This window comes from Hemitrygon akajei, chromosome 6 (assembly GCF_048418815.1).
Source record: "Hemitrygon akajei chromosome 6, sHemAka1.3, whole genome shotgun sequence".
Classification (NCBI taxonomy): domain Eukaryota; kingdom Metazoa; phylum Chordata; class Chondrichthyes; order Myliobatiformes; family Dasyatidae; genus Hemitrygon; species Hemitrygon akajei.
In genome coordinates, this window is record NC_133129.1 from 37,639,674 (window position 1) to 37,864,294 (window position 224,621).

General features: G+C 40.2%; 4 protein-coding genes and 1 long non-coding RNA gene across 9 annotated transcripts; 1 reads left to right on the forward strand and 4 right to left on the reverse strand.

Moving 5' to 3' along the window:
- Positions 1-4,323: 4,323 nt before the first annotated feature.
- On the reverse strand, positions 4,324-27,682 carry lrp2bp (LRP2 binding protein). Its single transcript, XM_073048146.1, has 10 exons — positions 27,537-27,682; positions 22,245-22,344; positions 21,782-21,897; positions 20,018-20,133; positions 13,007-13,120; positions 11,069-11,211; positions 10,891-10,996; positions 8,277-8,500; positions 7,583-7,748; positions 4,324-6,372 (listed from the first exon to the last, which is right to left on the reverse strand). Exons 2-10 carry the CDS (start codon positions 22,271-22,273, stop codon positions 6,307-6,309), a joined length of 1,080 nt encoding a protein of 359 aa, XP_072904247.1. The 5' UTR covers positions 22,274-22,344; positions 27,537-27,682; the 3' UTR covers positions 4,324-6,306.
- A 2,391-nt stretch (positions 27,683-30,073) lies between these two features.
- LOC140728970 (ufm1-specific protease 2-like) lies at positions 30,074-81,395 on the reverse strand. Its single transcript, XM_073048147.1, has 12 exons — positions 81,258-81,395; positions 70,811-70,889; positions 58,914-59,097; positions 55,471-55,534; positions 53,982-54,136; positions 50,525-50,717; positions 44,558-44,701; positions 44,227-44,391; positions 39,846-39,967; positions 37,890-37,966; positions 33,612-33,736; positions 30,074-30,324 (listed from the first exon to the last, which is right to left on the reverse strand). The coding sequence occupies exons 1-12, from the start codon at positions 81,258-81,260 to the stop codon at positions 30,241-30,243; spliced, it is 1,395 nt and encodes a 464-aa protein (XP_072904248.1). The 5' UTR covers positions 81,261-81,395; the 3' UTR covers positions 30,074-30,240.
- On the forward strand, positions 81,314-180,372 carry cfap96 (cilia and flagella associated protein 96). Of its 5 annotated transcripts, none has more exons than XM_073048148.1 (8): positions 81,314-81,448; positions 164,535-164,712; positions 167,856-168,075; positions 169,028-169,165; positions 170,466-170,535; positions 175,527-175,685; positions 177,650-177,816; positions 180,095-180,372. In XM_073048148.1, the coding sequence occupies exons 2-8, from the start codon at positions 164,613-164,615 to the stop codon at positions 180,144-180,146; spliced, it is 906 nt and encodes a 301-aa protein (XP_072904249.1). In that variant the 5' UTR covers positions 81,314-81,448; positions 164,535-164,612; the 3' UTR covers positions 180,147-180,372. The 5 variants fall into 5 exon arrangements, with proteins under 5 accessions (XP_072904249.1, XP_072904251.1, XP_072904250.1 ...); XM_073048150.1 differs by having other exon boundaries at positions 81,394-81,465; XM_073048149.1 differs by lacking the exon at positions 81,314-81,448 and adding an exon at positions 164,331-164,440.
- LOC140728972 (uncharacterized) lies at positions 93,235-96,971 on the reverse strand. Its single transcript, XR_012099224.1, has 3 exons — positions 96,847-96,971; positions 94,016-94,091; positions 93,235-93,696 (listed from the first exon to the last, which is right to left on the reverse strand). It is a non-coding gene; the product is annotated as an uncharacterized lncRNA (long non-coding RNA).
- On the reverse strand, positions 108,162-160,389 carry LOC140729786 (ufm1-specific protease 2-like). Its single transcript, XM_073050004.1, has 10 exons — positions 160,278-160,389; positions 159,254-159,321; positions 143,786-143,864; positions 139,877-140,060; positions 133,964-134,027; positions 133,315-133,469; positions 127,551-127,743; positions 120,782-120,925; positions 119,941-120,105; positions 108,162-108,281 (listed from the first exon to the last, which is right to left on the reverse strand). The coding sequence occupies exons 1-10, from the start codon at positions 160,387-160,389 to the stop codon at positions 108,162-108,164; spliced, it is 1,284 nt and encodes a 427-aa protein (XP_072906105.1).
- Positions 180,373-224,621: the final 44,249 nt, after the last annotated feature.

The following is a 224,621-nucleotide window of genomic DNA, read 5'->3' on the forward strand; positions in this document are numbered from 1 at the left end:
GGAATTTTGAAGAATGTGTGGGAATCTCATTGAAACCTACCGAATGTTGAAAGGACTAGAGAAAGTGGATGTGAAGAGGATGTTTCCTCTATTGGGGGCATCCAGAACTAGAGGGCACAGCTTCAAAACTGAAGAGCAACCTTTTAAAACAGAAGTAAGGAGGATTTTTTTTAGCAAGAATATGTGGAATTCTCTGCCACAGACTGCAGTGGAGGCCAACTCTGTGGGTATATTTAAAGCGAAAGTTGATAGATTCCTGATCAGTTGGGGCATCAAGGGATATGGTGAGAAGGCAGGTGTATAGGATCCGGGATCAGCCACGATGAAATGGTGGAGTGGAATTGATACGCTGAATGGCCTCATTCTGCTCCTTTGTTTTATGGTCTTTTGGAATCATCTCACCTTGTTTTTAGGCAAACTGATGAAAATGATGCCGGGCAAATGTAGTGTTGACGTGGAGAACAGAGTAAGCATTCAGCACATCCACTGCTGCTATGTAGTCTGCGACTTGTCCCCTGCTTGGTAGTGTTGAGAATATATCCTGCACATCTGGTCCTGTAAGGTGCAAAAGTAGTGCTCTCCTTTGTTCTGTCTTATCTGTTGGGTTATTGTCCACTATCAGTCCTTTACCGTCAACATAAAGTTTAAATGTCCATGTCCATCTTGGACCTAGAATAGATGGATCCGTAAAACATTGAAAATGTTGGATCTGGGATGTCTCCATTCTCATCAACTAACATTAAACTTACTTTCAAAGTCCAAATCCTTGTCACCACTGTTGTGTATTTGCAACCTAGCTTAGTAATTAATTAGATCGAGCCATGAATATGCACTAAGCTACATGCTCTGAACGTGCCTTTATTTCTCATTCTCGCTTCCATGCTCCCTCACATCACGTTGTTCTGTCCCAGTCCAATGACAGCATCACCGTACTTGACAAGTGTCAAACTACATTAACTGACCTTACCATTTAAATACATGACAGATAGACACACCAAGTCAGGGAAACCTGGCTTTTGAGAGACATTGAAGCTCTGGTAACAAGAGGAAAGTATATATTGCGTTTAGGCAGCTGGGTATGAATGAATCCTGCAATGAATATAAAAATAATTTTAAGACAGGTTTTTTAGAGGAAATAGTTGGATTTGGCAGGCAGGGTTAAAGATAATCCTGAGAGCTTCTTCAGTTATTTTAACAGCAAAATGGCTACTAGGGAGGACTGTCTTCTTGAAGACATCAATGGTGTCCATATGTCCATCCACAGGAAATGACCAAGATTGTTAATCTCCTCAGTGTTTACTAAAGAGAATATCATGGAAGGGTAATAATTGGTGAGGACTTGAATCATATGCATATTATGACGAAGGAGGTATTTGCAGCCTTGAAGTGAATTAAGGTGGATAAATCCCCAGCATCTCACCAAGTGCACCCCTAAACTTACGATGGCCAGAGGGAAGGTTGTAGAGGTCCTTCTGGAGGTATTTACTTTGCCATTTGCCACTCCTAGACAAAGAAGAATCAGTGAATGTTGTGTATTTGAATGTTCAGAAGGCCTCGGATGAGGCTGCTAAACAAGGTAAGAGCCCAGGGTATTACAGGAAAGACATTTGCACGGATTGAGCACTGGCTGATTAGCAGGAGGCAGAGAGTGGGAATAAAGGGATCCTTTTCGGATTGGCAGCCGGTGACTAGTGCTGGTCCACAGGGGTCTGTGTGGGGACCGCTTCTTACATTGTATGGCATTGATTTGGATGATGAAATTGATGGCTTTGTGGCCAAGTTTGTGAACGATACGAAGGTAATTGGAGGGGCAAGTAGTGTTGAGGAAGCAAAGTGGCTGCGGAAGGATTTAGACAGATTAAGAGAATGGGAAGAGAGATGGCAGCTGGAGTAGAGTGCTGTGTTCTTTGGTAGAAGGAATAAAAGCATAGGCTATTTTCTAAATGGGGAGAAAAATCTGAGGTGCAAATGGATTTGGGAGTCCTCATGCATGATTCCCTAGAGGTTAATTTGCAGGTTGAATCAGTGGTGAGAAAGGAGAATGCAATGATAGCATTTGTTTCAATAAGACTAGAATATAAAAGCAAATATGTAATGCTGAAGCCTTATAAGGTACTGGTGAGGCCTCATTTTAAGTACTGTAAACAGTTTTAGGCCCCTTATTCAAGAAAGGCTGTGCTGACATTAGGGAGAGTTCAGAGGAGGTTCACGAGAACAATTCCAGGAATGAAAGGGTTATCATGTGAGCATTGATTGAAGGCTCTGGGCCTATGCTAGCTGGAATTTAGAAGAATGAAGGTGAATAGAATTGAAACCTATTGAATATTGAATGGCTGGATAAAGTGGATGTGAAGAGGATGTTTCCTTTGGTGGGGTAGTCTAGGACCAAACGGCATAGCCTCAAAATAGAAGGGCGTCCATTTAGAACAGAGATGAGGAGGAATTTCTTTAGCCAGAGGGTGGTGAATCTGTGGAATTCATTGCCACAGGTAGCCATGGAGGACAGGTTATTGTATGCATTTAATATAGAGGTTGATAGGTTCTTGATTAGTCAGTGCATGAAAGGTTAAGGGGGCAAGGCAGGAGAACAGAATTGAGAGGGAAATAGATCAGCCATGATGAAATGGCGGAGCAGACTCGATGAGCCAAATGGCCTAATTCTATTCCTATGTCTTATGGTGAAGTTCCAAAAAAATTGATGGTGGTTAATATTATCCCATTGTTCAAGAAGTGTAGCAAGAGCAAGTCAGGAACTACAGGCCAGTGAGCCTGACTTTATTTCTTGGAACCTACTGGAGTGAATTCTGAGGGGCAAGATCTACCATGACTTGGATAGTCAAGGTTGGATCAGGAGAAGTCAGCATGGTTTTGTCAGCATGTGTTTGATGAATCATTTGGAGTTTTTTGAAGAGGTAACAAATGGGGATAGATGAAGGTAGGGCAGTGGGTGATGTCTATATAGACTTTAGTAAGGCCTTTGATATATTCCTACATGGCAGGCTGATATGTAAAGTTAAGGTACTTTATAGATTCAGGCTAGCAAGATGGATTCAGAATTGTTTCAGTAATAGGAAGCATAGGGTGATAGCTTGATCTGACCTATGGGTCTGTAAAAATAAAATATGGCTGAAGGTAGAATATCACTAGAGAGCCGGACTGTTCACAATACTGACCATTATTGTGTTGCTGGCAACTATCTTCAATGAAGTAATATAAATGTCTGTCTCAATACATTGATTAATAACATTAGCCAGCTTCAATAATCCTTATTTTTCTTTATAGATTTTTGTATCAATTTTATTTCATAATTTCAATTTTTATAAAGTGATGTTAAACATCGTGACATTAAAAACGATTAAAAATCAATTAAAGCTTTGATAGGCAGTAAATCCCTGCTTTTTGTGCTGTTAAAGGTATTTCAAAGCAGGGTTATTTTTTCACTGCACACAGACCTTTCTAATAGCTAAAAAACACTGTGATTGATGTCCATCCAGATTGAATAAGCCCAGCCATGTGTGTTGGGTGGGGAAACTAGCAAAGAAGATCTGGCATGCTCATTCCATGACACAATCCCCTGAACTGTGATTTAAAGAACTACTACTTCCCAGTGACTGTGTAGAAAACTTAATAGTTCTTAAATTCTTTCTATTCTTTTACTCTAATCACAGCATTTTTATTACTACATTTATTTCCATTGTGAATATTTTTCTGAACATTTTTTTCTAGGTCAGTTGGGAATAGTGAGTCCATTTTGCCTGTGAAGTATAATTGATTACGAAGTGACAATGGATAGGAAATGAATTGTGACTACAACAAGGAAGCATGAAATTTCCCTCCATGTTATCATTGTCTTTCTGGACGGTAGAGATTTGCAAACGTGCAACATTTTGTTACAGAGGCCTCAGCGAGATGTAGCAATGAATCTCGTACCTATGTGTTAAAGGCTGTGAATGGATTTCAAGCACTTGACATTGCTCTGGATGTCATCAAGCTTCTTGAATATTATTGGAACTGGACCTATGCTGTCAATTATTAACTATTTCATCACACCCCTGACAAACTTTTAGGTTGGTATTCAAAGGCAGGAGCCAATATTTGACAGAACACCTACTATCTCATATTTGCACTGCTCCTTTCTTAACTGTAAAGGATCCTATGACATACAGTATTAAAATCCTGGACCTATCCAACAGATATTAATTTCTCTCTCATACTGTAACTGTGCCTGTAAACTGGATTGGAGCTTCCATCTCAATTGTTTTATTTCTTTTATTTGAATTTGTGATCGTGTAGGAAAATAAACTTCATATACATGTTAAGTGGTTGATTTCACTTTTATTTTATTCACATCATTCAGGATTTGAGGTAAATTCCACACTTGCTGGAAGTGGTTAACAACGTTCACCAAATAGACCATGATAGTCTTTTAACAAAACCATATAACTTCCTAAAATATTTTACTTCCTATTCATATTTTATGATTTTGCTAAAAAACACAAACACACTGACAAGATTTATTGCATCCTGGATTGAGAAAGAACCTGAATTAAGTTTTACGAGTTGTAAAGAACCAAAAGAATTTTAGAAACAAAATGTGAGCAGTTGCTGCATACACCGATTTATGCACCATTTCACAAAGAGCTGTTCTCTCTGCTTGCTTTAATATGCAATTTTAGATTTTATTCTGAAATGTTTTGAGATGCTTTTCTAAATGAAACATCTGTCCACCTCTCTTACAAAACTCCTTGTCTGCTGCTGCATTAGATAGCTTGTTAAGCAACATTTGCCAAAAGATCTAAAGCTAAAATTATTGGATATTCATTTAAAACATATTAAGACATTTTAAATGGTCAAAAATTTTAGCTATTCTGAGCAAAATTGAACTGAAAGGGTAAGTCCATAAGTAATGTGAAACTGAAGTTATTTTTGGTCAGGAATCAAATAAGATGTTGGTTCATCTGGAAATTGACAACAGTAGCAGGAGATCACTTGATAGGGGCAATTTAATAGTTTGGCAATGAAGTTCATTCTAGATTTCAGGTTGAGGTCTTGGTAAGGAAGCTAATCTCAGCTCAGTGCTCCCCACAGTGGCAAGGCAGTATTGCTACAGCTATCATATGATCTTACACATCCACAGCAATGTTTATATATGCTCTAAAGTTAAGACTTCTTGTCTTACTGTTACAAAAATCCCCAAGTAAATAAAAATGTGTATTCCACTTGGCACACTACACACCCTGTGCAACAGGAAATGTTGCCAGTACTTCGGCCATGTGTTCTTTGTACTATTTTTTCTTCCTTTATTTCTTTTCTCCCATTATCCTCAACCATGGCTTGGGACTTGAAAGATCCTACTTTAAGTGTCCTTCTTTCTTTTATGATGATCCTCAAAGCTCAGATACATATTTCCAGTTTATCTTATACTTCAAATATCTCCAATAAAAGTAAATATTAGAGATACTCAACGAGTTAAGGAGCACATGGTGAGGGAAAATGGGTTCAACATTTTAGATCAGTATCTCTTCATTAAGACACTCTACCTATTGTTCTCGGAGCAATTCCAAAAATCCCATTCCCCTCTTATTTCCCTGTTCTATATTCTCTCTCTATTGACCCTCAACTCCAACCAGATTCTCCTACCATCCAACTCCATTAGCGCCATTTTAACCTACTAACTTAAATGGGATGTGAGAGAAACCTACTGAACCCATGTACATGTACTCATGTACTCATACAAATCCACACAGACAGTACTGGACACAGCTGAACTCCCAAGTATCTCCAGTATTTTCTGTTATTATTTCAGATTCCTGCATGTTGTTTTCAAATCTCCTAATATTTCTTTTGATTTAGTCCGCACACTTTGATTATACCTTCAAAAGGCTTTCAAATATTTTTCTAAATCAAAAATTAAACCATTGTCCTTTCTATGCTCATTTACTGTCACATGAAAAATCTTTCTTAGCAACATTTGCCACAAAATGGCAAAAGCACAAGCCAAAAGTATTGGCAAATTAATTTTTTTTTAAAAATGGCAGATCTCATACAGTCTAAATGTTCATAAATTCAGTCCAAGATGGCTCAGATTTATATTGTCCAAACTTATTCTCATCAAGTAATTAGGAGTCGAGGATTTTTTTTTTCCAGAGCTATAAGCTAATTTTACTCTCAGCTTAGTGGTAAGTCTTCAATTTTCCATTTCCAAAATGACATGGTGCTAATGACATGATGAAAAACTACATCTAACTGTCACAACAATAATCAATTGAAGCAGTGTCTATTCAAGGTTTCTTCATAATGGCCTCATCAAAGTCTTTCCATTATAACTTGAAAATGCAGGTCAGTTGCCGTATCACGATCCATGTTAATTGCCTTGAATGTAAATAAAATAACAGCAAGGTTATGTGTTTCCTGTTTTCAAATTGGATAATGCATTAAATTTGAAAAGTTCTTGTAATTAATTCAGGTTTGCCAGTTTCATCCTCATTCTTAGAAAAATACTCAGATTCTAGGTCAATGATGCTCCAATAAAAATCTTTTCAGAACTATTGGTGGTTAATATTTTTCATTTGAAATCACAATAATGCATCAAAACTTGGACAGAAGATGAGTTTCATTAAAATATAATGATCCCATACATGACAACTTACTGAATTCGAACAAAATGATGCTCCTGACTAATTTTATTCAACTGCAGTATTTATTTGCTTCACATTTTTAAAAAAACGTACAAAAGAGAAATATGTTCTATTTAGGTTCAGTGGGAGAGCTGAAACACCAACATGTTTAATTCCAAAAGAATTAAAGGGGAGCTGACGGATCCATGCAATACAGAACAAGTTGCAGGGAATACAGAGATAAGGAATGTTTTGATGTGACTTTTGGGATTGCTCCTTTGCTACTAGGCATGGTCCCAATGGGCCGAGTGTTCTCCATCATTATTGTTACACAGTTTGAAGAACATGAACAAAGCTTTCTTGGAATACTAAATTTCCACTAAAGCTAAGCTGAACAACCTACACTTCTTTTAATGGAAGGATGGTGGATAACAGCAACACCCATCCTTCTGGCACAAGAATAATATTGTCAGCGCCTGTAGTTGTGTGATTTTCATTTGGCGCAGATAGCCTCTTTTATTTAAGGCAGGGCGAGGAGGTATTTCTATGCTATTGAGTTACTTGGCTTTGGTGTAATGGATTGATACCTATGGAATTCAGGCAGTTCTCCATATCAGACAGGAAATATAAATTTCATGCATTTAATACTTAATCTGTGCTAGCTGACTGAAACCAGACTCTTTAACCAATGCAGGCAAGTAAGGTGGAGCTGTAGGTAGGAGGCAAAATTAATTATGCTGCAATTGTCATTTATATTTTCTGAAATTAGTCAACCAAAGAGTGAAACTAATTTCTGGGACAGATGAACGTTACCGGAACAGTCTGGACTCACACAATTCTTCATATATAAAATTATTTCAAGTTATTTAAAAGCTATTAAAGTTGGTCAAGTTTATACTGAAAAATGTCCATATTTGTGTTGATTCAGTGATCTATTGATTTATCATAACACTTTTAGAACGTACCTTGCTGAAGCACTTTCTGGCTTCGGTTTGATCCTGCTTTGTCCCTAAACCCAGCTGTAAACATCTCCCATAGTAGAAAGCAGCTATGGCGATACCCTTTGCTATATAAGATGGTAGACAATCAGTTTCCTTTGCTATTGAAGGGATATTGTCATACTGGGCAACCCTGGTGAAAATTTAAGAAAAACTATGAGCTGGAAGAAAATGTCATTGTACAATAGACAATAAACAACACAGAGGTTTAAACATTTCCCTCATGTCCTGGGAGGATGAAGCCATTGATTTTTCCCCTAATAGCAAACTCTAGACTAGAAATCTGGTCTACTGGCATTGTATTTTTATGTGTAAATTGTACACTTGATATTTTCCTGGTTTCATGAACCAGTGGCTTAACTACGATGTTCATTGATCAGTGACAATATACCAAGGTGAATATTTTGCTATGCTGCTGAGTTGAAATCTATATAAAGAAATATTACATTGACATTAGAGAACCTGACTGGGCAGCTTCAAAACATACTCCAGGTGCTAAACCTGCTTCAAATTTCAAGCAATTAGGGAATCAGAATCATAAAATTAAACAACAAAGCAACAAATCCTTCTGGTTTATTTAAGCGACTTCAGATGTCGCCAGGCTTAATTCCTTTTTTGTATGGTTGTGTTGACAAAATTATGAGACAACAGTTCTCATTACCTGCATGCAAGTTCAGCAGCACTATTGTACATTTTACGACTGTACAGGTAAGCGGCTAAGTGGCCCTGAGCATAAACATTGCCTCTGCTTGACGCTTCCTTCAGGCATTCACAAGCTGATTGTACGTCCTTGCGGATACCCTGTCCGGTGAGGTACATTAAACCCAGTGCACCTTGAGACTCTAGGCTTCCATTGCCACAGGCTTCTGAATGCCAAAAAAAAGCCTGGATAAAGCAAGCATGTAAAATATAGACATTCTTTAGGATGTTGGAATTAAAAAAAAACTTATACAACACAAGACTGAAACTGAATTTAATTTTGCCTGCTGTTAGTAAATTGTCAAATATGACTGATGGAGCAAACATATATAAAATACACACCATTATCTTTACTGTATATATAACCATATAACAATTACAGCACGGAAACAGGCCATCTTGGCCCTTCTAGACCGTGCCGTACACTTACTCTCACCTAGTCCCACTGACCCGTACTCAGCCCATAACCCTCCATTCCTTTCCTGTCCATATACCTATCCAATTTTACTTTAAATGACAATACTGAACCTGCCTCTACCACTTCTACTGGAAGCTCGTTCCACACAGCTTCCACTCTCTGAGTAAAGAAATTCCCCCTCATGTTACCCTTAAACTTTTGCCCCCTAACTCTCAACTCATGTCCTCGTTTGAATCTCCCCTACTCTCAATGGAAAAAGCCTATCCACGTCAACTCTATCTATCCCCCTCATAATCTTAAATACCGCTATCAAGTCCCCCCTCAACCTTCTACGCTCCAAAGAATAAAGACCTAACTTGTTCAACCTTTCCCTGTAACTTAGGTGCTGAAACCCAGGTAACATTCTAGTAAATCTTCTCTGTACTCTCTCTCTTTTGTTGACATCTTTCCTATAATTCGGTGACCAGAACTGTACACAATACTCCAAATTCAGCCTTATCAATGCCTTGTACAATTTTAACATTACATCCCAACTCCTATACTCAATGCTCTGATTTATAAAGGCCAACATACCAAAAGCTTTCTTCACCACCCTATCCACATGAGATTCCACTTCAGGGAACTATGCACCATTATTCCTAGATCACTCTGTTCTACTGCATTCTTCAATGCCCTACCATTTACCATGTATGTCCTATTTGGATTATTCCTACCAAAATATAGCACCTCACACTTAACAGCATTAAACTCCATCTGCCATCGTTCAGCCCACTCTTCTAAATGGCCTAAATCTCTCTGCAAACTTTGAAAACCTACTTCAATATCCACAATGCCACCTATCTTTGTACCATCTGCATACTTACTAATCCAATTTACCACCCCATCATCCAGATCATTAATGTATATGACTAACAACATTGGACCCAGTACAGATCCCTGAGGCACACCACTAGTCACCGGCCTCCAACCTGACAAACAGTTATCCACCACTATTCTCTGGCATCTCCCATCCAGCCACTATTGAATCCATTTTACTGCTTCAATATTAATACCTAAAGATTGAACCTTCCTAACTAACCTTCTGTGCGGGACTTTGCATACTGCATACAAATTTGAGTATATCAGAAACTCCCCCATCATTGTTCTCAAATTCCCTTGAATATTGCACTACTTGGCTTATATTGCTTCCTATCAGATTAATAATGAACATAAATCATTTTACATATTACTGCATTAAATTTTATCTCACCAGCTCACATCATATTCATTACTGGACTCAAGAAAACTACAGGTATTAATTGAGATGACACAATCCGTTTACAGAAATTAACTAGAAAAAAAGAACTAGTGTCAGAGGACTAATAGCTGTAAGCAAAATTCAGCTTTTTCAAAATGGAAGATTCAACTAAGACAGGGAGCTACAGCTGATTAATTGCTGATTCAGTGCTGAAAAATCACTTTATTTATATATGAACAAAGAAACGGTCCAAAGGTATTAAAAAGTAGATAAAGGTTACAGAATCATGGATATTCTAACCACAATAAAAACGATGGAAATAAGAATCGTTTCTACACAAAACCTACAGTTTTTTTCTGATATGTGTAACCATTGTTACTTGTATGTTTTAGATAAAAAGTATTTGCATTAATGTGCATTAATAGAAAATATCAATACTTAACTATTACAGCATAATGTCTAGGTAAGATTTCTTCATTAATTTGATCGTGCCAGATTGGTTTCTTTGTTATATTAATGTGTAATTCAGTGTTCAACTGGTGAAGAAGAAAGATTGGCAAGTTTGGGTTGTGTGGTTTAAACATTAGGAAGATAGAAACGGGAAGAATTGAGATAAGAGGTTACTGGAAATAGGTGGGAAAAAGGGAAGTAAGAATTGAACCATTGGATACATAAAGATAAATGGTTTCACAATATGGATGTAAAAAGGCATGGTGCATGGCCTGTGGAATTGCTGAGGACCTAGTTTAAAAGATTATTGCAGGATACATATAACAGACAGACCCAGTGAAATTGGGGTAACATAAACTTGCACATACAAAATTCATAAAGCATGACCCAAAAATTTCAGATACAGAATAAAATTCGCTCTAATGGAATCCAAAATATAGTTCACATTAAATAACAAAACCTTTTTCTTACCTTTGGCAAATTCTGAGATTCTGGTCTGCTATAGAACATTCCCAGAGTAGACTGGGCTTTTACACTTGCTCTTGGGTTCCCATCGTCTGCAGCAAGGAGCCACAATCTGTACAAAGTAAAAAAAAAGCATTTATTGGAGCACATGGAATCAAATTGCCATTAAGAACACCTTCCTTACCTTTCTGCTTCTGAATCAGACTGCTGGATTCCAAATCCTTCAAAGGAAGCAATGCCCAGGTTGTAATATGCAGCAAATTTCAAGTGGCTTGCTTGCAGGTCATCTGTGTTTATAATTCTGCTCATATATGCCACACCTAGAGACTGGAAGAAAAAAGATATATAATTGGAATACAGGAAGATTGTTGGTTTGAAAGAAAAATACCTATTTTTCATTTATTTCTAGAGCTTTTGTTACATGTTTAAGATATATAAACTCCGTGCAAGTTATGTCCAAACTTCGACCCTGAAGCAGTGTTATCTCTTTTGTTATTCAAAGGCTGATAACCAGGCTACCAACTGAAGATGACTAAGGTTACATCCACACTAGACCGGATAATTTTGAAAACGCCAGTTTCGCATAAAAACAATAGGCGTCCACACTATGCGTTTTTGAAAATATCTCTATCCACATTGAAATGGAGATTTCGGCGAATCTCCTCCTACTGGGCATGCACAGGACCCATCTACCGAAAACAAGCGACATGTTTGGTGTCGAATCTCGCTGTAAAAGTGCGAGTTTGTGCAGTTACATACCAGAAAAACTTAAAACGACGGACAGTTGTTGGCTTTCGTGCAGGAGAACTTAAAAGTAAAAAAAAACACAAATACTGGAGCGTATGGAGGCAACCAACGGACAGATTGACTTGGCTGACGACGAACGTTGAAAAACTGACTAACTCTGTTACATTAATAAAGCACCTTGTTAAATGTAAAAAACATGTCTGCATCAGTGTTATCTTGTATTTCCATACAATGTTACATTAGGCTGTTACACATCTATTGTCAGAGAAGTACTTGCATAAATAGGTAAACCACCTTCATACGAGCAAGGACAGAAAACAGGGCAAAGTGAGTATACCTATTTATTCAGTAAGTTATGGGTCAAAGTATTTGGTGAGTACATTTCTAACTGTTCTGGCTTCAGTCTCATTGCCATCTGTTCTGAAATTGTTAGGTTGCATTCAAGAAAACAATGAAATAGCACGCTCCCGTCTGATAGCGTTTTCAAAAGTCTCCGGTTACCCTGTCCACATTGATCTGCCCAAACAGCGTTTTCAAAAATACCCACCCTGGAAAGCGTTTCTGAAAAGCTCCAGTTTCGGGGGACGAAAACGCCGTTTCAGTGTGGACGGAGGGTAAAAAAAAGAGAAAAAGCTTCGGTTACGGATTTATCCAGCGTAGTGTGGATGTAGCCTAATTTGTTTCTACCTATGTGTGCTATGTACTGCCTTGCCTGTTCATAGTTTGTACATGCAATTGTTTAGAAAAAGGTATTCTCTGCATTATGATCTAACTGGTGGACTTTAGGATCTGTTAATTTCAGAGAACTGAAGTCGATGTCATTGATGCACTGGATTCAGTCTGAGAGATCCAACTGAGAAGGTCAATGAGGAGTACACTCAATGACCTAACTGGATGTATTTTACCACTCAATTAAAATACTTTAACCTCATTAACACACCTGGTTACTTCAAAAACATGCAGCCACAACCACCCCTTAAAGGATTGTCCATTCTGAATACTGATTCATGCTTCTCCTCAAAAGATTGTCCAAAACAAATTCTCATTGATCAGCCTGCAGTTACTTCCAACCTTCTAGAAATGCCACTCTGTGTACCAAATCTCTCCTCATTGCCACTTCCACAAGATGTTCAATACCACAATGCAATGCACCTTTAATTCTCCATTTTCAACACTGTCAGATTATAAATATCCTAAGGGCCTGGGAACCTAGGCTTGATGTACTGGTAATTATTATGATAAATAGAGCACATCATTGAATTTTATTTGAATTGGAGTTTGAATCACCAAGAACTATGTATGCTAAATATATTCATTTACTTATATTACTGGAAAGCAACAGTGGGATTCCACACTCTCCCACTTTTCTACTTACAGGTTCCTCCTTGGTGCCTAGGCCATCATAATACATCACACCCAGCTGATAGAGAGCTTGGAAGTCTTTATCTTTAATTTTGTTAAACTCTTCCAGAGCTGTTTCATAGCACCCCTGTAGGTATACAAATAAAGACAATAGAATTCTTAATTTTGTCCTTAAATATGAAACATTGTGGTATATTAAAATTTTAAGGTGCACAGTTACCATACTTAATCAAGGAAATGAAATTTCACTGTATACTAACACCTGTGCTCTCAGCTAATTAGTTCCAAGAATCTCATGCCAAATTATTTGAAATTAAAACATTCCTTTTCATTCATGTCTCAGATTTATTTTAAAGAACCTTGCTTGTTACTTTCCATGCTATCAAATGCATCTTTATGAACATAATATAAATGACATAACAACTCAGTATTTTGTTACGGTCAAACAGCACCCGATTTGCAGAGAATGTTGTTTTTTCTTGGAAACAATTACATTAACATTAGGCTTCTCTTAAAAAAAACATTCTGATGGGGCTCCCCCCCTTTTTTTTTTAAAAGAAAAGTTCCATGATACTAAGATCTTCTCCCAATGTTGCAGTATGTAATAAGGGAACATCAAAAATGAACACTGGCATCTTAGAAATCAAGACAGGAATTAATAATGAACAATAAATAAACAAAATAGATATTAAATAATGGTACTGATGATTTGGAACCACATTCACAATCACCTGTAAACAAAAGAACTCATCATTACTGTGCACCCTAAGTACCAAACCGCCAATCACATACTGTATATATAATATTAAATACATAACTATGAACATGGACGAATCCCATTAAACATTAGAAAAAATGTTTCATGGTCACTTCACGCTTGCTCTGCCCCAAAACTGAACAAATACGTATGATCATTGTATTTATGCAATGATCAGTTTCCGACTACTGTCAAGTTGTTTCTTGCTCTGTAATATCATAGCTGCTTTCTATTATAGTGCCATGATTTTAAAAAATATTCATTGCTTGTATCAACACATACAATGGAAGCAGTTTAAAGGCTGGTCCATCCATGTATCTATGGTTTCTGTATTGGGATTGGAATTGGATTTTTATCGTTGCCAAGACAGTGAAAAGCTTTGGTTTGCATGTCATCCAGATAGAGCACATCGAAATAGTAAAAAGGAAAACAGAACACAAGGTTCTGCAGATGCTGGAAATTTTGAACAACATAGGCAAAATGCTGGAGGAACACAGCAAGTCAGGCAGCATCTATGGAGGGAAATTTACAATTCATGGGCTAAAATGTCAGCTGTTCCCCTCCACAGATACTTCTCAACCTTTTGAGTTCCTACAGCATTTTGTGTGTGTTACATGGAATACGGCTTATAGTGTCATAGTTACCAAGCAATTATACCATATCGACTGTATCTGACTGTCTTTCTACTCCTTAATACTGCTCAATTTCCCCAGTGTTTGTTGTTTATAATTAAATTATCATTATTACAAACACAAGAGATTCTGCAGATGCTGCAAATCCAGAGTAACTCACATAAAATGCTGGAGGAACGCAGCAGGTCAGGCAGCATCTAAGAAAATGAATGAACAGTTGATGTTTCGGCCGAGACCCTTCATTAGGAATGGAAAGGAAAAGAGATGATGCCAGGCGGGAGGAGGGGAAACAGGACAAGCTAGAAGGTGATAGGTGAAACTGGGTGCTACAACAACAACCTCTTACTCAATGTCAGCAGATTATTGACTTCATGAGGAGGAATCCGGAGCTCCATCAGCCAGTCCTCATCGGGGGTTCAGAGATAGAGAGGGTCAGCAACTTTAAATTCCTTGGTCTAATCATTTCAGAGGACTTGTCCTGGGCTCAGCACATAAATGCAGTTACAAAGAAATCATGCCAGTACCTTTACTTCCTTAGAAGTTTGTGATGATTCAGCATGTCATCTATAACTTTGATTAACTTCTATAGATACGTGGTGGCGAATATATTGACTGGCTGCATCACAGACAGCTATGAAAACATCAATGCCCTTGAACATAAAATCTTACAAAAAGTAGTGGATACGACCCGGTCCATCAAAAGTAAAGCCCTCACTACCATTAAACACATCCACGTGAAGCGTTGTCACAAGAAACCACCATCTATCATCAGGAACCCTTCACCCTAAGTCTTGCTTTCTTCTTGCTGTTACCATCAGGAAGAAAGTACAGAAGCCTCAGAACTCAGACCAACAGGTCAGAAATAGTTATTACCCTTCAGCCACCAGGTTCTTGAGCCAGAGGGGATAACTGCATTCAACTTCACTTCCCCACTACTGAATTGTTCCCACAACCGATGGACTCAGTTTCGAGGACTCTTCGTCTTATGTTCTCGATATTTAAAGCTTATTTACTTAATATTATAATTATTATTTCTTTTTAATCTTTCTTTTTGTATTTACAGCTCATTGTCTTTTGCACACTGGTTGTCTGCGCTGTTGATGAGGCCTTTAATTGATTCTATTATGGTTACTGGTTTTTTTTGAGTATGCCCCAAGAAAGTGAATCTCAGGGTCACATATGGTGACATATATGTACTTTGATGATAAATTTACTTCTAACTTTGAAGGTAAAGGGTGGAGAAGAAGGAATCTGAAAGGAGAGGAAAGTGGACCATTGGAGAACGGGAAGAATGCCTACAAGATGGCTTCTTAGAGCAGCTTGTGCATGAGCCTACTTGAGGAAAGGCTATCTTCGATTCGGTGTTGTGCAATAACCCAGATCTTATTAGGAAGCTTAATGTAAAGGAACCCTTAGGAGACAGTGATCATAATATGATTGAATTCATACTTTAATTTGAGAGGGAGAAGCATAAATCACATATAATCAGTATTGTAATGGGATAAAGAGAATTACAAAGCCATGAGTGAGGAGCCTGCCCAGGTGGATTGGAGGAGAATACTGGTGGTGCTGATGACAGAGCAGAGATGGCTGAGGTTTCTGGGAATAGTTCACAAGATTCAGGATAGGTAAGTCCCGCAGAAGAAGAGTTCTCAAATGCCAGGGGTTAGGCAACCATGGCTGACAAGGGAAGTTAAGGACTGCATAAGAGCCAAGGAAAGGGCATATAAGGTACCAGAAGTGAGTGGGACTGGGAAGCTTTTAAAATCCAACAAAAGGCAACTAAAAAAAGCTATAAGAAGGGAAAAGATGAAATATGAGTGCAAACTAGCCAATCATATAAAGCAGGATACTAAAAGTTTTTTTCAGTTAAATAAAGAGAAAAAGGGAGGTGAAAGTTGATATTGAACCACTGGAAAATGATGCTGGTGAGGTAGTAATGGGGGACAAAAAAATTGCAGATGAATTTAATGAGTACTTTGCATCAGTCTTCACTGTGGAAGACACTAGCTGTGTGCCAGAAGCTCGTGAGTGTCAGGGAGCAGGAGTGATTGCCATTACTATTACAAAGGAAAAAGTGCTAGGAAAACTCAAAGGTCTTAAGGTGGATAAGTCACCTGGGCCAGATGGACTACATCCCAGAGACCTGAAAAAGGTCGCTGAAGAGATAACAGATGCATTGGTCATGATCTTTCAAGAACCACTTGATTTTTGAATGGTCCCAGAAGACTGGAAGATTACAAATGTCACTCCCCTCTTTAAGAAGGGAGGAAGGCAAAAAAAGAAAATTATAGACCAGTTAGCCTAACCTCAGTGGTTGGGAAAGTGTTGGAGACTACTATTAAGGCTGAGTATTCAGGGTACTTGGAGACTAATGATAAAATAAGTCAAAGTCAGCGTGGTTTCTGTCAAGGGAAATCTTGCCTAACAAATATGTTAGAGTTCTTCGAGGAAGTAACAAGCAGGGTGGACAAAGAAGAGGCAGTGGATGCCATTTAATTGGATTTTCAGAAGGCATTTGATAAGGTGCCGCACATGAGGCTGCTTAATAAGATAAAATCCTAAGGTGGTGCAGGAAAGATACTGACATAGATAGAGGAATGGCTGACAGGCAGGAGGTAGCAAGTGGAAAAAAGATGGCCTTTTCTGGTTGGCTGCTCAGGGGTCAGTATTGGGACCTCTACATTTCACATTGTTTGGCAATGATTTGGATAATGGAATTGACGGCTTTGTGGCAAAGCTTGTGGAAGATAAGTGGAGGGGGAGGTAGTGCTGAGGAAGCAATGCGATTGCAGGACTTAGACAAATTGGAAGAATGGGCAAAAAAGTGGCAGATGGAATACAGTGTTGGGAAATGTATGATAATGCATTTTGATAAAAGGAACAGTAGTGTGGACTATTATCTAAATTGGGAGAAGGTTCAAATATCAGAGGTACAGAGGGACTTAGGAGTCCTCATGCAAGACTCCCAGAAGGTTAATTTACAGGTTTGGTCAGTGGTAAAGAAGGGAAATGCAATGTTGGCATTTATTTTAAGCTAATAGAATATAAAAGCAAGGAGATAATGCAAAGGCTTTATGAGACACTGGTCAGGCTGCACCTGGAGTATTGTCAACAGTTTTGGGCCTCATATCTCAGAAAGGATATGTTGTCATTAGAGAGAGTCCAGACAAGGTTCACAAGGATGATTCTGGGAATGAAGGGATTAACATACGAGGAGTGTTTGGCGGCTTTGGGCCTGTACTCACTGGAATTTATAATAATGCGTGGAGATCTCATTGAAACATACCGAATGTTGAAAGGACTAGATAGTGGAGTGGATGTTTCTTCTGGTGGGGATATCCAGAACTAGAGGGCACAGCCTCAAATTTGAGGAGCAATTAGATCAGAGGTAAGAAGGAATTCTTTTAGCCAAAGAGTAGCAAGTCTGAGGAATACTCTGCCATAGACTGTGGTGGAGGCCAAATCTGTGGGTGTATTTAGGGCAGAAGTTGATAGTTTCCTGATCAGTCAGAGCATCAAAGGATATTGCGAGAAGGCAGGTGTATGGAGTTGAGTGGGATCTGGGATCAACCATGATGGAATGGCTGAGCAGACTTGATGGGCTGAATGGCCTAATTCTATTCCTATGTCTTATGGTCTAAGAAGGAGAAGCACCAGGGGGAGTTGAAAGGTAGGTGAGGAGAAGATGTAAGAGGCCACTGTGGAGAATAGAAAAAAAAAGTTACCAAAGGAGAAATCGATGTTAATGTCATCAAGCTGGAGGCTCATAGACAGAATATCTTATGTTGCTCCTCCACCCTAAGAATGGCCTCATTGTGGCAGAAGAGGAGGCCATGGACCAACATGTTGGAACATGTCCTTCTTCTCTAGCCCTTTACTTTTCCATCCACCTGGCTTCGCTTATTACCTTCTAGCTTCTCTTCCTTCCCCTCCCCCTACCTTCTGGTGACTTCCCTCTACCTTTCCAGTCCAAATGGACGGTCTCGGCCTGAAATGTCAACTGTTTATTCATTTTCATAGATGCTGCCTGATCTGCTGAGTTCTTTCAGCATTTTGTGTGTGTTATGCAGTAATTGTTATGCTCTAGTATAATAACATTTAATTTTATAATACAAAAAATTGATTAAAAGCCACAGTCTGAGTATCACTGCACAAAACAAATATTTTGTATCTGTGATTAACTGGATCTGTACCACCTGAAGACACAAGCAATTTGTTTCAATATATACCAAAGATTCCAACAGGACTTAGATGCTTAGAGGAGTTCTTTCCTCTCATGGGGGAATCTGGAATTAGGAGGCAGATTCTTTGAATACTGAGCTGACTACTTATGACAGAGATTAAAAGAAATTTCTTCTCTCAAAAGGTATGTGAATCTGAATTCTTTGCCCCAAGTGTACTGGGGTATTGAGTTATTACAGATGTTTTAAGGCCTGAATAGAAAGATTCTTAGACCTTAAAGGAATCAAATATTATGGGTATTGAGCAGAAATTTGCAACTGAGGCCAATAATCATGGCACTCAAATAACTGAATAGCACAGCAAGTGCAAAAGGACAAATTTTATGTGGCAGTTCAACAAAGATTGGGCTTTGATCATATCATTCACTGTTTCCTTCTGCAAGAAATAGGGTGGTGTGTTAGCGAGCGCCTTGAGATATATAATGTGCCTGTACGGTTAAATATCTGGATATGTAGAAAGCATGAGAAATGTGAGTGTCACATCATGTGTTGACAGTTAAATATTAGGAAGGTGTGTTGATTTATACAGATTGAGGTAAAATGAGCAATGTATAATTGCAATTGCATAAATGTGGGAAGAGGGGATTTACTTCTGCATTCTTTTCTATTTCCAGGTTGGCATCTAAGAAATAGAATGTGTGTCCTCATCTTCCTCTCTATTGCCTTGAGTAGTTCTAAAGGTGTGATTTCCAACAATGATTGATCTTTTTTTGCTTGGATAAGACATTCTCAGGCAATTTTAAACTCTGGGTAGTTACACCAGTGTGAAGTAACCATTGATTCAGCTAGTTTTGGAGCCCACTTTCAGCAATACAACATGGGTACAATGAACCTCATTCAGCTTACTGTGTCCTGTACACACAGCACTTTAAATGCATATCAATACATTATTCTGCTAACTTCGCAGTCATAGAAACTGCAGGGTCTTTAAAATTAAAATTGTGCAAATGAACTATTACTGCGATGTTGTCACTTGCCAAAAATAATAGAGGCAGATGGCTGGTAGCAAACTATTTCTTGGGTAGGTTAGTTAAGTTCATGAAATTAGGAAGAACAGTATATCAAAGGAAATTAAGTGTATAATAAAAATGAATAAGGATGATTATAGTTCCGACCAAATTACATATGATATTATGAAAGAACATTATAGACAATCAAAGTAAAAATTAGGCTAATTTTAGGTTCTACTTAAGCATAATTTCAATTAAAGTCTACTGTATATACTGTATTAAATGATTAAAATGGCAATATTGGATAATATGCTACAAAATGTTTGCTATGTCAATTTAAATGATTTAAACAAAATTACAACATATTTTAATCATTTTACCACTAAAAGTTATCAAGTCATGGAGCTTCTTTATTGCTCAATATATGAACTATTGCCTCACCTCTTCAAAGTAGAGTTGCCCTAATAGAAAATTTGCTTGCAAATCTTCATCTCTGATCCTTTTCCTTAAGAAGGCATCAGCCTTTCTCACCTCGGTGATATGTTTGAAGTTTGAAACTGAACATAAAGCAAAAAAATACGATTCCATTACACCCATACATTTTGAACCTTTGATAGACAATAGACAATAGGTGCAGAAGTAGACCATTCAGCCCTTCGAGCCTGCACCGCCATTTTGAGATCATGGCTGATCATCTACTATCAATACCCGGTTCCTGCCTTGTCCCCATATCCCTTGATTCCCCTATCCATAAGATACCTATGTAGCTCCTTCTTGAAAGCATCCAGAGAATTGGCCTCCACTACCTTCCGAGGCAGTGCATTCCAGACCCCCACAACTCTCTGGGAGAAGAAGTTTTTCCTTAACTCTGTCCTAAATGACCTACCCCTTATTCTCAAACCATGCCCTCTGGTACTGGACTCTCCCAGCATCTGGAACATATTTCCTGCCTCTATCTTGTCCAATCCCTTAATAATCTTATATGTTTCAATCAGATCCCCTCTCAATCTCCTTAATTCCAGCATGTACAAGCCCAGTCTCTCTAACCTCTCTGCGTAAGACAGTCCAGACATCCCAGGAATTAACCTAGTGAATCTACGCTGCACTTCCTCTACAGCCAGGATGTCCTTCCTTAACCCTGGAGACCAAAACTGTACACAATACTCCAGGTGTGGTCTCACCAGGGCTCTGTACAAATGCAAGAGGATTTCCTTGCTCTTGTACTCAATTCCCTTTGTAATAAAGGCCAATATTCCATTAGCCTTCTTCACTGCCTGCTGCACTTGCTCATTCACCTTCAGTGACTGATGAACAAGGACTCCTAGATCTCTTTGTATTTCTCCCTTACCTAACTCTACACCGTTCAGATAATAATCTGCCTTCCTGTTCTTACTCCCAAAGTGGATAACCTCACACTTATTCACATTAAACGTCATCTGCCAAGTATCTGCCCACTCACCCAGCCTATCCAAGTCACCCTGAGCTCCTAACATCCTCATCACATGTCACACTGCCACCCAGCTTAGTATCATCAGCAAATTTGCTGATGTTATTCTCAATGCCTTCATCTAAATTGTTGATGTAAATTGTAAACAGCTGTGGTTCCAATACCGAGCCCTGTGGCATCCCACTAGTCACCACCCGATGTTTGTTTTAATCTATGCTTAAAGTTATCAGAAATGATGTGCTGCAGATGCTGTGTCCATTTCACTCCTGGTGAACTCCCACTCTCAGTAGTGTATTTATGAGAAGAACTTGAATTGCAAAGACTGGATATTATTATAGAAACCATGTTATTCCATTTTGCACTATTTACTTATTTTGTAATTTACAATATATCTTAGTTTTATGTCATTGCACTGTACTGTTGCTGCAAAACAACATATTTCATGGCATGTAAGACAGTGATAATAAATTTGATTTTTAATTGATGGGAAAATGACTTTAAATTTATTCTTGTACCTTGGATTTGCCAAAACTAGAACAGTGGTGGTAGCAACCAAAGATGTTGCCTGATAAAAATTTGTCTTCACCTCTTGACTTTATACTGAAGAAATATACAATAAATCCCACTCTGCATTGTAATCAATCTATTGAACAGGATATTGTTGTTTTGCACTCAGTCAATATTACTATTAAGGATCTTTTCTCTGAACCTGATAATATTTTTAAAAAATATATTCTTTAACCTCTAGGACCATTTACCTAAGCTTTGAGCAGCATTGTTCTTGATTCCACGCTCTTGCAATGTAAGACATTTTCTCTTCCGCTTCTGAGGCAATGGTTCACATGTTAACTTGTTTCGATTTAAAGACTGCAAACTGAAATTTATTTCATTATTACCAGGCTGTAAACTGAGTTATTTGTGATTTTTGTCATTTTTGAATAGTCAGATACTAGATTATTGGATTTGTTTTTTTTAGTGAACAAGCTAAACATTCAAAGTAGTAATTAAGGAATCTGTGACCTATTTAACTGAATATGATTACTTCAAGTGACAGTAATCATATTACTCAATTTTTCCCCATAAAACTTATAATTTATTTTTCATTGCTGTGAAAATAATCATGTATTTAGATATAAATGAGTCCATTGATTCCTCTAAGACATTAAATTTAGGATAAGAATGATTGATATTAGCAACCCAGCCCTGGAGCTTTTAACTTACAGAGGATGGTTCTTGCTTTTGTTTTCCATACAGTCTGGATGTGTTTAACTAGGAAGGTAATGCTTAAGAGACATGAACATCCATTAGCAGATCATACAACCTGAAAACGGTACAATCAAAGGGAACATAAAACTACTAGGATCTGTTCCACATTTTTTCAAAGAACAATAGCAATTCAAATATAAAATGTCATCATGTCAAAAATATATTAAAATCCCTAGTTGCTCTAGATTTCCAGCATATGTAGAATCACTTGTACTTAAAATTTCTTATGTATTTTTGAAGTAAGTTCACATTTGTGGTGCAGGACAACACAATTTGTGCACAGTAATTTCCACAAGCAGCAAAGTCATAATGACCAGATGATCCTTAATCAGTAATATTGGTTGGATAAATATTGGTCTGGACATCAAGGAGAGCTCTTGTGCTCTTATTCAAAAAGTGCCATTGTACCTTTTATTGTACTTTAGAATGCTGTAAAGATCTTGATATAATTGTCTAGATTTTTCCAGCATTTTTCAAGTACATTGAGAAATCCAAATAAATGCAGGTATACAGGAATTATTGGATAAATGTGACAATTTGTGGTTGCATTGTGCCAATAGATTATCTATGGAATCTGACAATAGAACAGGACCTTACTGAAATTCCTCAGCACTTTTGCAGGGGAAAATCAGTCCTCCAATCCTTCCCCAGACTTGAGTGAATGTTGTAGAACAGAGGAAGCTAGAGATACAAGTAAATGAATCCCTGAAAGTAACCTCACAGGTAGACAGGGTGGCGAAGAAAGTTTTGTGACACTGGCCTTCATCAGTCAGGGCATCCAGTATAGAAGTTAGGGCATTATGTTGCAACTATAGACAATGTTGGTGAGGCTGTTTTTGGAGTCTTGTGTGCAATTTTGTTCACTCTACTATACAAAAAAATGCCAGTAAGCTGTAAAGAATGCAGGTGAAATTTAAGAAAATGTTACTGAGTCTAGGGATGAGTTATGGTGAGAAGTTGAGCAGGCTGGGATTTTATTTAATGCCATGTACGAGACTGAGCAGTGACAACACAGGGGTGTAGAAAACCAGTAGAGGCATACAGTACATAGAATAAATGCAGTCTTTTCCCCAGGGTTGAGGAATCAAGTACTAGAAGCAGAGGTTTAGGGTGAAAGGGGAGAGATTGAATAGAACTCAAAGAGTGCTCAGAATATGGATGAACAGGCAGAGGAAGTGGTTGAAGCAAGAACATTAATGACATTTTAAATGGCACTAGGGCAGATATACAGATAGGAAAGGCTTAAAGGATATGGGCCAAACACTGGCAACAAGATTAGTTTAGATCAACATTTTTCCTGTATGGACCATCCATATGCATGCTGTATGGCTCTATGACAAACAAAGGTTGATTTATTTAAATATGGGCTGTAAGACTGAGAGAACGAAAGTTGTTCCATTTTTAAAGTTATGTTATTTTGTTTAAAGTTTTTAGTTATTTTAAAATGAGCAACATTGGAGATCCTCAACAAATTTGGCAGTCAGAAAAGCTGAGGCTGGTCTTTGTCATCTGTCAAAGGGTTCGCAGCTCAGCCATTTCATCTAATGTCTGAATCTCGAACAGCAAGTTCTGTGTCCAGAATGGAGTTCGAGAATGCCACTTACAGAAATCTCTGCCATTCTTCATCCAAAAGATGCCACAATCAACAGTCCAGCATTCCCTTGGCACTCTACATGATTAATCACCTATATTTTCAAAATGTCAGTGATGCAGGTATCTTTTCATATAAAGAACACAGAACATAGAACTGTAGAACAGAGGAATAGGCCTTTCAGCCCATAACTTGTGCTGAATATGATGCCAATTTAAACTAATCCCACCTGCCTGTAAATATCATATCCCTGTATAAATGCCTCTTAAATGCTGTTAACAAATCTGCTTCCACCAGCTCCCTTGACAGCATGTTCCAGATACCGGTTTCTCTTTGTGTAAAAAAAAACTCACCTCACTAATCTTCTTTGAATTTTTCCTCTCTCACCTTGAATCTATACTAGTATTTGGCATTTCCACCCTCAGGGAGAAGAACAATGACTATCCACCCTATCTACACCTCAATCAAGTTGCCCCTCAGCCTTCAACTCTCTAGAGCAGGGGTTGCCAACCTTTTTGATGCCATGAACCCTACTATTAACCGAGGAGAAGGCTACAGAAGGACTTTGACAGATCAGAAGAATGGGCAAAGTGAATGCAGTGTCGGGAAGTGTATGGTCCTGCACTTTGATAGAAGAGATTAAAAGGTAGACTATTTTTTAAATGGAGAGAAAATTCAAAACTCAGAGATGCAAAGGTACTTGAGAGTCCTTGTGCAGGATTCTCTAAATCCCTCATACCCACAGAATCTTGTCTCTGTTCTTCTGACTATGGAATCTCCTATCAACACTGCAGTCCTCTTCACCTCTCTGCTCCTCTGAGCCAAAGCACCAGACTCAGTGCCAGAGACGAAGTCACTGTGACTTAACCTACTACTGAGTAGGTTGTCCCTCCTCAATAGTACTGTATCTGAAGTTGTATACTTATTATTGAGTGGAATGGCCACAGGTGTACTCTGCACTAGCTGTGCATTACCCCTCTTTCTTCTGACAGTCACCCAGATACCAGTCTCTTGCAATCTAGGGGTGACTACCTCCCTGTATCTCACATCTATCACCTCATTCTCTCATATGAGTCAAAGGTCATTGAGCAGAGTCTCAGGTTCCTTAACACATTCTCTCAGGAGCTATAGCAAGGTGCACCTGGCACAAATATGTTTATCTGGGAGACTGGAGGCCTCCAAGACGGCCCACATCCCACACACAGTACAAAACATTGCCCCTGGAGCTATTCTCACTACACTACTTTGCCCTATCAGATGAGGAATGAACAAATAAGAACGGAAAGAGAGAAACTTACCAGATACTTTACCTTGCCCAAGTCTCATCTCGCCAGTCTCACTCTAAAACTGGCACATTCAAAAGAATGGCTGTTTCACTTGAACTTGCATTATTTTTATTGGCCCTTTCTAATCATTCAGTGGCCCTCTCATTGACTGGTCGCTGCCCAACTCAGAGAAACTTCTACAAAGCTCTGTTTTTTAAATCTTGGTCATGGGTCCTGATTGAAAGGTAGCTCTTTTTCCACACTCTCTCACATTGATTACCCAACTCAGAGAAAATGCCAGTTTTGGGCCCCCTATCTAAGAAAAGATGTACTGGAATTAGAGAGCGTCCAGAGGAGGTTCACGAAAATGATTCTGGGAAGGAAATGATTAATGTGTGATGGCTCTGGGCCTGTACTCACTGGAGTTTACAATAATGAGGGGGGAATCTCACTGAAACCCATTGAATATTGAAATGTCTAGATAGAGAGGAAGTGGAAAGGACGTCTCCTATCGGGGGAGTCTAAGACCAGAGAGCGTGGCCTCAGAATAGAGGGACATCCATTTAGAACAGAGATGAGGAAGAATTTCTTCAGCTAGAAGGTGGTGAATCTGTAGAATCCTTTGCCTTAGAAACCTGTGGAGGCCAAATCATTGGGTATATTTAAAGCAGAGATTGAGAAGTTCATGATTAGTCAGGGTGTCAAGGTTACAGGGAGAAGGTAGAGAATAGGACTGAGAGGAATAATAAATCAGCCATGGAACAGTGAAACAGACTCAATGGGCTGAATAGACACATTCTTCTCCTAAGTCTTATGGTCTGAAATCAAATTTCCTGTCTAATTCCCATTACACTGATTTTATTGTCAGTTTATTTTAGCTTTAAATCTGATGACTTACTCGCAAAGATTTGCAAATCTCTGAGTTTCTCTGATGAGAAACCCTCTTTCTCATCTGGGTCTTAAGTGGTTTGATCACTTATGCTGAAAGCAGACTCTTTACCTCCACTACCAAGGCAAACTATCTCACAAGTCTTGATTCTAAGACAGCAAGACTCCTTAGAATCTTATTAGTTTCAGTAAGATTATCTGTCACTATTCCAAATCCTACAAACATTCTGTTCAATCTTTCCTCATGAGATAATCAGTTCATTCTTGGAATTTATTAACTCAGATCTCTACACTGCCTCTGCCCCGTTAGAAAAACTGGATGAGTACTCCACCACAGTTCAATAGAGTCACAGGAAGTCTTTAATCAACCTTGCAATAAAAAAACAATCTTTAACATGGCTCTTTAACAACCTCTATACTTCATTCACACCATATAAAAACACTGCATTCCTATTCTTTTACTTAATTAAATAACCTCACATTTCACCTCATTATACTTATCCAGGCATTTTCTTTCCCCATTCTCTTTTACCCTGTATATCCTATTACATTAAGGTTCTCCTTATAATTTAGTTCCCCACTTATTTTTGTTCCAGCAGTAAACTTGCATACATGATATCATTCCCTTCATTGAAGTCCTGAATATAGATTGCAAGTAATTGCGCCCCAACACGGATCTCCAAGGTAACCCCACACTGATTACAGCCTGCCAACTTGAAAATCATTCACAAATGATCCCCATCTTTTGTTTTCTGACTGTAAACTAATCCACTTATGAAAAATGTCATCAGATTGCTGTTGCAAGCTCATTGCAAAACAGTGAAATGACAAAACAATCATACCAAATCATAAAAAGAAAAAAAACCCACAGATGCTGGAAATTTAAAATAAAGAGAAAATGTTGAAAATACTCAGCAGGTCAGGATACATCTGCGAGAAGAGAAACACAGTTAGTGTTTCAGATCAGAGACCCTTTGTTACAACCAGATTGTGCCAATAATCAGCAGTGATGCTCAGTTAATGAAATGAACATCCAGTGATGAACAACATCGCCAAATGGTAGAGAAAGACTCTCAACTTCTCGGGAGAGATGAAAGGGGCGTTTAAATATCTGGAGCTCCTTTTAGTGTTTATACTGTACGCGCTTGGCTCAGTTCTGTCAGTTTTGGATTTGAGTGCAAAAACTTGTAAATCCGAGGTTAACAGAACTTCAAAAAGCACTTAATCTATTTCATCAATTTCGGACATCCGCGACGTATGAAGCACTCCATCAATCCTTTACCAAATGTTTTCCGCGGAAAATATCGGGGCCAAACAAATAGTGGAAGACTTTAGTCAAAAATACTTTGCAGATGTTTAAAACATATTTAATATACTTAAATAACATTTCGATTTTTTAATCTAACCAATAATGTTCTGACCAACTGACAGTGATACTAACTTCCGTTATAAGGTCAACATTTTTACTAGATATAAATGTATGTATTAATCCTTCCAACATACAGTGTCACATTTCCTTCACAGGGTTCTCTGCGTTTGCGGCTGCACTGATAGCTCGCTGCTCCACGCACTCCATATATTAGTGTATAACCTCACCACATCTTCGTTCTCTGTGTGGAGGCGCGGTGGCAGCGAAGGCGCCGACCCCAGTCCCATCCACCTGCCCCGTGGAACTCGCACTGGAGCAGCCTCGCCGCATTGCCCGTTCCCATGGAGACTGGCAACCACGCCGTTGCTAGGCTGCCGGAAGTCCGCCTCTTTGTTATGTTCCGGGTGCTGCCACAAGCTCATGGTGAGCAGAAGCAAGGGTTCCAGCATGGTGATTGAATTAATCTAACCCTTCCCTCCTATATAACCCACAACACTCCATTCTTACATCTATATGTTTATCCAAGATCCTCTTAAATGTTCCTAGTGTATCAGTGCATTCTAGGCACTTACCATTCACTAAGTAAGGAATCTACCTCTGATATATACCCTAACTTTTCTTCCACTCACCTTAAAAGGATGTCATCTAGTATAGCCATTGCTGCCTGGGAATAAGGCACTCTACCTCTAATAATCTTATACACCTCTATCAAGTCATCTTTCATCCTCCGCTCCAGAGAAAATTCCTAAGCTCGCTCAACCCTCCTTCATAAGGTGAGTTCTCTAATCAGGCAGCATTCTGGTAAATCTCTTTTACACCGTCTCCCATTATCACCAGGATTTCTGTGGCTTTAACCATCCACATCCTTTCTATCTACTCTTTCAAACACTTCTATTTCTCCAGATTCTCATTCTTTCTTCCTGATGTTATTGTCATTCGGGATTGCCACATCTATTACTATTGCTTTTGCTGTTCCTTGTCCAGTTTTACTGTCTGGTTGGTTGGCCAGTACCTGCTTATCAGCCTGTATTTGGAAGTTCCACAGGATCTTAGCTCTGTCATTCACCACTACCTTCTCAGGTGTTTCCCATTTGGACTTGGGAGTGTCCAATCTATACTCAGTGCAGATATTCCTGTACACAATTCCAGCAACTTGGTTGTGCCGTTCAGTTATTGCTGTCTTTGCCTGCATCTTGCACTCTGCTATTATGTGCAGTGCAGAGAAATACAGCCAGAAAAAATAATAAACAGACCCCTTGGTCCATTAGTCCATGCCACATTATTATCTTGCCTTGTCCCATCGACCTGCAACTGGACCACAACCCTCCCCCCACCCCACCCACCCATGTACTTCACCAAACTTCTTTTAAATATTGAAATCAAAGCCAAATTCAACACTTCCACTGGCAGGTTGTTCCACACCCCTCACCACCCTGAGTGAATAAGCTATCCCTTATGTCCCCCTTAAATATTTTAACTTTTGCCCTTAACACATGACTTCTGCTTCTAGTCTTACCCAAACTCAGTGGAAAAAGCCTGTATTTGCCATATCTACACCCCTCATAATTTGAGGATTTGTATAAAAGACAATATCAGAGTGGAGTATACCTGTAGACTGGAGCTGATCAGACAATTAATTAAAACTTAAAATTCCCAGGCATGGTATAATTCAAGTCAGAATAATGCATCACAATATAAATATTTAAACTAGAGATGTTATTTAATCAAAACAGGCCGAAATTTGAGATAGTCTGCCATTGAAATTAGTTATACTGAGATATGCAAGTGTTCAATGAAATGTTGCCTGTCAAATAAGGAATTTTGTTACTACAAACAACTTGCATTTTTTATAGCAGCTCTGATAACATTACATGTTTTAAAGCATTCCTACCCAATGATCTGTTACCTTAGGGAATCACATCATCAAATTCAGGGACAACAATATCTCATAAATAGCAATGAGTTAAATGTTCCCATTATCTGTTAGCAACTGTAACAAAATACATTTGGCCTACAACACTGATTAACTTTTAAGCATATACTCAAAAATAGGATCTATAGGATCTTCTATATCATCATGAAATAGCAGACTTGAGTCAGACAACAGACATTTTGTTTTAAAAATACCTTCCTTGGAAGTAGGTAGCTCTGGCAGTAAATGTTCCTTCAAAAATGCAATATTTTCAAGGATACTGCTGGACACCTTTTAAGTCTCACACAGCATGAAAGAAAGAACACAGATTTTTTCTGTGAAAGAATGGAGCACATGAATAAAAAGTATAACTGTGCTACTTTATTGTATCCCTTCCACTCACACTAAAACTGTTTTAGGAATCAAAAATTGTTCAGTCACATCAACTTCAGCCTTACCAATAAACTAAGTAACATTTTTTATTAAGTATCTATATTTTTATTAACACTTAAGTGCGATGCATGGTAATTAAATTTGGTCTACTGAACCAAGTTATGCCCTGCTTATTTTGATGACATTTCATAAAATTTAGTATTTCCTCTGCTTCCACAGTTACAATAATCAGAGAGAACAGCAAGAACCCTTATTTAATCATTAAAAGTATAATGAAAGTGAACCTTTCGATAAGTATGTGATCTTAAGTGTCTTAAATTTCTAACATATTGCATATGTTGTACAAGCAATAACACTGAAAACATATTTAGCTGCATTTTTTATTGCAGTATTTGTAAAACACGTGTATGCAACCCTTGTGTTCTCAGTTGGTCTCAAGTACACACAGGCTGGTGGTTAAGTTCTGCAATTTGAAATTTATGTTCTTTTCCAGCCAAAGTTCCACAACCATAAACACTGAAGCGGCTCTGGCTCTAAACACCCACTGGTCTCTGTGGCAGGCAGAGGTTGTAAGTTTCGCTTGCCACCCAGAAGTCTTCAGATTTCCAATCAACTCCCTGAAATAAAGTAAAAGGTTACTTAAGTGTGAGATTCTACAGCAAGATCATCCAATCTATAAATGAGTTTATTTTTGGATTAACTTATTATCAGAATATGCTTCTTCTGTTAAAATTTTCCATTGGCAGCTTCATCTCCTAGCCCTTGTGTTGGTGGGCAATCTCCATCTTCAGTAACTCAGGCTCCACCAAAATCTTTTAGCACAGCCAGAGCCCATCTCCAGAAGAGACAGAATAAATACAAAAAAAATCTAATTCATGGTTCCTTTCATGCACCAATCCCATGTCTCTTGACTCCCCGGGGTTTCTAAATTCTATCATTTCACTTGCACTTTTTCCCCAAGCTAATAATTTTGTCTTCTCTATAGTGGAGAAACCAAGTACAGAATGGGTAATTAGAGTTCCTGAGTTCAATGAGATCCTCCAGAGGTGCTTTTTTATTCTCCTTCAGATTCCAGCATCTACAATCTTTTCTGTTTGCATTTTAAAATCCATTCCTTTTGTAATAAAATCTAACAAGGAATTTGCCTTCCTATTGAATTCAAACTCAAAAATCTGCAGTAACTTTTCTGGGCAACATTTAGCATCCTTTTGTTAAATATGGCTGACTGGCATATTTTCAAGTTCAAGTTTAATTATCATTCAACCATACATGAATATCCATGAATACAGTCAAACAGAACAGCATTAATCTGATGCCAAGGTACAAAACACAGTATCAACAGTCATACACAGCATAAAGCATATATAACACATATAAGATAGCAAACACACACAGTATATGGTAGTAAAATAGTCACACACAAAAAAATACAGTCCAAGTCCCTGAATCCATGAATGTTGCAGCAGTCTGCAGATGAACAAAATATAGCTTGTCTTCTGCTGAGCAAACACTGGGAGCCAGCACTGACTGCAGCATGGACGTCATGCCTCATGGTCTCCGGCACTCTGGTGGAGTGCCTGACTCCGATGCCTCCCCCAGGTGGCTGCAAACAAGTGACACTGTAGCTTAAGGCCTAGCCCGTTACGACCAAGGTCACACAGCTCCCTGCCATCCGCCTCCACCGTTTGCCAATAAACAAATGAATTGTACTTGTGGCATTCCATTCCTCCAATGTCCAAAAGGCAAGAAATGCGACTAAGATGATCACTCACTGTTAGACTGCACACCACCTTCTTCAACTAATGACGTCTCTGTCACAGGCAGCAACACGATCCGCACAAGTCCAGCTACTTCAGTTACTCCACCAGCGAGCAACTCGCTGATGGTTTAGACCTGCAATACTTTATGTTCTTAATGTCCAGCAGGGTCTTGTAATTGTAATCAAATAGGTTTAAAAAAAGACAGTAACACCTTTGGTTGACCCCTGTAGAAGCTGCTGCTTCCAATGGCACTGCCGTCTTACTGGAAGTCCTTTTCCTCTGCAATATTTTACACATTCTTACAACCAAACATTGGGCCAGGGAAGAAAAGCACTTATTCAAAGTGCTCTAAAACAACGGTTACCCATGGAATTTCATCAGGATAAGGAGACAAGTCACACAGACCTGTGCAGACTGCAAAAAGAACTATGTTGGCCAGACAGGACATAAACTCTCAACTTGTTTATGGGAACACAAACTGGTGGTGCAGAGACATGACCATTGTCAGCACATGAAGATCAAGGACACCACTTTGGGACACCACAGAGATCCTGGCGCAGGCAAACATGAAGCAGGCAAAGGAGGTTTTTTTTTTTTTACAAGTATGGTTCTCTCTTATAATTTTGTAAACAAACATATCAAAATAGATGCCATCTATGAACCCCTAAGAGCCAAAGAAATGTGAGCCAATAGATTTCAAGGGTCAATTGTAGGGGTAGCCAATCAGTACCGAAGCAAGCGAACGGAGCCTACGTAAATGCAAGCTCTCCCAGAGAAAAACACCACAAATGCGCACTGAGGTTGTCACCTCAGCTGGTGATAAAACACTGCAAGCTAATTGCCAAAGTTGGCGAACACTAACATCAAACACTTCTACCTGAGCTACCAATATTCACTACCATCATAAACAAAGTTGGTGTCTCAGCTCTTGAACCACTCAGACATGGATGAATTGCATCAGTGGTTTAACATCAACCAAAGGACATGTCGTCTTTTCAAACCCTTAAAACAAAATGTATAAGAATGGTTCGGACATTCCCTTACTTGACAATTCAACTAGCAATACAAATCAGTTGGCCAATTGTGCCATTTAATGAAGGCTCTTTGATTGAAGGGAAGCTTCATAATTTCTAATGCTTTGCTTTTAAAACTTTCAAGCAGTTAGTTTTGTGTGTTAACAATGTCTCAAGGGATTTCTCACACTCAAAAATGCTAATCTAGTTTTTTGCTCCATAGAAGCTGCCTGATCTGTTAAACACTTCAAGTTGTTATTGCTTCAATAAAGTCACCAGAGAAAGTACTTGTAGATATGAAGGAGCTTCTTTATTTGACAAAAAGAAATACAGCAGGCATCATATGGAGACACTTTCGGTTGAAAGGTCTAGCTGGACCAACGTTGGGCTCAATATTTTACGTGCTAAACATCAAAGGACAACTCCATATTTACAATCTATCTACGTTTGTACAATGCTTTCTTTGAAACTACACACAAACTTCATAGCTCCCGATTCGTACCCACACCACAGACATCCAAATGCATTTTAATCCGCATTGTCTGGTCTGGGATTCATGGCTTTTAGGAACTGATTGTTCAGAGCTGCACTTCAAATGAAATCTACAATTTATACTCAGATCTGAAGACTTGCGCCAAAGTAATTTGCTAAATGTAAATGTACTAAACCGCCCCCTCCCCCAAAAAAATCACTCTATTAAAGTGAAGCAAAGCCATCTTGTTTTAAAGGAAAATGATACTTGAGAAAACATAAAATCCACTATTTTCTATGATAATGTGAAACAGAATTCCTCAATTTAATGAGTATTACAGCAAGGATAACATCTCTAATATTTCTTTGCCACAAAATCTCCTTGTTATTTGCAAGAATATCTGAATTGAGGTACACAGGAACAGAAAAAAGTGATTAATTCAGTAAAGGCAGGATAGCATGAAATAAAAATTTACCTGATAAATCCATTGAAAGCAATGCTTTATCCCTAGATGAAGCCACATTTAAAACATTACAAATACAAATTGAAAAAACTTGCAAACATAAATTATTTCATTTTTACCATTATCACCATTTATATGATTGTAAATTTTACCCAATTGGAAATATAATTTGCACAGCTGTTTTCCCTTCACATACCTTTTCAACAGCATTGGGCCAATCATCCTCTCCAGTATAGTGTGTATCCAAGACAAGGAACTTTGCTACACCAGTCTTTTCATTCCATGCAATTCCCAGAATAATGTGTGCTAAGGTCTCACTAGCTGATTTGTAAAGCAAAAGCATTAAAAGTGGCAGGATACAAGTTAGGGAATTCATATGTTAGAAAAACCAGGATTACACAATTTAATACATTTCAAAATAAACAACTGCTTTAAAAAGATAATCATAAAAGTGATTAATATAACTCTTTCCCAAAATTGACTGTTTTACATCCCAAAACCATATGAAAAATCATTCCAAACTGCTTACACTGTATTCTCACTAACCTAAATTGGTTCCTATTTCAGAATAGCTTTGATTTCAAAATTCCGTTACCTTTAAATCTCTCCTTGACTTACTTCTCCCCAAAGAAAATGCTTCCAATTCCACAACCCTCTCCAATCACAATGCTGGAAAACAAATTAAACTACAGGTGGTAGAATCTGAAATAAGAAAATAAATGCTGAAAGAGCTTAGCCAGCCAAGCAGAAATGTTGCCAAACAAAAAGGAAAAAAATGGATTGATGCAGAGTCTCAGCTCGAAATGACAGTGATCTGTTCTGTCACCACAGACACTCTGATGCTCCTGGACCAGCTGAGCTCCTCCAGCAGATTATTTGTTGCCTCAGATTCTATCATCTGCAGTCTCCAAGTAGAAAAAGTGACCGATTCCTCTTTCCAGACTCACACAAAATGCTGGAGGAACTCAGCAGCCCAGGCAGAATCTAGGAAAAGAGTAGAGTCAACATTTCAGGCTGAAACCCTTTGGCAGGACTGGAGAAAAAAAAAAGCTCAGCAGTAAATTTAAAAGGTGGGGGGGGGGGGAAGGGGAGAGGAGAGAAACACTCCTTCTCATGTCTTCAACCCTCCTCCTCTTGCTGGACAACCCGCCCTGGTCTTCTGCCTGCTCTGGACCTTTTCATTGCCAACTGCTGATGGGACTTTTCTCTCCTATCCTATTCCAACCTCAATCCTTCTGAACACTCGGTTCTCCACTCCCTCCACACCAATCCTAATGTCACCATTGTTACGTACCCCATAACTGGGTGTCAGACCAGCAGAGAAAGAAGACTCCGTTGGAGTCTGGTGATACCAAAACTAAAGGTGTTTATTAGCAAACTACACAATGCAATATCAAAAATGCAAATATACATATAAAACAAGTTAGCAATAATAAACAAGTTCTATCAATGTCTAGGGGTAAATGAATTGTCATAGAAAAGTATAAAGTTCAGTTCATACATGCTGAGGTAGTTTATGGTTGTTGTGTTGAAATCGTTGGAGAGAGAGAGAGAGAGAGAGAGAGAGAGAGAGAGAGAGAGAGAGAGAGAGAGAGAGAGAGAGAGAGAGAGAGAGAGAGAGAGAGAGAGAGAGAGAGAGAGAGAGAGAGAGAGAGGAGAGAGAGAGAGAGAGCGAGAGATTAGGCAGCTGCGGCAAGCAAACCTTCTGTGGCTTTCTTTAGCCCGTCGTATCGTTGTGGCCATTCAGTTATGACCCCTCCATCCTTCAGCTAGACCGTTCTTCTGTGGTGGACTCATCACTCTGGCATGAGTGGACACACACACAAGTCCCCACCGGCCTCGCCTTACCACTGAGTTTTACTGACCGATCTCCTGGTTCGGTCCCCAAAACCCCCACCTTTCTGTGGGTTCACAACACTCAGTCAGTGTCCACTGGTGTGTCTGAAGGGTGTCTCCCCAGACCTGTCTTTTATCCCCACTCACGGGGTCTCAGCTATCCATCAACTCTGAATGACTGTGTCCATCACATCAGGCCACTACTGCTGACTCCTGAGGAATGTTAACGAGCAAAGTAAAGTCCTTGTAGTGCAAGGTAAATAATCCAGGAAGAGTCAAAATACCGTAAATCAACAGTCTCTTATCTGTGGCAGATGTTCTTGCCTGTGTTTCATCTCTCTCTCTCACGAGCAGCATAGCAACAGTAATGGTTCGTGGTTCTCGGGGGGGGGGGGTGACTGGTTAACTCTGCACCCCATTGTCCATCAGATCTGTTCATCACTCATAACACCATCAAACCCACAGATAAGGTAGATGCTGTAGTAGTCTGGTGTGCTGACCTCTACATTGCCGAGGCCCAGCGCCAACTCTCAGACACCTCCTCTTATTCACCCTTTGAACTGGACCCGACTAAGGAACACCAGGCCATTATCTCCCACACCATCATCAACCTTATTGACTTTGGGGACCTCCCAACCACCGCCACCAACCTCATAGTTCACGCACCCCACACCTCACATTTCTACCTCCTACCCAAGATCCACAAACCCGCTTGTCCAGGTAGACCCATTGTTTCAACTTGTTCCTGCCCCACTGAGCTCATACCTGCATACCTGGACTATGTTTTATCCCTAATTCAGTCCCCTCCTACCTACATCTGTGACACTTCACACAATCTGGATCTTTTCAATAATTTCAGGTTCCCTGGCCCCCACCATCTTATTTTTACTATGGATGTCCAGTTCCTCTACACCTCTATCCCTCACCAGGAAGGCCTCAAAGCTCTCCATTTTTTCTGGACACCAGACCTAACCAGTTCCCCTCCACCACCACTCTCCTCTGCCCTTGACCTTACTCTAAATAATTTCTCCTTTGGCCCTCCCACTTCCTTCAGCTGTCTTCTTTGGAGACAGCTTATCCACTAATATCTATTATAAATGCATGGCCTCTCAAAACTACCTGGACTATACCTCTTCCCACCTTGTAAAAAATGCCACCCCCTTCTCTCAATTCCTCTGCCTCCGTCGCATCTGCTCTCAGGATGAGGCTTTTCTTTCTAGAATGAAGGAGATATGCTCTTTTTTCAAAGAAAGAGGCCACCCTTCCTCCACCAAAGCTGCCCTCAACCGCATCTCTTCCATTTCATGCATGTCTGCTCTTACCCCATCCTCCCTCTGCTCTACTAAGGATAGGGTTCATCTTGTCCTCACCTACCACCCCACCAGCCTCTGTGCCCAGCATATAATTCTCCAAAACTTCCGCCACCTCCAACAGGATCCCACCACCAAGCACACCTTTACCCTCCCCCCCCACTTTCTGCAGGGATCGTTCCCTACACAACTCCCTTGACCATTCGTCTCTCCCCGCTGATGTCCCTCGTGGCACTTATCTTTGCAAGTGGAACAAATGCTACACCTCCTCTCCAACAACCATTCAGGGTTCTAAGCAGGCCTTCCAGGTGAAGCAACACTTCACCTGGAGTCCGTTGGTGTCAGATACCATGTCTAATGCTCCCGGCGTAGCCTCCTGTATATCAGTGAGGCCCGACGTAGATTGGGAGATCGCTTCGCTGAGCACCTACGCTCTGTCCACTAGAAAAAGCAGGAGCTCCCAGTGGCCATAATTTTAATTCCACTTCCTATTCCCATTCTGATGTGTTTATCCATGGCCTCCTCCACTGTCGTGATGAGGCCACACTTAGGTTGGAAGAACAACACCTTCTATTCCGTTTGGGTAGTCTCCAACCTGATGACATGAACATTGATTTCTCAAACTTTGGCACTGGCCCCCCAGCTTCACCATTTCCCATCCCCTTTTCCCTCTCTCACCTTATCTCCTTGCCTGCCCACTGCCTCACTCTGGTGCTCCTCCCCCCTTTTCTCCCCCTTCAGGTTTCACCGATCAGCTTGCGTTTCACTCTCCCCTCCCCCCACCTTTTAAATCTACTATTCAGCATTATTCTCCTCCAGTCCTGCTGAAGGGTTTCAGCCCGGAACTTTGACTGTATTCTTTTCCTAGATGATGTCTCGCTTGCTGAGTTCCTCCAGCATTTTGTGTGTGTTGCTTGCATTTCCAGCATCTGCAGATTTTCCCTTGTTTGTGATTGGATCTCTTTCCATAGATGCCATTTGATTGGCAAAGGTCTTGCAGCACTTTGTTATTATCTGAAGTCTTTATGATCTTGCAATTAGGCATTTTCAGTCATTTACTAATCCATTACTAATACTTGCTTCAAGAGTCAAAACACCAAAGTTAATCAATTTTTAATTTTTAATTTCTTATGTCTAATTTTCTACCGAGAAATGTTAAAATGATTAATTGGATTTTTCTTTTGAGATCACTAAAAACTCTGCAAATATGCAATGTGCAGATGAGCCACAATATTTAATTATATACTAGATAAGTCTTAAATTATACAACTACCAAAATTAAAAGTTCATGCTAGAAGGCAATTGTAAGAATGAAATGATAAACTTACCAGCCATAACTGGAGATCCTTGCACATCGAAATGCTCAGAAAGTTCTCTGGCGTTCAAAGCAAACTCAGAACCTTGTCTGTAAGAGATTTATTTCAATTTTGGCATTAAATCAATAACAAAAGTCATTCATATCTGCTTTAGACTCTATCATACAAGAAATCCCAACACAAAAGAGTGTAGATAAATATGTGGGGGAAATTAAATTTTCTTGACTAGTTTCTGTATATTTCAACTAAAAGTTATTTTTTTGTTTAAATAAAGTGTTAGGTTCATTCAGCACTAAGTGAAGTATACAAGTAGCCAGACTAAACTATCTAAACTTAGATGAGTAATTGGGGGCAACATTTTCCTCTCATACCAACATTCACTGTGTGGCTACCAGTTGAATAAATGCATAATTATTGAAAAGCACAGATTAGAACCTTATATGGACCAACATACAAATAGAGGAGATACAAAACCAGTCCTAGACTGGATAAAAACACATGATTCCAATAACTCAGTGTCACTGTATAAAGTGCAAACACGGAGAAAGAAAGAGCAATTGTGTTTGGATTCCAGGCCCCTGCTGTAAATAGGCTCACTTGAGATTAACAATTGTAAAAGAGGAAGAAACTGGTTGAAAAAAAGATGACCTTCCATTCTCCATCCAGTGATCCAATCAAAATAAAATATATTGCATGACACCTGGTGAGTACAGAAATTAAGAGTCAAAAGAGATTGCCACAAAAAAACCCTAAAATGTCAGAAGAATTCAATGGATCAAGCAGCACATGTAGAATGGTCAGTGTTATGGGTTGGGACCCTTCAAAGAAATGCAAGTACAGCTGTTAGTTGATATTGAGGTGAGTGGTCTGGCCACATTCACATATTTTGTTAATTGATGGCGATGCAAAGGAGTCACTGCAATCAGGGACATACATTGGAGCATTATTATCTGCTTGGAGGGGAAAAAAACAAGTGAGTGTTGAGTTCACAATGATTTACACTTATATTTGGTAACATTAATGCAATAACTGAACAAGAATGAACCCAAAAAGTAAAATAATTAATCCAGATTTGTAATATTGACAAGAAGACCTAAAGTTTTGAGAACCGAATGAAGGCAACTTTTGTAAAATATCCCAGACATGATTGGATGAGGATTTCTAGGGATAAAGGGAAAAAGATATAACAAAAATTGAAGTTGTCAATAACAGCAAGTTGAGGACAGAGTAACTATTGGCAAGTTGGAATTTATGAAGAGTTTTGCCTGTGAAGATAGTCTTGTATTGAGTCAACAGTAGGACTAGACCAGCCACAAAAAAAAAAATTGGATACAAAACCAGTTTGGAAGCAGAATAAGCTAGTTCAGAGGCTAACAACTCAACGGGTACAAGAAGCTGCAAAGGACCAGAGGTAAATTGATTGGATAAAACTTTGCCGCTGGGAGGTCAATGTGAGCTTACCATTCTGGGTTCAAGAAAAAACAAATCATAATATTTACTTGCGGAACATTAACGGATTTTGGTGTTTCTACAAAGCACTAAAATTTAGTGAACGGATGCTAAAGTCATGTTTCAGTTTCACTAGTGCTTGATGATTTAAGCATGTCTGGTACTAAAATTCGGTAAGAGTATATAGGCATCTGAAATAGTACAGTTCAAGAAAATAAAAATGTCACAACAGTAAAAATTATATTACAAAGAAAGACTATATAACCTTTGCATACATTTCCTAAGGGTTTCAAAATTTAGTCAAACTAAATGAAGTGTTTAAATTCTAGCAGAATCAAACAGTGCTGATGCAGTAACTTCACTCTTTAGTTCTGAAACAATGTGGTTATTAGATATTAAGTGATATTCATAAGTTAAAGAAAGTTATTACAGAAAGTTAAAGCAGAGTAGTTGAGCAGGTAAGACGACGTGTGTAATTTGATACATTTGGAAAAGATTTTACTTCGTTAATTTTCTTACTGGATGTTCAAGATCTTCGATGTGATATTCATTGTATTTAAAACTGCTTGTATCTCAAAAGATCCAATCCATTCTGATGATCCCACAAAATCAGGAGGTTTCTCTCCAGCCTCTACCAATCTCTGAAAATGTAAATATAGACAATTTATAGCAATACAATACTTGAAAGAAACATTTATTAAAAAGGCATTTACTTATTGTTTCAACCTCAACAGAAAAACATTTACAGCCTTATCACTGATGTCTCATTACACCAATCACAAGACCTGTTCGATTCTGACATTGCAATAAAAGATTTGACAAGCATGGAAATTCAGTGCAAAGGAGAACAGAGGTGCTTCTTAGAAGATAATTATTTGCCAATTAAACTAGCAAAACAGCCCGAGGATAGGTATGTATTGACCCAAGAAGGTTTCTGATTTTAATTCATCTCAAGAAGCACATCAGGAATGTTACATTGAATCCTGATTCTGTGCCTTGTAGGAAAGACAGGCTACTCCTGCCCTGCACAAACACAAGTACACTAATTATCATTAAATGGAAGATATCAAGATCCAGATTTTGGATCAGAAGCAAGAGCTAGCACCTTTACAATGTATCAGCCAGATTGAGTGTTAGTAGTTCGCAATATGCTAACACCCTACAACCAGGCCTCCCAAAAATACATCATTAATTGATGATAAATAATAAATTAGTATTCATTTCTGAATCCTGGAAGCAATAGCTCCTCATGGAACAACAGCCAATATCAAGTTGTAGTTGAATCAGCTTTACGGAGAAGAGTTAGGAAGGAAATGGGGAGCTACATTCATAAGGGATTCAATAGTTAGGGTATCTGTGGCTACAAAAAGTTAATCCAAGTTTGCATAAAGCCTCCAGGGGCTTCCAAGTGGTGCAGTGGGGCGTAGGTGAAGGCAAAAATCAATGGCTGGTACAAATCAACACATGACTGCAGTGATGGTGCAGGAAACTTCAGATTATTTGGAAAGATGGCATCTGCACCAGATGGATTGGTTGCATTCCAACAGATGGTAAAACCTGCAGGTATAATTCTTGCACAGAGGTTTGTGAATGCCATTGGAGAGTTTACTTGGCCGGAAAGTGGCCAAATGACAAGAAGCTACCCAAGCAGTAAATGCTCCTAAAAAAGGTAGGATGAACAAGGGAAGAAGGGAAATGAAAAGACAATTATACATAACAAGATTCTTCAGGTCACATTATTTTATAACTGTAGCAAGGTTCAATGCATAAAATGTAAAATCAGAGGACAGAGAACTGTCTCTAGCTGCTATGACTGATCAGCTGCTGTGTACAATATCTGAAATGTATGTGTGAAGTACTAAATCTGTGAGGGTGAAATGAAGAATTAAACATTGAGGAGATTGTTGGGAAGTAGAGTAAGGTTTCAGTTTTTATTTTGGTTCAGTTCAGGATTTTTTTTAAACAAGTGTTTGACAAGATTAGTGTATTTCTGTTATCAAAATCCATTAAGTGCATTGACAATTTTTCTAAGTAACAATGGAGCAAAGTGCAGAAAACCCAGAAGCATGCATCTCAAGGCTTTTATTGACATAATGGCCACATGTTCATTACTCACTGCACTTCTGGTGCATCACAAATCATTCCCAAAACCCTTTGTAACCTCTGTCGATTTTACAGCAGGTATTTGCCAGAGTTCTCACTGTAAGGCTTCATTTGTGAAACAGCTCAACAAGGAATCTATTCCCTTGATTCATCAGTGCCCCTCCCAATGCATCATCACCCCAATTCATGATAACATTCTCCTCTTCCTCAATGTTCTGCTTCATTGACATCATACCACTCCAAAATCTGAGACTAGATTTTTAAAATTGTATTTGTGATACAATGCATAACTGCTCAGAAAGCTGCCAAATAATTTTGCTAATAACTACAAAAATGACAACTGGACATTTATATGATGCAACTGGCACAGGTTATACAGTACATATGTAAACACCATTCAGAGATTTTTGTTTTAAGAAAAAGAGTTTCAAGTATAGTTGAACACTATGCAATAAGTACCACAACTCTTTTTTGATTTAATATCAAAGGGTTATTATTATTGAAGCAGCTTTAGATAACTGGCCCTAATACACCATCCTGGTCTCCAAATAGATAATCACCTTCTTTGTTTTAAGTATCAGTTGGTCATTTTAGTTGCTCCCTGCTTCCCACCCCCGGCACCCTGCAACAAGAATAGAATGAGGGTGCAGGTGAATGGTCCCTGTAAGCGTCATCTATTGTAGGGCAGATGCCATTTGAAACTGATAAATGTCAATTCATCTTACCACTTTGTTTGGCTGACAACAGAGCCTTGGGCACTAGGTACTCTTTTTTTTTTGTCAACAGAGGACTCCTGGGCAATTTTTTTGCAACAGCAGTGGAACTGCTTGGCAAAAGAAACAGTTTGATCTAGAGCATAGTTCTTAAATATACCATTCCAGACACTGCAGGAATCCATATTCTATGCTGCATCTACTGCAGAGTGGTTTCTAGACAATCATTTACAAGCTGGAGACAGGAGTTGCAATGGTGATGCTTGCAGGAAGAGACTGAAGATTGATCCAATCAGCACTTTGGGCTGAAGATGATTGTAAATCATTTGGTATAGAGGCAGCCACTGCACAGGATTGGAAAAACCTGCAGAAAGTTGTAAACTCAGCCAGCTCCATCATGGGCATTATCCTCCCCAGCATCAAGAGCAACTTCAAAGAGCGATGCATCAAAAAGGCAGCATCCATCATTAAGGACCCCACATCTAGTACATGCCCTCTTCTCATTGTTACCATCAAGGAAGAGATACAGGAGCCTGAAGACACACACTCAATGTTTCAGAAACAGCTTCTTCCCCTCTAACAGTGAACCCATGAACACCACCTCACTATTTTCTATTTTTCCCCTTCCTTTTTTGCACTACTTATTCAAATCCTGATACCATATGCCCATAAATCTATGCACTTTTTAAATCGATGATATTCGTAGAGACTTCATCATTAGGGTGGTTGCTAAATTATATGCTATTATGGATAACTGTATGTTGCAATACCACAGATTCAGCATCATAAATAGCAGGTCCTGAATTCCAGGAGCATTCCGCAGGTTAGTCCTTCATTTGATTATGTACCTGTACTCTGATGCAGTACATCTCATTAATTAGGTGATTCTTTGTGCAGGTTTATAACGACACAACATTTGACCATAGACAGTATCACATCTGAATTAAATCACACTTTCACCCTGCTTTTATAGATGCACATATTGCATGTGAGAAGATAAATAAATTTCCGGATAAACATGTTCAATTACCCCTTCTTCACCAAGAAAATTAATTTTATACTTCCCTGCTGCAAATATGCAACTGTGCTTATATCAGAATCTTTGGATTGTTCAGTGTTCGGGGCAGAGCCAAGTTTTGCTAATTTTAGTCAAATGAATTTGATATATGAGCAATTCCACCTTGTCTCATGCTCCTGCCAACAAAACTGCTTCACATTGAGTTTTACTTTAAGATAATATACAATGATTAAATGACAACCACCAACAGAGATTAAGAGAGCTCTTTGATACCGCACACCAAGTCTATTATCTCTGACAAAATTGGGCATTGCCTTTAATTGCTGAAACCTTGTTTCAAAATTAGAATAATTTCACAAAGTTATCTATTTATTGATACATTGAAGTTTCAATCATGCAGTGATAAAAGGAAGAAATTCTTTACTCCAAGTGAATTTATCATATTATCTTTCAATATTATTGAATAGTTTTGGAAAAAATGTCTTCATAACTACTTTTACATATTCTAGCACAAAAACATACAGTAATACATCATAGGAATAGGCCCTTTGGTGACCCATGTCTATGCTAACCATAATGCCAAACTCAACTAATGCCATCTACCCTTGCACAATGTCTGTATCTGTTTATTCCTTGACATTAAAATCTCGCTATGATTTTTGCATAGGAAGTACAACAGCCAATTTGCATATTGCACAAATAATAATGTGTTTTTAACATCTAGATAATCTGAATCTGTTTCTTCCAACTCTTCTTCAAAATAGTGTATGGAATCTTTTACAACTACAAGAACAGATAGGGCTTGGTTTGATATCCTCCGGAGAAAAGTACGTTCCTGCACTAGAGCATAAATCTAATGTTGTCCCATGTTTCTCCCGTAGTGGCACTTGGACCATGACCATTTTTGATTCAAAGATGAGTGCCACACACAAAATCACAACTAACACTGAAACAAACATTAAATAAAAATGTAAGCATTTTGTTGTACCAGGATTCCTGGTTAATAAATCCAAAAGCACAAATAAAAATGAAAAAAAGAATGCCCTTCAGAGGGATTTTCTCATACCTTTTGGATTTCCCCATGAGATGGAGTATCAATGTTGAGATATCCCTGAAATTTGTACCAGGAAATGATGGTTTGCAAAGCACGATACGCGCAACCCCATCCACTGTCATTTATATTATCCTGTACATAGTGATGGTAGTTGTATGAACCATGCACCAGATGAACCTATTCATAAACAAAATATATTTGTTTAAAAGTGCAAAATATCCAGTGAAGTTATGATTTACAAATGATTTAGGCAACATTACATTATTTGTAATTGCATGAATGTTTATATACCGGTAGTTTTTTTTGACACACACAGCATGTAGATATATATTTAGATATGCACCTGGAATTCTTCAGCGTCAGGAAGAAAAATGTACTTGTGTATATTTCTCAGATACTTATTCATCAGCTCTTGATTTGGAAAATCATAAGCCATTGTACGCCGAAAGTAGGGCTTATCATCAAGACCAAGTACCTCATGCAGCTCCTACAAAAATCAGATATTTAATTCGTTAATAGACTTGCATTACTTCTAAAGAATACTGTGTAACAAATGCACTATTATAGATCTGTAAACACTAATTTTAATACAAGTTTCTTAGTCAATTGAAGATCAAGTTATTTAACGTAGAAAATTTTTGCACTCAAATTAATTGCGCTCCTTTCTCCAACCCTAGACTATAATCAGCATTATGGTACAACAACAAAAAATTATTCTAACTATTCAGAAGGTCATACAATATCCACAGGAGTGAAGCAGAGATGACAGTCCTGGTGAAGGATTCTTAATCAGAATTGGAAAAGGGAGAAATCAAACATTTGAAGTTACACAAGAGATTTTACAGATGCTAGAAATCCAAAATTTAAGTTCAATTTCAATACATATATGTCATCATATACAACCCTGGGCTTCATTTTCTTGAGAGCATACTCAATAAATCCAATAACCACAACAATCATTGGAAGACCAACACAAACTGGATGTATAACCAGTGTGCAAAAGAAAACAAACCTCACAAATACAAAAATAATATTAATAAATAAATAAGCAATAAAAATTGAGAACATGAGATGAAGAAGAGTCCTTGACAGCAAGTCCATGGGTTGAAGGAACAGTTCAGTGATCAGGCAAGTGACGTTGAGTGATGTTATCTCCTTTAGTTCAAGAATCTGATGATTGAGGGGTAATAACTATTCCTGAACCTGGTGGTGTGAGTCTTGAGGCTCCTGTATCGTTTTCCGAATGGCAGCAGTGAGAAGAGAGCATGACCTGTGTGATGAGGGTCCGTGATGATGGATGCTGCTTTCGTGTGACAACATTCCTTGTAGTGGTGGGGAGGGCTTTACCTGTAATGGACTGGGCCCTGTCCAACACTTCTTGTAAGATTTTACATTAGTATTTCCATATCAAGCTGTGATTCAGCCAGTCAATATACTCTCCACTGCACATATATAAAAGTTTGTCAAGGTTTTAAATGTCATGCTGAGTCTTTACAAACTCCTAAGGAAGTAGCGGTGCTTTCTTCTCAATTGCACTTAAGTGCTGGGCCCAGGACAGATCCTCTGAAATGATTATACTGAGGAGTTTAAAGTTGTTGATCCTCTCCCCCTCTTATTCCCCAGATGACGACAGGCTCATGGACTTCCCTGTTTCCTCCTCCTGAAATCAATAATCAGTTTGTTGCTCTTGGTGACAGTAAGAGGTTGTTGGTATGGCACCAGTCAGACAGATTTTCAATCTTCCTTCTATATGCTGATTCGTCACCACCATTGATTTGGCATAAAACATTGTCAGCAAACTTGTGTAGCCACAGTCATAAATGTAAAGTGAGTAGAGCAGGTGGCTAAGCATGCAGCCTTATGCTGCATTTGTGCTGATGGAGATTGTGGGGGAGATGTTGCCAATCTGAACAAACTGAAGTCTGCAAGTGAGGAAATTGAGGATCCAATTGCACAAGGTGGAATTGTGGCCAAAGTCTTGAAGCTTACTGATTGGTATTAAGGGGATGATAGTATCGAATGCCAATAAAGAGCATTCTGATGTATGCACCTTTGCAGTCTAGATGTTCCAGGATGAAGTGAAGAGCCAATGAGATGGCATCTGCTGAGAACCTGTTGCTCCAGTAGGCAAACTGCAACGAATGCAAGTCGCTTCTCAGGCAGGAGTTGGTATGTTTTATCATTAACCTCTCAAAAACACTTCATTACCATGGATGTAAATGCTACTGGGCAACAGTCATTAAAGATGCTCACACTTGGCCTCAGACTGAAATCACAGGATCATTAGGTGCTGTGGGAGTTTGTGGTGGCTCCTCCATGTCTTAGCAGTCAAAGCGAGCATAGAAAGCACTGAGCTTACCTGGAAGTGAATCCCTGTTATCCAGAATAAAACAAAATGCCAGAGAAACAGCACATTTGAATTTGCAGAAGGTGAGTGTTGGAAAGAACAAAGAAAAAAATCTGCAAACCTGCAATGATCAATTAGAAACAAAGCAAAATAAATGGAAACAAGAGAGACACAGACAAAAACTAACTTGTGGCTACCCGGAAATGTTAAATAATAAAAATTTAGAAGCCAAAATGTAAACTTCACTGCATAGCTTGCACCTGTGTAAGTCGCAACTAAGTACAAGACCTACACACCCCCAACCTTTCCATAATATGGCTTTTAATTTCAACTTTCTGGAAAAATCCCATCCTTGAACAAATCATGTGACTGAACTGCATTAGAAAACTTGCACAGATTCCTCATTTAGAAAGCTTGCAAAGCTTGAAGGATGCCAGGAATAGAAGGATGGGAGGGAAGTTGAGAGGCCAGCTCAACAGCAGTTTTGGAGCAGAGTGGTGGGGTTGGGCCACCATTCAAAACAATGTAGCAAATTAAATACAGTCCTAGTAAAATGCCATGACTGTGCGTGTGTATTGTAAGGGATTCAAAAGAAGTTGGGCATCAGTTCAGTTTCTGTGCCTTGCTCAAAAACAGAGAAGTTATTTCAGCAGGAGTCAACTGCTTGCTCTTTGGCCACGTGTGGAATATAACCTCTTCAATAGCCTAGTCTATAGTGCCACATCAACACCTTTCTCATTCCTACACCTAGGACTCAAATCTCACTTTGCAGCTGAATCCTTGAGCTCCTGACTGACAGACCACAATCAATAAGGATAGGCAACCTCCACCACAATTATCCTCAATACAGGTGACCCATAAGGCTGTGTTCTTAGCCCCCCTCTCTACTCCCTGTACATTCATGACTGCATGGCCAGATTTTACTCTAACTCCATTTATAAGATTGCAGATGATACCACCATAGTCAGGTACATCTCAAATACAGGAGTTGGAGAGCACAGTGACATTGTACATGAAAACAATCTTTTGTTCAATATCAGCAAAAGAGTTGGACATTGACTTCAGGAAGTGGAGGTGTTCGGTGGGGTAGCAGTGTACATGTTCTTGTTTACATCAATGATGCTGAGATCCAAGGGTTCAGAGCTTCAAGTTCCGAGGACTGAACACCACCAATATCCATACTGGTCAAACAACGTTGACGCCAAGGCCAAGAAGGCTCACCAGTGTCTCTACTTCCTGAAGGGGCTAAGGAAATTTGGCATGTCCCCTTTGACTCTTGTCAATTTTTATTGATGCTCCATAAAACCATCCTGTTTAGATGCATCATGACTTGGTACTGGAACTATTCTACCTGAGACCAGAAGGAACTGCAGCGAGTTGTTTTCTGAGCTCAACACATGATGGCAACCAACCTCCCTTTTATGAATTCTGTATATACTTCCCGCTGCTTCAGAAAAGCAGCCAGCATAATCAAAGACCCCGGGCAGCCCAGATAATCTCTCTTCTCCCTTTCCTATCAGGCAGACAATGCAAACCTCTGAAAGCACATACCACTAAGGTCAAGGACAGTGTCTATTCTGTTGTTATGCCTTTTGAATGCTTCTATAGAAAGACAACATGGACTCAACCTCCAATCTGCCTTATGACCTTGCACCTCATTGTCTGCCTGAACAGCACTTTCTCTTTAATTGTAAGATGCTATATATTCTGCACTGTTATTGTTTTACCTTGTAATACTGCAATGCACTATTGTAAATGAATTGATCTGCATTTACGGTGCCTTGGAACACGTGACAATAATAAACTAATTAACCAATTTAATTTACATAAAGACAAATACACACGGTGTATTTATGTGAATGAAAGCGATCAACTGTCTGGAGAAAGTTAAGTAGACTAACACAAGTAAAAGGAGCAGGAGCAGGCCATTTGTGGTCTCTGGCCCATACCCATTTTCCTCATATCTAACTGCAAGGCAAAAAACACATGTTGGGGCATTGGGACTTAAAACAGAGAAAGAGCAGAGGTCCCACTTCATCCACTCAAACAGACTAATTAGGAGTAATAAGACCTTCTAGCTGCTTTGGGCTACTGTAACTCTGTGTTCCCATTAAACTCTCACTCATTAATAACTTATGCCTTAAAAATATTCAAAACCATTGCTTCTCTTGAAGCAGAAAATTCGTAAGATTGCTATCTGCCTGAAGAAAAATATGCCTAATATTAGTTTAAAATGGGCAGCCCCTTTGAGTCAAACCCATGTAAAGAATGAGTTCCATTTTTACAGATATTCTTAACTCAATTTTGTCTGCAAGTCATAAAATCCGTGTCATCAAATTTGCAGATGACACGATATTGATAGGCCTCATTTTCAACAATGATGAGATGGCCCTCAGAGGAGAAGTCAACACTCTGACACAGTGGTGCCAAGAAAACAACCTCTCCGTTAGTGTTGAGAAAACAAAGGAGTTGATTGTGGACTACAGGAGGAACAGAGACAGGCTAGCCCTGATTGACATCAATGGGACTGTGGTTGAGAGGGTGAGTAGTTTCAAGTTCCTCAGTGTAGACATCATTGAGGATCTCACCTAGACTATACATCGTGGCTGTGTGGTGAAAAAAGCACAACAGCATCTCTTTCACCTTAGATGCCTGAAGTAGTTTAGCATGAGTCCCCAGATCCTCAGGATTTTCTACAGAGGCACCATCGAGAGCATCCTGACTGGCTGTGTCATCGCCTGGTATGGGAACTGTACTACCCTCAATCGCAGGGCACTGCAGAGAGTGGTGCCGACAGCCCAGCGTATCTGTAGATGTGACCTTTCTTCTATTCAGGACATTGGCAGCAGCAGGTGCGTAAAAATGGCCCGGAGGATCATCAGGGACTCCAGCCACCCCAACCATAAACTGTTTTAGCTGCTTCCGTCTGGCAAACAGTATCACAGCACTAAGGCCAGGACCAACAGGCTCTGGGACTGCTTCTTTCACCAGGCCTTCAGATTTACCAATACAGATTGATCTGATTGCATACCTGACTGTACATACATGTATATAAAACAATAACGTATTCAATCTTAGTGTCTGGGCAATATTCTCCCACATTTCCCCTCTTTATTGCTTGTACATTGTGACAGAGTCACAATATAAAGATTTTTACTTCCTTGGATGCAAGAAATAAAATAAATACAAATACACAAAAATCAAGATATCCAACCATACCTCGGCAGTATTCCAATAAATGTCAAAGGTTCAAAACTGGTAAGAATAATAATTTAAAGTTACAGAAAGGGGAAACCTGTTTTACTGTTCATGGGATTTTTGAATTTAATATTATGGGAGCTCTGTTGTATGTGGAAATATGCTAACAAGATGGGCTTTCATAAGGGGCAGCTTATATTTGTAAACAGTGACTCCAAGTTCTACACATTTCTACAAAAGGGAACATTAATCACATCCACTCAGTTAAGGCTCAACAAAAAGCTGAATGTTTTAAGCAAGTCTCCTCTCACTCTTCTAATCTCCAGCAAATACATACTTACCCTGTTCAGCCTTTCCTCATAAAACTCAATCCAGATATCAGTCTAGGAAACCTACTTTAAACTGCTTCCATGAATAAGGAGAGAATGCTGTACAGAGTACTCGAGCTCTGATCTCCCCAATACCCTATATAACTGAAGCAAATTCAACATTGGTCTAGTGTAGAGACCAAAAGCAAAAATCAGCCGTAACTTAAGAAAGCAGCATTTCTTACTTATTCAAGAAAATCACCTAACGCTTCATCAGATTATAATATATGCAATATTGCAATATATTACCCATTGATGTCCAATTCAAATACACTTGAAAAAAGTAACAATTTAAAACTAAAAAATTATATCTAAAACTTATAAATTGCTCATCTGTACACGTCATAACGCATAGGGAGACTGCATAAATTCAAAAGAACTTTGTCTCTAACCATACTTTGCGTTGTGGTTCCAGTTCTTCATCAGTGATTCCAGCAGGATATATTAGAGTAGTAAGAGTAGGTTGTTCTGGCAATTCAAAGTGAAATGCTTGTGGTATTGGAACAATTTGTCCTTTTGTATATCTCTGAATACACTTCTCCATTTCAATTAGCTGTGAAGAAACTGATTGTACAATTTGATCCAGTAGTCTGCAAAAAAAAAGTTTATGATTAAAAATGCTTTTGAAAGCATAATTTTATTAAAGACTAGTTTTCCTGTCCACTCATTCTCAGCCACTGCTTTCTCCTCACATGATGGTAAATATAGAGCACATAAAATACAGCAAAGGCATAGGCCCTTAAGCCTACAATTTCTGGGCCAATGTAAACTAATCCCCTTTGCCTGCAGGTAGCCTACATCCTTCCATTCCCTACCTGTTCATGTGCTTTTCTAAATGTTGTTATTGTATCTACTTCCACCATTTCACTTGACAGTGCCTTCTAAGCACCCACCACTCTGTGTAAAAATAAAATGTGTCTTGTAACTTTCATTTCTCCTCCTCACTTTAAAGCTTTGTGTTAGTATTAGACATTTCCACCATGGAAACACCCTATCAATTCCTCTCACTGCTTCTATCAGGTCTCTCCTTTTCTCTGTGACACTCAGAGAAAAGAATCCAAGCTCTCTTTATAGCTAATACTCTCTAATCTGGGCAACATCCTGGTGAATCTCTTCTGTACTCTCGCATACGCCTCCACAATCATTCTCTATTGTGGCAATCAGAACTGCATACCATATGTAGCCTAACTAATGTCTTATACAGTTGCACACAACTTCCTGAACTTTACACTCAGTAGTCTCATCAACAAAGGCAAATATCCCTAATGCCTTCTTGCCACTTCCAGGGATCTATGGATTTTCTCCCAAAGTTCCCAAAGGATTTAAATTCTGTTCTTTATTTTGTGTGCCATTTATCTCCTCTATCTTAATTGCAGCACTCAAACCTGTGAATTTTATTTATGAAATTATTGTGTTTTAGTTAAGCGAGGTAGTAAAACAGTTTATAATTACTAACTTCTGAATCAATGTTCTTTCATTTTTATTCAAAGTAATTAATATCCTTTGTGGAATCGTACTAAAACTGTTTCTTTAAATATTAAAACCCTGAAAATAAAGAAAAAAATCTTATCCGAAAATGACCCATGCAAACCTGTAATAAACCTGACCTTAAATCTTTGCTGTCAGGCAATACCACAGATTGCCCTACCATCTGGTGAAGGCAATATCTTGTTAATCAATGCAGAGAAATAAACTGCATTGTTTGGCAGCGTGTCTGCTCTGGATATCAAAAGTTCCCATGTCAAAGTAACTTGTGCCAAAAGAAACCATTTCAAGGCTTGTTTCAAAGTTCTGTAAGGGATTAAATTCAGCTAATCTTTTTGATCTTATTGACACAATGCCAATTTGCATACTGCTTTTGAAATAATCCAGAGATTATATTTTTGAGATTTTTTAATTTCTCAGATTCTTTCAACAGAATTTCCTCCTTGGCCCTATCAATGTAGTGTTCTTCATATGAATTATAACAATCAGATGTTTTCCTTTCTACACTAATCTCCTTTCCTTAATCCTGCCAGTGGCTAGTCAACACAGCTGGGGCTGAATCATGTGACTGCAGCAAACAGTGTCATTCCCCCTTACTACATTATCTCCAAGTATTACTACATGCATTTTCATTCCCCAAGCTGAATGCCCTTCTGTACCACAGTCATGTAATCACTGCTCATTCTCCCTGCTCCCTACTCAACTCCACACAGGCTGCAAGAACCTTGTACCTGATGAACAACGGCTACAGTACTACCCTTTAGAACCCCATGCCAGCCTCGGTCATAATGCTGGATCAATTCTGCAGTACTTAATCTAAGAGGTACAACCGCCTCTTTCAACAAAGCTTTCCTTCTCTCTAAAACATTGCAGTGCCCAAATCTCTAACTACAACTTATCAATTCTGGCCTAAAATTCTTTGAGCTACATTACTTAAGCTACCGATGTTGTCGCCATGGAATAAATACTTTCTATTAGCTCCCATGTACTACATCAACTGCCCATGCATGCCTGCTTAAATCTAATTATTTAAACATCATTCCTCATATCTTGACAGCCTCTTACTCAATGTCCATATCATGCAAAAGATAGTTAATAGGCATTATAATAAATCAACCTGGGCCTTAGTAGAACCCAGAGACTTAAATATTTACCTGTTTAAGTTCTAAGTCAGCCATTTTCTATTAACAATTGAAGCTAGTTAACCTAATCACCAGGCAAACCAAAACCTGCAATTTATCAATTTTTATTGCTTAGTTACCATACGAAATATAAACTTTTAACGGTTAACATAAAAATGAAATAATCCAATTACTCACCAAACCCCAGCTCCATAGTCACTACCCTTAGAAGGCAATTCACGTAATGCTAAAACACGCTGTGACAACATAGGTTGCAATATTAAGCAGTTCAACATCACATTAAACTAATGGACATTATGGCTGAAAGTCCACTACTGCTTGCTCGTACAATTCACTGAAAAATTCACGATAAAATTATCTTGTTTTTCAATAGAATTCTTAATAAATATCCTTCATACTAACATCAATGAGAAAATAGTCGTTTGGAAATCTGATGACAAAAGAGGAATACAACAAATCTATTTAGTTTTTACTCAGAATTCGCATATTTAAATTGGATATTGGATTATGTGCTTCTTCGGGGTTTATTAACATTTCCATCATAAAAAAAAGTGCCTCCCTGTTACAGAAAGTAGCCAATGTTAGCTGAGTAACAATACAGCCATTGCCTTACAGCACAAGTGACCCAGGCTCAGTCCTGATCTTGGGTTCTGCCTGGGTGGACTTTGCATATTCTCTTCTAATTGCTGGTTTTGCAATGATTGCTGCTTTCATTGGGTGCTCTGGATTTAAAAGCAAGTTGGTGGGCAAATTCACCACCGTAATTTGCCCCTGTTGTGTAGATGAACAGCAGAAAATAGAAGGAGTTGGTGAGAATGTGGGGAAAATTGAAAATGGAATTAAAGTAGGATTAATACAAACTAGATGGTCAATAGTACAGACTCAATGGTCTGAATGGCTTGTTTCTGTGCTGTGACTCTATAAATCTATAGACACAAGTTGATATTTAATACTGATCGTTGAGAGGAATCCATAAATTAACAGCACATCAGAATGCTTAAAAATCTTTCCTTGGAAGTGCTTAAGTCAATGCTAAAGAAGATTAAATAATTAGAAATCTAATGCCTCAGAATGAAAGCAAACAAACTTGGACAGCAAATTTCACATCCTGTTGCAAACATTCCACTTTGGTATCATGGAGAAAACCTGCCAAATTCTATTTTATCCAACTGTCATTGACCATGTACATGTATTCAGAAACTACTTAGTATTTAGAATGTCACATACTTTGCCCACTGGTCATCTGGATTAGCAAATATTACAACATCAATAGGAAGAGTCAGCTTAAAATGTAACTGTGACTTGGTATCCTGCTGGATGAACACACTTTCAACTGTACCAGGCCTTGACATCTCAAACAAAAGCTCCAGGTTAATGACTCGCTGAAAAAATAGAAACAGTAATGTCACAATCAAAGTAATTAAAATATCATATGGTTTAACAAGATACAGAAGTTTAAATCATTGAATGTTTAAATGTTACTTTTAATGCAGCAAAAAGAGTCCTATACCTGAAGTTGATCTTACAAATCTAAATAATACTCAGCTCATTCTTCCTTGCTGCTAGGCAGTTCTTAATGTCAATAAATACTTCTACATGATTCCAGCATAAAACAATGGGCCGACAAACAAAAAGGACAGAAAATATGGCATTTTCTGAATAAATTCTGCTTAGATCTAAGGATTCAGATGAGTGTTGAAGTCTTGGGTGGACAAGTTGAGCTCCAATACTATTTCCCAGTTGGACTTTCTATACACTCCAACAGAAAGTTGGATCTTGCTGAAATTTTCTAACTAAACAACCTAAACAATCAAAATAATTGGAAAAATAACACAGCAATGTAATAAAATAGTATAAAAAAGCAAGCAATCTGCTTCTGTAAAATAAGCACACACATGGAAAATCACTGAGTAAAGAGTTTCAAAATGATTTAGAACCAACATAAATCTTCACTTAATAAACTTCTAATAACAAAAAGCAATGGCATTAAGGAAAAGGGTAAAAAAAAACACTTTGTAATTCTTTACAGGTTTCAATATCTTACAAGTAGATTAATACAAGTTCAGAAACAAAGGAGTCAATCAAGTTTCAACCAAAAAGTAAGTTCACTATGGTCCAGAAATGGGCAACATCTGATAATTCAATATGTAGTCAATTTGCTAGGAAATGTCACATAATGTACATTAGATCCAACAGCTCATGCCAGCAACAGAAATGCAAGCACCCAACCCCACCCCTCACCTTACTCTTCCTGTTGTAATTGAATATCTATGAGGGTGGTGTAGTTGATCTAATGATTTATTTGAGAATTAATCAGTTCCAAAAACTGTATATTTAATATGAAAATGGCTTTCTGTAGAAAAATACCAAATCAGCATTGATTATCTATTTTAGGAATAGCATTCAGCCATTTAAACATTCTGTCTTTGACAACGCTGCTGCATATTGATGTTTTAAACAACTTTCCAAACAAGTTTCAGGGGAACTGTGATTCCAACTTCAGTGCAATAAATTTACTGGATGTGAATTTGTGCTATATTGAATCAATAAATTGCTCTGCAAGGGCAAAATCCTGTACAATTAAAGTCATGGTAAACTGCCCCAAATGTGTATTGCTACTACTATACTGACACAAATACAAAATCATTAAATCATTACATATTTTGCATCAGAAATACATGTAAAAGCAAACATTTCTCAAAACTTGTATGCTTACCAGAGGTTCAATTTTCAGAGATTTCTTTTTGGGAATCTTTTTAAGATAGTCATTGACCTCAATGCTGAAATAAAATTATAAATTTGTGATAAGACAATGCACATATAGAAACAACTGCACAAATGCAGCTCATTCACTCATGCATCTAACAACCAATTTGTAAAACATCTTCCATTAATATATTTTTACTTCAACATTGGCATCTATAACGAAAAATTGCACACCAGGTTTATTAAGTGATTATTCAAAGCCTCATTCCATTTTCTGTAGTTCCAAACATACTCAGCTTATGGTCAATCATCAACTCCTACATACTAGACCTGCAATAAATCACATCATACTACTTCGGCCTTAAGATAATTAATTTAATCACTTCATTTAATTTTGTCAGTCACTCTTACATCTCAAAGTACCTAATTTAATTGGAGATTTTTTCATTTCCTTTCATCGTAGGTAGGGTACCAGAAGAAAGGTGGATATTTAATGTTATTCCTTTATCTAAGAAGGGTAGTAGGGATAATGACAGGTCAGTGAGCCTTACATCACTGGTATGGAAATTAATGAAGAAAATCTTGATTTCTGTACAGTTGGAAAGTCAAGAGCTTATCAGGGATAGTCAGCATGATTTTGTGAAAGTCCCGCCTCACTAATTTGATTGAGATTTTTGAGGAGATAGTTACAACTAAGCACTACCTCAGAGCTCGAAACACAGATTGGATTACGACCTCTCTTACTGCCTGTGTGGAGTTTGCACTTTCCTCCTGTGACAATGTGGACTTCCTCTCAGTGCTCTCAAATCCCAAAGCAGGTTGATAGGTTAAATGGCCACTCTAAATTGTGCCTAGTATGCACGTGAGTGGTTAAATTGGGGCTAGTTGATAAGAAGCATGGATAGGGGAATTAGAATTAATGAAAGATTCATGTAACTGGTGGCTGATGGTCAGTCTGAAAGGGCTTGTTTTCGTGGTGTACATTTCTATAACTATGAATTAATTAAGATGACTAAAGAAGGCAGTGCAGGGAATAGACTTCGTCCAAATGGACTATGGCAAGCATTTGACAAGATTCCACATGGTAGACTTATCCAGAAGATAAGAATCCAAGTTGAACTGGCTGACTGGATTCAAAATTGGGCTATGATAGGAGTCAGAGATGGTGGTAGATAAATACTTTTCTGATTGGAAGATTATGACTGACGGATCAATGCTGGGACCTTGTTATTTGCCATTTATATCAAATACTTGGGCATGAATGGAGAAGGTATTTGCAGATGACGTGAAAGCTGGTGATGTGTAGATAGTGAGAAGGTTTACCAATGCTACAGCAGGATGTAAATAGGATGGAAAGGTGGATTAGAGTTAGCAGATGGAATTTAACCCCCTCAGATGTAAGCTGGTGCATTTTAGAAAGTCAGACAGGAGTAGGACATATACAGTAAATTGTACTGCACTGAGAAACATTAATGAACAGAATAAACTTGAGCTTCACTCATCCACAGTTCCGTTAAAGTGGCAATAGTTAGGTAGTATGCAGACAGCATATGGCCTTCCAAAGATAGAGGTATCCGAAACAAGAAGCCTTAGTTTAAGGTGAGGGGAAGAAATTTTAAAGTGGATTTGAGGGAAAAGTTTTCTTTTTCTTTTTTTTTAAACAGATAGTGGCTTACATCTGGAACTTGCTGTCAGAAGAGGTGCTGGAATCACATTTAACCACTAGGTTTAAGAGACACTTAGACATACATTTGAAAAGGCAAGGCATAGAATGATACACACTAGTGAAGGAAAAAGAGGATTAGATGGACAAAAAAAAAAGCACAGATACTGTGGGCCAAATGTTTGTTTCTGTTCTGAACAACTATGAGGGACACACTCTATGGACACTGCACTCAGAAGATAGTGTACTAACCAAAAAAAAAGCTGTATTTTAGCTGGTTTCGTAGATTTAGCTGCCTGGTATCAGTATCTTTGTACTACATGACTTCAATTAACCAATTCTAGTTAGTTAGCCAATTACCCACAAAACTAAAGGCTACATATGACAAACACGAGAAAATCTGCAGATGCTGGAAATCCAAGGCAAAACGCACAAAATGTTGGAGGAACTCAGTAAATCAGGCTGCATAATAAACAGTTGATATTTCGGGCTGAGACCCTTCATTAGGACATACAAATATATGAAATAGTTGCAGAGTAAAGTGCTCTATCTCTTCATGCTATTTTACTTGCTATTTTATTTCCTTGTAATTTAAAAATATATGACTTGGAGAACTTAAACTTGAAAAAAAGTCATTTTAAAAATGAAAGCAGACTTACTCCCTTGTTCATCAAACTCTGACCAACTCTATTAAACTCATGGGACCCGTCTCCTGTGCTGCTCTGAAACTTATGGTACCCATTTCCTCATAAGGAGACTAAAAGATTGGTACAAAGGTTCATTCTTCAGGAACTCTTAGAAGGTCAGAGAGGTCAAAAGGGAGATATGTTTGGGAGGAAACTCCAGACTTTGACCCTAGGCAGTTAAACAAGAGCCCATCACTGTTTAAATTCAGAGTCAAGAACTTGCAGAGGGATGCATGGTTAAAGGGGCTGATGAATACAGAGAGATACAAATGAAGGTGGAATGGTAGTGTAGTGTTTAGTCAAATGCTTTACAGCGCCGGCAAACACCAGGGTTCAATTATTGCTGTTGTCTGTACAGGGCTTGTACGTTCCCCCATGACTGCATGGGGTTCTTCCAGGTGCTCGAGATTTCTCCCGTATTTGCAAGATATGCAAGGGTTAGTAAATTGTATGCATGCTATGTTGATGTCAGAAGCATGGCAACATTTGCTGGCTGCCAAGTACAATCCTCACTGGATTTGATGCAAATGACACACTTCACTGAAAATTCCAATGTATACATGACATAAAAAGGCTAATCTAATCTTTAATCTTTATGTCAAAATGCAACATGCATTTATATAGCTCTTGAAGAAAAGGGCAAATCATCCCAAAGAGTGTCACCAGAATGTTATCAAATAAAATTTGACAACAAGCAACAGAGGCAGCCTTTAGGATAAATGTAATCTGACAAATAGGCTTTAAGAAGCATCTTAATGGAAAAAAAGGTTAAGACCAGAGAGGATGAGGTATAGAACTTTAATAGTCTTGGCTAAAATAGCATGACAATCAAAGGTAAAGGAATTAAAATTACAGATTCTCAACAAGACTGATGGGAAGACTGAATAAAAGAGTTCTTGTATGATTGAAATAGCAAAGAATTCAGTGACTCCAAATGCAAATTAAAATTGAAAAGAACAAAATCAATACATGAAAATGTACATGTTCACCTGCAATTTAAGATGGTTTAGTACCCACACTTCAAGTATTAATTCCTAATGACAGTCTCAAAAACATTACACAAAAATATTACTGACATACTTAATATATTCCACTGTTACTTACGGCACAAATTTTAAGATGGATTTGCAGCTACTATTCTCGTTCAGTTCTGAAGACTGCGTAGACTTATGGGATGCAGGCCATATAAACAGGGAACTATCCACACCAAATAAGATGATACTTTGTGAATTCACCTTATTAATGGCATCTGAGATGGCACCTGAAACACCTTTTATAATTTCCTTTTCTAATTACAGAGAAGAAAACAATTATATTAAATGCTGTAAATCCCAATATTCATACTTAAAATTTAGTTATACAATTACGTGGTTGACATAGCATCCTCTGGATTATCCAGCAGGGCAAAAGTGCCCATGCCTTGCACTTAGCTATCCAACTATATCCAAAAAATGAAAACATTCACAATGTCTTTGCATCCATTTCCAAAGCTATTACCTCTGTTTTCCCCAAGGACCTATCCTTCATTCCAGCTATTCCTTCTCAACAGTCTGCCCTCAATGACAATGAAAAAGCAATGAGAGTTTCTGCATTTCTGACAAGACTTCACCGAGTTCTCTCTCACCACCTCCCTTAAGCCTGCCATATCAAGTCTGCTCATCTCTCATCCACTAATGGATATTAAGTAATCAATAATGCAGCTACCAAGGCACAGACCTTCTGACCCCACCACGAACTCGAAGTCCATTCTCCTCCCTATCACAGTTTGAGGCTGAAGCAAACTGTTTTTCAGTTGTTACCTTATGCAATCTTATTTATTTATTAAATTTTAGAAATTACAAGGAATAAATGTAATAGTAAAATGGTAAGAAAAATAATATTGACCCTCCCCCCTCCCCTTAATCCTCCCCCCCTTAACCCTTATCTAAAGAAAGAAAAAAAGAAAGAAGAGAAAGATTGCCTGGATATCGGAGGTCCCCCACATGCTCCATGGAGTTCAAAATAATTTTAATATTTATTTTTACTTTCCCCAATTACTATAATTTTATCTTCAAAGGACCTGTGTATTTAATCCTATCTTTTGTAAGTATGGGAGCCAAATTTTCAAAAATATATCATATTCATTTCTTAGATTATACGTAATTTTTTCAAATGGAATGCAACTATGTATTTCATTATTCCAATGATCCATAGTTAAATATAAATCAGATTTCCAACTAACTGCGATAACTTTTTTGGCTACTGCCAATGCAATTTTTATAAATTTTTTCCAATACTTGTTCAATTTAAGTTTCGGTATTGTCCCTTCAACGTCTCCTAATAAAAATAATAGTGAACTATGTGGGAGTTGTACTCCAATAATTTGTTCCAATAAAAGTCTTAAATTTATCCAAAATGGTTGAATTTTAAAACAAGACCAAGTAGAATGTAAAAAAGTACCAATTTCTTGATTACATCGAAAACATTGGTCAGACATATTTGAATTAAATCTATTTATTTTCTGTGGTGTTATATATAATTGATGTAAAAAATTATATTGTATTAATCTAAGTCAAACATTTATTGTATTTCTCATACTATCAAAACATAATCTTGACCAGTTTTTTCCATCAATTTTAACATTCAGATCAGATTCCCATTTTTGTCTTGATTTATGAGTTCCTAACAATTGTTTGTTTTTGAATCAAATTATACATACAAGATGTAAATTTTTTAATTTTTCCTTTCTGAATTAATATTTCTACTTCACTAGGTTTTGGCATCAACATTGTTTGTCCCAGCTTTTCTCGTAAATAGGCTTTTAATTGAAAATAACAGAAAAGAGTGTTATTTGATATTTTATATTTATTTTTTAATTGATCAAACGACATCAATATACCTCCTTCAAAACAATCACCTATATATTTAATCCCCTTTTGGAACCAATTATGTAAAAGTTTATTATCCATTGTAAAAGGATACCTTATGCAATCTTAAACTAACATTTGAACCACACAACTATACTAATTATTAAATGCCTCTTTGATAACAAATCCTCATTTTCATGACTAAACCTATTGGTTTCTGCTAAAACCATTATTTAGCTTTTCATTACTTCAAAACTATTCCAGTTTACTCCTGATAAGTCTGTTCCATTGTATGATGCGCATGTCAAGGTTGAAATCGTGGCTAGAACTTAATTGTTTTTTTTAAGTTTGTAGGGATGATTCCAGGGACAAAGAGTGGAAAGAGAGGACAGGTTAGGGTTTAGGGACAGGAATACAGGAGTTAGAGTTTAGGCCTCCACTTCACTTTCAAAGTCTAGCGACATTGATAGGTGATCAGTACATCTGCCGTTCAGGCCTTTGCTCCACACTAAAAAGCCAGTGATGTGAATAGTTGATGAAGGACATCCATTGTTGTCAGATTCATCCAATCATTGTGTCCCAGGATCGAATGTTCATGCAAGCAGGTGGCATGAGGAGGCAAGGGACTGGTTAGTCATTGTGTCTTGTCTGGGAAAAACGAGGAAGGTGCAGGATAGATGTACTCCAAAAACAAAGAAATACTCAAATGGCAAAATAGTACAACCATGGATATCAAGGAAGTCAAGCTAGCATAAAAGCAAAACAGAGGGCATACAACAAAGCAAAAATTAGCGGGATGATGGAAGATTGTAAAGGTTTTAAAAACCTACAGAAAGCAACCAAAAGAATCATTAGGAGGGAAAAGATGAAATATGAAAGCAAGCTAGCAAACAATATCAAGGTGGACAGAAAAAGCTTTTTTTAAAGTATATAAAAAATAAGAAAGATGAGAATGGATATGGACCACTAGAAAATAAGACCGGAGAAATAATAACTGTGGACAAGGAGATGGCAGATGAACAATATGAGTCTATTGCCTCAGTCTTCACTGTGGAAGACACAACAGTGTACCAGGTGTTGAATGATGTGAGGGAAGAGAAGCGAGTGCAGTTACAAGAGAGAAGGTGCTCAAATAGCTGAAAGACCTAGGGGTACATAAATCACCCGGACCAGTTGATCTGCACCCTACAATTCTGAAAGAGGTAGTGTTACAGAATGTGGCGGCATTAGAAACAATCTTTCAAAAATTATTGGACTCTGGCACGGTACCAGAAGACTGGAAAACTGCAAATGTCAGTCCACTCTTTAAGAAAGGAGGAAGGCAGCAGAAAGTAAATTGTAGACCAGTTAGCCTGACTTCATGGTTTCCTTAAGGAAAAATCTTGTCTGATGAACCTGTTGGAATTCTTTGAGGAAATTACAAGTAGGATAGATAAAGGGGATGCAGTGGATGTTGGATATTTGGACTTTCAGAACGCCTTTGTCATGGTGCCACACATGGGGCTGCTTACCAAGTTAAGACCCATGGTATTACAAGAAAGTTACTAGCATGGTTGGAGCATTGCCTGTCTGGTAGGAGGCAGTGAGTGGGAATAAAAGGATCCTTTTCTGGTTGGCTGTCAGTGACTAATGGTGTTCCGCAGGGGTCAGTGTTGGGACCACTTCTTTTTAAGCTGTATATCAATGATTTACATGATGGAATAGATGGTTTTGTCGCCAAGTTTGCAGATGATATGAAGATTGGTGGAGGGACAGGTAGTGTTGAGGAAACAGTTAGGCTGCAGAAGGACTTAAACAGATTAGGAAAATGGCCAAAAAAGTGGCAAATGAAGTACAATGTTGGAATGTGTATGGACATGTGCTTTGGTAAGAGAAATAAATGTGCAGACTATATATTTTTTTAAAAACAGGGAGAAAATCAAAAATCTGAGATGCAAAGGTGAGAGTCCTTGTGTAGAATGCCCAAAGGTTAACTTGCAGGTAAAGTCGGTGGTGAGAAAGGCAAATACAATGTTAGCATTCATTTCAAGAGATCTAGAATACAAGAGCAGGGATGTGATGCTGAGGCTTTATAAGGCACTGGTGAGGCCTCACCATGAGTACTGTGAACAGTTTTGGGTTCCTTTTCTGAGAAAAGATGTGCTGGCATTGGAGAGGTTTCAGAGGAGGCTCACAAAGATGATTACGGGAATGAAAGGGTTATCATATCTGGAACGTTTGATCGTTCTGGGCTTGTACTTGCTGGAATTTAGAAGGATGAGGGTGGATCTTATTGAATCATTCCGGTGTTACGGACTCAGCAACAATAAATATATGAGTAAGGCAGGGGTTTTTATAACAAATAAAACATTTATTAAACACTGAAAAACAAACCCCCAAAAGTAAACAAACCACTAACGTAACCGGAAATCAGCTGCTGTGCGGCAGCTTGAACAGTTCTTAAAGCAATGTTGCAAAAACAGTTCTTCAAAGTAGTATTGCAAAAGTTCAAAATTCTTACAGTCCATTTAAGGGAGAGACTTTTTAAGACGATTTAAATTCTCTTTCACGTCGTCTTGTTGCGATTCCCAGTCGAACTACTTTTCCCACGAAGAATTTTACGAAGGTGAAAAATGAAAACAGCTTAAAGGCACTGACCTTTCCTTTACAAAACTGTACTCAATCCTTTCTGCTATTCACAGGGATTAACACGAGTACCGTCAATGAATTCCTTCCGAATGAGGATCAAACAAGGTCGAACCCATTTCACCGTTGAAATCAACTTTCCTCGATCTTTTAACTCCCGAACTCCGATCTTCACTCTCCACTAATTCTCAACTAGTAGTATTATAAAGAAACTGCTGGCAATGACCTTTTAAACTTTAGGCATTAAATAAAACTCCATCTTTCAACTAAACTGCGTCATAACATTAAATCACGCAGTGGCGTGAAGTCAACATGGCAAATCCAGCCACGAACTGCCCCTCCTCACAGGGAGGGGTCCTCCTTTTATACCCTGTAAAAAAACCCTGTCACATGACCTCTACTGGTGGGAAAATGACGTCACTCCACCATCACAAGACTATTACCTCAAGTCCAGTATAGCTTCAACACCTGTCACTTGACAAGTACACCGCTGTCACGTCTCACGGGTATGTAACACCGGATGTTGAAAGGCCCATACAGAGCAGATGAAAGGATGTTTCCCAAGGTGGGGGAGGGAGCCTAGGACAAGAGGGCATGGCCTCAGAATAGAGGGTCATCCATTTAAAACAGAGATGCAGAGAAATTTCTTTAGCCAGAGAGTGGTGAAATTGTGGAATTTGTTATCACAGACAGCTGTGGAGACTATGTTGTTGGGTGTATTTAAGACAGAGATAGGATTTTGATTGGCCATAACATCAGCTACAGGGAGTAGGTCTGAGGAGGGGGGAGAAAAGGTTCAGCCATTATTGAAAGGTGGAGCAGACTCAATGGGCCAAATAGCCTAACTCTGCTCCGATATGGTATCCACAGTTTGGGGTCCTGTCATCAGCAGGTCCAGGAAATGATAGCGAAGATTGGAGCTTAGGGATCAACTGGAAGTCTGCAAGATGAAGCCTGGAGACTGGAGACCTGTTCTGGAGATAGAGAATAGTCTGTGTGTGTAGTAAAGGGTCTTGATTCACTGCTGTTGTTTTGTTGCCTGTTCTGTGTTGTTCTAATGACATAGTGAGTATGCTATGTAGCGCTGGAAAGTGTGGCAACACTGGGTTGCCCCCGGCAAGCATGTTCCTAGTTGTGTTGGTTGTTATCACAAACAATGCATTTCACTTTTTGTTTTGATGTACATGTGATAAATAAATCTGATTCTAATCTTAAATTTGGATACCAGATCACTTTTTTTTCATGGTTCTCATTAGGTTCTTTGACCAGCAACATTAACTGTTTCTTTTTCCAACTTGCTGAGTGTCTCCACGATTTCAGTCTTTATTTCAAATTTCTAGAATCTAGAGTTACAATGTTCCACTTATCCATCATCGTGATGTTTACTAACATTGTTTGGGTCATGGTTAAGCAATGTCTGTTTGAAAACTGTCCTTCCTGTTTACAAATCCTCCTGTAACACTGCAGTATTAAAATTGCTTAGTGTGAACTAGCTTGGAATGTCCTACTATGCTACCAATCTCATGAAAATTGTCATAGTCCTTAAACACTTCACAACAGTTATTTAACAAAATATGGCACAGCCATGCAAGGATTTATTATGGCAGATAGCAAGCTGAGCAACAAAATATCAAAAAAATACCTTAAAACTTGGAAAACGGGGTAGAAATTGAGATATTTATGGATGGAATTCCAGACATACTGCTGTAGGTTAAAAAAAAAAATCTGACTCATATTGCTGAAAATAGAGGAAATAAAATCAGGGATGCATAAGATGTTAAAGGGAAAAAAAGATCTTGGTAGGTGGCGGGTTAAGGGAGGTTGCAGAAGAATGTGGCCATGCTTTGACAAAGGTCTGGACTGAAGCTCTTCTCTGGTCGAAAATGACAGCAGAGTGTAAATGATCTATTTCAGTTTCATGGAACAACCACGGAGAGAGGCAGAATTGGTAACCAGGAAGGAGGACAATAGCTTTGGATTCCTCTGTGAGAACAATAGCTTTGGATTCCCCAGAATAGAATTGCAAGAAATTTCAGCTTGACATTTCAGGAAAAGGCAAGGAATCAAAAGAAATACTTGCTAGAGAATGCCAAATTTAGTTATTTGATGAAAAAACATACATGCATCAAACTAGAATACTAGCTGCCACACAAAAATTAAGAGCACATAATCCTTAACATTCCCAGTTGCCAATTCCCAGACTGTACACTTGTCAGCAATGGCATATCAAAGACTGAATAAGTTAACACTGAATTGAGCCAAAAAAAACAAACTTCTCGAAGAACTCAGCAAGTCAGACAGTACCTGTGGACGGAAAAGAATGGTGGATTTTTGTGTCAAGAAACAGAATCACATTTATCATCACTGGTAGATGTTGCAAAATTTGTTCCTATAAATTACATAAAATAAATAGTGCAAAAAGAGTGGAAAAAAGTGAGGTAGTGTTCATGGGGTTCATTGTCTATTCAGAAATCTGATCGCGAAGGGGAAGAAGCTGTTCCTGAAATGTTGAGCGTGCGTCTTTGGGCTCTTGTACCTTGCCCTTAAGGGTAGCAATGAGAAGTGGGTATGTCCTGGGCAACGGAGGTCCTTAATGATGCTTCCTGCTTTTTCAAGGCATTGTTTTTTTTGAAGGTGACCTTGATGCTGAGGAGGCTAGTGTCCATGATGGAGCTAGCTTTTACAATTTTCTGCAGCTTTTTTTTTTAAAATGGAGTTGCCTCTCCATACCTGATAGTGATGCAACCAGTTATAATCCCCTCCACAGTACACTGTAGAAACTTGTGTCATTCATGACATACCTAGACTCCTCAAACTCTCAAAGAAATATAGCTGCTATTGTGTCTTCTTTGCTGGGCCCAGGATAGACCTTCAGAGATGTTTACACCCAGAAACTTGAAACTTCTTACACTTTCTGTTAGTCCCTCAATGAAGACTGGTGCGTGTTCCCTCGAGTTCTCCTTCTTCAAGTCCACAATGAATCCCTTGGTGTAAGTGACATTGAGGGCAAGGCTGTTGCTATGACACCTCCTCATCACCATCTGAAATTCTGCCAACAATAGTTATGTTGACAGCAAATTTATAGATGGCTTTTGAGCTGTGCCTAGTCACACAGTCATGGGTGTAAGCAGAGTAGAGCAGTGGGATAAGCACGTATCTTTGAGGAGCAAGGAGGAGGGGGAATTATTACCTCTTCTGGTGAGAAAGTCAAGGGTCCAGTTGCAGAGGGAGGTACAGAGGCCCAGGTTTTGTAGTTTGTTGATTAGAACTGAGGGTATACTTGCGTTGTACGCTGAGCAGTAAACAGCAGCCTGACACAGGTATTGCTATTGTCCAAGTGATCCAAGGCCGAGTGGAGAGCCAATGATATAGCATTTGCTATAGACTCCTTGCGGTGAAAGGAAAATTGCAGCGGGTCCAGGTCGCTGCTTAGGCATAAGTTGATTCTAGCAATAAGCAACGTCTAAAAAACACTTCTTCATTTTAAATATGATTGCCACTGGGTGACAGTTGTTAAGGAAGCTCACCCTATTCTTCTTGAGCATGACTTGAAGCAGGTGGGAATCTCCAACTGCAGCAGTGAGAGATTGAAGATGTCCTTGAACACTCTCGTCGGCTTTCAGAGCCCTACAAGGTACACCATCAGGGCCTGACACCTTGTGAGGACTCACTCTCTTGAAAGATGTTCCGACATCGGCTTCCATGACAGAAACCACAGGGTTACCAGATGCTGCAGGGATTTGCTTTATTCTTCCTTTCAAAGCATGCATACATAAAAGGCATGAGCACATCTGGGAGTGAAGCATCGCAGCCATTCATGATGTCAGGTTTCACTCTGTAGAAAGTAATGACTTGCAAGCCCTGCCAGAATGCACATCAGCTCGAAAGCATAGAGGAAAGACAATCAGTACAAAGTGGAAAAGGGGAGGCATGAGGCAACTTGGCCGGTGGGAGGGGGTGGGGCAAGAAGAGGGAGGAAGGTGAACTTGGGAGAAGAGACTTGGGTGATAGGTGAAAAACAAGGCTGAGGGGAACCAGGTGGTGTGAGGGGTAAGTTACAGACAGATGCTGGAGGGTAGGAAGTGGAGATCAGGAGGTGCAAGCTTCATTTCATTGGGCTACTTTCTGTCCAAGTAGAATAGGTGTGGTGTTCCTCCAGTTCATGCTTGGCCTCATTCTGTCAGTGGAAAAGACCAAGGACAAACAGAATGTGTGGAAATGAGTGTTGAAATGGCATGAACAAGGTGCTCAAGACAGCTAATCATTGCATCAAAACATTGCTTTTGTGTGAACCAGTCACCTCAACTATGATTGGTCTTGCCAATGTAGATGAAACCTAAATGCAGTAGATGAGGTTGGAGATGGTGTATGTGAATGCTTCTCAGCTGGAAGGGCTGTTCATGTCCCTCATGGTGTAAAGGAGGGAATACAGGAGGAGATATAATCTCTCCTGAGATTACAGAGGAAAGTATCAGGGATGAAGTGATGGTGAATTGGAAGGGGGGGGGGGGGGTGAGAAGACTAGAGAGTCATAGGGATGGTGGTCCCTGTGGAAAGCAGAAAGAGGTGGGAAAGGAAGATGTGTCTGCTGATGTGATCCTGTTACATCTGGCAAAAAAAAACAATGAAGGATGATGTGCTGGATACAGAGGTGAGTGAGGACTAAAGGAAGTCCATCCCTGTTCTTTTTGAAAGGAGGGAGCAGGCATGAGAGGTGATGTCTGGAAAATGGAGGAAAGATGAGAGGTGGTCGGGTTGACTGCAGTAGCCATGCTTCTTGAAAAAGAAGGAAACTTAAGATGTTCTGGGCTGGGCAGACTCATCTTGAGAGCAGATCCATGTGAAATGGAGAGAAGGGGTTAGCATTTTTACAAGAGAGAGGGTGGGAAGAGCTGCAGTTATGGTAACTGGGGGAGTCAGTGGGTTTATAGTAAATGTCAGTGTACAGTTCATCTCCTGAGATGGAGATAAAGAGATACAAAAATAAAGAGAGGTATCAGAAATGGTCCAATTTGACATCAAGATGAAAGTTTGTAGTGAATGCCCTTTCCCACTTCCACATCAACCTGTCAGTCCTCAGCATTCTCCACTTCCAAATGCAAAGCTGAAGAACATCTCCTCATATTCCACTTAGACGGTCTATAAACCAATGGTACAAGCATTACATTTTCCAACTTTAGATAATTCTTATCCCATGTTCTACCCCACCAACCTTCGACCTTCTCCCTCTTTTGTCAATCAACTTGGATTTTCTACACTTTTTCCCCAGCTGCCCGCTAACCCCCACCCCTCCCCCGTCATCCAATTCTGTCTCTCCCTATTCCACCCAACCTGGTTCCATCACCCACACATTTCCCCCACAGGTCTCCTATCCAACCCCCACCCCCACCCCATCCACTATCAGCCCTCTCTTACCTGCTTTCACTTGTTAACTTTCTTAATTACAGTGCCTATAAAAAGTATTCACACCCCTTGGAAGTTTTCATGTTTTATTGTTTTAAAACATTGAATCACAGTGGATTTAATTTGGCCTTTTTGACACTGATCAACAGGAAAAAACTCTTTCTTGTCAAAATGAAAACAGATCTCTACAAAGTGATCTAAATTAATTACAAATATAAAACCCAAATAATTGATTGCACAAGTATTCACTCCCTTTAATATGACACACCAAAGCATCACTGGCGCAGCCAATCGGCTTTAGAAGAAACATAATTAATTAAAAGGAGGACTGTTTTTGGAGACCTGCATGCAGTCAAGGTGTTTCAATTCATTGTAGTAAAGTACACCTCTCTGGAAGGTCCAACTGCTAGTGAGTCGGTAACTGGCAAAAACTACACCATGAAGATAAAAGAACTCTCCAAGCAACTCTGCAAAAATATTATTGAAAAGCACGTCAGGGGATGAATAAAAGAAAATTTTCAAGTCACTGAATATCCCTTGTAGTAGTTAAGTTAATCATCAAGCAATGGAAGGAATATGGCACAGATATAACTCTGCCTAGAGCAGGCCATCCTCTAAAGCTGAGTGACTGTGCAAGACGGGACAGGACTAATGACGGAGGCCACCAAGAAACCTATGACAATTCAAGCTTCAGTGGGTGAGATGGGAGACACTGCTGTGACGGGGTCCTGAATTGACCCTATGAACTGTGCTCTTAAAAAGAAAGAGAGCGAGGGAGGTGTCAGAGACCTTGTTATTAAGAGAGAGAGAAGTGAAGAATGCTCGGAAGATGGGAGACTGTTGAAGAAAAAACTCACATGAAATCTTGGGTAGAGTTTGCCAGAAGGCATGTGAGAGACTCTAAAGAAGCTTCTATGAGTCTGATTAAACTACAATTGAGCTTTTTGGTCATTAGATTAAACACTACGTTTGGTGTTTATGAAGGTAGAGGGTAAAATGAATGCAGAAAAATACAGGAAATACAGGTTTTCCTCAAAACCTGATGCAGTCTGCAAAAGAACTGCGACTTGGGAGATTTGTTTTTGAGCAAAACAATTACCTCAAGCATACCAAAGCTACACAGAAATGGCTTAAAAACAAAGTTAATGTCCTGGAGTGGCCAAGTCAAAATCCAGACCTCAATACAAATGTAAAAATTTGAAGCTGGACTGAAAAAGGAGAGTTCACGCACAATCCCCATGCACACTTTCAGAGCTTAAGCAGTTTTATAAAGAAGAATGGGGAAAAATTTCAGTATCTAGATGTGCAAAGCTGATTGAGACCAATCCACACAGACTCAAGGCTGTAATTGCTGCCAAAGGTGCATCTACTAAATACTGACTTGAAGGGGGTAAATTCTTATGCAAACAATTATTTTCTGTTTTATATCTGTAATAAATTTAGATCATTTTGTAGAGATCTGTTTTCACTTTGACATGAAGGAATCTTTTTCTGCTGATCAGTGTCAAAAAAAGCCAAATTAAATCCACTGTGATTCAGCATTGTAGAACAATAAAACATGAAAACTTCCAAAGGGAGTGAATACTTTTTATAGGCACTGTATCAAAGTCTATCATTTGCACCTTCTGTGCTTCCATTTATCACCCTCTAGGAATCTGCTATGTATTTCCAACATTTTCTGTCAAAATTCTATCAGTTGCAAGTTGGAGAGATGTGAAATAGCAAGTTGGATATTTTCTACGCTGAATTTATTGTTACGTTCTTAAGAGCTGCTGGGACAGCTTCATAACTTCACTTACTGTCTTTATTAGCTTTAGGCTACAACATCACCATAATCAATTCAAACGATTATGTACAACCAAGAAAACCAAGTGGCTGGAATGGAATGTTCTTAGTATCACTGGGCAACAAAACTGCAAGAATCAAAAAGAGCACCAGATCACCATTCTTAAAAAATAAAGTAAGCTGAATAAAATTTAGTCACTCTTTTTGGTCTGAGTCAAAAGTAATGAAGCACACTAACATAATTTTCTCACACAATACCTCACTTAACATGTGTTAAAGATCCTGGTATTTCAAGGAGAAAGAAAAAATGAGAAAAATGTTTAAAGATTTTTAAAAACTCACCATCTGTTTTGCTCACGAATCCATCCAGATTAATTCCTCCCCTTACACGAAACAACAAATCTGCAGAATCGAGTGGCAGCTGAAATAAATTGATTCAAAGAAAGTAATCTGTTTAGATAGATGGTAAAGTTTTGTGTGTACAATGAAGACTTCACTCCTGGGTAATACACGTTGGCCATACACTTATACTCTTCAGTAAGTCCAGAAACTTAGATCCATTTATTTACATCTACAAAATTATCTAAACTCAGGAAAATCTATTTGGCCTAATATCCCATGAGAAAAACACCAGGAGGTTCAACTATACATAGCTGACCAACAATTTAAAGAAATGCTGTACCATGGAAGGAGGTCAAGTATGTTTTACTTAAGAGCAGGTCAGTTATTTCAACTCCCTTATCCTTTCCCTAAAGCCCTCCTCATTCTTTCATTTTGGATACATATCCACCTCCTTTTTTGAATACCACAACTAAATCTACCTCTAACATTATCCCCAACACTGCATTCCAGACACTAACCACGCTTTATGTTTTTTTCCCTCTATTGCGAATTTACTTCACCCATGTCTTCTGTTAATGACGTGAGATACCTCAACTAGATTGCCTTGCAACCTCTTTTATTAACCATATAACAATTACAGCACGTAAACAGGCCATCTTGGCCCTTCTAGTCCATGCCAAACGCTTACTCTCACCTAGTCCCACTGACCTGCACTCAGCCCATAACTCTCCATTCCTTTCCTGTCCATATACCAATCCAATTTTTTTTTTAAATGACAAGGCAAACAACCAAAGCATCCTCATCTATCTACAAAACTAAGTCCTGCCATTAGTAAATCTGTTGTACAAGTCCATATAAATGTGAGGGGCCAAGACAGGGTGAATAGTAGGCACCTACTTCCCTTCACCTGACTTCACCTATCACTCCTAGTTTATCCTCCTTCCCTTACCCCCACCATTTTATTCTGGCATTTTTCCCCTTCCTTTCCAATCCTGATGAAGGGTCTTGGGCCAAAACATCAACTGTTCCATAGATGCTGCCTGTCCTGCTGAGTTCCTCCTGCATGTTGTATGTGTTGCTCTGGGTTTCCAGCATCTGCAGAATCTCTCGTGCTCATGTCTTACTTCTCTTAATAGGTAAGCTATACATAAGGAACACAAATTAAAGTAAATTGGCAGAAAGATTAGTAAGAAGTTAAGAAAATTTATTTCACTTGATGAATTGTGGCAGTCTGCCTGAAATGGTGGGGGAAACAAGCTCTCTTTACATTTAAAAGGTATCTAATTAAGTAATAATGGTCTGAGAAACAAAAGCATGAAATCAGGGTAAACCCAACACTCATTCTAGCATGGACACAATAGTCATGGTCTCCTACTTAAAATCTGAAAGGCTGAGTGACAGGCTGGAGGAATCAACACAATCATTTATCTATTTGTTTTACATAATGAATTTTGTTCAAATGCAGAAATCTTTAAAATCTGCCTAAAGAGGCTATTAGTAGATTATCTATTGACAGGAGATCACAGAAGAATTAAAGAATGGACATTTGCAGAGTGGAAGCAAAAATTTACATTTTAGCGAACAGGCTTTAATGTCTTTCGGCCTTCTAAATACCTATAATATCACAAAGTGTACTATTCCTTGAATTGTAACATTGAATAATTTAAATCAGTTGACGATTTTAAGAGGGAGGTTTATCCCTGTGATTTCTGATTTAATATTGTGCAGGTATGTTTAGTGGCTACTGAAAATATACTGAATGGAAATAGGTAGCAGGATAATCAAGACACAATTAGTGCGCATATAATAAAGATTAGTTCTTAGGGAAATAAATAGAGAATGCGACTAATGGAAATAGCAAATCCAAAAGGCTGAGTAGCCTCCTTCCATGTCATAAGAAAAAAATAGGAATTACTTTAACATAGCCAAAATTCTGAGGAACGTGTCAGGCAGAAACATCTGATGCTGTAAACACTCAAGTCAAGTGAAGTCAGAGACAATGTTTTTCAGGACCATGGTGTTACATGACACAATACAAAAACTAGACTGACGAATAACACGGAGAAAACTACACTAGACTACAGACCTACACAGGACTGCGTAAAGTGCACAAAAACAGTGCAGGCTTTACAATAAATAAATAGGACAATAGGGCAAGGTGTCAGTCCAGACTCTGGGTATTGAGGAGTCTGATAGCTTGGGGGAAGAAACTGTTACATAGTCTGGTCGTGAGAGCCCGAATGCTTCGGAGCCTTTTCCCAGACGGCAGGAGGGAGAAGAGATTGTATGAGGGGGTGCATGGGGTCCTTCATAATGCTGTTTGCTTTGCGGGTGCAGCGTGTAGTGTAAATGTCCGTGATGGCTGGAATAGAGACTCTAATGATCTTCTCAGCTGACCTCACTAACCGCTGCAGGGTCTTGCGATCTAAGATGGTGCAATTTCCGAACCAGGCAGTGATGCAGTTGCTCAGGATGCTCTCAATACAACCCCTGTAGAATGTGATGAGGATGGGGGGTGGGAGATGGACTTTCCTCAGCCTTCGCAGAAAGTAGAGACACTGCTGGGCTTTCTTTGCTATGGAGCTGGTGTTGAGGGACCAGGTGAGATTTTCCATCAGAAGAACACCAAGAAATTTGATGCTCTTTACAATCTCTACCGAGGAGCCGTCGATGTTCAGCGGGGAGTGGTCGCTCCGTGCCCTCCTGAAGTCAACAACCATCTCTTTTGTTTTGTTCACATTAAGAGACAGGCTGTTGGCTCTGCACCAGTCCGTTAGCTACTCACCTCCTCTCTGTAAGCTGACTTGTCATTTTTGCTGATGAGACCCACCACGATTGTGTCATCGGCGAACTTGATGATATGGTTCGAGCTGTGTGTTGCAGCACAGTCGTGGGTCAGCAGAGTGAGCAGCAGTGGACTGAGCACGCAGCCCTAGGGAGCCCCCGTGCTCAGTGTGATGATGTTGGAGATGTTGCTCCCGATCCGGACTGACTGAGGTCTCCCAGTCAGGAAGTCTAGGATCCAGTTGCAGAGAGAGGTGTTCAGGCCCAGTAGGCTCAGCTTTCCAATCAGTTTCTGAGGGATGATTGTGTTGAATGCTGAACTGAAGTCTATGAACAGCATTCAAACACCTGTGTCTTTTTTGTCCAGGTGACCTCAGAAGGTCAGACTGAGAAAGGTCCAAAACATTAAATCTTCTGCTCTCCACAGACGCTACCAACCTTGTTATTGAAAACAGAACAGTACAGTGCAGGAACAGGGTAACAGGCCCACAATGTTGTATCAAACTGATTAAATTAGTAATCAAATGGCTAAGCTCTTCTACCTACAGAACATGTTCTATATTAGAACAGTTTTGGAAGTCAGTCTTTTCGACAATTTCTAAAGCACTCAGAATCAACTCACAACCTAATAAATTGACTCTGCTTTTTGGAATAATTCCTCAAAATATCCATGGTATTTCTGTATCTGACCAACATGTTATTGCGTTTGTTACATTGATAGCTAGGAGGGCCATCTTGTTGAAATGGAAGGATATATCAGCTCCTACTTTGTCACAATGGTTCTCTCAAGTGATGCTGTGTCTTAGCTTGGAGAAAATTAGAAGTCGAAGCTTTGAACCTTTATTTGATTTTAAGAAGAGATGGGGCTCATTTGCTCTTTATTATCATTTCAGTTAACTGATAGATTTCCTCCACGATCTAAGTGTAAATTTTTTTTGATGTATCTTTTCTTTCTTGTTGGCGTTTTGATGTTTATTTTTAGAAGCTTCCTGTATGACGCATGGCTCGGGGTTGTACCCCCAATGGGTTTCTTTTTCCCCCCCTCACTTTTCTTGCTTAGTAGGACTTTTTTTATTCACAAAAATTTTCAATCTTTAAGATAATTTCTCTTTTTGAGGCATTGAAAGTGTTGTTACTGTGATGTTCCTGTGTTATTTTTAAATAATAATAATTTTAAAAATTTGAAAAAAAATCACCATATCCCTCCATTTTCCTCCCATTCATGTGGTATCTAAACATCTCTGAAAATCCCTAATGTTTCTGCCTCTACCACCACCCCAGGCAGTGTATTCCTAGCACCCACCACTCTCTGTGTAAAAAGCATGCCCCTCACATCACATCGATGTAGTTATAAAGAAGGCAAGACAGCAGCTATACTTTATTCGGAGTCTGAAGATATTTGGCATGTCAACAAATACACTCAAAAACTTCTATAGTTGTACCAGGGAGAGCATTCTGACAGACTGCATCACTGTCTGGCATGGAGGCAGCTACTTCACAGGACCAAAAGAAACTGCAGAAGGTTGTAAATCTAGTCAGCTCCATCTTGGGCACTAGCCTACAAAGTACCCAGGACATCTTTAGGGAGCGGTCTCTCAGAAAGGCAGCGTCCATTATTAAGGACCTCCAGCACCCAGACATACCCTTTTCTCACTGTTACCATCAGGTAGGAGATACAGAAGCCTGAAGGCACACACTCAGCGATTCAGGAACAGCTTCTTCCCCTCTGCCATGCGATTCTTAAATAGACATTGAAGCTTTGGACACTACCTCACTTCTTAAAAAAAAATATACAGTATTTCTGTTTTTGCACTTTTTAAAAATCTATTCAATATACATAATTGATTTACTTGTTTATTTATTATTTTTTCTCTCGCCAGATTATGTATTGCATTGAACTGCTGCTGCTAAGTTAACAAATTTCACGTCACATGATTCCTGCTTTGAAATGATTCCTTCTCACCTTAATGGATGACCTCTATAGTACACATTATTTCAACCCATTGATAAATCTATTGTCTTAGTCTATCTGTGTCTCATAATCTTGTACACCTCCATCAAATCACCCTCAAGCCTCTGAGGCTCCAAAGAAAACAACCCAAATTTGTCCAACCTCTCGTTATAACACGTCCTCTAATCCAAGCAACATCCTGGTAAACGTTTTCTGCACCCTATCCAAAGCTTCACTATCTTTTCTATAATGGGGCAACCAAGTCTGAATGCAATACTCCAGATGTAGCTTAACTAGTTTTATAAAGTTGTATTTCTAGCATTTTCTGATTTATTTTAAAATCAATTTAGGGACAGCCAATTTATAAGATATAGGTTAGAGGAATCACCTCAAAGGAGGAAATAGCAGTAGAGAACAAAAAGAGGTAGATGAAGCTTTGGGAAGACTTGTCATTTGAAATATCTTGTCCAGTGCTGTGTTCAATGTTTTGTTACCATACCAAGAACAAAAACTTGACAGGATTCACATGAGAAGTACTCACTAAGAGGTGCAAAAAAATGAGGCTATAAAATGTTTTTGGAGTAAAGAAAGTTGGTTATGAGATGGCAGCTGCTAAACAAAAGGCCAAGAGGTTTTCTGAGGAGATATGATGATGCTGGTTTTGATAGGGAAGCTAACAGTACCTGAGGAAAGAAAGCTGTTAATAATAATAGCTAACACAAGAGCCAAGAAAGGAAATTCTTAGTGGAAAAAGGGTGAAGGTAGTAAGTAGGAAATCACAGGATGAGTTCACAGACAGCTTAACAGGAATTAGTAGACCAATTAGAGAAAGACGCAACTCTGACTAGAGCAACTTTTAATGTGTACTTTAATAAAATGCAAGGAAGCCTTGGAGATGATATTGAAGAGAATTGTTTTTACAGCATCACAGATGAATTAACTAATTACCTGGAGACTCAAGAACGGAGCAGAACTTTGAGAACTTGCAAGTACTGGTATTCCCACATACTTGCTGCCCTTGACCCATTGAGTGACACATTATGCAAGTTTGAGAGACACTGTTAAACATATAACAGGAAAGCTCTGGACAGGCCATTTGGCCCACTATGTTGTGTCAATCTTGATGCCATTGATATCAAATGTCCTTCTCCTGTGTATCATCCATATCCCTCCATTCCCTTCATATTCATATGTCTATCCAAAAGCCTCATACTCCACCATATTGCCTATTTCCTCTACTACCCCTGGTCAAGTATTCCAGGCACCTACCACTCACTGCATTAAAAATCATGCCCCGAGTTACCTTTAAATGCTCCCCCCACAAACCATAAAAGCATGTCTTCAGCTGTTTGATTATTTCTACCTTGGAGAACAGATTCTGTCTACTCTATCGACGCTTCTCATAATTAAAAAAAATCTCAATCAGATTTCCCCCTAGCCTCTGATGCTCTAAGGAGAATAGCCCAAGTTTGTCCAACCTTTCCTTGTAAAACATACACTTTAATTAAGGCAGCATCCTGGTAAACCTCTTCTGCACCTTCCCACATCCTTCCTATAATGGGAGAACCAGGAATGCACACATACCGCAAGTGTGGTCTAGCTAAGGTTCTATATATCTGCAGCAGAACTTCCTTACTTTTACACTTAACACTCTTACCAATAAAGGCAAACTTGCCAAATGCCTTCTTTACCACCTTATTCACTTGCATGACAGCTTTCAGTGAACTATGGATCTGGACCCAAAGATCCCTCTGTACTTCGGTGCAATTAAGAAGTCTACCATTAAGACCATAAGACATAGGAGCAGAATTAGGCCATTCTATTATGGCTGATTTATTAATCCCTCACAACCCCATTCTTCTGCCTTCTCCCTTTGACATTCTGACCTACCAAGAACCTCACTTTAGATATATCCAATGGCTTGGCCCCACAGCCAACTGCAGCAATGAATGCCACAAATTCACTATCTTCGTGCTAAAGTAATTCATCCTTATCTCTGATCTAAAGGGGCATCCAATTTTCTGAGGCTGTGCCCTCATATAGCATGAAAAGAAGCAGTTCCAAAATCGATTCCTGCAGAACACCACTAGTCACCGGCAGCCAACCAGCAAATGGGGCAGCCAACCCCATTTATTCCCAGTCTTTGCCCCTGTATTAAAATGTACTTTCTCTTTTCATTTAACAGCCCGAAGTGCAACACCTCACACTTTCCCAGATTAAACTTCATCTGTCATTTCTTTGTCCATGTCTAGAACAGATCTACACTGTGCTGTATTCTTTGAAGGTACTTAATGCTGTTCACAACTCCATCAATCTTCTATGGACAAGCTGGTTCCGAATAGAAACTCTCAATTCACCCTGGAACCCATGCATCAGAGACAAATGTGTTCCAATAGTCATAACTACACACAACAGCAAATATTGCAAAGAAAAACTATCAACCTGAAATATTATGTTTCTCATATTGTGGAAGTTTCCTAACATATTGATTAGCTCCAGCATTTTTTAAAATAGTTTTTAAACTATTTTTAAAAAAAAAGTTTGTTAACTAACTTCCTTCCTGAGTTTTAAAACAGAACAAAACCTCTGTTGAGATGTATTATTTTCTTCCTCCATTGGTACCTGTCTTGCATGGAGTATAGGTGATTCATCGTACTTTTAGTTTTACAAACTAATGTCCAGAGTACGAATTCCAGTTTAGGAATGGGTCATTACCATGAAATTATTAGAGGACAGGAGGTCATTCAACCTGTTAAGTCTGAGTCAGCTGAGTCAAACAATCCCATCAGATCCCACCCTATAATGCTGCAAAATACCATATAGACGCCATGGCCAAGAAACTGCACCAGCCCTCTGTTTCCTCAGAGGGCTACAGAAATATGGTAATATCCCTTCTGACTCCCACCAATATTTATTGTAAGAATCCTATTCAATTGCATCATGACTTGCTATAGCAAGCTCTGCCCAAGATTGCATGACATTGCAGCGTTCTGAGCACAACTCAGCACATCCCAGAAACCATCCTCTCCTCCGTGTACATGCTTTGAATTTTTTCCAATGATTTTAAGTTTCCTGGCCCCCACCATCTTATTTTCACCATGGACGTCCAGTCCCTATATACCTCCATCCACCACCGAGATGGTCTCAAAGCTCTTCGCTTTTTTTTCTGATTCCAGACCTAACCAATTCCCCTCTACCACCACTCTCCTCCGTCTAGCGGAATTAGTTCTTACTCTCAATAATTTCTCCTTTGGCTCCTCCCACTTCCTCCAAACCAAGGGTGTAGCCATGGGCACCCGTATAGGTCCCAGTGATGCCTGCCTTTTTGTTGGCTTTGTGGAACAGTCCATGTTCCAAGGCTATACTGGTATCCATTCCCCTCATTTCCTTCGCTACATCGACGACTGCATTGGCGCTGCCTCTTGCACGCAAGCTGAGCTCGTCGACTTCATTAACTTTGCCTCCAACTTTCACCCTGCCCTCAAATTTACCTGGTCCATTTCCGACACCTCCCTCCCCTTTCTTGATCTTTCTGTCTCCATCTCTGGAGACAGCCTATCTACTGATATCTACTATAAGCCTACAGACTCTCACAGCTATTCCTCTTTCCACCCTGTCTCTTGCAAAAAGGCTATCCCCTTCTCACAATTCCTCCGTCTCCGCCGCATCTGCTCTCAAGATGAGGCTTTTCATTCCAGGACGAAGGATATGTCTTCGTTTTTTTAAACAAAGGTGCTTCCCTTCATCCACCATCAACTCTGCTCTCAAACGCATCTCTCCCATTTCCCACACATCTGCCCTCACCCCATCCACCCGCCACTCCACTCGGGATAGGGTTCCCCTTGTCCTTACCTACTACCCCACCAGCCTCCAGGTCCAACGTATAATTCCCTGTAACTTCCGCCACCTCCAACGGGATCCCACTACCAAACACATTTTTCCCTCCCCCACCTTTCTGCTTTTCGCAGGGATCGCTCCCTACGCAACTCCCTTATCCACTCGTTGCCCCCATCCCTTCCCACCGATCACCCTCCTGGCACTTATCCTTGTAAATGGAACAAGTGCTACATCTGCCCTTACACTTCCTCCCTCACCACCATTCAGGGCCCCAGACAGTCCTTCCAGGTGAGGCGACACTTCACCTGTGAGTCGGCTGGTGTGGTATACTGCGTCTGGTGCTCCCGGTGTGGCCTTTTATATATTGGTGAGACCAGACGCAGACTGGGAGACCGTTTCGCTGAACACCTACGCTCGGTCCGCCAGAAAAAGCAGGATCTCCCAGTGGCCACACATTTTAATTCCATGTCCCATTCCCATTCTGATATGTCCATCCATGGCCTCCCCTACTGTCAAAATGAATCCAAACTCAGGTTGGAGGAACAACACCTTATATACCGGCTGGGTAGCCTCCAACCTGATGGCATGAACATTGACTTCTCTAACTTCCGTTAATGCCCCTCCTCCCCTTCTTACCCCATCCCTGACATATTTAGTTGTTTGCCTGATCTCCATCTCCCTCTGATGCTCCCCCCCCCTTCTTTCTCCTGAGGCCTCCCGTCCCATGATCCTTTCCCTTCTCCAGCTCTGTATCACTTTCAACAATCACCTTTTCAGCTCTTAGCTTCATCCCACCCCCTCCGGTCTTCTCCTATCATTTTGCATTTCCCCCTCCCCCCACTAATTTCAAATCTCTTACTATCTTTCCTTTTGGTTAGTCCTGATGAAGGGTCTCGGCCCAAAATGTCAACAGCGCTTCTCACTATAGATGCTGCCTGGCCTGCTGTGTTCCACCAGCATTTTGTGTGTGTTGTTGTTTGAATTTCCAGCATCTGCGGATTTCCTCGTGTTTGCTCTCCTCCTTGTACTCGGTCAGCACTTCTCATTGAATTGGTAGAACAGGCAACACGATCACTGATTCCACTCACACTGACATTCTCTCTTCTCCCCTCTCCCTCAAAGGCAGCTTCTACCCCACTGTTGTATGACTACTTAACGGTTCCCTGCAATGTTACTTGACCTGAAACACTATCTTGTTTGGACCCTGAATCTTAATGGCTTAGTACAATCTTAATTGTACCGTACTTTGTATATTACTGTAAGTTTACTCAACATTCTGTTAACGTTTTCCCTTGTACTACCTGAATGTTGTAATAATCTGTAAAGGATGGCGTACAAAGCAAAATATTTCACTGCACTTCAGCACATGTGACAACAATAAAGCAATTTATCAAAACATTTTCCCTCATCTATTTTTTATGCTTTTTCAGCAATGAATTCCAAATCGTACACACGAAAGCTCACCCTCGCACACACCCAGCGGTGTGCAATTTTAAATTGCTAATGGGGGCAACAAGTAAAGATGCTAGAGAACTTTGCGGGTCATCAGGGAGCATCTATGGAATTAAATAGGCGGTCGGCGTTACAGGTTTGAAACCTTACAAATATTAAAGGGACAGCTTCCCTGTAGTATATCAAAACAAATCGTGATCGTTGTCATTTTTTCCTACAGGTGACCCCCGAATCACAGAGGCCTTTATTTTCACTGAAGTTCAGGAACTAGGCTCTCAAATTACGAAGAAGCATTATGGGCCTCTCCGGTGTAACACTCGGGCCTTCCACTGAGGGGCGACCGTAACCTGGTCATGGAACTGAAAGAAAATAGAACGACATTCCCGCCTGGACAGCCCAACTTCGGCAAAGGTCACATCTCACCATTTTATCCTGCTGGCGATCCGCGGGCCACTGTGTGCAGCAAACACATTCAAAACCGGCACGCCTTAAACAGCCGCCTAGGCCACGTCACAAGTTACTCCACGCCGTTACCGCGGAAACGATTCACCAGCATCGCCATCTTTGTGAGGGGCATCACGACTTTTCGAATCAACGCAACTAACAGCAGAGGGGTAGGCCGTTTTTCAGGGTAACAGACACACGACGAATATATTTTGAAAGCGATTACTTCTATTGCTGTAATAAGGCGAGATATATTTGTGAACATCTTTAATTTGAATAGGAACAGAGAGCCAACGCATAATTTATTGTAAATAACTTTATTTATTGTATAAGGACTCAGATTTAACGAATGTTTTTTTTTCTATGTAAATAACTTCATTTTGTAATATTTCTGAATAAAGTATTTTTGGAGAAAAAAATAAGGCGAGATATATAAAGTTGTGAAGGTCAGAAATAGATTTTGGCCATTTGCCTGTTTTAAAATGCTCCATCTTTCAGCAAAACCTGGCTTTTGTATCAGAGCTATTATCCAGCCTTCCCTCTATCTGTTGAATACTTAATATCCAGAAATCTATAGATCGTAGTCATTTGAACAGTGTATCACAGAGACAGGCCCTTTGACCAAACTTATCAATGTCGACCAGTTAGTATCCACATGCATGTCTTTTATTTCTTTTCAAATCTTTATTATTATTATCCAAAATAACAAGAGTACATTGAAGTAACACTTACAATGTCTCAAAGAAAAAAAACCCAATGTTTTAAAGATTGAAAAATGTGGTGACACATGTTTCTAGAGTAGGTTACATTGTTGGCTCAACATTGTGGGCCGAAGGGCCTGTAATGTGTTGTAGATTTCCATGTTCTATGTCATCCATGACAATCTCTCTGACTCTTTTGATCAAAAAAATAAAGTTGGAGTCTGCCTGACCTTTCCATATAACTCAGGCCTTCGAATCTTGGTAGCATTCTTGCAAATCTTTAAGAGTGTACAATACTTGATCTCCTGTTAGGGCAGATGGCAGAAGTTTGTGTAGGGGAACACTGAAGCTGTCCTGGAACCTGTGGACCTGGCTTTTATGCAGCGGTACTGTTTCCCAGATGGTAGCAGCTGGAATAGTTTGTGGTTGGGGTGACGTGGGTCCCCAATGATGCTTCGGGCCCTTTTTACACACCTGTCTTTGTAAATGTCTTGAACAGTAGCAAGTTCACATCTACAGATGTGCTGGGCTGTCCACACCACTCTCTGCAGAGTCCTGTGATTGAGAAAAGTACAGTTCCCATACCAGGCAGTGATGCAGCCAGTCAGGATGCTCACATTGTGCCCCAATAGAAAGTTCTTAGGATTTAGGGGCCCCATACCAAACTTCAACCGTCTGAGGGGAAAGAGGTGCTGATGTACCTTTTTCACCACACAGCTGGTATGTACAGATCACGTGAGATCCTTGGTGATGTTTATGCCAAGGAATTTAAAGCTGTTCACCCTCTCAACCCCAGATCCATCGATGTCAAGAGGGGCTAGCCCCTCCTGTAGTCCACAACCAGCTCCTTTGTTTTTGTGACCTTGAGGGAGAGGTTGTTTTCTTGACACTATTATGTCAGGGTGATGATTTCCTCTCTGCAGGCTGTCTCATTATTATTTGAGACTAGGCCAATCACTGTACTGTGGTCAGCAAACTTAACAGATTGGAGCTGTGGGTGGCGACACAGTCATGGATATACAGAGAGTAAAGGAGAGGGCTTAGTACATAGCCCTCAGGAGCATCTGTGTTGAGGGTCAGAGGGTCAGCAGTGAGGGAGTCCATTCTTACCACCTGTTGGCGATCTGACAGGATCCAGCTGCACAAGGCAGGATGAAGGCCAAGGTCTCTGAGCTTCTTGTCGAGCCTGGTATTGAATGCTGAACTGTTGTCCAAGAACAGCATTTTCACATAAGCATCCCTCTTCTTCAGGTGGGTGAGGAGGATGTGTAGGGCTGTGGCTATTGCGTCATCTGTCGATTGGTTGTGCCCGTAGGGGGTCCAGTGTGGGTGGCAGCATGCTGCAGATGCAGTCCTTGAACAGCCTCTCAAAGCATTTGCTTATTATTGAGGTGAGTGCGACAGGACGCCAGTCGTTCAGATATGTTACCTTGGTCTTTTAGGTACCAGAACAATGGTGGATGTTTTGAAGCAGGATGGCACTCTACACTGGGAGAGGGAGAGATTACAAATGTCTGTGAACACACCTGCCAGTTGTGCCGCACACACCCTGAGCACCCGCCCTGGGATGCCGTCCGGTTCCACAGCCTTGCAACCGTCCACTTGTTGGAAACACCTACGTACTTGGGCCTCAGAGATGACCAAGCTGCAGGTCACATCAGCTGTAGGTCTCCTCAGGGGCTCAGTGTTGGTGACATCGAATCGAGTGTAAAAAAGATTTAGCTCGTCTGGGAGAGAGGCAGCAATGTTGAAAACTCCATTGTGTTTACAGAACGTATTAGGATAGACATGGACTGACTAGGCTTTGTGCATGGTGGGTCAAGTTTTTCAAGGAAGTTATCAGGAAAGTTGAAGGCATGAGGAATTATATACAGAATTAAAAGGGCTAAAACCTGACTGACATTAGTAGCTTGACTAGTCGTGCTATGACAATAATGTTGCAAGATAACTAATCTGCTAATCGTGGGATGGATGCAAGGAACAAAGGATTGCTTGTTTCATGAGACAGCTGCTTTGCATAAACACTAATCAAGGGTGTCTGGCAAGAATCAGAGTACGTATGTGATAACAAATGTTTAAGAAGCAACCCCAGAGAGTGCTCAGGACTCACTTGATTACAGATTTCCAGGCTCTATGAGCAGGGCTCTGTAATATCAACTGAGACGCAAGCTTGCTAATAAACAATATGTAATTTTAAGTGAACTGTGTTTGACAGTTATTCCCTTGGTCTGAACCTAAAGTCCTCTGGTGGAGAGGCAGATCACCAGGCAAGGCAGTGGATGGTGTCTGCATGGTTTTCAGCAAGGCATTTGACAGAGTCCGCATGGGAGGTTGGTCAAGAGGGTTCAGTCGCTTGGCATTCAAGGTGAGGTAAAAAATTGGATTAGACATTGGCTTTTTGGGAGAGCCAGAGAGTGGTAGTAGTAGCTGTTTCTCTGACTGGAGGCCTATGACGAGTGGAGTGCCGCAGTGGAGTGTTGGATCTGTTGTTGATTGTCATCCTTATCAATGATCTGAATGATAAGGTGGTTAACTGGATCAGCAAATTTGCGGATGACCCCAAGATTGATAGTGTAGGAAACAGCAAGGAAGAGTATCAGAGCTTGCACAGGGATCTGGATCAGCTGGAGAAATGGCAGATGGAATTTAATGCAGACAAGTGTGAGGTCTTGCACTTTGATAGGACCAACCAGGGTAGGTCTTACACAATGAACACAGAGGAGTGCGGTAGAACAAAGGGATCTGGAAATACAGGTCAATAATTCATTGAAAATAGTGTTACAGTTAGAAAGGTTTGTAATAATAGCTTTGGTACATTGACCTTCATAAATCAAAGCATTGAGTACAGGAGATGGGGTATTATGTTTAAGTTGTAGAAGACATTGGGTGTGAGGACTAATTTAGAGTATTGAGTGCAGTTTTGGTCACCTACCTACAGGAAATATGTAAATAAGGTTGAAAGCATACAGAGAAAATTTACAAGGATGTTGCTGGGACTGGAGGACCTGAGTTATAAGAAAATATTGAAAGGATTAGGAGTTTATTCCTTGGAACATAGTAGATTGAGGGGAGATTGATAGTAGTATACAAAATTATGAGAGGTGTAGATAGGGTAAATGCAAGCAGGCTTTTTTCCACTGAGGTTGGGTGGGACTACAGCAAGAGGCCATGGGTTAAAGATGAAAGGCGAAAGTTTAAGGGCAACATGAGGGGAAACTTCCTTACTCAGAGGGCCGTGAGAGTGTGGAATAAGCTGCCAGTTCAAGTGGTGCATGCGAGTACAATTTCAACATTTAAAGTTTGGATAGGTACATGGATAGTAGAGCTAAGGTCAGGGTGCAGGTCGATGGGACTACGCCGTTTAAATAGTTTGGCACAGACTAGATGGGTCAAATGGCCTATTTCTGCACTGTACTCTTCTATGATTCTATGACTCTAAATCTTATTTGCATTCTTTCCAGCTAACTAATGTCTTTCCTATAACAGTTCAATCCACAGCGGGCTGAAAGGTTCAGGGGATATGGGTCAAGGCAGACATTTGGCTTCATCTCAGGATGGCACCTTGTTTGGCATGGATAAGTTGGGCCATTGGAAGTGGAATTGGTTTATTGGTGAGATGCAGTGGAAAATTTGTTTTGCATACTATTCATACAGATGAGAATATGACATGGTGCATTGAAGTAAAACAATAAGACAATAAGATATAGGAGCAGAAGTAGACCATTCTGGCTATCGAGTCTGCTCCACCATTCAATCATGGCTGATCCAATTCTGTCAGTCATCCCCACTCCCCTGTCTTCTCCCCATACTCTTTGATGCCCTGGCTAACCAAGAACCTATCTATCTCTGCCTTTAATGCACCCAATCACTTGGCCTCCGCAGCTGCTATGGCAACAAATTCCGATTTACCACCCTCTGACTAAAGAAATTTCTCCACACCTCTGTTCTAAATGGACGTCCTTGAGTCCTGAAGTCGTGCCCTCTTGTCCTAGACTCCCCTACCATGGGAAATAACTTTGCCATACCTAATCTGTTCAGGCCTTTTAACATTCAGAATGTTTCTATAAGATCCCCCCTCATTCTCTTGAACTCCAGGGTATATAGCCCAAGAGCTGCCAGGTGTTCCTGATACGGTAAGCCTTTCATTCCTGGAATCATTCTCCTGAATCTTCTCTGAACCCTCTCCAATCTCAGTACATCCTTTCTAAAATTGGGAGCCCAAAACTGCACACAATACTCCAAGTGTGGTCGCACGAGTGCTTGATAAAGCCTCAACATCACATCCCTGCTCTTATATTCCATACCATAATGAATGCCAACATTGCATTTGCTTTCTTCACCATCAGCTCAACCTGGAGGTTTACCTTTAAGGTATCCTGCACAAGGACTCCCAAGTCCCTTTGCATTTCTGCATTTTGGATTTTCTCCCCATCTAAATAATAGTCTGCCCATTTATTTCTTCAAGCAAATAAACTTTCCAACATTGTATTTCATTTGCCACTTCTTTGCCCATTCCCCTAAACTATCTAAGTTTCTCTGCAGTCTCTCTGTTTCCTCAACACTACCCACTCCTCCACCTTTCTTTGTATCATCAGCAAATTTAGTCACAAATCCCATAGTCCAAATCATTGACATTCATTGTAAAAAGCAGCGGTAGCAACACCAACCTCTGTGGATCTCCACTGGTAACCGGCAGCCGGTCATAATAGGATCCCTTTATTTCCACTCTCTGTTTTCTGCCGATCAGCCAATGCTCCACCTATGCTATTAACCTCCCTGTAATTCCATGGGCTCTTATCTTGCTAAGCAGCCTCATGTGCGGCACTTTGTCAAAGGCCTTCTGAAAATCCAAGTATACCACATCCACTGCATCTCCTTTGTCTACCCTACTTGTAATTTCCTTAAAAAAATTGAGAATAAAGTATAACAGTTTCAGAGAAAGTGCAGTGCAAGTAAACAATGAGGTGCAAGCTCATAATGAGGTAGCTTGTCAGGTCAAGAGTCAATCTTATTGTATGAGGGAACCATTCTTATAACAGTGGGGCAGAAACCGTTCTTGAGCTTGGTGCTGTGTGCTTTCAAGCTTTTGAATCGTTTGCTTGATAGAAGTGGGAATGTCAGAGGTAGGTAGGGTCTTTGATTATGCTGGCTGTTTTACTGAGGCAGAGAGAAGTATAGATGGACTCTAAGAAGAAGCTGTTTTCCCTGATGTGCTGAGCTGTGTCTACAACTCTCTGCATTTTTTTTTTTGCAGTTGTCATACTGTTATGCATCCAATTATAATGCTTTCTGGGGTGTGTCAATTAAAATAGAAAATGGTCGACGGGCAGGTTTGGTGAGGTTTCTTGGCCTGGTATCTATGTGATTGACCAGAACAGGCTATTGGTAATGTTCACTTTTCAGAATTTAACTCTCAACCCGTTCAACCTCAGCATTATTGATGAAGAGAGGAGTATGTGTATTGCCCATCCTTTCCTGAAGTCAATGGCCAGCTCTTTTGTCTTGCTGACATTGAGGGAAAGTGTATTGGCATGACACCATGTCTCTAGGCTGTCTTTCTCCTTCCTGTACTCTGACTCATTTGAGATATAGTGCAGTATGGTGGTATAAGCTTCAAACAGAGATGGAGTTAGAGTAGAATCTGGCTACACAGTCATATAATACAGGGGGTTGGGGCTGAGACACAACCTTGTGGAGCACCAGTGTTTTGGATAATTGTGGCAGAGGTATTGCTGCCTATCCTTACCTATTGTTGTCCGTTAGTCAAGAAGCCAGTTGAAAAGGGAGGCTTTGATTCACAGGATCGGAGTTTGGTGATGAGTTTGTTTGAAATTATAATATTGAAGGCAGAGCTGTAGTCAGTAAATAGTAGTTTGATAAAAATGTCTTTATTGTCCAGAAGCTCCAAAGATGAGTGTATGGCCAAGGAGACTGCGCCCACCATGTACTTTATAACTATGACCCTTTAATTCTGGATGCCATTTATCAGGAAGACATCCTTGCTGCATTGCTGTGTTGACATCTCTAAGAATTCTGTTGTTTCAATTTACCTCTCATTCTCCTAAATATTAGAGGTTTAGAAATCTCGTTTGGGTGGATGCTGTGTGATGTGGCCCTTACAAATCAGTACCACGAAATAACAAACAGTACACAATATACGATTAAATGATTGAGCTTTATAAATCTTAATTTGACTAAAGAATCTTAATTTGAGTAAACAAAAAAAGGGCCCATTCTCATGAAGCAGTCTAATGCGCAATGTTGGAGCTCACTGATAAGGCCGTTTGTCCACCATCGACCTCCTCCGATCATTGCTGACCTTCGGCCCCTCACTCCAAGTCCATTCTGTCCAGCGGTCTATCAACTCTCTCCATTTGTGTCTTCTCTCCTCATCTCTCCCCGGCAAAAGACCACAAATTCCCAGCTTCCAGCCACACAAGAAAGAACAACTCTATAAAGTTGATGCAGCTTTATAAAACTGTGGTTAGGTCACACTTGGAGTACTGTGTCCAGTTCTGGTCTCCTCACTATGGGAAGGATGTGGAAGCATTGGAAAGGGTACAGAGGAGATTTACCAGGATGCTGCCTGGTTTAGAGAGTATGCATTATGATCAGAGATTAAGGGAGCTAGGGCTTTACTCTTTGGAGAGAAGGAGGATTAGAGGAGACATGATAGAGGTATACAAGATATTAAGAGGAATACATAGAGTGGACTGCCAGCACCTCTTCCCCAGGGCACCACTGCTCAATACAAGAGGACATGGCTTTAATGTAAAGGGTGGGAAGTTCAAGGGGGATATTAGAGGAAGGTTTTTTACTCAGAGAGTGGTTGGTGCATGGAATGCACTGCCTGAATCAGTGGTGGAGGCAGATACACTAGTGAAATTTAAGAGACTACTAGACAGGTATATGGAGGAATGGTCGGCACAACATTGTAGGCAGAAGGGCCTGTACTGTGCTGTACTGTTCTATGTTCTACAACGTCCCGCTCATTGGCTAACATGCCCCGTTATCTCTAGTCATAATCCAAACATTGCGGCTACAGAGAAACCATTACCTTAGCAGTGGAACATTACAGAGAAGCTATTACATTAGCAGTGAAACCTTACAGCGTGTTATAGTATCAACTAAGAGAGCAAATATTGTGGATCATAACTGGTCTGTTTGGAAAATGTGTAAATTGATGGACATGACTGAGAACAGAGAAGCACAGGAAAAGAAACCAATAACAGAACGGTGAGATACAAAACACTGCACTTTCTGGATATCTGAAATAGAATAAAATACTGGAAATCAATAAGTTAGGCGGCATCTGTGAATTGAGAACAAACCAGTTCTGATACAAGTTAGAAAGGCTGATTTTCTGAAATTGTTGAATCCAGTGTAGAGTCCTGAGGTCAGAAAATGAGATGCGGTTCCTCAAGTTTACGTATCCCATTTTATTTCAGATTTCCAGCATCTGCAGCTTTTTAGTTTTTGAAGACAGTGTCATTCTTCAATTCCTTAAAAAGGAGAAACTGATTCTATCATTACTGAGGGAAACACAAGTCAGAATGAAATCACAAGCAGAACACAAAGAAATATATTCAAACTAATATAATTATGTTATAAAGCTCTTCACACACAAAGCAGATACAAGGTGCATTGCTGACCTGCCCCATTGCATCACATCATCCTCTAACAATGCACTGTTGGCTCATTGTAAAATTCTGGAAAATATGGCTCACTTCAAATACTTGAAAAAAAAGATGCTGTAACATCCAAAATAAAAACAGAAAATGTTGAAAATACTCAGTAGGTTGAGTCGCATCTTTGGGAAGAGAAGTAAATAACGTTTCAGGTCAATGTCTAAGAATTCTCTCTAATGACTTACTTTAACGATCACTATCCTATAATTTGCTGGATTATCCCTACTGTCCTTCTTAAGCAAAGGAACAACATTGACTATTGGTAATCTCTTCCTATAACAGTGCTTGGAACAGACCATCTGTATAGCAGTTCACTGTTGGGCATGCAAGCAACATGGCTTGTCCAATATAATTGATCGAATGTAAATTAGGACCTCAACTGTGGTTGTTGTTTTGGAAGAAGATTTTGACATTGGTTTACGTGTCCTTCCAGTGAATTGAAGAATTTTGTGAATACAGCATGTGTGGTATTTGTCTACTGCCTTGAGATGCATGATGTTCATACTCCAGATTATACAAGAGCAGGGTTCACTGCAGCCTGGTTGACCACAAGTTCTGTACCTCATTTGAGGCATTACTCTTCAAAAACCCTCTCCCTTTTAAGGCTGTGCAAGTGTATTGAGTTTCATCATAATATGTCTGCCTTCATTAAGATAACAGAAATACAGAAAGCAGTCTAAAATGTAAAAAAGCAGCAGAGGGTAACGTTTGTCTCCTTCCTAGTTCTGAAAAAGGCTCTTTAACCCAAAACATTACTTGTATTTCTTCCCACAGATGTGACCTGATCTATTGAGAATTTCCAGCATTTTCTGTTTTTATTTTAGATGTTATGCAGGGTTCCCAAACTGGGGTGCACAGACCCATCGGTTGATGGCAGGGGTCCATGGCATAAAAAAAGCTGGGAACCCCCCCCACCCCCATCCTAGTTTCCTACACATCATCTATATTCCTTCATTCTCTGCCTGTCATATTCCTCCATAAATGCCTCCTAAACGCTGCTATTGTATCTATTCCTACAAACCAGTACCCCTCAAAGCACGTTCCAGGTAGCTACCATGCTCAATGTAAAAGGTTGCCTCAAATATTTCCTTTAAATATTTTACTTCTCACATTAAAGTGATATACCTCATAGAACTATTTCCACAATCTAAGGACATGTTCTTCATCTCATAATTACTCTGTTTTCCATGCCATGCTTATTTGAATCTAAAAAGTAACTATGTGTGCTCATCTTCTGAATCAGCCTATGATGAGTGGCCTTGTTAAATGCTTGACTAAAGTCCCAGCCAATCAATCACTGCTTTATTCATGTTAGAATCTTTCTCATAATACTTAGGTCTTAAGCAGCCTCATGTGTGACACGTTGTCAAAGGCCTTATGAAAATCTAACCGTACAACATCAACCGATTCTCCTTTTGTCTATCCTGCTTGCTATTTCTTCAAAGAATTCCAAAAGATTTATCAGACAAGATTTTCCCTTGAGGAAACCATGCTGACTACGGCCTGTTCTATCATGTGCCTCCATGTACCCTGACACCTCATCCTTAATAATTGACTCCAACATCTTACCAACCGCTGAGGTCAGATTAACTAGCCCATCTTCTGCCTCTCTCTTCTTGAAAAGTGGAGAAAAATATGCTATTTTCCAGTCTTCCGGAATCATTCCAGAATCTAGTGATTCTTGAAAGATCATTACTAATGCTTACACAATTTCTTCAGCCAGCTCTTTCAGAATCCTGCGGTGTACACCGTCTGGTCCAGGTGACTTATCTACCTTCAGACCTCTCAAGTTTCCCAAGAATCTTCTCTCTAGTAATGATAACTTTTCACAATTCATGCCTCCTGACACCTGGAATTTCCACCATACTGCTAATGTCTTCCAGAGTGAAGAATGATGCATACATAATACTTATTCAGTTCATCTGTAATTTCATTGTCCCCCCCCCATTACTACCTCTAGCATCATTTTCCATTGGTCTGATATTCACCCTCGCTTCTCTTTTATACCTCATATATCTGAAGAAACCTCTGGTTATCCTCTTCATTATTACCTTAAAATCACCCTGTAATATCAATCTCTAGGACCAATGTGAGAACATCCTTCAGGGGGGAGAACCCACAGAAAACATCTGGCCCAGATGGGTTACCTAGCTAAGTACTGAAGAACTGTGCTGATCAACTGGCTGGAATATTTACTAATATCTTTAATCTCTCACTTCAGCAGTCTGAGGTACCCAAGTGCTTCAAGCAAGCTTCAATTATATTGGTCCCCAAGAAGAACGTGATAACCTGCCTCAATGACTATTGTCCAGTAGCACTTATACCCACTGTGTTAAAGTGGCTTTGAGAGGTTGGTGATGAAATATACCAACTTCTGCCTAAAGAGTGACTTGGATTGCTCCAAATTGCCTACCGTCACAACAGGTTGACAACAGATGCCATCTCATTGACTCTTCACTCAGCCCCTGGAACATTTGGATAGTGAAGATGCATACATCAGGATGCTCTTCATTGACTATAGCTCTGCATTCAATACTATCATCCTCTCAAAACTAATCAATAAGCTCCAAGGCCTAGGCCTCGTGGAAATGGATTCCTCACTTACAGACCCCAGTCAGTTCAGATTGACAAGATCTCCTCCACAATCACCATCAGCAGTGGTGCACCACAAGGCTGTGTGCTTAGTCCCCTAATTGTTTTACACTTATGACTGTGAGGCTAAGCACAGCTCCAACGCCATATTTAAGTTTGCTGACAACATCACTGTTTTTCACCAAATCAAAGGAGCTGACAAATTAGCATGTAGAACAGATTGAAAATCTTGCTCAATGTGTCACAACAACTTCTCTCTCAACGTCAGCATAACCAAAAGAGCTGATTATTTACTACAGGACGATAAAACTGGAGGTCCATGAGCCAGTCCTCATCAGGGAATCAGAGATGGAGAGGGTCAGCAACTTTAAATTCCTCGGCGATGATCTGTGATGGGTAGAGCACAAAAGTGCCATTACAAAGAAAGCATGGCAGGCCTCTATTTTCTTAGAAGTTTGCGAAGATTCAGTATGTCACCTAAAATTCTGACAAACCTCTATCGATGTGCAATGGAGAATATACTAACTGATTATATCATGGCGTGGTATAGGAACACCAATGCCCTTGAATGGGAAATCCTATAAAAAAGTTGTGGTTACAAACCCCAGTTCTTCATGGGTAAACCCCTCTATACAACTGAGCTCATCTACAAGTAGTTCTAGCATCCATCATCAAGGACCCCCACCATCCAGGTCACGCTACCTTCTCAGTGCTGCCAGCAGGAAGGAGGTATAGGGGCCTCAGAGCCACAGCACCAGGTTCAGGAACAGTTAATACTCCTTAACCATCGTGCTCTTGAACCAGAGGGGATAATTTCTCTCAACCTCACTCACTCCAAGACTGAACGATATCCACAACCTATGGACTCACTGTAAAGCTTAATCAGGTTTGTGGGTCTGTCAATTGATGCAGAAAGCACTCTTTGTAAATAGGTATATTAATCATTTATTTACAAACTAAAATTTTGACCAGACATTCATGTTCCCCAAGTTATAGACACTACAAACCTGAACACTCAACAAACATGTTTAGTTAAAAATGTGCACAGAGCATACCTTCCCAATGGTCTTGCCTTAGACAAAGGAAGAAGAGAGCAAGTCCCTTTCACCTGCTATTTTATATACCCAGGATATTTGAAACTCGACACCAGGCATCTATTCAATGGGAAAAGCAGCTGCAGCTTCTAAACTAACCAACAATCAGAATAAGATACACTCCACAGGACACTCGCTTTCAAGGACTCTTCATCTCATGTTCTTGATATTGTTATTGCTTGCTTGCTTGTTTGTTTGTCTGTTTATTTATTTATTATTATTTTGTATGATCTTTTTTTGTATTTGTATAGTTTGTTCTCTTTTGCACACTGGTTGTTTGTCCGTCTTGTGTGCATTTTATTTCATTGCTTCTATTGTGTTTCTTTGTGTTTATGGTGAATGCCTGCAAGAAAATGAATTTTAGGGTAATGATCTGGTGACATATATGTAACCTGATAATAAATTTACTTGAAATTATCTGTATTTCCTGTAAAAATTGCCATTACATTTCAACACCCCTGCACCTGAAAATATTTAAGCAATAAAATACTGAAGATACATTTAGCTGTTTTTTTTATTGCAGTATTATGAAAAGCAGATGTGCTCAAAAGTATTGTGAGGACAGAGTGCGTAAAGATTGTATGTATGCTGTGCATCTGAAGATTCTGTTCTCCAGCCACAACTCCATTATCATGCATTGAAGCGGCAGTAACTTTAAATACCTTTGGGTCTCACAGGCAGGAAGATGTTATAATATTCAAACATATCCCAGAATTCCATTGAGCTCCACCCAATAGCCTAAAATACACAAGACAATTAATTACAGTAAATGTGAACAGCAGTGGATATAGGTACTATTCGCAGTGTTAGCACACAGAAAAAGGCCCTGGAGTTCACTGAGTCCACACTGACTACAGGCACCCATCTTTACACTAAATCTACGCTATCCCAATTTATTCTTTGCATTCCCCATCAATTCCTCTCAATATTCTACTTCTCACTCACACATTAGGGGAAGTTTATAGTATCTGATTAATTTATCAAGACTTCTGTTCTTGTAGGGCCATCCGTGTATTGCCTGAGAAAATTTTCCTGGACACACTTAACAAATTTGGTCCCATCAAATCCCTTAGCACCAACACAGTGCTAATTAATTTTAAATCAACTAATATTACAACCCTATTATCCCTAAAGCTATCTATATTCTTTCTACATATTTGTTCTTCTAATTCCTGCTGACCACTGAGGAGCGCATAGTGGAATCTCATCAAAGTGATCACACCCTTCTTATTCCTAAGTGCTGTCCATACGGCCTCACACTACAGTGCCCAGGAATATCCTTCCTAAGTACTGCTGCGATGTTTTTATTTGTCTTTTGCACTATTGATTTATTTTTGTAACTTAAGTAATTTTTTATGTCTTGCATTTCACTGCTACAACAAAACACATTTTACAATGTGTCAGTGATAATAAATCTAATTCTGTTTCTGAATTAATAAGAGCTATTTTCCCTCCTCTCTTACCTCCACTTCTATCACACTAGTAGGATCTGTACCTAGAATGTTGAGCTGCTGGTCTGGCTTATCCCTTAATGATGTTTCTGTAATAGCTATAATGTCAAAATACCGGAATCCTTGCTCAGCTCTTCTGCTTTAACTGCCAGGCCTCTCATATTAAAATAATTTAGCCTATCAGACCTCCTTGGCTTCCTGCCCTACCTGTTCTGCTTCTTTAACCTGAACGAATTGGTACCAACTCAATTGTGATGGGATGTGGCCCAAGAGAAGTTTTTAAAAAATGCATCTGAGTGTAAAGCCTGGAATTCTGACTAGATCTCAAAGCCCCCATCTCCTGACTTTATTGCCTCACATCTTCATAATTCTCTTCTCTCCCTGTCACTCAAATCTCTCTCCCTTAGCCCCTGCCCCTTTTCTATTTACCATCTACTCTTCCTCTACTATCTAACCGTCTCATACTCGCTGAGTGCCTCTCCCTTGAATAAAACAGAAAGTGTCAAAAATACACGTCAGTTCTAGAAGCACCTACGAGATGCTTACAGGCCCATGACTAGATTCAGGTTAAAGCAAGTATTAACTTGTTTCCCTCTCCGCAGTTGTTACATTATCTATAGAGTATTTACAGTATTCTTTGTTGAATTTCAAACTTTCAACATAGGTTGTATTTTGCTTTTGGATTCTTTTCCCTTAGTTCCTGATGCCTTGCTAATAGTTGATGCTACAAATGTTTGTATTTTTCAATCATCCCCACCAATTGTCCTTCCACATATTCTATACTCTTTCTGCATATACCCGCCCTTCAAAGGCAACTGGTGGTAATCGAGTCATAGAGAAATACAGCATCAATACAGGCCCTTTGGTCTAGCAAGTCTATGACAACTATGGAGCTACCCTGAAGTTTCCGTTATTTGGCCCATATCCCTCAAAGACCTGCCCCTAAGTGCTTCTTAAACGATAGTATTGTACCTACCTTAACCTCTTCTTCCAGCATCTCATTCAATATACTCTCCACACTCTGTGTGAAAAAGTTGCCCCAAACGTACCATTTAAATCCTTCCCCTCTCACCCTAAATCTATGCCCTTAGTTTTGGTCTTACCTACCCTGGGGAAAACATTGCTACCATCCACCTTATCTATGCCTCTCATAATGTTAAATATTTCTGTGAGGTTTCCCCTCATTCTTCTATGTTCTAATGGATAAAGACCTAGCCTGGCTAACCTTTCCTACAACTCAGCGCTTCTAGTCCTGGCAACATCCTCATAAGCCTTTCTTACATTCATTCCTGTTTAACCACATCTTTCAAATAACAGGGTGACCAAACCTGTACAGAGAACTCCAAGTGCAGTCTCGCCAACGACTGGTACAGCTGCAACATAATATCCCAATTTCTACACTTAATGCTCTGACTAATGAAAGCTAAATATCATTTCACCACCCTTTCTACCTGTGTCACCACTTTCAATAAACTGTGCACTTGTACTCTTAAGTTCCTCCATTTCATTACACTCCCTAGTGCCCTATCATTCACTAGTTTAAGTCCTATCTACTTTTCAAGCACACAAGTGATGAGCTCAAAAATTCAAATGGTCTTCATCAGCAAGCTGCTTGTGACGCAGTGCGCACATCATCAGCTTGCAATTCCGACGTAAACGAAATTTAAAGACCAATATCAGACATCTCTGACCCTTGAGACTTGTCATTTACAACACCGGGGTCAATACTTCATTTTATTGAGAGAATTTCTAGATCATGTTCTTTAAACTTTATATCTTACATGAAGTCACAAGTGCCAGACCTCTGGTTAGATTCAACAGAAAGATATCTTGGAAATGGGGTTTTATCAATATGGGCAGAAGTAAAATTGATTATGTAAGTCAACTGACAATGATTCTTAAATAAAGCTTTCTTTAAAAAACTGATAAAACAATTTATTATAATCAATTATTTCATAATATCCAAAATCTTGTTTCTTGTGGAAAAGGCCTTTTTAAATTTTATAAAATGGTTGCCGAACTTTTACTACAGCTTTTCTTACCTGTACCGTCTCAATTTTATTGGGCATGTTATATCCTCCTATGATGTCAGGATCCAATAGTAGGAACTTCGTCTGTTCCGGAACTTTACTTATTGACAACCCCAACAAAACGAATGCTTGAGGGTTACATGCTGTTTTATTCCATAAGAGCAGTGGGAAAAAAAATCAAAGCATGAGAAGTTAAGAAATTATTATGCAAATATAAAATCTTTGCCACATATATCTACTGTAGCTAGGATGCCCAAGATCGCTGTACAGTACTGTATTTGTCAATGTGGAGTGGAGAACAAGTTTCTAAATCTGGCGAGAGCAAAGGATGTTGGGAATGGCAAGGGTGGAGTGCTTGGTGAAGGGTGTGGGACAGGTGCCGGGGCAGGGAGTGGCATGGGTGAAGAAACATCCAGCCCTGAGACATCAGGCAAGGTCAACTAACTCCAAACAATTGGTTCATTGATCATTACAGAATGTGTCTCTGGTACTTCCCACTCCCTCCCCTCTCCCTTTTCCCAACTATGATTCATTTCCCTCTCCCTGCCACCTTCCCACTCTTAGACCACAATAGAGACCTATTTCAGGATTATCATCACTTGCAAACAGTATGTCTTGAATTTGTTTTGTATGCAGCAGCCGGAGAGTGCAATACATACAATTACTACAGAACTGTGCAAAAGTTTTAGATATATACTGCATGTATGTCTAAGACTTTTGCACAGAACTGTAATTGCATAAAGAACAGTGTACCTCCTGTTATAGCAATTTGTTGAATGAAATACTTCCTGAGCAAATTCAAAATTTACCTCTAAATTACTTGAGATGTGGAATAATAATTTACTCTTTAAGAAATTTGGTTAGGGGAAAAAACTAAATAAACGCAAAGTGAAAGAAATACAAACATTTGTACATTTCATCATTTTTTGCCAGGGTTTGCACAAGGGAAAATTACAATACAGATAATTTTCTCAGAGTGCAAATGCAGGGTATAGTGTATAAGTTAGTCAAATGTTTGAAACTAAGATGATATATGCTCTCATGATAAACCAAGTTGTTTAAATGTTTGTCAATAATAATTAAATAAAATGTAATTATTACTTTTGTGTGATTGAACATTATAGTGTAAGATAATATGCAAATTCATTGCTTCCTGCTGCAACCTTTAATATATTAGTTATGTAAAGAGCTGTGTGAAATATACTCAATGTGCATAAGGAATATTATGACACTTCTCTCATTTCACACGATTTACTAGCCACGTTTTATATGCAAAATTTGAGCGCAAGTTTAATAGTTAAGAAAAAATGGGAGGCTGAAATCACGAACTTACAAATTATAATTGGAGTTCCCTCTTCAACAAAATGAGTTATAAGCTTTTGTTGATTCAGACCTTTACCCTCATTTCGCCTGAAAAAAAAATCAGAGCATTTAACTTGCATTTAATTATACTTCTTCCTATTTCTGAAGATCACTAAGAGGGAGCAAACGTTAGGGGTTTGGAGAGAATGGTGGGGAGGTGGGAAGAGAGCGTGGGATAGAGATTTGGTGAGAAAGAAAGCAGCTGCTGGAAAAAATAGCACTTCATCTTGTTGGGGAGAGCTGCGAGGACAGGTGGTGGTGAGGTGAATGGTGGGGTGGAGTCTAACAGTTATTTCCAGGAAGGGAGCTAGAGATTGGGGTGTGCTCAATAAAGCATAGCTTCGGATAAGGCATCAGGTCTAGTGATCTGAAGGTCACTGGTTCGAGCCTCAGCTGAGGCAGCACATTGTGTCCCTGAGCAAGGCACTTAACAACACATTGCTCTGCGACGACATCAGTGCCAAGCTGCTTGGGTCCTAGTGTCCTTCCCTTGGACAACATCGGTGGCGTGGAGAGGGGAAGGCTTGCAGCTTGGGCAACTGCTGGTCTCCCATACAACCCTGCCCAGGCTTGCGCCCTGGAAACTTTCCAAGGTGCAAATCCATGGTCTCACAAGACTAATGGATGCCTATATACAATAAAGAAGGAAATAATTATTGGCGCTGACAGATCCAGAGGCAAAAAGCTGACTGGTGACTAGGGAGGTGCCAGCAATGGATGAACATAAAATTATAAGGTACAGGAGCAAGAAAAGGCCATTTGACCCCCGGTGCCTGCTCCACTATTCAAGATGACCATGAGATTCAGCATTAGTTTCCTTCACCATCACATTTCACTTAATTCACCAATATCAAAAAATTTCTATCCATCTTTATTGTGACTATACTCAGTGATCTCCACAAGTTCCTTAGGTAAAGAAATCTAATGATCGACTCTTCTCATCTGAAGAATATACAGTAGATTCATCTCAGTTGTGAGTGGCCTGCTCCTTATTTTGAACTGTGCCTTTTAGCTCTAGATGCTTCAGCCAGAAAAATGACTAATTCTGTGTTTACCCATATCAACCCCCTTCAGAATTATGTATATTTCAATAATATCACCTCTCGTTCTTATAAATTCAAGAGAGTACAGGCCTAAAATACACAATTTTGGAAGAACACAATGGGCCAAAGACCATCTGTACAGGCAAAAGATCCACACTTTTTGCTCCACATATGTTGCTAGAGCTTCTGATTTCTTTCTACATTCTATTTTTTTAAAGTTCCATGTTCCAGCATTTGCAGTCTGTAGTCTTCAGAGTAAAATAAGACTTAGTCCGTTTAATTTTTCCTCATATAACAATCTTGTCATCGCGGGCATCAGCTATTTAACCTGAAAACTCACATCTGTCTTTCACCATCATTTTCACACATCCTCAGAACTTGGTTAGAAATCCTTAGAAGTCTGGCAGGCACCCAATTACACTGTGCATAAATTCCCTTAGTATTTTCCCTCTTTTACATAGACCAGAAAACAGTACAGCACAGGAACAGGCCTTCCTGTCCATGTCAGTGCCAAACATGATGTCAATTTAACCAATCCCATCTACCTGTGCATTTCCCTCCATTCCTTGGTCTGTCTAAATACATTTTAAACATTGCATTCATATCTGCTTCTACCACTAGCCCTAGCAGTGTGTTCCAGGCACCTAACACTTGTGTTAAAAAAATGCCTCACATATCTCCTCTAAATATATATCCGCTGACTATAAAACTATGCCCTCTAATATTTGGCATGTAGGGAAACACTCTGATTATCTACCCCATCTATCTCTCAACTTTATATACCTTTATCAGGTTACTCATCAGCCTCTGATGCTCCAGAGAAAACAATCCAGACAACATCTTGGTGAATCTCTTCTGCATCCTTTCCAAGGCTGCCCCATCCTTCTCCTCCTATTGTGGGGTGACTAGATCAGCATCAATACTCCAGATATGGCTTAACTAAACTTTCATACAGCTGTAAAATGACATGCTAACTTTTGTAACTAACATCCCAAACTATGAAGGAAAGCATGTTGAATTTCTCTTCTCTGTCTACATTTCTCACTGCGTTGGGTAGGCAGCCAACAAAATCAAGGACCCCTTCCACTCAAGTCATTCTCTCTTCATCCCTCTCATTAGGCAGAAGATACAAAAGCTTAAAATCAGGTACCACTAGACTCAAGGGTAGCTTCAATCCTGCTCTTATCAGACCCTTGATAGGCCTGTCATTTACTGCAAACTTAGATATCTTTTGACAACTTTCCTCATTATCCAGAGCTCCAACAATTCTGTGTTGTCTCCAAACATATTAATCAGGCCAATTATATTTTCATCCAAATAATTATACATACTATAAACATGCACTTCCTCCTTCAAATGATTGCTGTCCCCTTCCTTCCTAACATGAAATGACAAATATACTGACTGGTAACAGTATGTACCAAAGTTTAAATGGTCTTAATTAATGAATTGCTTTGAACGCCCAGCAGTCATTAATAGTTGATCTAATATAAATGAAGCCAATTCCAAAAAGGTAACTCCCACACCTGCTCATTCAGATCCTAATAACACTATGTTAGTGGCAGCAGGATACTTGTGTAACAATGATATGGTTAATAGTAATGCAAAGAAGTTTCATTTTAGACTTAACAGTTTTAACTATAAATACTGGTGCAGAAATATATTAGTTAAGTTCCTGTTCTGGAGGTCCAGATCATTGATCTGGATATACAAGCTTGAATCCCATCATAGTCACTGACAATTTAAATTAAAACAATTACATCACACTGGAAATAAAATGCTTGCACCATTAATGGTGACCTTGAAAATAATGTCATTAAACCCCAACTGGTTCACTAATACCCTTCATGGAAGGACATTTGAAGCTAACCTGGCCTGATGTGATTCCTGGTTCATAATGTCATTGTCTGATCATTGAATTATCAGCTCTCAGGTAATTGAACAGAGTCAACAAAAGCATTGATTGTTATTCCATGAATGAGAAAGTAAAGTTTGCTTTTTATTATGGGGATTTGAACCAATTTCAGTTTTGGACAGCCAAATGAATCTCCTTCTAGTTTTCACAACAAAACTACTTTTGACATAAGAACGGAACTGGTGAGGCTGCATCTGTAGGAAGAGAAACAGAGTTAACATTTTAAGTTGAATACCCTTCATGAGGCCTGAAATGTTAACTCTGTTTCTCTTGCCACAGATGCCATTTAACCATCTTGGTATTTCCAGCAATTCTCTTTTTATTTTAGATTTGCAGCATCTACATTTCACGCAATTTACTTTTTTTGAGTTTGGGGACTTTGAAGAATTGGAATTTTTTATTAAAAGTTTATGATAGTGAATTTTTGATGGTTCCTAAAGATGGGAAGCTGCTAGGAATTGTAAACTTCATATCCCATCCACCAATTATAAAATGATCTATTTTGACCTTTTCATTATTAAACTTCCCTTTTCTTTATTTCTTCAATCATGCTGCCTTTAAAATGTTTCTCCACATTGCTCCTGTAAATTCTCTAAACAAATAGTTGCTCCTTTACTAAAATAAACTTGATATTAATATTCTAGTCACTTCATCCAAATATTCTTATCTAACTGTATTTCCTCTTAGCAGCTAACACACACTAAATTCTGCATGGTCACAACTTGTTTTCCAGTCACCATAAAAGTGATTCTCGTTTAAGTGGCCAACTTCCTTTGTACCCAGTCTTGCTCTAGCTTCATTGGTTATCTTGGTGCTATAGCCTGGTGTTCTATCCTTTGTCCTTAGATTATTCTCTGGCAGGCTGTACCTCTTTGTATTCAGAAACTTTTCCAAAACCTACCAATATTCTTCTCTGCTAAATTGACTCCCTCATATCAATTTTTCACACGATCCATCTCTGAAATGACATTCCTTTCTCTGACCCATCTGAGGCCCTCATCATTTTTGACTGCTTCCCCCTCCCCCCCCCCCCCAACCCAGCCGACGATCCATCGCACCTCACCCTTTAGGACTTAGATGCTTCTTTGTTTCCTCCAAAGCAAAGATTTGATTCATTCTTTGATTCACCCCTGCAGTCCTGATTCTGTCCCACCATCTCTTAACATTTTGCTTCACTCCCTGCTTTCCAATCTCATGATCCAGTCCTGGATATTATCTACACAACAGCACTTTGAGAGTACTTTCATTAGTTCACCACCATCTTCTCACAGATAATACGGGATGCCAGTGAAGCTTGAGCCAGTAAATGAGTGAAAAAGATAATATTTGACTGGGTTTAGCACTCAGCAGCTTTAGGAAAACTGAAGTCAATGAGGACTATGGAGAAAACATGCTGTTGGCTGGAATCAGAACACAGGAAAGACAATGAACTGTCATTGTTGAAGATCAGTCATCATCCCTAGATACTCCTGTAAGAGATTCTCGGAGAAGTACAACTATCTTCAATGACGTCATTGATGAAACGGATACAAATGTTATGGTTACAATACCCCAGGAAGTGAATACTCCACAGGTTAGGAGGTCAGGTTGCCCACCACAACCTAACCTCCTAGGATTTCTTAGAAACTGTCTACTACCAATAAAATATAACTGTAATAGAATGCTTTCAACATGACCAATCCTGAGACAGTACTGAAAATGTACGGGCTTACACAAGACAATGCAGTCCATTTAATTGGCACCGATACTCTGGTTTAAATATCGATCCTTCTATTATTAGTATAACATGAGCACAGTATGTTCAATCTATATATCTGCATACAAATGTTTCTACCAATATGTTGCAGTTACACCTTGCTATCACCCACTTCCACTAACAATAAACTTGCATGAAGAGATCTTGGAAAATATGGACTATTTCTTTTATCTTGGTAATTACTTTCCAGTAAACACAGATGTTATGGTAGAACATGCTGTTAGCAGATACTGTTGTCAGCTGAGAATGCAGAAGTTGCACTGGTAATGTTCAGTATTTACAGATTTGTACAGATTTTATGTAATTTTAGAACTCAGATTTTAGTTTGAATCAGTTAATTACCCTAGATCTCTATACGGATTCAAAACAAGCTGGACCTCACAGAATGCCCGACTAAAGAACTTTAATCTGCATCAAGAGAACACAGGAAATGATTCAAGGATGTTCACTAATTCTCCTCGACAAAGTATCACATTTCCATCCACTCATGAGAATCCTTGGCCCATATCACTCTAAATAGAGGAGGTGTTTGGGTGACACTGACAACCTAAAGCCACTTTGTAGGTTACAATGACAGAACACACACCTTATAAACCACCATCTATTAACCCCATCAGCACATCTTGTCTCAGTTCTAGCAAAGTCTCTAGATCTTATATTGACCTCATCATTCAACTCAAAACCTGCAGAACTAGAATGATAGTAAGACATTTTTATCTATGTTGGTCTGCCAAAGAAGAAGAGAAAGGGGACAAAGATAGAGAAAAAAATCTGCATAAAAATAGAAGCCAGAAGATTGTTAGAGTATTGTAAGAACTGCAATTGTTCATCTAAGCAGATATAAGCAGCTTCATAATCCTCTTGACTTATGTCTTGTACAGTACTGTACAAAGGTCTTAGGCACATGTAAACAAACTGTAAAGCAAATGTGCTTTTAAAAATAATGAAATGAAAAGTTTCTAAATATCAGAAAAATTACTATAAAGAACAGTAAAAACAGTTGAAAAACGAAGTCAAATCAATATTTGATGTGACCTCCCTTTGCCTTTAAAACAGCAGTGATTCTCTTAGGTACACTGCTATGCAGTTTTATAAAGAAATCAGCTGGTAGGTTGTAGGTTGTTCCAAGCATCTTGGTGAACTTGCCACTGTTCTTCAGCAGACTTTGGCTGTCTCACTTGCTTATGTCTCTCCTGGTAATCTCAGTCAGTCTTAATAATGTGGAGATCAGGGCTTTCTGGAGCCCATACCATCTGAAACCACAAAAACATATAGGGTGCCTAAGTCTTTTGTACAGTACTGTAGATAGTTGAAAGGCTCGGGTATCAGAATGTGGATAATTTGTTGCAGGATATCTAGTCTATGACAGTATTGATGTGTATGATTTATTTGATGTTCTAGCCATCCCAGGAGATGGGAAGTAAGGATTTTGACATTGATTATGCCATGGAATGACAGAAGTTGATTTAGACTCAATATATTATTAGATGATTATCTGTATGTGGCACTTGTTTCTCTGCCATTTAACAGCTTATTCCTGAATATTGTCTAGATCTTTTTTCAAACAGACATGGACTGCTTCTTCTGAGAAAATCCCAAAAAAAAATTAACGTTATGTAATCACCAACCAATACCCACACTTCTGGTCTTTTGATGAAAGTTACTGATGATGTAGCTGAAGATGGCTGCACATAAGGAACTGTCTTAAGGAACATGGATAGCAAAGTACAACAGGTGGAATATTCTGTGCAAGGTGTGACTATAACTGGCCGTCACAGTAGCATAGCGGTTAATGCAATGCTTTGCAGCGCACCAGCTATATGATTGGGGTTCAATTCCTTCTGCTGTCTGTAAGGAGTTTGCATATTTAATGTAGACAAGTACCAACCAGTGCAGGTGTTACACAGTGAATGGTAAGGCACTGAGGAGTGTGGTAGAACAAAGGGATCTGGGAATAGGGGGCCATAATTCATTGAAAGTGATGTCACAGGTTGATACGGTCATAAAGAAAGCTTTTGGCAGATTGGCCTTCATGAATCAATTACTGAGTACAGGAAATGGAATGTTATGTTATGAGGCCTAATTTGGAGTACTGAGTATAGTTTTGGTCACCTACCTACAGGAAAGATGCAAAAAAGGTTGAAAGAGTACAGAGATTATTTACAAGCATCTTGCTGTTTCTGGAGGACCTGAGTATAAGGAAAGAAGGGAAGATTGAATAGGTTAGCACTGTATTCTTTAGAATGTAAAAGTTATGGTGAGATTTGATAGAGATATACTAAATTATGAGAGGTATAGACAGGGTAAATGCAAGCAGACTTTTTCCACTGAAGTGGGTTAAGGGTGAAAAGTGAGGTTTAAGGGAAACATGAGGAATAACTTCTTCACTCAGAGTTGTGAGAATGAGCTGCCAGCACAAATGGTGCATCTGAGTTTGATTTCAACGTTCAAAAGAAGTTTGAATAAGTACAAGGATAGTAGAGTTAAGGAGGACTATGGCCCCAGTGCAGGTCAATGGGAGTAAGAGCTTAAATGAGTTTGGCATGGACTACATGGACCAAAGGGCCTGCTTCTGTGCTGTACTTCTCTATGACTCTGAATTCTCCCCATGACTGCATGGGTTTCCTCTCACATTTCAAAGATCTTTGAGTTGAAGTTAGTAAGATGTGGATATGACAGTGGAGGACCACTTTGAATTTATGTGGCCCTTCTAGTGAGGGTACACACACACACACATACAAAATACTGGTGAATACAAAATGTCAGAATTTAGATTTAGTGACAACGAAGGCAAAGTATATACTGTGGATTCAGTACTTCTAACAACTGGGACAAATCGGGACCAATATATTTTGGCCCAATTAAGTGGCTGCCCCAATTAGCCGAAGTTTCATTGAAATAATTAAAAAGGTATAAAAAAGACAAACTGAGTAACAAATTATGTTTTTAAATGAAATACAGAACAAATTAGAACATTAAGAATAAAAGTTAGTTTGTTCCTAAAGTTTATCAATGGAGGAATTCATATAGTATACACAGCTGCTTTCTTTTGATTGATTATAAGAGAACAAAATCAGTGCAGACACCTAAATAATTGATCCATTATGTGATCCATTGCTTTCTCTGACAGTGTTGCATGTTTGTAGCCAAGGGAACCGTTTAGCGTGGCACGATAAATAAAGGCCGGTTTCATTGGGATTGTAGATATCATCTGCACATTTTTGAAGAAAGTCAGGGAGTTTAATAGATCTCTGTGTCTGCACTTAAAACATCGGCACTATCTTTCTCACCATATGTTTTCTTGAATTTAATGTGGCACCAACATTTCCATTGAGATAACCAACCATCTGTTGCTTTAAAATCTTCACAACCAGCTTCTTAGCTAGCTCCCCGATGTCTTTTTTTCAAACATTGCTCCATTGACATGCAGTTACAATGGAAAACCATTGATAGAAGTCCTCTTTAATATCTGGATCCATTACCTTCATGGTTTAATTTCTGGAATGTTCCCTGTTGTCCTTCGCATAATACCTATTTTTTTTGCAGCTTATTTTGCAGATGTATCAAGCATGTAATTGTAGATTTTGGCACTCCAGTTATCTCTGCCAGCTGAAAATGAGTGGTGTTAGATGGATTGCTCTTAATTTGGTCCAGTAGTGTCAAATCTTTTCATGGTATCTTGACAAGGGTCTGAATTTTTTTAGTCAAAATAAAAAACAAAATTATCAAAAAAAATTTTTTGAATTGGTGTCCATTGGCCAGACATATAGCATAACACAAGCACACACAACTGATGCTATTTACAAAACTGTTCACTCTAAGCATGGTGTAGTGTCTAACAGCCACACAAGTGCATGCGACAGATGCTAGTTACAAATTGTTCCCAATTAAGCAGCATAGTGTCCCAAAAAGACAAAGGGGATCCTGGCTATTTTCTTGATTAATTTCTGTTCTTTAAGAGTTGTCCAATAAAGTGGCTGCCCTGATTAACTGATGGCCCAGGTAACCAGAATCTACCGTATTTCCAAATGTGTAATGTCAGTTTTAACATTGTTTTCATGCAATCAAATAATTATGGATACTATCTTTAATTTTATTCAGATTATTTAAATTAGCTTTAATAATGGTATATCAGAAGCATTTCTAGATTGCTTGTCCAGGCTTCAGGTTGCTAATCTGAAAATCTAACAACTGGCACTAGCATTCCTCCAATGCTTCAGTACAACTGATTACACAAAAAAGAGATAATAGAAATTTAAATTATAATTTCACCAGAATTTATAAAGAGAAAATAAATAGAGACAATGAATAGATTTGAAAATGTGATTCCAGTTAATGAATCCAGGTGGATTTCCCAGGTATATAAAGTACAAAAAATTATGAGAGGCATGAACAGCTTAAATAGTCAGAGTCTTTTTCTAAAAGATCATAACATATAGAAGTGGAATTAGGCCATTCAGCCCATCAAGTCTGCCCATCATGGCTGATTTATTATCCCTCTCAGCCCCACTTACCTGCCTTATTGTAACATTGACACCCTTGCAACTCAAGAACCTGCGTTATAACTATACCCAAAGACTTGGTCTCTGTGGCAATTAATTCCACAGATTCACCAATGTCTGGCTAAAGAAATTCCTCCTCAGTCTTCCTTCAAGATGGAAATGTCAAATATTAGAGTGTACAGCTTTAGGTTAAGAGGGGAAAGCTTAAAGAAAGTTTTCATGGCAAGTATTCGTTTTATGGACAGTGATAGGTGGCTTTTAGAGAAGGTGGTCAAAGCAGATACAATAGCAGTCCAGGCAGAGAATTGAGGGATATACACCACATGGCAGATATTCAGTTGAAATTGGCATCATGGTCAGCACAATCATTGTGGGCTGAAGGACTTTTTCCTGTGCTACACTGTACCATGCTCTCTGGTTTTGTAAAATGTCAACACAAAAGAAAGTTTTCACTATAATTTGCAATATTTGTAACATGTCTTATGAACTGTAACCTTTGTTTCTAGTTGCTTTCGTTCAGCATTATAGCAAAAGATGGACCATAATGCAATAACGCGTGGGTTTCCTCCAGATGCTCCGGTTTCCTCCCACAGTCCAAAGGTGTATTGGTTAATAGGTTAATTAGTCACTGTAAATTATCCCATGGTTAGGCTAGGGTTAAATCAAAGGGTCAGAAGGGCCTATCACGCACTGTATCTCAATAGATAAATAGATATATAACAGTCATATTACATAGATACTTTTGTTTCTTACTGGAAAAGCATAATGCCAGCTGAAATTTCAAGACATGTCAATATTCCCAAAATCTCAAAAGATCCAATCCATTCTAATGAATCCACAATGAAATCATTTTCAGGATTTACTAATAGCTGAAATCAAAAGGAAAGTAATTTAAGTTAGATTCTTAGCAGACATAATTAGCAGAATAATCACATCACTTTATTTGAGCATTATAAACTCAGCTATTAAAAGGTTCATATTAGAACAAAGATCTTGTATTTTAAACTACTAACTTAGACTGTAAATCTCAAGTCATTTGGTGGCTCCTTGTAGCTATCTTGTACCTCTGAGATACAATGAGAATCTTCTATTTCCAATACCTTGATCCTCATTTATCCATCTGTAGGAACAATCTGTCACCCAATGGTTCTCAATTTTTCAGATGCTCATTTACTGCCTATTACATTTCAGAACTAGTCTATTAACCACAGCACTGCTACTACTCCATAAAGGAAACAGCCTCATACTAAAACATCCTACCCCCTTCCTCCTTTTAAATGATCTATGCTTCAATCTTCCAACCTCTGTTAAGATTGTCATCTTATTTTCCGGGGTTATAACCTTTAACTCCAATGAAAGCAACATGGAAGAGTTGTATACACAGACACGTGAGCAGGCAGGGAATACTAACCACGCGAAGGCAAATGGGATTAGTTAAATTGGCATCCTGGTCAGAATAGATATCATGGGCTAAAGGACCTGTTCCTGTGCTATCTTCTATCTTTATTCTATATTCTGCATCTCTGCCGCTCCAGAGTTCCTTACCTCATCACTAGACTGCATTTAGCTAGTCTCGCAGAATCAGAATCAGGTTTATTGTCACTGGCATAAGGTTCAAGATTCAAGATTGTTTAATCTTGTTAGTGTTCATGGAATGTTCAGAAATCTGTTGGTGGAGAAGAAGGTGTGCTTAAAATGTTGAGTGTGAGTCTTCAGGCTCCTGTTCTTCCTCACTGATGGCAGTAATGAGAAGAGGGCATATCCCAGATGGCGAAGGTCCTTAACAAATGATGCCACCTTCTTGAAGCACCACCTTTGGAAAATGTCCTTGAAGGTGGGGAAGCTCGTGCCTGTGATGGAGCTGGCTGGATATGCAATTCTCTGCAGAAACCATAAGACCAGAATTAGGCCAGTCGGCCCATCAAGTCTGCTCCACCATCCTATCATGGCTGATTTATTATCCCTCTCAACCCCATTCCTCTGCCTTCTCCCCAAAATCTTTGACTTCTTTACTAATCAAGAACCTACTAACCTTTGCATTACATATATCCAGCTATCTGTAATGAGTTCCACAGATTCACCATCCTCTGGACATTCTAAATGGACATCGCAGAACTCTGATGCTGTGCCCTCTGGTCCCAGACTCCAGTACTGTAGAAAACATCCACTCTATCTAGGCCTTTTAATATCTGATAGGTTTCAATGAGTGAGATCCCCTTTCATTCTTCTAAATTTCATGAGTACAGGCCCAGAGCCATCGAATGCTCTTCATATGTTAACCCTTTCATTCATGTGAAATTCCTTTGGTAAATGTGGTGTACTTGGATCTTCAGAAGGCCTTTGACAAGGTGCCGCATATGAGGCTGCTTAGCAAGATTAAGAGCCCATGGAATTACAGGGAAGTTACTAGCATGAGTGGAGCATTGGCTGATCAGCAGAAAACAGAGAGTGGGAATAAAGGGATCCTATTCTGGCTACCAGTGTTGTTCCTCAGGGGTTGGTGTTGGGACAGCTGCTTTTTACGATGTATGTCAATGATTTGGACTATGGGGTTAATGGATTTGTGGCTAAATTTGCCAATGATACAAAGACAGGTGGAGGAGCAGGTAGTGTTGAGGAAACAGAGAGCCTGCAGTCAGACTTAGATAGTTTAGGAGAATGGGCAAAGAAGTGGCAAATGAAATACAATGTTGGAAAGTGTATGGTCGTGCACTTTGGTGGAAGAAATAAACAGGCAGACTATTATTCAGGTGGGAAGAGAATTCAAAATGCAGAGATGCAAAGGGACTTAGAAGTTCTTGTGTAGGATACCCTGAAGGTTAACCTCCAGGTTGGCATCCATTTCTAGAGGTACAGAATATAAGAGCAGGGATGTGATGTTGAGGCTCTATAAGGCACTTGTGAGACCACACTTGGAGTATTGTGTGCAGTTTTGGGCTCCTTATTTTAGAGAAGATATACTGACATTGGAGAGGGTACAGAGAAGATTCACAAGAATGATTCCAAGAATGAAAGGATTACCGTATGAGGAACGCCTGGCAGCTCTTGGGCTGTATTCTCTGGAGTTCAGGAGAATGAGGGGGGATCTCATAGAAAAATTCCGAATGTTAAAAGGCCTAAACAGATTAGATATGGCAAAGTTATTGGGGGAGTCTAAGACAAGAGGGCGTGACTTCAGGATTGAAGAACATCCATTTAGAACAGAAATGCGGAGAAATTACTTTAGTCAGAGGGTAGTAAATCTGTGGAATTTGTTGCCACGAGCGGCTGTGGAGGCCAAGTCATTGGGTGTATTTAAGGCAGAGATTGATAGGTTCTTCATTAGCCAGGGCATCAAAGGGTATGGGGAGAAGGCAGAGTAGTGGGGATGACTGGAAGAATTGGATCAGCCCATGATTGAATGACAGAGCAGACTCAATGGGCTGAATGGCCTACTTCTGCTTCTATATCTTATAGACCCTCTCCAATGCCAACACATTATTTCTTAGATAAGGGGCCCAAAACTTCTCACAATACTCTGTGTGGTCTGACTAATGCCTTATAAAGCATCAGCATTACATCCTTGCGTTTGTATTTTAGTCCTCTCGAAGTTAATGCTACCTCTGCATTTGCTTTCCTTAGCACTGAAATGCTGCATTAAGGTCTCACAAGTCCCTTTTCAGCTCTGTCTTTTGATCTTCCTCCCCATTTACAAAATAGTCCACACCTTTATTTCTTCTGCCAAAGTGCATGACCATGCACTTCCCTACACTATATCCCATCCACCACCTCTTTGCCCATTCCTCTAATCTGTCTAAATCCTCCTGCAGAGACCCTGCTTCCTCAGCACTACCTGCTCTTCCACCTATCTTTGTATTATCCACAAACTTGGCAATAAAGCCATCAATTCTGTCATCCAAATCATTGACGTATAACGTGAAAAGAAGCAGTCCCAACACTGATCCCTGCAGCACACCACTGGTCACTGGAAGCCATCCAGAAGCCAGCCAAGGCCCCTTTTATTCCCACTCTTTGCCTCCTGCCAGTCAGACAATCTTCCATCCATGCTAGTACCTTTCCTGTAATATCACGAACTCTTATCTTGCTAAGCAGCCTTATATGTGGCATCTTGTTAAATATATTCAAAAATCCAAATAAACAACATCTTCTGATTCTCCCTTGCCTATCCTGCCTGTTATTTCCTCAAAGAATTTCAACAGATTTGTCAAGCAAGATTTCCCTGCAGCCTTTTCTGATTGTGCATTGGCACCTACATACCAGGCACAGATGCAACCAATCAGAATGCTCTCGATGGTACATCTGTAGAAATTTGTTAGAGTCTTTGGTGGACAAATCAAATCTCCTCAAACTCCAAATAAAGTACAGCTGCTAGTGTATGTTCAAGTTGACTGTATCAATATGGTGGGTGAGCACAGAACCTCTGAGATGCCGACACCCAGGAACTTGAAACTGTTCATCCTTTCCTCTGCGTTCTCTCGACTTTCCCTTTCTGAAGTTCACAATCAATTCTTTGGTTTTGCTGCCATTCAGTGCAAGGTCATTGTTGCAACACTTGTCAACCAGCTGATCTAACTCACTCCTGTACGCCTCGTTGTCACCATCTGAGGTTCTGCCAACCACAGTTGTGTCATTGGTGAATTCATAGTTGCCATAAACTGTGCCTAGCTACACAGTCATGAATTTATACAGAGTAAAGCAGTGAACTAAGCATGCATTCTTGTAGTGCACCTGTGTTGAATGTCAACAAAGGGGAGATGTTATTACCAATCTGTACTGACTGTGGACTCTCAATAAGGAAGAATAAAGAATCCAGTTGCAGAGAGAGGTACAAAGGCTCAGGAATTGTAGCTTGTTGATTAGTACTGAAGAGATGATAGTGCTGAATGTTGAGCTGTAATTGATAAGCAGCAGCCTGAAGTAGGTACTACTGTTGTCCAGGTGGTCAAAAGCCCAGGAGAGATCCAACAAGAATGTGTTCACTATGCACCTGTTGTGGCTGTAAGGAAGTTGCAGCAGGTCCAGGTCCTTGCTTAAGCAGGATGTAACTTCAGCCATGACCATTCTCTCAAAGCACTTCATCACAGTAGTTACGAGAGCTACTGGGCAACAAGTGTTGAACAAGCTCATTCTGCTCTTCTTTGGTGCTGGTAATGATTGATGCCTTTTTAAGGCAGGTAGGACATTCCAACTGCAGCAGTGAGAGATCGAAGTAGTCCTTTAACACTTCAGCTAGTTGGTTGGCACAGGTTTTCAATACCCTTCTAAGTATACAATCAGGGTCTGACACCTTGCAAGATTTCACTCTCTTGAAGGATGTTCTGACAGAAATCACAGGATCATCAGATACTGTGGGAATTTGCACAATTGTAATTTTATTCTCCCTTTTAAAGCATTAATATAAGGCATTGAGCACATCAGGGAGTGAAGCATCATAGCAGTTGTGCTGTTAGGTTTTGCATTATAGGATGTAATAGCATGCAAACTCTGCCACAGCTGATGTGCACCCAGTTTTGTCTCTAACTTCACATGGAGTTGCCTTTTCACTCTCATGATGGCCTTATATAGGTCATACTAGGATTTCTTCCAGGATTTTGGATCACTGACCTTAAATGCCACAGATTCAACGCTTAACAGATTGCTAATCTCCTGGTTTGGGTTTACTTTGCCAGGCTCCATTTTCCAATTAGCAACACCTCTACATACTCCTTCCACCCCTCCCCACCCAATCCAACCTACCTCACAATGCTTTTCTCCCTCTTCCTATTTGCTTTCTGACCTTCCAACTCAATATCATATCTGTGTTGAACTCCAGACAAAACAGTCATTTCAACACCATTAGAATATGATTCCTAATATCCTCTGTTTCTATTTACATAGCTTTGACACCCCAGTGTTGTATTGGGGTAATTAGTGATTAAAAGGATTATATCCTTGTTCCTACTGCATTATTGTAACATACACTCACAAAACAATCTAGTATTGGTAAAATCTCTTTCATTGTAGAACATACTACATAGAACAGTACAGCACAGTTCAGGCCCTTTGGCCCACAATATTGTGTCAAATCTTTAACGTATTCTCAGATCAATTTCCCTCCCGTATAGCCCTCCATTTCATCCATGTGCCTACCTAAGAGTCTCTTAAATGTCCCTCATGTAACTGTCACTACCATCACCACTGACACTTGCCATTCTCTGTAAACAATCTACCACTTGCATCCTCCCTATCCTTTCCTCCAGACATATTAAAGTTATGCCCCTTGGTATTAGCCATTTCTGTCCTGGGAAAAGGTCTGGCTACCCTCTCTATCTATCTATGCCTCCTATCATTTTATATATCTCTATCAAGTCACCTTTCATCCTCCTTAGCTCCAAAGAGAAAAGCCCAAGCTTGCTTAATCTATCCTTATAAGACATGTTCTCTAATCGAGATAGAACCCTGGTAAAACTTCTCTGTACCCTCTCTATAGCTTTCACATCCTTCCTATAAAGGGGAGTCCAAAACTGTATGGTCTAAACAGAGTTTTATAGAGCTGCAATATTACCTCATGGCTCGTGAACTCAATCTCCCAACCAATGAAGTCCAACACACTGCAATTTCAGGGGATCTATGGATGTGGATCCTAAGATACCTCTGCTCTTCCACACTGTTAAGAATCAATGGTTCAATGGTTCAACTTAATATCAGAGAATGTATACAGTATACAACCTGAAATTCTTACTCTTCGCAGACATCCACGAAACAGCAGAAACCTCAAAGAATGAATGATAGAAAAACATTAAAACCCCAAAGTAACCCTGTATTAACCGTTATCTACTTTCAAGTTTGACTTTCCAAAGTGAAGCAGTTTATACTTTTCTTATTTAACTCCATCTGCCTCTTCTCAGTCTAGCTCTGTATCATATCAATGTCCTGTTGTAACTTATGACATTATCCAAAACACCATCAATATTCACATCATCTACAAATTTATTAACCAATCCTTCCACTTCCTCATCCAAGTCATTTATAAATATCACAAAGCAGTCCCAGTAGAGATCTCCGCAGAATATCACTGCTCACCTGTCTCTGGATAGAATATGCTCCATCTTCTACCATCTTCTCCCTTCCATGAGCAAGCCAATTCTGAACCCATGCAGCCAAGATACTATACCTCCTGACTTTCTGAATGAGCCTACTATTGGGGACCTTGTCTTTGCTAATATCTATATACAGTACTCCAAACCTACTGCTCTCCTTTCATCAATGTGCTTTGTCACAGTCTCAAACAATTCAATTAGAATCATAAGGCATGACTTGCTCCTCACAAAATCATGCTGACTATCCCTAATCAGACTATACTTCTCCCAATGCTCATAAGTCTCTAAGAATCCTATCCATTAGTTTGCCCACCACTAACATAAGACTCAGTGGTCCACTGAGCCCTGTCTAATCCTTGTTTCCTAAACCTTAAGTATGCATCTTTCTTCCTCTTAACTAGATGTTCTATATCTGTTGTCTACCTTGCACATCCTTCACCCTACAATCCTTTCCCTGACTCAATGTGACAAGCCTATTCAGAAGCCCATGCAAGTGTTACCTAAATCGCCACCACATTTCTGTAGTGCATTTCCCTGAGTATATCCAATTTATGTTCCTAAGATCCTGTTTAATAGCATCATAATTTGCCTCCTCCAGTTAAATACTTTACTAGACCATCTGCTCGTATCCCTGTCCAAGGCTATGGTAAAGGTCAGGGAGTTGTGATCACTATGTCTGAAATGCTCACCCACCGATAGATTTGTCACCTGATCTGGTTCATTGCCTCATACCAGATCCATTATGATATCTCCTCTAGTTGACCTGTTTACATACTTGAAAATAGAACATTACAGTCCAGTACAGGCCCTTCCTGACACATATTATGTCAGGAATCCTTCACATTCAATAAATTCCAACCCTTCTAAACCTTCTGCACTAAGGAAGTGCCAATCAGTATTAGGGAAGTTGAAGTCACCCTTGGCAACAACCCTGTTCTTTTTGCAGCTTTCCAATATCTGCCTCCTGATCTGCATCTCAGTGTCTCTGTTGCTATTTGGGGATGCGGGAGGTCTATAGAATATTTCCAACAGAGTGTAGAATCTTTCCTGTTTTTGATTTCAGCCTACACTAACTCAGTAGATGATCTCTCCATAACGTCCACCCTTTCTGCAGCTCTGATAGTATCCCTGATCTCCCTCACCTATTTTACTGTATGTCTCTCCCTGCCCCTTTTGAAACATCTGAACCCCAGAATACCAACCCCTGCGGAACACCACTAGTCACTGGCAGTCAACCAGAAAAGGATCCTTTTATTCCCACTCGCTGCCTCCTACCAATCAGCCAATGCTCCAACCATGCCAGTAACTTGCCTGTAATACCGTGGGCTCTTAAATTGGTAAACAGCCTTATGTGTGGCACCTTGTCAAAGGTTTTCTGGAAGTCTAAATATACAACATCCACTGTATCTCCTTTATCTATCCTACTTGTTATCTCCTCAAAGAATTCCACCAGGTTCGTCAGGCAAGATTTTCCCTTAAGAAAACAATGCTGACTTTGTCCAATCTTGTCCTGTGTCACTAAGTACTCCATAACCTCATCCTTAACAATCGACTGCAACATCTTCCCAACCACTGAGGTCAGATTAACTGGTCTATAATTTCCTTTCTGCTGCCTTTCTCCTTTCTTAAAGAGTGGAGTGACATTTGCAATTTGCCAGTCCTCTGGCACCATGCAAGAGTCCAATGATTTTTGAAAGATCATTACTAATGCCTTCACAATCTCTACCATTACCTCTTTCAGAATCGTAGGGTGCAGGTCTAATCCATGTGACTTATGTACCCCTAGGTCTTTCAGCTATTTGAGCACCTTCTCTCTTGTAATAGTAACTGCACTCTTCCTTCATACCCATCAACATCTGGCACACTGCTGGTATCTTCCACAGTGAAGACTGATGCAAAATACCCACTCAGTTCAACTGCCATCTCCTTGTCCTCCGTTATTATTTCTCCGGCCCCATTATGCCCTCTCATCTCTTTTTTATGTTTTACATACTTGAAAAAGCTTTTACTATCTACTTTGATATTGTTTGCTACCTTGCTTTCATATTTAATATTTTCCCTCCTATGATTCTTTTAGTTGCTCTCTGTAGGTTTTTAAAAGCTTCCCAATCTTCTCTTCCTGCTAATTTTTGTTTTGTTGTATGCCCTCTCTTTTGCTTTTACCTTAGCTTTGACTTCCCTTGTCACCCATGGTTGTACTATTTTGCTATTTGAGTATTTTCTTTTGCTTTTAGAATACATGCATCCTGCACATTCCTCATTTTTCATAGAAACTCATACCATTGCTACACTGCTGTCATCTCTGCCAGCATCTCCTTCCAATTTACTTTGGCCAACTCCTCTCTCATATCACTGTAATTTCCTTTACTCCACTGAAATAATGCTATGTCAGACACTACTTTTTCCCTATCAAATTTCAAGTTGAACTCAATCGTATTGTGATCATTGCCTCCTCGGGGTTCTTTTACCTTTAGATTCTTAATTACCTCTGCTTCATTACACAACACCCAATCCAGTATAGCTGGTCGCCTAGTATGGTCAACGACAAACTGCTCTAAAAAGCCATCTCGTGGGCATTCAACAAACTCACTCTTTTGAGATCCATTACCAATTTTCCCAATTGACCTGCATGCTGAAATCTCCCATGACTATCATAACATTGTCCTTTTGATATGCCTTTTCTATTTCCCATTGTAATCTGTGACACGCATCCCAGCAACTGTTGGGAGGCCTGTATGTTACTGCCATCAGGGTCCTTTTACCCTTGCAGTTTCTTAACTCAACCCACAAGGATTTAACACCTTCCAATCCTATGTCACATCTTTCTATTGATCTGATGCCATTGTTTATCAGCAGAGCCACGCCACCTCCTCTGCCTAACTTCCTATCCCTTCGGTACAACATGTAACTTTGGATATTCGGCTCCCAACTACAACTATCCTTCAGACACGATTCAGTGATGGCCACAACCTCGTACCTGACAATCTGTAATCATGCAACAAGATCATCCATCTTATTTCTTATACTCTGTGCATTGAGATGTAATACTTTGAGTACTGCATTTTCTACTGTTTTTGATTCTGCATCCCTAATGCACTGATGCTCACCTTGCGGGCTGCGATTTTGTCCTATATCTGCTTGCCCTTCCTGACAGTCAGACTGCACACTATTTTTGTTTTTTTACCATCTGTTCTATCCTGAGTGTCTTCACTGGTTCCCACAACACTCCCCACCACCAGCCAAATTAGTTTAAACCCTCCCCAAGAGCTCTAACAAACCTGTCCACGAAAATAGTGGTCCCCCTCGAGTTCAGTGCAACCCGTCACTTTTGAACAGGTCATAGATCCCCAGAAGAGATCCCAATGATCCAAGAACCTGAATCCCTGCCCCTGCACCAGCTTCTTAGCCATGGATTAATCTGCCAAATCATCCTGTTTCTATCCTCATTGGCGCGTGGCACAAGCAGCAATCCAGAAATTATTATCCTGGAGGTCTTGCTTCTCAGCCTTCGACCTAGTTCTCTAACTTCTCTTTTCAGGACCACTTTGCTTTTCCTTCCTATGTCATTGATACCAATATGACAGAGACCTGTTCACTGTGGTATCCCCTCAACAGTTATCCAAATCAGCATACTTGTTATTGAGGAAAACAGCAGCAGGGTAATTCCATATTATCTGCCTATTTCCTTTCCTTCTCTGACAGTGACCCAGCCATGTGCCTCCTGCAACTTAGGTATGACTACCTACCTGTAGCACTTAACTATCACTTCCTCAATTTCCTCACATCACCTCTTGAATGAGTTGAATGTCATCCAGCTCCAGCTGTAATTCCCTATCAGAGTCTGAAAGGAGCTGCACCTGGATGCACTTCTTGCAAATGCAGCAATTAGGGAGACTGGAAGCCGCCTAGATCTTCCACACCTTGCCTGAAGAACACACCACCTGGGATCCATTCTTACTAATCTATCTATATATAAAGAAAGACAATAAAAAAGAAAGCAAACCTCAACCTAGCCGCTACCTCTCCTCACCAAAACCTCTTCTGTACTTTAACTCTTACCACTCCAACAATGGCCACTCCATTTAATCCTAACTTCTTTTTATTGGCACAAATAACCTCAGTCTCTGCAGGAAGTCCCAATAGGCTCCACTCAGTTTTAAAATCTGGTGTTTAAGCTCCACAAGCACTTGTCTCTGTGATATCAATCTCTGCAGAAAGTCCTGCAGGCCTTTCTGTTTAGTTTTTGTTATAAAACATGCTAGAAGACACTGGAAGCACTTGGTAGGACCAAGTAGCATCAATTGGTAGAGAGAAAGAATCAATGTTTTAGGTCCAGGACTCTTCATTAGAAGTGGAAATCCCTGAAAACAAGCAGATTAAATTTCAGGAAAAGGGAGACACACAGAAGACATAATGCAAATAAAATGCAGACTAATATCTTGAAAGCAACAATTACTTTCAAAACTCTGCAGCTGGAAAAGGAAAATATAAATGAAATGGAAGGGTACACCCTTGTCTACAGGGAGAATAATAATAACTAACATAGTTAAATTCAACATTAACTCCTGGAGACTTCAACTGAACAAGAAAGATAATCTGCCGTTCCTCAAACTTTCCATTGGGCAATGTTGGAACAATCTGGAGGCTGAACATACAGAGTGTGGAGTGGGAATAGGACTGAAAATTATAGTGACAGGACAATGTAAACTCAGAGCTGGCAGGGTTGGTATTCTGCAAAATAATCACCAAATCTCTATTTGGTTTCTCTAAAGAAATGGTGACAATATCGTGAGCACCAAAATGAATATATTAAATTTAAAGAGATGTAAGTAGATTGCTGCATAAACTAAAAGGAATCCTTAGGTCCTTTAATGGTGGGAAGTGAGAGGAAAAAAAGCAAATGTTGTATCTCCCATGGTTGTATGAAAAAGTGTCATAAGAAGGAGCACGTCTGGTGAAGGAGGGAATGTTCCCTTTGGAATACTGAATGGGGATGGAGGGGAAAGTGTGTCTGGTAGTGGAATCCCATTAGAGCTGGCAAAAATTAAGGTGGATATCCACCCATCCCTATGTCTGCGATTTAAAATGCTTTTTCTCCATATCTTTCCAGTTCTGATGAAGGGTTCATTGACAAGAATGAACCTCTTTCCTCTCTATTGATACCTCCTGACTGGCTGAATATCAAGCATTTTCCATTTATGTCTCTGATTTCCTGTGATTAATTGTTTTTGCTAGTTTTTTTTCTGAATTGATCTAGCTAAATACTTTGTGTTTCAGTCATTTGATAAAACAGAAAACCAGTTTTCCATTAAAAGTAATTTATCAATTTATATGAATCCTAAAAGCTTCTTTTAAAAATAAAAATGTGTGACTTAAATCATATGTTTCAAAGATTACCATTAGTAAGACTAGACAAGGATCAAAATATTAATGTCAAGAACACTCATACCTCTTGGATCTCTGAAACTGAAGGTACTGGCTTGGAATAGTATCCTTGGATTTTGAACCAAGAGATGATGCATTTTATACAATGGAAAGGAGCACCCCATCCAGTGTCGTTTACACCATCTTCTAAGATGTGATGGTAGTCATAATACCCATGCACTATATAAATCTTCAAAGTAAATGAGATACAATTACAAAAGTGTACTTCACTGAGTGAAAATATGACATGTACCATACATTAAACTATTAGTGTTTTAACTAAAATGTCAAAAACAACCCCAAGTTTTTTTCAGCTTCTCTGTAGGTGGAAAAATAATAGGCAACATCACTCTCTATTTATAAAGATTTGGTAAAATAACTACAAAATTAAAATTACACCAGCAGTTCTGGAAAGCACCTGCCAAGATCTGTGTTGCAGGTACAAACTAATTATCAGGGTGAAAGTAACTGTGGAATGCATTTAAGACAGGGAACAAAGACACCCTTACTCTTCCTATAGTGTAGTAGCTTCAGCCTCCCTCAAAGGACATGAAGAGCCCTCAATGATATCCACACAAGCCTCTGACATTGTGTCCACTAGCACCATAGATAAAAGATGCCAGATGATTCAAAGTGCAGCGGTAACCATGAGTCCCAAATTATGGAATACATCACATCAACCTGCCATTAAGATTTGTTGTAGACAGCACCTAATTTCTTCACTTGACTTCTCAGGTGGCCTTCAACTAAAATCATGGGCAAGACATTCAAGAGTAATGTGAAAAGAGAGAAAGAGGGAACAAATATTGCAGCTACATTGTGATGTATTTTGTTGTACAGTTCACAATTTAAACTACTATATGTACCTTGACGCTTTCAGGATCAGGAAAAGGAATGTACTTGTGTATATTCTTTCTGTACATATTTGCCTTATCATCATTGGGAAAATTAAAGGCCATTGTACGACGAAAGTATGGTTTATCATCCAGACCAAATTTGGTGTGCATCTCCTGAGTATATTGAAAAAATAACAATGTTTAATCTGATGATATCATAAGATACTTCAATTATTATTTAAATAATAATATTTTGCAGTCCACACTAATACCCAAGTTTGAAAACATAATCAAGTGCCATGCTTCTATTTTCTGCAATATCCTGGCCTTCCTTAATCTACCCTACCTGATGATAGGGGAACCAAACCACATTTCTAACAAAGAACAGATCACAGGAGCTCCAAAAATGATCAGTTCCAAGAAAAAAAAATGACAATCATATCCTGGCATCTCAACAAGGCAAAATTACTTAATTATCAAAAGTAGTATGGACACAACTGCCTTAACTGTAGCTATATTAAGTCTGTCAGGGAGTGTTGGTTCCACCCAAAGCTCAAACATCAAGCACGTTATCTTTTTACCAATATCATCCACCTTCTTTTAAAATGGGTGATAGAAATGCCCGTTTTATTATTGTTTCTGGTAAATTATATAATACTAAAGTTGTACCCTGAGCTAAAGAGCTAAAGTTGTACTAAAGAGCTACCCTGTATGCTCCCAACTCTGACGATGTTAACTTTTTTGAACGTTTTTTTCCCTCATTACCAGATCTAAATTTATATTCTCTTATATTGGGTGGCGACTTTAACTGCTGGTTAGACCCAAATTTGGATTGATCGTCCCCTGTTACTAGATCACCTACTAAATCTGCTTTAGCTATTCACTCTTTTCTTTCTAACTATGGTATCTCTGATATATGGCATTTCCTTCATCCTACTGAGAGAGATTATTCCTTTTTTTCACATGTTCACCATACCTTTACTAGAATTGACTATTTTTTAATTGATAATCAACTTATTTCATTTGTCCATTCTTGTGACTATCAGAGTATACTGATCTCTGATCATGCCCCAGTTACTTCATCTCTAAATTTTCCTGGTCTCCCTCAGAGGAATAAACATTGGCGTTTTAACCCGACTTTATTATCGGATGATGATTTTCTAAAATTTATTAAGGATCAGATAACTTTTTTTCTAAAAACTAATACGTCATCTGAAATTTCATCCCAGATTGTCTGGGATGCTATGAAAGCATATTTGAGGGGTCAAATAATTTCATATACAGCAAATCTTAACAGAAAGTCCCATATAGAGCGATTATAATTAATTAATCAGATTAAAGAATTAGATCAATTAAATGCTCAGACTAAAAACCCCGAATTATATAAGAAGCGTGTAGAACTACAAAATAAATTTGACCTTCTCTCTACTCAACAAGTTGAACGTCAACTTCTTGAAAGTAAGAGTCGCTTTTATATTCACGGTGATAAATCTGGTAAATTTCTAGTTAATCAGTTGAGACGTTTTAAAGCTAAACAACATATTACAAAGATCCGGAAGGAGAATGGGAATATTACATCGAATCAATCAGAAATTAATGATGTATTTAAAAATGTTTATTCTCGGCTTTATTCCTCCAAATCTCTGAATGAGAATATTTCTGTTGATCTTTTTTTAAATAGGTTGAATATCCCTTCGCTTTCATCTGATTCTAAAGCAAAACTTAATGAGCCTATATCATTAGAAGAAATATCTTTTGCAATCTCTGCACTGTCTTCAGGCAAATCTCCTGGATCTGATGGGTTCCCCGTAGAATTTTATAAAACATTCTCTTCACTTCTTCACCTCAGTTACTCTCAGTACTATCTGACTCGTTTAACAATGGTAAATTGCCACCCTCATTTAATGAGGCATGTATTATTCTTTTATTAAAAAAGGGCAAAGATCCAACAGAGTGTTCCTTGTACAGGCCGATTTCTTTGCTTAATGTTGATGTTAAAATTTTGGCCAAAGTTTTGGCTCATAGATTAGAAACTGTTATACCCTCTATTATTTCTGATGATCAAACTTGTTTTATTAAAAATCATTTTCCTTTTTTTAATATACGGTGTTTATTCAATATTTTTAATTCACCTTCAACTGGGACTCCTGAATGCGTTATCTCTCTCGATGCGGAGAAAGCAGTTGATCGTATAGAGTGGAACTACCTCTTTGCGGTTTTAGAAAAATTTGACCTCGGTCAAAGTTTTATCTCTTGGATCAGATTGCTACATTTATGTCCTACCGCCTCTGTTTTGACTAATTCTCAGCAATCCCAGTTATTTAACTTTAAACGTGGCACCCGTCAAGGATGCCCCTTAAGTCCCTTTCTTTTTGATTTGGCTGTAGAGCTTCTGGCAATTGCATTTTGAAGCTGTCCTGAATTGACGGGGATCTGGAGGGGGGGTGTTGAGCATAAAGTTTCTCTTTATGCTGATGATCTATTAATTTTTCTTTCAAATCCGTCCACATCCTTACCTCCAATGTTTTCACTTCTTGATCAATTTAGCCAGTTTTCTGGCTATAAACTTAATTTATATAAGAGTGAACTTTTCCCAATTAATAAAGAAGCACAAGTATTAGCATTCCGCGACTTCCCCTTTAAAGTAGTTGATAATCAATTTACCTACCTTGGTATTACAGTTACAAGGAAGTTTAAAGATCTTTTTCGTGAAAATTTTGCCAATCTTTTGTATTCTACAAAACTGAGTTTGTCACAATGGTCACCTCTACCTATGTCCTTGGTAGGTCATATTAATGTTATTAAAATGTATGTTGTCCCTAAATTTTCATATTTATTTCAATCTATTCCAATTTTAATTTCTAAAACCTTTTTTGATTCCTTAGACTCTATTATTTTGTCCTATCTGTGGAAGAGTAAGCATTCTAGAATTAATAAAGTTTATCTTCAAAAATCTAAAAAAGAGGGTGGCATGGCCTTACCTAATTTTCATCTATACTACTGGGCAGCTAACATTCGTTGTCTTATCTTCTGGTCTTTTTTTCATAGCCAGTCTGATCACCCTAATTGGGTAGCAATGGAGCTGAATTCCACTAAAGATCTATCTATTTTTGCACTTCTTGGTTCTGCACTCCCTAGTAGTCTGTCTAGACTAATTGTTAATCCTCTTGTTAGACATACTTTGCGAATATGGGCCCAGTTTAGGAAATTTTATGGTTTTTATGGTTTTTCCCTTTCTAGTCCTATTTTACATAATCATCTTTTTCTACCTACTATGTATGATTCAACATTTTATGATTGGTATAGAAAGGGCATTAGGTATTTTGAAGATCTTTTTATCGATAATCGCTTCACATCCTTTCAACAGCTCTCTGCTAAGTTCAATCTACCTAATGCCCATTTCTTTAGGTACCTCCAAATTAGACATTTTATCAATCCTTTATTTCCCAACTTCCCTGAAATGCCCGAGAAAAATGCTATGGACTTATTTCTTTCTATTAATCCACTGGGTAAAGGCTTAATATCTTTTATTCATAATAAATTAGTATCCTTACGGCGTGCCCCTGTGGATAAAATTAGACTGGCTTGGGAGCATGACTTAAATATCCCTTTATCTGATGAAGTTTGGGACTCGATTCTCAAGTCGGTTAACTCAACTTCTCTTTGTGCTCACCACTGTCTTTTACAGTTTAAGATTGCTCATAGGGCCCATATGTCCAAATCTAAACTATCTCGATTTTATCCTAATATTAGTCCTCTTTGTGATAAATGCAAAAGTGGCAAGGCTTCTCTTATTCATATGTATTGGACCTGTCCTAGTCTAGAGAAATTTTGGAGAGATGTTTTTATAACCTTATCCTGTATTCTGAATCGCCACTTAGAACCTAACCCTTTAATTGCTCTGTTTGGTTTCTTGGGTGAGACAGATATATGCTTGAGTTCAACTAAGTGTCGAATATTATCTTTTGCTTCTCTCCTGGCTAGACGTCTAATTCTTCTTAGATGGAGAGATGTTGCCCCACCCACGCATGCTCAATGGCTTAACGATATCATGTCCTGTTTAGACCTTGAAAAAATTCATTATTCTATTCTTAATTCGGATATAAAGTTTCATAAGGTCTGGGGACCTTTTATTGAGTATTTTCATAACTTTTAATTAAGTTTTCTTTTCAGTCCCTTGCTTTCAGCTTTTTTTTGGTAGTAGGCATTATTATCTTCTGTTTTCAATTGTATTTACAGTTTTGGGAGTTTCAATGTTCTGATTTATATTTTCTATATTTTGTTTTGGTTGGTCTGGAGTTTTTTTTGTGGGGTTGGGGGTGGACACTAACTTTACATGACTTCAACTTGGGTGCTTTTTCAATTATTTTATTTTGTATTACATTACTGTTGTATGTTTATCTTGCACTGTACTAATTTCCTATTTTGTTTTTGGGGTTTTTTAAAATTTGTAGTGTTGTAGAAAATGCATTAAAAAATCAATAAAAAATTTTAAAAATTAAAAAATGGGATACATCGGATCAAAAACAATGAAACTGTCCATTAGAAGTTCTAGCTTGGCTTTGCTTCCTTTAAATAACATTGATTTTCCAACCAAAGCTTTTGGAGTTCTGGAAGGAAACTCTAACACATCAATCTTCTTCCTTAGTGCCTACCTACGCTGATGGCAATGTCAAATTTTACATTGTAGAAGGGGGTGCCTACTCTTGTGCCAATTCCAACTCTATAAACTTCCCACTACATCCAACAGCAGTTCTAATTAGAAACCTCTGGAGTTCCAGCCACAGAGCAACATTGTGGCAGTAAATAAGTGCCACTCAAGTGTTTCTTGAAACTACTGTATGCAAGGTTACTGAAGACCAATGAGTAACACTACCTATGTGTACAACTGAATGTAATTCATACATGGAGGAAATTGGTCATGTTGTGAATAATGAGGAAGGTTGTCAAAGAATACAGCAGGATATTGATAATTTGGAAAATTGGGCAGAGAAATGGCAGGTTTAGCCTAATCTAGACAAGTGCAAGGTGTTGCACTTCAGGAGGTCAAATGTAAGAGAAAGTATATAATAAGTGGCAGGACCTTTAGGAGCATTGATGTATGGAGAGATTTTTGGGTGCCAATTCATAACTGCCCGAAAGTAGGAACACAATTGGACAGAATGGTGCAGAAGGCATATGGCATTGTTGCCTTGATTGGTTGGGGCATTGAGTATAAAAGTTAGGAAGTCACTCTGCAACAGTATAAAGCAGTAGCTAAGCTACATTAGGAATATTGTGTGTTGTTCTGGTCGCCACCTTACAGGAAGGACAAGAAAGCTCTGGAGAGGATAAAAAAGAGTATTGCCAGGATTTGAGAGTATTAGTTATAAGGAGAGGCTGAAAAAAAATTGGGATTGTTTTCTCTGAAAACTGAATGAAGAGCAAGGCTGGTAGGATTAAGCAAGCCTGGTGACATGGGATATTGAGGCATTGCCAGGGTAACTAATGAGTGTCCTTTTCCCAGACACAAACACTGTGGGTCAAAGGGCCTTTTCCTGTGGTGTACTGTTCCATGTTCCACATACATTAGAATTTTTTCATGGGTTTAGATGAAATCTGTGCAGTTTCCTAAACAGTTTCTAATTACCAGAAGCTACCCTATCAAGTTTTAACATGTCATCAAGTTCATTTTAATGTTCAAAGAATGTAAGAGATTATATAATTAATTGAATAAATATAGGTTCCCTAATAGGCAGAATTGCTCAATTATCAACACTTTTATGGGCCTTATTCAAGCTGGAGCTTGAAGTTTGGCAAAGAATGTTGGTTCAGTTCCAAAGCTGAATCATCTGGTTTCCCATTTTGCTGTGATGATCAGCATCATCTCTCCTCTCAGATAGAATATTTTTTGAAAGGGGATTACAGAGAAAGGAAAATGAAACAGTCTTTTGATTTTTCTGGTTTTTTTTGGCTTGCTGTAAATGACTTGCTTACCTTCAAACACCTCTGTGGTCTCAATATTTGGATACAAGACCCACATTTAGTACAAGACATTATTATTAATATTAAAAGGGTTGCTAGAACAGAGAGGTCTTTAGGTATGTATGTGTATACAAATTATTGAAAATAGCACGCAAGCTAAAAAACTATCAATAAAGTATAAATAAGTCAAGACTTTATCGATAGAGGCATAGACTATAAAATAAGGAAATCATGCTAAACATTTGGTGTGCCTTCAGAAATTACTTATGAGGATGGTCCCTAGGATGGTTGACTACAGTTGCAAAGATAGATTGGAGTAATTCTTTACTTCTTCTTTATAGAAGACTGGGGGGAGTTTTTATTAAAGTACATAAAGTGATGAAGGGTTGGAACACAGTGGAAATTGTGTCTGTTCCCCTTGGTGAAGGTGTCAAGAAGTAAAGGTCACATATAATAAAGATCTCTGAATCCAAATGTAATCTGGTGGAAGCAACAAGTAGTAAGAAGGAATTCAATAAACAGAATGTAAGAAATATTTGCAAAGCTATGGAGAAATGAATGGAGGAGTTGCTACAGTAAAGAGCCGATGTGGAGATAATGACCAAATTACATCTAACCATTCTATAATTCTATGAAAATTAGGCACAAGACACAGATATCACAGGATTTAGCAGGACTCCATCATTCAAAAGTCACATGAATTAATAGTCAACCAAGATACACTATTAAATGGGTAAAAAGGTACAGATTCTGTCACTAGAATAACTCATGATGGATAAAATCAATAACTAATTGTTTTAATGAAAAGCAAATGTACTGGAATTAATCACTATACTTGTCGTTGTGGTTCTAGATTTTCCTCAGAGACTCCAGCAGGATATACTACTGTAGTAAGAGTAGCTTTCTCAGGCAGTTCAAAGTGGAAGGGTTGTGGTATTGGAACAGTCTTTCCTTTTGTATGTTTTTGAATGCAGTTCTCCATCTCAGATAACTGTGACATAATTAATTCCACAAACTGATCCTGTAGTCTGTTAAAAACACACTGTAAGTTATACTTAATATTAGAGTCATACTCTAAACTACAAGTATCTTACTTTGTGACATGGAAGTTATTTCTTCTCAGTATTAAATTAGTACATCTGAAATTTAGATTTCTTACCACTTGCTGCTTTCACTCAAACACAGAAAAGCCCATGGGCCAAACTAATTAAGTCTATTTAATGGGATAACTATTTAAATTAATCTCTCCTGCCTGTACATAGTTTATATCCCTCAATTCTCTGCATGTCTGCGTACCTTTATAAGAGCCTCTTAAACACTGCTGTTATGAATGTTTCCACCACTATTCCTGGCAGCACATGCCAGGCACCCACCATTTTCTATGTAAAAAACACGTGCCCTGCACAACTCCTTTAAATTTTAAACATGCAAAAGTCTGCAGATGCTGGAGATCCAAATCAACACACACAAAATGTTGGAGGAACTCAGCAGGTCGCACAGCATCTATGAAATTGGATAAACAGTCGACATATCAGGCCAAGATCCTTCTTCGAGACTGACTTAAGGGGGAAGGAAGACACCAGAATAAAAAGGTGGGGAGAGGTGAAGGAGGATAGCTAGAAGGTGAAGCCAAGCGGGTGGGAAAGGCAAAGGGTTGGAGAAGAAGGAATCTGATAGGAGTGGAGATTGGATTATGGGAGAAAGTGAAGGAGGAGGGAGCCCGGGGTAAGAGATAGGCAGGTAAAAAGCCAGAGTGGGAACAGAAGAAGAGGGGAGGGGGAGGGAAAAATAATTTTACTGGATGGAGAAATCGATATTCATACCATCAGGTTGGAGGCTACCCAGATGGATAATAAGGTGTTGCTCCTTCTGAGGATGGCCTCATCTTTGCACAACAGGAGGTCATGGATCAACATGTCAGAGCAGGAATGGGAATCAGAATGTCTGGTCACCAGAGAGTTCCACTTTAGGATACAGCACAGGTGCTTGATGAAGGAGTCCCCCAATTTATGACAGGTCTCACCAATGTAGCGGAGGCCTCATTGGAACCACCGGACACAATAGATGATGCCAGCAGGTTCGCAGTTGAAGTGTTGCCTCACTTGGAAGGAATGTTTGAGGCCCTGAAAAGAGGTGAGGGAGGAGGTGAATGGGCAGGTGTAACATTTGCGGCCCTTGCAGGGATAAGTGCCAGGAAGGATGGATTGGCAAGGGAATTGCAGAGGGATCGATCCCTGCGGAAAATGAGGTGTGGGGAAGGTAAAAAGATGTTTGATGGTAGGATACCTTTGGAGATGGCAGAAGTTGTGGAAGATAATGTGTTGGATGCGGAGGTTCATGGGTGATAGGTAAGGATAAGAGGAACTCTATCACTGTTAAGTCAGTGGGAAGATGGGGTGAGCTCAGATGTTCGGAAAATGGAAGAGATACAGGTGAGGGCAGCATTAATGGTGGAGGAAGGGAAACCCCGTTCTTAGAAGAAGGAAGACATCTCTGATGTCCCGGAAAGGAAGGCCACACCTGGGAACAGTTGCAGTGGAGGCAAGGGAACTGAGAAAAGGAAATAGCATTTTTATAGGAGACAGGGTGGGAAGAGGTATAGTCAAGATAATCGTAGGATTCAGTAGATGTATAAAAGATGTCGGTTGACAGGTTGTCTCCAGAGACAGAGACAGATAGAATGAGAAAGGGGTGGCAGGGTGGAAGTTATAGGCAAAGTTGATAAAACTGATTAGCTAAGCATGAGTGCATGAAGCAGCACCAATGCATTTGTCAATGTAGTGGAGGAAGAGTTGGGGAGTATTACCAAATTGTTCTACATAGCCAACAAAGAGGCAGCCATAGCTGGGGCCATGCAGGTTCCCATGGCTATCCCTCAAGTCCGGAGAAAGAGGGAGGAGCTGAAAGAAAAATTGTTGAGGGTGAGGACCAGTTCTGCCAGATGGAGGAGAATTGGTTGGTTCTTTTGTTAAGAAAGAAGTGGACAGCTTTGAGGCCTTCTTGATGGGGGATAGAGGTGTATAGGGACTGAACATGGTGAAAATAAGGCAGTCGGGGCCTGGGAATTGAAAGTTACTGAGGAGATCATGATCATGAGAAGTGTTGCAGATGTAGGTGGGAACAGACTGAACCAAGGGGAATAGAATGGAATTGAGGTATGAAGACATGAGTTCAGTGGGGCAGGAACAGGCAGAGACAATAAGCCTACCTGGACAGTCGGGTTTATGGATCTTGGGTTGGGGGTAGAAGCAAGCAGTGTGGAGTAAGGGGACTATGAGTTTGAAGGCAGTGGATGGGTGTTCTCCAGAGCTGATGAGGTCAGTGATGGTTCTAAATTTGATGTCCTTTTACCTTAAATGTATGCTCTCTAATATTAGATATTTTCACCCTGTGAAAGAAATACTGGCTGTCTATCTATGCCCCTCATAATTTTATAAATTCTATCAAGTCTCTCCTCAGCCTCTGATGCTCGAAAGATAGCAATTTTAATTTGTACAAGCCCTCCCTATAGGAAATGCCTTCTAATCAAGGCAGCATCCTGGTAAACCTCTTCTGTACCTTCTCCAGTCTCCATATTCTTTCAATGATGGAGCAACCAGAAATGAATGCAATATTCCAGATATGACACAACTAAATTTTAATAAAGCTGCAACATAACTACCTGACTCTTGAAAGTACCTCGAGTAATAAAGGCAAGCATGCAATACACCTTCTTTACCACCCTTTCAACTTAAGTGGCCACTTTCAGGGAGCTATGGACTTGGACCCAGAGATATCTCTGTACATCATTGCTATAATCAGTCCAGATATTAACGGTATACTTTCCTTGTTGAATGCCTTTCTAGCCGCAGATAACATACATTACTCTATCTTCATTAACCAACTTTATCAGTTCCTCGAAAAACTTAATCATGAAATGTCCTGCACAAAGCCATGCTGACTCCCCCTACTCTCCCTAATTAATACTTGACCTCTTCTTAAATGAGGCTGGACAAGTGGCTGAAGTATCACTCAGGGCACACTTTAGGACCAGTATTCAGAATTCCATTAGTTTCAAAGTAATTGAGAAAATATAGGGCTGTTGCACCAGTTACTGTCCTAAATTGGAGCAAGGTTAATATTGACAACATTTCATAGGAACCTGCAAACATTGATTAACAGAGACTAATTGCAAGTAAAAGGTCATCTGGTAAGGTATACTTTTTAAAGATGAGATAGGGAGACTTCAGAACCAACCTGTTCTGTCAGTGAAGGGCAAGACTAGGATTAGGGAACCCTGCTTGATGTGGATATTGAAGCTCTGTTGAGGAAAGAGAAAGAGGTATATGCCAGGTATAGCCACCTGGGATTGGGTGAATCACTTGAGGAGTATAGGGATGTAGAAGTAAATTTAAGAAGGAAATTAGGAGGACATAGAGGGGACTTGAGATATCATTGGCAAATAAGGTAAACGATAAGCCTAAAAAATCTTTAAGCATGTTAAAAACAAAACCAGGAAGAAAATAGGTCTCATTAAATATCTGTGTGGTTGTCTAGGTGTGAAGCCATGGGAAATAGGCAAGGTCTTAAATGAAGTATTTACTGGGAAAAGCAATGGACTTCAGAGAAGAGCACAGTAAAGCCCAAAACAAACTGATATTATAAAATAGATTTTGGTGGTCTAAGGCACATGGAAGTGGATAAATCTTCAAGGACCGTAAAATGTAACTGATGACATTGTGGGAAGGTAGGAAATAAATTGCTGGGGCCCTGGTAGAGCTTATAGTACCTTCCTTATCTGTAGGCGAGGTACTAGAAGAATGGAAGGTAATTAATGTTCCCTTGATTTAAGAAGAGCTACAAGGACAAACCAGGCAATTTCAGATCAATCAGCCCAACATTAGTGGTGGGAGAGTTACTGCAGGGGATTCTGAAAGGCAGGATCTTACTGAATTTGGAAAAGCAAGGACTTGTTCAGGAAAGTCAGCAATTTTTTTGAAGAGGCGACAAAAAGGATTGACAGACGGGGCCAGATGGTTGACATTGTCTACATGGACTTTGGCAAGGCTTTGACAAGGACATATGGCAAGGGAGACTTTTTGAAAGGTAAGATAGAGACACTTTAGGACCATGTGGTAAGCCACAGGTTAGGCTGGTTTGGAAGGTTAGATCACATGGGATCCAGAAAGAATTAGACACTTGAATACCAAATTGGCATGGTCTTAGATGTCAGAGGACGGTAGAGAAGGGTTGATTTTCAGATTGGTCGCCTATGACCAATGGTTGTTACTGGAACTGAAGGGTTGGAGTTGTATGAAGAGACTGGATAGCATGGAGCTTTTTTCCCCTGAAGCATAGGATGCTGAAGGATGTCCCTATAAAGGTATATCAAATCATCAGGGGCATAAATAAGATCATAATCTTTTCCTCAGAGTAGGAAAGTCTAATACTACAGGAAATAGACTTTAGGTAAGAGGAGAAATTTTAAAAGGGGACTTAAGAGGAAACTTTCTTCCACACAGAGGATAGTGTGTTTGTGGAATAATCTACCAGAGGAAGTGGTTGAAGGAGGTAGTTATAATGCTTAAAAGACATTTGGACAGGTACATGGATAGGAAAGGTTTAGAAGGATATAGATCAAAAATATGCAAATCAGACTAGCTCTGGAAGACACTTTGGTCAAGGTTCCAAGGGCCTGCTTCCATAATATATAACTCTGTGACTCACATGATCCCAGAATACTGCTGCAGAACTTCCTCCACACAATATTCCAGGCTCAATCATAAACATTGATAAATATCAGTGATGTTCCCTCCAATATATTGTCAAAAATGCAGCTGAACAATTGGTGATTCAGTGATTCCATTGTAATTATTTTGATGGTACAACATTCAGAAATATCTAAAGCAGCATCCAGCTCCAGGCTGATAAGTGACTATCAATACTCACACCATATACATAGGCAGCAATAATAATTTCCAACAACAGAAATCCAGTTACATCTTTATAACATTACTCTATGATTAGTATAAATGGCATGGATTTGGGAGGCAGTGGGGCCTGTTTCTATGCTGTGTCTCTCTCTGACATTCCATGGCATTATTTTTGTCAAATCCCCCTCCATCAGTATTCATCTGCGGTTTGTCAGTGAAGTCACTACATGATAAGAAAATTAATTGACCAGTCATATAAAGCTTTTCCATAATAATTAAGGCTTAAGCCAACATCTTGATAAGGTGAGCTCAAAAATTTCAGCTGCTTTTTTTCTGGGCTGTAATTATTCCATAATTCCAACTAGTGGAGAGTTTTCTCACTAATCTCCAATTTATAAATTTCAATTTATTAGGATTTCTTGGTGTCACACTCAATCAAATACTGCCTTTCAACCTCAAGGGTTTAAATGCAACTCCAACAACAGTCAATTCTAACACTGTCCAAGACAAAGCAGCCTGTTCAAATCAATCTTTTGAACATTATATTTAGACTCTAGTGCATGCAACCTTCTTTGAATTTCAACCCAGGATGCAATGAAGCAATTCATGTTGAGAATTCATGTTTTATCAACACTGCTAATACATGAAATTGACTTAAAAGTTTTTAAAATTCAGGACAGTACATACGTTCCCCACGGTTCTTCTGGATGAGCAAACAGCACCACATCAATAGGAAGAATCATATTGTAGTGCATGAGTGATTTCTTATCATGCAGCATAATTAAGCTTTGTATTTCACTATGTCTTCCCAACTCAAACATAACGTGTAGATTTATGACTTTCTGAAAGTTAAAAATAGTTATGCAAGAATTCTTAGAATTATTGAAAGATTGAAGAGCTGGATTTGTTTTATATACAGCAATAGGAACAGTGAAAATTACAGTGTGTTCTATCTCCAAGTCTAGTAAAGTTTTACATTTTACAAATTATTGTAATCTCCTCCAAATCCCCAAACAGCAATACATTTGTGCTCATCAAATTCTTCCTCTTATTCGTTCTAAAACTTCATATTTCCACCATTGATAAAGATCCAAGGCCATGACTTCTGGAATTTCCTCCCTACACACTTCTGCCTCTGTTCATATTTTCCTCTTATTTTACCATCAGTCCAGCCCGTGAAGCTTTAGTAACTTGGCCTTAGTATATAACAGTATTGAACAAAAAACAGTTGGCCATCTATTGTAAGTATATTTTTTATATTTATCAAAATCAAGAAGACCTCAAAACAAAATAAATATACACTTATAAAATGTATAGAATATAAAAATATATTTACCAGAGGTACAACCTTTTCATCTCTGTTTTTGAAAATAGTTTCAAGATGCTCATTGAACTCAGCCCTGAAATAAAAATTGGCCATTGTATGGTCACGTAACACAGTTACATTTTGGTGTGTGTGAAATATATGAACATTGAGTCAGAAACTAACAGAACTTTACAAAAGAAGAGCCTTTCCAACACTCTGAAGGTCAAAAGACAAAATGAAGCATCAAATCCCTTTATTCTGTTTCTTTCCTTCCAAACAAAACATGATACATATAGGAATTATGCAGTATATTGCTGGAAACAAGGAGGACTTTATAGGTTCAAACATAATTTAATGAAAAGCTGTTCAATGATTTCTGAGTACATGAGAAATGCAGCAAAGTTCCACAAAATTTTTGGCATATGATTAGACAAGTTCAAAACAAGTGGGATCCTTGACCAGAGCTTGAATGGTATGACATAACAATCAACAAAATAAAATTAACTGGCTTGAAAATTTATTCATTTTTTTCAGGGCCTTGGTGCTCCTGGTAAAGTACACTCATACTGCCACGGATTAGGGACTTCCATGATCTAAATCCAGCAACAAAGGTCACCTGACTTGGAAGCAAACTGGCATATGGCCATGTTCCTTTATTTTGTAACCATATGCAGAACATTAAAGCTGATTACACAGCACAAATAGTTCTTAATAGCAAAATGTTTTTGGGATATGCTGCGATTTTGAAATGTACTATATAAATGCAAATACTTTCATTCAAATAGATTTAAATGTGATAATAATTCTTATCAAGAGAAAACAAATAGATTACCTAATGAATACCGGTAGCTTTCAAAAACTCCTTAATTGGAAATTTGAATGTTACTTTTTCTTAAGAATGCTGCAGTTCAACAGCTTTAAGATTAATTATTTGATGTGCCTGAGTCTATATACTTTAATATGTTATGGAGGGAAGTAAGGTGATGATTACTTATCAAATAACATGACCGATTTAGATCATGAAAAAAGTACCAAGAGTGGATTTTGGTTCGAGTGAGCTTATCCACAATGCTCGCATTTGATGTTGACAATGTAATAGTCTATATAAGCAGTGAGTAGATTATCAACAAAGAAAAATAGATACCTTTATGAAGAAGTGCCAACCTTGCAACTTCTTGGATCAATACAGAATTTTTTCTAGGGCACCTCAGAACACTTTATTAATTTAGGGGCAATATGTAGATGGAAATTGTTTAGATAATCAGATACGGTGACTGACATGTTTTAAATTTGATACCTGATGTCAGCTAAGAGGATAACACATTGGTTGCTTTCAGCAGTATTACAAACCCAGCGACTTTGTTGTCTATTGCAACAAGTGAGTAACAATTTTCCAAATCTTCTCTGGTTTATAAAATCGGCAACACTATTTTCACTTTTTGTATCAGTGGAATAGTGATAACATTAGCCAAATGTAAATATGTTGCTTTAACAATTTGCATCATCTTCACTAGCGCACTCGAACCGGCTCACAAATAGCCAGCGCGCCGGCACAAAGGCCAGTCCCAAAAGGGCGCCAAGTCTGCTTCACGAACAAAGGGAAAAGCCTGCGCGGGACTGTGAGTACGTGCCCCCTACAGCATCCGTGCCCGGGGAGGGCGGGATCAGGGAGGCTTTAAAGCGAAGCCGCGAAGTTCGAATAAAATCTTCTTTAGCTGCAGTTTACCGACTCCGTGTCATTATTTCAGCGCTGTGTGTAGCACACCGCTACAATTGGTGACCCCAACGGTCCAAACGATATTTGGACCGGAGATGAACGACGCCGCATCTGTTCATGCAGTTTCGTTGAAACTGCCAAGCTTCTGGACGCTGCGACCTCACCTGTGGTTCCAGCAAGCAGAAGCCCAATTCCACATTCGGCAGATAACCTCAGAGGACACGCGTTACTACTACGTGGTGAGCTCCCTCGACCAGGACACAGTGGCCCAGGTTGAGGAGTTCATACAGTCTCCCCCAGCGGACGGCAAGTACACGGAATTCAAAGCCCTGCTCATAAGGACTTTCGGACTCTCACGGTGCGAGCGGGCTGCCCGTTTACTGCACCTGGATGGTTTGGGAGACAGACCTCCATCGGCTTTAATGAATGAGATGTTGTCTCTGGCCGGAGGACACAAGCCCTCCCTCATGTTTGAGCAGGCATTCCTGGAGCAGATGCCCGAGGACATACGCCTGCTGCTGTCCGACGTGGATTTCAGCGACCCCTGGAAGGTGGCAGCCCGGGCGGACTTGCTGTGGAACGCCAAGAAGGTGAGTGGGGCGTCTGTCGCACAGATCACCAGGGTCCTGGCGGATTTCCCATTGGTTCTGGCACCGCAGTTCACGGCAGCCATGCCCCGACACGGCGTACAGCACCACATCCCTACCCAGGGACCACCCCTCCACGCCCGTGCTCGAAGGCTTCCCCCGGACAAGCTCCGACTGGTGAAGGAGAAGATCAAGAGGATGGAGGAATTGGGGATCATACAGAGGTCCGACAGCCCATGGGCCTCCCCCCTGCACATGGTGCCCAAAGCGACAGGGGGCTGGAGACCATGCGGCGACTACCGCAGGCTGAACGAGGCTACAACACCGGACTGCTACCCTGTGCCGCACATTCAGGATTTTGCAGCAAACCTGCATGGCGCACGGATCTTCTCCAAGGTAGACCTCGTCCGGGGATACCATCAAATCCCGATGCATCCGGACGACGTCCCCAAAACGGCATTCATCACCCCGTTTGGCCTTTTCAAGTTCCTCCGCATGCCGTTCGGCCTGAAGAATGCCGCACAGATGTTCCAGCAGTTAATGGACGCGGTGGGACATGACCTGGACTTCGCTTTCATCTATTTGGATGACATCCTCATAGCAAGCAGCAGTCATCAGGAGCATCTGTCCCACCTCCGTCAACTCTACGCCCAACTGAGTGAATACGGTCTAACAATCAACCTGACCAAATGCCAGTTCGGGCTCAACACCATCGACTTCCTGGGCCACAGGATTACTAAAGACGGGGCGACCCCTCTGCCCGCTAAGGTAGACGCAGTCCGCCATTTTCCCCGACCCACCACAATCAAAGGCCTTCAGGAATTCGTGGGTATGGTAAATTTCTACCACCGCTTCCTCCCTTCAGCTGCCCGAATCATGCACCCCGTTTGCCCTGATGTCGGGTCCGGGCAAGGACGTTACCTGGGACGAGGAGTCCGCCGCCGCTTTCATTAAAACGAAAGAAGCCTTGGCAAACGCCGCGATGCTAATGCACCCCAGAATGGATGTCCCTACCGCCCTCACGGTGGACGCATCTAACACGGCAGTCGGTGGGGTACTGGAGCAACTCATCGCGGGTCGCTGGCAACCCCTGGCGTTTTTCAGCAAACACCTGCGACCACCCGAGCTCAAATACAGTGCTTTCGACTGGGAACTGTTGGCGCTATACCTGGCAATCTGGCTTCAGGTACTTCTTGGAAGGTAGGCCCTTCACCGCGTTCATGGACCACAAGCCGCTTACCTTTACGTTCACGAAGGTGTCCGATCCCTGGTCGTCCCGCCAGCAGCACCATCTGTCCTACATCTCTGAATACACGACGGATGTCCGGCACGTCTCGGGTAAGGACAATGTCGTGGCGGACGCGCTCTCTCGCCCTAACATTCATGCCCTTTCCCAAGGGGTAGACTTTGAGGCGCTGGCAGAGGCGCAGCAGGCAGACGAGGAGATCCCTAGTTACAGAACCGCAGTCTCCGGCTTGCAGCTCCAGGACCTCCCCATAGGCCCAGGTGAGAGGACCCTACTCTGTGACGTCACCACTGGCCAGCCCCGTCCCGTTGTCCCGGCAAACTGGCGGCGCCGTGTTTTCGACTCCATTCATAACTTAGCGCACCCCTCCATCAGGACAACCGTCTGGATGGTCTCCAGCAGGTTCGTTTGGCACGGTCTCCGCAAGCAGGTCAGTGAATGGGCCAAAACGTGCATGCACTGCCAGATGGCCAAGGTGCAGCGGCACACCAAAGCTCTGCCGCAGCAGTTCCACCCCACCCACCAGCATTTCGACCACATTCACGTGGATATCGTGGGCCCCCTGCCAGTGTCGCATGGAGCGTGGCACCTCCTCACTTTCGTGGACCGATTCACCAGATGGCCAGAGGCGATCCCGCTCACCGACACCATCTCTGAATCTTGCGCCCAGGCACTGATCACCACCTGGGTGTCCCGCTTTGGTGTACCGGCCCACATTACCTCCGATAGAGGCACCCAGTTCACCTCCAGCCTGTGGTCAGCTATGGCCAACCTTTTGGGGACACAGCTGCACCACACAACTGCCTACCACCCACAGTCGAACGGACTGGCGGAGCAATTCCACCGTCACCTAAAGTCGGCTGTCATGGCCCGCCTGCGAGGAGCCAACTGGGTGGACGAGCTTCCCTGGGTCCTGCTCGGCCCAAGACAATCTGCACACCTCGTCGGCCGAGTTGGTGTACGGCGCACTCCTGGTCGTCCCTGGGGAGTTCATACCAGCCCCAAGGGGGCACGACGAAGAACCCGCAGCAGTCCTGGGCAGACTCCGTGAGAGGCTCGGTGACCTGGCCCCCATACCCACTTCGCAGCATGGGCAGAACCCGACCTGCGTACCCAAAGACTGCAGAACTGTAAGTTTGTGTTTGTATGAAAGGGCGGGCATTGGCCACCGCTGCAACGGCCCTACGAGGGGCCGTTTACGGTGCTCAGGAACAACGGATCCACGTTCGTGCTGGACGTTGGGGGGAGAGAGGAGGTTTTCACGGTGGACTGCCTCAAACCGGCCCATATGGACGTGGCGCAACCGGTCGATTTCCCGGCACCGTGGCGCAGGGGCCGACCTCCCAAACAGGGTCCAGCCCAGACTGTGGACATTGGGGGGTGTATCGCCGGTTCTGGGGGGGGGGGGGGGGGGGGGGTTATGTGGCGACCCACTTCCTAGCGCACTCAAACCGGCTCACAAATAGCCAGCGCGCCGGCATAAAGGCCAGTCCCAAAAGGGCGCCAAGTCTGCTTCATTAACAAAGGGAAAAACCTGCGCGGGACTGTGAGTACGTGCCTCCTACAGCATCCGCGCCCGGGGAGGGCGGGATCAGGGAGGCTTTAAAGTGAAGCCGCGAAGTTCAAATAAAATCTTCTTTAGCTGCAGTTTACCGACTCCATGTCGTTATTTCAGCGCTGCGTGTAGCACACCGCTACAATATGTCGCTTTAACAATTTGCATCATCTTCACGATTTGTTGGACCATGATGCTGAAGTGATACAAATGCATAAACAGTTTAATTATGCCAAAGAGGCACAATATTTTAAATGAATGAATAAGCATAAAAAATCCAATGATTGCTTTTGGAAAAACAAAACCTTTGAAGTGAATTCATAAAATCTGTATAAATAGTTTGTAAAACTTCTTTTCAAAACATAATTAAGTAAATCACACAATTCATAGATGAGCTTGACTATTAATCAACAAGGCATTGACATATAAATGAATATAATTTTTAAAAATCTTTTATTGGCATGGTAAGGAAACAAGAAATTTTGCTCAGCATAACCTACTGAATTCACGAGAATTCACGAGGTTATTGGGATAAACTGGTAAATTGTAACTGCACTGATAATGCTAATAAATTAATTATATCAAATCACTTGTATCAATGGCACTATCCAAGACCACCCATTCGTTATTTTACTATTGGATTATTGCATATGCTCTCTCCAAGGCAATCCAAATCTGGAAGGCCAAAATCAATGCTGGAAAAACTTGTTGCTCATCTGAAATGTACCTCTGAAAACTAAACATGAGCTGTTTTAAAACCCAAGTGACAACCATGTCATTACAAAAAGTGCATGAATATAATAATGAGTTAACCAACAAATTTCTATCTACTACTTACGTAACAAATTTTAAGATCTCTTTGCACTCGGCGTCATCTTGCATTTCTGTAGGATGTGACGAGGTATGGTTCTTTGGCCATACAATGAATGTGCTATCATGATTACTTAAGATGAAAGACTGTGAATCCACCTTTTTAATCAGATCTTTTATGGCTGTCGCAAAGGCTGATTTAATTGTCCCTTCTGGGTTCAACAAAGAAATATATAAGTGCTGTAAAATACAAAGTTATTGCTTATATCATATATCTTCCAATAAGCTTCTACAAGTGATGGCTACAGAGCTAGCCAAATATTTTGTAAAACAAATATGCTTCAAGCTAAGTGCTATGCTGCAATGTAATTTAATGACCAACACAAAAAATATCTAATTATGTTAAAGTATTTATTCTGAAACATTTTGACCCAGCCAAAAATTAAACATTTACAGAAATGGCAGGAAAGAGGCGGAAGGATTGATATGCTCAGATTCTTTTGTCCCAAAGGTTAACACGATATGAAAAGAATACTCTCTAAGCTACGTTGGAAGTTTGCTGGGTCAAGTTTAAACGCAGATAAACTTATGACAAACAAGAGAAAATCTGCAGATGCTGGAAATCCAAGCAACACACACAAAATACTGGAGGAATTCTGCAAGACAGGAAGAGTACCATCAACATTTCGGGCCAAGACCCTTCAGCAGATAAATTTATGAATTTCTTGTCTCTGAAGGTTAAAAGTGCAAGTGCCACAGGTTGTCAGAAAACAGATTCATCAACTAATGAGTGCACAAAGGTTCAAGAATAATTAAGGATATCAAAATACAGCAGAACGTCTGTGTACTACCATTACTATTTTTCTTCTCTTTTAAAACATCTTGCTTAGAATGGTCAAATAAATTAATTAAAGGTATAATAATACACATTATTATACGAGGCTTCATGGAGTATTGTGTTCAGTTTTGGTCACTTTGCTGTAGGAAAAATGTTACTAAATGGGAAAGAATGCAGAAAAGATTTACAAGAAAGTTAAACACGAGGAAATCTGCAGATGCAGGAAATTTAAGCAACACACACAAAATGCTGGTGGAACGCAGCAGGCCAGGCAGCATCTATAGAGAGAAGCACTGTCGACGTTTTGGGCCGAGACCCTTCGTCAGGTCTAACTGAAAGGAAAGATAGTAAGAGATTTGAAAGTAGGAGGGGGAGGGGAAAAAGTGAAATGATAGGAGAAGACCGGAGGGGGTGGGGTGAAGGTGTTGTTCCTTCAACCTGAGTGTGGCTTCATCTTGACAGTAGAGGAGGTCATGGTCTCTGTCAAGATGAAGCCACACTCAGGTTGGAGGAACAACACCTTATATACCGGCTGGTAGCCTCCAACCTGATGGCATGAACATTGACTTCTCTAACTTCCGTTAATGCACCTCCCCTTCTTACCCCATCCCTGATATATTTTGTTGTTTTTTTTCCCTCTCTCTGCCCATGACTCTGCCTGTTCTCCATCTCCCTCTGGTGCTCCCCTCCCCCTTTCTTTCTCCCTAGGCCTCCTGTCCCATGATCCTTTCCCTTCTCCAGCTCTGTATCCCTTTTGCCAATCACCTGTCTGGCTCTCAGCTTCATCCCACCCCCTCCGGTCAAAGATTTAATAGGCAATTGAGGGGCATTTTTACACAAAGGGTGGTATCTATGTGAAATGAGCTGCCAGAGGAACTTGTTGAGGCAGGTACAATAATGTTTTTTATAAGAACGTTGGACAGGTACATATATTGAACAGGTTTGGATTATGGGCTAAATGCTGACAAGTGACTAGCTTGGATAGGGCATCTTGGCTGGCATAGATTATTTGGGCTGAAGGCCCTCTTTCCGTGCTGTATAATTCTATAACTCTAAAAATAATAATCAACATAACTTGGTAAATTATTGAAGTAGATCATAGAACAATATAGGGCAGGAACAGGTTCTTCAGCCCATGATGTTGTACTGAACTAATTAAAATAGTGCTTAAATGTCTAAATAAACTAGTTCCTTCTGCCTACACGAGGTATATTCTTCTCTTCTCTGCACACTAATGTGCCTATTTAAGAGTCTCTTACATGCCTCTATCACATTTGCTTGCACTATCATCCCTAGCAGCACAATCCAGGCACTCACTGCTCTGTGTAGTTATGGATGCTGTTTTTGCAAGCTTACAATTTCTAGTTGTCATTGTGTGTGAATAGTGTGCGGAGAAAAATGCTGAAAGGAAATAACTATTGGCAATTATCTCAGTTATACTCTGTCAGAGATTCATTTCAGAGATTTGGGAGCATAATGCAGCCTGCTGCCTCACTATCATGCTGAGGAAATTCTGCCATATCTCAAATAAGATGTTAAACAAACCCCATAAGCTATCTTTTTTTTTAAAAAAAGCATAAAATAAAATAGCCTAGAATTTCCAGTGCATGCTACTAGATGAAGCAGTAACAATTGTTTTAAACATGAATCCACTGCTGGAAGTATCAGTGGCAACCAATGCCTCAGGTGAAACTGTAATGCACCTCTTTTTGTTGAACAAGGCCTTGTCTTGGCGATGGCTGGGTGGTGGCAGAAGAAAAGAAAGTCTGATTTATAAGCAAGATCAAGTTAGGTGTGAAAGCTCAAGGGGAAAATTAATCATCAAACCAGATTGGGGCTGTGGAGGTGGGTGGTACTAAACATGTAGGTGGATAATGTGGTGGTTAGGTGTACAGTTGAAGCTGGGAGTTGGTCGATTGGGATGTGTTTCAAGAGTCTGCATTTCAAAGGTGGGTGGGCTAGTACGGAATTAGAGGATTCAATATTTTATGAAAGGGAAACATTTTGAAATTGTTAATGAGGCACAAAGCTTTCCTTATTAAACGCACACTGATTCCTCTTGATTAATTTGTGCTTCTCTAAATGGGATGTATGCTGTTCCTCTGAATTTTTTCCAATATTTTGCCCGTCACTGAAGTTAGGCTGACTGGTTGTATTGTTACTTGTTTTATTTCTTTCCCTCTTCTTAAACTACATCAGCAACACTACTGCCTGCTGACATCATCCTTGCAAACAAACAACATTAGAAAATAAAAAAAACACGAGAAAATCTGCAGATACTGGAAATCCGAGCAGCACACACAAAATGCTGGAAGAACTCAGCAGGCCAGGCAGCATCTAGGAAAAGAGTACAGTCAACGTTTCGGGCTGAAACCCTTTGGCAGGAGAAAATGAAAGTCAAATAAATACATCTTGTTAATAATATTAGATAAAGGGCAGAGCAAACCATTAATTCAATCTGATTATTAATTCAGTTATATTTGCCACATTGAATTTGTTTCTCTTTCAGTGCCAGAGACCTCAGTGTCTGGGGTATTGAAATAGCCTATTCATCTCAAATAGGAACCTAACAGCTTGCTCCAAAGATATTGCCCGATATTTTGCTATTTCCAATATATTTTGTCAGATCAAAATGTTGATAGCAACAAATCTGTGTGCGTTGAAATATTAAAAGGGGGTAATCTTGGTGGATCAAAGGGTGTTTCGTGTCTTTGACATATTATGCCGCTTCGAACTAAGCATCTGCTGAAATTCTTAGCCACTCATGTCCTATATTAACGTATATTCAAAGATTTTATAATTGATAACATATTTAGATATAAGCAGGTGAAAGTGGTTTGACCAGAAACTTCAGATGTTCATCGGTGGAAAAATAACACTACTCATAGGATATTAACTAAGTACACAGCTCCAAACTAAAATATTTGAAAAATGGTTAGCCCAGTAAAATGAGCATTGCCCGGAAGAAATAACAACAATTTCCTTCAGAACATAGAAACTATGAACATTATCTATGAGGTGGTAAAAGAAAAGTCTATGTTGATTCACTTTGGGGAAAAAAACAAGAATTAAGTACAGATCTATGTACAACTTACTCACCATCTGTTTTCTGAAGTCCTCCAGCCAAAGTAACTCCCCCTCTTACTCGAAACAGCAAAGTCTCAGATTCAAGCGGCACCTAATACCAATTGATTGAAATGAAAAATGTATCTGTTTAGGTGCTCATTACATGTTCCTTACTTTACACCGTAATTGTCTTATCCAAGGAAGAAGTAAGCCAACAACTAAATGCAAGGAACAAGACTGGTGTTCTCTACATACAATAGTAATGATAGCAAATGATAAATGAGGTTAATACATTGGAGATTTGGAAAAGAATGAAAAATCACAGCCATTTGCTCTGTGCATTCCTCAGAATAAATGATATTGTCAAGCTCCTGAGGGAAGCAGAGAACAGTGAAATACGGACATCATGCATAAAATGAGAAAGGCAATAGTATTACTAAGAACAAGACTGGAGATGTATAAGACTCGAGTAGGTCTATTAGCATCACAAACCACGGATGATATTTTTTGAAAGGATGTTGTGGCAAATTTGAAGGGGCATTTAAATCAGTCATGTGGAACCAGAGATCAGAAAAAATTAGGTAGTGACTATGCATTCAGAGTGAAGGCAATTCCGTTCTGAACTAGATTTCAAAACATTCCTTCAGTTCTGGCACTGCAGATCAGTTGGTGCATAGAAAGACTGAAAGGAGATCTAAAATTTGAGATGGCAGGGTGAATGGCTTTCATTGTGGAAATAATATTCAAAAATAAGAGGCAATTCCAAAATGTATGATTTTGGAATATGGGCACCACCTATAGTAGTGTTAGAGTTTTTTTCTTTTTACCTAAAGTGATCTTTCAAACTGTTAACGTGTTAATAACAGGTCATGAAAGAGTTAGATAGAGCTCTTAAAGATAGCGGAGTCAAGGGATATGGGGAGAGGGCAGGAACAGGGTATTGATTGTGGATGATCAACCATGATCACATTGAATGGTGGTGCTGGCTTAAAGGGCCGAATGGCCTACTCCTGCGCCTATTGTCTATGAGGGCACAAAAGGTAAGAAAGACTGCTTGTTTACAAGAGCGCCCTGAACTTTGGAAACATCCTTGCAGCGAAAGACACAATGATAAGTGGTTGTCATGTGAGGATGGTAGTTGATTCAGATACTGACTGGTGACAGATGGACATGATAAATATGAATGTTGATCAGTGGGATTCCATTGGAAACTGTGCCATGCATTGCTCTGTCGAAGAGTGCCAATCTTAAAGTGCATTACGGTGGATAAACAAGGCCCAATAGATGCATTCTTAGACTTTGGGGCAGGTGAAGGAAGAAGTTGCGGAGGCCCTTGCGAGGTATTAGGGTCATTTCTGGCCACAGGTGAAATTCTTTTTTTTTTATTAGTTTTTCTATACATTTTACAAATTTAAAAACTCCAAATCACAATGAGGAACATTAATACAGTGCAAAATTAAGCATACAATGACAATATGCTACAAAGGAAGAGAATTTAACAAAAAAGCACCTAAATTGAAGACAAGTAAACTTAGTATCCTCCCCAAGCCCCACAACACAAAAAAAAACTCCAGACCAACCACAACACAATATAGAGAGTATAAATCAGGACAATCAAACTCCCAGACTGTGAATACACTTAGCAACAGAAGATAATAATGCCTACTACCAGAAAAAACAAAAGGGAGCTGAAAGCAAGGGACCGAAAAGAAAAAAAAAACCCTAGTCAAGAGGAAGGTTATGAAAGTACTCGATAAAAGGTCCCCAGACCTTATGGAATTTTAGATCCGAATTAAGAACTGAATAATGAATTTTTTCGAGGTCCAAGCAGGCCATAATGTCGTTAAGCCATTGAGCATGAGTGGGCGGGGCAACATCTCTCCATCTAAGGAGGATCAAGCGTCTAGCCAGGAGAGAGGCAAAGGATAATATTCGGCATTTGGTCGGACTCAGACGTAAATCTATCTCGCCCCAGAAACCAAGCAAAGCAATTAAGGGGTTTGGTTTTAGGTGCTGATTCAGAATATACGATAACGTAGTGAAGACATCTTTCCAAAATTTCTCCAAGCTAGGACAGAACCAGTACATATGAATGAGAGAGGCCTCGCCCCTCTTGCATTTATCACAGAGCGGACTAATGTTAGGGTAGAATCGAGATAGTTTAGATTTAGACATATGGGCTCTATGAACAATCTTAAACTGTAAAAGGCAATGGTGAGCACAAAGAGAGGTTGAGTTAACCGATTTGAGAATCGAGTCCCAGCTCTCATCAGATAAGGAGGTATTTAAATCCTGCTCCCAGGCCATTTTAATTTTATCCACAGGGGCCCGTCGTAAGGCTGCTAATTTATCTCGAATAATTGATATTAAACCTTTACCTAGTGGATTAATGGAAAGAAATAAGTCCATAGCATTTTTCGCAGGCATTTCAGGAAAGTTAGGAATTAAAGGAGCAATAAAGTGTCTAATTTGGAGATATCTAAAAAAATGAGCATTGGGCAGATTGAACTTAACAGAGAGCTGCTGAAAAGAAGCGAAGCGATTATCAATGAAAAGATCTTCAAAATGTCTAATGCCCTTTCTGTACCAAACATGGAATGCTGAATCGTACGTAGTAGGTAAAAAAAGGTGATTATATACGACAGGGCTGGAAACGGAAAAACCATGGAAACCATAGCATTTCCTAAACTGAGCCCATATACGCAAAGTGTGTCTAACAGGAGGATTAGCTATTAATCTGGACAGACTACTAGGGAGTGCAGAGCCAAGAAGTGCAGAGATAGATAATTCTTTAGTGAAGCTCAACTCCATTGCCACCCAATTAGGGCACTCGGGTTGGCCATGGAAGAAAGACCAAAAAGTAGCACAACGTATATTAGCTGCCCAATAATATAAACGTAAGTTAGGTAAAGCCATGCCACCCTCTTTTTTAGATTTTTGGAGATGGATTTTATTAATTCTAGAGCGCTTATTCTTCCACAGATATGACAAAATAATAGAGTCTAAGGAATCAAAAAAAGATTTAGGAATAAAAATTGGGATAGATTGAAATAAGTATAAAAATTTGGGGAGAACATACATTTTAACAACATTAATACAACCTACCAAAGACATAGATAGAGGTGACCATTGTACCAGACTCTGTTTTATAGTATATGAAAGATTGGCAAAGTTTTCACGAAAGAGATCTTTAAACTTCCTTGTGACTGTAATTCCAAGATAAGTAAATTGATTATGGACTACTTTAAAAGGGAGATCACGAAATGTTAGTTCTTGTGCTTCTTTATTAATTGGGAAAAGTTCACTCTTATGTAAATTAAGTTTATAGCCAGAGATCTGGCTAAACTGGTCAAGAAGTGAAAACATTAGAGGTAAGGATGTAGACGGATTTGAGAGAAAGAGTAATAAGTCATCAGCATAAAGAGAAACTTTATGCTCAACACCCCCTCTCCAAATCCCGGTCAATTCAGGACAATTTCGAAATGCTATCGCCAAAGGTTCTATAGCCAAATCAAAGAGAAAGGGACTTAAGGGGCATCCCTGACGGGTGCCACGTTTGAGATTAAATACCCGGGATTTCTGAAAATTAGTTAAAACAGAAGCAGTAGGACACAGGTACAGCAATTTGATCCAAGAGATGAAACTTTGACCAAGGTCAAATTTTTCTAAGACTGCAAAAAGGTAGTTCCACTCTATACGATCAAATGCTTTCTCCGCATCGAGGGAAATAACACATTCAGGAATCCTAGTTGGAGGTGAGTATAAGATATTAAATAAATGCCAAATGTTAAAAAAAGGGAGACGGTTTTTAATAAAACCTGACTGGTCATCAGAGATAATGGAGGGAATAACGGTTTCTAATCTATGAGCCAAAACTTTAGCTAAGATCTTTACATCAACATTGAGCAAAGAAATCGGCCTATACGAGGAACACTCTGTTGGGTCTTTGCCCTTTTTTAATAGAAGAATAATAGATGCCTCATTGAAAGAGGGTGGCAATTTGCCGTAATTAAACGAGTCAGATAATACTGAAAGTAACTGAGGAGAAAGAAGTGAAGAGAATGATTTATAAAATTCTACAGGGAACCCATCAGGTCCAGGAGATTTCCCTGAGGACAGTGCAGAAATTGCAAAAGATATTTCTTCTGATGATATAGGCGCATTAAGTTTGGCTTTAAAATCAGATGAAAGTGAAGGAATATTCAGATTCTTTAAAAATTGATCAACAGAGATATTGTCATTCAAAGATTCAGAGGAATAAAGCCGAGAATAAAAATTTTTAAATGCGTCATTAATTTCTAAATGATCCGATGTAAAGTCTCCGTTCTCCTTCCGGATCTTTGTAATATGTTGTTTGGCTTTGGAACGCCTCAGCTGATTGGCTAGAAATTTACCAGACTTATCCCCATGAATGTAAAAGCGACTCTTGCTTTCGAGAAGTTGGCGTTCAACAGGTTGAGTAGACAGAAGATTACATTTAGTTTGGAGTTCAACACGCTTCTTGTATAGTTCAGGGTTCTTAGTTTGAGCATATAGTTGATCCAATTCTTTAATCTGGTTAATGAGGTCTAATCGATCTGCACAGGATCTTCTGTTGAGATTTGCTGTGTAAGAGATTATTTGACCCCTCAGATATGCTTTCATGGCATCCCAGACAATCTGGGATGACACTTCAGGTGATGTATTAGTGTTAAAATAAAAGGTTATCTGATCCTTAATAAATTTTTAAAAATAATCATCCGATAATAAAGTTGAATCAAACCGCCAGTGTTTATTCCTCTGAGGGAGACCAGGAAAGTTCAGAGAGAGAGTAATTGGGGCATGGTCAGAAATCAATATACTCTGATAGTCACAAGAGTAGGCAAATGGAATAAGTTGGTTATCGAGTAAGAAATAATCAATTCTAGTGAAGGTATGGTGAACATGTGAAAAAAAAGAATAATCTCTCTCAGTAGGATGAAGGAAACGCCATATATCAGAGATACCAAAATTAGAGAGAAACGATTAGATAGCTAAGGCAGATTTAGTAGGTGATCTGGTAACAGAGGACAATCGATCCAGATTAGGATCTAACCAACAGTTGAAGTCACCACCCAGTATAAGAGAGTATGAGTTTAAGTCTGGTAGTGAGGAAAAAAAACGTTCAAAAAATGTTAACATCATCAAAGTTGGGGGCATACAGGTTTGCTAGTGCAACTTTAGTGTTAGTTTACCAGAAACAATAATAAAACGGCCATTTGTATCAGATATTTTATTATGGAGTTCAAAAGGAATATTTGAGTTAATAAGAATGGAGACTCCCCTAGCTTTAGCGGCAAAGGATGAATGAAAATGCTGACCTGCCCACTTTGACAGAAGCCGGGAGTTATCAAAACAACGAATATGAGTTTCTTGAAGGAAAGCAATGTCAGCTTTGAGTTGTTTAATATGTGAGAATACCTTCCTCCTTTTAACAGGGTGATTCAATCCCTTTACATTCCATCTCACGAATTTAAGTGCACTAGCCATTATCAATTACTAATGCATAAAAGGCAGCAGGCATATAAAAAGTCAAGCAATACAATAGCAGTCTGAGAGCAGAAATGTAAACATAGATTTGTAAAATCAAAACATAAACATGTCCTGAGCAATAAAGAAAAACAATAAATACGGTGAGTGATGTTGGAACTGGAAAATCCACCCCATCCACACAACCCAAAACTAGACGGCTACCAAAAAAAGCAGCTAGCTCTACCAAAAAAATTAACCCAAATATAACTTCCAGATCTGTGTCATTAACAGTAGTTCCGTATAAATACTATAGCAAAATAGTAACTAGTTTATGCACTAAAAAACATAACTACAAATTGGAACATCTTCTGCAGAAATATAAAACTTAATACAGAGAAAATCGGAAGAAAACCAAAACTAACCTACCCGCGAAAAATTATGGAAGAATAAAGTAAGAGAAAGGGAAAAAAAGGGAGGAAGGGGAAAATTATAAATTCAAGAAGAGTACTTATCAACCATTTACAGAGAGGAGAAAAAAAATCAAAGATTTAAAAAAGTGAAAAAAAATTAAAAAATTAAAAAAAATCAGCAGTTAAACTGTGAACCAACAGGGAGGTCTTCAATAAAGACTTCAAACCTCCAAAACAAGTTAGAGTCAATTGTAGAACTCTATAGATAAAGTTATACAAGAATAAAATAGATTACACAAGTACTATTTATACATCCATAGGGAAACATTAAGCACAGAATGTCTATTTAAAAAAGACACACCAAATCCAGGGAGAGATTGTCAACACCCCTTAGAGTTTCAATGAATAATGTCTGAGTGATTCAAGTAAAGTCTGAGTCCAGAAAAAGTAATTTTACTACGAGAAGTACTTATCCACCATTTTAGGAGGTCCGATCGGGTTCCGAAGATGTCTGGATAGCCGGAAGACTTGCAACAAATGCCTCAGCCTCCTTCACTGACTTAAACCACTTATATTTTCCAGTATTAAGCGTGATTCGTAAATCGGCAGGAGTGCGAAGAGAGGGTTTAAAACCACGATCAAAAAGCACTTTCATTACGCCTTTAAACTCAGCACACATCTTTATGGTCTGGGGTGCAAAATCTTCCACAAAGCGAATGATTGTATTTTGGAAAGTAAAAGTACCTCTGCGATGTGCCTCCATAATCAGACGGTATTTTACCTGGTATTGATGAAAGCACAAAATTACCGGTCGCGGGCGGGAGCCCAGAATTCCGGGGGGAACGTAGACCCTATGTGCCCTTTTGAGCTCAGGCGGGTTCGGAAGCAAATCTTTCCCAAATATCTCACAGAGAAACTCGGCGAAAAACTTCACGGTTGATCCCTGTTCGGTGGCCTCTGGCAACCCAAGAATTCGAAGGTTACAATGTCTGCTGTGATTTTCGAGATCCACCATTTTGGAAAGGATTTTGTTACATTTTTCCTCTAGGCTGGAACAGAGAGTCTCCAAGTATTGAACATGACTTTCTAAATCTTCAGAAGTCGAATCGATGCGAGATAAGTGTTCAGCATGTTCGTCCACTCTATCGTTGATCCGATCCAGTTTGGCTTCCAGCTGTTTGAAAGCGGTTCTAAATTCCTTTAAAATATCGTCTCGGTGTTGTTCCAGCGTAGCGAGGGTCTCAGCCGACAGAGCTGGAACTTCCTTTCTCCCTGATTTAGAACTCTTGCTAGACATTGTAAGGTAGATGTGTTCACAGGCAAGTAAAAGAAACCAAAAAAGTTCCTAACTAAGGTTTAAAAAATGGAGACATTTAGTGCAAAGATAGCGACAATAACGGAACAAAAGTTCGGAGCAGCTAAGCAATCGCCATCTTACCGGAAGTCCCCCACAGATGAAATTCTAGAAAACTGGAAGGTGTCTAATACTCTACCATTACAAAGGGCAGCAAAGACAAACCACACCAGTAAGCTTGACATCAATGGTGTGTAAGTAACTGAGGAGGACACTGAGTGACAGGATCTACAGGCATTTGGACAGACAAGAAATAAATAAATAGGGATAGTTAGCAGGGATTTGTGTGTGAAAAATTGTGCCTTCCAAATCTATAAAGAGATTTTTAAAGAGGTAAATAAAAGGATGAGGGAAGGATGGGGAAGTTGGCTATTTGGACTTCAGCAGGGTGTCTAAGACTTCTGCATAGTACCATAGTAATTTTATGACATATATGAGTGATGATATTCCTAACTCTGATATGAGTCTCTGTGGTGGAATGAGTGTGAAGGGGGCAGGGAGAGAGGAATCGTGGTTCAGAAAAGTGGAAAGGACAGGGAGGGAGCAGGAAGCACCAGAGATACACTCTGTTATGATCAATACAGCAATTGCTTGGAATCAAATGGCCATTCCTGGTATCTCAGAGCTGGGTGTGTCTGTACCCACACCAACTCCGCCCCGGCACTCCTTCTCTGACACCCGTCCCACACCACTCCAGTAGTGCTCTATTCTTGCCATTCCCAATATCCTTTGCTCCCACCAGATTTACAAACTCACTCTTCACAAACCACCACGTCTGGCACCAATAATCATTCCATGGTTAAAGTTGCTTTGATCATTTTTCTTCCCCATTCTGATATTTGGTTTGAACAACAACTGAACCTCTTGACCACATCTGCATATCTTTATACATTGAGTTTCTGCCTCATAATTGGCTGATTAGATATTTACATTAATGAACAGGTGTACAGATGTACCTATGGAAGGCTTTCAAGAGTGAAAAAAAACAATTCCATTTGAGGTTAAAGACGGAATCAGATGCACATCGGCTCGGGTAGGGTTTGCTTCTTACAAAGCAAAACCTAACACAGCAGTGATGTTTCACTCCCAGATGAGCTCAAAGCTTTGTATGCATGCTTTGAAAGGGAGAATAAAGCTACACCTATGCAAATCCCTGCAGTATCCAGTGACCTGTGATCTCTGTCTCAGAGGATGACATCAAAGCATCTTTCAAGAGGGTGAATCCTCACAAGGCATCAGGTCCTGATGGTGTAGCTGGTAGGCTCTGAAAGTCTGTGCTAACCAACTGAATGGAGTATTCAAGGACATTCTCACGGCAGCAGTTGGAGGTTACCACCTGCTTCAAACAAGTGACAATCACACAAGTGCCCAAAAAGATCAGGGTGAGTTGTCTCAATGACTATCACCCAGTGACACTCACATCCACCATGATGAAGTGCTTTAAGAGGTCGATCGTATATACAATCAACTCCTGCATAAGGTAGGACCTGGACTACGCAATTTGCCTATTGCCACAATAGGTCTACAGTGGATGCTATCTCAGCAGCTCTCCACTTGGCCTTGGATTCCCTCTACAATAGTAATACCTATGACAGGCTACTGTTTATTGATTACAGCTCAGCATTTAACACAATCATACCCTCAGTTCTAATCAACAAACTCCAAATCCTGGGTCTTTGTACCTCCATCTGCAACTGGGTTCATGACGTTCTCATGAGGAGTCCACAGTTTGTGTGGATTGGAAATAACATCTCCTCTTCACTGACAATTAACACTGGTGCACCTCAAAGATGCATGCTTAGCCTACTGCTCTACCATATCTACACTCATTACTTTGTGGCTAGGCACAGCTCAAGCACCATCTATAAATTTACTGTCAATATAACTATTGTTGGCAGAATTTCAGGTGGTGACGAGGAAGTGTCTAGGAGTGAGTTAGAACAGTTGGCTGAGTAGTGTCACAGCAACAACCTTGCTCTTGATTGTGAACTTCAAGAAGGGGATGTCGAGGGAACACACACCAATCTTCATTGAGGGATCAGAAGTGGAAAGGGTGCATCACCGTCTGGCAAAGAGGGGCCACTGCACGGGATCAGAAAAAGCTGCAGAAAGTTGTAAACTCAGCCAGCTCTATCATGGGCATTAGTCTCCCCAGCATCAAGGACACCTACAAAAGACGATGCCTCAAAAAGGTGGCAAACATCACTGAGGACCCTGATCACCCTGGGCATGCCTTCTTCTCATTGCTTCCATCAAAGCCTGAAGCAACACGTACAACATGCTGGAGGAACTCAGCAGGTTGGGCAGCGTCCATGGAAACGAGCAGTCAACTTTTCAGGCCAAGACCCTTCGTCAGGACTGAAGAGGGAGGGGGCAGGGGCCCTATTAAGAAGGTGGGGGGAGGGTGGGAAGGAGAAGGCTGGTAGGTGCCAGTTGAGAGACCAATAAGAGGAAAGATCAAGGGGTGGGGGAGGGGAAGCAGGGAGGGGATAGGCAGGAAAGGTGAAGAAGGAATGTAAGGGGAAAGCACTATGTGCAATAGAAGAAGGCAGAATCATGAGAGCCTGAAGCTTCTTCCCTTCTGCCATCAGATTTCTGAACGGACGGTGAAACATACTATCTCACTATTTTTGTTCCTCTTTTTTTTGCACTACTTATTTAATTTAAATATTATATACACACACACACACACACATACACACAGACATACATACATACACACCTACACACATTTTTATTGTAATTTATAGTTTTTTGTTATTATTATGTACTGCAATGTACCACTGCCACAAAACACCAAGTTTCATGACAGTGCTATTAAATCTGATTCTGCTTCTGTTTCCTGACCCAAAAAAAATCCACCAATCTTTTCCCGCCACAGATGCTCTCTAACTTGCTGAGTTCTTCCAGACCTTTGTTTTTTTGCTCAATTCAATAGTAATTTATTCGGCACTTGATATTCCATTGCTGATGGGTTTACAGACTGAGAATTGACAAACAGACAGAATGTTTCAGTGATTCTTTGCTCATAATTTTTGTGTGACAGCCAGTATTATAGTTTGATGCATGAATTTATTTTTTGAAAGAACAAAATTTGACAAACTTTGGCCAGTATTTCTTTTGATTCCTTGACTTTTCCTGAAATGCCAAACTGAAATTTCTTGCAATTATATTCCGTGGAATCCAACTCTATCATTCTCACAGAAGAGTGCAAAACTATGTTCTCCTTCCTGGTTACTAATTCTGCCTCTCTCCATGGTTGCTACATGAAACTGAAATAGACCATCACACTCTGCTGTCTTTTTGAACAGAGGAGAGCTTCAGTCCAGACTTTTGTCAAAGCATGGCCCCATTTTTCTCAACCTCCTTTAACCCTACCACCTACTAAGATCTTTTTTTTTTCCTTTAGCATCTTGTACATCCCTGATTCTTATTTCCTCTATTTTCAGCAATATGGATCATATTTTTAACCTACTACAGTATGTCTGGAAGTCCATCTATAAGTCTCTCTCAATTTCTCCATGTTTTAAGACACTTGAAATTTTGTTGCTCAACCTTGCTATCTGCCATGATAAATCTTTGCATGGTTATGTCATATTCTGTTAAATAACTCTTGTGAAGTGTTTGAGGACAGTGACAACTTTCATGAGATCGGTAACGTAGTAGGACATTCCAAGCTAGTTCACACCAAGCTAGCAGTTACAGGAGGACTTGTAAACAGGAAGGACTGTTTTAAAACCGAGACATTGCTTAACCAAGACCCAACCAATATTAGTAAACATCAGGATGATAGATGAGTGGAACAATATAACTCCAGATTCTGGAAATTTGAAAGACTGAAATCATGGAAACACTCAGCAAGTTGCTCAGCATATATGGGAAGAGAAACAGAATTAACATTGCTGGTTAAAGAACCTAATGAGAACCGTAAAAAAAGTGATCTGGTATCCAAATTTAATATTAGAATCAGATTTATCACGTGTATATCAAAACATACAGTGAAATGCATTGTATGAATTAACAACCTACACAACCTAGGAATGTGCTTGCTGGGGGCAGCCCAGTATTGCCACACATTATGTTGCCAACACACCATGCCCACAATGCCTGCCAGAACAACACAGAACACAATAAGCAGCAAAACAAGTCCCTTTTGATGCACCATCAATAACTCTCAGAGACGTGAGGCGAGATATAGGCTTTTATTGGCTGGAAGAAAGAACAAGCAGCAAGTGACCACCACACAACATCCTGGAGACTGAGGCCGGGGCTGTGCCTCCAATCGCCTTTATACCAGGGTCCGTGGGAGGAGCCACGGTCTGTGGGAGGAGCCACAGGAGCAGTCAGCAGTCAGCGGGGGGATGTGTCCAGACAGGTATATGTAGTTCACCACACCTTTCATCCTTCCCACCTACCCACACAAACAGACAGTTCTCTATCTCCAGCATAGGCTTCCAACCTGCAGTCTCTAAGCTTCAGCCATCAAGCTTCATCTTCCGGACTTCCAATCACCCTTCATGCTCTGATCTTCGGTATCAACTCTCAGACCAGCCAATGATGGGACTCTCAACTCCAGTTTCAAACACTGGGCGTGCTGACTAACCAGTCTTTAAGCCTACTTTTGCCTCCTTCTTGCATGGACATTTGATCCTGGGACACCCAATGGGTGTTCTTCATCATCCATTCATATCATTGGCTTTCAAATGTGGAGCAGAGGCCTGGACTGCAGATGCTCTTTGACATCTGCCTATATCAAAGGATTTCAAACGCAAACCTGACCTCTAACTCCTCCACATTCCTGTCCCTAATCCATAACCTGTCCTCTATCACTCCACTCTCTCCCCAAAACCATCCCTACAAACTTAAAAATATGTCTGAGTCGTAATATCAACATATGCATCATACAATGAAGCAGGCTGGCCAGGAGGAAACTGGAATAGTTATGTTTTGAAGTTATAAAAAAACAGTTTTAGCAGAATCCAATGTGTTTCGCCAGCAAAAATGGAGGTCTGTTATCAAATAGGCAATTGATAGATAATACAGTTATGTGGCTTGAATTTGGCCTTAAGATTGCATAAGGTAACAGAACTGAAAACAGTTTGCTTCAGCCTCAAACTGTGATAGGGAGGACGATGGACTTGGAGTTCATAGTGGGTCAGAAGATCTGTGCCTTGGTAGCTGCATTATTGATTACTTAATATCCATTAGTGGATGAGAGATGAGCAGACTTGATAGGGCAGGTTCAAGGGAGGTGGTGAGAGAGAACTAGGTGATGTCTTGTCAGAAATGTAGAAATTCTCACTGTTTTTTCAGATATTGTCATTGAGGGCAGACTGTAGAGAAGGAATGGATGGAATGAAGGATCGGTCCTTGGGGAGGTAATAGTTTTAGAAATGGATACAAAGCCACTGTGAATGTTTTTTTTGGATATAGTTGGATAGCTAAGCTTAAGATATGGGCAATTTTCCCTGCTAGATAATCCAAATGATGTGTCAATCACATAACTATATAACTAAATTTTAATTATGAATATTGGGATTTCCAGCATTTAAAATAATTGTTTTCTGGTCTGGAATTAGAAAAGGGAATTATAGAAAGTGTTTCAGCTGCTATTAATAAGGTGAATTCACAAGCTAACATCCTATTTGGTGCGGAGAGATCGCTGTTTATGTGGACTGTGCCCCATAAGTCTACACCGTCTTCAGAACTGCATGAGAATAGAAGCTGCAAATCCATCTTAAAATTTGTGGCATAAGTTACAGTGGAATATATTAAGTATGTCAGTAATATTTTGGGGAATGTTTTTGGGACCATCATTATGAATCAAACAATACTTTAAGTGTGGGTATTAAACTTCTTTTTAAAATTGCAGACAAATATCTATAGTGATCTTGTTCTTTCAATTTTAATTTATATTTGGAGACATAACTATATATTTCAATCACACAAGAATGCTTTTATTTAGTCTTCCATTCAGTCTTATTGAGAATATGTGATTTTAATTTCTTTACCTTTGATTGTCATGCTATATCCTCTCTGGTCTTAACCTTTTTTCCATTAAGGTGCTTCTTAAAATCTATTTGTTAGATTACATTTATCCTAAAGACTGTTTATGTGGCTGGTTGTCAAATTTTATTTGATAACATTCTAGTGGCACTTGTTGGAATGATATGCCCTTCAGTTCAAATGCTGTATGGGTGCATGTTGCATTTTGACATAAAGAGGAGTTTAGTGTGATCAAACTGGACTGCATTCACAGCACTGCCATTCTTTTTTGCAGTCTTGGGCAGAACAGTTGCCATACCAAGCTGTGATGTATCCAGAAAGGATCTTCTCTCTGGTGCATTGGTAAAAATTGGTGAGGGTCATCACAGACATACTGAATTTCTTCAGCCTTCTGAGGAAGTAGCAGCACTGATGTGCTTTATTGGCCACGACATCCACATGGCTGGACCGCGACAAATTGTTGCTGATATTTACAGCTAGGAACTTGAATCTCTTAACCATCTCCATCTGATACAGACAGGGCTGTGCATTTCACCCTTCTTCCTATGCTTTACATAGCCGGCAAGAAAAAGTACATTCTAAGTGAAAAGGCAACACGAGTGAATCTGCAGATGCTGGAAATAAATAAAAACACAAAATGCTGGCAGAACTCAGCAGGCCAAACAGCATCTATGGGAGGAGGAAGTGACGACGTTTCGGGCCAAAACCCTTCATCGGGGTGAAGTAACATGGGATGGTCAAGGGGGGATAAGAAGTGGGGGGAGGGATGAAGTAGAGAGCTGGGAAGTGATAGGCTGGAGGGAAATGGGCTAGGGGGAAGGTGGAGAATTATGGGAAATAAAAGAGAAAGAAAGGTAGGGCTGGGGGAGATTATAGTGAGGGGGAAAAAGAGAGAGAAAGAGAACCAGACTAAAATTATAGATAGGAATGGGGTAAGTGGGGGGGGGCAGGGGTATCAATGGAGGTCTGTGAATTGAATGTTCATGCCAGCAGGTAGGAGGCTACCTAGGCGGGAGATAAGGTATTGCTCCATCGACCTACGTGTGGCCTCATCTTGACTGTAGAGGAGGCCATGGACAGACATATCGGAGTGGGAGACGTCTGTGGAATTGAAGTGTGTGGCCACAGGGAGATCCCGCCACTGCTGGAGGACCGAGCGCCAGTGTTCGGCGAAATGGTCTCCCAGTCTGCGGCGGGTCTCCCCAATGTATAAATGGCCACATCGGGAGCACCGGATACAGTATATCATCCCAGTTGACTCCCAGGTGAAGTGGTGCCTCACCTGAAAGGACTGTCCCCATACCCCATCCCTATCTATAATTTTAGTCTGGTTCTCTTTCTCTCTCTTTTTCCCCCCTCACTATAATCTCCCCCCAGCCCTACCTTTCTTTCTCTTTTATTTCCCATAACTCTCCACCTTCCCCCAGCCCATTTCCCTCCAGCCTGTCACTTCCCAGCTCTCTACTTCATCCCTCCCCCCACTTCTTATCCCCCCCCCCCCCCCGACCATCCCATGTTACTTCACTCCTGATGAAGGGTTTCGGCCCGAAACGTCGTCACTACCTCCTCCTACAGATGCTGTCTGGCCTGTTGAGTTCTGCCAGCATTGTGTGTTTTTATTCTAAGTGAAAAGTTTAGCTATCAATGATTGCTATACAAGGAGACAATAACTGTTCTGGAAGAGGACATTTTTCAGCTGCAAATGATAATTCAGACACAGCTGACAAATTTGGCTGGATCACTCATTCTGTTGTTCCTTTACAGCAGGTGCTTCAGTTCATTGTGTTGGAATGGAGAAAATTAGAGTGGAACTGAGCAAGGAGATCTGTGTGTCAGACCTCCTGAAGCGTGACCATCGAGTAACGGTGCTGTGTGTGTGACAGGCATGCATACTGGCACTAAGATGAGATTTTCTATACAAGATCTCCTGCAGGGACACACTTCTGATAAAGGTTTCTCCTCTAGTAAAATTTGACATGTGTTAACATCCCCATACCATCTAGCATCCAATGGTGAACATGAAAAGTGAAAGAAACAATATAGCAACATTTAATAAACAAAGTGCTTTATCGGTTCACAAGGCTGGCACGGTTTCTTATTATTTGGAGGACCACCCATGCTCCACCTCAAGATAACACACAGCTAAAGGGTTGCCTTTTGAAGACACAGCTGAGTTTGATGTACCTAACTAGGAAAGTCTGAGACAAGGGTAAGTGTTGGAGCCATTTATGTTGGAACTACATCAGAAGAAGAAAATTCAGATGGGGGCAGTTTGTGAAGATTGTATAAGTACTGAATATCAGGAATAGCTGGTGAATATGAACAACAGATGGTGAAAAACTCACAAAAAATCATTTGTTACATGTATATAATGCTCAGGAAAAACATGAATGTCAATGGGTACTGCTTCATCATTTTCAATCACTTCTCATAGATAACCATCTTATTCCAGGATGAATCTTTACTGCATCATTTATAAGGAGAGTATATCCTTTCCAAGGTTCAAACACTAAAACTGCATTGTTGTTCTCACCCAAAAAGTTACTTCAGATACTGTGATGTGGCTTCCAAACCTGAATCCCAATTCCCATCAGTTATCTTGGAAAGTATTTAAAAGAAAAAGCTTGGATTTAATAAGAATCTTCTTTCATAATGCAGTAATCAGTTGAATGTGAATTTTCACAAATAAATGAGCCAATATTCTCAGTGAAGCCCATGTTCATATTTAATATAATCTTACTTGAGAATTTTCCCACTATCAGGGCTAATGTTAAATTATAACATATTGCACAGGATGAATCCATATCCATTCGAGTATAGAACATTGGGGAATAACGTAATCAAAACGTTTTAAGGATTTTAGAAATAGTAGTGGTGCAAACAGTTATAGTGATGTCCAGTAGAAATGAAAAAAAAACACAAAATTAGAGGTCCACGTAACGTAGACAGAGCAAAACATATTTTGAAAAGACCTGGTATCAGTCCTGGTAACCATGAAAGTATAAGATTGTGGGAAACCTCCACCTGATTCAGTAATAACCTTTAAGAAAGGAAATCACCCACTCGCAGCACGAATTATCATTAATAGGATGGAGCGTTTAAGACATTGACTACTTTAGATTTCCAACATCTCTGCTCGGCAACATACGAGTCCGGTTCTGAACACACGTGCAAGAGTAAAATACAGAAAAGTTTATGGTTAACATTTAGTCGGAACCTTCCTCTCCTGTGCCTTCAAATTGGCCGGGCGCGATGTCAGACTTACCATGGTGAACACCGCTAATCCGCAAACCGCCCAACCTATCACCTGCCGCCGACTGTCGCTTCAGCGCCATGTTGCTGCCATGGAAACCGCTGATGGTTGCTAAGGCCGCCATCTTTGTGAGGGGTTAGTCACGTTTTACCGCAGACCTTGGTAACGCGGTTAGCTGGGGGGGAAGTTAGTAACTGTACCAAAACGTTTTGTTTTGTATGTTCTTGGAGATTTAACTAACACCCGTTTAACACAGTAGATAAGTTGCTGATTGAGCAATTAAAATATGTGTGCTTTATTTTAAAATACTATTCTGAATATAATGGTGGCTCACATCACCAGGTTTAGGATCAACCATCTGGATTCTGAATCAAAGGGGATAATTTCACTCGCCTCTTCATTGAAACGTTCCCACAACCAATGGACTCACTTTCAAGGATTCTTCTCATGTTCTCCATATTTATTGTTTATTTATTATTATTTCTTTTTGTATTTGCACAGTTTGTTGTCTTCTGCACTCTGGATGAACATCCAAGTTAGGTGGTCTTTCACTGATTCTGTTATGGCTATTTTATAATTTTGTTTGAGTATGCCCATAAAATGGATCTCAGGGTTGTGTATGGTGCAATTTATGTACTTGATAATAAATTTACTTTGGACTTTGAAAGATGATAATTCATTGGCCCAAATTGTTATCTCTTTTTCTCTCGCCACACATGTTGCCTAATATACTGAGAATTTGCAGCACATTGGTCTATTTTGTTATTTATAATTATTTTCTTCAAAACCTATTTTCTTGCTTTCCTCTGCCCAAAAGGACAGCAGATTGAATGCTCCTTGTATACAACTAAGTTAATGTAAACTGCAGGAAAAAAATTTCAAGGTTGTATGGGGTGACATGTAGGTACTCTAATAATAAACTTTAAATTTGAACTTTGAAACCCAAAATGAACATATAGGAAATATTCTGCTCCTGGATGTCAAGAAGTATACTTTTTGTATTCTTTAGAAAGCAGACAGAAAGGAAACTTAATTATGTGATACCCATACAAGTGAGACATTTTTCTATTTATTTGAAAGATCAATAATCAAAGCATTGACAATAACTAGACTATTAAAAGGCCTTAAGTAAATTTCTTAATGTATTTCTTATGTTATTTATTAGGTTTCCTCAAGTGGATCAACCACTGGAAACCATCTCTCCTCTAATCTATCTTCTTCCCATTTTCTCAAGCCCATTCACCAAAACCTACTTATGATTTCCCTTTGTTCATCCTGTGCCTGCTAATTCCCAATCAGAGGCCATATTTTAAAAAAATTCACTTTTAGGCAAGCATTTACTACCCAAACCTAATTGTCCCTAAATAGACTGGCTGAGACATCAGATAGGGAAGTAAAAAGTAATTCATATTGATGGGTCAGAATGACATAGGGCTCCAAGTGGGAAATTTCCTTTCCTGAAGAGTATTACTGATTCAGGTGGGGTTTCCCACAATCTCATACTTTCATGGTTCCCAAGACTGATACTAAGTCTGTATATCCAAATTAATTTCCTAAAGTTACATTCCAATCTCTACCAGATCTGGTCTTTCAATGACTCCAGCCTGACAATGTGGTTAACATATCACCTTCCTCTAAAATGGTACAGGAAAGATTCAGATGAATCTAGAGCCAGAAGCTTAGAAGGCATGGGATTGCTCTAGCAGACAAGGTGAAGGAGAATCCTAAGGGCTTCTACAGATATAGATATAAGAACAGAAGGATTGCAATTAGTCCTCTGGAAGATCAGAATGGAAAACTATGCAAGGAGCCAAAGAGATGGGGGAGATCTTAAATGGATTTTTTTTTTGTATCTGTATTTACTTGGGAGATGAATACAGAGTCTACAGAGGTGAGACAAAGCAGCATCAAGCTCATGGATACAAAACAGATTACAGAGGAGGAGGTATTTGCTGTCTTGAGGGAAATTAGGCTGGACAAATCCCCAGGGCCTGACAAGATGTTCCCTCAGACCCTTTAGGAGGCAAGTGCAGAAGTTACAGGAGCCCTGGCAGAAATACTTAAATCATCCTTACTGACAGGTGAGGTACTAGAGGATTGGGGGAAGATAATGCTGTTCCACTATTTAAGAAAGGTTCTAAGAATAAACCAGGAAATTATAGGCCATTGAGCCTGACATCAGTAGTGGGAAAGTTATTGGAAAGTATTCTAAGGGACCAGATATATGAGTATTTGATTAGACAGGCATTGATTAAGAATAGTCAGCATGGCACTGTACATGGTAGGCCATGTCTAACCAATCTTAGAGTTTTTCGAGGAAGTTACCAGAAAAGCGGATGAAGACAAGGCAGGGGATGTTGTCTGCATGGTCCTTAGCAAGGCATTTAGCAAGATTCCGCATGGGAGATTGATCAAGTAGGTTCAGTTGCTTGGCATTCAAGATGAGGCAGTAAGTTGGATTAGACATTGGCTTTGTGGGAGAAGCCAGAGAGTGGTAGTAGTGGTTGCTCTCTGACTGGAGGCTGGTGACTTGTGGAGTGCTACAAGGATCGGTGCTGGGTCTGTTGTTTGTCATCCATATCAATAATCTGGTTGATAATGTGGTTAACTAGATTAGCAAATATGTGGATGTTATCAAGTTTGGGAGTGTAATGGACAGTGAGGAAGACTATAAAAGCTTACAGTGGGATCTGGACCATCTGAAAAATGGCAGATGGAATTTAATGTAGACAAGTGTAAGGTGCTGCATTTTGGGAGGTCTAACCAGGGTAGGTTTTACACAGTGACAGTAGGGTACTGAAGAGTGCAATAGGACAAAGGGATCTGGGAATATAGGTCCATAATTCATTGAAAGTGGCATCACAGGTAGCTGGGTTCATTAAGAAAGCTTTTAGCACATTGGCCTTCAGAGAACAAAGTACTGAATACAGGAGATGGGATGTTATGTTGAAATTGTATAACATGTTGGTGAAGCCTAATTTGGATTATTGTGTGCAGTTTTTGTCACCTACCTACAGGAAAGATATAAATAAGATTGAAAGAGTACAGAGGAAATTTATAAGGATGTTGCCGGGACTAGAGAACCCTGAGTTATAAGGAAAGTTTGAATAGATTCGAACTTTATTCCCTAGAATTTAGTAGATTGAGGGGGGATTGGTTGGAGGGGTGTAGATGGGGTAAATGCAAGTGGGCCTTTTCCACTGAGGTTGGGGGAGACTACAACTAGAGGTCACAGGCTAAGAATGAAAGGTGAAATATTTAAGAGGAACATGAGGGGAAGCTTCCTCACTCAGAGGGTGATGAAAGTGTGGAACAAGCTGCCAACACAAGTGCTGGATGCAATTTTGATTTCAACATTTTAGAGAAGTTTGGATAGGTACCTGGATGGGAGGGCCATGGAGGGCTTTGGATCTGGCTTGGGTCGATGGGTCTAGGCCGTTTAGATGGCTCAGCACAGAGTAGATGGGCTGAAGGGCCTGTTTCTGCACTGTAGTTTTCTATGACACTAAAACTACTGGAGGAATTCATCAAGGTGGAAGGGCATTTGTGGTGGGAAAGGAATGGTGGACTGAGTGGAGAAGGAAAATAACTACAGTAGTGTAAAAGGGAGGGGCGAGACAGGGGATCAATAGGTGGTAGATATTTAGAGGATGGGTGAAGGAACTTTTTTTAAAATCCCAGAAAGACATTCAGTTCAGAAGCAATTAGTAGTCTTGTCAAGGACACAGACATCCAAAATCAAAACAGCGCAATATTACTCAAAAGCCAGACTAAAGAGGGCAAGCCTCGTCTCAAAACTTTAGATACATCATTTCCTTGTGTATTATCCTTGAAACGGGAACCCTCTGGATGCAACCAAAAGCTCAAAGGGAGAAAAGAAATGTCTATATTTTTCTCATCTTCAAATCTGGGATAGATACACCTTTATAATTAATAGTATACTGATAATAATCTTGTAAACTAAATAATTTAAATTTTGATGTCAAGGGATTGTATTGCTATATTGAACAACTTGTTTGTTTTTGTTACATGCACCCCTGTTGTAAAATGGGCCGCACATTGCCAAGGTGATGGAATTCCATAAACAGTCGCGCGCTGTAGGGAGAGTGCGCGCTGTGGCGTTGGCTGTCAACTTTCCTACAAAGTTATGTTGTTTCCTAAAAGAAGAAAAAATAGTCCGTAAATAAGTACACCGAACACGTAGCCAATATAAACCTAATGGAGATTTGCCGTGCGCGTTAATCGGTCACTTCTTTGTTTCCTTTGTAGGTCCTGTAACTGTCAAACTTAAGCCTTTTCGCTGCCAACCACGGTAATTCCTGGCGCCAGTCTCATCCAGACGCAACCATGCCTGGAGACTCAGGGAAAACTGATATGGAGCGGATCGGCCTCTTTCAGGAGATGCCCTATATCACCGTTCAAGATCCCTACGCAGATGGAATGCCAAGTAAGCGTATATCTCAATTTTAGTCATGTTTGGTTTTTTATTTACACACTGGGAAAGAGTACACAGCTCCGAGCTGGGTCTAAGCCACATTTGACCTCAAGTTTATGCTTTTCTGCCATCCAGGTTAGGAAATAGTTCTGATAGTATGGCTGGAGTTACAGATAACCGCAGACCTATGGTACAATATAGCAGAGCGCTACAGCCTCATCACTGTTAGTGCTAACGGACCCTCAGTACCCGCACACATCATGTACCAGCCTGCAACCCCGGCTAGATCCCATTTCTTAACTTAAGATGGTTTCTGTTTTGACAAAGGCTGCGGGTGGTTTGAGAGGCGTCTTTTAATGCGCTCCTGAATACACCTTCCTTTAAATTTGTTTAACTTTGCTCCAATTTGCAGAACAGGTCCATAGTAAGTGTCATTTCATTGGCTCTTCACTCAACACCGGAACAGCAAATGGCTACTCTTTATCGGCTACAGTTCGGCATTCTGTACTATTGTCCCCTCAAAACTAATCAATAAGCTTCAAGACCTTGACCTCAATACCTCCTTGTGTAATTGGGTCGTGGATTTCCTCACATGCAGATCTCACTCAGGATTGGTATCAGCATCTCCTCCACAATCTCCATCAACACAGGTGCATCACAAGGCTGTGTGTTTAGCCCCCTGCTCTACTAACTTTACACTAATTGACTGTGAGGCCAAACACAGCTCCAGAGCCATATTTAAGTTTGCTAGATACCACTGTCATCAGCAGAATCAAAGGTGCTGATAAAATAAGCTGCAGAGAGTTGTAGAATTAGCCAGCACCATCATGGGCACTAACTGTGGAACTATCCAGGACATCTTCAAGGAGAATATTGAATGCCTTGGCAAGATGGCATTCAATATTAAGGATCCCCACCATCCAGCACAAGGAAGGAGATACAGAAACCTGAAGGCATGCAAACAGCGATTCAGAAACAGCTTCTTCTCCTCTTCCATCTGATTCCTGAGTGGACATTGAACCCATGAACACTACCTCACTACTTTATTTTTTTTTACACACACTACTTATTTATATATACTGTATTTCACAACTTTTTTCTCTCTACTGTCATGTATTGCATCATACTGCTGCTGCAAAGTTAACAAATTTCACGACACATACCGGTCACATTAAACCTGATTCTGAAACATCATATAGGAGGGAGACTGAAAGTCTGGCTAAGTGATGAAACAGCAACTTCTCTCTTAATGTCAGCAAGACCAAAGGGCTGATTATTGACTTTAAGAGAAAGGAGTCCATTAGCCAGTCCTCATCAGGGGATCAGAGGTGGAGAGGGTCAGCCACTTTAAATTCCTCAGGTGTTATCGTTTCAGAGGACTTGTCCTGAGCCCAGGGCATAGGTGCAATTTTGAAGAAAGCAGAGTTGTGCCTCTACTTCCTTAGAAGTTTGTGAAGATTCAACAAGACATCTAAAACTTTAACAAACTTCCATAGATGTGTGGTGGACAGTATATTGACTGGTTGCATCACTGTCTGGCATGGAACCACCAATGCCCTTGAATGGAAAATCCTACAAAAAGTAGTGTATATGGCCCAGTCCATCATGAGTAAACTCCTCCCTACCATTGATTATATCTACACTGAGTCTTGTCGCAGGAAAGCAGCATCCATCATCAGGGACCCGGATCATGCAGGCCACATTCCCATGTTGTTGCTGCCATCAGTTAGAAGGTACAAGAGCCTCGGGATCCACACAACCAGGTTCAGGAACAGTTATTACCCCTCAACCATCAAACTCTTGAACCGGTGGGATAACTTCATGCAACTTCACTCACCCCATCACTGAACTGTTCCCACAACCATGTTCTTGATATTTATTGCTTATTTATTTATTATTAATATTTCTCTATTTTTTTCTTTGTGTTGGCACAGTTTATTGTCTATTGAACATTGGTTATTTGCCTGTCCTGTTTGGTGTTGTCTTACATTGATTCTATTGCGTTTCTTGGATTTACTGAATACGCCCACAAGAAAATGAATCCCAAGATTGTATATGGTGACATACATGTCCTTTGAAAATAAATTTACTTTGAACTTTGAGTGGTGCTACCCTTGGGTCTACTTGCTTTGTAACCACAGTAGTGAATGCTGCATAATGGAACAACAATGTTTGTGATTCTCATGCATTTTAAAAAAATTTAGTGCTGTGTGTCTTAGAAGACTGCAGATTGAAATCCATCTCAGAGATTTGAGCCCAAAATTCTTGAAGCTCCAGATCAATTTTGAGTACTGTTTCTAGAAGAGCTATTTTTCAAATTATTCAGGACACTGGAGTCACCCTTGTCTTGTTGAGCATGAAAGAGCCATGGCACTCTTTCAAGTAACTAACCAAAAGCTTTAATTACCTAAAAACATTAGTGAACCAAATAGCTCACATGTTCCTCATAATATTGGTGTTTGTGGGAGTTGTATAGAAATTGGCTGCTGAAGTTCATACAATTTCAACTTACTTCATTGGATGCAAGATACTTTGGGATTACAGGAAAGACATTATATAAATATATATGAGCATACAGACAATAGCAAGAGTAGGCCACTCTGTCCTTAAGCCTGTTCTGCCATAAATTAAATCATGGTTGATCTATTTCCATCCACATTCCCAGTGCTCAGATAACTTTTGTTTATCAAGAATCTATCTACTGCCTTAAAATGCATAGAACACAAAATCATCTTCAGCTCTGATTATGTGGGAGACCCCTTTAATTTTAAACAGTTTGAATTTCTTCCATAAGAATAAGCATTTTCTCCACATCCATCCTGTCAAGATTTCTCAGGATCAATTTCTTTAATGCTATGGACCAATACCATTAAGCAAGGGGTCCATAGATCCCAGGGTGGGAATCCCTGCTCAGGATAAATGCACATCTTCCCTCTCATTGCAATCCAAACTAGACTATTTAAGTAAAAAGCTACAGTTTTATCTTTTTTGAAATCTCAATCCTTCCATGATGGCCATTACTACATGCAGGATGCCCCCTAAAAATTAATTTGTGTTAATTGCTTTAACATGTTTCAGTGATGATAATTTAATTTGACACTCTGTGAACTTGTGGTTACCGGATGAACTTACTGCTTCATGTCTTCTACTTTAAGAACCCTTCAACGAGTCTGCTTATAAAGGCAAGCAAATGTTGTCAAATGGCCCTAAATCAAAATGTGCCACACAGGCAGGATACTTTAATCCTGAATTTGTGAGGATCTTTGAAAATGAAAGCTATTCTGATAAGATTAAGTTAAGAAGACAAGCAAGATTGAAGATGGCTACAAAGAACCTAGGTGGAGTTTTCTTTCCAAGTCAAGGTGCCAAAAAGCCGTAAGTTTCCAATTATTATTTTTCATGTCATTGCACAGAATTTACTCCAAAATCACTTGTTGTTCAGCCCAGTGGTTCCACACTGACATTTATCATCTAATAGATGTCTGCAAGGGTTTTTGTATCTCTTCCCAACCTGACCTGACCTCTCTGTATACCTGTACTGTCCCCACACAACTACATGGATGAAGTAAATGCCACACACATTTCCCTCATATTCCCTTGCCATTAAATCAAAGGACAGGAATTTGTGACCTGCGCCTCTAAGAATTTCTGTTAAACAAAGGCTGTATAGATTGAAAGTAGACAAATACTACATTTAAATTAGTGGAAGGTAGCCAAAATGGAATAACCAGTACTCTCTTCTAGATCACATCATACATTTTCTGCTTTGTTCTTCTCTCCTTTCTGCATTTACTCTGCATCTTAAAGCTTCATGGCCTAAGAGTTATACAGACACATTAAAGATTTCTTTCTGGGGTCTGGTAGTACTGTGGAGATTGGGGAAGGGTTGGGGAGAGTGCAGTTCCAAAATGAAAACTGGACTATCAGGCCTATAAACTAATTTATTTGGGAGTAATCCAAAAGCAGTGCGAAGGAAAATGTTTCTATCAATTTCATATCATTTGCTGAAACACCATTCAAGCAAGGAAGTACTAGGTTGCTTTTTGGAATGATGCAGAATGTTTAGTGAATTGTCATTATTTCACATCAGAAAAGATGCATTTTCTATGACTTGGCACTGAAATAATGCCACAGATTCAGGTACACACACTTAATTCTAATGAATGTTTGCTTTTGCAGTTTATGTAAATTGGTGATCATTTTCTGGTGAAATAATTTTCCTACTGCCCACTGATACTTATGTTTGGTAGTTCTAATTGTTTCATTGTGGCTAATGTAACATGGGCATTATATAAGTGTTTTTACATGCTGCCTTGACTTTGTTTAGTTGTGGATTGGGCACTTACTATGGAACAATCGGTGGTTCGTTTGAAGCATTCAGTGGGTTGCCACGGGCAAAGCCACCATTTGTCCCAGAAAATAAAAACATTTACACCAGTCCTGGGAAACAAGGAACTGGATATGGGTGAGAGAATACTTCATGATAATTAAAATATGATGCAATATATGTATTTTAATTTTTGAATCTAATCATCACTGCCTATAATCAAAAGCATTTAGCACTGTCCTTTTACTGAACTGTCTTCCCTGCTACCTGTCTTGCTTTGACTCTTTCCACCAGGCATAGACATGTGCTGTTTTACACATCTATAGTGAAGATCATTAGTTACAGAAAGAGGAGAGGAAATTCACAGCTGGATTGCAACTGTGCAACCTTCTGGTCCCTTTACTTAAGAAAGAATATACAAGACCCTGGAAGCAGTTCAAAATAATGTAACTAGGCTAATTCCTGGAATGAGAGCATTGTCCTTTGTTACAAACAGCTATAGACGTTAGAGCTGTAATCTTTGAAGCTTAAAAGAACAAGGGGGAATCTTACTGCTCCTGAAGGGGCATGAAAGAGTAGATAGATGTTCCGGTGCTTCCACTATGGGGGGGGGGCATTGAATGAAGGGACATGGGGGGCATTCATTTTAAACTGAAGTGCATAACAAATACTTCTCAGAGTGAGTGAGTGGAATTCTCTAGCCTAGAGGGTTGTGGAGGCAAACATATTGAGGATATTTAAGGAATAGGTAGATAAATTTCTGAAAGATCAGAAATAGAAGGCAATAGAGAACTGGCACAGAAAAGGAATCACTTTGGTTGTCATAGATGACCTAGGCCAAAGGGCTTGTTTCTGTACTTTATAATTCTATGAAGCCTGACACAGATCAACTGTGATCACGTTGAATAATGGGGCAGGATCAAGTGGCCTACTTCTGCTCTTTTTTTCTTAACTTTCTAACTTGAACTTGCCTTTGTGATTTCCATACTATGTATTGTTTGGCAGGATATTTTTAAATGGTGACCAAGAATGGTATCATAGCCATTTTCGTTCACTCCATCAAGAAGGCTGAGGTAAATGGTAGCTGTCTCGTTGCCTTTGACACTATGGTTCATTCCTGACTTGATGTTTGTGTGGACTCTGCATATTCTCCCTGTGACCAGATGGAGTTTCATCTGAATGCTCTAGTTTCATTTCTCATCCCAGTTTGGGAAGTTGATGAACAGATGGGGAGAATAAAAAAATGGGAATAATGGTGGATTGGTGTAAATGTGCAGTTGCTGATTAGTACAGATATGTTGGTGGAAGAGTCTCTTTCTGTGCTGTATCTCTATGATTCAATAGTAATTCAGAATTCTGATAAATTTATATAGTAGTAATGCATATTGCAGAAATAATTGCCTGAAGCAGGATGTATTATTTTGAAATATGTCCACAGGTATGCTCATCTTACTATAGGAGAATCATATGAACACTCTCCAGATCCCTATACTATAAAAAGTACAAAGGTACTGTTAATTGCAACAGATTTATTTCTGCATATTGATAAATTATAATTTTTTTAAAGTTGTATTTGTTTTTACTTATAATGAATCAAAAGGAACTAAATTAATATTTGTATGTTGAATTATCTGTAAACTGTATCACATTAATAACTTTGATAGCATTAGAGAGGGTATAAACATTTAAGAGAATTTTACTGGGGTGGAGGAATATATTGACGAGGAAGGATTTCCTAATGTTAGGTTACGCACACAAACTGCTGGAGCAACTCAACAGGTCAGGCAGCATCTATGGAGGGAAATGATGGCTAATGGAAGGTCTCGGCCTGAAACATTGACTGTTCCCTCTATGGCTGCTGCCTCACTGCCATGTTCCTTTGTGTGTGTGTTGCTCTAGATTTCCAACATCTGCAGAATCTCATGTCCACTAACTTCAGTTAGTTTTCTTGAGTGGCCTATACAAGGTCAATAAAAAGGACATGCTCAGCAGAGAAATCTGTAATCTGGGGACATGTACAGTACATTTAAAGTAAAAAGTAAAAGCTCTCAAAGGAGTTGAGGGTTTTCCCCATCTCCACAAGTAATGGAGGTTCTAAAGCTCACTATTTAAAGCATGATGAAGGCTAAAACCCTCCTTGAAAATACTTTCTGGATGAACACTTGATAATCTATAACATACTGGAATGGAAAGTAGGATTTGTCAACTGACATGAATGTGATAAACTGAATGTCCCTTTTTTCAAGCCATAGATGTTTATAGTTCAAGACTGTTTCACCATCAGGCCTCTCCTGTCTTCTCCAAATGACCTAAGATCAAAACTGCCAAGATAAATAGATCAAATGAGCCAGTTCGGTACTGCACTGTTCTCAATTAGGTATTCAAATGTAAAGACTTTGGCGGCAAAATTACAACAGGTAACTTGTTTCCATTAGAGCTGGCACGCACTAGTATTTCTATTGATCGTTACTTTGTAACACTGACTATGCATTGATAAGGAATACAATGGATTAACAACACATGCATATTTTCAGAGAGATGGAAGAGGTTACAAAGAAATCCAATACCATCTTCAAAACCAGTATCTGAGATGGGCGAAAACCTTGCACCCCATTCTTTTCTGATGCCATTGGCTGATGAAAAGAAGATAGCTGTCTTTGCTCAGTGGTGTTAGACATGTGATATAGTATCAACCTCTGGATTTATTCTCCTCAAAGCTTTTACTCCAATGTGGTATGCAGAATTGAGTACAACTGGTGGCCAATATTCATGGGTGCATTTAACTTTAATGACTAGAACCAAACTTCTCCCCAGTTTCAAGTCAAGTCAGATATTAATGGTAAGCTCTTATTAGAATGGTGAGAGAACCACTCTGACACTCTGAAGCTTGGTTTGAAACAGGATGTTTCAACAGCATGGTGAGTACGGCTGCTCATGGCTCTAGTGGCCTTGAGTTCTGACCTCCAATGCTATTGGAAGTTGGCATGTTTTTCTCGTTTCTGAATAGGTTTACTCCCAAGTGCTCTGGTTTCCTCCTTATATCCCCAAAATACATTGTACAGCTGGCAAAACCCTGACTTCAAATTAAAAATCATCTCTCTCAATGCATTCATACTCTACATGGTCAAGCTTTCATAAGATGAGCAGAAATTACTCCCATCTCAATACCATAAAGGCCAAAGTCATCCTTTTCCTTTTCCATTGCAAATTCCTTTCTTCCATCACCTCACATGCCTGTTTTCCACAAGCTATCTGAAATTCATTCTGACTGTTTGTAATTTTGGTTTTACTTTTGATCCTGACCTAATCTTCCCCAGATCTCAGTGTCATCACTTAGACTATCTACTTTCATCTCAATACCACCTAACCCTGATTCAACCTCAGCCTATCTCTGGTGAAACTCTCATTAATGCCTTACTACTTCTGGACCTGTATTTCAATTTCCATTAGATTTCCCTTTCTTCCTTGACTTCTGTAAATTTGAAGTAATCAGAAAGCCTAACCAAGTCCTTGTCATATTGGGGGCCAAAGGGAGTGGACCCAAATGCAAGACAGACACTGAACTACCAGGAACAGGACTAGGCGTGAGAAGGAAGCAAGGAACGTGGGGAAGAAAGGATGCTGGACATGACACAGGCCCCAGACGAGAGAAGGATTCCGGGCCTGTGCTAGGACTTGACCAGGACAGCAGAACCAGGACATGGAACTGGGAACTAGGAGCCTGGGCTTGGACTCAGGGCCCAGAACCAGGCGAGGACAAGACGAGGCTACAGGATGAGGAGAGGCACAGGACGGGACGAGAGACTCCTGGATGGGACAAGGGAACCTCAGCACAGGACGAGAGAATTTCAGCACTGGGCTGGGCAAGGTACTCCTGTGCTGGGCGAGGCACATGGACATGACGAGAACCCAGAGCCTTGGTCGAGGGAGAAACAGGAACACAGAATACAGAGCTTGGATCGAGGAAGGACAGGAACATGGAACACTGAGCCAGGACCCCTCCTTGGGTACAGGACGTAGGGCCAGGACTCATTACACAGAACATGACAAGACAGATCCCAACGCTAGGTAGCGGCAAAACAGCCAGACCTACCTAGCAAAGGCGTGGACATGAAGAGGCAGTTCCCAACACTAGGTAGCGGCAAAACGGCCAGACCTACCTAACAAAGGCATGGACACAGACTGACAGTTCCAAACAGGGCAAGGCTCCAGGCAGAGGCGAGGCGGGGCAGGGCAGGGATCGGCTACAGGCAGAGGCGAGGCTCCAGGATGAAGGTGAAAGGAAGGGATATAGACAGAAGATTAGGACAGGAACAATCCAGCAGCCAGAGGCTGACTCCTGAAGCTATTTATGAAGCCAGCCCAAACAAGAATCACCTGCCTCAACAGAAGGAAGTCTGCAGATGCTGGAAATTGAAACAGCAACACACACAAAATGCTGGTAGAACACAGCAGGCTAGGCAGCATCTATAGGGAGAAGCACTGTCGACATTTCGGGCCGAGACCCTTCGTCAGGACTAACCGAAAGGAAAGGTAGTAAGAGATTTGAAAGTAGTGGGGGGAGGGGGAAATGCAAAATGATAGGAGAAGACCGGAGGGGGTGGGATGAAGCTAAGAGCTGGAAAGGTGATTGGCGAAAGTGATACAGAGCTGGAGAAGGGAAAGGATCATGGGACGGGAGGCCTCAGGAGAAAGAAAGGGGGGGAGCACCAGAGGGAGATGGAGAACAGGCAAACAACTAAATATGTCAGGGATGGGGTAAGAAGGGGAGGAGGGGCATTAACGGAAGTTAGAGAAGTCAATGTTCATGCCATCAGGTTGGAGGCTACCCAGCCGGTATTTAAGGTGTTGTTTCTCCAACCTGAGTTTGGATTCATTTTGACAATAGAGGAGGCCATGGATGGACATATCAGAATGGGAATGGGACGTGGAATTAAAATGTGTGGCCACTGGGAGATCCTGCTTTTTCTGTCGGACCGAGCGTAGACCTGACGCAGACTGGGAGACCGTTTCGCGGAACACCTACGCTCGGTCCGACAGAAAAAGCAGGATCTCCCAGTGGCCACACATTTTAATTCCACGTCCCATTCCCATTCTGATATGTCTATCCATGGCCTCCCCTACTGTCAAAATGAATCCAAACTCAGGTTGGAGGAACAACACCTTATATACCGGCTGGGTAGCCTCCAACCTGATGGCATGAACATTGACTTCTCTAACTTCCGTTAATGCCCCTCCTCCCATTCTTACCCCATCCCTGACATATTTAGTTGTTTGCCTGTTCACCATCTCCCTCTGGTGCTCCCCCCACCTCATTTCTTTCTCCTGAGGCCTCCCGTCCCATGATCCTTTCCCTTATCCAGCTCTGTATCACTTTCGCCAATTACTTTTCCAGCTCTTAGCTTTATCCCACCCCCTCCGGTCTTCTCCTATCATTTCGCATTTCCCCCTCCCCCCACTACTTTCAAATCTCTTACTATATTTCCTTTCGGTTAGTCCTGACGAAGGGTCTCGGCCCGAAATGTCGACAGCATTTCTCCTTATAGATGCTGCCTAGCCTGCTGTGTTCCACCAGCATTTCGTGTGTGTTGCTGCCTCAACAGAAACTGGGGAAACCCGGAAAACCTGGAATAAGGAGCATGACCAGAATGCGGATTTCACGGACCAGACCATGACAGTCCTAGTTTGCACCATGCCCCGATCCTTTATTCCATTGTTCCTGCTTTGTTTTACTTGGAGGAGCGAAAGGTGAAGGTGTATTGGGAGGAGGGGTGGTGGAGCTGGATTGTTAGGAGTGTACAGGTGGAACAGAATTTCCCCTTAGAGATGGTCAAGGTCCTTCCAAATAGCCCTCCATTTTTCTTCCTAATTTTTAAAGTTGTAATTTGTGATTTTACTTATTAGGCGTAGGTGATTTAGACGGGGTTTGAGGAAGTAGTTGAAATCTGAAACAGAAATCTGACCGCAGTTGAAATCTGAAACGGTTTACTTGAGGAGTAGTGGAGGCCGGTATTATCACAATGTTTAATAAATATTTAAATGGGTACTTAAAAGCTGACAGCATAGAAGGCTACAGACCAAGCACCAGAAAATGGGATTAGTATGGATAGATAGTTGAAGACTATGTGAACACAGGATGGATGTGTTTCCATGTTGTAGGACTCAACAACTCCACATCATATAGCATGCTTTGTGTGTGAAGATGCAGGTCTCTAACTATGGTGAGTTATAGCTATGTAAAAACATGAGGTATATGCAGTTAAAGTGACCACTAACAATGAACTCAGACTGCCAGTTTGAATTGGGAACATTTCATTCTAAATCTAAAATAAAAACACTAATCCAGTCATCAACTTAAGGACTAAAAATGCCTTCAACAGCATGAAGTGTTAAGAGCTTTCTTTTTTCAAGTACTAACTGCTTTTAACACTATCCATTCTTCTCTTCTGCTTTGGTGAATTTTACCTTTTCTGTTCTATTTCTGTAAAATCTTTTGCAGAAAGATACTTTCCTTGGAGGGCCATTTCGACTGAATCTTTACCCAAAGGATTACTTTGACAGTAACCCTTACAGCAATGATAAGGCTTTGCCTCCAGTGAAACCTGCACCAGTAAAGAAAACAGAAGCTCCATTTAAACCAACCTCTCCTGGAAAGTTGGTAAGCGTGGTATTTCATTACCTTAGTTAAAAAAAACAAAATGCTAACCAGCAGTACAGTACACTGAACACCACTTGAGCCTAGCAGAGAGGCATGAGGTTGCTGAGTTTTTTCAGCAATTTACACTGGGCAACCTACACACAGACCCTGTACCAGATTCAATCTGGTGTCCAATCCACAACCTCGTTCATTTCAAAGTAGATTTTGCAGTTGCGAAGAATGAAGATCAGTATAGGATAACAATTTTAAATCCTATAATATTACTTCCTATATTCACATCCAAATCATTAACGTATATAATTACCAGTAGGAATCCCTGCACCAATTCCTGTGGTAATCCACTGGTCACAGGCTTCTGATCAAAAAAGGCAACTCTTCACAATCTGTCTGCTATTAACAAGCCAATTTTGAATCCAGATTGCCTACTTCCCTTGTATTCAATCAGGTTTAATATTTTAATCCGGTTTCCCCTGTACAACCTGGTTAAAGGCTTTACTGAAGTCCCTGTAGGCAATATCAACTGCACCACACTCAGCAATACATGCTGTTTCCCCTGAAAAATTCAATAACATTTTTCAGCCGGAATCTCCTCTTAACAAAGTGATGTACAGTATGCTTAGTGGCCTCTTTAGTCGATACACCTGTACACCTCATTAAAGGTTCAAAGTTCATTTATTATCAAAGTATACAACTCTGAAATTCTTCTTCTCCAGATAGCCACAAAACCAAGGAAGAAAAGATGAGCGGCATGAATATCAATCCCCAAAATTTTTTCCCCTCCTCACAAAAAAAAGAACAAAAACAGAACAGGCACATTGCCCCCCCCCCAAAAAAAAATCCTCTTCCCCTGCACACAAAAAAACCCAAGAAAGATCGGGTGAAAAGCGCAATATAAAAACAATAAAACAATAGTCTAAGTTCATATTCGTATCCATATCCAAAATGCAGAAAACTTGGATAACATTCTCCAGACACAGTGACAGCCTCCCCCCTTTCTGGCAGCAGAGTAATCCTACCAGTGATCAAAAGGCAGTCTCTCCACACCGGCAGCAGAGGATCCCATCAACGATCACCAGGCAGGTCTGCCAGCGCTCACCTTCTGCATTTGCCTCAATGTTTCAATCTCCCTCATCGCTTTAATCGGTGAAATGGAGTCAAACATTGGCTCGTGCCCCATCCCGCATTCTCCTCACTTTGAGGTTTGCACACACTGCCTCTGCCTCCTGGAATCCTCTCGGAGACTACAGAGCACTTAAACAACCAAACGATCACCAAACTGCAAATCACAGGCTATAACAGTTCCAGAATCACAATCAAGATGGAAAACAGATGTAAAAAAACATAAAACAAGTGAAATAAATGGTTTCATGGTCAATACAGAAGACATCAACCGTGGGAGCATTGTATGCAGGTGCCATTTTGACTGGAAGTAATGCAAATATCTAATCAGCTAGTCATGGCAGCAACTCAGTGCATAAAAGTATGCAGACATGGTCAGGAGGTTCAGTTGTTGTTCAGACCAAACATCAGAATGGGGAAGGTATGTGATCTAAGTGACTTTGAACCTGGAATGATTACTGATGCCAGATGGAGTGGATTGAGTATCTCAGAAACTGCAGGAATTTTCAGCAAAGGTCTCTAGAGTACAGAGAATGATGCAAAAACAAACAAAATAATCCATTGAGGGTAGTTCTGTGGGTGAAAAAGCCTTGTTAATGACAGGTAAGAGGGGAATGGTCAGACTGGTTCAAGCTGACAGGAAGGCGACTGAAACTCAAATAACCACTTGTTACAACAGTAGTGAGCATCTCTGAATGCACAACATGCTATATCCTCAGAATCCCTGAGGATTCTGTCAGCAACATCTATTTAAGTTCCATATTCAATTTGGCTTTTAATAATATCTTTGCTTGTTAACACAATCTAAAAAAGGTGTTAATAGGGTTGTTTCCATCTTGTTTCAGCCTGGTGGTATGAAGGCTGGCACGTTTGATGAATACCCATCCCATTTCAGTCCTTTAGCCAAGCCTCCAAAGGTGGATCCAAAGCCTCGTGAACGTTTAATTTTCCATCCCAACCCAGGACTTAAGAGCAGACCGATTAAAAGTGTTCTTTTGGCAAATGTGAACAGGTAAAAATATTGCGTAATTTGCTAGTCTGTATGTATGTAGGATATATAAGATATAAGCAAAAGTTATGGACAGGCTTTTGACTATGGGCTTGTGTAATAGTGATGATCTCACCTCCAATTGTTTCAGCTTGGGTATTAGTAGGAAATCTTTGGATAACAGTGTTTCCAAAACATAGGCAATAGGCAACCGCATTGGCCAATAGTAATCATGTGTCTGACCATACCTCATCGCATTTTGCTCACCTCATGTTGTGTTTCATAGTCATGAATCTATTTTCTTGGTGTCTGCAGTGTCAACTTTATTGCAAGAGTTCATCTTAGCCATTTATAATATCAGACCGATGCAGTGCAAAGTGCTTTAGTCAAGAGAGTGATGCACTTTACTGAAAGCTGAAAGTTTTATTACTTTTCCAGCAGACACAGTAGGCTGCAGATGCTGGGATCTGGAGTAACAAATAATCTAGTTCTGATGCAGGGTTTTGACCTGAAGCGTTCCAGAAACTACTCAACCCTCTGATATCCAACAGCACCGTATTCATTTACTAAGCTTAGGCTGTATGGTAGGAGAGATTTTCTGGCATTTCCAAATCTCTGGGCAATTGAAAGGATTCACTTTGTTTTACAATCTTTCAACAAAAGACCCCACTCCCTGAATATGCGTAGACTGTGTGAGAACATACTTCGGAACTCATGAGATCTATGTGAAATTCTTATGGTGCAGTTGTCCAGATGTTTTAAGAAATAAACACACATCAGTACATTTTGAACATTAAATGCTTCTTTCATTGATAGTGGCCTGTTACAAATGCCCTGAACAAGAATGAGGGCATGTATGCCCTCTTCTCACTGTTGCCATCAGGAAGGAGGTACAGAAGCCAGAAGGCACACACACACACTCTCAACGATTCAGGAACAGCTTCTTCCCGTCTTCCATCTGATTTCTAAATGGACATTGAACCTATGAACAATACCTCACTACTTTTTGTTTATTTCTGTTTTTGCACTACTTATTTTAACTTAACCATTTAACATGCATATATATACTTACTAGAATTTGCTTTTTTAAATAGTTATCATGTATTGCATTGTACTGCTGCCGCAAAGTTAACAAATTTCATGACATATGCTGTTGATATTAAATTTAATTCTGATTCGATTTGATAAATCATTGAAGCAACCATTAGGGTCTTAGAGCCTTAGGGTCTTTTAATTCTCTGGAAAATGCAAGAGTAGATTTGCAGTTTGTTTCAGATCCTGTTAAGGATTGGTCTCTCAGGAAAGTGATGGGGGAACAGAATTCTATGGTGCTTCTGAAGCTTCAAGCTGTTATAGAGAAAGTTAGAATCAGAATCAGGTTTATTATCACCTGCATGTGATGTGAAATTTGTTAACTTAGCAGCAGCAGTTCAATGCAATACATAATGCAGCAGAGAGAAAATAAATAAATAAGCAAATAATAAATAAACAAGTAAATCAGTTATGTATATTGAATAGATTTTTAAAAAACATGCAAAAATAGAAATACTGTATATTTTTTTTTAAAGTGAGGTGGTGTCCAAAGCTTCAATGTCTATTTAGGATTGGGATGGCAGAGGGGAAGAAGTTGCTACTGAATCGCTGAGTGTGTGCCTTCTGGCTTCTGTACCTTCTACCTGATGGGAACAGTGAGTAAAGGGCACGCCCTGGGTGCTGGAGGCCCTTAATAATGGACAGTGCCTTTCTGAGACCCTGCTCCCTAAAAATGTCCTGGGTACTTTGTAGGCTAGTGGCCAAGATGGAGCTGACTAGAGTTACAGCCGTCTGCAGCTTCTTTTGGTCCTGTGCAGTAGCCCCTCCATACCACACGGTGATGCAGCCAGTTCATAAGAAGATGGTATTTTATTGACTTGGGAGAGCACGTGGGAAAGTTGGAATTGACAATTTATCTCTTTTTAGGCTAAGGACCTAGTGAGACAAATGCTCAATTTCTTTTCTTCCATATTTTATACTGTATTTCCTTGTTAATCAATGAACTATGGCCAGAGAACGACGTTATGTACAATGAAGACAGAAATGTGAATGAAGAAGGGACTATTCTTTCACGTCTCTAAACAGTATTTCAGGATCTAAAAACTAGTACCTAACTAAAAGAGGAAACTTAGTCTTTGTAGTTCAAGAAAACAAGATGACTAATTTCCCAGCAACCAAGATTCCAAAAACAATGGCTTGAAATTTTATTCATTATTTGTATAGTGTCTGTGAGATCTTTACTAAAACATTTTTATTACTCTCTTTTCAGGGTAGTGAACAGCATGAACTACAAGAGCATTGATCGTATAATGTCTTACTAATGGCAGGATAAATGTCCTGCACAGTGAAAACGAGGTTCTTTAATAAAGCAATCTTGCATTCAGTATGGAGCTAATATGCATACTCCAGCATGTTCCAGTTCTTCCTCAATCAAACTGATTTAAGCAACATGGATCTGGTGGAAAATGATCAATCTCAATTAACCTGGTGAAATTAATTTTATGTAAAATATTATGTTGCTAAACAATACAGAATTACTTAAGCATTTTTGATCATCTTTGTACTATTTCTTCTTATTTAAGTAATGATTTGAAACAGTTCCAGTTACTTGCTCTTTTAGAGACTTCTGAAGTTTCGCCTCATGGGAGCATCCTGCTCCAGAGTAAAGCAGGTAGTTGACCTGCTGAGTTCCTCTGGCATTTTGTGTGTGTTTCTCTGGATGTCCAGCATCTGCAGAATCTCTTGTGTTTAAGATGTTTTTTCTCATGTGGTAATTGGATAACTGGAATACATGCACGTTTGTATAATGGTTGGCTTACAGCAAAACAGAAATTGGATAGGACAGATAGGTCTGTTTTCAGAAGCAAGAAATTGCAGTTATGTTGGCCATAAAACCATAAGACCATAAGATATAGGAGCAGGATTAGGCAATTTGGCCTATCAAATCTGCTTCTCTATTCCATCATGGCTGATTTATCATCCCTCTCAACCCCACTTCCCTGCCTTCTCCCCATAACCTTTGACACCCTTACTAATCAAGAACCTGTCAAACTCCACTGTACCACGAAGCTTTGATTCTGGTCCCACAGGATATGCTCAAGTTCCGACTGGTTTTTGGAATGAGTTTGGGAAGCATTTCAAGCAGCCTCCATTGTTATGCACTTCATGCCCTGTCTGCCCCCATCATTCTCACCCCATATTCAGACTCTAACGAGCTAAGATCTGGAAAAATTTCCAGGTCAGATTGGGAATTCACATTCCAAGTTACAGTGAGACGTAGACAACATTACATGGAAGCCATACTGACCAAAACAGAAAAGCAAATGCATCCATTATGAATTGTTCTTTTGTTGAATGTCCATATGTCAGATTGTCTTTGGTGTGATTGGAATGATGCTCTGACTTTCCTCAGGTCAGCAGGACAGGTAGAGCTGTTGCATTTCTGGAGATGCAAACTTTCTGCTCTATCTATGAAAATTATTTGGGATTATCTGTGGGTCAACTGCAAATGGAAGAATATCCCCTGCTGAAATTTTGCTAGTCAAGTGGAGCTCCTGGCATATGTTCTGGTTTGAGAGCCCCATGTGTGCCAATATCATTGCAAAGTATTTCTCAAAAGCTATACACTTAAAATACTGACTGTTACAGAAAATCTAAAACATCACATATCTGCTGAGAAGTAGTTTATAGTTAATTACCACCAATAATATGTTAATCTTGGATATCAGATGCCCTTATAGCCTTTTATATCACCATAGTTTAAATTATGATTAGTCCCAATATTAACTGACCTAACAAAGATATCCAAGTACTTTCCTTCAGCCTGTGTTTGATGCAAATTTGCCATTTCTCCAGCATGGATTTAAGGCTGTGTTTAATTATTGATGCACTATAGATTTTGTTCAGAGATCTTAAATTATTTGTGGTTATAAGGATTATCTTCTAATGCTCATTAAAGGTGCATCAAGCTTTACTTAATGTTTTGAACTGATAGAACTTACTGGAGACGCGTTAAGCTGTGATTCCAAATTACTTACAAAGCCCATGTTTTACAGGTGAACCAAATTGTATGAAAATTCAAAATCACTAAACTTGGCTGAGTGCAGATTCAATAGCACTTATATGAGATCAGTGTATATAAAATTGGTGCTAGATTTGAGAGCTGATTACTTGCTACTCCAATCTGTGTCTCAGTAACCCTACTCAACAGAAACCATTTGTGACATAGAAAGCTAGAAAAAAAAAGACTTTCTCCAAGTTATTCTGACAACAGCTCTCAATCCCATGATCTCTACCACCAAGCAGAACAAGGACTCCAGGCCCATGGGAATGGCCGATTCCACTCTTCTGTTGTGCACCTTGCTGATTTAGAAGTGTAGTTCCCCAGTCCTGAAGAAGGGTCTTAGCCCAGAACGTCTACTGTTTATTCATTTCCATAGATGCAGCCTGACCTGCTGAGTTCCTCCAGCATTTTGTGTGTTGCTTTAGAAATATATCTCTTCTTTTATTATCTCTGGGTTCAAATCCTTCAGCTCCCTTCCATATAACTCTGTGGGAACACTTCCACCAGTAAGACTACTGGAGTTTAAGAAGGCAGCTTCTCAACAGCAATTAGGGAGAAGGAATAAATATTGCTTGTACCAGTGACACCTAGATTCTAAAAAAAGCTTCATGTTTGTTTAAAAAAATCTCAGGTTTGTTTCATTAAGGTTCTTGAAGGCTTGATTACATTTTGGCGAATCATGTGACATTCATTTACTTGATATCTGTTCATTATTTGTAAAATACATTGCATAAGTACCCCAGTCTAATGCACCTTGGCAAATAGATGCACGTGAGTGTCGGAGAGTGCAGCATGTCCAATTCCTCCCCATTGACAACCCCAATTTGTTATATTAAAATTACTGAAGCTCAGTTGTTCATTTTGCAGAAGAGAAAATCCCTTGGATGTAACATCAAAATTAGATGCTTTGCCAGTTTTTCAAGCTGTACAGGCTTTTTTTCACTTTATTTCCATAGTAAAGTGACCACCTGACCATGAGAAAATGTAACAGCAGGGGAGTTCTAATTGACTTGATTCCTGCCAGTACAACTAAAGAAATTGTTTGGTGTGCTGCAAGCTCAACCAACAAGGACTAGAGCTAGCGTTTGAATGATACTGATGTAATTTTATTGGAGGTCTGCGCTGCTCTTTAAACTTTCTGGGTTGCATGCAACATTTTCTGGTACAGCAATAGCCAGTGATGAAACATCTTATAAAATGGGGCAAACGTATTTTTCCAACTTATTTAAAGAAGTTTTGAGTGACATTATTGGAGATGAGGCTGATGAAGATATCTGTGTACATATATAAAAGATTCTTAATCCATTGAAATGATAATGTGTTGGTTTAGGGAATGGTGTAATTTGTACACCACCACCTATACATTAAAGTGGAAAATTATCTATTTTGGAAATAGAAACAGAAAACTACAGCACAATACAGGCCTTTCGGCCCACAAAGCTGTGCCGAACATGTCCTTACCTTAGAACTACCTAGGCTTACCCATAACCCTCTATTTTTCTAAGCTCCATGTATCCATCCATAAGTCTCTTAAAAGACCCTAACATTTCTGACTCTACCATCGCCGACGGCAACCCATTCCACGCACTCACCACTCTCTGCATTAAAAAAAACTTACCCCTGACATCTCCGTACCTACTTCCAAGCACCTTAAAACTATGCCCTCTCGTGCTAGCCCTGGGAATAAGCCTCTGACTAGCTACACGATCAATGCCTCTCATTATCTTGTACACCTCTATCAGGTCACCTCTCATCCTCTGTCTCTCCAAGGAGAAAAGGCTGTGTTCACTCAACCTATTCTCATAAGGCATGCTCCCCAGTCCAGACAACATCCTTGTAAATCTCCTCTGCACCCTTTCTATGGTTTCCATGTCCTTCCTGTAGTGAGGCGACCAGAATTGAGCACAGTACTCCAAGTGGGGTCTGACCAGGGTCCTGTATAGCTGAAATGTGTTATAGAATTTTCCTATTGATTGTACTCAAATCAAAATGCCAATTCTCCTTGTTTTCTTAAATGGAAAGAACTGTAGAAAATTACTCTGTTCCTTACAAAAAGGTGAGAAATTAGACTACTTCTGTCATAACTGGTTTTAGTGAGGTATCAATGGAGATATAGAATAGTCTTTGAATTATCTCTGTTTTCCAGGTGTGGGAATATTAACCAACCAGTCTGAGCATTCGTCCTAAAAACATCTCTGTTTGCTGAAGGGTTTCATCCCAAAAAGTTGACTACACTCTTTTCCATCGATGCTGCCTGGCCCGCTGAGTTCCTCCAGCACTCTGTGTGTGTTTCTAGCATTTGCAGATTTTCTCTTGCTTCTGTTTGCTATCTTTAAACCATGTAAAGTTATACTTTTGAAATTAAAACAAGTATCTGTTTGGAAGCATGGTAAATCTCACCAGGAAAATGTTTATTATCCTTTGACATGTTACCAAAGCATTCCTTTTCCATGAATGTATTAACTTGATCATAGTAATATACCCACTGACCTCGAAAGCCTCATCACTTTGTCCCTCTGTATTGACAAACGCCTTATGGAATGATGCTCCAGATTATCAGCCGGAACCCCAGAACCAGGCTGAATGACCCTCATCCTCAACGCAGTAACTTGTGTGCTTACTGCGGAGCAATTGATCACCAACGCATCAAATGCCCACTGCGTCTGGGAAATGGTGCCACTAGGCAGAGGGGTGAGGAGGGGAGAACCTATCTGGTAAGCTCTTCCCAGCCCCTAGTTCTATGTGCCCAGGAGGCTCTGTTGGATTCCAGCGCAGTAGGTAACTTTTAGGATGGACTCTGTGTGTGCCGCTTGGACTCCCTCCCGAGCCTATCTCTCACCCCTTCTAGATCACGGCCATTGACAGACCTCCCTAGGGGTCTGGGATGGGCAGAGCATGCACATGAGTGTCGGAGAGTGCAGCATGTCCAATTCCTCCCCATTGACAACCCCAACAGTCCTTTCATCTTGGGTTACCCCTGGCTCTCCACTCACGACCTTCACTTCGCCTGGTTCACAGCTGAGTCAAGGACCCTCCTGCCTGCAACCTCAGCTGAGTTCACCCCGTAAAATTGTGAGAGATGCAGGAAACTCACAACCTATCCAAACTCCCACAAGAATACCATGACTTAGCCATTGCCTTCAGTAAAGGGGAAACCAGCACCCTGCTGTCTCACGGACCATTTGACTGTGGGTACCACCACCCCTCGAGACCACCTGTTCTCCCCTTCTCCTGAGACCCAAGCTATGCATGATTACATCACTGAAGCACTACAGCACAGCTTCAACTGACCATCCCAGTTTCCCGCCAGTGCAGGATTCTTATTTGTCAAAAAGAAAGATAGGTTTTTCATCCCTATATTGACTGCCATGGACTCAACAAAATCACCATTAAAAATCTTTATCATCTCCATATGATGGATAGTGCATTCAAAATATTCAATAGGGCCCAGATATTCACCAAACTGGATCTACGTAGTGCATACAACGTGATCCACATCTGCCAGGGACATGGAGTGGAAGACAGCGTTCATGACACCCACTCGCCACTAAACAATACTTGGTGATGCCTTTTCAACATTCCAACAGTCCAGGTATTTTCAGGCCTTCATTAATAAGATACTTAGAGACATGATACTTTGGTATGTGTCCATCTATCTTGATGACATCCTTGTCTTCTCCAAGGATCCCCAACACCATATCTGTCATGTCTGTTCATTCCTTCAGTGTCTTCTCAAAACCTAGCTGTTCTGCAAGTTAGAGAAATGCCATTTCCACACCCCAGTCATTTCCTTCCTGAGAGTAGGACCTTTCATCCCAAGACATAACCATGGATCCAGCAGAAGTGCGAGCCATTATTGAATGGCCCAGATCATGCTCCCTCAAACAGCTACAGTGTTTCTTGGGCTTCCCTAACTTCTACCACCGCTTCATTAGAAATTACCACCAAATCACTGCTCCTTGCACCTCCCTCACCAAGTCACCTACGTTGCAGATTACCTCGTCTGCTGCTGCAGACCACTCTTCTTTCAAAGAGCTCAAGAGATTCTCCACCATCCGAAGCCCTCCAGACTTTTTGTGGTAGAGGTGGATGCATCTGACATTGGCGCTGGGACTAACCTCTCCCAGCGAGGACTAGATACACCCTTGTGTATTCTTCTTGCAAAAGTTCAACTCTGCACAGTGCCTTTATGAAGTAGGAGACAGGGAGCTACTCACTATTAAATGGGCCTTGGAGCAATGGAGGCATTGGCTGATGGGAAGCACCAAGCCCTTCCTGATCTGAACTGACCAGCAGAACCATATAACCATACGAAAGACCCGCCAACTCAATCCACGCCAGGCTCACAGGGCCCTGTTTTTCAAACAATTCAACTTCACCGTCTCCTACTGACCATTTCCAAGAACACTAAGATGGATGCCCTGTCATGATGGTTTGACCCAGCTGAAATGGAGAACAACCCTCAACTTGATCATCTGGGACCTTCAGAACGAGATCCGTCAGCATGAGCCTCCTCTGGCCGACATCCCTGGAAACCCTATGTACGTGCCGGAAGCCATGTGCTCTGAGGCACTTCAGTGGATCTGCTTCTTGCCCCTCTCTGGCCATCTAGGCACCTGATAGACTCTGGATTTTCTGTGATGCTGGTTCTGGTGGTCCACTATGATTGTAGATATATGTCAATTTGTTACTGCTTGCCCTCAATGTGTCCAGTCCAAATTCTCCAACCACCAGCCCTCTGGGCTCCAATCTCTTGATGCCTGTGGTCCCACATTGCCATGGATTTCATCATGGTTTTGCCACCTTCTGATGGGGCCGCAGTGATCTGTTGTCCAAGGTGGTCCACTTCATTGCCCTCTCCAAACTTCAATTAGCCATTGAGATAGCGGATCTGGTTCTCCAGCATGTAGTTCACCTCCATGGCTTCTTTGAGGACATTCTGTCAGACCAGGGCTCACAATTCACCTCCCACTTCTGGTGAGCCTTCTGCTCTATCCTCCACATCTCAGAAAAATTGTATCTGCTCTGGGCCAAGCTGTCCCATAATCTACACACCTCATCTGTCACGAGTAAGTCACTCTTGAAGTGCTTCATGGCTACCAACCCCTGTTGTTTCCTGTGGAGGAGCCAAGGTTAATTCCTGGGATGTCCGGACTGTCTTACGCAGAGAGGTTAGAGAGACTGGGCTTGTACACGCTGGAATTAAGGAGATTGAGAGGGGATCTGATTGCAACATATAAGATTATTAAGGGATTGGACAAGATAGAGGCAGGAAATATGTTCCAGATGCTGGGAGAGTCCAGTACCAGAGGGCATGATTTGAGAATAAGGGGTAGGTCATTTAGGACAAAGTTAAGGAAAAACTTCTTCTCCCAGAGAGTTGTGGGGGTCTGGAATGCACTGCCTCAGAAGGCAGTGGAGGCCAGTTCTCTGGATGCTTTCAAGAAGGGGCTAGATAGGTATCTTATGGATAGGGGAATCAAGGGATATGGGGACAAGGCAGGAACCGGGTATTGATAGTAGATGATCAGCCATGATCTCAAAATGGCGGTGCAGGCTCGAAGGGCCGAATGGTCTATTTCTGCACCTACTGTCTATTGTCTATAACAGTGGAGGTTCCATCTGCCAGGGTCCTGGTTTGCTGCTACCGGAATGATTGGAAGAGGGCATGGAGGGCCAATCTCAATGCCAACTATGCCTACTGCCACCAGACCAACTGCCAATGGCACCCAGACAGACTACCCTGGTCTGGGGACGAAGTCTGGTGTCCACCTGAGTTCTGCCTCCATGTACAAACACTTGAAAAGTCTCACTCCAGTTCACTGAAACCAATCAAGATTTCCTATTGCATCAATCCAGACACTTACTGTCTCCAGCGGCCACTGTCCTTCAGGATTGCTCCTACCTTCCACGTGTCCTGCCTCAAGCCCTTCGTCCATGGACCACTCAACCCACTTAAGCCTGCAGCTCTGGAATCTAGGATGGTGGAAGGTACTGCAGTGTACATGGTTTGCTGGTTGATGGATTCACATCATCGTTGATAGGGTGTGCACTAAGAACGGTATGGCCTGGAGGAGAGGTCCAGTTACATCTGGATCCATTGCTCATTGAGGAGTCCCACCGGACCCATCCAGATTGTCCTGGACCATCAGGGGCTGGCCATTGGAGGGGGGGAGGTTCCTGTCAGGTACCCAGCTAATGGGGGGATGATACTTCTCTTGGCTGGAGTATCTACAACCAGAGATTAGACTTTGAACAAGGATTAAGATGAGAAGACATTTTTTCACTCAATAGAGCTGTGGAGACTAGGTTTCCAACTATATCTGAGATTGATTTTTGACCATTAAGCAAGTCAAGGGACAGTGGATTTGTGCAGGAATGTGATGCTGAGGCATAATTGTATAGAGTGACAGAACAGGCGTGAAGGACCAATTGATCTACTCTTGTTTTACTTCTCGTCTCCTTACATTTTCTGTGATTTATTTCTGCTACTTAAAGGTGATTGTTAATTACTTGAATGTACCATATGGGTTCAAATACAAAGGAGAAGTGCACATGATATCCCAATCTCAGTTGTGTAAGTCTACAGTCATTACAGTTTTCTGCTCTTCATATATTTGTGTGTAGACTGATCAGACTGTTCAGATTTGTCTTGCTTCTGGATTGATGGAGCACTGTCTAAAACACAAAAGAGATAGAATCAGTATTTCCAGGAATATGTAAAGTGTGGTGTGTGGTGGCATGGTGGGCACATAAAAGTAATTATTGATCCAAAGACAGGAATTTGAATTCCACCATGAGAGGCAAGAGTTTAATTCATTTAATCTGGAATGTAAAGCTTGTATCAATAATAACAAACAAGAGAAAATCTGTGGATGCTAGAAATCTGGGTAACACACACAAAATGCTGGAGGAACTCAGAAGGCCAGGCAGCATCTAGGAAAAGAGTACAGTCTGACATTTTGGACCGAAACCCCTTGACAGAACTCTATAACAGTTGAATCAATAATAACAGTTGAATTTCTCCAGCATTTTTTTGTGTTACTCTGGACTTCTGGAACCTTCAAACTCTCTTGTGTTATAGATGCTGCCTGACCTGCTGAGTTCCTCCAACATTTTGTGTGGGTTACTATCAATAATGAAACCACAAGATGGTTGTTGAAAGCCCATCCAATTCACTAATCTCCACTCTGGAAACTGTAGTCTATTCCATAGATGTGGTGGGAGATGGGCAATGATGTAGCTTTTGAAGCCCCATAATACTTTGTTCATAACTTATACAAAGCTTCTATTTGCTCCTGATTCATGGCCTTAAGATTATCAGTACTAGTGTGGTTAATACTTCTCTAGGTGAACAGTGAGAGAACATTGTTCATACTGGTACAAACAACATATATAGAACAAGGGATGAAGTCTTGCAGGATGAGTATAGGGAGTTGGGCAACCTCAAGGGTGATGAGCTCTACATTATTCCTGGTACCATATTCTGGCAAAGTCAAAAATAGAAGAATGCTCCATATAATTTGTGGCTGAGGAGCTGAGGGGTGGGCAGGTATTCAGGTTTTTTATCCTTTGGGATTTCTTCTGGGCTAGACGCAACCTGTACAAAAACGGTGGATGGCAGGGGAAATTTGTTAGAACCCCATAGGAGGGTTTAAACTAGATTGGCAGGGGGATGGCTCCTAGTAAGAGCAAGCCATGGGATAAAGCAGTAGCCAGCAAGAGTAAGTCTAGTAATTAGGATAACCAGGGACACTAAAGTCACGGAAAGGAATATGCAGCTGAACAGCATTTATTTCAATGTTCAAGGTTTAACAGTTAAAGCAGACAAACTCAGATTGTGGATTGGCTCTGAAGACTGGGATGTCATATTCGTAGTAGAAACGTGGCTGAAAGAAGAACAGGACTAGCTACTTATTACTGCAGGGAACAGGTGCTAGAGGTGTGACTAAGATACAGGGAAGCGAGGAGTGGGTGCAGCCTTTTTGACGGGGAGGAAGTAACAGTTTATAAATGACATTCTTGGATCATCCATTGAGGTTATATGGGTAGTTCTTAGAAACAAGAAAAGGGGTATCAACTATAGGGTCATAGATGTCCTGATTGTCAGTGGGAACTTGAGGAGCAAGTGTGTAGAGAAATTGTTCATAGTAGTGAGAATAATAGGGGTTGAATTTGAGGGAGATTTTAATTTCCCTTGTATGGACTACTATTCAGAGTATTAGGGGGCTGGATGGGGTGGAATTTGTGAAACATCTCCAGGGAAGTTCCCTGATTCCGTAGTTTCCTATAGAGAGCCCTACTTGGGAGGTGCAATACCTGACCGCTTCTTAGGGAATGAAGCAAGGTAAGTAACAGAAGTAGCAGTCAAGGAGCACTTTGGCTCTAGTGACCATAATCCTAATAGTTTTAAAACAGTGATGGAAAAGGTCCACAAGTGAGGTCCTAAATTAGACTAGGGCTAATTTGAGGGGAATTAGACAAGATCTAGTAGAGGTTGATTGGGTGAGCTTGCTTGAAGCAAAAGGAATGAATGGCAAGTGGCACACACAAAATGCTGGTGGAACACAGCAGGCCAGGCCAGGCAGCATCTACAAGGAGAAGCACTGTCTCTTGAAACGTCGACAGTGCTTCTCCTTATAGATGTTGCCTGGCCTGCTGTGTTCCACCAGCATTTTGTGTGTGTTGTTTGAATTTCCAGTATCTGTAGATTTCCTTGTGAATGGCAAGTGGGAAGCAGGTGTCCAGGAGCAGCATGTTCCTAGTAGGGTGATAGATAATCTGGCAAGTTTTAGGGAACCTAAATGGGCCAAGTATGATCCTTTTGCTCCTATCTACAAATCTGTTTCAGCATCCTGTTGAAGGATAACAACTTGGGGGGGGGGGGGGGGGGAGGTAACCTCTGCAGAGGGAAATGGATAGTTAAAACTTCAGGTCTTGGTCTTTCATCTGGACTGGAAGATTCGAGGGGAGTTGGTGAACATTAGGAGATGAGGGGGAGGGATTAGCAAGAGCTCATAAATGGTAATTGGATGCAGGTGAGGACGGGTCACTGGCAGGTGGAGAAGGGTGGAAAGAAGAGGCTGTGAGGTGACAAGTTGAAGCAACAAAGGGCTGCAGGGGATGGAGGCTGACAGGAAAGGAAGGTGGGACATGGAACCAAATAAGGGAGATGAGGTGACTGGATAAGAATAGTGTCCAGTAGGAGGAGTTAGTGGGTGATGGACAGATGGAGGAGGGGAAGGAAACTTTTTGATGGGGAAGTAGTGGTGGGTGTGCAAGAAGAAACTGGGTAGATCAGGAGAGACGGGGGTGGGGAATAGATTACTGAAGCTGGAGAATTCAATTTTCATGCAGTTGAATTGTATCAAAAATTACATTTTAAATTTTTTTTAAAAGAAAAGCGGTATTAATGAATTCATGGGTATCTTAAATTAAGTAACAAAAAGCTCTTTCCACTAACCTATTGGTTGTATAGTTTTTGTTAATGATTTGCTTTTGTCTCTGTGTTCCATATTCTTATTCTTATCCGACGCATATCAAATGAGAACATACAGTGGAAGGTAACCTTGCTCTCTGCCTTGTCAGCCGATTTCAGTTTGTTTCCAATTTCCTCCCAATCTTGCCTGTGGCTGAAGATGCTATCGGAGATGACAATTCCTTCATCTCCCCCAAGTGCCATTCTTCATACCTAAGCTTCCGTAACTTGTATCACCATGGTTTATTTTTACTATGGTAGGGAGGCAGTAACATTCCCATCCTGACTAAAACTACTGACCTGAGATTCCATTTCTCACCGATACCTGATCTGTTGAAAATCTCCAATCAGCCTTTGCTGCAGTGATCACAATTTATCTCATTTAATGACCCCACTAACCTTATGATAATATCTCATAGTTATTTTATTTATTTAGAGATACAGTGCAGAAAAGGCCCTTCCAGCCCACTGAGCTGTGCCGGCCGGCAACTTACCGATTTGACCCATAGCCTAATCACAGGACAACTTACAATGACCAGTTAATGTACTAACTGGTACTATATGTCTTTGGACTGCGGGAAGAATCCAGAGCACCTGGACGAAACCCATATGCACACAGGAAGTACGTACAAACTTTCTTCCAGAGGATGCTGGAATTAAACTCAGCTCCAGGGCCCTGAGCTGTAATAGCATTGTGCTAACAGATGGCCTACTGTGGTGCCTCATATAGTATCAATATAGATCCCTTATTCATATGGTAAGCATAATTCTGAAAGTTAGCAACTTACCTTGGTGGTCTCATCAACACAACCATCCAGCTCCCTATCATTCCAATTAACGTCCTGATCTAAAATTGGATTCCCTGAGAGAGGTGGAGTACTTTTCACGTCAGATCCAAGTGAATGCTGCTTGACATTGAGTACAGACAAATTCTATTCATTCTCTGTTTGCACTGTATCCCTGCTCACACTGACATTGCTCAGTATTTCCCTGAAGGATTACAACGTATAGTGATTAGAGGAAAATTGCATTGTTTCAATTGGTTTAAAACCAGTGGGCATTCTTATAACATGCACTTTAGGAAGAGCCAACAGGCTGGCTCTAATGAAGAAATATTGTTAAGTTTGGGATAAAAGCATATGTGGAACATCCCAAACATATTAGCTCTCCAGTGGAGATCCAGCCTGTTTGCCCTTACACTGGGAAATCTGCCTTCTGAATCTGTGCACTGTATTTAAAGAGCAAACGTGAGGAAATCTGCAGATGCTGGAAATTCAAACAACAACACACACAAAATGCTGATGGAATACAGCAGGCCAGGCAGCATCTATAAGGAGAAGCACTGTCGACGTTTCAGGCCGAGACCCTTCGTCAGTTAGTCCTGATGAAGGGTCTCGGCCCTAAACGTCGACAGTGCTTCTCCTTATAGATGCTGCCTGGCCTGCTGTGTTCCACCAGCATTTTGTGTGTGCTGTGTACTGTATGATCATTTTCAATTAGATATTTACAAAAGGTGGGGGATGTGCAAGGGGAAGTATTAATCTTCAAGTTTTTGGTTAGCTGAATTTAGATTTAAATTTTTATTGTTTTCTTTCATTAAAAATATTATTTTAAAATGTTATATTTGTTTCACTTATTGTTCTGAAAGGGCAATAGCAAACTTACTGACTGGATAGGCTGAGCTTGTTTTCTTTTGGTGCAAAAAAGCCGAGGGGTGATCTGAAAGAAGTTTATTAAATTATGAAACATAGATAGGGTAGACCTATGGTAGGGTTATGAACAACAAGAAGGTAAAAGTTTAAGGTGAGATGAAGGAGATTTAAAGGGGATCTGAGGGATAAGTATTTTTCCAGTGTAGTTGGAACACAGTGCTGGAATCCCATACTATGTTTAATTAGCATTTAGACAGACTTTAATGGGCAAGGTGTATAACAATATTGGTGGCATTTAGGGCTGGTGTAGATGGGATAAATGGCAGCATGGATATGGTGGGCTGAAAGCCCATTGCAGTGCTGTACTACTCTAAGACTTATGAGATTTAGGAAGTACTAATGCATCCGCAATTCTTCGTAATGCATTTTGAACATTACCTCCCAGCAAGCCTCTTCTGTCTGACTGCAAGGTGGACGGTTCACAGAGAGCTGGAAGAACATTCCGCTCAACTCTGTTCTTATGATGGTTATTTCAGTCCTGTATGGGGCAACTTCTGTACATTTAATGACTCTTTTGAAACTAGTATGTGCTTAGTGATGAAATAGTTAAAACTGTATCATTGAAGTAAATACAAGTTCTCATATTCCCATTTTTAAGTGGCGGTGTTACTGTCTTGTTAATAATCAGTTTGGACAAGTTAACATGGGGCTCATTTTTTAACCTAACACTTTTTAGTTTCAGTAAGTTATCAGGGTCCCCAGCTTGAAAACAGCTCTGTATTGAAACACAGGAACAGTGTGTCTATTTTCAGCTGATTCAGAAACTACTCCTCTTCTGGCAGTTTACAAGATTTACAATAACATCTAAAATCCTGCAACAATCTAGCAATGTGAGCATATCTCTTTTGGACTTATGCAAATATCATCTACTATTGAGTTGCATATATTTTTCTTGTGATCAATGTCTACCATCCTCCTGTTATTTATTACTTAGTTTCGGGTTTTCAATTGCTCAATCACCCAACTACAATGAATAAGTTCAGATCCTCTCAGTGTTGTATATTATACTTGGTATTCACAACTTGCCCTCCTCTGCACCGGAGAAACCAAACTCAATCGAGTGATTGCTTTGTGGAGCACTTGTGTCAGTCCATAGGGGTGACCCTGAGGTTCTGGTTGCATGTCTGTTAATTCTCAATCACACTCCTAATCCGACCTGTTTGTCTTCTGCCTTCACTGTCATAGTGAGGTCCAATGTAAACTAGGGGTACAACATTTCATCTTCTCTCTGAGCACTTTGCAACCTTCTTGAATGAACACTGGGTTATCTAACTTAAGGTAAACTGCTCTCTTGGTGTTTCCTATTATCGTATGTCCTTTACCAACTTGATTCTATAAAATGACTCTCTAGGAAGGAAACTCACCTGATACTGAAAGGCCTGGATAGAGTGGCACAGAAAAAAATATTTCCATTTATTGACTAGTCCAAGATCCAAGCCACAGCCTCAAAATAATGGGACACCCCTTTAAAAACGATATGAGGAGGAATTTCTTCAGCCAGAAGGTGATGAATCTGCAGAATTTGTTGCCATAGAGGGCTTTGGAGGAAAAGTCACTAGGTGTACTTAAGTCAGAGATTGATAGGTTCTTTGATTGGTAAAAAAGGTTAAGAGTTATGGGGAATAATCAGGAGAATGGGGCTGACAGAAACAAAAATCAATTGTGATTGAATGGTGGATTAGATTCAATGGGCTGAATGAAGGGTCTTACTCTTGCTCCGTATTATTCATTCATTTTAACCAATCTCGATATACTCTTTTGTTTTTCACCTAACTCGTCCACCAGCTCTGCTTTGAAAACTGTGAAGCCATCATCCTTTCCCTGATCTGAGAAAGGGTAGGTGACCCGAATTGTTAATTGGCTTCGCTTTTCATAAATGCTGCTGAACAGTTTGAATTCTTCTAACATTTTCCATTCTTGTTTCAGAGATTCAATGTGGTGTCTACTCACCAGTCCGTGATTGTCTTGCAGTGTCGTGAGACTGGATTGTGATGCTGGATTATAATACTGTCCCTCAACTCTTCCTCCAATTCCTCATACCCTTTTCTGGCTTCATCAAAATTGCTTTGATCTGTAGAAATAATAAGTCAGAAAAAGATTATAATTATAGTTAAGACCAAGTTTATCCATCTTTGGAATTTGAGTTATAGGCAATGGACCCCCTCACAAATAGGTTGAGTGAAGCCTTCAAGGGGCAAGTTACTCACGCTCTGTAGAACTGATTATCGTTTGCAATAAAGCTTTTATTTGTTGCATGTTTCATGTTTGGAAGCTAGATGGAGCAGTAGTGAGTGAATAATCTAAACTGGTGTATAAGTAGGGCTCTTCTGGAGCTGCCATTTTTTAGGATTGTTGCAGAAGTTATTTTACTCCCAAAACTGCCTGGGTTTAACAAATATGTAATTATCACAATTACAGCATGGAAGAGTTACTGGCCTTAAGAAAATATAATTTAATAGTTGTGGGTTGCAAGTTCTTCAGCTAAATATCTGAAAATATTATGAATTCTTTTATTTTTTGATAAAGTTTTTATCAAAGAAACTTATTTAATCCTGAGTGTATTGCTAATTTCTATTTTACGCCCTCGAAGATGTTTAAAATAGTCAACTGAATATTGCTTTCTTCTCTCTCTTTCGGGCAAAGAGTAAATGTAAAGGTTTGCCTTTATTTCCACTGCGGTGCAATGAGGATTGTGCTGGAAGTGTTGCCACACTTCTGTGTGCCTACAACTTACTAGCCCTAAACGTACATCTTTGAATGTGGGGAGAAACCGGAGCACATGGAGTCACAGGGGGTGAGGGAGGAGGAGGTTTACAAACTCCTTACAGACAATGGCAGGGATTGAACTCCCAATCAGCAATCGTTGGTGCTTGTAAAGTAGTTGCACTAACGACTATGCTACTGTGCTGCTCCTAGGGTGATCATGAGTGAAACTGAATGTCTACCCAGAATGTGTTAGTGATGCCACTGAGCTGACAGCAGACGGTAATCAGCATCAGGGAAGAAGTCCACACCAGAAATACTCTTGCATTTTAGAGAGTGACCTTGGAGTTTAGCAGCAAACATTGATCGCAAATTCTGAGCCAATGTGTAAAGATATAGCTATCCAGCAGAGGGAGATGATTCATGCATTCTGGAGAGGTCAAAGATCAAACAAGAACCTGGCAGATTAAATAACTTCAATTTGACTTTAGCCTTTTTCCATTAAAATGCAGACTAAACACTGTTTACTTAGAGATTGGCTTTAGTTATTCACTAAATCTCCAAGATGTCTCAGTACCCTTTATTGGATACTTGCTCCCTAACTTAATATATCAGGAATTACAGCCATAAACCCATGATTTATTGGCTTGCATTTTGGTACACTGCACATTCATTATGGAACCACTGGAGACGTGAGAAACTGTAGATGCTGGAATCTTGTGTGACAAACAGGATGCAGGAGGAACTCAGTGGGCTGAGCTGTATTGGGACTGAGAGGGGAGAGGTGAGATGGCTAGTGTGAAGAGGTGAAGAGGGAGTGGCGAGACCAGATTCTGAGGTGATTGATGGACAGAGGAAGGGTGTGGGATGACAGACAGGTAGGGGAGGTGAGCAGGGGTGGAGATGGAGTACTGACAAGTGAATGATAGATGCAAGCAGACAAGGAGAGAAAAGGAAAAAAATAACAGATGGATCAAGGGATCATGGTGAGGAGAGTGTGAAGATAGGAGACAGCTGCTGGAAGAAGAAAAGTAGGAGCACAAAGTGCTACATGTGCTGGATTTGATTAATTAAAGGAGCCAAGAATGGGAACCATGAGGGAAAAGTGGACAAGTTAGAACCAGGTGAGGTGGGGAGTGGAGGGGTGGGAGAGGTTGGGGCGGGGGATCCTGTCTATGAAGTGTGTGGATGGAGCTAGAAGGTGGAAGGGGACAAAGATTGGAGGTGGGGGAGTGTGGATACTGGGGGGTGGTGTTGGGGAATGGGACAAAAATGGAAGGACTAGAGGATCAGCAAGAGAGGGAGAAGAGAGGAATAAAAGGTAGGGAGGAGAGGGGAAGTGTAGGATAATCAGAAAACTCAATATTCGTGCCATTGGATTGAAGACTATCCAGGTGAAACATAAAATATTGTATCAAGCTTCACCCTGATGGGAGGGAAGGCCATGGATGGACAGGTCAGTGCGGGAATGGGGTGGGGATTTGAAATGGTCTACAACTGAAAGCTTGGGATGGCCATTATGGACAGAGTTCTGCAAAATTTGCTTGATCTCACTGATGCAGAGGAGTACAGATCAGGGTGACGACAGAGTTAGCCATCCCCTGGTCCTATCCTTTCACACTATGAGCCTCCACATCCAGCATATCATCCTTTGCCATTTCAGCCAGATGCAATGAGATTCCCACCACCTGCCACACCTTCCCCATCCCACCACAATCAGCCTTTTGCAGAGACCCCTTCCTTTGTGACTTCCTGGTTCACTCATCAATCCCCCGCCAACCCTTCCTGACTCCTGGCACTTTTCCCCGCCCTCTCAGTAGATATAACACTTATCCTTACACCTCCCGCTTCACCACCATTCAAAGATCAAATTAGTCCTGCCAGGTGGGGTCAGGGTTCATATGCACCTCCCCCAACTTTTTCTACTGCACCCAAAGCTCTTGATATGATCCTCTCTACATCAGTGACACCAAGCACAGACTCAGCGATCATTTTGAAGAGCACCTCTGCTCAGTTTGCAATGGCCGTCACAAGCTCCCAGATGCAAATCATTTCAACTCCCCTTCTCATTCCCCTACTGACCTGACCATCCGAGGCCTTCTCTACTGTCAGGACAAAGCCCAGTACAAACTGGAGGAGCTACACCTATCTGCCTGGGTAGTCTGCAGCCCAAAGGCATGAATGTTGAGCTTTCCAATTTTAGGTAAAGTTCTCCTTTTTTTTTACCCTCACCCCACATCCCCCTCTCCTGATCCTCTGGTCTTCTAATTTTTGTCACCTTTCTTACCCCCTCCCATCTATGTCCACTTCTCACTCTGTCCTTTCACATCATCTTCCACCCCCACCCCCTCATCCAGTTCCATCTGTCATTCACCTTTCTCCTAATGGTTCCCATTCTCATCTCCTTTACTTATCTGAATCCAGTACTAATAAAGTTTTGTGTTCCTGCTTTATCCCTCAGTAACTTTCTCCTGTCTTCACACACCCCTCCTCCTAACTTACACCATCTGTTTCTTTTTCCCTTTCTCTCTTTGTTTGCCTGCATCCTCCATCGATCATTCACCTGTCAGACTTCCATCTCCACACCCTCGCCCCTGCTTGCTTCCCCTACCTGGCACTAACTGCCTATCCTCTTACACGCCCCCTCAACCCTTTCTCTCCACGCCCATTCTCTTTATGCTGGCAATCCTGCTGGTTTTTGACTCAAAATGTGATGATTTCTTTCCTCCCACTGATCCTGTTTGACCTGCTGAGTTCCTCTGGCACCTAGTTTGTTGCATATGGAATCATTGTCTAACAATGTACCTGGAATATTAGCTTTAACTACAAGTAGAAATCAATGTATATCCCGTACCTTTAGGCCTACTGCATAATGGTGTCTGCTGTACTAGCATGGAATTGACACCTCCAGAATGATTGGCACTGTTAAAAGATGTATGTGTAAGATTGGGTTGCTCTGATTTCTTATCTTCATTCTCTTTGTTGTAAAATTGATCAGCTTTGTTTCCTGCTCCACTTGAATTTGATGAACACCATTTCTCTCTCCTAGGATATATGTCATTTATTTCTTGCTCCCAGATCCCTGTGTGCTTTCCTGAAATCAGCCATTCTTCATCCAGTTTTTCAGCATTGCTTTGTAGCAGTGATTTTGCTGTTAAATACTTCTCCAGCTCTTGGTTCAACATCTGATTTTCGTCAGTGAGCAGCACCACTATTTTTGACAATGTATCACATTTCCTGGCCAAGTCACTCTGATGGTTTCCAGTCGAGCTCTCCCCTTGCTTTTCTGCAACATACAAGCAAATTTTCCTCATGATTGAACTTTCCACCTTGCTTTCATCATCCAATTTCGTCAGGGACTGGCTGGTGCAAACAGTGTTTTGCAGGGACTGCTCCAGATGATGGTTTTTATCCTTGAGTTCCTGAACGAGCTGAAAAAGCATCAGATTTTTTGTCCTCACAACTGAATACTTTGCTTTTATACATTGAATCTCACAATTGGCCTTTTCAAGCTCATTCTTCAAGAATGTAATCTCTTTCTTCACCATGCTTAGACTGTGATTAAGTTTCTGATTCTCTATCTGCAAAGCATTTGCATTACTAGCCTCCACAGATTCTTTATTCTTTTCCACCTGTAGAATTGTTTCTTTTGCACCTATGATAGCAAGTAGGTCTTCTCGTTCAACCATCATCTTCTCTAATTGACTCATTGTCCTTTCTTTTTCAATGATTAGCTGCTCTCTATCTGTTTGAAGTGATTGGGTCTGATTCTGGAGATCTTCATGCCTGTTGAGCAATGCTTTGAACTCATCAACATAAGTCTTCACTTTTTCCTCCATCTCATGAAGCTGGACCTGAAGTAATCTCCTTTCTTCTTCTAAATGAGAAATTTTGCTTTCATGTTCAGTTTTCTCCTGCAGATCAAAATCAAAAGTTGCTGTAATTTTGCTGAATATTATGATTTTCAAATCTCAGTATATTTATCAAATCATTCCTCTATAGATTTGCAATTTAAAAGTACCATCTATTTCCAAGAGCTTTAAACATCTCATTCCTCTCCTCTACCAGTTACATGATATTCTGCTTCTTATAATAGTATTCATTTCATTCCTCAACTTGGCAAAAAAGGTCTTTTCAAAGTCTTGGATTGTAATATTAATTTATTATTTCATTCGCTCTTAGGTTTGTTTTGAAGGGCAGTGAGATAAAATATTTTAAAATAATAAACACAGGGGATTCTGCAGATATTGGAATTCCAGAGTAACACACACAAAATGGTGGAGAAACTCAGACAGCCAGCAGCACCTATGAAGGGGGATAAACAGGGCGGAGATCCTTCATCAGGGCTAGGAAAGAAAGGGGAAGAAGCCAAAATAAGAAGCGGGGTGTAGAAATACTAGCTAGAAGGTGATGTGAATCCAGGTGAAGGGCAAGATGGATGTGTGGGCAAGGGTGGATGAAACGAGAAGTTGGGAGGTGATAGGTAGAAAAAGTAAAAGACTGAAGAAGGAATCTGACAGGAGAAGAGAGTGGATCATGGGAGAAAGGTAGGGGAGGGAGATTTTAAATTATAATGTGGCATAGAAGCTAAAGGAGTAAGTCAGCAAGTGCAGGGATTGAGAGGACTGCAGAGCTTAGATCAAGTAAACCTGAAAGAAGGGCCAGGGACAAGATGAAATATGAAGGCAAGCTGGCCAATAATATTGAAGGGTATACCAAAAGTTTCTTCAGATATATAAAGAGTAAAAGAGAGGCAAGGGTAGATATGTGGCAGCTGGAAAATGATGCTGCAGATGTAGTAATGGCAGGCAAAAAAATGGCAGATGAACTGAACAAGTATTTTGCATCTGTTTCCACAATGGAAGACACTAGCAGTATGCTGGATGTTTGAAAGTGTCAGGGGGCAGAAGTGAGTGCAGTTGCTATTACAAGGAAGAAGGTGCTTGGGAAGCTGAAGTGTCTGAAGGTGCATAAGTTACCAGAATCAGATGGACTACACCCCAGGGTTCTGAAAGACGTGGCTGGGGAGATTGTGGAGGCATTGGTAATGATCTTTCAAGAATCGCTAGATTCTGGAACGGTTCCAGAGCACTGGAAAATTGCAAGTGTCATACCACTCTTCAAAAAGGGAAGGAAGCAGAAGAAAGGAAACTATACACCAGTTTGCTGAACCTCGGGGGTTGAGAAGATGTTGGAGTTGACTGTTAAAGATGAGATCTCAGGGTACTTGGAGGCCAAAATCAACATAGTTTCCTCAAGAGAATATCTTGCTTGACAAATCAGTTAACATTCTTTGAGGAAATGACAAGCAGGATAGACAAAGGAGAATTGCTGGATGTTGAGTACTTGGATTTTCAGAAGGCTTTTGAAAAGGTGCCACACATAAGGCTGCTTAACAAGATAAGAGCCCATGGTATCAAAGGAAAGATACTAGCATGGATGGAGGATTGTCTGATTGACATGAAGTAAAGAGTGGGAATAAAGGAAACCTTTTCCGGTTGGCTGCCTGTGACTAGTGGTGTTCCATAGGGGGGTCGATGATAGGATCACTTTTTTTTATGTGTAACCCTCTCACCATGGCTCATAATTAACCAGGCTCGTTCGCTAACTATGGCTAACAAACACGTGACTCAGCATTGCATGGGTAATGGTGAGAAGGCCCCCTTTAATAAGTGACACACATATAGTGACAAAATGATTCAGGTTCACCAAACAGTACAGTTAGAATGTTCCGATGAAAGACCAGAAATTATGGTGAACGCTGTGTAAATGCACCCCCATACAAAGTTATTGTTTGTCACGAAATAACAGACCTTACACTGGCAAAAAAATTAAAGTGGAAGTATATTTACAGATAATTCAACTATAACAAACAGTTAATAGGGAAAAAAAGAAAAGGGCCCAGAACAGTTAAACCGGTCTAAACGTGTACGTACACATTGGAGCTTATATCTGGAGTAGTCGGGTGCTTCGCTTTGATTACTCGCGCTGAACCCACGTTCTGCGTGAAAGACACCAACCACAGTTTGAACTCCCCTCAAAGGCCGTTTTGAATGCTGGCACCTCCTCGTTGGAACCATTTGTCTGCACAAAGCACTTCTTACAACAGGGTCTCCCCTTCGGGTGGGATTCTGCGAGCATCTTCCCTTGCGCTCTACTCTGCACCAAAAACCCAAAACCAGACCCTGTCCCTCAGAAATTTGGTCCCGCCCAGCTCTCGAATGTTCCATGGCATCCCACTGGAGAGAATGTTACAGAACGTTACCAACCTGATTGGCTGACACAATATTCCCAAACTGGGCAAATGGCTCCTTATCTTAGCCGAAGCCAAAACACTATCCTACGGAGCTTAATCAACAGAACACACTGCTTTTTGCAGAAAAGCTGCTGAAATAAAATACCTCAAAGCATAGCAGTAGGAATACAACAAAACATGTTCTTAACCATTCTCCACCCCACCAAAACAGTTATGTCCTCATGACTTTGTAGCCCTTTGGAACTTATCAATCTGCTATTAATAACACAGTATTCAAATGAATTTCATGATTTCTGGACCCCCAATCCACTTGTAAGTGGAAGTAAAATATATCACCACTGGGAATGACACAACACTCTGTTTCCCAGGTGCATCATATGCCATCCTGTCTGGGTGTTTCCTGACTCTCTAAGACTTCCTTATCTCATCTTCATCTTCTTCAGTGTCAGCCGCTCCTAGTTCCTGTTTACTTGGGGATGCCTCATTCTGTCCATTACTCATACCTTCCAGAGACCCAGTCCCCCCTGCCCTCTGACTGAACTCAGCTTCCTTCAGTTTGAGCAGGTGCTGTCGAATATCTTCAGCCTTCGCTGGTGCTAACTGGCAAGGTCTCTCTTGGAAAGAGGAGTCCTCTGTCACTCTAGTTACTCCTCCAGGGTGTAACATGACAGGGTTAGACTGGGTGCACCACACGGTTCCTTGTCTATGTTTACCATTCTGCTTAGGAGAAACTTGCACCTCCTCAAATGCAGCTCCTAACACTAAGTGAATGGACAAGGTTTTCAAAAGGTTCTCTCCATTACTCTCCTTGAATGCTCCCACGAGCCTTCTCACCATGGGAGTATTTGTTCCCACAAGAATGGAAGCTTCGCCTTTTCTTAACTGGGTGCCAGCAGACCAACACTGGTGTGTCAATAGTCTCAGTTACTCCAACATCAGCTTCCGAAAACTCCAGAATCAATGACAAGTAACCATCATACAGGTAATCATCAGCACCAAGTCGCCAAATCTCAAGGGCATTGAGTGGCGTCAATGGTAAATGCATCAAATACCAGTTGTAAAAGGATCTGCAGGGTAAAGTAACTTGAGAACTTGCGTCAAGTATGGCTCCAGCATAAATACCTTCAATCTGTATGGATACGTCAGATCTTGGTCCCATTAAACCTTCAGGAATAGCATTTTACATTTCAGTATTTCCCTTGATATACCAATTGGAATTTATTCTCTCCGAGATGCCAGGCTGTTCCTTTACTGGGTCCTTCCGTAGTTTCACTTCTTTTTCTCTCTGCTTGATTAACTACTGAATTACTTTTCAAAGACTTTCCTGTCCCTCACAGTCTTGCTTGAAGTGCCCATCTTCTCCACAGTTGTAACGGAAAATCCTGGTCACCTCTCCAGGCAAAAGGTCCTTTTCAGCAGCATTCCTCTGCTTAGTATGTCCTACAAGGGGGTTGGGTTTCTTAACGGATGTGTAATGTTTAGCTGGAACATTATCAGACATCCACTGAGTCAGCTAAGCTCTAAGGTTTTTCACCTCATTCCTCAAAAACTCTATCTCTGTGGCATCAGGGTCACTTTAGCAACAAAGGCTACCACTGAAGCCATTTCTCAACTTTTGAAAACCTTCCACTCTTCAATCATATTTTCCTCCTCTCTAACTTCTCTGAGTAACTCAGTAAATTATGGAGGAGGGTGCATCTTGTGGGTCATACAAATACGTAGAGCAATCATGCCATGTGACAGCACGCCCTTCACAACTTGCTCCACCCTCAATCAATTTCTCTCAAACACTTGAATGCCCCCTTTGTGGCACCAACAGTGCAGCAATTTCTCCAACCTGAAAAAGTAGGCAGCAAGCTTCTCTCCCTCTTGGAATGTCTGCCTAAACTTCATCATAAGATTAGCTGAACTTTCAGTAGTGCCAAAGGCATCTTCCAGAGCTTGCAGATAGTTAGATGCTGTAGCTAAAGGATTTTCTGCCTTTAGGAAACTCACTATATCAGCTGCTGGACCCTTTAAACTCTCCACCAGTCTCTGCTTTTTCATATTATCTGAGCACTACCACTCATCCAGTAACTGGGATGTCTGCTCAGCCGGAGCCTCATATTCTTCTTCCCCACCGGGGGGTGGGCTTCACTCCAGAGAACATTCTTAGCTCATGATAATTTTGGCTCTCCCCAGCTATGCTTTGGCATTTATTGACCAGTGATGTAATAGCTGAAACCAGCTCGGAACTTAAGTCAACAGCTGAAGGACGGATTAGACTTTTCACTTCACACAAAGTCTTCTGCTTACTCCACGGAAAAGAGAACAATTTGTCTTCAAAATCTTCACCCTGAGCTACATTCTTGCCAATTCTAGAGAGATGAACTGGCCATGGCCTCGCCTCTCCAGGTGCCCCTATCCTATCGGGAAGTGTGACTTCAGTCTCGTCACTGGTAGTCGTATTACACCCGACCTTAGTCTCCGCAGCATCCATAAAAATGTACCTCACTTTCCACAAAACAGTGGCTCAATCAATCGTTCATACAGCAGTTCATCCCTGGATGAAGCCCTCAGAAATTGTAACCATCTCATCATGGCTCATAATAAACCAAGCTCGTTAGCTAACTCTGGCTAAGTCACATGACTCAGCATCACCTGGGTAACGGTGAGAAGGCCCCCTTCAATAAGCAACACATGTCTAGGGTTGGTATGATTCTGGTTCAACCAAACAGGAAGGTTTGAATGTTCCAATGAGGGAACAGAAATTACAGTGAACGCTGTGTAAATGCTCCCCCATGCAAAGTTACTGTTCGCTGGGAAATAACCGGCATAACATTAAAGTGGAAGTATACTTACAGATATTTCAACTATAACAAACAGATAATAGGGAAAAAAAGACTATTGTGAGCAGTTTTAGACCATTTGTCTAAGAAAGAAGACGTTGACCTTGGAGAGGCTTCAGAGGAGGTTCTTGAGAATGAAAGGGTTATTGTATGAGGAGTGATAGATGCTCTGGGGCTTTGCTTGCTGCCATTTAGAACAAATGAGGGGGGATCTCATTTAAACCTATTGAATTCTGATAGCCCTAGATAGAGTGATGTAGAGAGGATGTTTTCTATAGCTGAGTACTGTTGTGACATTTTCCCTGACTAGTAATGCCACCCCTCCCCCTTTAATCCCTCCCGCTCTATTACATCGTAAACAACGGAGCCCAGGAACACTGAGCTGCCAGTCTTGCCCCTCTTGATTGGGCTAAACTGTATTTATTTCAATGTAAGGTTTATTACAGGCAAGATATATGAACACAGAACTTGAATTAGTGCATGGACCTACAATGCTGAAGCCATTACAGAAACTTGGTTAAAAGAGGGTGAGAATTAATGTATCTGCCTTCAGAATGTTTCTGTTACGTAAGAGAGATGATGCACCATCAACAACTCACTCTGAGACGTAAAAGCGAGGTATCGGCTTTTATTGACTGGAAGAAGGAACGAGCAGTGAGTGACCACCATACTACATCCTGGAGACTGAGAGGCCGGGCTCAGACCTCCATCACCTTTATACAGGGGTCTGTGGGAGGAGCCACAGGAGCAGTCATCAGGGGGCGTGTCCAGACAGGTATATGCAGTTCACCACAAGAGAGCTGCAAAAGAGATGGGGCAAGCTGGAGAGAACAAAAGAGGTAGGGGAAGTGAAGCACTTGGAGTGGATATCCCGGTGGGCTCATCCAGTGAGGCAACATGGGTGAAACTCAGGGAAAAGATGGGGTTTAAGCTATGTTTTTCCTGTGAATGCTGCTGATATGATTGGGTTATATTATAGGGCCCCCCAAAAGCCAGCAGGAGATGAACAAACTATAGTGGGAAAATAGTGGAAAGATGGTCTGTTGAACCAGGTTACACTAATTTCCTCAACATTAACTGGGACTTAGTCAGAGGCTTAGATGGGGCAGAATTTGTCAGGTGCTTCCCATTGGGTTTCTCAACACAGCATGTAGATATCCAGCCAGGGAAAGGTCCACATAAGACCTTGTATTAGGAAATCAGCCTGGCCATGGTGATTGGACAAGATTTTGAGAACCATGATAATTTCTCTGTAAGTTTCAGATAATTACAGAAAAAGGAAAAAATTGAATGTTATGGAAAGTGCTGAACTGGGGAAAATATAATCAGAACAGTATCAGTCAGGAGATGGGAAGAATCGATTTGGAACAGCTGTTATGTTAAATCCACACCAAACATGAAGCAATTATTTAAAGGCTGTTTGCTCAGAATTCAAGATCAACATGTTCCTATGAGTAGGAAAGACTAACATGCCAAGGTTTGGAAGATGCAAGACTTTGCAAATTCAGTCTTAAAAAAAAGGAAGCATTTGTAAGGTCTGGGAAGCTGAAATTGAACAGGGCTTTTGAGGAATATAAAGGAAACTGAACTTAAACAGGGAATCAGGAGGATTTAAAGAGTAATGAAATGTCCATGGCAAGTGGGATTAAGTAGAATCCCAAGTCATTTTATACACATATTAAAAATGTGTCAGGAGATCTCTTTAGCCACAAGCAAGGTCATGGACATAACTTGTTCCTTTGTTTAAGAAGGGTTATAGGATCAAACCAGGAAATTTTAGGCCAGTGAGCCATACAATGGTGGTAGGAAGGTTATTGAAGATGGTTATTTGGGATAGGATTTACTCACATTTAGAATAACATGAACTTATTAGGCATTGTAAACAGGAACTTACGTGGAACAGATCATGTTTTGTAACACCGGCTGAGTATTTTGAGGATGTGATGAAGATAATCAATAAAGTTACGGCAGTGGATTTGTATATATGGACTTCAGTAAAGCATTCAACAAGATCCCTCATGACCAGCTGATCCCAAAGATCCATTGTCAGTTGCTAGACTGAATTCAAAATTAGCTTTACCATAGGACATAGAGGGTAGTGATGGAAGGGTCTGACTGGAGGTCTGTCAACAGTGGAACAGTGGTATTCTGCAGGGTTCAGTGCTGGGGCCTCTGTTATTTGTTACTGGTGAACTTGTGGGTAGTAAGGAATGTTGTCAGTGGCTACAGCACTGTATAGACTAGCTGGCTGCAGAGGACAAAATCTGGAGTCAAATTCTCTTTAGAGTACTCCCAGTCCTCCTAACTCTCCCATCTTTGCTCCTTCAAGGAATCTCAATTACCTGAAGGCTAGTTGCAGTTGATTTACAAGACAAGGAGTCGCATCTTCTGTAATAGGTCAGTCTTTTTCCATTCAGTGTAGCTAAGATATCCAAAACCTTAAAATCCATGGTGAAATTAACTGATGACAAAACTCCCTCTTCCCTCACATCCTCCCAACCCCTACAGCAGCTTTGACTTCTGTTAACAGTTAGCAAAGGCACTCTGGAGTCAGAACATCTGTGCTCAATCACTGGTCTGCTCATTTGAGCCAAGTAGACCGGGAGTGCTCTGATTCATTCCTGGCCAATGAGCACCAGAGATTCAGATTTGACCTTCATGTAACCAAATTAGGCAGGAGAAGGCAGCTGGCAATCTAGCTTTTGCTTGTTGGGATGAAATAAGCAAGTTCCAAGTAAGGACAAAGTTTAACTTAATCATACTCCCACATAAACAGTCCACCTAGGAGCTACATATCAATACTAGCTGGTTTGTGTTTCAAGCCCCATCTACTGGGGCATAGCCCACCAACAGTAGTTTGCCAGTGCCCTCTGTTCTGGGCCACACTTTCAAGTTGTTTCCAGCTGTAGCCCGAGGTCTTTGTGCATCCTTGCTCTCCCAGCGTTGAGGTTTTTGGAGCTTCTGTTGGTGTTTCTGTAGCACTGGGTTGTTATGAGATGGGCCCAACCCTCCTCCTTTCACAGCCGGGCTTGGGACCATCCGCACTGGAGCTACTGGTTGCTTTGGAAAATATCAAATGTGAATGGTTCCTTTGACCCGAATTGAACACCTCCAGGATTAAAAATAGTTCAATAAGTTCATGAGGGTATATGTGTCACAGGTTGAAATTACTGGGAGCCTTTTGAGGGAGGGACAATATTTAGGGACAGTACTGCTAAGATACAAATTTAATAGAACCTTTAATTATCAATGAGAGAAAATAGTGTTTGTTACAATACTACACCTTTAAAAGTGAAGAATTTTCATGAATATTGGGAGACTGTTCCATTGGCCTGAGCTGTGAGCTGCTGGCATCCAAGTTAATCCCATTGAATATTTTGTTAATTTCGGATTGAACCTGCAGCAAGGATTTTACAACAAAAAATTATTCTCTAAACACTATGATAATAATTTCATAAATTAACACAGCAGACGGGCTAAGTAACTGACAAACTGGTGATCTCTAAGATTTTGCAAATCTGCAACATGGAAGGAGAGCAGACGGCTGTCATGGAGTCACCCTGACTGATCCTGTCTTCCCACACTCAGTCTGAATATTTCCATGTTACGGTACATCAGATGTTCAATCAAATTCTTCTTAAAATGAAAGGAAGGTTTCTGCCACTACCTTTTCTGGTAGTGAGTTCCGGATCTTCTCACATTTAAGTGAAGAAAGATTTTCTTCAAATGTGTTTTTTTTATCTCCCCCTCAATGCCTTTAAACCGAAGCCTTCTGATGATTAAATTCCTGTTACAGAAAACAGATTCTTCCCATCCACTTGATATTTTGTAGAAATTATAATTTGATATATTAAAGGATTTCCATTTCCACTGATGTCAAGAACCGAAGATGTTTGTATGAGCAATTTTTGTCTGATTCTTATTCTGACCCTGTTTAGGTACTGTACGTCTTGTGGTATTTGACAATGTGTGCTCTAGTCATTAGTCAGCTAACTGCATTTGAAGCTAAATGGCTCCTGAGTCTTTATGGTATACCATAAATTACAGATAGACAGAGGAGGACTGGAGTTGTAAAGTTTATCCCTTCTCTTCTTCGATCTTTTCTGTCACCGGGACAAATATGGTTCTGTTACCATCAGCAATCTTTCTCCCTTCAAAAACACCTGGAAGCAAATGAAGGATTCCGGGATGCTGGCCCCTTGTCTCAGAAGTCTCACCTTCAGTTCCCTGTTCCTCCTCCCACTCTCAGTTCTGCTCCAGGTGACATTTCTGTTCAAGATGAATCACAGGAAGCCAGGTGGATGGCTTCAGCGTCACTAATATATCCCGGAGTCTTCAGTCCATATCAAGCCTTGTACATTTAAACTGATTAATTCATCTTTGCTATGCACCTAAATTAAGGAGCAATTTAAACAATAAAAGAGGCATTCGATGCTTATTTTGTCATGCATTCATTGCTTTATAGGTATAAGATAGTTGAATAAAATTATCTACATTCAGGAAATGCTACTTATGTCTGAAAAAGATTCTTTAATTTTAAAAAAATCAAGTTCAAGTTTATTGTCATCTGACAGTACTTACTGTGTATACAACCAAATGAAACCAGGAACCAGGTTCCTCCAGATCAAGGTGTACACACACAACATATATCACACACAGCACATAAACTAAATTATTTTACGATAAATAACTTAATAAAATATAGTTTAAAATACATATAGTAAAGCACAGCACAGGTAAACAGTACAGTAAACAGTTTGCTGTCCTAGTGACAAGACCTTAGTGGTGGCAGGGTATTCATTAGCCCAAAAAGCCGTTACCCAGTTGGGCAGTCCTAGTTCTGATGCTACTGTACCTTCTTCGTGATGGTAGTGGGTCAAAGATTGCGGAATGCGTGGAGGATTCCTCAACAATACTTTGGGCCCTTCAGCTGCTCCACTCTCGGTAAATGTCTCAATTGGTGGGGGAAAGACCCCGATGATTCTCTCAGCAGTTTTTACTATCTGTAGGCTCTGGCAGTCCAATGCCTCACAGCTTCCGTACCACACAATGATGCAGCCAGACAGGACACTCTCGATGGTGCCCCTGTAGAGAGTTGTTAGAATGGGGGTGGGGTGCCTTACATGCCTCAGTCTCCTCAGAAAGTGTAGACACTGCTGTGCCTTCTTGACTAATGAGGAGGTGTTGTGGTCCAGCTTAGATCGCCTGTTATGTGCACATCAAGGAACTTGTGATCTTCACTCTCTCCATGGCAGAGCCAGGGATGTGCAATGGGGAGTAGGTGACCTGTGCCTTCCTGAAGTCCACAATTATCTCTTTTGCCTTGTCCACATTGAGACTCAGGTTGGTGTTCTCACATCATTTGACAAGCCTCTTTACCTCCTCTCTGTATGCCCATTTATCACTGTTGCTGATGAAGCCACCCACTGTAGTATCATCAGCGAACTTGACGATGTGGTTTGAGCTGAATCTGACAGCGCAGTTGTGAGTCAGCAGGGTCAACAGTCAGCAACAGTCTGAGCAGACAGCCCTGGAGCACCAGTGCTCAACGTGATGGAGCTGGAGATGTTGCTGCCAACACGGATTGACTGGGGTCTTTTCACCAAGGAGTCCAAGATCCAGTTACAGAGAGAGGTGTTGAGTCTCACAAGGACTGTTCACCCACTAGCCCCTGAGGGACGAGTGGAGGGCTTGGGCTATGGCATCATCACAGGACTAGTAGGTGAACTGAAAAGTGTCCAATGTAGCTGGAAGTTGGATTTTATACGATCTATTACCAGCCGCTCAAAGCACTCCACGATTTTTGAAGTCAGTGCCACTGGGCGGTAATCATTTAGGCTGGTTACCATCGCTCTCTTGGGCACTGGAATGATGGTGGCTGCTTTGAAGTCTGCAGGGAAGGTGAACTGTTTCGAAGATACTAAAAATGTCCATGAAGACCTCTGTTAGCCGAGCTGCACAGTCCCTCAGCACCTGACCAGGTATGTCGGCTGGCTCTGCAGCTTCATGTGAGTTTACCCTGGCTAGGGTCCTCCTCATCTCAGCTGTGGACAGAAAGGGTGCCTGTCCCTCAGGAAGAGAGGGGGCTTTCCTCAATGCCACATCATTCAATTGGTCAAGTTGGTCATAGAAAGCATTTAGCCTATCAGAAAGGGAGGTGTTGCTGCTGTTGACTTGTAATTGGTTGTGGTTTGCATACCTTGCCACATGTACCGCATGTCCCTGATGTCACAAAGGTGTCTGTAGATTTTCTGCATGTACTCATGCTTTGCCTTCCTGATGGCCCGTGAGAGTGCGGCTCTCGCTGACCTAGAGTACCCCAATCTAAAGGCAGTGACCCGATCCCTAAGCAGTCCATGAAAATATTTTCATTGGTAGAAGAGCGGAGAAAATGGTTTGGTTTAAATCCTGAAGGCTAAAAAGGTTGAAACCTTAGAGAAAGAAATTAACAAATAATAGTTAAACACAAGAGATTCTGCAGATGCTGGAAGTCCAGAGCAATGCACACAAAATGCTGGAAGTATGTTAGACAGCATCTAAAAAATGAATAAACGGTTAACATTTCAGGCCAAGACTCTTCATCAGGACCGGATAGGAAGGGGGAAGACTCCATGATAAAAAGGTGGTAGAGGGGAAAGAAGACAAGCAAGACGCTAGAAGGTGATAGGTGAAGCCAGGTGAGCGGGAAAGGTAAAGGGCTGAAGAAGAAGAAATCCAATAAGAGAGGAGATCAGACCATGAGAGAAAGGGACAGAGGAGGAGCACCAGGGGCAAGTGATAGACAGGTGAGTAGAAGAGGTAAGAGGCCAGAACAGAGAATAGAAGAAGAGGGAAAGAGGAGAGAAAAAGAAAAAAGAGAGCCAAAAATTTCCAGAAGGGGAAATGAATGTGCATGTCATCAGGTTGGAGGCTATCTAAACGGAATATGAAGTGTTGCTCCCCCACACTGAGAGTGGCCTGAGCATTGCAGAAGAGGAGGCCATAGACTGACACTTAATTCATAATAGTTAATGATAATTGATTATGTTTAAAAGTTCAATGAGGGAAAAGCCTGCAAATAAAATTCTGCATTGTTATATGGACAATAGATCCAAATGACTTATATATTGTTATTGTATCTCCTTTCAAATTTCACGACTTATGCCAGTGACAATAAACCTGATTCTGAGACATTTGTAACCCAATGAAAATAAAACTGATCTTACTTCTACTGGTTCTACGAATGGGGGAATCGCTTACCAAACTGGCACCCTGTAAGGTCTGCTGCCGGAGCCATTCGAACGATTCCAGCTGCTGCTGCAGTACGGGAAGATTAAAAAAAATACTCCACAATTATAATAATACAACTTATTTGTAAGACTGGAGATGTCAGTAGTTTTTTCTCTTGCTAAGGTTCATTTTGTCACTTTATCCTGTCCTGTCAGAAGCACCTTATGTTCATATACTCCTGTACCAAATGTCACTTACAATCAGTCTATGTATATCAGTCAATCTTATGTACAGTGTATACATCAACAGTTACTGTACATTGTGTTTTATAGGATTGCTTTTATATTTATACTTATTGTGTTCTTTTATGCTACTTCCAATGCAAAATAACAATCATTCTGTTTTCCTTTACACCCATGTACTGAAGAATGATGCTAAACAATCTTGAGTCTTGGATATTAGCTATTTATAAGATCATACACTGCACCACAGTATGATAGAGTTAAATGAAGGGTTAAATGAAGAGGGATGGGAGGAAGCTCCTGAGGAAGTTATATGACTGACTGTATTTGCTGAGCACATGATCCATCTCCAAGGAATAAGGACCAATACGCATTTACACGTGTTAGGAAGTTGTTGTGGCATGTTGGTGCAACATTCAACAAAAAGCAACAATATTCAACAATCCTAAAGAATATACAAAAATAAGTTAGAGGTTAAAGTATGCATATGAAATAAAACATAAATACCAGCATATATTTACAGTATAAGCAGCATTTTAAAAAGTGGTTTAAAAGGTTTTGCCTGAATTCTACGTTATAATATTGTTGTTGTTCCTTTCTACACCTTGTGGTGCATCAGGTGACAACCTTGCCGCTTCTTTAGCATTTTTGTCTGCTTTTTACAAGGACGAGTTGCTAGATCAACGCTCAGCCTAGCACAGATGGAGAGCTGGCCGGATTCGAACCTGGACCACTCACCTCACATTCTGGTGTGGATGCCACTACAACACCGGCCGGCTAATTATAACATAGGCTAATCTTAATCAATTTAGCTTTGAGCTGACAAAAAAAGTCCATAGGACTTGCAACTCACTTTTAAAGCAGCCTCTGGATTAAACTGCATTTCTGTTATTTCAGAGGAATCTTCTGTAATATAATAGGAAATAGGTTGCCAGTTAGTAAAGTATTTTTAAATTGAATTGATATGTTTGATATGGGTTACAGCATGGAAAGAGCCCATTTTATCATGCCTCCCTGATAAGTAAAACATTCTACATCGGATAGATTCAGAAGGACGGGGTTAAAAGCTGCAATAGCCACAGGGTGAGATAAAGAAAATCTCCAAATAGATTTATAACAGAACTCAATTCCTATTAGAAGTACTCAGCATTAATTGACAACTTTTTTATTCACAGGTTTTCCATGGCAACTATCAATTTCTGTTATGATCTGTGCTTTTAAATTTAGACATGCAACGTTTTATATCTAAAGGCATAGATCATAGTTCTGACAAATAAAGATAAACAGCTACCAATGATATCTCACCTCAGCCAAACCATCGGTAGCTATGAAAAATAAAGACAAGCCCAAGCAGAGACTCAATTTATCATCTCAACCAGCATCTTCTTTTTATCCTTGCTTTTGTCTCCAGGCCCTAAACAAAATTCTCATCCGTGCTACAACACTGTCTCTGTTTCTGCAGACTCTCATTTTTGTTCTAATATGCAGTTCAGGATCTTACTCTGGAAATGCATGTGCTCAATACTCATAGATATTCTCCGAATCAGCCTACTGGAGACCTCCTTCATCCAGACCAGTTAGTTAACCTTCTCTTTCAAACAAAGGTGAGTTTATTGTCACAGGTCAGTTACATGAATGCAGAGGAGGTACTGTCTTCATACAATGCCTTCAATGATTGCATCCACCAAATCTTCATTTTCATTGTAACATTCAAGATGATTATCAATAACTTTAAATTCGTCATAGTTATAAACTTACTAAGCGCAATAATTTCATTTTCACTCCCGGCCACTTCTGGCATCTCCAAGCTTGAATGCTTGAAACTGCAGTAAGGAAAACAACTATCTGCTAACTTACTGCTAACTATCACTGACAAAAATTACTGGTTTTTTAAACATAAATATATGCAAATGATGCTTTTTAATAACTTCACTCTAAGCACAGTATGGTGCCTAATGGTCACACAAGTTCACGGGACTGACCCCAGTTAGAAACTGTTGGCAACAGTCATCTGTCCCAATTAAGCCTCAAAGTGGTCCAAATAAACGAGGGAACTGCCAGCATTTTTTTACAAATAGCTTTTGTTCTTTATGAGTTGTCCACAATGAGCAGTGTCCCCAATTAACCAATGGACTGATAAACTGGGATCCACTGTGTGTGCATATATACTGACTCATCACCATCTGTGATTCATCCAACTGCAATACTACTGTTGGAAAATTTGAAGACGGCATTGGAGCTGCGTTTAGCCGCACAGTGATGTCTTTATAGAAAGTAGATCGGGTCAAATCCTTGTGTTGATGGTCAGCAAGGAGGTTAATACCAGTCCTCACTGATCGAGGTCTGGTGATGAGGAAGCTGAGTATTCGGTTGCAGAGGGAGTTACATAGGTCCAAGTTTCAAAGATTGATGATAGGTTTGGATAGGATAATTGCATTGAGTATTGAACTGTGGTCAATGAACTGCAGCCTGATATATGTATTCCTGTTTCTGAATGGTTCAAAGCAGAGTGAAGAGCCAAAGGAATTGCATCTGCCTTTGACTTGTTGTAGCAGTAGGAAATGAGAGCAGCTCCAGGAGTTGATTCATGCCATCGCCCACCTCTCAAAGTACTATATGGTTGAAATAAGTGCCACCAGATGGTAGTCATTGAGGTAGGTTACTATGCTCTTCCTGGGCACCAAGGTATTAGATCCCTTCTTGACTGCAGAAGCGAGTGTTTCAGTATGTCTGTAAATACTCCAGCCAATTGGTCTGCACAGATCTTTAGTATTTGGATAGGCATGGTGTCTGGAGCAAACATCTTTTGTGGATTCACCCTCTTAAAAGCTGCGCAGATACTGGCCTCAGAGACTAGCGATACTGTATGGGGCTTGTGTGGGTGTGTCATATTTCTCTCTATCAATGCATTGAGATTATCCAGGAGTGATGAGCTTTTGCCACTTATACTAGCAGACCTAGCCTCATAGGAAGTTATATTGTGCGTGTTGAATTTATATTTTGTAGATCCCTGTTCTATATTGAAGTTGTATTTTGTACCACCACAGATCCACAAATAAAGAGTTTGATCGTTTTTCATTTCCTTTCTGCTTAAATACAAACAATTGTAGTAGAATGACATGTACAACTTTCTGATTCAAAGTCACAACTTCCAAATATAGTGCTTTGGAAAACTGGGACTGAAATTTCAATTTTTGTTTTCATTAATATCCAATAGTGGAAGCAATCATTGAGGAAATTTTGCTATCCTAATTTCCATTATTTTCCCCATTGCTGTTAAAACTATTACATGACTTCTTCCTGTGTTGTAAAAATATATAAAATAGTGGTTGAACAAATCTTCCATTTCCTAATGAGAATATTTAAACTCAAGAGTGGTATAAAGTTGAAGTGAGAAACTCATTCTTAAATTTCAAATTTTCTTTTCAAACACTCAAGAGTTCACACCACTAGGTGGCAGGCCACTTTTTAAGTGGGCAAAGGGTAATTTTCATAGCGACTTCAGGCCAGGCGACAGATTTAATTGCTGAAATTTGTTACGAATGTGATGCAATTCTGAGGGGCCGAAGGGTACAAAATCGCCCCCTCCTTTTTGAGAATCGCAAGATCGCTATTAATCCTGGGTCTGAGACCCAGGAAATGAGAGAGAGACCTCCAGAATACACAAGGTTTGGAATGTGTCCTGACCTCAGCGAAACGGAACCACTGATAACGGCTATTGTCTCTTGGAGATGGAATTGTGTATTGAGTACTGTACTGTTCATTGAAACCCCTCAGGGGACAACCAGAGTGGTCTGGTTGAGGAATTGCATCATCCCAACCTGACTGACATCTGAGACCCCGTGAGTAAGGATAAAAGAGGGGTCTGGGGAACAACCCCTTTAGACGCACCAGGAGAAACGCTGGAAATCCAGTGACAGCGTTTTATAGCAAAAGCCGGTGGGGGCTCGTGTGCGTCCTCCCTTGCCAGGGTGGCGGGCTCATCACAGAAGAATGGTTTAGCTAAAGGAGAGGCCACAAGTGAAAGGCCACGACAACGAGACTCCTGACGGATCGAAATCATAAAAGGAAAGCCGGCAAGTTTTTCTCCAAATCTCTCTCTCTCTCTCTCTGCCCCAACGGCTGCAGCCTGCATGAACTGAGTGAACTTTATATTTCCATCGGACAATACATTATCCCCTAGACATCGATAGAGCTTATTTCTTATTGATTATTATTATACCCGCACTTTTAGATTTAGTATTGACGACGTATATTATCTGTATATTTGTATTGATATTATTTTTGTGTATTTTTACTAATAAATACTGTTGAAAATAGTATCATCAGACTTCAACAGACGTCTCCATCTTTGCTGGTAAGTGACCCAGTTACGGGGTTTGTAACAAATTAAAAATAAGTAGATTGGATCCTAAAACCTTGAACTATAAGGAAAGTTCTGTTTTCGGATGAGATTAGCCATAAAAGTTTAAAAAGTGTGTACAGCCTCTCTGGACAAAGATGCTGAGTCAATTGTCATCATGTATCAGAAACAAATGATCAGTGGGTCAATACGTTTTGTTTTCTCAACATCAGAAGTGATCAACACCTATTATTGTATATTTATTGAAGAATTAATTTAATTATGAGATGAGCTGGCTTTCTTACTGAACATGAGACATATTGAAAGAAGACTCCAGTACTCTATTGTGCTTTCCATACCAGGAGTGCCTTTACTATTGTAATCTTGTAGTTTTTGAAAAGAATTATGATGATTTTTAGAACAGTTTGTTTTTCTCCAAGAAGTATATACAGTGCTTTATAAAGTACCATATTGTTAATTTCAGGCTTCTGACAATTTGCTGAGCTGAAACAAGTCTGTTGTTTACTACCTTTTAAAAGATACAGGTAAAGAGTGTAAATATTCTATTAATCTCTATCCACTATTTCACATCTGAAGGGTAAAGATTAACCTTGTAAACAGTTTCCCCACTCTGCAATGAGATTCGCATGCAGGCTGTGCTAATAAACCCCTGAAACTCAGCTTCTGTTCAATTAATGGCCCGTCATAACTCTCTGCATTAGAAAGTGTGACATCCAGAGCTCAATATAAGGATCAAGTTCATTTTAGAGAAATATAGCCAGAATAATGATTAGATGAAGTGAAAGCAGAAATTGCCAGAAAACCTCAGAAGGCCAGGTAGCACCTGAGGTAAAAGAAGCTGTTAACAATTCAGAACCATCCAACAGAACTGTGATAAAAGAGAAAGAAAGTTAGTCAAAGTAGCAAAGAGGGAGGGGGATGGCAGAACTAGGATGAAATGATGGAAAGCCATTAAATGGACAGTTAAGCTTCTTTGTCTGTGTGGCACATACAAAATACTGGTGGTGCTCAGCAGATCAGGCAGCATCTATTGAAATGAACAGATAGTTGACGTTTTCGACTGAGACCCTCCTGTTGTGTGTCCAGCTCTGTGCGGTAAAGCTGACTGACTGGGATGTGCTGAACAAGCGGCAATATAGAAATGAATGAAAACAGAGGGGGTTGGAATGACAAGTATGAATGCCAAACACAAATGGTTTGCTTTGCAGAGCCACTGAGCTTCAGGATCCCTGCCATTTCAATTCACAGTAGAACTGATTTTGTTCTATTTTCTTGTTCTACTGTGAATGTCTGCAAGAAAATGAATCGCAGAGTGATATATGGTGACATATACATACTTCGATAATAAATTTACATTGAACTTTTGAGCTTTGAGCACCCTCTCACTACCTCTGACTGAGAAAAGTACAGTGAGAGTGATTACTGCATGGAGGGCCAAAAGAGCATTTACCTAGACGAATCCCTTGTGGATAAACCCCTAGGCAGACTGTCTAACCAAAAGACACAACTTTTAAATAACCATCCTGAATTAAGATGAAACAGAGATTGAAAGACATATTTAATTGAAAGTTGGCTGATTTTAACATGCTTTCTTTGTAACCAGGTTAGCTAAAAGGGACAAAAATTTACCTTGGCTTGAAATATTGACTGTTTACACTTTTCCATCGATGCTGCCTGACCTGCTGAGTTCCTCCAGCATCTTGTGTGTGGTGCAATAACTTCAGAGCATCATCCATAAAATACACAGGAAGTCAAATTGTTACTCTGATGGTTATTGTGGCTGCAGAGTGACCAAAGTTGGAAACTAAATGGAACTGTTCAGGAGTACTCACTATTTAGAAAGGACGGGCATTAGGCATAAAATGAAAAGAGGTGGAATTGCACTGTTAGTAATGAAGGACGTTCATGTAATGGTGAGGATGGCTGTTGACTCGGAATTATGGGAATTCTGTGTGGGTGAGCTAAAAATACCGAAGGGCAGAATGTGCTTGTGTGTGTTGTCTATAGTGGTAATGTGTGGAATGGGATTAAATTGGAAGTTATAGAAGGGTAGAACTGCAATCATGGATGATCTTAATCTACACATGGATTGGTGATACCAAATTAGGTTTAGTACAGGGGAGAAGGAATTTCTGGGGTGCGGGTGTATGTAATGCTTTTTTTAGGTCAGTACATTGAGGTACTGACTTGTAAACAGGCCATCCTAGACCGGATATTCAGCAGCACTAAAAGGAATAATTAACAATTTGGTTGTGCAGGGAAAGATGACCATTATACTATATTGAGTTACATGATTTATCAGGCTGGAATGTGAAGTCATAGAAAAAGAAATTTTGCTCCTGAACCAAAACTAAGGCAACAGCAAGGTCATGTGGTCTGACCTGACTTCAGCAGGTTGGGGAACTTTACAATGTGGGCTAACAGTTGATCTGCAATGGATATTATTTAAAGAATGCACTTTTGAACTAAATAATTACTCATTCCTGTCTGGCACAAAAGTAAATCAGGGAGAATAGCTCAGCCATAGTTTACAGAGGGAATTAAAGACGGTATGATGGCCAAATAGAGAAATTGCCAGAAAATCAGCAAGTCTGAGGATGAGGGAAAAAAAATAGAACTTATATAGTAATGGAACAAATGATTGTTTGAAATGAAAAAAAGTGGAGTATGAATGTAAGTTTGTGGGGAAATAAAAACTGTAAAAGCTTCTGTAAATATGTGAAGAGGAAAGAGTTTAGTGGTCAGATATGGGTCACCTACAGTCAGAATTGGGGAAATAATAATTAATAATAATGACAGAATAAATAAGCATATACTTTTGTAAATTTTATTCCTTCCACCAAAGCGCATGACCATACACTTCCTCACACTGTATTCCATTTGCCACTTCTTTACCCATTCTTCTAATCTGCCCAAGTATTCTGCAGAATTCCTGCTTCCTCAGCATGAGCTGCCCCTCCACCTATATTTGTATCAACTGCAAACTTAGCCACAAAGCCATCAATTCTATCATCCAAATCATTGACATATAACATTAAAAGAAGTGGTCCCAACACTAACCCGTGCTGAACACCACTAGTCACCGGCAGCCAATCACAAGAGGCTCCTTTTATCTCCACTCTTTGCCTCCTCCCAATCAGCTAATGCTCCTCCTATGCTAGTTATCTTTCCTGCACGACCATTGGTTTTTATCTTAAGCAGCCTCATGTGCGGCACCTTGTCAAAGGCTTCCCGAAAACCTCAATACACAACGTCCACCGATTCTCCTTTATCTATCCTGCTGGTGTTTCCTCAAAAATTTCAACAGGTTTGTCAGGTAAGCTTTCCCCTTGCAGACTTTGGCCTCTTTTATCATGTGTCTCCAAGTATCCCAAAGCCACATCCTTATCAATCAATCTTCCCAACAACTGAGATTAGGCTAACTGGCCTATAATTTCCTTTCTTCTACCTCCCTCCACTCCTGATAAGTGGAGAGACATTTGCAATTTTGGAGTCCTCTGGAACCATTCCAGATTTGAATGATTCTTCTTTTTGTAATTCAAATTTTTATTATTATTTATTCTTATTTTACAAAGCAGCACAGCATATCATAGAGCAGATACAGTACAGCATATTTACACAGCCATCCCATGACAGGAAAACAAAACAAAAAAACTTCTAAGTTTAAATTAACATACAACCAAAATTGATCCCGCGCATCTTGCACTTTTCCCTCACTGTTAATTCTTCCCAACGTGTGTTCATATGATGAAATCTTAACCATTTCCTCAGTCCATTCCCTCACAGTGGGACATCTGCATTTTTTCCAGTTTTGCAATATAGTTCTTGCAGATGTGATGAGACCCACCTTTACAATAGTAAATTTGTCATTGTTTACATTAGGTATCATTATCCTATCACCCAGGAGACAAAGCCGTGGGCACAAGGGCAGTGTAGGACCTGAGCAATTCCCCAATAAATCAAGAACTTTACATCAAAATGGACGAACCATGGAACACCCCCAAATCATGTGAAAATATGTGCCCACCTCATTTTTACATTTCCAGCATAAATGATTATCAACAATCCCCATTTTGTAGTCTAGTTGGTGTCCAATAATATGTGTACTATCTTCTACTGAATAAATTTCCCTCTCGCTTCCCTAATATGTCTACCCACATTTAATAAAATATTTGACCACTCATTATCTTCAATATCACTTCCAAGATCCTTCTGCCATACTGCTTTGAGATTGTTACATGGTTCACCCACAGAGTGCTTGAACATTTTATAAAACACTGATGCTTTATGAACTTCCTGTGGTGAAGTATTCAGTTATAGGGTTACTTTGTGGGCCACCATTCTTGAATATGCTACTGACGCAATGTCTTATTTGTAAATACTTCCAGAAATTCTCTTTATCTACCAAGTTATATTTCCTCTGCAAATCCACATACAATATAAAAATCCCATTCTCATAGAGATCACCTACTGTATTTACACCTTTAATCTTCCATTCTTTCCAGTATACCATTCTTTTCCCAATGCGTATCACAGGGTTATTGCAGAGCGAGGAGTATAACTGATTTAAATGTGACATTTTACAAGCTTTATGAATTGTACTCCACACACTCTGAGTGAAATAGTATAGGATTTAGATTAGTCTTGTTTTCCACATGTTGTGAGAGAATGTTAAGGGGAGAATGTGGTGCAGCCAAGCTCTGTTCTATAACTACCCAATCTAAATCAACTTCAGCCCTGTCCCAATGTTTAGCTAACTTGGTCATTTCAAAGGATAATTTATATGCCCTGACATCTGGTAGACTGATTCCACCCTTGTCCCTGGACATACACATCTTACTCATTTTAATTCTGGGCTTCTTCTTATCCCATAGAAAGTCACTAATAGTTTTGTTGTATTGCTTGTAGATCAAATCTGAAATATTTAAAGGAGGCATCATAGAAGGATAGTTAAACTGAGGTGCTATGACGATTTTAACTACATTGACTTTACCCCAGAGTGACAGTCTCAGTGTCCCCCACTTACCCAGATTATTTCTTATCCTACTTAATAATGGATCATAATTTAAAGTAATTATTTCAGCCAGATTCTAACCGAGTTTGACCCCTAGATACTTCATTCCAACTGGCCCCCATCTGAAATTAAACTGAGATACTGAATTTGAATAGTACAATTTTGACACTGGCATAGCCTCAGATTTACTGCAGTTGATTTTATAACCAGACACTTCAGAATATAATTGAATTGTTTTCATTAGTGGGGGTAAGGAATTAGGAGGGTCACTAATCAGTAATAAAGTATCATCAGCATATAGCATCAACTTATGCTCCTTTCCGCCTCCCTTCACCCCTCTAATATTTGGATCTGCTCTAATCATGATTACCAACGGTTCCAAAAAAATTGTAAAAAACAGTGGAGAGAGGGGGCAGCCTTGGCGTGTACCCTGTGAATTGTTGAAAAGTGGGGATATGATACCATTTGTAATAACTGCAGCCTTAGGGTTTTTATACAAAATTCTAATCCATGATTTAAAGATAGAGTCAAACCCAAAGAATGACAAGGCCGTGGTTATAAATCTCCACTCAACCCTGTCAAAGGCCTTTTGGCGTCCAGGGAGATGGCAGTAACTGGGATACTACTTGGGAAGTTCAGCCATATTAAGTGCAGTAATCTCCTTAAATTGTCAGTTAGGGATTTGCCTTTAATGAAGCCAACCTGGTCAGTGTTAATTATAGATGGCAATACTTTCTCTAATCGCGAAGCCAGTATTTTAGTCAGTATCTTACAGTCCACATTAATTAAGCTTATAGGCCTATATGTGGAAGGATCTATTGCATCCCTGTCTTTTTTTGGGCTCAACAATATTTATGCTTCATTAAATGTATTAGGTAAAGATTCCAAATTAAATGCTTCTGAATAGATTTTTGTTAGAATAGGAGCCAATATGTCCAGAAATTTCATATAATATTCAACTGGGAAGCCAGCCATACCTGGAGATTACCCCACATTCATAGCTGTAATAGCCCGTCTGACCTCATCCTCAGTAACTGGGGAATCCAAGGACTCAGCTTGTTGTGAGGATAATGTAGGCAATTTTATGTTAGCAGAAAACTGATTCAGCTCCTCCTGGTCATGATTAAACGGTGATGCATATAGATGTTCATAGAACTGTTGAAAGACTTTGTTTACTTCTTTAGATGACACTAATGTATCCCCTTTCTTAATTACAGGTATAACACTGTTCGTATTCTGCTGCTTTAAATTTTGTGCCAGCAGCTCACCAGCTTTGTCACCACCTCATAGAAACTTGTTTTTAATCTAAATAATGCATATTCTGCTTCTTTGTTATACATGTTATTTAGCTGGAATTTCAAATTGCACAGATCTTTGTATAAGACATCGGTATATTGTCTAGACCTTTTCCAATGTGGTTATTTCTGCCTCCAGATTTTTATTTGCTCCATACTTTCTTTCTTCCTTTCAGATGCTCGTGCTATTAATTTTCCTCTTGTATGCGCCTTGGATGCCTCCCATACCGAGGGCAGCTTCACTGTGCTCCCTACGTGCAATTCAAAAAACGAAGTCAGATCCTCAGCCAGCTTATCACTGAAATCCTCGTCTTTCAACAGCATAAAATTCATTCACCATCTACCCCTCCTTCCCCTTTCAGTATTTAAATCAATTTGAATTTCAACCAGTGCATGGTCTGATAATGTTATTGGGCCAATTTTACAGTCTATCACCTGTTCAACAATGGAGTTGGATATTAGAAAAAAATCTATTCTAGAGCAGGATTTATGTCGATGAGAGAAAAACGTATATTCTTTTCCGGATGGATTCACCAATCGCCGTATATGCACCAGACCGATATCCTCAATAAGTTGATGTAAGGCTGCTCAGCCCCTAGGTAAAGGTGAAGCCTGAAATTTGCTTTTATTAATAAAAGGGTCCATTACTTGGTTAAAGTTTCCTGCTGACATTATTTTTCCTTCATTGGCACCTAAAATTTAATTCACCTTGTTAAAAAATCTGGGTCTTCCTTATTAGGAGCATATATGTTACAAAGTACTACTTTCACCCCATTAATAAGTACATCTATACAAATTATCCTGCCTTCCTTGTCCTTAAATTCTCCAAGCAATACAAAATTAAGTTTTTTGTTAACTAAAATCATTGTCCCATTTTGTTTGCTATTAAATGATGAATAGAATACCTGGCCCACCCAATCTCTTCTAAATTTCAGTGCTTCAACATCTTTAAAATGTGTTTCCTGGACAAATACAACATCAGTTTGTTTACCTTTAAGTTATGAAAAAATCTTCCTCTTGATTGGGTTTCCACACCCATTAATGTTTGAATGATTCTTGAAAGATCATTACTAAAGCTTCCACAATCTCTTCAGCCACCTCAATCAGAACTTTGGGATGTACATCATCTGGTCCCAGTGACTTGTCTACCTTCAGACCTTTCAGTTTCCCAAGCACCTTCTCCCTAGTAATAGCAACTGCACACGTCTGCCCCCTAACAATCTTGTTTGCTTACCTGAGGAAGGATATTCTTGACAAGGAGACAGAGCAACAAGGATTTACTGGAATGATGCCTGGGATGGGAAAACTGATATACAAGGAGAAATTGGGTCAATATTCACCGCACGATAGAAGAATTTCATTGAGAACTAAAAAAATTCTAAAGATACCAGACAGACTAGAATCAGGGAAAAAGATCCTGATGGCTTGAAAGTCCAGGATCAGGAAATACTGTATTCAATTTAGAACTAAGGTCAGGAGTTAGAATATTGAACATAGAACAGTACAGCACAGGAACAGACCCTTCGGCCCTCAATGTTGTGCCGAATCAATTAAAATCGGTAAACAAATTGCCAACTAAATGAATCTCTTCTTCCTATGTAATTTCCATTCCTGTCACATTCGTGTCCTTATC

Bases quoted from the DNA above. Each gene is read 5' to 3' on its own strand.
- lrp2bp (XM_073048146.1), bottom strand. From the start codon at position 22,273: ATGGAAAACAAAAGCAAGAACCATCCTCT. The intron at 20,134-21,781 runs GTAAATGGTCCT...CTTTATGTTCAG, and splicing joins CAATGCTGCTCAAAGCTTAG to TTTCAAACTTCAAACATATC. The intron at 13,121-20,017 runs GTGAGGCAATAG...GTATACCTACAG, and splicing joins GGCAACTCTACTTTGAAGAG to GGGTGCTATGAAACAGCTCT.
- LOC140728970 (XM_073048147.1), bottom strand. The intron at 59,098-70,810 runs GTGAGTTTTTAA...CTCTGTAATTAG, and splicing joins ATTCGTGAGCAAAACAGATG to AAAAGGAAATTATAAAAGGT. The intron at 37,967-39,845 runs GTAAGAAAATTA...AATCTCTTACAG, and splicing joins TCGAAGATCTTGAACATCCA to ACAAGGTTCTGAGTTTGCTT.
- LOC140729786 (XM_073050004.1), bottom strand. From the start codon at position 160,389: ATGGCGGCCTTAGCAACCATCAGCGGTTTCCATGGCAGCAACATGGCG. The intron at 140,061-143,785 runs GTGAGTAAGTTG...TGTTGAACCCAG, and splicing joins AGGACTTCAGAAAACAGATG to AAGGGACAATTAAATCAGCC. The intron at 133,470-133,963 runs GTAAATATATTT...TTTAACTTTCAG, and splicing joins ATGAAAAGGTTGTACCTCTG to AAAGTCATAAATCTACACGT.
- cfap96 (XM_073048148.1), top strand. From the start codon at position 164,613: ATGCCTGGAGACTCAGGGAAAACTGATATGGAGCGGATCGGCCTCTTT. The intron at 164,713-167,855 runs GTAAGCGTATAT...TTCTACTTTAAG, and splicing joins CTACGCAGATGGAATGCCAA to AACCCTTCAACGAGTCTGCT. The intron at 169,166-170,465 runs GTGAGAGAATAC...ATATGTCCACAG, and splicing joins AAACAAGGAACTGGATATGG to GTATGCTCATCTTACTATAG.